This window comes from Artibeus jamaicensis, unplaced genomic scaffold (genome assembly GCF_021234435.1).
Source record: "Artibeus jamaicensis isolate MK-2021 breed Jamaican fruit bat unplaced genomic scaffold, CSHL_Jam_final contig_685, whole genome shotgun sequence".
Classification (NCBI taxonomy): Eukaryota; Metazoa; Chordata; class Mammalia; order Chiroptera; family Phyllostomidae; genus Artibeus; species Artibeus jamaicensis.
The window spans coordinates 17219792-17423227 of NW_026521924.1; the positions used below are offsets into that span (position 1 = coordinate 17219792).

General features: G+C 39.9%; 3 protein-coding genes across 7 annotated transcripts; 2 read left to right on the forward strand and 1 right to left on the reverse strand.

Annotated features, from left to right (window-relative positions):
- Window positions 1-4709: 4709 nt before the first annotated feature.
- Window positions 4710-8194, forward strand: ASIP (agouti signaling protein). The gene is given in 4 exon segments (XM_037143284.2): window positions 4710-4942; window positions 6170-6231; window positions 7995-8046; window positions 8049-8194. Coding segments are annotated over 4 exon segments (420 nt in total). The 5' UTR covers window positions 4710-4782.
- A 7354-nt stretch (window positions 8195-15548) lies between these two features.
- On the reverse strand, window positions 15549-30872 carry AHCY (adenosylhomocysteinase). 3 transcript variants are annotated; one of them, XM_037164526.2, is made up of 10 exons: window positions 30735-30872; window positions 26577-26767; window positions 25148-25223; window positions 23642-23791; window positions 22439-22551; window positions 21777-21984; window positions 21598-21685; window positions 21373-21490; window positions 20389-20583; window positions 15549-16461 (listed from the first exon to the last, which is right to left on the reverse strand). In XM_037164526.2, exons 1-10 carry the CDS (start codon window positions 30760-30762, stop codon window positions 16330-16332), a joined length of 1299 nt encoding a protein of 432 aa, XP_037020421.1. In that variant the 5' UTR covers window positions 30763-30872; the 3' UTR covers window positions 15549-16329. The 3 variants fall into 3 exon arrangements, with proteins under 3 accessions (XP_037020421.1, XP_037020422.1, XP_037020420.2); XM_037164527.2 differs by lacking the exon at window positions 30735-30872 and adding an exon at window positions 30379-30433; XM_037164525.2 differs by lacking the exon at window positions 30735-30872 and adding an exon at window positions 27147-27244.
- A 50894-nt stretch (window positions 30873-81766) lies between these two features.
- On the forward strand, window positions 81767-200774 carry ITCH (itchy E3 ubiquitin protein ligase). 3 transcript variants are annotated; one of them, XM_053671029.1, is made up of 26 exons: window positions 81767-81933; window positions 85699-85769; window positions 102547-102608; window positions 115007-115097; window positions 126889-127030; window positions 130448-130572; window positions 132575-132712; window positions 142285-142330; window positions 149160-149317; window positions 150531-150720; window positions 154196-154291; window positions 155431-155605; window positions 160367-160436; window positions 167479-167563; window positions 171725-171853; window positions 177462-177534; window positions 178376-178447; window positions 181638-181726; window positions 182436-182595; window positions 182862-182995; window positions 183511-183651; window positions 191104-191224; window positions 191657-191761; window positions 194126-194222; window positions 197884-197956; window positions 198520-200774. In XM_053671029.1, the coding sequence occupies exons 4-26, from the start codon at window positions 115028-115030 to the stop codon at window positions 198617-198619; spliced, it is 2589 nt and encodes an 862-aa protein (XP_053527004.1). In that variant the 5' UTR covers window positions 81767-81933; window positions 85699-85769; window positions 102547-102608; window positions 115007-115027; the 3' UTR covers window positions 198620-200774. The 3 variants fall into 3 exon arrangements, with proteins under 3 accessions (XP_053527004.1, XP_037020576.2, XP_037020577.2); XM_037164681.2 differs by lacking the exon at window positions 102547-102608 and having other exon boundaries at window positions 85699-85833; XM_037164682.2 differs by lacking the exon at window positions 102547-102608 and having other exon boundaries at window positions 81768-81933.
- Window positions 200775-203436: the final 2662 nt, after the last annotated feature.

The window sequence follows — 203436 nt, forward strand, 5'->3', positions numbered from 1 at the left end:
ATTTCTTTGCTTCTTCCTCTCTTCCTCTTGTCAGAGGTAGGAAATGGAAAACTAATCCAGTAACACTAATTGCTACCAACTTAATCATGACTGAGAGCATTTTGCATTTTACCCTCATACCCCACAAGACATGCTATGGAACCTGGCTGCTTAAGGAAGATATCGTGAGGTAAAAAGTGGTCTAAATTCTATTTTGTAAGTTATCCCATTCTGCCTTCCCATAGAACTCAGGCTAGCAGAGAGAGGTTGTCTGAAGAAAAACATTAACTGGAGACATTGTTGATTTTGGACCACGGTGGCCTGGGTCAGCTGGTAGAGGGATTAGGAGCAACATAGGCTGAGACTGGCTTTCCATAGAAACCTTAAGACAATCCAGGCAGGGGTGCAAGAGGACACTACTCTTATCTGGCAGAAGATAAAAGCCCAGAGATGAGCCAGAGAAGGGTGGACCTGGAGAAGACAGGACTTAAAACGGCTCCTACAGGGAAGGGTAGGATTTGGAAAAGGAGATGACAAATGGCCATGGCTTCTACACAAGATGAAAAGAAACTCACATTCACAAACTAGAAGCTACAAGTCCAGAAATTTACAACTCTGCCCTCATCTCGCTCCCTATTCCCCACCCGTGGCTGTAGAGAGGCATGCTGGGGGTCAAGCATCAGCCAATGTCTGACAACAGCTGACTCTGACTGATGCTGATGGGGCTGTTTTCCTTCCTTCACTGGGAAAGCTGGAGTCCACTTAGGAATGTGTTACTTAGGAATGTGTTAACACTAAGTCACAAACCCTGATCTTGTGGGTAAGATGAGCCATGCCTTATTCTGGTTAAAGAGAGCCATCCCATTCACAGGGAAATGGAACCACCGTCTTAGCTTGACAGTAAATAATTGCCCCACTCTTCTAAAGACCTAGGAGCATTGAACTCCTAATCAAATTTTAAAGGTCCATAATCTACCAGATAACAACAACCAAACCTAGGGTACAGTTTACCTCCTTTCCCCCCCTTTTTTAATATTATAAAAATATTTTTAATATAGAAAATTTCATGTAATCTCTACCCAGAATCATTCTTAATTATCACGTTTGCTTCAAGTCTTTATTTTATTTTATATTTTTTAAGTCTGACTTTTTAAAAAGATTTTATTTGTTCATTTTTAGAGAGAGGTGAAGGGAGGGACAAAGAGAGGGAGAGAAACATCAGTTCGTGAAAGATGCATCATTCAGTTGCCTCTCGCATACCCCCCAGTTGGGGACCTGGCCTGCAACACAGGCATGTGCCCTGACTGGGATTTGAACCAGCTACTTTTCGGTTGGCAGGCCTATGCTCAATCCACTGAGCAACACCAGCCAGGGCCAAGTCTCTATTTTAAAAAGTTACAAATAAAGTTGTTCTTTTTACCCCACAACTCCAATTCCCACAATTCTTCCATTTCTTTGTCTTTTCCTTTCTAGTTTTTCTTTCTTTCTCTCCTCTCTCCTTTTCTGCCTTTTTTAATTTTCTTCATATAAATTCTAAAATGTAGTGAGCTTATATATTTTTTTAAAAAAGAAGACTAATTTACATTGATATTTACTTATTTAAGGCTCTTGATTACTTTTGGGGTGCATATCTGGTCCTCAGTTGAAACAGGCTGCTATCCCCAAGATAAAAGTTGTGATTATTAAGTTACATGGTACTTTTTCTTATATGATTTTTAAATTGTCTCTGAAGGCATGTGAAGGTAGTTTAATTGTGAAGACAGTTTAAGCAACTTGCAGTATATGGATGAATTTATGGCTTCTCAAGGTGACAACTTTGAGGAAAAACACTCAACTAGCTCTCTCAATTCTGGTTGTGTCAGCTAAAATCATTTTTTAATTGTGAAATTCTATGATTTAGGCCACACATTATTATCCTTACCAGACTTGGCTACAAATCACTCTCTACTTTCAGAAATTAGATTTATTCCCATCAAAAGGAATACTCAAAAAGATGCCTTACAGCCTCTCTAAAGAGGCTGCTGCTCATTTGGAATTATAGCAGGTCAGAGTTAGAAGAGAACTTAAACATCTAATTCAAATCCTTTCTCATGTAAGTGAAGAAAAAGATGCACATAGAAAGCATCTTGCCAGGAGTTACACAATGAATTACTTGCAGGGCTGGGTCTAGAACCTGGTTCGTTCATTGGACCCTGCTCCACTGAGATGTCTGATGCCTGGGGCCCTGGTTAGAAAGCTGCAAATGATGCCTATGAGCAGTCCCATTATTACACAACCTACTGCTGACCCTTACTAAGTGTAATTTAATGTTTCCAACTTCTTCATAGCCACCATGCCACGTCATCAGCATCAACTTTCTCAACCTTGAAACCAGAGCTGGCTTCATGGGTGTGCAGCTTGTGCCATTGTGCAGGCTCCACATTTCGAAGGCCTCACATTTAGTTTAATGCTCTCCTGTAGCCTTCTTGAAATTCTTAATATTTCAACAAGTGGTCTCATATTTTTCTTTTGCATGGAGCCTCCCTGCAAATTAGGTAGTCTGCATGTAACTTACATCCCAGGCAACAGGAACAAGAAGAAAATTGGTCTCCCTGTTTTATTGGGAGAGAGGTAATGAAATGCCTATAATTATTACTGGTGAGAGGATAGGGAATTTGGTACCTATAACCCCTGACTCAGGCCACCCACTACTTCCCATTACCCCAGGCTGCTGCCCTGAGTTGGATGTGTAGGACCTAAAGATCTTTCCAGTATGAGGTTTGGCTTCTTAAGAAAAGGTCTAGCTAACATAACTGATTAAAATAGGATTGATGGAAATCTCAGTTGTTGGCCTTGGCAATGCTCATCTGGCTACCACTGGCCTGATGGCTATAAAAGGAAGCCACCCTCTAGGGCAGGAAATTCAAGGAGACTGCCAACAGGGAAGGTGACAGAGGATGGAGAAGAAAGGCACCCCTGTCTGCTACACATAACCATGTGAGAGAGGGAGGACCCAGCAAGAGCAGCACAGAGGTGAGTGTGGGAGTACTCCAGGAGCTGCAGGCAAAGTCGGAAGGAGGCTAAGGAAATCAGAGAGGTCCTGGCTTGAGAATAACTCACCATATTATCCAAGGCACTGTACTGTTTAACCACCCTCTTTCTCCTGCCTACCAAAGGCATTTATTTCTGTTGTACTTCAGCTCTAGCACTATTCTCCTCCCTTTTTTGTTAGTTGTCTTCCTTGCAGGACCAAAAGTCATTTAAAGACAGGGACTCTGTCATTCATCTGTACTGAGCACACAGTAAATTGATTCCATTGAGAGAAACATTAACTGAGGCCTTATTTTGTGCTTCGCATGATGCTAGGCACTGGCACCAGGAGGTGGAGGGGTAAGGATGGGCATGGAGATGAATAAGGCACAGGCTCTTCCCTTTAGTCTAAAAGAGACAAGCAAATGAACAAATCATCACAGTATAGTGTGTTTAGGGAGGAAGAATAATTAAGTTCCCTGCAGTGGGGGATCATGGAAGGCTTCCCATGGCATTCAAAAAATATTTGTTGCTTGATTGCCTATTCCAGGACAAAACTAAATAGATAAAATGTATAACCACCCTCATGCTACCCCAGAAATTACTGTCACAGATAAGCCTGAGTGAACATTAAGGAATGGGCCAGTAGCCCACTGCAACCTCCTAAGCTCAGACCAACTACACTTATGGATGCGTATCACCAGCTGCCCAAGTGGGTGAAAGACGTGTCGAACAGTGGGATCCTTTTGTAGCCCTTGAACATCTGGTGGGGGAAATCTAGGCAACTATGAATAAGAGGTATTTCTCCTCTGGCCCTGACCTCAGTATTTGATACAACTGGTTTGGCAGAGAAACTGAACCGCAACGAAAATTGTGTTACCTCTCCCAGGATTTGGTGTATCAGAAACACAATGGCTGAAGAACCAATAGAATAACAGGCTTTGAGAGTGTTCCAGGGCAGTTAAGGGGCCCCAGGTAAAAAGAAGATACACTTGGAGAAAGTCCTATGTTTTAGTGACAAAGCAATAGGTGCTGAGAGCAAACTTTACCTTGAATTTGAGGTACAAAGAAGAAGGAAGTTACCGCACATTCCCTTCCCTCACTGTCACTAATCAAATATATCTCTCTATTTAGCTTCTTTAAATACTTTGATGATATGTCAAGTGGCATCCAATATTTTATTTGTATCATACTTCATTGTTTTTTATTACAAAGTAAATACACGCTTGTAAAAAAATTCAGATACAGAAGTACATGAAGAAATGCATGTCTCTACCTCAGTCACGTCCTCAATTTCACTCCTGAGAAGTAATCATTATTAAAATTTTAATGTGTGTCCTTCCAGGATTTTTTTTGCATATGTAAGCATATACACATTTGAGGGAGATTTGATATTTTTCACAAATGGGACCACATTGTTTATAGTCTTCAGTTTACTTCAATGTTATATTTCTTAAATATATATTTTTAATTTTATAGATTTTGTCTAATCTTCATTGTATTTTTTCCGATTACCATTTAGTCCTCTTACATTCTTCTCCCTGCATTAAATATATTCTAAATCAGCACTAGTATGGAATGGTGTGCCCCTTCCATATAAACCCGCTTCCCCACCCCTAGAACTGAATTTGCCTGAACAGTCTCTCCTCTCCTGTGCCTGTGATTCTGAGTGAGCCCCACTCAGGTTGCAGGAACATGATATATGAAGAGAGGGTCTCCATTTTAGCTCCTAGAAGCTGAGTGGTTCTAAGCTTATAGATCCTTTCCTGCCTCACTCAGGCCTAGCCTCCTGAGATGGATGTCACCCACCTGCTCCTGGCCATTCTGCTGGTCTGCCTATGTTTCCTCACTGCTTGTAGCCACCTGGCACCTGAGGAAAAGCCCAGAGATGACAGAAGCCTGAAGAGCAACTCCTCCGTGAACCTGCGGGATTCCCCCTCAGTCTCTATCATGGGTAAGTCACCTGGACTGGGGCCCAGCTTCTGGGTTCTAGCCCATGAGAAGGGGCTTCAAGATGTCAGATATTATCCCCAGTCTGATACCAGCATCCATTGCCATAGGTCAGGTCTCCTTCTTGTTTGTTCCATGAAATAATCCTGGAGTATTAAAGCATCTCTTGACTCATTTGTTTTGCAAAAGCCCTGCATGCCACCCATCTAAAATTCAGCTTAGCACATTAGAGGGTCTGAGAAAGCCTGAAGTTAAGACACTTGATGAACTTGGTGTAACTTAGCATTTCTGCAACTTACTGAATCATAGTACTCCTATCAATGGTAACAAACTTTAGGAAATCCTGTAGAATATAACCAAGTGGGATGAACCAGTCCTGTCATCCAGGGTTGAGAATTACTGCTCAGGGAATATATCAGGGCCATTAGAGCTGGCACTGGAGAGCTTCTGTTTTGACTTCCTCTGGCACTAACAATAACCATACTGCTTGTGTGCTAGGCACTGTGAGGTGAGTACTATTTTTACTCCTATTTGACAGTTGAGGAAGTTGAAGTTAAGTAACTAAGATGAGGTCACACAGGTGATTAACTCTAGAACCTAAAATCAAAACTAATACCTCCTACTGCCTTGCCGCACACTAGGAAAAGAGGATATTCTAGATATATCAGTGAAGGAAAGGAAGGGAAAGGGTTCGGGCACATCAACACTGATTGATCCCCTTTGATGTGCTAGACTTTCCATTTCACAAATATCTGTATTTATGCTCAAGACAACCCTACAGGGTAGGTATTATAGTAGCCTATCTGCAGATGGGAAAACAGAGTCTTAAGAAGGTTAAGTAGATTGGCTAAGGCTATGCAGGTATTTTATGTCAGAGTATGGATTTAAATCAGCTCTGCCTGGCTCCAAAGGTCTGAGAAATGGAAAATTAGATTACGTGAAACACAGGACCATCCATGTATAAGACACTGAGTTCATATTCCAGGGCCTTCTGGAATTTCCCCTTTGCCTTCCCTCAGAGGACACTTTGCTCCCAGTCCCAGGCTCCAGGTCAGCAGCCAGGATAACAAGAACCTGATGGCATAAGTACCAATATGTGATTTGTCCAGCCAACATCCCAGCTTCTCCCCCACCCTGGGACTTCCTAGAGCCCCCTCATCTCCTCCTACTTCACTGCAGCTCGGGGGCCCCCAGAAACAACTGTCTTTGCTCTTTCTGTCTCTCCTTGAAGCACTAAACGAGAAATCCAAAAAGACCACTATAAGAGAGGCGGAAAAGAAGAGATCTTCCGAGGCGGGCCTAGGAGTTCTCACTGTGGAGGTGGGACTGGACTTAAAAGGGGAGAACTCCCACGCTTTGACTAAGAAGTAAATGATTTTCTAGGCCTACGTGTACAAAACAAGCTGACAGCTACCTAAAGACTTCCTGGCCCTGGCCGGTATGGCTCAGTTGGTTGGAACATAGTCCTGTAACTGAAAGATTGTGTGTTCAATTCCCAGTCAGGCACATACCTAGGTTGTGGGTTCAATCCCTGATCCAGGTGCATGTGGGAGGCAACCAATCAGGGCTTCTCTCTCTCATCAGTGTTTCTTTTTCTCCCTTTCCCCTCACTCTCTGAAAGCAATGAAAAAATGTCCTCCGGTAAGGATAAAAAAATTAAGTAAATAAATAAAGGTTTCCTGGCCTTGAGTCTTGAACCAGACCCTCACAGAAGCCCAAGGAACTTAAGTTTGCTGAGTGAAATAGTTTACATGCTGGAAAGCATCTTCCTATACTAGCTAACCCTACAACTGTTGCCGTGTTTGTGATTCATCTATTTATTAAGTATACTTTTTAAAATTAAAACTTAAAAAATATGTACCTGTGATAGAAAACCAGTGTCACTTGTCATAAGTAGAAGGTAACCATAAGTTAAATGAAAACAAAACATTGTTAGTGGATTCTAGCCGAATAGTGTTTCCTGACAAAGGCTCTAGATCTGAGGCTTGCTCTCTGTGTTAAAAGGAAGATTGGGGAGGCATTAAGGACATATTGGCACCAAACTGAGCCTTTCAATTTAGATGCAATTGAAAAAAAAATCAATCCTTTCTCACTGGGATTCAGCATTCTATAATATTCATGCTTCATTTAAAATCTTATGACTATGGTACACATGCCCATACTTTGGGAAATATTGGAGTAAGGCATTGTTGAAATACACTCATTATTCCTGTCTTAGTGCGCCTCGGTTTTATCAGATCAGCTGTAACCACAGCAGGGAGTTCTAGTCTAGGAATTAGGAGATAGGACCTGGCACTGTCTGTCTGGTCTGGAGAATGTCTTTGCTCCTCTCTGGGCCTTCTGTAAAGTGTACAAGCAGATCAGATGACTGACAAATAAAAGTATATAACTGAAAAATACATTTATGTGCTAGATACTGGGAATATAGATGTGAATAAGGGAGATAATATCCCTGCCCTCATGGAGTTTACATTCTTGTGGGGAAAACAGAAAGACAGCAAGTAAACCAATACATAGGTTATTAAATTTAGAATACAATAAACACTGAAGGAATTAAAGCATGGTAATGAGACAGTGAAGGGAAGAGTAGTCAGGGAGGGCCTCTCCAAGGAAGCAGCAATTAAACATAAGACTGAAAGTTTCAGTAATCTTGAACAGCAACACCCAATAGAAATATAATGGAGCAGCAGGCAGAACGCAGGGGCCTGGCGGGCCCTGGACAGCAGAGGTGGAGTGGGTGGACTCCAGATTTATTGTAAAGGCAGAACAGAGAGAGACTGCACATACACAGGAAGGGAGAAATCAGAGATGGTACTTAAAAACTGTGGAGCTAAATGGTGCCCCCTAGGGAGCGAAGAAGGCCAGGCCGGGCCAGGTCAGTTTTGATGAGGATGGAGGAGGGACCTGATTTCGGGGGTAGGCAGGAATAGAGCAGGTAGCGGGCAGTGGGTGGGGATGTCTGGTCCAGGGCCTCCTGAGCCCGAAGAGTTCCCAGGCAGAGCTGAGGACTGGTGGGACAGGAGTGGGCGACTGGCAACCCAGGCATTTCCCTGCAGAAAAAGGCTTCAGTGAAGAAGGTGGCGCGGCCCCGGGACCCACTGACGATTCCAGTGTAGTCACCCGTGACAGCTGCAGGCAGCTGGCGCCCACCTACTCTAACCCATGCACCTCCTGCAAGTGTCGCTTCTTCTGCAGCTCCAGTTCCAGCCACAAGCTCAACCGCAACTGCTTAGAGCGTAGCCTCCCCGCCCCCTGAGGGGCGCAGCTTTCAGTTGGCAGCTCGCCAGCGACCCTGGGGACCCTGAGAGATTGGCTACGTCTAGGATGTGTGGCTTTTTAGGATTGGATGAAGGCGTGGCTACTAAGGTCCGGGCATAGCTTTTAGAAGGAGGGAGTTAAAGGAGAAATGGCATGGGCCAGACTAAAATCCAGATAATATTATATATGCAGGATGATTGAAAGTGTGTGGCTGTTTCTTTAAAGGAACCGAAAGCCCCTTTTCCCTTCGCTGAGCCCACATCAGAAGTCTGACTGCTTCTGCAAACACTGTCTCTGGGACCTGGGGAAAATCCGATTACTCCAACCCTAAATCTGTGCTGTGTTTAAGCATTTCTTCCCATCCGACAGCTGGAGACAATGCTGCCCCCTACCTTTATACTGGGGAACACTGGAGTTGCCTTCAAATGCAGGGAGTGCAGGCTTCTAGAAAGAAAGGAAGCATTAAGGAGCTACCATTCAGTCTTTCCACCTTTCTAAGGAGCTCCCCCTACCTTCTCAAGACAAACCAGAAAGGCTACAATTTCATACACAATCTCACTGGGCTGTCTGTCTGTCCTGGGGGGATCTGCAGACAAAAACGGGTGGCTGGTTGTGACTGGGCGATGCCATGGGGCCCTGCAGCCAGAAGGCTCTGCCTTAGGAGGCTCCCAAAGATGCCACTTGTGCCCACACCTCCCTCTCTCCCAGAGGTGCAGGGGCCTGGGAGGAGTTTATTCCACTCCCAAGCTAAACACTGACTATTGGTCACCAATCATTTTTAACCATGGCAGCCTGGAGTTGGGGCTCCCAAGTAAAAAGCAGGGGTTCAGGAATCCTCCCTCACTCATAGCACAGCTCTGCCAGCTAGTAACCTGGCAGTGGGCTTGAATCTGGTACTCTGAAAGTAAAAGAAAACCGCTAAAATGGAAGCCAGAGGCCAGAAGGAGGAGCTCTAACACAGTACTATCACTAGGCAAATAATTGTCAATTACAACAGAAGAATGAACAGGAAAAAATCAATTATAAGCACCAACAGGAAAGGATGTACATCACATCTCCTACAAGAAATCAACTACCCCAGCAACTCAGCCAATGAGAAACCATTATTTCCCTGAAATCTCACTTGTCTCCAGTGGACTTTGGTTCAAAACAACCTCTCCCAACTTCCTCTTTCTCCATAAAATAAAGTTCCTTTCCTTCATTTGTTGGGCTTGTCTCTGTGGTGTTTGTTACAGCATGCTTGTCCTGATTTGCAACTCTGCTCTTCCCAAATAAGTCTATTTTTCCAGGAAAATAACTGACTTCTACAAATTTATTTTGTTTTTAAATTTGTATTTATTGATTTCAGAGAGAGAGAAGAGAGAGAGAAACATCAATCTGTTGACCCAGTTACTTGTGCATTCATTTGTTGAACCTTGAAATGTGTGTGCTGACTGTAAATGGAACCTGCAACTTTGGCAGACCAGGACAATGAGCTAACAAATGGAGCTACCTTGCCAGGTAAAATGACTTTTATTCATTCATTCATTCATTCATTTATTTATTTTACTTTTTTAAAAGATTCTATTTATTTATTTTCTAGAGAGAAGGGAAGGGAGGGAGAAAGAGAGAAAGAGAAACATTAATGTGTGGTTGCCTCTTACACACCCCCTACTGGGGACCTGGCCTGCAACCCAGGCATGGGCCCTGACTGAGAATCGAAAACGGCAACCCTTTGGTTCTTGGGCCAGTGCTCAATCCACTGAGCTACACCAACCAGGGCAATTGACTTTTATTTTTAAGGTAAAAAGTGAGTAGGCAGCAACCTTGGTCCTGAATTATCAGGGTCTGTCACCTAAAATGTCCCAAGCTGTTGCCTGAAATTTCATTTTTAGAGATTCTCTGAGTTTGTGAGGAATTGAGTACATCATATCTTTGGAAGGACCCTAGAAAGGGGACCACCTGAAATATTGTTTTGGGGAGACAGGATGGAGGCGGGAGCAGGGTCTGTAAGGAAGGACCAGCTAAGATCAAGGATCGCATAGAAACTCCCAGTACCTTGAGGCACAAGGGCTGCAAATGACATCATCTGCCTGAACTGCCAGGAGGGGAAAAACTGAGATGCCACCTGTCAGTGCACCCCGGCAGAATCATTTTAAGCAAGAAATAGGAAGTTGCAAACTGGTAAAAAATGATTTTTTAAAAGGCGTGTACAAGAAAGATTCTGAAGGCTGAGATAGAAATATGTGGAGCAGTTGCCTCAACCCTGATAACTATCATGTATCTCTGTTCCTGGAGATGAGGATGGTGAAACTCAGGGGCCAGCACAGCTGAAGCTACCTCCCCTGTCCACTTGTCCACTCACAATCTTCCACCTTTCAAATTCCTTAAAACCCCTCCTTTCCAAGGACCACGAAGACCCAGGTTGTACCTGCAGTGACAAAACCTGTGTGCAATAGGAGGCAAACTTCAGAACCTCGACTGGATAGAGCGGGAGCCACCTGGAGAGAGTACAAGAAAAAAGGTAGGTGTTCTGGAGTAGACTAGCAACGCAATTCTGCACACTGGGCCGGTCTGTTTCACTGGGCTTCCTTTTACTTGTCTATAAAGTGGAAAGTTCCTACTATTTATTGATTGTTCATGCTGTTCTTTTTATAAATCTAAGATAATGATGCTTCTTGTGCCTTAACAAGAAATATGGTGGGGGCCGGGGGAGCTGCCAGTTGCTTGTTTTGTTTTCTATCATTTAGGCAGCATGCCCACAGGACAAGAACCTTTTGTACCCTGTACCACAGCTACTGCTGATAAATGTCATCATTAATGAAAATACTGGAAATATATTGCAGCCACTGCTCCTGTGTTTACCCGACATTACCCACCAACCAAGCACCATTTGGTCCCCGGGGTGAGGCCAGGATGCAAAGCCAAAGAAAGACCTAGTCCACTAATGATAAAACCATTTAGCTGCTGGGTCCAGACGACTAGGTGGAAGACCCAACTATTTATCCATTCAGCCAATGTGTACTGAGCACTTACTGTGTGCCAGGTGCTATGAATACTGTGAACAAGTCCAATATGGATCCTCTTCTTACAGAACTTATGCTCCAGTGGGCCATGACCATTGGCCCTTGTAGACACTAGAACAATTGTTAGGAATGGTTTCCTTTCCTGGAAAAAAAAAGCCAGCCATGGCCAGGTTAGACACTATAGGACCCTCGGCCAATTCCTTCTTCCCCTGTGAAGTTTTTTAAAAAATATATATTTTATTGATTATGCTATTACAGTTGTCCCATTTCCCCTCTTCATTCCCCTCCACCCTGAACGCCGTCTCCCATCCATTCCCCCTCCTTTAGTTCATGTCCATGTGTCTTAAGTTCTTTAGCTTCTACATTTCCCATACTATTCTTGCCCTCCCCCTGTCTATTTTTTACCTACCATCTGTGCTACTTATTTTCTGTACCTTTTCCTTATCTCTCTTCCTCCTATTACCTTGTTGCTAACCCTCCATGTGATCTCTGTTTCTGTGGTTCTGTTCCTGTTCTAGTCGTTTTCTTAGTTTGTTTTTGTTTTAGGTGTAGTTGTTTATAATTGTGAGTTTGCTATCATTTTACTATATAAATTTTTTATCTTACTTTTCTTAGATAAGTCTCTTTAACATTTCATAAAATAAGGGCTTGGTGATGATGAACTCCTTCAACTTGACCTTATCTGAGAAGCACTTTATCTGCCCTTCCATTCTAAATGAAAGCTTTGCTGGATAGAGCAATCTTGGATGTAGGTCCTTGCCTTTCATGACTTGTTGCTCTTCCTCTTCCCCTTCTGGTACCCCTGTAATTCAGATGTTGGAACGTTTAAAGATGTCTTGAAGGTTCCTAAGCCTCTCCTCATTTTTTTGAATTCTTGTTTTTTCCTTCTTTTCTGTTTGGTCGTTTCTTTCTTCCTTTTAGTCCTCCCCATTGATTTGAGTCCCAGTTTTCTTCCCATCACTATTGGTTCCCTGTGCATTTTCCTTCACTTCACTTAGCATAGCCTTCATTTTTTCATCTAATTTGAGACCAAAATCAACCAATTCTGTGAGCATCCTGATTACCAGCATTTTGAACTGTGCATCTGATAGGTTGGCTATCTCTTCATTGCTTAGTTGTATTTGCTTTAGAGCTTTGATCTGTTCTTCCATTTGGGTCATTTTTTGGGGGGGTGGTCTTGTCGTGCCTGTTACATATGAGGGGCGGAGCCTTAGGTGTTCACCAGGGTAGGGCAAACCAGTCGCTGGGTTGTGATGTTGTATGTGGGGGTGGGGTCAGAAAGGGAACAATGGCGCTTGCTCTGCTGTTGGATTTTTCCCTTCTGCTGCTTTCCCCAAGCAAACTGGGCCCTTCTGGTGCTGATTCCCATGTGGGTGGGCTTGTGTACGTTCTAGGACCCTGTGAGTCTCTCCAACCAACTGTCCTGTGAGTCTGGGAGTCTCTCCCTGATCCTCAACCCCCATAGGTGTTTTCAATCCGTGTTTTGAGGCTATATTTCCACATGCTGGGACCCTGGGTTGCATGGTCTGTCTCACTCCCCAGTTTTACCCGGTATATCTGCGCGCGAATGTGGGACCACTGCCCCAACAACTAGGCACTGCGTGCAGTGCCTTGTTTCACAATCACCACCTCGTTGGGTCTGCTGGTTGCCACCCCGGGACCAGGGTCTGCCAGCCACCACCTGCGTACCCAGGGTCTGCCTGCTGCTATTTTGTGCGCTTGGGGTGCCTTGTGCCCCCAGTGCCACTGCTTTTTGTGCCACAACCCCTTGCTGCTTGGCAGCCTGGCTCTGCCCCACCTACCAGTCTGGGTGAACATGTCTATTTTAACTCCTTGGTAGTCCGACTTCCATACAGTTCAATTTTCTATCAGTTCTGGTTGTTATTGTTTCTAAATTGTTGTCCTTATTTTGGTTGTGCGAGGAAGTACAATGTCTACCTCCGCCTCCATCTTGGCTGGAAGTCCCAAGTCAGTGTTTTCTCCCCATGAAGCTTTGATGGCAGAGCCCAGACATCAGGAGTCAGAGTTGGGTTGGGAGCTTAGGAGACATATCATCTTTCACTGTGGGTACCTGGTCAGTGTCACCCATGTGACAGATTAGCAGACCTGAGATCAGAGGTAATAAGGCTGAGACCACACTGGTAGGACACCTCCAAGGAGGAAAGGGGAAAGGGCCTGGATAATAAACCAGAATCCCTGGGGACTGGAAGTTGCGGGACAGGGTGGGAGGCTACATGGGATATCACAGATGGGAACATCTGAAAAGGTATTTTCTGCATCTGGGTGGAGGCAGACAAGAAAAGGAAGTGTGCTAACACACAGGCAGGGGCCCCTGGAGGGAACAGCATGGCTATGATGAGAAATAAGGCATTTAATCTCTCTGGCTCAGATAAACAATGCCTCCCCCCCCTTTCCACAGTGAAGTCATCTTCTCGAACACCACCATGGTGGAGTGGCTGAGGTAGGCACTGTAGGTAGCACTCTCTGGTGCTAGTCTTGCCTTTAGGGAACTCAGGTTACAGTTCCAGAGTTACTGCTCCAAGTGTTGGAGGGTTTGAAACCAGGCCCCCTTCCTCCTAAACTGGGGCCTGTGGGTATAAAAAGGACTTGGATTTGGGGCCGAGAGTTCTACCTAGCACAAAAGCCAATTCACTCTCATGGTGTCTCTCAGAGCCTGTTTCCTGATTTGTAAAACAGGAATTTAAATCCCTACAAGGTTATTATGAAGATAAATAAGCTCCTACTTAGCACAATGCCTGGCACATAATTAAGTGTGCAAGAAATAATAGTGGGCATGGTAGTGAACTTTGACCTCTTGATCACTGGTGTCATGATCAGTTAAGAAGTGTGTCCCATGTCATTTTTTACTAATAATCATTTAACCACCAAAGTTGGTAAATTATTTACAGCAGAGTCATATCATATATACATACAATTTACCATATAATCTAGGGCCAGCCAGTTTGGCCTCTCTGAACCTCTGTCCTCATTAGTAGCAAAGGAGTAATAATACCACCTCATACCCAAAGGCTGAGAATGCAAAAGTGAATAAGCCACAAGTGTGGAATGTTCAATCAAGAAGGCACATTTTGCTCTGACTGGTATGTTTCAGTAGGTTGGGCATCATCCCGCAGACCAAAAAGTTGTGGGTTTGATTCCCAGTCAGGGCACAGGCCTGGATTGACAACCAGGTCCCCAGTTGGGGGGCATGCAAGAGGCAACCAATGGATATTTTTCTCCCTCCCTTTCCCTCTCTGTAAAAATAATAAAATCTTTTTTAAAAAGGGAAAACTCAGGAGTCTGCAGCTCAAGGATTAAAACCAAAGGTCTTCTCTTGATGCTTCAGACCCTTCCTTCCCATCCCCCAGACCACCTTTCTAGTGCTCCATCTCATAACTCCCTAAACCACAGCCAAACAACTCTCCGACTCCCCACCCCCTCAGTCACCCCTGCTTAAGCTGTTCTGCTGCCTGGAATACCCTTGCTTTCAATTCCTTCTGTTAAAGTGTCTTTCAAGATCTATTTCAAGTTCCACCTCTTCCCTGCTGTCATTCTCTTACTGCTCCCAAGACTGAGCAGATAAAGACATACTAGTAGATGTCTAGGCAAAGCTGTTCGGGTGCCTGCCTGCTCCCTCCACCCTGAGATCCCAGCAGGCCGGCATCAGGTCTCAACCATCCCCATCAGGCCTTCCATCCAGCGGATGACCCTTAGAGTAGTTTCCAGTTGCCATTCCCACCTGGACTCTTGTTTTTGCTTTGATTTCGAAGACCAGAACAAGGGTTCAGTAAATGACCATTTAGGCATGTAGGAGGGAGCCCAACTTTCTACCCACTCTTCTGTGATTTCATTCATGCTAAGATCTCTTACAAACTGTGTGATTTTAGGAAAGACACTTAATCTCTCTAAGTCTCCATTCTCATCTATAAAATTAGGATGTTAGTAATAAACTTGTGAGAATAAAGAAAATTAAGTACAAAGTCCCCAGCACCCAGTAGGTGCTCAATAAATAAGAGTTCTGCAAAAGATCAATCCAAAGTGGGTGTGGGGAGAAAAAGAATGTATAAATTGGGACACAAAAACTAAGGTAGAGAAAATAAATGCAAATAGGAGTTATAATAAATATAAAGGATTAAATTCACCTGTTAAATGACAGTCTTAGATTGGGTTAAAAACAGCTGTTTACAAGAGACTAGCCTAAAGAGGTAAGAGTTTTCTTCCCTCTACCCATCCTTCCAGGCCCAAGGGTTTGCCTGCAGCCCTTATAACTCCACACCCCTTATCTTCATCAGCATACAAATACTGCCCCTTGCTCATGGCTGACATTGCTGGCAGTGGATTATCTATAATAAAGGCTCAAACTTCTTTTAGGCACCAACATTTTTATTTAGTTATCTTCCTGCTCAAACATTATAAGCATTATACAAATAAACATTACAAACCAAATTAATCTCTTTTTGATCCAGGGTTGTGATAGGAACCATTACAAAGTAGTGGCAGATCTATGCCTGCTTTTAAGATTCTTTGGCCCCTCGCAACCTCTGGCTGTCACTTCTCTTATCCCTTCTTGGCTATCCCATAACAGTATATTTTATAACCCCTGTAAAATAGGGACTGAAAGTACCAACCTCATTGTTCTGAGGTTTAAGAGAACGCCCAGCACTAAGCCAGATTTTCAGGAGCATTCAAACTCCAACAGTTCCTCCCTGCACACTGATACAACTCTTTCTCATCATGGGCTGCAGAGCCAGTGAACCTGTAAACCAAGAATGTGGGTACAACATCCAAAGGCCAGGTAAGAGGCAGTAAAGTGCACGGGCGTTGTGACCACCACTTCCAACTCCCAGCCTAAGGAAAGACTGAGTGAGCAGTTCCAAAACCCCTGAGCCCTTGGTTCCCATGTATATCACAGTGACCAGGGCTTGAAGAGGGACATCTCAATTCCCCCTGCCACACATGGAACAGTATGAGGGATGTAGCAGAGGCCAAGACTGAGTGACCAGCCCCAAGGAGTCAATGGGGGACATTAACAAACCATTCTCAAAGTTGGTGCCATTTGCTCTTGGGGAGGAGAGGTGGGACCTGGGCAAGGAGAGCAGCTAGAAGGCAGAAAGGGCAGGCCTGATCCTCAGTAGCGGTAGTGATCTGGCTTGAAGGGGCCATCACGGGGCATGCCCAGGTACTGGGCCTGCTTCTCAGTCAGCTTGGTCAGCTTCACGTTCAGCTTGCTCAGATGAGCTTCAGCCACTGCTTCGTCCAGCTGGGGAGAAACACAGGGAGACCTGGTATCAGGACCGTGCTCTGGACCCCTTACCTGCAACCAGCTGCCAATAGAGGTAAGAACTGTTCTGTTGAGGAATATGCCGTGTGTTACACATATTACCTCATCCTGTCCTCAGTCAGCCTCAGCAGATACGTTGGTTTTGACTGTCCTCTTCCTCAAGATGGAGTCATTCTACACCCTCCCCTCCAATTAACCCTGGGGGGACCATCAATTACATTTCCTTTCTCACCTTCCACCAACCCAAGAAGCTAGGACATTTTTCTTTTCTTAAAGAAGATTTATTTAGTTACTTTAGATTTTATTTATATTTTAGGGAGAAGGGACTGGAGGGAGAAAGAGGAGAGAAACATCAATTAGTTGCCTCTTGCACATCCCCATCTGGGGGCTTGGCCTGTAACCCAGGCATATGCCCTCATGGGGAATCGAACCCGCAGCCTTTCAGTTCTCAAGCCAGTGCTCATTCCACTGAGCCACACCAGCCAGGGAAGATTTTATTTATTAATTTTTAGAGAGAAAGGAATGGAAAGAGAAAGACAGGAAGAAAAACATTGATTAGTTGCCTCTTGCATGCCCCCAACTGGGGACCTGGCCTGCAACCCAGGCATGTGCCCTGACTGGGAATCGAAGCAGTTTCCTATTGGTTTGCAAGTCAAAACTCAATCCACTGAGCCACACCACCCAGGGCCAGAGCAGTTTTCATAGCAGGAGGAGACAGAGTCTAATTTCACTGGGATTCCTAAACTGAGAGGGTATGAGTCTCAGCTTGCTAATATTAAGTCTATTTGACAAGTGAAATGAATGTTTAAAGAAAAAGAGTAAGAGACAGAAACACAGAGCTCCAATAAACACTGAAGCCCTAGGCCCACTCTCTGAATCTTGGACTCCTCCTTTATATAGTGTGGGACAAAAGCAGGTTTACAGTCGTGAGTACACGAAACACACTTATTCTTGTATTATTAATTACTGAATTATTTTCCATACAAACAAATGTAAACCTACTTTTGCCCAACCCTGTATAGCCAAGAGAGTTTATCTTCAGATTAAATTAGTTGTGGTTGTTTTAAAATATGCTCTTAACTTCTTTGCCTAGAAATTTGTAATATTCCTTCCTTCAAGAGGTAGAGCCTAATTCTTCACCCCTTGAGTGACTCACTTCTAATGAACAGAATAAAGCAGAAGTAATGGTGTGTGACTTGGAGACTAGGTCCTAAAAAACACTGCAACTACCTTCTTTCCTTTCCTGGACCACTTATTCTGGGGAAAGGCCAGCTGCTATCTCATGAGGACACTTCACCAGTCCTACGGAGATACCCTTGTAGCAAGGAACTAAGATCTCCTGCCAACAGTGAAGTGGTTCTTCCAGCCCCAGTCTGGCCTTCAGACGAATGCAACCTCATGGAAAACCTCAAGTCAGAACCACCCCACCAAAGTGCTCTCAAACTCCTTACCCACACAGACTTAAATAGTAAATGTTTATTGTTTTAAGCCATAAATTTTGGGGTTAAATTGTTGTCTAGCAATAGATAACACACCAGTTTAAACAGGGTTTCTATCTACTGATTGCCACCAAAAGGATCCTGACTACTAAAAAAATTGCCATCCTACTTTTACAAATGTAGAAATCAAGGCTCAGAAAGGTAAAATGACTTGCCCAAGAGCACACTGCTAGTTACCCGCAGAGCTATGATTCCCAAACCCCCAAACTTGTCTTCAGCATCTTATGGCCTCCAAGGCAGCTTTGAAAAGATGGAATAGAAACCAACGAGCACAGAGGCTGAAGTTAGATAAAGCCAATTTCTAAGTCTGACCAGTCCTGAAATGCATAAAAGGGGTCTGAAAAGGGAAAGCATTTACACTTAGAAAAGGGTCAAATGTGTGTGTGTGGGGGGGGGGGGGGGGGATGTCTCATTTTCTAAGTTTCTGGCTTTGGGTGGGGTCTCTATCTCTGATGCCCCAGGTTCTATCCTATGATGATACAACAGCCTTGGACCACAGCCCAGCCCCCAAAACTTTTACATTTCCAAGTGGTTTCACATCCACTGTCTCATTAGACTCTCACAAATACTCCTGAGGAAGGCAGGATTTATTCTTCTTTTTAACAGATGAAGAAACTGGGGAGAGGCCAACAAAAATATGAGCAGAGACCAGGCCCATGTTCATGTTAGTCCTGGAGGCAGAATGAAGGTCTCCAATTCCTGGAGTATGCATCAAATCCTCCTTTATCTTGGCCTGGCCTAGCCCTGAACACACTTCTTCCTTCTCTCTGTACCCACACTCAAAAGGCAGGGTATCATAATGGTGAACAACTTGGACAGACAGTAGAGTGAGCTTCTACTCCTGGTCCAATACTTGACAGCTGTGGGAGCAAGTCAATCTCTGAACCTTAGCTTCCTCATTTGTAGGATGGACCTCTCATGGCCATTATGAAGATCAATCAATGATAGACTCCTTGGTGCAAGTTGATAGCTTAATAAATGATGACTATTCTGTCATTATTAACCAAGGTACCTAATCCCTGGCCCACATATCACAATGTGAGGCATGAACAAAGGGTGGGGTATCTTGTCCCGTACCCATGTCTTGCTTTCGATAAAGGAAGGAAGGATGGGGGCCATGTCCTGGGGTGGGAAATGAGATCTTTGCCTTATTACTTCTAATACTGACCTCATTTCAAAGGCTTGTCCAATTTCTCACCATGTCCACAGCCATCTTTCCTCCAGGTGGGATCAGTTGGAGGTCAAATGAGACTTTTTTAACCCACAGCAAGGCTGGGCACCCGCAGGCTGCACAGAACAGGACAGCCCTTGGGCCCTTATGGGTAAAATATCTGGTCCAGGGGAAGTGTCCAAGGAAAACTAGGGGGAAAGGAGTGGGCTGGCTCTGGGGACAGATGGCTCAGGCCTTGAGAGGACACTGGGCCTCTTCCTATTTCACTTTGCAGGACCAGTCTTTCAAGGGGTGAGAGGAGTAGTAATGGAGATTCCATCACAGCCTCTACCCTAGAGACTAAGAGCTACTCTTACAATTTAGCTGATAGAGAAAGGCCCAGAGAGGCTATGTGGCAAAGCCACATTCACCCATGACACTGGCAGAAAAAAAAAGTCAGGACTAAAACACAGCAATTCTGATCCTTGGGAATGTGCACCTTGTATGGGGTGTTAGAAAGAGGACTGGGTTTGATGTCAGAAGACCTTCTGTCATGGTTACCCTGACCACACACCCAGAGTATGTCAGGTGCCGTGCTCAGTGTGTTAGTGGTATCTTATTCCAAGGCCACAGTCCTACAGCTTGCAAACTGCATATGGCTTACAGACATATCCAAATTGACCCACCTGGATATTTTTTAAAACTGTAATAAGTTGCCTATATTTAAAAATTGAGTATTTCATACAAAGATCTTAGTATCTGGCTTCTCTTGAAATGTCAGGAGCCCTGGTCCAATGGGCCTGGGTTCCAGGTTATTGACGGTTAGTGAACCCCTTCCTGGAGCATGTGCTCTTCTATTTGTCCCCCACCAACCCCAGTTCACTCACTCACCTGCCCAATCCCTGTAGGCCTGTGGGTTTGTGACCCCCAATCTAAGGAAACCCTCGCAATCCTTAAAGGAGGGAGAGGTGAAAATAAGTGTCAAAGAAATTAACTTGCCCCAGTTAAACAGCCTCTAAGTGGTAAGGCTGAGATTCAAACAGGGGTGTGTCTCCCTACCAAGCCCAGGCTCCTCTCACCACCCAGTCCAGCCACTCTGGGAGTCATTCCCCTATCTTAGGCATGAGTTTCCTCCGCTATTAAATGAAAAGAATGATTTCTGCTCTGCAGAATACCCTGTGAGGATCTCTAAGAGGATAGAGAGGTGAGCTGTGGCAAATCCTCTGTGGTGAGCCGGGGTCGGAGGTCAGTACCCACCTTCTTGGGTAGGAAGTGGACCCCAACAGGGTACTTGTCTGGATGGGTCCACAGTTCAATCTGGGCCAGCACCTGGTTGGTGAAGGAGTTGCTCATCACGAAGCTGGGATGCCCCATCGCACAGCCCAGGTTGACCAGCCGGCCCTCGGCCAGCAGGATGATGCGGCGCCCATTCTTTAGCCGGTAGCGATCCACCTGCAGGTGGGTAGAGCAGCACTGAGGGCTGGTAGGGCAGTGCTCCCAGTGTCCACCCCTGTGTCATCCTACTCTCTTGTCCGGCAGGCTTCCCTCCCTGCTTCCAACAGCACCTGTGAAGGGCCTGGACTGCCCTAGAATAACCTCCAGCATAGGCCCTGGCACACTCAGTAACAGACAGTATTTATCAAGCTACAAATCTCACAGGTCTGCTGTGAGAATTTAAAGAGAATTGTAAGGTACTTGACACACAGCTTGGCATATATCAGGTACTCAGTAAGTATTAAGCTCATGTTGTTATTGCCATTATTATTATTATTGCCACGTGCCCTGGGCTAACAGCATACATATAACTATACCTATATGTATGCATATACAGACAACTAGTAACAGCACAATGACTTAAGTACCATTATTATCCCCACTTCGCAAATAAAAAAATAAAAATTTAAAGGGTTAAACTTGTCTGCAGTCACATACTAAGAAGTAGCTGCAATCTGAGCCTGAGGACAGAGCCCATGTTCTCAAACACCATGCTTAGTAAGTTGAATGCAGTGGCGCTAAACCTTGGCTGCACGTCATAATCATCTCAGGACCTTTAAAAAAAAAGGATGCCTTGGCCTCCCAGATTCTGATTTAAGTGACCCTGAAACCAAGCCCTCTTCCCCCCATCCTGCTGCCCAGGTTGCCAGAGCCTCCTCATCTGCCCTCCCTTGGTGGCCAGCCCATAAGCATGACCCCTTCACCCCTCCATCTGCCCTCCCTGCTGGAAGGGCTGGGGCTTCTCACCTGAGGCTTGATGTTCACTTTCTCCACAGCATTCTCATTCAGCCATTTGACATCAATTTCCACATCAAAATGTCCAATGTTACACACAATGGCGTCATCCTTCATCTGCTCAAAGTGTCTATGGGAAGCCCAAACCCATTGGAGACTGTCAGGGATAAAGGGACAAAGAGCAGCCCCAAGCCAACCCCTTCCCTCACTCCCCAGGAACCCCGACCTGGCACCTACCTGCCAAGGACGATGTCAATGCAGCCTGTGGTGGTGACAAAGATGTTGCCCTCCCGACAGGCCTCGTCCATAGTGGTCACTTCATAGCCTGTGCAGAGACAGTGGCCATGGGTCATCCAGGGTGGCCTTGCCCTTCCTCTAGTCCCAATGGCTAACAGCCATCCCTTACCCTATCATACCCTCCATGGCAGCCTGCAGTGCGTTGATGGGGTCAATCTCGGTGATGATGACTCGGGCCCCAAAACCCCTCAGAGCCTGAGCACAACCCTTGCCCACGTCGCCATATCCTGCTACCACTGCCACCTTGCCCGCAATCATCACGTCCGTGGCCCGCTTGATGCCATCCATGAGGGACTCCCGGCAGCCATAGAGGTTGTCAAATTTGCTCTGGAAAAAGAGGGAGCAAGGGGACGATGGGGACAGGCAAGGCCCTGGGGTCTCAGACCCTCTCCTAGCACCTAGGCCTGATGGGCCTTGTGCTGATCATCTATGACTTCTTCCCACCAGCCAATGTCCTCATATGCTTCTCACCCTAATCAGCCCCAAGACCTTGCTAGGCTTTCTCTGATGGTCCTGAAGTCTTCTTCAGGATCAATTACTAGGAGAGACTGCCCAGTAAGAGAATCTGCTTCACTTTAAAGTTCTTAATGCTTAGTTCTTACTGTATAGTTCTTCTCCTCTTTAATATACTAATTACCCTCAGTCTACAATCTCCTTCCTCTCCTTAAATGAACCTTCAAGTCCCTAGCCTGAAGCCTTCCGGGGGGGTCCTTCCTCTGGGGCCTACTCCTGAGCTCACTGAGAGCCAACGATCAGAACTGTCATTGCCCCACTGGCTCACCTTTGTGACGGAGTCATTGACGTTGATGGCAGGAACCTTCAGGATCCCATTAGCCATCATCTTGTATAGGTTGTGGACCCCCGTTGTGGTTTCCTCAGAGATACCTCGGATGCCTGAACACAAGGGGAAGGGGTGAGCCTCAGGCCAGGAAGGGGCTGCCCAAGGGGCTGGCCAGGGGAGAGGGACCTTCTGGAATGAAGCCCCAAGAGCCTATACCTTAACTCACCCAAATCCCTCATCTTTGCCTCCTAAAGCCACTCCTCTTTCTGGGTTCATATCTGTGACTGATACCACAGTCCACACAATCATCCATCGCCAGGACACTCCCAAACTTCCCCACCACTGAACTCTCCACCCCACCGCCACTGCCCTAGTCCCTGCTACCGTCACCACTCGCCTGACCTCCCAGCCACAACCCATCCTCCACACAGCAGGCGTTTTGAACATGTACATTTTCAGAGAAATATTTTCTAAACCCTCCAATTATTTCTCTTTGCTCTCAAGATCAGGCCAAATTCTTTATTTATTTAGCCTCACTCGAGGACAATTTTTCATTGTTTTCAGAGAGGGAGGAACAGGGGGAGAGAGAAACATCAATTGGTTGTCTTCTCATATGTACCCTGACCAGGGATTGAACCTGCAACCTGGGTATGTGCCCTGACTGGAATCGAACCTGCGACCATTTGGTCTACAGGATGATGCTCCCACCAACTGAGTCACACCAGCCAAGGCTCAAGCCAAATGCTTTTAACCTATTAAGTACTCATACATCTGGCCTTCACTAAAGTTCCAGCCACATCCTATAATGCTCCCTTTCACTGAAGGAAAATACTATGCTGGCTTCCTGTTTCCTGAGTCAGTCCTTTCTTGCCTTAGGGCCTTTGCACTCACTGCCTCCTTCACCCCACTTTCCTCCCTGCACTGGTTTTAACAAAGCTGACTCATTCCCAGCCCTGACTTATGCTTCCTCTTGAACCACCATCTCAGCCAGGCCCCCTGCCCCCACCCTGCCATCCGGGTCCCACACCATCAGAAGTCAGGAGGCCAGGCCCCAGCATGCCTGCAGGGACCTGCCATTCTCCTGTCTTTCACAGAATCTGCTGCTTGAGGTGCTGGGAATCCTGCCAGGCCTGCTGCATTCTCATGGGCAAGCGGGCTCCATCTACACTGCCAACACCCAGCCTACCCATCCACCCTACTCACCTGACAAGAGCTGTGGGTACTTGGTGTGGATGAGGTTGGTGAGGTCACCGCCATCGTCCAGAATCATGTTGAGAGGCCCATCCTTGAAGTACAAAGTCTGCTCAATGCACCACAGGTATTCTTCATCTGTTTCACCCTTCCAGGCATATACTAGGGGGTGAGTGGCACATCAGGGTCTGCCTTCCTCACTGGTACCTGCTTCAGGGAAACTACCTGGGCCAATACTACCTCCTCCCTAATTCCCATGCCCAGCCACCTCCAGCCCCTCCAAGGACTCAGCAGTAGTAAGAACACAACTGGGAACCAGAGAGATCTAAATTCAAATCCTGCCTCTGCACTTGCCACCTGCATGACTTTGGGCAAATCACCCCTTCACCTCTCTGAGCCTCAGTTTTCTCATCTGTGAATGGGGAAAACAGTATGAATTAAGTGGGATGGAGGCCAGATATAGGTAACTGGAAATAATTATTTACTTTCCTATCCCCTTCTGTCTGGGCCCCAAGGACTGGAGCATCAACCCACTGACCAGGTTCCAACTCAAAATGCTGGGACCGGGTGCTGCAGAGGCAGGGTGGCAAACTCAGGGGGACCCACAAGGCAAGATCTACAGACTGTTCTGCACCGAAATGACCTGAGGGCTCCACAGTCTCTGTGGTAAGTGGTCTCAGGCAAAGTCTGGACAAAAAATTACTACTAACAGCTACTATGTATGGATCACTTTCTCTGTGCCAGACATTACTGCCAGTTCAGGCTCCTCCCATCACATGGTATGACTAGGACATGTATTTAGGGCTCGCATGAACCTCTTGTGAGCAAAGGCCACCAGCCAAGCAGGGAGGGCTATCCCTCTGCCTAACGGGGACAGATGATAGTCTTCAAAACAAAGCATTTCCCAGAAAAGGGCCATGGAGCCCAACCAAAGGCTGAGAAATGGGAGACATACCTATCCAGCTCTAGTAAGTCTCTGGACGGATCCTCCGGACCCTTTCCTTTCCACCCGAGGCTAGTTAGGACTAATGAATGTCCTACTTAATCACCATCTAACCACTCCCCTCCACAGGCCCAGGAAAACACATGCCAATTTCTCCAGCAGCTTATGAAAGTTATTCCTCCTAGTTTTGGTCATTCCCCAGCCCCTACACCATCAGACCCCAGGCAATGAACCTCAGGGGCTCTTTTTCTGACCAGTAGTCCTCTCCAATTCTTTTGGAAACAGACCCACTTCCTTTTTTATAGGAACTTCCCCTCCTCCACACCAAGTGGTTCCCAACCATGAAATTCTGCCCTTGTTGATCACATGACTTAAGCTGGGACAATAGGCACCTCCCATAGAATTAGATGACAGCACTACAAAACAGCTCTTTCCTATGGGTCATTAGGTTAGGATTATGTGGCCATGACTCCTCCCCTGTGCCACTGTAGTGGCAGGAAGTCTTGACACTGTAGGAGTAAGTGAAGGAAACATGGAGAAGCAAAACCCCTACCCCAGCAGCAAGCAGGACCCACCTGGAATGCCAGCCTTGGCAATGGCAGCTGCTGCATGGTCCTGGGTGGAGAAGATGTTGCAGCTGGACCACTGCACCTAGAAGAGCCAGCAAGACAGACTGTGGTCACAGAAGCACTAGGGTCACTAGACAAGGATAAGGAAAAGCTCTGATGCTAGAGGTGACAGGCTTGTGATGTAGGCCCAGTCAGCTCTGCAAACACAGAGTAGGGGCCCTGGTGAATGAATGGATGCCAAAGCACTGACAAGGCCCAACTTATGCTGTAAAACATTACTCTGGTGCTATGGAGAACAGGCTCACAAGGAAGCAAGGAGACAGGTGAAGAAGCTGTTGTAAGAGGCCAGACTAGAGATGTAACAGCAGTGGAGGTGATAATGGGTGTATTTTGATGGCTAAGCTGACCAGATTTGCTGCAGGATTAGTTGTGGGAGTGAGAAAGAAAGAAGAGTCAATGATGACCCCAGGTTCTTGAAATAAGAAAACCTGGAAGGCTTCATTTCCATTTGCTTATGTGGGAAAGACTGCAGAAAGGGGGTGGGAAGTGGCCTATGAAATCATGAATCTGTTTGGACATGCTGAGGTTGGTAAGTCTATTAGATCTCCTAGTGGATATAACACATTAGCTACTGAATATGAAAGTCTGGAGTTCTGGGGAGAAGTCTAGGCTGGTACATTTTTCTGGGAGTCATCACCATGTAGATAGAATTTAAAACCATAAAATCAGAACACCAAGAGTTTAAATGTTGAAAAGAAAGAGGTCCTAGGACTGAACTCTAATGTAGTCTGTTAGTTGGTTTTTGCTGATACGCCCTGCCCTCTTTAGGAAGGTATCTAGTTCGGAAACTCCTAAAGAGTTTAGAAGAGTTGTCAATCATGCACACATGACCCAGGCTGAACCAATTAGAACACCATACTTCTGGCGACCAGGACTGGGCCAGGGCAGGCACACAACCCTAGGAGGGCCAATGAGAACAAATTCTTTCATGACTCAATTGGACACTGGGCCTGAATTTTTCCCAACAGAGCTCTTCAATCAGGAGGATGTGAATTGACCCTGGCTAGTGTAGCTCAGTGGATTGAGCGCAGGCCTGCAAACTAAGGGATGGAGGTTCGATTCCCAGTCAGGAAACATGCCTGGGTTGCAGGCCAGGTCCCAGCAGGGGATGCACGAGAGGCAACCATACACTGATATTTCTCTCCCTCTCTCCTTCCCATCTAAAGATAAATGAGTAAAATTTTTTTTTAATTTTTAAAAAGAAGGATGTGAATTGAGGGCAGTTAGATGCTATCTTCCCAGTCAGAAAAAGAATTTGCACAGCAATAACCACAAAAAAATTGACAACACTGTGACAAGGCTGGACGCCCCAGCTGGGCCTGAGGGGGCACCACACTGGATTTCCCACTTTGCATAGAACAGCTGCATGCCTCACCTCAGCACCCAGGGCGATGAGGGTCTCAATGAGGACAGCTGTCTCAACAGTCATGTGCAGGCAGCCAGCGATGCGGGCGCCCTTCAGTGGCTTGGAAGCCGAGTACATCTCCCGCATGCGCATCAGGCCCGGCATCTCGTTCTCCGCGATGTCCAGGGCCTTGCGTCCCCAAGAGGCCAGGCTGATGTCAGCTGCAGAGGCAAGATGGACGGCAGTTCCATGAGCAGCTCACCCCATCAACCAGGCTGAGCAATCTAGTCACTGACTCACTCATTCAACAAGGATTTGTGGAGCTGAGGCAGTCAAAATAGAAAGACATGATCGATCCCTAGCTAACCTCAGCTCAGTCTTCTGGGAGAACACATTTGATCAAAGAATCACACAGGTACATGTAAATAACACAGGTAAGTACCCCCTTGAAAAAAGCTATCAGCATACACATACATACACACACACACTTCCCACTACCCCTTCTGCTGCCACCTACCAACCTCCTCATTCCCTAACAACTTTAGTTCTAGCTGTCCATCCATCTTCCACATTATCACTCTTGCTGACTTCAACACTTACAAGTGACATTACTTAATACCCTGGATTCAGCACAGTTCTTTGATCTCCTTAAAGGTATGAAAATGCTTCTGCCCCACTCCTGATTGTTTCCACATGGAGAGAACTCATCCGTGTAAGTGACACTCTTGGCTCCTCTCTGTCCCAAGGGAGGTGGAGTGACTTGTCTGACTAGTAAACTTGGGAGGAATAAATTGGGCATGATCAGTTCATCTCTCCCTTCTTTAGCAAATAAGCACCAGCCACCGTGCCTGCAGGAAGCATGTTCTTCCACAGAGACCTACCCAGGCCCACCTCACCTGAATGGATGTGTAACTGAATTTTGGGGTTCAATTAGCAGAATCATTAGACTTTGACACAAATCTACATCCTCTGGCTCCAATGTTATTAGTAATGAAGTTTTATTTTGGCTTGTATTTGCTACCCTAATGTCTCAAATTTGTCCAACTTCTCAGGCAGGAAAAGAGGATACTACTATGAGCTTTATAAAATTTACACTATGTCGCCTCCACCCTTCTGCGCAAGTGAAAAACAAACCTCCAATGGTTTCCCCTAACCCATGAATAAAATCCCAACTTCTCACTTGGCCTCAAGGCCCTACCCACAGGCCCTACCCACATGACTGCCGAGCTTGTCCACCCACCTCCCCACTTTCTTTTCCCCCCTCCTTGCTGTTTAGCCACAAGGATCTGCTTACTGGTGGCCTTCGGACAAGCTAAGCTCATTCCCACCTCAGGGCTTTAACTCAAGCAGTTTTCTTAGCCTGGATGGCTCTTCCCCAAGCACCTACTACAGACTTGGCACATAGTAGGTGCTCAGAAAAACCTGGAAATAGGAAAGAACTTGGTATATTCCTGCTGGAGGAACAGAGTGAACCAGGGTGACTCTAGTAGAGGGAGCAGGGTAAGTCGGGATTTTATTCCCAGTAACGTGAGAAGACTACAGAATTTTAAAGGGAAGTACTGTACAATATCATGACTAGTTTGTCTTTTCAAAAGACCCTTTTGTCTGCTGCATGTATCTATGGAGCAAGAGACCCAGGAAGACCTGTGAGGAGGTTGACCAGAAACTGGGGTGGTGGCTGTGGAGACAGAAGTGGACAGGACTCCTTGCTTATAAAATGGGGACAATAATACTACATGTGTACAAGTCTGTCCCAACCTCATCCTTGAGTCACCTTTGTATGTCCAGTGCCCAGCAGGGCCTGGCACAGAAGCAGTCATCAAATGTTTATTGACCATATCTGTTATTAGGACTGAATAAGAGAAAGTCCATGAAAGGGACTGGCACAATACAGGGGTGGCAAAAAAGAAACAAATCTAAACCGAGTACAACTTGCAACATTTACCAATGAGGAAAGGACCTGGAGAGGGGTTTGCTCCAGGTTCCACAGCCAGTCAGTGGCAGAAGTGAGACTGGTGGCCAGGAAGAGCTAGAGCCAGAGGCCTTCCCTAAGCTCCTGAGAGGGGCCCAGCAGTAGTGGACAATGGCTGCTGTCCTACCCTGCTAAGCTCCACCCCCCTCCATCACCATCTATCCCTCTAGCTAAAAATAACTCCACTCCCCTCATGGTAACTGCCAGCTCCAGTTTTTCCATGGATCCTTCAACCCTGAGGGCACAGGAGGTCTGGTACTCAAAGCTCTAGGGCTTTTGGTCCCGAAGGAGTTGAAGACTTGAAAAAGTTGCAGGAACACCTGTGCTGGACAAGCCAAGAGGAATAGCAAGATCCTCTCTGAGCCTCACTTTCTCCATCTGTAAAGTGGGAATAATTATCCCGAACCTTGCCGAGTCCTAAGGATTAAAGATGTCATATGGGCAAAGTCTGGCACAGTATCCCTCCTCAATGGGGGATTCCTCCCTCCAACCCTATCCAGCCAAGCTACCTCACTTCCGCATGCAGCCTTCTTTCCTCCCACCAACTTGATGTCCTCAACCCTGACCCATCATCATTCTCTTCATAGCCTCTATTCCAACTCTGCCACTAATGTGACCCCGACTTAACCTTTCTGGGCTTCAATTTCATCATCCACAAAATGGGGACAACAGTCTGCTCTGGCCACTACTTCATGAGCTACTACTGATAAGTTATTACAATTGACCCTTGAACAATGCAGGGGGGTTAGAGACAATGACCCTGCTCAGCCAAAAATCTGGGTATTACTTCTGACTCCCCCCAAACTTCAGTCATCCCTTGGTATCCATCAAGGATTGGTTCCAGGACCCATCCATGTAGATACCAAAATCCATGGATGCTCAAGTCCCTCATATAAAATGGCATAGAATAATGCATTCAGTTGGCCCTCTGCATGGGCAGATTCCACCAACTACTGATGGAACATACCATGAATGTGAAACCCAAAAACATAAAGGGCCAACTGTGTATTTATTGAAAACTGCATATATGTGGACCTGCGTTGTACAAGGATCAACTGTATTTCACAGAATCTCTGCAAATCACTTCCCATTAAAGCCTCAGCTTCTTAATCTGTATAGTATAATGGGATAAAATTCACCTCTTCAAGATTATTCTGTAAATACATGCAAATCACCAGATACACAAGTGCTCCATAAATGCTGATGCCTTACTTCAGGTTTAAGGTTGTCTTGAATTTACTTTAAAACTTACTAACCAGCCTGAACCGGTTTTTGCTGAAACTTCATTAGTGTTGTTCCAAGTGTGTTCACAAATATACACTGGTGAAAAAGCATACTCAGAGGCCTACAGGGCCTGGGTTCATATATTTCTCCACCTCGACCCAGCTGTAAGATTGTGAACAAGTTACCTTTATTGCCTATGTCTCGGTATACTTACCATAAAATGAAGAAGAGAATAAAATGAATTAATCTTGAATAAAGGTAGAAGGTGGAGCCTGGCCCCCAGTAAATGCCCAATTAACGTAAACTATCATAATGTACATCGGCTTCAATCCATAGGACAGCAGGAAGGATTTTTCTAACCACTTAAAAATTTTTCCAAATTTTCTCCCAGATTCTCTACAGGACTGTCCCTGTTTTCCAGGCGGGTGACCCCAGAGGTTGAGTAAGAAGCCTAAAGTCCCTCGCGAACGGACCAGTGGCGGCCTTGGGCTCGCTCTCCAAGCCTTTCCTCACCGGCCTTTTGGGGCTCCAGTGCCCTCGCCTTCCCTGTAGGAGGCTCAGAGAAGGACCAGATCTTGTCCAGGACCACCCAGGTGGCCAAGAGGCCAATCCAGACCCCGGAAGTTGCTTCCAGACCTCGTAGTGCAGGTTCTGACACATGCCAGCGGTCCCACTCTGCCGCCAGGTGAGCACTCCCAGACTGCCCCAAAGACTTCTACGCAAAATACGCCGGCGCTTAGCGGATCCGCAGTCCGCGCCGCTGCACAGGGCATCGCGAGAGATGCCGGGATTTGTAGTCCGTGGCAGCCTAAAGGGACCAGCAGAACGTAACCCAAAAACTCCAAACCCCAGGCAGCCTCTCGCAGCCGGGATCGCGCCCAGTCAAACGGTTCCAGGGGTCTGGAGCCCCCCGCCTTATCTCCGCGGCCTCTGCCCCAGAGGCCCCAAGGTGCACAGACCAGAAATGACCTGCTGCATATCCTGGAACTCACCGACTTTGTAGGGCAATTTGTCCGACATGCTGACTGCTACTCCGCAAAGAGTGATAGACACAGGCGAAGGGGGCCGGGCTTCAGACTGGGTATCGGAACAGGGCGGGCTGCGACGGTGAGAGGTCTGCGTCTGGTGCCCGCGCCTTTAAATATCTTCCACTGTTTGCATATTCATGATCCCGCTAGGATTGAGCCCTCCGGGGCGGGGCCCAACGCACAAGGGCGGGACTAAGTGCTGAACTTCGATCTGTGCAGTGAAGATAGCAGGTTTTTATCCCACGTGGGTCAGGAACGGAGCCTGAGAGCGAAGGAGGGGCCGTTCTTTCGTTGGGCAGTGAATTAGATGTCAAAACCGAGTGGAATTGAAATTAGAACCAGTTCACTTCCCTGAGCCTCAATTTCCTCATCTGTGAAATGTGCGGAATGATATCTACCACACAGATTATATGGTAATTAGCAATTTGTCAACTAGCTAGAATTACAGACCTTCCACTCTCTTCCGACCTAACCATTATCCCTAGTTTAGGTAAGTTTGTATGCGTTTTTATACTTTTACTACATGTGTTTAAGTCATTAAATGCTTCGTAGAATTTTTGTGCTTAAAACCTTTAAATAAATGGTATACTGTATAGGCTGAATCCAACAGATGTGCTTTGGCCTGCATCCTGACCCACCTATGTGCCCTTGGCTTCCCACTCTCCAACCCCTCCTCCCATCGTTCATAGGATTCCTTAACAGGCCTTAGCAACTTCCTCCTTCACTGGCGCCTTCAAGTGTTCATGTTCCCTTTTCCTCTTATTCTGCTCTATCTTCCTGGGCCGTCTCACCCACTCTTATGGCTGTTGTAACCACATATATCCAGGTGATTCAGGCGTTCATGCAATAAAACGTTGTCTCACCCCAGGTGCCACCTGTTTCCCTTCTCAATCACATGCTCCTCCCTAACCCTGGAGTTATCGCTACAGTGAATTTTGTCGTAATCATTTCACCATCACTAAACAATACCTTGTTTAGTTTGACTGTTTTTTGCCTTTTTGTAAATGAAATTATACTGTATCTATTCTTCTGCAACTTGTTTTCTCTTTCAACGTTACTTTTGAGAGTCATTTGGGTAGATGTTGAAAGCTGTGGACTCTTTCATTTTTGTATAATCCATTTATTTCTTCGTTCTATTATTGATGGACTTCGGGTTGTTTCAGTTTTTGCTACTACAGAGAATACTGCTCTAACATTTTGTATATATATATATAGTAGTCGAGTTGCTTGAACGGATATGCTCATCTCCAACTTAACTAGGTAATATGAAACTCTCGCTATGGTTGAATCATCCACATGCTCACCAACAGTGATAAAAATTCTTGTTTTATGCCCTTACCAACACTTCCAATTATCAAATTTGTATTTATTTTGGGTCAATCTGGAAGGTGTGAAATGATACCTTATTGTGGTTTTAATTTGCATTGCTTTGACTACTAATGAGGTTGAACATCTATTTATATGTTATAACCCACCTGGGATTCTTTTTTTTTTTAGTGTGTCTGTTACCCAGACATATAGTTCTTACTTTTTAATTTTTCAATTACAGTCTATGTTCAATAACATTATGCATTAGTTTCAGATGCACAGCATAGTGGTTATAAAGTCATGCACTCCATAGCATGGTCCACCTCATACTTTAAGCACCCACCTGGCCCCATACGTAGCCATTACAATATAACCATTAGTGACTATATTCCCTATGCTGTACTTTATATCCCCAGGACTCTTGTTACAGTCGATTTGTACTTCTCAGTCCCTTCACCTTTTTTTTTTTAATTTTTTAAAAATTTATTTAGTTATTTTTCAAGTACAGTTTTTTTTGTCAATTTCTCCCATCCCAGCCCCCCCCCCCCCCAGTCTCCCCACCTCCCTCCCATTCCCCCCGCCCACAGTCCTCATCCCTGTGTCTTTCATATTTGCTCTTCAAAATCCCTCCCCGTTTTTCCCCTTAAATTCCCTTCCCTCTCCCCTCTGGTCGCTGCCCACTTGTTCTCTATTTTAGTGTCTTTGTTTTTATTCTATTTGCTTATTTATTTTGTTATTTAGCTTCCTGTTAAAGGTGAGATCATATGGTATTTGTCCTTCAATGCCTGGCCTATTTCACTCAGCATAATGCTTTCCAGTTCCATCCATGTTGTTGCAAAGGGTAGTAGCTCCTTCTTTCTCTCTGCTGCATAGAATTCCATTGTGTATATGTACCATAATTTTTTGATCCATTCATTTACTGACGGGCACCTAGGTTGCTTCCAACTCTTGGCTATTATAAATTGTGCTGCTATGAACATTGTGGTGCATAGGTTCTTTGAAATTGATGTTTTAGGATTCTTGGGATATAATCCTAGCAGTGGAATTGCTGGGTCAAAAGGCAGGTCGATTTTTATTTTTCTGAGAAAATTCCATACTGTTTTCCATAATGATTGTACCAGTCTGCAATCCCACCAACAGTGAACTAAGGACCCCTTTTCCCCACAACCTCTCCAACATTTGTTGTTTGTTGCTTTGTTTATGATAGCCATCCTGACTGGTGTAAAGTGGTATCTCATTGTGGTTTTAATTTGCATCTCTCTGATAGCTAACGATATTGAGCATCTCTTCATGTGTCTCTGGATATTCTGTATGTCCTCTTTGGAGAAGTGTCTGTTCAAGTCCTTTTCCCATTTTTTAATTGGGTTCGATGTCTTCCTAGAGTGGAGTCGTGTAAGTTCTTTGTATATTTTGGAGATTAAACCTTTGTCTGAGGTATCATTGGCAAATATGTTTTCCCATACAGTTGGTTGTCTTTTTAATTTAATACTGTTTTCTTTGGCCATGCAGAAGCTTTTTATTTTGATGAGATCCCATTTGTTTATTTTTTCCTGTATAATCCTTGCTCTAGGGGACATATCGGTAAAAATGTTGCTGTGTGGAATATCTGAGATTTTCTTGTCGATGTTCTCCCCACCTGGGATTCTTTCTCTGTAAAAGTTCCATTCATGTCTACTCATTTAAAGATAGATGGTTTGCTTTTTCTTTTTCAGATAATAGGAATTCTTTACCTATTCTGTATACTAGTCCCTTGCTAATTATATATATTGCAAATATCTTCTCCAGGTCTGTGGTTTGTCTTCTCACATTCTTAATGTGTTTTTTTTAACCTTCACCTGAGATTTCTTTCATTGCTATTATTTGAGAGAGAGAGAGAGAGAATATGGAAGTATGAGAGAAACATCGATTGGTTACCTCTTGTAGGCTCCCTAACTGGGGATTGAACCAGCGACCTAGATACGTGTCCTGACCAGGAATCAAACCTGCAACCTGTTGGTGTATGGGACGACACACCAACCAAGTCACACCATTAAGAGCCATGTTGTTTTTGATAAATAGAAATTCTTACTTTTTAAAAAATTAGTTTTATATTTTAAATATTTTATTTATTTATTTTTAGATAGAAGGGGAGGGAGGGAGAAGAAGAGGGAGAGAAATTTCACCGTGAGAGAAAAACATCATTCAGTTGCCTCTTGTACTCACCCGGACCAGGAACTATACCTACAACCCAGGCAGGTGCACTGACCAATAATCAAACCAGCAACTTTTCACTTTGCAGGATGATACCCAACCAACTGAGCCACACTGGTCAGAGTGAAATCCTTAGGTTTAATATAGTCAGATTTATCAGTCTTTTCCCTTAGAGTTAATGGAAGTTTTGTCTGGTTTTAGAAAATCTGTATATTCCAAGGTCATAAAGAATTTCTCTTATATTGTCATCCCAAAGTTTTATAATTAAAATATACATGTGGTATAAGGTAGGAATTCTATTTTTTTCCCATATGGAGAAGCACCACTTATTGAATAGCACATCTTTCCCCTGGGGACCTATAGTGCCATCACTGTGATAGATTATTTGTTATAGCTTTATAACAGATCTTGATATCTGGTAGGGGAAGCCCCCTCACCTTGTCTTCTTCAAGAATGTCTTGGCTAGCTTAGATGTTTGCACATCTATATAATTTTGGAGTCACTTTGTAAAGTTCTAAGGTGGAAAAAAGCTTTTTAGAATTTTTACTGAAATTCTGTTAATCTATAAATAATTTTGGGAAGAATTAACATCTTGATGCCATTGAGTATTCCAACCATTAATATGGTATATATGGATAGACAGATTATATATATACATATATATATATACACACACACAAGTTCTCTCCAGAAGGCATCCAGCCATGTAATATGAAAAAGAGACATTTATTGAAGAAGGTACAAGATACAAGAAGCATTGTACATAGGATGATGACACCTCAGTCACCTTCAAAGTAGGCACCTTGGGACCTCACACAGTTCTCCCATCCTGCCCATCAGCTGCCCCATTGTATTTTCCTGAATCTCACCATTAGTCTAAAATCTCTTCCCTTTCAAAGGTGATTTCAGTTTGGGGGAAAGACAGAAGTCAGAGGGTGCCCAATCTGGGCTGCAGAGGGTCTGAATCACCTGGGTGATTTGACATTTCACCAATAAACTCTGCATGAGATGTGATGCATGAGTAGTAGGCATGGTATCGTGATGAAGCTGCCAATCACCAGTTGCCCATAGATGCAGCCTTCTGAATCATCCAAATAGTTTCCACAGAGGAATGTTCAAGCTTAACATGAAATTTGATGCAGATTCGTTGCTCTACCTACTCAGTCATTTTTAATGGGACGGCCACACATAGTATACGTGCTCACTTAATGGCATCTACCACCCCCACTGACTAGTGCAGTGAGGTTGTCATTGTTCAGGCAGGTACATTCCAGTTCACTCTCCTTGACTGCCAGGTTACATCAATGTCACACAAACCCTTCTTGTTATATTAACAACGGCTGGACTTTTTCTGGACAGACCTCATATACAAATGTACATATAGATTTATAGTTATATATTTATCCATTTATTTAGATATTCTTTAATATCTTTCAATAAAGTTCCATATAGATCCTGAATATATTTTGTTATATTTATTCCTAGGTGGTTTTTGTTATTTAAACTTTATCATTTAATTTTTTTATTTTTAGATGTTTGTAGCAAATATATAGAAAATAATTGCTTTTAGTAGATTGGTCTATTTTGCAGCTTAATGAATTCTTATTTGCTTATAAATTCTTTGTAATAACTGTATATACAATCATATTATCTGTAAGAAATAACAATTTTCTTATTTTTCAGATTCTGACACTGTTCTGTTTTGCTTTGTTTTTTTTCTTGCCTTACTGCACTGGCTAGACTTCCAGTACAATGGTGAATGTAAAAGGTGGACGTGGGTACCCTTATCTTGCCCTACTACTTCTTATGTTCTTCATCTCATTGACTGGCTGGCGCCTCCCTCCATCAGTACTTGCCCATTTTATCATCAATAGAGCTCTCAAATTCATCCCCTTCTGTCTACTCCATGGCAAATAGCCTGGTTCCATTTTTCATCATCACCCATCTGGATCAGTGCACCAGTCTCCTCACTGTCTTCCAGGCATCCAGCCTAGCAGGACCCTTGTTCAAAAACTCGGGAACTAGGGGGCTGGGGACTGGTGGTGTGCCATTAAAGGTGCTAAAATACAAAGCTTTTGCTTTGCTTCCAAAGTCTCTCTCTTGCTTTGTCATGGGTTTTTAAAAAATTTGTAATGCCCCTCTAAGTAAAAAAATTTTTAAGTTAAATTTTACCATTTATCTTTATATTATACAATGCCAGCTTTAAAAGTAAATATAAGAACATTTATTAATGTGCAAAATCATCCAAATTACACAATTTGTATTTCATAGCTTGTTACATGCACATGTGTTTTGTTCTCCAGAAAGAGGAAATGCTCAAAACCAATTTCATTTCACTTTTTGGTATGTGCACGTTTTGTCAATACTCTGTCTTCAGCTTACTGATGAGCAGGGAAGGTGTTTGGCTAGTACAAAGTAAGTAACGTGGGAAAGACAGGATGGAGTCCTGTGGTTGGAAAGTACTTTGGGAACTGTCGGCACTCCTGCTCATGCAGATTTAACAAGCCTACCTTGTATGTAATCGGGGTGCCAGAAGGAAAAGAGAAATTGAAAACTTATTTGAACAAATAATGAAGGAGAACTTCCCCAATCTGGCAAAGGAAATAGACTTCCAGGAAGTAAAAGGAAATAGACTTCCAGGAAGTCCAGGAAGCTCAGAGAGTCCCAAAGAAGTTGAACCCAAGGAGGAACACACCAAGGCACATCATAATTACATTAGCCAAGATTAAAATGAAGGAGAGAATCCTAGAAGCAGCAAGAGATGAGGGGACAGTCACCTACAAAGGACTTCCCATAAGACTGTCAGCTGATTTCTCAAGGGAGATCTTGCAGGCAAGAAGGGGCTGGAAAGAAGTGTTCCAAGTCATGAAAGGCAACGACCTACATCCAAGAATGCTCTATCCAGCAAAGCTTTCATTTAGAATGAAAGGGCAGATAAAGTGCTTCCCAGAGAAGCTCAAGTTCAAGGAGTTCATTAGCACTAAGCCCTTATTTTATGAAATGTTAAAGGGGCTTATCTAAGATGAAGAAGATGATCAAAAATATGAACAGTAAAATGACAACTATCAACAACTGAACCTAAAAAAAACCCCAACAGACTAAGCAAACAACTAGAACAGGAAGAAGAATCACAGAAATGGAGATCACACGGAGGGTTATCAGCAGCAACTGATCTGTTTCTCTCTCTCTCCCCCCACCTTCTTCTCTCCCTAAACTCAATAAACATATCCTCTGGTGAGGATTTTTTAAAAAATGACAACAGCTGGCCTGGCTAGCTAACTCATGTTGGTTACGGCATTGACTGAATAAATCAAGGTTGCGGGTTTGACTCCCCAGTCAGGGTACATACAAGAATCAACCAGGGTTGCCCTGGCTGGTGTGGCTCAGTGGACTGAGTGCTGGCCTGCAAACCCAGAGATCACTGATTCCGTTCCCAATCAGGGCACATGTCTGGGTTGAGGGCCAGGTCCCCACATGGGGGCATGCAAGAGGCAACCAATCAATGTATCTCTCACACATTAGTGTTTTTCTCCCTCTCTTTCTCCCTTCCTTCCCTTCTCCCTAAAAAGTAAATGAACAAAATCTTTTTTAAAAGAATAAACTAATGAGTGAATAGATAAGTAAAACAATGAAGGAATGTTTCTCTCAAATATTTAAAACAAAATAAAATTGATTGAAAAAATGACAACAGCCAACATAACAATAGCGGTCCAGTGTGAATTAATCAAAATTATACCTTTTGTGGGGTCAGATCAGCAAAAAATACATGTTTTGGTGTGCTACAAAATTTCAGTAATTAGTTCATGTGTGCCATGAGATGGAAAAGGTTGAAACTCATTGCATTAATTTGACCCCTCTGATGCATTATGACTTCAGATAAATTATGACTTCAAGAAATAGAACTGCTTGCTTAAGGAATATCAATATTTGTCCAAGTCTTGATCCAATTTGCCATATTAATTGCCCTCTGGAAATTTGGTTCAATATTCTCTGAAAATGAGTATAATTATGTACTTCAAATATTTCCTAATTTATCGGGTGACAGAACTTTGCAATAGGCTCCACAGCAATAGGCATTACTATTTATTAATTTTTTTATTCTCACCCAAGGACATTTTTTTAATTCCTTTTAGAGAGAGAGGAAGGGAGAGAGAGAAACACTGATGCAAGAGAGAAGTACCGATTGGTTGACCCCCGTATGCACCCAGACCAGAGTTTCAATCCAAAGCCTAGGTATGTGCCCTGACCAGTAATCGAACTCACAACCTTTTGCTTACAAGAGTACACTCCAACCAAGTGAGCCAGCCCGCTCAGGGCTAAAATCTGTTATTCATTGAATGGAGAGACAGACAGACAGAAACAATGAGTTGTTGTTACATTTATTTACGCATTCATTTGTTGATTCTTTTTTTTATTTTAAAATCATCATTTATTTAATTATTTAGAGAGGGAGAAAGAGAAGGAGAGAAACACTGATGTGAGAGAGAAACATCAGTTGAATGCACCCATATCAGGGATTGAACCTGCAAGCCAGGTATGTGCCCTGATGGAATCAAACTGGTGACCTTTCGCTTCGCAGGACGATGCCCACCCAGCTGAGCCACACTGGTCAAGGCTGGATTCTTCTTTGTTTTAATCCTCACCTGAGGATATGTTTTTGGGGTTTTTTTAATTGATTTTAGAGAGAAAGAAAGGGGAAGAAAGAGAAACATCAATTAGTTGCTTCCCATACGTACCCCAACTGAGATCAAACCTGCAACCTAGGTATGTGTCCTGTTGGGAAATCAAACCCGCAGCCCTCTGGTGTATGGGACGATGCTCCAACCAATCGATCCACCTGGCCAAGGCCATTGGTTGATTCTCGTATGGGCCCCGACAGGGGAACAACCTTAGCATATGGGGACGATGCTCTAACCTGATAATTCTCAACCTTTTTCATCTCATGGCACACATAAAGTAATTACTAAAATTCTGCAGCACACCAAAAATATATTTTTTTGCCAGTTGGACAAAAAATAGGTATAATTTTGATTCACTTACATTGGACAGCTATTGTGTTGGCTGTGGGCATTTTTTAAAAAGATTTTACTTACTTATTTTTAGAAGGAGGAAGGGAGGGAGGGAGAAGAGGGAGAGAGACAATGGGTTACCTCTTGCATACCCTGAACGGGGGACCTGGCCTGTAACCCAGGCATGTGCCCTGACTGGGAGTCGAACTGGTGACCTTTTGGCTCACAGGCTGGCGCTCAATCCACTGAGCCACACCAGCCAGGGCTGGGGTTTTTTGTTTTTGTTTTTGTTTTTTTGACCATGTAAGGGAAAAGACATCAGCGCCCCTGACTAAAGAGCCAGGTATTGCATGTTTTAAAAATTCTTACGTCACACAGGTTGAAAATTGCTGCTGGGACCAACTGAGCTACCCAGCCAGGGCCTTTGTTACTGATTACCAAGTTTGATTCCCCTGTGATCAGAGAACACACTCTGTATGATTTCAGTTATTTTAAATTTGGGAAGATGTGTTTTATGTCCCAGGATATGGTTGATCATGATATATATAAGTGCTTTGAGCATTCGAAAGGGGTGTGCATGCTGCTGTTGTTCGGTGGAGTGTTCTGGATGTGTCCGTCCGTACTTGGCTGATGGTGGTGTTGGGTTCTGTAGCTTTGTCGATTTTCTGTCCAGTTGTTCTGTCAATTGTTGAGAGGTGTTGAGGTGTCCAGTCATAATTATGAATTTGTCTATTTCTCCTTTTAGTTCATCATGCTTTGTCTTCTTGGTGGGTTGACCCTATTATCATTATATAATGGAAAAGAAAAAAACAATGACAAAAATAAAAACATATCAGGAAAGGGAAGGAATCTCTTAGTAGTACTAGACGGGGTGGAGTCCTACTCCTGATGTGGTTGGCCGGTGGGGTCGGAGGGTACACTTTTCAAGTTTATCATTGGATGGATAAAAATGAAGATGCGTGATAACTGTTGGTGAGACTTTGGGGAAGCAGGTTCCCTCATACTTTGCTTTCGAGATTGTACTTTAGTCCAACTTTCATGGGCAATACTCTGGTATAGCTAATATTACAAACTCACATACCCTTTGACCAGCCGTTCTACTTCTAGGAATTTATCTCAGTGAGATGAAATGATGTGAGTGAAATGAGGAGAAGAATAAAAAATTGGAAACAGTCTAAATGTTGTTTGGTAGGAGACTGGTTACATAAAAACAAAACAAAACAAAACAAAAAAACAGTACATTCCACATAATGGAATGCTGAGGCAGCCACATTTTTAAAAAGGAGATATTGCCCTGGCTGGTTTTGGCTCAGTGCATTAAGCACCAGTCTGGAAACTGAAGGGTTTCCAGTTCGATTCCCAGTCAGCGCACATGCCTGGGTGGCATGTTCAGTCCCTGGTCGGGGCTCATACAAGAGGCAATCAATCAATCAATGTATCTCTCACACACTGATGTTTCTCTCCCTCTCTTTCTTTCTCCCTCCCACCTCTCTAAAATAAATAAATAAAATCTTTAAAAAATAAAAAGGAGACATTTATCTGTTGATAGGGAACAATCCATTGTCAAGATAAAATGTCAAGTGAAGAAAAAATAAAGCAATGTGAAGAACAGTATATCTGCCATGTTCCTAGTTGTATCAAAGGAAAAAAACACACAAATAGCTGTTTGCCTATATGTGCCAACAGGCTGGATACGCAAGCAGCTGCTAACAGCACGTCCTCAGGGTTACCCCCTGCCCAACTCTGCTGAAGGCCACAGTGGACAAACAATTGTCAGACTGGCCTTCTTCCAGCCCAGGCACCAGCAGCAGACTATACAGTGGCTGTGTGTGGGCCCCCAACCCCGAAACAATAGGCAGAGACAGGCCAAGCACGTGGCTGCACTGCCTGCCCTTTGAACCTGCCCTTTCAGTGTTTACTTTTGTAGACATTGAGATCCCCAGTGTGGAGGCAGGAGAGGGGCGGAGAGGGAAGGAGCCTGCCCATTGGCTGAGGGGCCATCTATACTGGCCTTGCTCCAGCATCCAGTGCTCACACTTTGGATTAATTGGGACGCTGTGAGATGGGGAATCTCCAGATGCTGAAGACACTCACTACTAAGGATGTGACAGAATAATGCAGTTCTGGGAAGAACCCCCACTGCTCCAGTCCTATCATGATATCCAACCTGTTCCCCAATTCCTTCCACACCTCTCCCTCCAACCTCCCTTGGATTTATAAAGTGTCCTTTGAGTCTGCCTTGATGTCACTGCCTGGGCAGTAGAGTACACAGGTAGGAAGTTTTCTTAAAGAGCTTGGAACAGGGCTCCCCCTCCCTCCAAGCCCCTCATCCCAGACTTCTGCTTTGTGGCTGGTGAGGGAGCTCATGGGAGTTCCAGGATCTGGCCACACGCTCCACCAACAATCTTCTCCCCTTGAAGGAGTCCTCTAGACTCATAGAATACAAGGGAATGCTCCCCACAAGCCAAGTGCTCTCTCTGAGCCTCAATCATTCTACCTGTAAGATGGGAGTATATGTGATTATATATCATTATGTCAAAATTATCTGATTGTGTGTATGACTGTCCCACTGCTTCTGGGAGGGTCATGAAGGTGTCTGGTTTTGTCTATTGCTGTATTCCCAATGTCCAGGTCAGGGCCTGGCACACAGAAGGCACCCAGTATTTGTAGAATGAATCAATGCTCCCAGGTGTTTGTCCAGAAGCCCATGTTGTGGTGTTTCTTGGCTTCAGCCTCCAGATCTGGCTGTCCTTGGGGTAGAGGTCAGGATGTCCTCCAGTCCAGGTCTCAAATGTCACCAGATGAGGCTGGAGTCTTCCCCAGAGGGGCTGGCCAATTCCCACTGGAGTCAGTATTTCATTCTTTTATTCTAACATTTGCGAAGAACCTAGTCCAGGGACACTAGGAATTCAACGGTCTGGGGTGCTCCACTCCTTTTCATTTCTCAGATGACCCTTTCCCTTGTGGAAAGATAGACGTTGCCTAAATAATCCCACAGAGGAATGCAAAATGACACAGAAGATGCTCTGGAACTGGTAGCAGGGGTTCCTGGCCCAAGCTTGCTCAGGGTCAGGGAAGACATCCTGAAATGAGATCTGAAGGAGGAGGAGTTTGGCAGGCAGAAAAGGGGAGGCAGCTCCTGCTCTGAAGCTGTAACAGTCCCTCCCCAGCCCACTGCCCCATTTGCTGGGTGTTTTGACAGCCCCCCTAACCTCCAAGGTCAGTCTCTGTCTGGCAGGAGCCAACCGTTACCCCATACTGCCAGGAGAGGGCACCATGCTCCTAGGTTTTTCCTGCCTCAGTTGTGATATATAAACCTCCCAGCTGCCCTGACAGACTGACAAAAGGCAACTTATTGCTCCCTCTCATACAAGAAACTAAGGCTCAGAGAAGTTTAATGGACTTAGATAGTCAGTAGTTTTTGACTTGATTTAAAGGTCTTTAGCCCATGGAAGCATCAGCTCTGGGTGTTGGTAATACCAGTATAAAGATACTAGTTGCAATTTACTAAGTACCATAGGAGGTACCATAGGAGGTACTTAGTACCATAGGAGGTACTAAGGTAGATGTTGCCATTATATCCATGTTACAGATGAAAGAAAAATGAGGTTTATTGTGGTCAATTGGCCCGAAGTTAGGAAGTGCCCATGGTGTCGGATTCTAGAACTTCTACTGGTAAGCACTGTGCTGCTCTGTTTTCCCATCATACTCTCCCCTGTACCCACCAGCACACATTCAGACAGGATCGGGCACGTTCAGGGTGGTATGGCTGCAGACTACACTGCCACCCGTTCATCTGAGGATGCTAAATGTAAAGACACAAGAAGGGACAGGACAAAGACCCTGCTCCCCAGCTCCATCTTAATGAGCATATGTGTGTTTACACATGAATGCAGTCATACAAACTCTCAGATGCCTATTCATTCACATATACAGTGTATACTTTCCCCACCACCACAAATGTACACATACACATATATTCACACTCACACATAGTCACATCTCATATACTCAGTCATGTACTTATTCAGACACACACACTGTTAGGTGTTACTCAAGACCTGTGCTTTAATTGCCAGGGTCCCGGGGCCCTGGGTTCAACCTGTGATCTGTGAGCTGACAGTGACACCCCTCCCTTCCTCTTCCCTTCCATTCATTCCACAAACATTGCCAGCTGCCTGCTAGGGGCAGGCTACCAGGGAGCACAGCTGACTCAGACCTGCCCCCTGCCCTCAAGGAACTTCCTAGCCAGTGGGGAGAAGGACTCACCAACAATTGCCACAGTCATGGATACCAGGGCAGGTCCAGGTGGAGCATCTAGAAAGGGGGGAGGAGCTCCTGGACGCACCATCCTGGGTGCTGTGGGTGGTTTCTCAGAGGAAAAGACTCCCACCTGAGCCAAGGTGAGAAAGCAGAAAGAGACCTACCTACCCAGGTGTGGGGACAATATTTGCAGTCATGGCAGAGTAAAAATGTTGGGGAGGGGGGTAGCCAATATGGGCTCTGGCCAGTTAGCTCAGTTGGTTAGTGTCGTTCCATATGCCAAGGTTGCAGGTTCGATACCCAATCAGAGCACATGCAAGAATTAACCAGTGAGCGCATAAATGTGTGGAACAACAAATTGATGTTTCATTCTCTTTCTTTCTGAAATCAATTTAAAAATAATCTATATCATGAACTGTTTCAAACCCTCTTTGTAGATTATACTATTTAACCCCCTCAACAATATTGTGGGTTAAAAAGATAATTAACTGCCTTTTTCAGGTAAGGAACCTGAGGGTGAGGAAGACCCAGCTGGGAAGCTGCAGAGTCAGGATCTGAACCAAGGTCTGCCGTGGCCCCAGGGCTCTGCTGCCTTGACTGTGTCACTTCTGCTGTGCACATATGTACACCCTCCTTCTTTCTCCCTCTGCTCCCAAAGGGGGTGCTGAGAGGTGCACCAAAGCAGTGTACCCTCCAAAACTCGTCTAAGTACCCTGGTGCCTCCTGCACCCGACCTGCTGTTCTGCCCAAGAACTTTCATGCAGTGTGTCCTTATGGGCCATGTGGTTCTGTTTTGTTTTTGGCAGATGTCTTTAACATGCCCCGAAATTCTTCGTGGAGGACTGAAAGCTCAGAAGACCGTGAACTCCTCCAGGCAACCCCCAAACCTTGGGCATCTCTGCAGCCCTGCATCCAGCTCCCAGCCTGGCCTGGGACAGCTTCCTGGGTAAGGTTTGCAGACTGGCATGGACGATACAAGGGTTTAAGCAGAGGTTAGAACATGGTAGTCCTTGGAATTTTAGCCCTAGAACTAATGTTTTCTTTTTATTTATTTAATTTTTTATTTAATTATTTTTAGAGAAAGGGGAAGGGAAAGAGAAAGAGAGGGAGAGAAACATCAACGCATGGCTGCCTCTCGCACGCCCCCTATGGGGGACCTGGACTGCAACTCAGGCATGTGCCCTGACTGGGAATTGAACCAGAGACCCTTTGGTTCACAACCTGCGCCCAATCCGCTGAGCTACACCAGCTGGGGCCAGAACTAATGTTTTCTGGTGTTTTAAATTAGTATTCAATTTTTAAAAATTGGGGGAGGTCACAAGGAAATTCATATCTCTAGCTTCTTGAAAAAATTATCAGGTCTGGCAACTGAGCCTATATTGTCCTATGGCAAAGGGTGGGTGAGCTGGATGTTAGCTAGCCTCTTTAGATAGTGCGTAAGTTCTCCAGGCCAACATATATCCCCACCTGACAGCCTGATCTCTGGCTTAAAGTTTTCTCAGTGGAACAGAATCCTCTCAATGACCATTGGTTGTCTTTCTCATTTGCATAGCACCACTGAGTTGTTTGTTCCTACATTGCAGGGCTTCCTGAATTCATCCGTTGGTTATAATTTACCTATCTCCTAGTTGCTAAACTGGATCCTAAATGCAAGCATTAATAATTAACTCCTCTCCCTGATTGCTGTGGCTCAGTTGGTTGGGTGTCATCCTGCAAAACTAAATGTCTCTGGCTTGATTCCCGATCAGGGCCTGTGCCTGGGTTGCAGGCCAAGTCCCTCATTGGGATACATGCAAGATACAATTGATCAATATTTCTCTCCCTCTCTTTCTCCCCACCTTCCTCTCCAAATAAATGAAATTTTTAAAATAATAATAATAATCATAATAACCCCTTACACTCAAGCTTTTGGACTAGGATCCTTACACGTTCTACAGAAGATGAAACTGAGGGATGAGTACTTTCTGGAAGCTTCACAGAATCAGCAGTGGACGAGAGCCTGTGGTTGAGGAGCTCAAACCCAAATACGCAGATTGATGTTCCAGTGGGCATGTGGTGTGAGAATGAAATGGTGAGGGTTGTGCTCCAAGATTCTGGATCTTTCAGGATGGAAGAGGAGGGTCCAGAAGGAGGACAAAGAGCTTGGCATGGCGGTCTGAGGCCAATTGTGGGTAATTCTCTGCCCTGTCATTCAGTTATCCATTACTGTGTAACAAACCACCCATCCTAGTGGCATAAAACAACAATAATCATTTATTATTTTTTTTTTGGTCTGGGGGCTGATTGAGCTCAGCTGGGCAGTTCTTGCTTGTGTTCTCTTGCGTGGTTGCAGTCAGACAGTGGCTGGGCTGGTACTGTCTTGAAGAAGCTTCCTCACTTGTACGGCTGCCAGCTGATGCTGGCTGCCGGCTGGGACCCCAGTGGGGCTGTCCGCAGGAAACCCGATCCTGGCTTCTCCGTGTAGCCTGGGCTTCCTCACAGCACGGGAGCTGGGTTCCAAGGCTGAACGTCCCAAGAGAGAGCCAAGCAGAAGTATCATTGTTTTTAAATGTGTTGTTTGTTTATTATTTTAAAAATCCTCTCCCAAGGATATCTTCACTGATTTTTTTAGTAAGAGAGAAGAGATGGGTGTAGGGGGGAGAGACATCAATGTGAGAGAGAAACAGCAATCATTTGCCTCCTGTACGTGCCCTGACTGGGCATAGAACATGCAACCCAGGTATGTGTCCTGACTGAGGACCTAACCCACAGCCTTTTGGTGCACAGGACCATGCTCCAACCAGCTAAGCCACTCAGCCAGGGCAAGTTGCATCACTTTTTAAAAATACATATATTCTTTAAATTTTTTTCTAGCTTTATTGAGTTATAGTTGACATATAACATGGGGTAAGTTTAAGATGTGCAATGTTACGATATGCTACACGTATATATTGTAAATGATTAATACAGTAAGGTTAGTTAATACATCACTGACTCATGTAATTAATGGTAATTTTCTGTGGAGGTGGTGATGGAGGTAGTGAGAACATTTACGATCTACTCTCTTAGCAACTTTCAAGTGCATACTACAATATCATTAACTATAGTTGCCCTGCTGAACATGAGGTCCTCAGAACTTACTCAGGTTAGGAGGTTTGTGCCCTTGACCAACACCTCCCCATTTTCCCCACATCTCAGCCCCTGGCCACCACCGTCCTATTTAATGTTTCTATGAGTTTGGCTTTTTTAGATTCCATATGCAAGTGAGATCATACAGTACTTGTCTGACTTTTTTCACTTAGCATAATGCCCTGAAGGTCCATCCATGTTATTTAAAATGGCAAGATTTCCCTTTTTTAGGGCTAAATAATATTCCAGTGTGTGTGTGTGTGTGTGTGTGTGTGTGTGTACCACATTTTCTTTACCTGTTCATCTATTGATGGACATTTAGATTGTTTCCTTGTTTTGGCTATTGTATGCATCACCTTTTATTTTCATTCATGTATTTTAAAGAATTTATTTATTTTTAGAGAGAGGGGAAGGGATGGAGAAAGAGAGGGAGAGAAACATCAGTGTGTGATAAAAACATTGATCAGCTGCCTCTCACACATGCCCCATCTGGGGACCAGCCCATAACCCAGGCATGTGCCCTGCCAAGGAATTGAACCAGTGACCTTTTACTTTGCAGGATGACACCCAACCAACTGAGGCACTCTGGCCAAGGCTGTGTCACCTTTTATGATCTAGCCGTAGAATTCTTATGGCATTACTTCCACCGTACTGGTAGTTGAAGCAGCCACAAAGAAACCAATGAAGTTCACAAGAAGGGACCATAGACTTGACCTGGTTGGAAAGTTGTAAGGTTCTAAAAGAGCGTGAGGTGTAGGAGATATGGTTGTTGTTATTTTCTTCATTTAAAAAATTTTTTAAATGACCAATGACAGTTTGCATTCAATATAATTTTATATTAGTTTCAGGTGTATAACATAGTGGTTAGATAATCATACACCTTACAAAGTGTTCCCCCCATTATTTCCAGTACCCACCTATCACCAGTGGGGACCCAAAAAGCCCAGAATTATCTTCTGGAGGGCAGGCCCCTTTATGTACAGGTTTCCCCCACTAGGTGAATGTTCTAGGAATCCATCTGTATCAGTGTACCAGCTGGCATTGTTGTAAGAGGCTGGGTTTGGCTTTGGTGAATTTTTTTTGGAAGGCTCTTTCAACGCATTTGCTCATTCCATGATGGGTGATTTGTGAGTGCACCCGCCCACATCATGCTGAGTGTTCAGCAGTTTTCGACTAAAAATGGCATAACCTCTGTGCCCCACCCTCCCTGTTCACCCAATCTCACCCCAAGTGAGTTTTTTTGGTTCGTTTTTCTAGATAAAGAAAGTCCTCAATAGAAATGGTTTGCCAGTGTGGAAGAGGTGAAACAAAAAATGGCAAAAGCACTAAAAGGCATCAAAATCGATCATTTCAAGAACTGTTTGAGCAATGGAAAAAACATCTTGTTAGGTGTATTGTATCAAATGGACAGTAGCTTGAAGGTGACTGAAGTTTAAACATGTAAGAATAAAGACCCAATCTTTTGTAAATAAATTCTGGGAGGGTTTGAGTCCCCCCTCATACATAGTTATTACAACATTATTGACTAAATTCCCTCTACTGTACTTTACATCCCCATCACTGTGATCATTTTTTAAAAATATGCTCTGCCACACCAAACAGGGTGAGTTCTGGAGTCAGATGTATGGGGGGTTAGAATCCAGCTCTACCATTTATGGCTCTAAGCCTCATTTTCCTCATCTCTAAAGTGGGGCCAATAATAGCACTTACTTCATGTGATTACGGTGAGGAGTAAACAAGTTAGGGACCCAAAGTGCAAGGCACCTGGCATGTGGCTGGGGCTCAGTGGGTATCACCGTTGTTGGGACAGGTCATCGCGTTAAGCTCTATTCAATGTGGTCTATCACACCAGGCCGTTAGCCTGTTTGTGTGTGTGTGAGGAAGCCCGGAGGTATGTTCAAAGCTGTGCATGCAAGTGGGTCCATGTGCACCTGGCCACAGCAGCTGACATGAATATGTGTGTCTGTTGGTGCAGGTGGGTGTGTGGGTGGGCACTTGGGTGGAGGCCTGCCTGCGCACATGAGGGCACGTCAGGACTTTGATGTCTGTGAATATGTGGGACAGGAGTGGGAATGGCTGAGGCCAACTGTGAGTGTGTGTCCACAGGGGTGCGTGATTAGCACTGGGTGTGGGCAGACTGAGCTATGAGAGTGTACGAGAGCGTGGGGTGCAACCAAGCATGTGTGTTAGATTGTGTGTATTTGTGTGCATGGGGGTGCATGTTTTCTAGAAGTTGCCTGTCCGCACTTGGAGCTTGGAAAAAATGAGAAAACGTAGAAACAAAGAACCCTTTCAGAGCTTCCCAGGGATGTTCGAATCAAATGAACCCCTGGTGACTACAACCAGCTGGAAAGACGAGGCGAGCTGGGTGGAGGGGTGTGGGGAAAGGCTTTTCTGAGGTTAGTAATCACGCTTGGGCTGGGAGCCAGGGTTCCTATTAGGGCCAACTGCTTCCCACACAGAGTCGCCTCTTCAGCTTGGGTGACAGCTTAACATCGCAGCCTTCCTCCTCCTCATTCCCATTGCAATTAGTAGATAATTTGTTCACTTATTCAAATATCTACTGAGTACCTACTATGGGGCCTGGAAGTATGCTAGAGGCCAGGGGTACAGCGGTGAACAAAACTCCCATCCTAGCCCCAGCTGGTGTAGCTCAGTGGACTGAGCACGGGCCTGCAAACCAAAGGGTCACTGGTTGAATTCCTAGTCAGGGCACATGCCTGGGTTGCAGGCCGTGTCTCAGGTTGGGGGCATGTGAGGGGCAACCACACGTTGATGTTTCTTTCCCTCTCCTTCTCCTTCCCTTCCCATCTTTCTAAAAAATAAACGAAATCTTAAAAATATATATGCCATGAAAAAATAACATCGGGTGGTTGTGAGTACCATAAATAAAAGGGATAGGGGTGACTAACTTGGGAGGCGGGAGGTGCTCTAGAGGTGAGATCAGGGCGGCCTCTTTGTGGGGCAGACAACTTAAGAGTGTCTGAGGGGAAGACATTTAGGCAGAAGGAACAGCAAGCATGAGGACCTTAAGGTGAGGATGTGCCTGGCACCTTCCAGGAATGACAAGGAGGCGGTGGAATGAACTAGGGGCCAAGAGGAAGAGACTGGGTCATAAAGCCACCAGGACGTAGAGAACCATGAGCTTTTGCAGGGAGGATCCCTCTCCTTCCTTCCCTTTCCCCTTTCCACTTCCCGTGTGTGTCAGTTTCCTGGAGGTGGTACAGCAAGTTACCATGGACTGGTGGTGTAGAAATGCTGAAATTTATTCTCTCATGGCTATGAAGACCGGAAGTCCAAGGTCACCGTGTCAGCAGGGTCACACTCCCTCCAACGTAGGCTTCAGGGGAGAATCCATTTTTGCCTTTTCCAGCCTCTGGTGGCTCAAAGATTTTACTGGTTTCAGCTGCATCACTCTGGTCTCTGACTTCTTCTTCACATGGCCTTCTCCTCTTCTTCCTCTGTCTCTTTCCACTTGTTTTTCCTGGGGTATTATATTTAGGATTGAGGGCCCACCTGGATAAACTCATTTTGTAATCCTTAACTGCATCCACAAAGACCCTTTTTCCCAACAAGGTCACAATCACAGGTTCTGAAATTAGGACATGTTTGGGCGGGGGGGGGGGGGTGGTCACCATTCAACACACTCACTTCATTTTTTCAGGATCTAAGACAGAGCCAAGTGTGGCCTGTCTGGGTTTCAGTTTCCACCTTGTAAAAGAAGACAACAGCCTGGGTTCCAAGAATTGTGAGGAGGGAGAGATGTAGCCCTGGCTGGTGTGGTTCAGTGGATTGAGCGCAGGCCTGCGAATCAAAGGGTTGCTGATTTGATTCCCAGTCAGAGCACATGCCTGGGTTGTGGGCCAGGTCCCCATGAAGGGGTACATGAGAGGCAACCATACATTGATGTTTCTCTCCCTGTCTTAAAAAAGAGAGAGAGAGAAAGCAAATTTTAAAAAAGAGAGAAATGTAATCATGAATGTAAAATGCTTTCACTAGTGCCCCACATATAAAAAGTGCTCAATTTTGAATTGTTATTATTTGAGTAATGTCCCCATGAAATTAGGTCACTTGATTAAGTTTCTCGAGCTTCTTTTGAGTACAGAGTCTCTATTAGGCACCATGAGAGTCAAAAAGAAGGAGCAGGCCCAGCACAGGAGCCTCTGCCTGTGGCTGCTCTGGTCAGCAAAGGGTACCTGCCACCCTCACCCTTTGTGATGGTTAATTTCATGTGTCAACATGACTGGGCCGTAGGATGCCCAGATTAAACATTATTCCTGGGTGTGTCTGTAAGTGTATTCTGGGTGAGATTAGCATTTGGATCAGTGGACTCAGTAAAGTAGGTTGCCCTCCGCGATGTCGGTGGGCATCATCTGATCCACTGACAGCCTGAATATAACAAAAAGCATGATATGGGAGGACTCCTTCCCTTCCTGACTGCTTGCTTGAGCCAGATGTTGGTCTTCTGCCCTTGAACTAAATTACACCGTCAGCTTTTCTGGGTCTTCAGCTTGCAGATGGCAGATCATGGGACTTCTTAGTCGCTGTGATCATGTGAGCCAATTCCTCAAAATCAATCTCTCTTCTCTGTCTTTCTCAACATGGATGACTCTCAGATATTGAGTGGTGAGAGAAGCCAAACAAAAAAAGAGCACATGCTGTATAATTCTACTTGTATGAAGTTCAAGAACAGGCAGAACTAACTTAAGTTTATAGAAATTAGAGTAGTAGTTACTTTGCCTGGGAAACTGAGGACTCTCAACAGGGACAGAAATAAACTGGATAGAGGTAACACGGGTTTAACAAATGTGAAAATGGATGAAGCTGGACACTTAGGACAATCGCATTTTATTTACTTAACTGTACGTTTGTTATATCTTAGCCAAAACATTAAACAAGTCTGTTAGTGCCGAGTGTTGGCAAGGATAAGGAACTCCAGGACTTCTGCTTTGCTGGTAGGGAGGAGTAAATGGGTATGAACACTTTGGGGAGCCACTTGGTAATAACTTGCAGGGATTGTGTATCCCCAAGTCTATACATGAGAGAAACTCACAAGAGGACGTGTACAATGCTGTTCATTGCATCACTGTTAATGCAGAATATTAAAAGGGAGACAAAGGTCTATCAACAGGATAATAAAATGTGGTGCACTCATGTAATGTAATGCTACTTTCCAGGTGGGTTAGAGAGAAGACGTAAGAGGAACATAGGTAGCAGACTGAGGAGGGCCTCAGAGATCGAGTCCACGCTCTATTTTAGACATAAAGAAACTGAGCCCCAGGGAGGTTGACTGATTTGCCTAAGGCCACACAGCAAATTAAGGAACAAGTCACATTAGGCCTAAATATTCTCCCAATCCAGCACTCACTCCTAGGGACAGAAAAGGAAATTTGTTTGTTTCTAAAATATTACAAATGAGCCCTGGCTGATGTGACTCAGTGGATTGAGCATTAGCCTGGAATGGAATCAAAGGGTTGCCAGTTCCATTCCCAGTCAGAGCACGTGCCTGGGTTGCAGGCCAGGTCCCCAGTAGGGGGCGCACAAGAGGCAACCACATATTAATGTTTCTCTCCCTCTCTTTCTCTTACCCTTCCCCTGTCTAAAAATAAATAAACAAACATTTTTTAAAAGACACAAAATATTACAAATGAATTTATTTATAATATAGAACATATAATCACACATATAACTTGGTCTTATTAGTCCATCTATAAAATATTAAGCTTTTATTTACCAAGGACCAAATAAAATGCTTATTTGGGTATTATTCAAATTGACAACAAAAATAAGGGGAAATCAAGCTTATCTTTACCTCCTTGAACCTAATAGGAAGGAAATTAGTTGTAATCCCAGCTGTGTCTGGGCTGCTGGTGACATCAGGAAGCTTCCGTGGGAGCCACAGGCACAGACATGTGCAATCGTGTTTGGGGTGTCCTGTGTCCAGCTCAGCACCGTGCTGCCCCATTACAGATCTCATGACACCTTTACCACCTCTCTGAGACCAGGCCAGGATTGCTCAGGGACCCTCAGCAGTTGCTGCCACCAGAGGGGGTTGGGGCAGAGTGATGACACTGGTGCCAGGCTCTGCCACTAAGACTCATCACCTGGGATCTAAACTCTGTTCCCACCCTGGCCCCACCCCTGTCCTGCCTGGAGCACTCCCACCCTTAACCATACTGTCACCTGAGCTGCTCCAGGCTTCCCTAACCCTGCCCTAACCAATGTCCCTCCAGCATTGGTCCCCGTCTTAGACATTTCCTCTGTGGCCTCTGAACTGCCTTTTCCACACGAAGTGTACTTCTTGATCCTCCTAGAATGTCTCTTTCCTTCAGGGCCTCTGCACAAGAGTAAATGGGGGGCCCGACTCCAGGTTGACTTCACTAGGAGGAAGGATGCTTTGTAAATTTGTCCTGGGAGGTATCCTAATCTTCACAAAGGTTTCTTATGGGGGCTTGTCACCTGAGCCCTTGGAAGCTGAGGCCCCTAATTCCCTCACAATCACATGCATCTCAGAGCCGCCTTCATTCTCCAGTGCTCTTACACGTTGTTGCTTGCAGTGGATGTTGAACATTCCTTTTAGATATCCATCAACTGAACTAGTTTGCTGTGTTTGGGAAAATCCCCTGCCTCTGAGATGGAGCCTTCTTTCCACACTAGAAACTAGAAATGCCACCCTTGCTGCTAATGTACAGTCATGTGACCTAGGCCCCATCAACAGACACTCATTGGTCCACAAAGACTCTATGTGGGGACAGCTATATCTGGGCTGCTGGTGACATCAGTGTTCTTTCTCTTCATAGGACCAGTTGTGGCCTATGCTTTGGGGCACGAACCATGGCTAGGGAATCTCCAAGCCTGGGTCTGTACACATCCAGGGGATTCTGAGTTATCCATGATCTTTCCATAAGTAATTTTTCTGCTAAGTTAGCCAGAATTATTTTTTGTTGTTGCTTATAACCCAAACTATCCTGGTTGATACACTCTTCCTCTTCACATCCAAACCCCAACTCTTCTGGGGTTTGTGCTACTTCATTACATTCCTCTCTACCTGCTTTGCTGTATACCAATCTCCACTTCATTCACTGAAGACTTCGGCCCCTCCCCCAAACTCTTCCTCCCCCTTGCAAGTCCTGCCTTCTCACACACTGGCCTCCGTTTTCTTCATCCTCCTGATTGTTAGTGGCCTTCATCTGCACTTCATCTCAGCCACCGACTCCAAAGGCCATATCCTAGGCCTTTATCATACTGATCGTACTGGGTAGAATTTTGATTGCAGATAACATAAAACCCAAATAAAATGGCTTTAACAATAAAGGGAATCTGTTACTTCACATCACAAGAATCCGGAGACAGAGCAGCTCCAGGGTACATTAATTTATAGCAGCTCTGTGACTTCTTCAAACACCCAGGCTCTCCTTTCTCTCCCTTCTGCTGTCCTCAGGTACAAACCGGTTCCCCACATGCTCACGAGATGGCTACTCCAGGCTCAAATATCACATCCTATGACAATGCTAAGAGGCAGAAGAAAGGGACCTTCTCTTCCTTATGTCATTTTATAAGATGAAAGTAAAATTTTCCTGGGTGTGTTCTCCTCCTCCTACTCCTACCCCTTGGCAATAAACTTCCCCGGCAACCAGAACTGCATCATCTACTTGTGTCTATACTAAATGCTGGTGTATCAGCAAGAATTAGACTTAGGTACATAGAACAGAGAGAAAAATATGGCTTAAAAAAAGAACTAAGTTTTGCCCTGGTCAGGTAGCTCAGTTGGTTAGAGCATTGTCCAGGTGCACCAAAGTGGTGGGTATGATCCCCAGTCAGGGCACATACAAAAAGCAACCAATGAATGCGTAAATAAGTGGAACAACTAATTAATGTTTCCCTCTTTCCCCCTTCTCTATCTCTCTCTCTCCCCGTTCCTTTCACTCTCTCAAATCAATAAATTAAAAAAATGTTTTTCAAACCCTTAAAAAATAACTAAGTTTACCATGTGCAAAGATTGCAGGTAGACTGGAAGTAGGCTGTCCAGGGCTGTTAATGGCAGCCTATGGTATCATTAGAAACACAGAAGCTTATCGTTCCACTCTACCATCCTTAATGGTTTCCATTACTGAAGTCATCTCATAGTTCAAAAGGGCTGCTTGAATTTCAGGCATTGTATTATCTTTCTAAACAGAAGAAAGGAAGAAGAAGGAAGGTATGACATCATCCCACCCCTAGCCCCCAGATATCACAGAAGTCACCACATCTCACTGGCCAGACTTAATCGTATGACCACAGCCATTTGAAAAGGATTGCCACATCTTTCTCTTAACCCAAATTTCCTTTCTTAGGGATGCCAGGAAGCTAGAAGAAACTCATGATTTGGAGTTGGAAAGATTTGAGATTGCATCCCTTGACCAAGTCAGTTGAACTATCCGAACCTCTGTTTCCTCAGTTGTAAAGCGGATATTGTTAAAGTATTGCCAAAGAATACTCTTTGTTTCAAGTAATAGAAAACTTGACCAATAGTAGATTAGGAGACTTCTTTGTCTTACAGGAAGTCACAACACAGGAAGCTGTTTGCGTTGTTTCACTGGCTTGGCGATGTCATGGCCAGTCTCTCTGTGATTCTCTTGGACTTTTCGTCATGTCGTAGCCTCATGAAATAAGTTGTTCCATGGATGATGTCATGTCCATGTTCTAGGAATAAAGCATGAGCAAACTGAGTTCTTAATTCTCATTTCAGGATATATTCATTGATTTTTAGAGGGAGGGGAAGGGAGAAGACAGACACATTGGCATGAGAAACATTGATCAGTTGCCTCCTGTATATCCCCTGACTGGCATCAAACCTGCAACATGGGTATGTGCCCTGACTGGGAATTGAACCCAGTCAGTATACCACCTTTTCATGCATGGGACCACGCTCCAGCTAAATGAGCCACACCAGCATAGGCCAGAGTCTCTTCTTCTTTCAGAAAAGCCAACGTGTTCCCAGAAGTCTCACCTAGTGGATGTTCTCTTCTGTCTCATTGTCCAAAACGATATTGCAGGGTTCCCCTTAGCTGGAAGGTAGCTAGAAAGAAATGTGTTGATCAAGTCAGCCACTAACCAGTGTCTGCATACACATCTACCTCTCAGGGGTTGCCGCGGTCCGGCCGCAGCGGGTCAAGGGGTCCCACAGGTGAGGGTAGGCGTCGGCGCTGGGTAACAGACGACAACACACCTCAAAGGACAGTGAAGCTCTGTTCCGTTTATTGCAAGTACAAGCAGGTTTTTATATTTTCATTTTAGGTAGTGATTAACATTTGCAGTATAACATGATCATTTAAGCAGAAAAAATTAATACAAATGTAATCAGTAAAAGTACGAAAGTTCCCATAGACTTAGTTATAATAAACAAAGATTATTTTAACCAGGAGAGCTATTAATCAGGCAATTAGAAATATCTTATTGTATGTTAAAGTTTCTCAGAATTTGTCATAGGGCAAAAGGATACGCTAGATTGAGTAGAGAAAATAGGAAATTCATTATAAGGCCCTTGTGATGTCTAACTTAGCTATCTATCTTTTTTTGCCTAAAATGTTTTTCTGTGTACTATAAATTCTGACTCTTTAGTAACTGTTTAGTTTGTAATAACTAGCTAGCTTTTGTTATTTCTTTGCCTGTCTAGTCGATATATATTCTTATTCAAGGTAAAGGAGGGGCTATTCCTATGTTGCAGGGGGCTTTCAAGGGTACTTCTTTTAAGTTTCTCTAGGAGTTCTTTTATAGACATGTTTTGTACTTTGATTCCCTCTAAGAAAGCAGTGAGATCATCTCCTGATTTCCTAGAGTTTTCTAACTTATCTTGGGTGTTTTTCCAATGATCTGTTATTGATTAAGCTTGAATTCTCAGATCGTTCTGGTTGTTTCTTTGTACCTATATTCCCTGACGTTTCTAGTATGATATCATTATTCTGCTCATTGAGCCAGGAAAGGTCTAAGCGCACTATCTGAATCACTGCAAGGGTATTCATAATGATTAAAGCAGAAAAGGTCATGATCCCCAAAGCAAGCACAATCACAATAGGTATTGCAGGGCCTTCCATGCCACGTCCACCAAGTTGGAAACTGCTTCCTTGAAGTCTTACACCCATTCTCAGGACCTTGTCACAGAGAGAGGGATCCAACAGTGGACGCGGCAGTGGACATGGCAAGGGGTGACATGAGTATTAACATAGCATAGTGCCACCAGAATAGCTAAAACTGACTATCAAGTGTTGATGAAGATGCGGGGCATTTAGGACTGCCATTCAATACATTACTGGTAAGAGCATAAATTGGCACAACCGCTTTGGAAAACTATTTGGCAATGTATGCTAAAGCTAAATATATACCTCCCTTATGACTCAGAAATGCTTCTAGGTTTATGTACCCAAGATGAGTGACACGTAAGCGTAGGTCTACCAAAAGATGTGTACATGAGTGTTCATAGCAGTCTTCTCTGAAAACAACCCAAATGCCTTTCGCCAGCAGGACAGAGAAACTGTGAACTATTCATACATTGAAACACTGCATAACAAGGAGAGAAGGACAAAGTAGAGGAAGGGAGGGAGAAACTACTAAGTCCTCAAAAACATGATTTGTCCAGAGTCATGTTGCAGAAGCAGGACTCAACCTCAGATATGGTAGCTTCAAATCCTGTGCTTCTTAGAGGTAATCGGTGGGAGTATAAACTAGAAAGGCTTTTTTCAGAGAGATGTGGCAGTATCACAATTAATAATGTAATGGCCTTTGACTGAGCGAGTTCATCATCATAACCCACCTGGGAAACATACCTGTGTGGACAGAAGGAAGCATGTGCAAGGTCTGCATTGTTTGTAATGGGGAAAATCGGAAACAACTCAAATATCTACCAGCAGGGTAATGAGTTAAATAAACTATTTCATCTAGGAAGACAGAAGAGCAATGGTTAAAAGTGTGGACTCTCAGCTCTGGCTGGTGTGGCTCGATTGGTTGGATCATCATTCTGTGGACAGAAGGTCACTGGTTCGATTCCTGGTCACAGCACAAAAGGAAAAAAAGGATGGACTCGCTGTTCAAATCCTGTTTTATTCACTTGGTTAATATACTTAGCCTCACCAGGCTTCATTTTCTTCATCTTTTGCTTCACAGGCCCACACTCAATCCATTGTGCTACACCTGCCAGGGCTCATTTTCTTCATCTTTAAAGTGGAAAGAATGCTAGTGGTCACAGGCAGGAGGTTAAAATTAGATACACATGTAAAGCATGGGAGTTGGAGTCTGGTACCCAATAGGCTCTTGGGTGTATTTTCCCAGTATACACACTGTGGAATACTGGGCAGCAGTTTCAAAGAACTAGTAAGTCTATACGTACTATATAGAAAATAAGTCTCCAACTCATGAAGTGCACAAAGCTAGTTGCAGAACAACACGACTCCCTTGGAAAGCAAAATGATAGATTTCTACATGTTTATGTCCCATATACATAAAAACAAGATGTAGGATGATATACATGACATTGATGACAGTGTTACCTCTGGAGCAAAGAAGGCATTTTGCTTTCCAACCCCTGGGCTCTGCCACTTACTAGCTGTATGATCTTGATCAAGTTGTAGTGCCTCATCTTCAAAGTGGAGGTACCCTGGTAGCTCCCTGAAAAATGGCTGTAAGCATTAAATGAATTAACATGCACAAAACACTTAGAATAGTGCCTGCCTGTTATGCAATGTAAGATCATTGTTAGCTATTACTCATGGAATTAAGTTTATTTTTTTCTCCTGTGCCCTTTCCCTGGTCTAAATAACCTCTCTGTCTTCAGCCTCCCACTCACAATTCCTCCAGGGTCTTATGCAGGGAAAAACTTTAAAAAGTCTGAAGGACTGTATTGGAGACGACCCCATCTTAACAGGATTAAGACAGCACTGCAAGGAAAGAACAAGCCTGTGTGTGTGAAAAGGAGTGGCCAGGGGAGGGGAGAGGATGGGACGCAGTAGGGCCCAGGCTCCAAGAACAGCACCTAGACACCATATTTCACCAAATTTAATCTGCCATTGTAATATGCACAATTATTTTATTTTATGAAACACTACATAATTTTTTAAATGCTGCAATTAGTTTATGACTTGTCATCAGTTGTTACATGCATCCCAATTTCAAAGATATTAAAAGGCAAACAGCCCCGACCCGCGTGGCTCGGTTAATTGGGCGTGGTTCTGCAAAGCAAAAGGTCGTTGGTTCAATTCTCAGTCAGGGCACATACCTGGGTTTCAGGTTCAGTCCCTGATCAGGACACATTTAAGAGGCAATCGCTTGAGATTTCTCTCCCTCTTTTTCTCTCTCCCTCGACCTCTATCTAAAAAATAAGTAAATAAAATATTAAAAATAAGTAAGTACACGGCAAATATGGGATCCTGGGGCTCTGAAAGATTATAATGTCCTTGCCCCAATTTTTTATTATCCTATTAAACTATAAAATAAGTATAAGAGAATTTTCCCCATGGTGATTACTTTGAAGTTTTTTTTGGGGGGTGGGGGAGAATAGTAAATGTCAAATTCTTTTCTGAAACCATAGCTCATCTCCTTTGTTCCCCTGCAGGGGCTGAGTCAGCCTGCTGGGTGACCCAGTCCTGCCCTGGGGGAGGAGGGAAGTCACACAACAGCTCTTTGAGCTTCTCTCCTGCAGCAGCAGCTGGAAAGGGGCCCAGCTTTATGAGGGAACAATGGTGCCAGCCAGCTGCGGGTGAAGCAGAGCTGGGCAGCCTGGCCTGACCTGGCCTTGGTCCAAAAAAGCGACCCTTGCACCTGAGGGTTCCGCTTCACTTGGGCAAAAGCCTAAGAGATCCAGGGGCACTGGAGAGGAAATCCCTTCAGCCTTCCTGATAACTAACTGTACATAGAATCCCAGAACCTCTCAGTCAGAGGACTTCAGGGCCCATGGAATTCATCAAAATGCTCCATTGCACAGACAGGAAAACAAAGGCCTCAAAGGGGCTGCAGCTTGCCCGAGGTTACACAAAAAGTCAGTTGTAAAGATGGAGACAGAATACAGGTTCCTCTTGACTCAACAACCAAGTTTACCATCAAGTGATGATTTGTGCAACCTTCTCTAAACATGCCCAGGGCACATTGGTTTGACAAAGTGTCTGTCTGACATATCAGATAAAGTGTCTGATGTGCATGATCCCTGGAATGAGATGCATGTGACCTTAAGTATGAATACCTCCAGGAAATGGGAGGCCTGTGGATACCTGCCTGCCTCTACTCCTTCAGACCAGTATTTGCTGTGACATAGTAACTGCCCGGGTTTAAAGTCCACCTCTAATGCCTTTCATGTTTCTGACCTTGCATAAATTACTTTGTCAGTGATTCTCACCCCCTGGTATTCATACCCTTGTGTAGCCAGTCCCCTCCCACAATGATCAGGGCCAACCTTTGGAACCACTGGGACATAGCAGAAATGACAATATGACCTCTGAAACTAGGTTGGAAAAGACATGTCAGCTTCCAGTGTGCTCTCTTGGATCACTTGCTCAGGGGGAAGTCAAGACACATGGTGATGTAAGAAATGCTCAAACCTGTAAGAATTGTTAGGAGTTTATCTGAGCCAAACTGATGACCATTGCCAGGAAGCAAAATCTCAACGAATTGAGAAAATGCTCAAGAGAATGGCAGTCTTGCACTCTATCATATAGAATAGAGTCAAAAGAGAAGATGTAAGGGCTTACATGAAATGCATTGGTGAGGCATTAGGAAGGTGGAAGAATGCAAAAGGTGGGCAGAATCTCTGAGACTGGATAAAAAGAAAACAAAATAGACACTTCTTTTACATTTGTGGGTATAGGAGTTAACAGTTAATAACACAATCATAGAAACAACGAGGGGTTGCATGATTTGTGCTCTGGTGCAGTGATTGTGCCCTGAAGGGTCTGGAAAAAGGAAATTACCCTGATATTTCAAAGGTATATTACTGTAGATGCAAAAACAAAACCAAAAGCCAACAACAACAACAATATAAGCTCAGTTAAAGTACAGACTGACCTTTGTCAGGAAAGATACCAGCCTAGGACATGACTACCTGCCATGACCTACTTTTAGTTAGGAAGTTTTCATTTCAAAGCATCCTATATGGTTACTTTGGGTCTCTGAGTTTGCAAGGCCCACCATGCAGGCCTCCCCTGAGCTTGTCAGGTTTAGGTTGTGGCCCCTTTTCCTTCTGCACACTCAAGCAGCCCAATGGAGAAACCCACATGGCGAGTGACTGAAATCTTGACCTCCTTGTCCACTGCCAGATCATTTGGCAGCCATGTGCATGGGCCACCTTGGGATTAGATCCTGCAGCCCTAGTCAAGCTTTAAGAGGACTGTAACCCTGGGTGACATTTTGGCCAGGACCTCCTGAGGTGCCCCAGGCCAGAATCACCCAGGTAATTTACTCTTAAATTCCTGACCCACAGAAAATATGGGAGAGAATAAATGTTTATTGCAGTTGTAAGCTAGGTAATTTATCATACAGCAACAGATAATAAGTATAGTCACTCTTTGCCTCCCTTTCCTCATCTTTAAAATGGAGATGATGATAGTACCTGCTTCATAGAATCAGAGCGAGGATTCAACAGGATGATGTCGGGAAAGGGACTGGCTCACAGCAAACACTTGTTGATGGGAGCCAATTTTGCTGTATTATTTTACGATCCTCTTTAATTGAGAGCAGAGGTTAAGTACTGTGTGAGTAAGGGCCAGGAGGGAGGATGAAGTAACAATGCCCAGTATCATCTTCATTTTCCCTGCGATTCAGCTTTGACTGTACGCTTGCATACTTTCTCCCAAGGCAGAAGTCTGCGGAGGACAGACTGTTCAGTGAGGAGACCGCTGCCAGACAGAACAGAAAAGGTTTCCCATAGATGCTCTCAGAGACTGTCTGATGGACCCCTCCCCTGTATCTCGTGAGCTGCTGCTTCCTGGAACAGGCCACTGCCCTGCAAAGTAAGGGATTTCCCCCTATCTGGGGCGGGTCACATACCAGTACCCCTGTCCACCCCACCCGGTTCTATACAATTCTCTTTAAAGACTTTATTTATTTACTTTTAGAGATAGGGGAAAGGAGGGAGAAAGAGAAACAGAGGTGTGAGAGAGAAACCTCAATGGGTTGCTTCTTGGACCTGCCCCGTGCAGAACCTGGCACGTGCAGGCATGTGCCCTGACCAGGAATCGAACTGATGACCATTTTGTGGAATGACGCCCAACCAACTGAACACACCAGTCAGGACTATATAATTCTTTAGTGCCTGTCACACTGTGCAGAGGATATCCATGTTGTCTCGCCACTGCTCAGGGCCCTACCAAGGCAATTTGCTTTGACTCAGCGCTTTGCTGGGATGCTCCCTTACTCCTGGCAGCTAACCTGCTAGGGATTGCTTTTTTCAACTTCCTCTGAGTTTAAATTTTAACTGTGCTACTGATTTGCCCTTTGTCAAGTCAGCCAACCTCTTGAGCACCATGTTCTCATCTGCCAAACAGAGGTAGGAAATTTTGCCTCAGGATTGTTGGGGGAAGCAAATGAAGCAAGACAGTATGAAAACTTTGTCAAGTAGAAATAATGAACTATAGTTGATCTTTGAACAACACTGGTTTGAACTGCACAAGTCCACTTATACATGGATTTTCTCTTTTCTTTTTTTACTCTTAACTTTATTTTTAAAAAATGTTTTATTTATTTATTTTTAGAGAGAGGGAAAGGGAAGGAGAAAGAGAGGGAGAGAAACATCAGTGTGTGGTTGCCTCTCATGTGTCCCCTACTGGGGACCTGGCCTGCAACCCAGGCATGTGCCCTAGACTGGGAATCGAACCAGCAACCCTTTGCTTCACAGGCCTCTGCTCAATCCACTGAGCTACACCAGCCAGGGCTGATTTTCTTCAATAAATATACAGTTGGCCCTTAACCTGGAGTTTCACATCCATGGATTCAACCAACTGCGAACAGAAAACAGTATTTTCGATCCATAGTTGAGAATTCGTGAATGTGGAGGGCTGCCCACATGCATTGTTCTCTGCCATTTCATATAAGAGACTTGAGCATCTGCAGATTTGGGTATCTGCAGGGGTCCTGCAAACAATCCCCCTCATAGATGAGGGGCTGTAGTCAGAGTTTGAGGGAGTCTAAAGTTACATGTGGATTTTCAACTGCATGGGGGCCAGTGCCCCAAACCCCTTGTGTTGTTCAAGAGTCAACTGTGTAAATGCGCCCAGGCTGCAGCCCAGCTCCCTGCTCTGCCCTATTCTCCCCTTAGCTAGAGCTACTTAACTCTCACATGCAGGTTCTGCCCTGCTCTGGGCTTGAGACCAACTTTGTTTTTTAATCAGGGCAACTTAAAAGAGATTTCATCTCTTTAATCATGGGCTCAGCTATGAGTTGAAAATATGCCATAGTACCTTCACCAAAGAAGTAAAATCACAGCATAGGATACTGAGCCTCAAATTTGGATGTGCATTGGTTAATGATGCCTGCACCCCATCTCTAGAGATTTGAATTTAATTCTCTAGGATGTGACTTGGACATCGGGAATTTTAAAAGCTCCTCCGCCTTACACCCTGAATAAAACAACTCTTCTCAAGTCACTGGACTCCAGGTAATGAAGGACAGTGATCGCTGAGACTGGAAACAAATGAGGTAAGACCTATGATTTCCCAAAATTACTGTCTCAGGAGTTTTCAAGCTATGGTGCAAGGAGGTGAACCCGGGTGGAGCCCGACAGACTTTCTGAGTTGGGGAAACAGAGCTGAGAGCCTGGAGAAACCAAAGGTGCTAGAGTTGGCAGAGTACCAGAGAGGAGAGAGCGCTGTGTACAGAGAGAACTCTGGAGATTTTACTCAAATACTCAGCTGAGTGCTCACTAGCACGTGTACGTGAAGAAACTATTCAAAGTCTGGGAAAGAACCATCCAAAAAGATTAGAGGTGACAGTGTTTCTGCTCACTGTGTGCCTGTTCCCACTAGGCTGATCGAAAAGCCTTGTGGTTCAGAGGGCATTCAGCAGAGAACACAGAACTCAGTGGTAGAGAAAAATTAGCCCTAGACCAGGGGTGTCCAGCCCACAGCCCACGGTCCACATGTGCCTCAGGATGGCTATGAATACGGCCCAATGCAAAATCCTAAGTTTATTTGAAGTATTACTTAGTTTAATTACTAAGTTTTATACTATTTCATCACTTAGATATGTACATTTTCTGTACTAATAATCACAAACTTGGGACCTGCTTGACGATCTTAGATTATTGAAGGGGCCACTGTATAATTAGGGTTATTATGTGAGGACCTTTTCGCTTATCTGTGGTGGCGGATATCACGGAAATTACGCATGGACCTTTTTTTGGCTTATCAGTTTTCGTTAGTGTTTGTGTATTTAATGTGTGGCCCAAGACAACTCTTCTTTTTCCAGCGTGGCCCAGAGATGCCGAAGTTTGGACACTCCTGCCCTAGTCTAAGCACTGTTTTGGTCCTGCCTAATTCTAAAAGCCAGACCCAAAAATAGCAAACAATTTTCAAATAACTTCATTCCAGAGCAAAGTTTGAGAATACTTATGAAAATTACAGAAATATCCATCAGTCAACAGGTAACATTCATAATATCTGGCATCCAGTAAAAAATTTTACCAGTCATGCAAAGCAGGAAATAATAAGGAGAAAAACGAATTGAAATTGACCCAGAATTGACATACCTGTTAGAATGAGCAAAGACATTAAAACAATTATTTTTTATTTTTTCTTTTTTAAAATATATTTTGATTATGCCATTACAGTTGTCCCATTCCCTCCTTCATTTCCCTCCACCCTGCACACCCCCTCCCACCGACATTCCCCACTTTAGTTCATGTCCATGTGTCATAAGTTCTTTATTTTATTTTTTTCCAATGGGATTCACACTTACAACTTTTTAAATATTATTTTTTAAAAGACTTTGTCCATTCACTTTTTAGAGAAAGGGGAAGAGAAGGAGAAAGAAAGGGAGAGAGACCTCAATGTGTGGTTGCCTCTCATGCACCCCATACTGGGGACTTCGCAGGCAAACCAGGCATGTGCCCTGACCGGGAACCAAACCGGCGACCCTCTGGTTCACAGCCCACGCTCAATCCACTGAGCCACACCAGCCAGGCCCATGTGTCATAAGTTCTTTAGGTTCTACATTTCCCACACTACTCTGCCTTCCCCCTGTCTATTTTCTCCCCACTGTCTATGCTACTTATTCTCTGTACCTTCTCCCCCCATCTCCTGCTCCCACTCCCCTGTTGCTAACCCTCCATGTGATCTCCATTTCTGTGGCTCCACTCCTGTTTTAGGTGTCTGCTTAGTTTGCTTTTGTTTTAGGTTGTTAATAACTGTGAGTTTGCTGTCCTTTCACTGTTCATATTTTTTATCTTCTTTTTCTTAGATAAGTCCCTTTAACATTTCCTATAATAAGGGCTTGGTATGATGAACTCCTTGAATTTGACCTTATCTGAGAAGCACTTTATCTGTCCTTCCATCTAAATGAAAGCTTTGCTGGATAGAGCAATCTTGGATGTAGGTCTTTGGCTTTCATGACTTGGAATACTTCTTTCCAGTCCCTTCTTGCCTGCAAGGTCTCTTTTCATAAATCAGCTGACAGTCTGATGGGAACTCCTTTGTAGGTGACTGTCCCCTTATCTCTTGCTGCTTCTAAAATTCTCTCCTTCATTTTAATCTTGGCTAATGTAATTATGATGTGCCTTAGTGTGTTCCTTTTTGGGTCTGCCTTCTTTGGGACTCTCTGTGCTTCCTAGACTTCCTGGAAGTCTATTTCCTTTGCCAGATTGGGGAAGTTCTCCTTTATTATTTGTTCAAATGAATTTTCCACTTGTTGCTCTTCCTCTTCTCCTTCTGGTACCTTATAATTTGGGTGTTGGAACATTTAAAGATGTCCTGAAGGTTCTTAAGCCTCTCATTTTTTTTGAATTCTTGTTTCTTCCTTCTTTTCTGTTTGGTCATTTTTTCCTTCTTTCTGGTCCATTCGATTGATTTGAGTCCCAGTTTCCTTTCCATCACTATTGGTTCCTTGTGCATTTTCATTCATTTCACTTAGCATAGCTTTCATTTTTTTCATTTAATTTGTGAGTAAAATCAACCAGTTCTGTAAGCATCCTGATCACCAGTGCTTTGAACCGTGCATCTGATAGGTTGGCTATCTCTTGGTCGCTTGAGAGTGTTGGCTCTGGGACTTTGATCTGTTCTTCTGTTTGGGCCATTTTTTGGGGGGTGGGGGGTTGTCATGCCTGTCACATATGAGGGGTGGAGCCTTAGGAGTTCACCAGGGCAGGGTAAACCAGTCACTGGGTTGTGATGCTGTATGTGGGGGTGGGGTCAGAGAGGGAACAATGGCACTTGTTCTACTCTCTCTCAGATTTCAGTACCCTCTGCTGCTTCCCACAAACAAATTGGGCCCTTTTAGTGCTGGTTCCTGGGTGAGTGGGCTTGTGTACATTCTAGGACACTGTGAGTCTCATATTTGGAAAATTTTCAGCTATTGTTATTTCAAATAATGTTTCTATCCCATCCTCATTTTTTTCAGAGCCTCTAATTACACATGTACTAGACTACTTGAAGTTATCTCACAGCTCACTGATGCTCTGTTCATTATTTTAAAATTCTCTTTTCTCTGTGTTTTCTCCTAGATGTTTTCTATTGCTGTATCTTCACATTTACCAGTCTTTTCTTCTGTAATTTCCAGTATATTTTTAAATCTCACTCATCTGTAGCTCTGACTGGTGTTGCTCAGTGGATTGAGTGTCGTCCTGCGAACCGAAAGGTCGCTGGTTCAACTCCTGTCAGGGCACATGCCTGGATTGCAGGCCAGATCCCCAGAGTGGGCATGCAAGAGGCAACTGATCAGTGTTTCTCTCCCTCTCTTTCTCCCTCCCTTTCTCTCTAAGATAAAAATATAAATTAATTAATTTAAAAAAATAACACCCACTTCTATTACCTTTATCATGCACCTACCCTGTGCCAGTTGTGGCATGTGTCTTCTCTCATTTGGTCCTCATGGCATTTCATTATTTTCCCATTTCACAGATGAGAACAAAAGGCCTCATCTATAAATTAAGTCATTTGCCCAAGACCACACAGTCAGGAAGTTACTAAGCTAATGTCAATTCTGAGTATTTCTGGCCGTCATAGTCTTTGCCCTTTGCAAATTAAGAAAATTAAGTAAGATAACGGGCATGATAGCATCTGTACCAGGTTAAACATTCTTATTAAAATGACTTTTAAAAGAATTGCGTCCCCGGCCAGTATGGTTCAGTTGGATGAGCATCATCCTACAAAGCCAAAGGTTGCTGGTTCGATTCCAGGTCAGGGCACACACCCAGGCTGCAGGCCTAGTCCCCGGTTGGGGTGCTTGTGAGAGGCAGCTGATGGATGTTTCTCTTTCATATTGATGTTTCTCTCCCTTTCTTTCTCCCTATCTTTTCTCCCTATCTTTCTCCCTCTGTTTAAAATAAATAAAATCTTAAAAGAAAAAAATTTTCATGTTTCCTGGACCCCATTCTGGCAAAGCAGGCTGGCACTGCCTGTCAGGTCTCCTCCAGGAATTCCTCAGAATTCTGGGGGACATTACCTGCATTCCTATCAGCTGCCACCTGACCTTCCCATTGCTAACCCTAACTGAATAGGCATTTATAGTGTGCCTGGTGTCTGGTGCAGCCCTTTACATACATGATTTCCTATAGGTGTCCACATACCCCTAAAATATATGAGCATATGCCTGTTTCACAAATGGGGCACAGAGAAGTAAGGATGGTAGCTATTGGTAGCATCCCAAGCTCAGGGTGGGCAAAGCAAGCTGTCCTTGCCCTACAGTTGGGACCCGGCCTCTCTCCTAGCTTGCCTGAATCTTTGGGGTGATTTTGGGAGTTGCTCCTAACTGCACACAGCCTACAAGCCTAGAGCTCTGACTTTCAGGGAGATTCTTTGAGCCACTCAACATCCTTTAATAAGTTTCTTTCTTACTCAAGCTAAAGAGAGTTGGTTTCTCTTATTTGCAACTAAGAATCCTGAATGATATAACCTGTAACAACTCTACCAGGCATGTATATGTTTTGTATTATTTTAAAATTATTTTTGAGTTGTTTCTCAAAGTAAATGATATAGGTGCTTGGGAATCCACCATCACAAAATAAACGCAAAACCTCACAATAACCTGCATTTAACTACATGCCCTCCTCCCCTCCTAACTCTTTCCCTGACTTAGATAACTTTCCTCCTCCATCTTATGTTTATCATGCCTCTCTTTTTAACTATTAAAATTTTATATTGAACTATAACATATATACAGTAAATGATATAAATATCATGTAACATTGAATTTATATGTGTGCATATGTAAGATATTTTTGTGTAACCAGATCAGATCGACATATAGAACATTTCCCATGCCCCAGAAGGCTCCCTGATGACCTCTCCCAGCTAATTCCTGCCACTCCAGAGTAATTAGTCTTCTTATCTTTGTCACCTTGTTTGTTTTACTTGTTCATAAACATTTTTAAAAAGTACGATTTTTTATGGTGTGTGTTTTTTTGTTTGTTTGGCTTTTTTCACTCATCATTATGTTTGTGAAATCCATCTATGTTCTCGTGTGTAGTAGTTTGTCCTTTTTATTGTTCTATATATTCTATTGTGTGAATATACTGTAATTTATTTTATTCATTCTCTCTTTGATAACATTTGGGTTGTTCCCTTACTGTCTTTTGTATATTGCTTTGTTTTATATGTATATATTTTGAAAGTGTCATTTCTATGTTTACATCTGAGGCCACTGAGGCTCAGGGAAGTTAGCAGAAGGTCACACAGCAAATGATCAGAACCAGGATTGACTCCACATCCTGAGTTTTGCATCTCAACTGCAAAGGACTCTCTTGGACTGAGGGATTGCCCAGGATGCCCATAAGACCTGATCTTGGACATCTGTGATGGTCATCCACGATCTTGGACTGGATGCAGTGTAGGAGTTCTGTGGGTTTTTTAAAAAAAAATTATTTACTGATTTTTAGAGAGAGAAAGAAAGGGGGAGAGAGAGGAAGAGAAAGAGATAGAAGCATTGACTTGTTCCACCTATTCATGCATTCATTGGTTGATTCCTATATGTGCCCTGACCAGGGATCAAACCCATAACCCTGGCGTAGCAGGACAATGCTCCAACAAACTGAGCTCTCCAGCCAGGGCTTTGGGAGCTCTGTGTTTGTCATGAGCCTGTTTTCACACTTCCAGGCAGCAGTCACAAATACCTGGCAGATCCTTTTACGTCCATTGTCCTGGTCAATGGGCACAGGGCTCATGGGCCCAGTCTCTGTCCCACCCTGAGTGAGGCAGAGCAGGTGTGGAGTCACCAGGTAGGCAGACCTAGGCCAGACGCACTGTCGGACGGCTTTGGGTGGGCTCCCAGCCACAATCCTACCTCAGGGGTGTGTGTTTCTCTGCATACCCTCTATGATGTGACTTACATTTTTCTCTAAGTCAATGACTTTTTAAATTATTTCAGTTATTTTTTTTAAAGTCTGTTTTTTAAGTAGCTAATACAGACATCTGATACATTATTCAAAAAGTATGAAAAACTATTGCCTTGATAGGTTTGGATCAGTTGGTTGGACATTGTTCCCAAAGCCAAAGACTGTTGGTTCAATTCCTGGTCAGAGCACATGCATGGGTTGTGGGTTCGGTCCCTAGTAGGGAGTATAAAAATGGCATCTCCTTGTGATTTTAATTTGCATTTTATTAATGACTAATGATATTAGGCATCTTTTCATGTGCATATTGGCAATATCTTGGTGAAATGTTTATTGAAATCTTTTGTCTTAATATTGAATTTAAAGAGTTCTTTATGTATTTTGGTTTGAAATTCTTTTTTTAAATTTATTTTTAGGGAGAGGGCAAGGGAGGGAGAAAGAGAGGGAGCAAAATATCGAAGTGTAATCGGTTACCTCTTACACACCTCCAACTGTGGACCTAGCCCAAAACCCAGGTGTGTGCCCTGACTAGGAATCAAACCGGCAACTTTTTGGTTTCCAGTCAAGTGCTCAATCCACTGAATCACACCAACCAGGGGAGAAGTTCTTGATCATACATGAGTTTTGCACATATTTTCTCCCTGTCACTCATGTTTCTATTTTAAAATTTACTTCTATTTTTATGTTTGACTTTAGAGAGAAGGGAAGGGAGGGAGAAGGAGAAGGAGAGGAACTTGATGTGAGAGAGAAATATTGATTGGCTGCCTTCTGCTTGTGTCCTGACTGGGGACCAAACGTGCAACTCAGGCATGTGCCCAAACCAGACACCTTTTGATTTGTGGGATGATGCCCAACCTCCTGAGACACACCAGCAGGAACTCTGACATTTGTTTCATTTTTTAAAAAGACTTTATTTGTTTATTTTTAGACAGAGGGGAAGAGAGGGAGAAGAGAGAAACATAGATGTGCGGTTGCCTCTCTCGTGCCCCCCAGTGGGGACCTGGCCCACAACCCAAGCATGTACCCTGACTGGGAATCCAACCAACAACCCTTTGGTTTGCAGGCCAGTGCTCAATCCACTGAGTCATGTGTTTCATTTTCTTTCTTTCTTTTTTATTTTATTTTATTTACTTTAGAGGGGAAGGGAAGGAAAGAGGGAGATAAATATCAATGTATGGTTGCCTCTTGTGTGTCCTCTGCTGGGAACTGGCCTGCAACCCAGGCACGTGCCCTGACTGGGAATCGAACCACAATCCTTTGGTTTGCAGGCCCACGCTCAATCCACTGAGCTATGCTAACCAGGGATGTGTTTCATTTTCTTAATGGAGCCTTAAAAAAATGTTATTGAAGTACAGTTCATGTAACATAATACTAACCATTTAAAACTGAATAATTTATTAATGGTATCTTTTGAAGCACAACATTTTTGAATTTTGGTGATCTAACTTCTCAATTTTTTCTTGGATGTCAATTTATAGATAATACTTTTGGTGATTGGTGATTGGTGACAAGGGCCGTGAAAGAATTCACAAAGAGAAGAAAGCACAGAGAGTAAAGGTTTTATTTTTACTTTCCCGAGGGAGGAAAGGAGCCAGATGTGGAGAAATGCACCAGCACCAGCACCGGCACTGAGGTGTTAGGGCTTTGAGTTTTTATCCGGTGATGGGGTGACTGTGGAGCAGGATGTTTCAATGTTATCTTTGGGTGCAGGGTCCCTGGTCGTTGAGGTCTGATATGTCTGTTCTGTAAGTTTCCGGAGCCTCTGGGCCTTTAGGGGTCTTCCAGTAACTCCAGTCCTGAAGATGAAGAACAATTGGGGTTAGTTATGCTTTATGGGGTGCAGCTAGCTCTGGAAAAGAGGGCCTGAGAAAGTGGCTTTTGTTCTATTACTTTTGCTATCATATTTAAGAAACCTTTGCCTAACCCAAGGTCTTAAAGATTCCCCCCAATATCTTCTTCTAAAAATTTTAGTTTAACTCCTTTCTTTAGGTTTCTGATCCATTTTGAGTTATTTTTTATATATGGTGTGAAACAGAGATATAAGTCCAACTTTATACATGTGGATATTTTGACATATGTATTTATATATCTTTAAATGTTTTTATATTTATTTGAGAGAGGGGGGGAACATCAATTTGTTGTTCCAGTTATTTATGCATTCATTGGTAGATTCTTGTATGTGTTCTAACCAGGGATTGAACCCACAACCTTAGTATATTGGGACCGTGCTCTAACCAACTAAGCTACCTGCCCAGGATGGTTTTTAATTTTGATACCACACACTGGCATCACAATAGTGAGCAGTGAGCCTGGTTATTTCTCATGCCCTTGGTAACACAACTGAGATATCAAACTGTTTGTTCATGGTCAATATAATAGTGAAAACGTGGCATCTCAAGAGTTTTAATTTGTTAAGGTCCTGCCTTAGCCATATCTTAAAATGCTTAAGCATCTGTGAAATGATCAGCTTAATGTATAATATTAGCTACAGACTGTTTCAGTATACAAACTAAAAAACACGACTACTTAGATAAGAAAAGTTACCATACAATTTACCAAAATAATCCCTGATAAAATGACATACTGCCTGGGATTTGCTCCCAAATAAGGTATCAGTGGGGGTAATGGATAAAAGCTGTTTGTTCCTGAGTTGATACTTGAAGCTGGAGATTCATTATACTATTTTCTTTTTTAAAATATCTTTGAAATTTTTCATAATGAAAAAAATTTTTAATGGCCACTGATTGCAGGATCTAAAAGCATCTTGTGTACATCCATTAATGCACAAGTCCTTAGGAGATACTGGCTTAAAGTTTAAGAAAAAGGTCTTTCAATTCAGACTGACCAAGTTTGAGTCTTGCTTCCACAAGTCACTAGCTGATCTCAGGCAAGTCATCACACTTCTCTGGGACACAGTTGCCTAATCTGGAAAATGAAGGGCTAACTTTAATCGAACACTTACAATGGTTCTGTGCTGTATTAATGTTTTCTCATTTGATCCTCCCTACAACACTCAAGAGGCAAGGTATTATTATTAGTCTTGTTTTGCAGATGAGGAAAGAGCTTGAATGCAGATGACTGGACCATCTGACCTTGAGTGATCTGCCTCTCCTTCAAGTTTAGAAGATCCTCAAGGATTAGAAACAAGGTGACACATCCCTTTGTATTTCAAATTATACTTGCAACCTCAGGAGATATTTACCTGAATCAAAGATGGGTTCTAAGATTCTTAGGAGCATTTCCAGTCTGACACACCTTCCCACCCTGCACATTGCATAAGGTGACCTGGATGCTTTGCGCTTGATTGTATCTTTGCCTGAGGAATTTGCAGGTATGACTTTAACTTATTTTTAAAAAATATTTTATTTACTTATTTTTAGAGGAAGAAGGAAGGGAGAAAGAGAGGGAGAGAAACATCAAAGTATGGTTGCCTCTCGCATGCCTCATACTGGTGACCTGGCCTGCAGCCCATCCATGTGCCCTGACTGGGAACCAAACCAGCAACCCTTTGGTTTGTAGGCCCGTACTCAATCCATTAAGCCACACCAGCCAGGGCTTTTTTTTAAAAAAGTGATATAGATTTTGGTTAAATAGACATTTCTAGTGAGAACTATAGGCAAGAAAGGATTTTGATCTGCAATCTGCAGAGATGGACCCATGGGTCTTTCCTAGAGGAAGGGCACTTCAGGTTTGAAAGCCAGAAAAGAGGAACTGAGGGTCATGAGCAGGACTAGAAGTTCTGCGGTGCTGTCTGTTTTCTAAGGGAGTTCCTCATTCTGCAATTGCCCATCTGACTGTCATTTCTCCCAAATACTGCAGGAGGAGGGGCTGAGAGCACCTTATGGCTATTTATGTGAATTTTAGAATTTATTAAGAAAGCTGTCAATCTGAATAAGAGGTAAAATTTATTTTAAACAACAACATTTACAGGAAATCAGCCAAAAATGCAGAGTGCATGTTATGCTTCCCTGTGTAAGAAAGTAGCTAGGAAAAAAAGGAAAAGAAAGTAGCTAGAAAGGCAACCCGGTAGACCTTGTGCTAACCAGGGAAGGCTCTGCACAGCCTCTGAATTCCTGAATTCTAAACTCCATTGTACAAAAGGCCACTTGGAATGTGTATCAAAACCCTGTAGGCAAAACCAGTTTTTCAAACCTGAAGGCCTCTAAAAAGGTGAGTTTCGATAGCTTCACAATATGGAATCTGTGCAGACCTTGGTCCCTGTGGGAGGATGGCAGTGTTCTGGTCTGCAGCCTAGGCATGTGCCCTGACTGGGAATTGAACCGGCAATCCTTTGGTTCACAGGCTGGGGCTCAAGCCACTGAGCCATACCAGCCAGGGCAGTACCTTTGTTTTCTTATATATAACTTGTTTCAGGTATTATATTTAGGTCTTTCATCCATATTTAGCCAATTTTTGTGTATGGTGATAATTAGCAGCCTAGTTTCATTCTTTTGCATGTGGCTTTTCAATTTTATCAGAGAGGCTTTCTTTTCCTTACTGTGTTTTTGGCTCCATTGTCAAAAATTTAACTCATCCTATACATATGGGTTTATCTCTGGGATCTCAATTCTGTGTGTCTTTCTGCCCATACCATGGTATTTTGATTATTGTCACTTTGTAGTATAATTTGAAGTCAGGGAGTACGTATATCACTGGCTTTGTTCCTTTTTTCTCAAGATTGCTTTGACTATTTGAAGTCTTTTGTGGTTCCATGCAAATCTGATGACTTTCTGTTGTGTTTCTTAAAAAAAATGCCACTGGGATTTTGATGGGGATTGCATTTAATCTGTGTATTGCTTTGGGTGTTATGGCCATTTTAACTATGTTGATTCTTCCAATCAATGAACATGAAATATCTTTTCATTTCTTTTTGTCTTCAATTACTTTTAATTATGTCTTGTAGTTTTCAGTGTATAGGTCCTTCACATCCTTGATTAAGTTTATTTTTAGTTATTTTATCATATTTTTTGCAATTGCAAATGGAATTTTTTTCTTTTTTCTGAAGTGTCATTGTTAGTATATAGGAACACGATGGAGTTTTGTACACTGATTTTTAAATTTTTAATTCTTATTTATTTATTTGTTTATTTAATTTATTGATTTTCGAGAGAGAGAAAGAGAGGAAGGGGGAGAAAAAGAAAAAAAGCAATTTGTTGTTCTACTTATTCATTTATGCATTCATTGGTTGATTCTTGTATGTGCCTGACTGGGGATCGAACTGACAATCTTGGCATACTGGCGCAACACTCTAAATGACTGAGCAAACTGGCCAGGCCTGTATATTAATAATAAAACTATTATTATTATTAATTTATATTAATACATTAATTTTATATTCTCCAATTTTGCTGTATTTGTTTATTGTTTCTAATAATTTTTTGGCAGAGTCTTCAGGGCTTTTTATATAAAGAATCATGTTGCCCTGATTTGTGTGACTCAGTTGGTTGGACATAATCCTACAAAGCAAAAAGTTGCTGGTTTGATTCCTGGTCAGGGCACATGCCTGGGTTGTGGGCTCGGTCCCCAGTTGTGGCATGTGTGAGTGGCAACCAACAGATGTTTCTCTCACACACTGATGTTTCCCTTACTTTCTCCCTCCCTTTCCTCTCTCTGAAAATAAATAAATAAAATCTTTAAAAAAAAGAGAGAATCATGTCATTTGTAGAAAGTGACAATTTTACTTCTGCATTTCTAATTTGGATGCCTTTTGTTTCTTTCTCTTGCCTGATTGCTCTGGCTAGGACTTTTACTACTATGTTGAATAATAGTGATGAGTGGTCTTGTTCCTTATCTTGGAGGCAGAGCTTTCAGTTTTTCACCACTGAGTATGATAGTAGCTGAGGGTTTGTCATATATGGCCTTTACTATGTTGAGGTACTTCCTTCTATACCCATTTTATTGAGTTTTTCAATCATGAATGGATTTGGTATCTTGTCCAATGTTTTTTCTGCATTTATTGATATGATCATATCAATACCATTTATTTTGTTAACATGGTGTATCACATTGATTGATTTGCAGATGTTGAAGTATCCTTGTGCCCATGGAAAGAACCCCACTTGATTGTGATATATTATCTTTTTAATGGGTTGTTGTTGTAGCATCCACCAATGCGAGCAACAAATGGTCAGAAACTTTCAGGAGTTAAAGATGGAACTTTACTGGCCAAAGTTTTAGTAGGGGCGAACTCTCAGGGTGTCCGGAGACACGGTGCCAAAATGGCTGCAAGTGAGAGTTGCGCCTGGCGCTTACAGCCTAGGGTTTTTATTGGGGTGAGCAAGCAAGCAAATACAGAAGCAGACGTAGTGTTAGCAATTGGCTATCTTGAGAGAACACACATGTGGCTATGCTCTCTGCTTGCAACAATGGATACTTTTCTGCAAAGACAAGGTTATGCGAAGACAAGGTCATGCACAGGCGGTTTATCTTGTTCAGCACTCTTTGTACTTTCTTTACTTTTCTATCTTCCTTGCTGAGACAGTCTGGTGCCTGCCTCGGGTTCCTCTTGGCTACTTTTATCTAATTCCAGGCCTAACATTGTAAAGATTTATTTATTTATTTTAGAGAGAAGAAGAAGGAGGGAGAAAGAGAGGGAATGAAAAAACATGGACGTGAGGTACCGGAAGTGCAGTCCTTGTGCCAGCAGCAGCAGATCCTCTTCCTACATCTGCTGTGGCTCAATCCGAGATGCTGAACCTCAATAAGGAGGTGAGCACAGAGATCTGGGAACCTGTGGGGCTGACGTTTAAGACCCTCGGCAGCGGTCTTCTGCGTCAGTAGGTCTGGCAGGGTGAGGGGAGGGAGTGTGGCTGACGGAACTTGTTGGTGGTCCCAGGCTGGCCCAGAACGCGGAGCCTGGCAGCGGGAACACTCCACGGTTTCTAGGTGACTGAAGCAAGAAACTTGTCCCTGATGTCAGACTTAGGACTTTGGGTAGTTTATTTCATGTGTATATTCTGTGTCCTCCTCTGTTAAATGAAACTCGTGCTGTCCTCAATTCTCCTCTTGGTCTTTTAAATCCAGTCTTACTAAACATTTGCCCTCATCACCTCCACTATAACATGCTGATGTCACCAGGCTACTATTTCTGCCACCATTCTATTCCCGCTTTCTGCTTCTATTCAAGGGAGTCATAAGTCATCTGAAGGCTGGAGTTAAGCTGGAAAAGCAAGGATCAAATGAGGATCTCACAGCTACAGTGAAGGAAGTTCTTTATCCTCGTTATTCAGTGAATATATGTGTCTACTATAAGCAACTCACTGTTTATATTACATAGTCATGTAAGACATACTTTCTATTTTCAAGCAACCTGTACTTAGGTAAGTAAAACAAGCAGCACTCACCTATGATGCAAAATAATTTCCAGAAAACTAGTAATGCAGAAAAGTTTCCAAAGAAGGCAAAATGAAGTTAATGCAGTATTTGTTCTTGGTGTTTAAAGGTATTGTGCAGGAATTTCAGTCAGTGATTCATTGGAGGGAAAGAAGGCACTCCAGGCAGGTGGGCCAGTCTGAGCATGGAAGGGAAGTAGGAAACCGCTCGGTTGGTATAGGATTAGATAGCTCTCCATTGATGAGGACTTGTGGAATGGAGAAGGAAATGAAAATGAAATATATTACTTCCTGCTGGGATACAAGCTGGGATTCCTGCTTGGCAGTGGAATACAGGATTTATTGGAAAGGGCAATTCCAAAGGTGTTTAGCAGATATTCATAAACATCTGTCAAGCTTGTGCTAGTCCCAGGAAAGTTTTTTGGCTTTTTTGCATTAAGTTACCTATGGGTTGTAAAAGACCTTAACTGGAGTGATGTCCCTGAGAGTTCACTGGAAATACTAGTGAGTTCCTGTTCAATTTTGTAATTACTCTGAAAGTAGTAATGACATCTACCACTCCTAATTTAATCACTTTCTTTTACCACTTAGCTCATTTCCAAGCTTGTTCAAAATAGTTAAAATTTGACCTTCAGGAAGTCTTCACTAATTCACCTCAGTTTGGGCTTAAGTGTCTGTCTATTCTTTATGCAGCCAGAGTGCTTTCTACTCTGAAAGTACTTGTTTACCTGTTTCTCTCTTTTTGTGTGTATGTCTTTCAACTAAAACATTTGTGCACGTTTGCTGGATGACTAAGTGAACTTATCAAATTAGGAAGTTTACATGTCCCATGCTAAAATAAATCTTCCCATGTTCTAGCATGAAGGTAGGAAAAAAATGATGGAAGGAATTATAATTTTAAATTAATGAGAGAAAAACTGCAAAGGGAAAAACACATACAGACATGTGTACACAAAATTTGAAAAACATTCCAAAAGGAAAAAAAGAAAGACAAAATCAATTAGGAAAAGAACTAAGGCAAATATGACAGATAAATGCCTAATGTCATTACTGTAAAATAGCTCATGAAAATCTAAGAGAAACCATCTTATAGAAAATTAATAAAAAGAAATTAACTGACAACTTCTACAAGGGAGAAATGTATCTGAATAAGAGTGCAAATTCACTGTTATCTTTCAGATCTTTTTTATTATGTTTCATCACCACCCCTGACCTAGTCCAAGTTGTATTTCCCTCCAGCACTGCTGCACTCGTCTCCCAGCTACTTAAACACGTTCTTCTCACCCTCCAGTCTCATCTCCACACTGCAGTGGGAGTGCTGTCTTCAAAGCGCACATCTAATCCTGTGGCTGACTGCCTTGCTTAAAATCTATCTGGTGCTTTTCCATTGCTTTTTGGTAAAGACCTATCTAAATAAGGCCAATCTCCCCCTCTTCTGTTATACCACTCCCCAGCCCTACACCCCGCCTGTGTCTGTACTACAACTACTCTGGCCTTCTTCCATTATCATAGCACAGCACTGCACAGATCCTTCGCACGTGCTCTTCCTTTGAACTGTTTCATTAGTACATTTCATATTTATACATGTCACTTTCTCAGGGAAAGCATTCTTGACTTTCATTTACCTCTTTCGTAAGCTCTTGTAGGACCATTTACTTCTTTTTAGTGCTTGTAATAGTTGCTTAGTGTATGTATGAAAATGTGTGAGAGATTTTTAATCTTCTCTACCTGAAAGTTTTTGTTCTGTGTCATTGAACCTGCCTGTTGAATGAGTAATTTGAGGAATCATTTTAACAATAAATTAGCTCTCCTTAACTGAGACCCAAGAATGTATTTTAAGGATCTTAAAACTGCCTGGAATTGTTAATTAGACACACAACATGTATGTTTCTTTGTGGGGAAAAGAGTCCTTAGGTGTTGATCAGCATCCCAAACATCTGTAAACTTCTGGTATTATCATTGGGATTATCTGGAATAACTCATATCTGTGACTTATTTGATTGGATTACTTATAAATTTTTGTTATACAAAGCTCCCCCATAGAACTCCATTAATTTTTTAAAGATTTTATTTATTTATCTTTAGAGGGGAAGGGAAGGAGAGAGGGAGAGAAATATCGATGTATGGTTGCTTCTCATGCGTCCCCTGCTGGGAACTGGCCTGCAACCCAGGCATGTACCCCGACTGGGAATCGAACCGTAGTTGTTTGGTTTGCAGGCCCATGCTCAATCCACTGAGCTACACCAGCCAGGGCTAATTTTTTAATTTAGCAAACAATAAACACCTATTTCTTGCCAAGCAAAAAAAAAAGAAAAAACATAGACATGAGCGGGAAACATCAATAGGTTGCCTCTCTCACACAATGCCCTGGATGGGGACAGAACCACAACCTAGGCATGTGCCCTGACTGGAAAGGAACTGATGACCTTTTGCTTTGCTGGATGACGCCCAACCAAGCCACCCCAGCCAGAGTGATTTGGTACATATATATTGATGAGTTGTGTCTTCTTGATGTATTGTCCCCTTCATCATTATAAAATGTCCATTTCTGTCTCGTTATCTTTTTTATCTTGAAATCTCTTTGTCAGATGTAAGTACAGCTATACTCACTTTGAGAATACATTCTTAATGGGACAAACACTGGTCAGAGGTGAAGAGGATATTCGTAAAAACTTCTTTATATGAAAACACAGGTATTTATATAGTAAATAGATACACACTATATTTGTGATATTAAAATTTCATGTGGGGAGGTCCCTGGCTAAGTAGGTCAGTTGGTTAGAGTGTCATCCTGATGTGCCAAGGTTGTGGGTTTGATTCAAGGTTGAGGGCACATACAAGAATCAACCAATGAAGCCCTGGCTGGTGTGGCTCAGTGATTTGAGCACCGGCCAGTGAACCAAAGGGTCACCAGTTTGATTCTCAGTCAGGGCACATGCCTGGGTTGCAGGCCAGGTGCCCAGTAGGGGGTATGTGAGAAGCAACCACACACTGATGTTTCTATCTCTCTCTTTCTCCCTCCTTCCCCTCTCTCTAAAAATAAATAAATAAAATCTTTTAAAAAAGAATCAACCGACGAATGCATAAAGTGGAATAACATATCAATGTTTCTATCTCTCTCAAAAATGTAAAAAATAAAAGTTTTTAAATGTTATGGGGGGAATGGTTAGGGAAAACGTGTCTAAAGATGCCCCTTAGAGAGATGATTTAAAAAAAAGTTGAATACCCATTAGAATGGCTGTCATCAACAAATCCAGAAACAAGTGTTGAGGATGTGGAGAAAAGGGAACCCTCGTGCACTGTTGGTGGGAATGCGGATTGGTGCAGCCACTGTGGAAAACAGTATGGGGGGTCCTCAATAAATTTTAAAAAATTGAACTGTCCTATTACCCATCGATTCCACTTCTGGGTACATATTGGAAATAACCCAAAACACTAACTTGAAAGAGTATGTGGGTCTCTATGTTTATTGCAGTGTCATTTACAATAGTTAACATATGGAAACTACTCAGGTGCCCATCAGTAGATGAGTGGATAAAAAAGTTTTGGTGCCTATATATAATGGATACTACTTGGTCATAAAAAAAGAATGAAATCTTAACACTTGTGACAGCATGGATTGACCTAGAGGGCATTATGCTTAGTGAAATAAGTCAGTCAGAGAAAGACAAATACCATATGGTTTCACTTATATATGGAATCTAAAGAACAAAATAAGTGAACAAACCAAACTGAAACAGACTATAGACATAGAGAACAGACTGTGGTGTCCAAAGGTGAGGGAGGTTAGAGGCATGAGTAAGAAAGTGAACAGATTGAGAAGTACAAATTGGTGGTTACAAACTAGTCACAGGATGTAAAGTAGAGCAAAGGGAATATAGTCCATAATATTGTAATAATTAAGTATGGTGTCAGGTGGGTAATGGGTGGGGGGGACCCGATACCTCTTTGCAAAGTATATGACTGTCTAACCACTATACTGTACACCTGAAACTAATAGAAAATAACATTGAATATAAACTAATAAAGTAACATTGAGTGTAAACTGTAATTGGAAAAAAAATTTGTGAAGCAGTGCCCTATGGCAGTGATTCTCCAGATGTGGTTCTTGATTAAAAAATGTACATTTTCAGACCCACCCCAGGGGGACCTACTAAATTGGAAATTATGGGGGTGGAGCCTAGCAATCTACTGTTTAACAAATCCTCCAGGTGATTCTGGTGGGCACTAAAGTCTGAGAATCACTGCCCTAGAGAATCTTCATGGCATACAGATCTAGGAATCTATATCTTTAACAAACTCTCCTAAAAATTCACAAATTTTTTTCCAATTACAGTTTACACTCAATGTTACTTTATTAGTTTATATTCAATGTTATTTTCTATTAGTTTCAGGTGTACAGTATAGTGGTTAGACAGTCATATACTTTGCAAAGAGGTATTGGGTCCCCCCCACCCATTACCCACCTGACACCATACTTAATTATTACAATATTATGGACTATATTCCCTTTGCTCTACTTTACATATTTCAGGAAATATTAACATGGAGGATTTAAAAGTACTTTGAAAAGTGTAAGTGACTTTCCAGGTGGCAAAAGATTATTTTCATTAGGAGGAAGCATGCTATACAATAATAACAAAGGTGACTAATTATTAAGCACTTACTTGTGTTTCTCAGCGTAATTGCACGGTACATTCCTTTTCACAAAGAACCCATGAAGGAAGTTAAGAGGATGGACTCTGAAGCCAGACGACCTGATTTATGCATCTGTAAAGTGAGGATGAGGGTACTTCCCTCGTAGATTTGTTTTGAGAATTTAAGAAGCTTATTGATCAGCTCTTAGAACATCTGCCGGGTTGTGTAAGCTATTTTCATCATCCCTAAGTGCACCCTTGTAAAAGGTAGATTTGAACCCAATCAGTGTTAACCCCGGAGTGTACTATAATCCAGTGTTTTTCAAAGCGTGATCCTCCACCAGTAGCACACCACAGAGCTTGTTAGAAATGCAAGTTAATACAATGGAACCTGTCCCAGATCTGTTTAACTACAACCTCTGGGGGTGGGGTCCAGAGGTCTAATATTTAACAAGTCCTTCGGGTGATTTTGATTCACACTGTAGTTTGGGAACAGTAGTTTGGCTACAGTTTGACTTAAGAGAGTGTGTTGTTGGTGGGGGTGGAGGTTAAAAGAAAAGCTTAGAGGCGCTGGGAGCAATTCAAGAGCTCCTCTCACCTGGGAAGGCAAGCACACCGATCCAGCAGCGTCCACCAGTCCCCTGCCAATTCTGGAGGGCGGGCTAGTGCGCAAGGCCTTCTGGGGATTGTAGTGCGAATCGGTCCAAATCCGGAGGCGCCTGCGCATTGGCCGCCAACTCGCTCTAGTCGCTGTAGTTGGGGCTCGGGACCGGCTGCCATCTTAGTCGAGGGACTGAAGAGTCGCCGCCGCCCCGAGTCCCGGTAAACACCCACTGGCGGACTGGGGGCAGTTCTGGGGACAGGGGGGAAAAAGTGTCGGAAGCGAATGAGGAGTGGAGGAATGCGGCGTGCAAGCCGGAACCCAGAGCTGCGGCTGCTCCCTATTCCCTCAGAGCCGGTGCCCGTTGGGGGCGAGGAGACCTCGGGCTAGTGGCTGCGGCTGGGGTGGGGGGTGGGGGGTGGGACGGCCGGACGCGTCGAAGGGCCACCGTCGGGCCGAGACTCTGGAGCTTCTCGGCCCGCGAGCGCCAAGTTATGAGAGGGATGGGCAGTGGCGAGAACCGTCAGGGTCCAGCCCCGCAGTCCTGCCCGGGGCCACTCTCTCGCGGCCCGGCCTTAACGCGGGGCCCGGTGGCAGCGGTCCTCGCGGGCGACGTGGCCCTTTAAGGGGCGGTGGCTGGGCCCACCTGCCACCCGGCTGGTCTTCCCGAGACTTCTTGGAGCCCACAGTCGTGAGGGGGGCCTAGCACAGCGGCTGCTTCCCCTTGTCTCTTGTGTTTCCTCCCTCCATTGTCCTCCAGCGTGGTGGTCCCGGGCCGGGCGAACTCCTTGGTGCCCACTTTTACCGCGGTCCCGCTGGCGCCTCCCGGCGCCAAGTTTTGCAGACGTGGAACTGTCACTGTCCACCCTCCTCAAAGCGCCCTTTTCTTTAGTAGAGAAAAGAAAAGAGTATCCGTGAACGTATGTATTCTAAGGGCCCTAACAGGATGAGGACATGAGTTGGTGAGGAACTCAAGTTTTCAGACTGAGTTCCGAGTCGCGATTTACAGAGATAAAACACACGGTCCGTCCCCCGAGGTTGGGCCTGAAGTTAGAGATGTAACCAGGTGAACTTGCAAACTCCCCGAAATTCATGATTCTCCAGTAACAACAACTCAGCCTTTTTTCTTGGTTATAGTCTATCTTAATGTTGTTACATTTTATTGGGGGGAGTGAGGGGTAGGGAGGGAAGAATGGAATTTTTCTTTGAAAATTACTGAGGTACTGGAGTCAGCCACCTATCACTACACTAATTTGGGGTCTCTGACATTTTTCCTAGTGCAAATCGATCTTATGGAAATATATAAAGTGTGCGTTTCTACCCTCAAAATCGGCCAAGGGTTTTTACTCAGCAAAAATAAAGTTCTTGTGGCAGATCTGGTGAGAAAGCCTGCATTGTGTATTCATGGGTTTACTCACTTAATTTTTAATATTTAGATATGAAAGTGGAAATTCAACTGCTTTTTTGAACAATGAATGTAAATTTTGGGGATGTGAGTCCAAAAGGAATTCCTTCATCTTCAGCATGACCTGGGTCAACGAAGGTGTGATATGAAAACAAAAGAAAAACCAAGTGTAGAATACTTCGTTAGTGTATTCTAGTGTAAATCATTTCTACATTCCTTAAACACACACACACCCCCACCCACCCACACCCCTTTACACCATTGGAAGAGATAGACAAACAAGTAGTACCCAAATTTGACCGTTAGAATAATTAGGGGAACTTTTTAAAAGTAGAAATTCCAGGTTTCATCTCCTGAGGTTGATTTAGTACCCCTGGGTTGGACCTGCAGAATTTCCTTTTAAAACATGCCTCAGGCAATTGTGATGATTTGGGGAACCACTGAGGCAAATAATACTGTGTATATAACAAGGACAGCTCAAGAAGCTTTGAGACAGAAGAGGAAGTGACCAGTTCTGTCTGAGGTTGCCAGAGAAGGAGGCAGGACCTGCCCGTGTACTTAATATGAGTCTTATTGATAGGCGATGAGTAAGTGTGATAGGGATGGGGAAGGGGAAGAACAGGGCAGGCAGAGGAAGCACCTTAATGCTTTGTCAATGCAGAGGATTATGGAAGAAAAAAGTTTCAGGGAACAGAGTTGAGTGGAGAAGGAGAATATTATGAGATGTGAGGCCAGAAAAGTCCAAGGAGGCGATTATATGAAGAGTTTTAAGTATAATGCTAAAAATCTTGAGTTCTATGTTGTTAGCAGTAAATATCAATTTTAAGTAAGGAAGTAATATGAATACATGTGTGTTTTAGAAAGATGGATCTGATAAGTGAAAGGATGGAAGAGCAGCTATTGCAGAGGTCTAGGTGAGAGTGAAGAGTCTTGACCTTGGAGAGAGGCTATAGGGATGATCAGAGGGTTGGGTATAGTTCTTTACTGGTGCAATATTGTTAACATAATTTTGGATGATGATTTTTTTTTTTAGGGCCAGTCTCGGTAAAGGGCTCCTTTTCTGTAAAAAACAAACAAACAAACAAACAAAAACTGTTAGCAAATGTAAATAATATTGTCAGGCTATATATGTTAATGGTATTGGAGTATATTGTTTGTTAGCATCTTTCAAAAATTAGAACCAGATTGGGTTTGATTTAGAGGAGAACTTGGATTTTAGACTGAAATTTGTAACTGTTAACATTATTGATTAAGCCTGTTGGAAGTGTTTTTCTTCCACCCTGAGAAACTTGGTATTAGAAATTTAGAGATTTCAGAGATTATCTAGTCCACAGTTGCAAATATATTTTGGTTTATGGGCCAACTCTGCTTTGAAGTAGCTTCCAGAAGTAATGTGTTGAGAAACAATTTCTGTCATATAGGTTCTCTGGGAAAGCGAGTTATGATTGATTGGTGATACCTCCTGTGGACATAGTTCTCTAGTAGCAGGTATATGTACCAGGTTAGTCTTAGACTAGTCAATTCTTTTAGTTTTCTAGAGTTGTTTGTCTTTTTAAATAAAGTCCTAAGCAGGTTAAATTATTTACCTAAAACTAGTGAAGAATCAGTGCTAGAAGTAGAACCAAGTTTTGTAACTTTTTGTGGGTTATTATCCAGTGTATCTAGATGGATGTGTGCTACTAAAGAGCTTTTAGTATTAGACCAAAAGGAAAAAAAAGGTTTTTCTAATCTTTGCCTCTTGACTGTTTAGGCAAGAATTTAACAATGAACTTTGGCTGAGAAGTAAGTTTTGTCGTATTAATTCTGGCTTAAGAAATTTGTGGTAGTACTGATAAGAATTAACTTTTTTTTTATTACTTTCTTATTTTTCGTCTCTCAGTTTTGGGTTTTGGGCATTGGTTTCTTTTATCCAAGTTAAGGCAAAAGTGTATACAGGTTTTTTTTTTTTCCCCCTGTATTTATAGTACCTAGTCAAATTCTGGGCTCATAATAAGCGCTCAGTAAAGGCGCGTTGATTTTTGTGGCTATAAACGATACTGGCTTTGAGTCAATATAAATTAACGGGGGGGGGGTGTTGGGGAGTTGAATTGCAGTATTCTCTGGTTGGGAGGTTGGCACTCAGCTAAAAATGTTGGGTTGGAAACTAGCCTTACAACTACAAGTACATAGTTAACCAGAAGCTTTTTCTGCTTCTATCCTTCTTCAGTCTAGCAGTGTACTGACTGTCCTTGGAAAACTGCTGCCAGCCCGGCTCTTTTGCTGCTTTTCAGAACTGACTATAGTCAGATCCTTGGAGTGTTTTTTTGATCCTCCTATCTTCCAGGAGCTTACAGATTGCAGAGACTGTCCTTAGGGTGACTAGAGGTAGAATATGTGTTTATATGGCTACTCTCATTTTTTGCCATGTAGCCATCTTACCCAGAATAACCCACTATGTATGAGTCTCCTGCCTGCTCCATGAACAATTATCTATCCAGTGAACCTTTAAAAAAAATACTGTGCTGTCAGATTCCCAAGGTCATTACTAATTTGATGCATTTAACCATAGCAATGTGTTAATGGACCCTTTTTCCCCTTTCAGGTAACATGCATTTAACAGTGGCCTTCTGGAGACAGTACCTTAACCCAAAGAAGTGACTTGTGACTTGAACGGTGAGAACTTCAGTTATGATGGCATGCCTGTGAGAGAGATTGTGGCACAGGAATGGTGCAGAGGGTGAGCCTTGGTCATGTAACTGCTGTGGGAGGCATGGTGAGAGAGCACTGTTAATGCTGGCTATATCAGTTGGTTGAAAAAATAGTTTCTGCCTGGATCTGAAACCCAGAATCTCCTCTATAAGAATTAGCATGTGATTGCTAATTCTTAGCAATTGCTAACACTGTGTTCTTTTTTAAAAAATATTTTATTTATTTATTTATTTGTTTATGGGGGGGAGGAGAAAGAGAAGGAGAGAAAGACGAATGTGTAGTTGCCTCTCGCACTCTCCCTACTGGGGACCTGGCCTGCAACCCGGGGAATTGAACTGGTGAGCCTTTTGTTCACATTCTTGCACCCAGTCCACTGAGCTACACAAGCTGGGGTCACATGGTGCTCTTAATAGGCTCTCTGACTTTTTTGTTTTTGTAGCTTCCTTAGATATACACACACTTTTCCCATTTGTGCTGTTTTATAAACATCTTTGTAAACTTATCTAGGTATTTGCATGTATATGGTAAAAAAGTGCAGGAATTAAAAAGAAGGCAACATGGTGTAGTGGAAAAAAATGGAGGACATGGAAAGAATAGGTGTGGGTTCTCATTTGATTTTTGCCACTGACAAACTGACTTTTCACAAATTATTTAATCTTGCTGGGACTCAGTTTATATTTCTAAAATAGATGTGTTGCTTTTTACCTGCCTCCCTGACATTGTTGTAGGGATCAAATAAAGTAATACATATTGAATCTGTAGAAAACAGGAGTTTTTATAATTTAGGACATTATCTAGTTATACAAAGGGGAGAAGTTGGCAATAATAGTCAAAAAGAAAATATGAGGACAGGACACATTCACTTTAAAAGATCAGGAGAGAGGAAAGGAAGACTACTGGATTAAAAAAGTAGAACATATAAAAAGACAGCAGTAAGAGAATAGGGTATGAGTGAAGTAGAGCAGATGAATTGGTAGGTGAGGAAGCTGAATATGAAGAGAGTGGTTCCTTTCTCTTGCCTAACCTTTACCTTTCTACTGTTTGTTGTCATTACCACTCCCTTCACATAAATGTTCTTTTCTCCACTGTAAACATCAATATTATTCAGTCATCTTTAGGAACCTTTGTTTATTTTACTTTTTGTTAACTAATTGCCAAGGCTGTGATTTGCTTATTATGGTGTCCTAGTACTATAATCAAAAGTGTGTTTAATCTGTTCCTTTTTCATAATCTTGGAGAGAAAACAAGGAGATGGGATGCTTTGTGAGAGATACTAGGAAAAAGAATGAGTAAGAGGAAAGTAGAAATGGTAAAAGGAAGAATTCTTAGAATCTGACAGTGAAAGGAAAGACATGAACATGAAAAGTGTATATGTAGAGAAAAAAAAGGAAGGGAAAGGAGGTGATGTTATCTGCGGTAAAGGAACATGGCAGCTTTCATTTATTTAATGGTGATGTAGTATCTCACAAAAACTTATGTTCTGGGAAAGATCATTCTCCATTCCAAATTTCTTTAAAATATTTCTAAAAGTAGCCACTTCATTCTGAGCTCACAAAGTACTTCTCTGTGGAAAGAAAACTGGGCAAACATTCAGAAGACCTGGGTTCCAGCCTTGGATTGCTTGTTACTTAAATTCTATGATCTTGAGCAATTCACTTAAATCTCTGTGGGTCTCTGTTTCCTCACTTGTTTATTGAAAGTATTAAACATGATCTCTAAGGTTCCTTCTAGCTCATTCTTTGACTATACTTAGTACTTCCTGTACTGGTTCACTAATTTTTCAGTGCTTTGTTGATAACACAGTATAGGACTGGTTTCAGAAATAGCTCATAGTAGCACTTCATAATATCCAGTGCTTTATAATTGAGAAGCATTTTAAGCTCTATTTTGAACATGAGTAGAAAGACTTGTAGGGAACCCAGGTAAAGAAATGTTAAGTTTGTAATATTCAGCAAGCATTCATTGAGCTCCTGTTGTGCTAAGTCCCAAAGGTTGCTTAATATAAAACCCTTGCCTCAAGGATTTTCTGTTTTTGTCAGAAAAACACATTTACCAGTAATTATTGTAAAAAGCAAGATGATACAATAAGGATTGCATTGAATTGAAATTTAAGATACTAACTTTGGGTTTCTTATTTCTAACATAATTGAATGTATGGTAAGTACTGCTTTATGCTAGGCATTGCAGGGACTCATGATGAAAAAGCAGTCCCTGCCCTAAAGAAGCTTGCATTTTATGTCATGTCTACAAACTGTTTACCCTGATAGATAGAGAATTTTTGTACATGGAGCTTATCTCACTCCAGAAATGTCTTATAACATACATGCTTTCTGAGAGAATACAGTTTATTGGATTCCTTAACCCTTTCTGTCAATTACAGTGAATTTTTTTTTTTTAGGACAAGGGAAAAAAATCCATAAATGCCATCTGCAGTTAAATCTGCAGATGGTTTACTACTTAGTCATTTGTGCAAAGAAAGAGTAGACTCTAAAATTTTGTCTTTTGATTCTTTGTTTCAGAGAATCAGTTTAGTTGGTCACAATAGGAAAGTATTCTAGACTTAAGGAATCATATAGGGATTAACAGTGTGTGCTAGAGTTATACTGTGTAATTTTGAATTTTGGCTCTACCATGTATTGGCAGTATGACTTTGACCAAGTTGTATATTTTTTAGGGTCCTTTTTTTGAAACAAAGGTTTTATTTATTTATTTTTAGAGAGAGGGGAAGGGAGGGAGAAGAGGAGCAAAACATCAGCGTGTGGTTGCCTCTTGTGCACTCCCTGCTGGGGATCCGGCCTGCAACCCAGGCATGTGCCCTGACTGGGAATCGAACTGGTAAACCCTTTGGTTTGTAGGCTGGCACTCAATCCACTGAGCCACATCAGCCAAGGCAGGGTCCTTTTTTTAAAAAAAGTATATTTTATTGATTATGCTATTATAGTCCCAGTTTTCTCCCTTTGCCCCTCTCTACCTGGTACCTCCCCTTCTCTGCAGCAATCCCCCCAGTTAGTTCATGTCCATGGGTTGTGTTTGTTAGTTCTTTGGTATCTCCATTTCTTATACTATTCTTAACATCACCCTGTCTATTTTGTTACAACCAATTATGCTTTTTAATCCCTGCACCATTTCCCCCAATCTCCCCCTTCCCCATCCCAGCTGATAACCTTCCAAATCATCTCCATACCTATGATTCTGTTCTTGTTCTGGTTGTTTGCTTAGGTTTGTTTGTTGTTTTTTTTTCAATTATATTTAATTGATTATGCAATACAGTTGTCCTGATTTTTCTCCCTTTGCCCCCCTTCACCCAGTGCCCCCTACTCCCTCAGGCAATACTCCCACCATTGTTCATGTCCATGGGTCATGTATATACATTCTTCGGCTGCTCCTTTTCCATACTGTACTTTACATCCCCATGGCTATTCCGTAACTACCTATTTGTACTTCTTGTTTTTTTAAAAAATATATTTTATTGATTATGCCATTACCGTTGTCCCATTCCCCTCCCTTCATTCCCCTCCCTTTATTCCCCTCCACATCCCCTCCCCCACCATCCCTCCCCTTTAGTTTATGTTCATGTGTCACAAGTTCTTGAGGTTCTATATTTCCCATACTATTCTCGCCCTCCCTCCTGTCTATTTTCTATACACTGTCTGTGCTACTTATTCTCTGTACCTTCTCCCCCCTTCTCCTCCCACTCCCCTGTTACTACCTATTTGTACTTCTTAATCCCCCCACCTTTTTACCAATTCTCCCCTCCCCTGCTTCCATCTGTAACCATCTGGTAGTTAACTTCTTATTGCTTGCTGCTTTTAAGAGTTTCTCTTTATTTTTAACCTTAGGCCTTTTAATTATGAAGTGTTTTGGAGTGGCCCTCTTTGCATGAATCATAATTGGGACTTTCTGTGTTTCCTGGACTTGCATGTCTATTTTCCTTCACCAAATTAGAGGAGTTTTCTTTCACTATTTTTTTCAGATAGATTTCCAATTTCTCACTCTTTCTCTTCTCCATCTGACACCCCTATGATACAAATATTGGATCTCTTGAAGTTGTCCCAGAGGCTGTTTATGCTATCCTCATTTTGGGGGGGATTCTTTTTCTTCTTGTTCTAATTGGTTATTTTTGCCTGCCTTATGTTCTAAATCATGATTTTATTCTGGGCTTCATCCACTATTGTTTTCCTATAAATTGTTCTTTATTTCAGTTAGTCCAATTAGCCAAATCCAGCCCTCCACATTGTTTAATCCAGCCCGGCACCTTATTTCTACCCGGCAGCAGCACTGAGCTTTCACTTAACTGTTAAGGAGTAGTTACATTTATACAGTCCTAAAATTACATTTGGCCCTTTGAAGGCAACTGTTAGGCTGATATGGCCCCCTGGTGAAAATGAATTTGACACCCCTGAATTAGTTTATTTTTGTTTCTGACTGGGTCTTTTTTTATGCTGCTGAGGTCCTCACTAATTTCCTTGAGCCTCCTTATAACCAGTATTTTGAACTTTGCATTTCGTATATGGCTTATCTCCATTTTATTTAGCTTTTTCTGGAGTTTTGATCTTTCATTTGGGCCATGTTTCTTTGTCTCCTTTGTTTTGGCAGCCTCCCTGTGTTTGTTTCTCTGTATTAGGTAGAGCTGCTTTGACTTGGTGTCTTGGTAGTGTGGCCTAATGTAGTAGGTGTCCTGTAGGGTCCAGTGGCATAGCCTTCCCTATCACCCAAGCTGGGTATTCGGGGTACACCCTTTGTGTGGGCTGAGTGCAACCTCCTCTTGCAGTTGAGCCTTCGTTGCTGTTAGCAAATCAATGGGAGGGATTTATCCAGGCCAGTCAGCTGCAATGACTGGCTATGACCACTGATCACCAACCTCTGCCCTCTGTGGAGGATCAGCTGTTCAGGAGCAGGGTGGTTTTACTCTGAACGTGGTTTGTAGCTATCCACTGGGTACACTGGCCCTGGGGATTCCCACGTGGTACAGGCCAAAGTCAGCCTCCACCTGTTTTTCCCATTGGGGCAGTCTGCCTGAGCTGTAAAGCAATCTGAGATGGTTGCTACTTGTGCTGTGCTTGGAGATTCCCAGGTGAAACCAAGCTGTAAATCTCATATGGCTGCCACTAGGGCTCACAGAAGCCAGTAGGATTTTGGAGCCAACTCTAGCCATTCTTAGGGAAAAGGAGCTTGATTGGGCCTGCAAATTGGGTGGGGCAGAGCCTCTGGGGATCTACAAGGTGGGTCAAACAGTGTTAGCCAGGTTGATGGAATCTCAGATATGTCACCAGCTTGCCAGCTCTGTGAGGGGTAGGGTTTAGCAAAGGGACAATGGCCTCTGCTCACCCTCATGCCAGATACTTCAGTTTCTCCCTGTTTGCCACTGGTGCCTTTTCAAGCTGCCTCTCTGGTGCTGGAGCTCAGAGAAAATGAGTCCGAGTAGGTGAGTCTGTGTGTGGGTTCTTTAAGAGGAACTGCATGGGGCTCCAGTGATTTCTTTCACTGACTTAATCCCCACTAATTTTTGCAGCCAGAAGTTTTGGGGACGTATGTTCCTGGCGCTGGAATTCTGAGCTGGGGGACATAGTGTGGGTCTGGGACTTCTCACTCCTGATATACCCTTCCAGAATTTTTGTCCACTGCATGTGGATGTGGTTCCGGCCTGTTTGGCATCTGCACCCCTCCTACCATTCTGGATGGATGTGGTTTCTTTAATTCTGTTGTTGTCAGACTTCCACTCAACTTGATTTCTGATGTTCCTGAGTGATGGTAGTTTTAGTTGTAATTTTGATGTGGTTGTGTGAAGAAGCAAGCCATGTCTGCCTGTACTGCCATCTTCAAAAAGATTTCATTTCTCTATTTTTTCTTTTTGATTCTGTTGTTAATAGTTGTGAATTTGTTGCCTTTTTAATGTTCATGGTTTTGATCTCTTTGTCTTAAATGAGTCCCTTTAACATTTCATGTAGTAATGGGTTGGTGATGACAAACTCCTTTAGCTTTACCTCTTTGTTAGGAAGCACTTTATCTGCCCTTCCATTCTAAATGATAGCTTTGCTGGATAAAGTAATCTAGGTTGTAGGTCCTTGCTTTTCTTGACTGTGAATACTTGCTTCTTGGCAATCTCTTCTTGCCTGCAGTTTCTTTTGAGAAATCAGCCAACAGTCTTATGGGAACTCCTTTGTAGGCAACTGTCTCCTTTTTCACTTGCTGCTTTTAAGATTCTCTCTTTATCTTTAACTTGTGGCATTTTAATTATGGCGTGTGTTGGTGTGGTCCTCTTTGGGTCCAACTTGTTTGGGACTCTGTGATTCCTGAACTTGTAGTATGATTATTTCCTTCCCCAAATTAGGGAAGTTTTCTTTAATTATTTTTTTCAAATAAGTTTTCCATTTCTTGCTCTTCCTCTTATCCTCCTGGCACCCCTATGATTCGGATGTTGATACATTTAAAGTTGTCCCAGATGTTCCTAAGCCTGTCCTCATTTTTTTGAATCTTGTTTCTGTTCTGGTTGAATGTTTATTTCTTCCTTATGTTCCTAATCATTTATTTGAATTCCAGTTTCCTTCCCTTAATTGTTAGTTACCTGTGGATTTTTAAAAATTTCACTTAGTGTAACCTTCATTTCTTCCTTAATGTTTTTGCTGTACTCATTGAATTCTCTGAGCACTCTGATCACCAGTGCTTTAAATTCTGCATCTGATGCGTTGACTGTCTTTGTTTTGTTTAGTCCTTTTCCAGTTTTTTTCCCCCTGTTCTTTCACTTGGGCCGTATTTCTTTGTCTCCTTAAATTGGCAGCCTCCCTGTGTTTGTTTCTGTATATTAGGTAGATCTGCTTTGACTCCCTGACTTAGTGCACCTGTTAAGTTGTATGGGGCGGAGTCTCAGGTATTTGCCAGGGTGGGGTGACTTTGTGGCTTTGTGTGTGGGAAGGGTCCAGACAGGGGACAGTGCTGCTGCCTGGTTTCTGGAGGTTTTTCTGGCACTTGCCCCATTTCCAATCACTTCACCCACTTCTTGTGTGCAATTGGCACCCCTCCAGCTACTGCCCTGGTGATGAAACCCTTAGTGGGAGGGTGTACATTCTAAGTCCATATGGGACCTTTAAGTGGCAAAAATCTGGCAGTTTATTCTGCTGCCCCAATCCCACCCTGGTTTTTACAGGCAGGGTAATGGGGATTTATCTTCCTGGTGCTGGAACCCTGGGCTGTGTGGTCTGGCCTGGGGCTGGGATTGCTCGCTCCCAAGGTATCCTTTGCTCCCAAGGTATCCCTCCTGGTTTTTATCCACTACACATGAATGTGAGACTGTCCTTTCTGCTACTGCCACCTCTGTTTGCCACACTGCATCTCTGCCCATGTCTGTGACTCCGCCCCTCCCACCTGTCTGGATGAATGTGGTTTCTTTAAATCCTTGGTTATTAGACTTCCATACAACTAGATTTTCTGACAGTTCTGGGTGTTACTTGTTTTGAGATCTGGTTATCAATCTTTCTATGGTTGTGTGAGGAGGCGAAGTGTGTCTACCTACACCTCCATCTTGGCCAGAAGTCTGAGATAAAGTATTTTTTGTACAATGGTTAGCTCAAAATAAGCATGAAATGTAAATTACTCTTACTGTTATTTATGTCATTATCATCATTACCACCAACCTTGTCATTCTTGAAATTACTGTCAGTTTATTCAGTAAGCTTATCCACGATGAGCATTATAAATTCAAAAGCCAATAAAGGCTAGATGAACATTTTAAATAGTAAAGATAGACTGTCTTGTGACTGAAGTAAATGAGGGAATTTGTCTTTCCAATTAGACAACTGTTAGGCAGCTTTGATTCACTTTTCTTTTTCCCTTGTTAAAATTTATTGATGTTGGAGAGAGATGAACAGAGAAACGGAGATACATCAATTTGTTGTTCCACTTATTTATGCGTTAATTTGTCAGTTCTTGTATGTACCCTGACTGGAGATTGAACACGCAGCCTCAGTGTGTCAGGTCCATGCTCTAACTAACTTAATTACTCAACCAGGGCTCTGGATCATTCTGTTTTTGTTTTTGTTTTTAATTGAGGTAAAATTCACCATTTTAACCATTTAAAAATATATACTTCAGTGTTGGTTCACTGTTGATCTAGTGGAGAGTATAGACTGTATGTGGTCTAAACATCTTAACTTTTTTCTGAGGAGAAGCTGGAAATTCAGTTTTTGTAAGAACTCTTTATTTTTAAATGTTGGCAACTTATAAATTCATAATATAAACACTGTGGGCCAAACAAATCACCACTGTGGGCTGAATTTATCTTGTGGGTTACCACTTTGCAACCTCTGATCTTGGGGCTTGATTTTTTGCAGCATAACCCATATTCCCTGCCCTCTGGGAAGAAAGTCCTTACCCACTTAAAGGTTTAAGACAGTTCAAGTAATACCTCAAAGCAGTCTAGGGCTGTATGAGGGGTATGTAGAATAATTATTGAGAGAAAAAGTGAAGTCGTTTAAGACTGGGATTCAGAATGGGCAAGGGTGAAGAGACTAGATTAGTTGGAGTTTAGATCTGAAGGGGTCTAAAGGGGTCTGACGAGGTTTTGTGTGGGTCTGGAGGAGAAAGTTGGGAAGAATTACGAGACCTTATTTTGGGATAATCTTAAGTCCTGATGGCTGACAAATTTAAGTGGGATTTTATGAAGATTTATTTGATATTATTGAGGTCTACAATATTTACTAGGGTTGGTGGGGTCTGGAGGCAAGGAGACCAGACTAAGAAGGTGGTAGTGGGAATACAAAGGAAGGGACAAAAGCTTGTATTTGGGTCACCCTGTGTCACTGGAACCCTATAGTAGATAAAGTGGGCTAGTTTTGAAAGATTTTTTTCCTATTCATTTTGTAAAAACTTGGATATGTGAGGATAACACTGTGTGGACAGGCTGTCCCTCTTTTTTCATGTTGTGGATCTTGCTTCATCACACTCTCAGCGCCAGCAGTCCTTAAAGATGGATCACATATATAGTCTTACGATTTTCTAGTTCGTACAAGTGGAGTAGAAAGACAAGTAAGTTTTTAGCGCTATACAAATAGTTGAAGGTTAATTAGCAGTATAACTAAATATAAATGCTGCCAGTCTCTGTCAGATAGTTTTATAAACAGTAGAGATGAATTAGGTAAAAAGTGGATCTTTATCTATGCACTTAGGGTTTTTTTGTTTTATGAAACTAGGATTTGGAAAGTATTATAGTTTTGAGAAATGGTGTAATATGATGGTTTTAATGCATGGGATTTGTATTGCCAGCTCCAGCATTGTATCATAAACATAGATACTCTGACCTTTATTTTTTTCCCTCTGAAAAAATGGGTAATTTCTACTTCCCATGGTTGTTATGAGATTGCACATTAAAAAATGTTGACTATATGATAGCTATTATTAGTAACCTTGTTTTTAAAAAAAGAAAAAGGAACTATCAGAGTTGTTCAACTGCTTATCACATTTCTAGTTTTGGATTTTTGATGATTTCAGTTAACCCCTGGTAAGCTTCATTAAACTCATTTATATGTGGAATTTTTGCATCTTCTAAGGTTTGGAAACACTGAAAAATATAGTTTGGTCATTGAAAAATATAGATTTTTGCAGCAAATGCTTGATACAATGATTAATTTATGATTCAGAATGTTTTAAAAAAACTGATAAATATTGTAGAAAGGTGGCATGTGTTTATTCTGTATAACATGAGAAAGTGATTTTTAGGATTTTATTTTCACCAGGCTCTTTGTTCTGTTTCTACATTATCATGACAATTTTCTTGACGTACACATGACAGTTATTCCTTATTTTTGGCTAAAATGGAAAATTTAGTGTTGTAAGGTTTTTTTGTTTGTTTTTTTGGTTTTTTTTAGTAAGTAAACTGAAAAAATAGTGTTAAATATAGCCTGAGTATAAAGAATGTTGGAACACTGACTGGTGTGGCTCAGTGGATTGAGTGCTGGCCTGAGAACCTCAAAGTCACAGGTTTGATTCCCCATCAGGGCACATGCCTGGGTTGTAGGCCAGGTCTCAGGTTGTAGGCCCGGTTGGGGGCATGTGGGAAACAACTGATTGGTGTTTCTCCCAGCACATGAATGTTTCCCTCCTTCTCTTTCTTCTTTCCTTCTCCTTTCTCTATAAATAAATAAATAAAATGTAAGAAAAATAAAATAAAAGAATATTTGAGATATAGTAACATTTCCCTCATTGATGAATAAGAGTACTAAACTGAGCCTCTGAAAAGTACACAAAGTTGTCGCCATTGTAGAGATGTAACAATAGCATCAAATTGAGCTAAATTTCATTTAAAGGGAAGGGATTTGTTTTTGCTTTTGCTTGCCTAACTTAGTTTTTGGAGTTCATTTGTCTTGAACATTAAAAGAGATTTTTAGGTGGTTCATTTAATTCTAAATCTGCTTTGGAAGTGGGAAGGAAAGGAACATAGGGACTGGGAGAGGGATTAGCTGCATTTGCTTCTGTGAAATGTCAGTAGTTAAAGGGAAATCCCAGACTGTTTTGTTCTTGATTTTTTGGAGGAAATATATTTACTATAGGTCTTAATTAAAAACTATATTTTATGTATATTGAAATGTGCAGAATGTAACTACTATTCCTTTTCATTGTCCAGAATGTTGCTGACATTTAACTGTAGTCATCTCCTCCTCCTTTGTCTATGCCCTTAAGGGTTTATACTTTTTTATTCCTTTACTTCATTTTGCCAGGCTTTCATGAGGGAATGAAGATGGAGTACATAAACCATATAAATTGATGTTTTCATTTCTAAGGGACAAAGAAAATGATGAACTTATCTGTCTTGATTATTATTTTGTTTGTTATTGTGGTAAAATATACGTACATAAAATTTACTATTTTAACCATTTTTAAGTGTTTGGTTCAGTAGAATTAAGTATGTTCACATTGTTTTTTACCACTGTACATTTCCAGAACTTTTTTATCGTCCCAAACTGAAACTGTTACCATTAAATAGTAACTCACATCCTCCTACCCCAGTTGCTGGTAACTACCGTGCTACTTTTTTCTTTACATAGAATGCAACTATTCGAGATACCTAATTTAAGTGGACTCATTCAATGATTTTTTTTCGTGTCTGGCTTATTTCACTTAATGTAATGTCTTCAAGAACATTTTTGTAGCAAGTATCAGAATTTCATTTCTTTTTAGGCCCGAATATTATTCCATTTTATGTATATGCCACATTTTGTTTGCCCATTCATCTGTTGATGGACATTTGGATTATTTTCACTTATGGCCATTTTTTGAATAATGATGCTATGAATGTGGGTGTACAAATATCTTTTTGTGTCCTTTTTAATTCATTTAGGTGTGTTCCTAAAAGGGAAATTGCTAGATCATATAGTAATACAGGTTTAATTTTTTGAGCAACCACCATACATAGTTTTCCACAGCAGCTGTACCATTTTATGTTTCTACCAGTAGTGCACAAGTTTCCGTTTTCCACACCCATGTCAACATTGTTGTTTTCTGTTTCTTTGTTAATAAGTCCTCCTAATGGGTGACATGATATCTCACTGTGGTTTTGTTTTATGTTTTTCTGTTGAGCACTTTTTATGTTATTTTTACCATTTGTGTCTTCAGAGAAATGTCTACTTAAGTCCTTTGCCCATTTTTAATTTTTATGTAAATTTAAAAAATTTATTGATTTTTTTTTTTTAAGCGAAAGAAATGGAGGGAGAGTCACAGAGAGAGAGAGAGAGAGAGACACCAGTTTGCTGTTCCACTTATTCATGCACTCAGTGGTTGCTTCTTGAATGTGCCCTGACCAGAATTGAACTGCAACCTTGGTGTATTGGGAGATGCTCTAACAATTTAGCTATCTGGCTTGGGCCTTTTACCCATTTTTTAAATTGTTTTGTTTGTTTTTTTGACATCTTATTAATTTTCCAGGCTGCTGTCCATATCTTTTCTGTGTCTGGTTCTACTGTTGGTCCTTCTCCTTCCCTATTGTTGACAAAGCCCCTGGAACCATTCTCAATATATAGTCCTTTGGTAAATGTTTGATGACGAGAGGTTACAAGTAAAGGTTGGTTGGGGCAAGACCTTCATTACATTTTTTTAAGTTTTGAATTCTCTGTACTTCTCTTTTAACCATTTACTTGGTGGGGTAAACATTTATAAAGGATTAAGCCTTTGTGCAAGGAAGTGTCTCTGTTTCATTTAAATTTTACTTTAGAGAAGGAAAATATACAATCTTATTAAAAGAAATTTGATTCTTGCTATTGTTACTGGTTCCCTAAGAAACACAAGTCAGCCTGAGGCATTCAAACAAGGGTTTTACTTTTCATAAATCTGAGGGGAAAAAATCTATTTCAGTCATGTCAGTGATTCACTTTTTAATGTGATTTCATTATGTGATGATGAGAAGTTTTGAGACTGTGGTATTTGTTAGGGTTTTGTCTTTGTCGAGAGAGAATGATCCTAGACTCAATGTATTTTAATAATTTTGAAAAGGACTAAACTGAATAAGTTCAAATATAGCAATAAGTGTTTTTTGTTTGTTTCTCTTTTATCTTTTTTGGCTCTTTTATGGAACCATGGTTTTAAATCATGAAATTAAACTGAGCAAGGCTAGAGATCTCAGTTTTTTTGGTATAGCTTATGTTCTGACCTTGAGTGGTCCATTTTGATTGGGTTGTTTTTCTTATTTTTGAGTTGTAAGGGTTTTTTTGGGGGGGAGGTGTGAATTCTGGATGTAAATCCTTTATCAGATACGTGACTTACCAAATATATTTTCCCAGCCTTTTGCTTTTTTTAAAAATTATATTTTATTGTTTATGCTATTATAGTTGTTCCAGTTTTTCCCCCTTTTAATAGTGTCTTTTGAAGGGTAAAAGTTTCTAATTTTGACAAGGCTTAATTTCTCAATTTTTTTTTTTTCTTTTGTGGATGGTACTTTTAGTGTTACATGTAACGTCTTTGCCTAGCCCTGGCTGATGTGGCTCAGTGAATTGAGTGCTGGCCTGTGAACCAAAAGATCGCTGGTTCAATTCCTGGTCAAGGCACATGCCTGGGTTGCAGGCCAGGTCCCCCATTAGGGGTACACAAGAGTCAACCTTCTCTCGCACATCAATGTTTCTCTCTCTCTCTCTCTTTCTCTCCCTTGCCCTATCTCTAATAAATAAATAAATAAAATCTTAAAAAGAAAATAATTTTTTGTCTAATTAGGCAATCCATTTAACTTTCCTTGATTTCAATTTGTTTCCCTGTGAGAACAAAAAGGATGTGTGTGGTATTTTGCCCTCTTTGGAATAATAGTTTTATTCAGTTCCTTTTTAGATTCAGTCAGAGTAGAGGAGGTAGTCTTGGCATAAAATAAATAGTAAGGGGAAAGTATGTAGACCCAGTTTTTCTTTTCAAATGTAAAGTTGGCTGGCTTTCATAATCCTATTGGTTTCTTAATGGGTAAGTGGTAATTTATCCCATGTTTTCTCCCCCCAGTATTTAGGGCTCTTAGTATAAATGACTCTCTCTTTGGTTTTCTTTCTGTTTTCTTTTTTTTTTTAAGAGGGAGAAAGCAAGGGAGAGAAACATCAATGTGTGGCTGCCTCTTACGTGCCCCTCACTGAAGACCTGGCCTGCAACCCAGGCATGTGCCCTGATGGGGGAATCAAACCTGCAACCCTTTGGTTCTCAGGCCTGTGCTTAATCCACTGAGCCATACCAGCCAGGGCTTTTTTCCTGGTTTTAAATACTATCTGAATAACAATTTTTTAAACTCCTTTCAGTAAAAATGCGTACATTTGTTTCTAAAGTATGCATAGGTTATTCAGTAACTTACTAGTATTAACACCAAATTTACTTGCTAGTTCTTAAGTGTTTGGAAATTATATGAGAAGGCTTGCTGGAAGATTGGGGATAGAGGGCATCAGGGTCTTATATTTTGAGAACTCATGGATATTTAGAGATGGTCAGAAACAAGAATGTTTTAGGAGTCAGTAAATTAAACTTTACATGTAGTAAGGTGGTATATTACTACATAGCATTGTTTACAAAAGAGCAATATTTGTAGTAGCACAACAGTAGTTATATTTATTGTGTCATGTCATATCCTTTAAACTCTATCAGTAAGTAATGAAAGCTGGGAAACAACTTGTAACAGTAGTTAATATTAAAATGTTTGTTGGAAAGCCATTTGGGAGAACAGGGAAAAAATTGACTTCTGGAATACTGGGCACAGAGTTCAAACCAGCAAATGAATGCTTAAAGTTCAGTTCTGGTGCCAATTATCTTAAACTTTGTTTTCATACTGTTGAACTTTGAAAGTTGTACCTTTCTGTTTTTCTCTTTGAATAAGATAATCATCTCTATGCATATTCTTTACAATCCATGCTGATACACTTGGTTGGAAAATGGGAAAGGAGCTTTCAGTGAATGACACGTGATGTTCAGAGCCAAGGTGTCACTGTTGTGGGGGAGAGAGGATGGTCTGTATCCTGCCTCCCTGTTAAGGTAACTTTTTCCAATAAATAGGAAACCAACTTTTCATGTGTGGGTTTGAGTTCATTACCCTCTCTTTTGTTGAGAAATTAAGCTATGGAAATGAGTATTTACTTTCTACCCCAACCCAAAGAATTCTTAGTCTCGATGATGATACCTTCAATAACCCCATATACCAAAGTCAGCTCCTTTGCTATCACTAGTGGAGAACAGGATCTAAAAACATTGTTCCTTGTAGTCAGTCTCTGTTACTGTGGCCTTAGGGAACAGAATCTAGTTTTCAACCCCACTGAGTATTGGTGGCTACTAGTTGTGTACACAGGAACCATCATTAACTTTGTGGTTTCACTTCCAACTAGATTGAAGCTGGAATCCATTCTTCACAGCACTGACTGGTGCATGATGACAGATTTTTCAAAACAGGTCCTTTGATATATAACTCTTACTTGAGTCGTAGTTTGGGTACATGATTGACTGGTGACTACTCAGTATTTACAGTTATCATTTATGCTTCTGTATTTTAATAAGGCTGTTTGAGGGTTTGACTTCATTAGGTTTTAGCTCTTTGAATACCACTGTGTATTTGAGCTCTGAACTTTGTACTGTTTCAATAACCAGTTTTTCTCCTCATCAGTTCTTTATGTTACCTGAAATGTCTTTTTGGTGGCTTTTAAGGAAATATAGGCCTTATTAAATTATTGAAAGGTCTTCTAGGTCAAAATAGATGTGGCCTATAAAAATAACTGATTGTTAGAGATGTTATTTCTGAAAATAACAAGTAAATTTCATAATATTCTATTTAATAATTTATAAATAGGACACATATTTTTAAAATAAGGCCAGAAATGTGTTTGCCTCTTTGTTGCTTATGGGTCAGGATGTTACTGAAATAATCTTTTGAAATATGTCTCTCTTTTCATATTTTCCTTTCCACTGCCTGTCAGGAGGATGTTAAGATTAGTTTTTACCTCTGGCAATATTTTACACATTTTTTCTACATTTTCTGTCTGTCATGTTTTTATAGTGTGCTAGTAAACATTACTCAAATTATATAAAACTGTTAAGAATTGACTCTATTTTGTTCCTTTGTAACTTACAGGCTAATGAGGTGATAGATTATTTTAACATTATATCTGATCTTAGATTCAAACTGATACCTTCATTGGTTTAAGTCACAATGGTTTATTAGGTGGAAATACCTAGTAAATCATACCATTGTACTTGATTGTGAAAACTTTTTTAAAAATCAGTTATTTCCATAGGAAATTCATGCAGAGACATTTACCTCTATCTCTGTTATGAATTTTAAAGCTGTAGATGGAGGCAGAGTTGAAATGGCTTTAAAAATTGAGTATTGGCCACACATCCTGGCCAGCTGAGTGATCCTGCTAAATCTCAGGCCGAGACCTCACCAAAATGTTTCAAATGCAACACGCCATGGAAATCATGCTGTTTACGTTTTACACATTTGCTGGGGATAAAGGCTACGTTACAGAGTACTGATGGAAAAGGAGTTCCCTGGATTTTTAGAAGATCAAAAAGATCCTCTGGCTGCAGACAAAATAATGAAGGACGTGGACCAGTGCTGAGAGGGCAGAGTGGGCTTCTAGAGCTTCTTTTCACTAATTACTGGGCTCCCCATTGCATGCAGTGACTATTTTGTATTAGGGAAAGAAGTAGCTAGCACTGAGCACCTATTTCTGCCCTGATAAAGAGTTCTCCAAATTGGTTGCATAAGGAATTTCTGCCCCACAGCTTCCCCCTGTATAAAGTTTCCATGAGCAGATTGGGACCCTTAGAGAAAAATGTACAAATAAAATCCCACCCCCATTTGACAAGAGAAAGAAGAGTCAACTAAAATTAGATATGTTTTGATTTTTATATTACTTTCATCCTCTTGCCCTCAATAAACAAATTTATTTTTTATAAATAAAATTTGAGTGTTAGGAGGAGGGTAGAAAAGGCGAAAGTAGGATAGATTGTAAGATGAAAGGGACATTAGGAAAGAAAGGTTAATCTAACAGTGAACTGTGGAGGTAGAAAGGAGGAGCTAGAAATGGGTCTCCTCAAGATAAGGAAATGAAGTCAGTTTTCTTTTTGTTGTAGAAACTAGATTAACAGCATATTTTTGGTCGTTCACATTGGGAATGCATTTAAAAAAATACATTTTATGGATTTTAGACAGAGAGAGAGGAAGCAGGGGAAGGGAGGGAAAGAGATTTGTCGTGCTACCCATTTATGCACTCATTGGTTGATTCTTGGTTGTGCCCTGACTTAGGACCCAGCTTACAACCTTGGCATATTGGGACAATGCTCTAAGCAACTGAACTACCTGCCCAGGTCAGAGAATACTTTTTTTTGTCAAGTTTATTGAGATATAATTTACACATAATAAAATTAATTCTTTTCAAGTATATATGTATTTGAATTTTGCTAAACACTTTACTTGTGCTCCTTTGCAGTCATTCATCTTTTCCCAGTCCTACCCCCTAAGAAGCACTGATGTGTTTTCTTCCCAATAACTCGGTCTTTTCCAGAGTGTCATAAATAGGATCATCGGGTATATTAGTTTCCTAGGACTACTGTAACAGATTACTACAACCAAGGTACCTTCTTTTTTTTTTTTTTTTTTTAAGATTTTATTTATTTATTTTTAGAGAGGGGAAGAGAAAGAGAGAACTATTGATCGGTTGCCTCTTGTACATGCCCTGACTAGGGACTGAACTCAAAATCCAGGCATGTGCCCTGACTGGAATCAAACCAGCGACCTTTTCCTTTGCAGAGTGACACCCCATCAACTGAGCCACACTAGTCAAGGCTAGGTAGTTTTAAAAAGTATAACATGTTTATTGTCTCACAGTTTAGGTGTCCAAATGGCCAAAATAAGGTGTCTGCAGCGTTGGAAACCCTGAGAGGGAGAATCTGTTGACTATACTAGTTTCTGATAGTTGCCTATAATCATGGGCATTCCTTAGCTTCTGTACATATCTTTCTAGTCTCTGCCTCCATTTTCAAGTGGTATTCTGCCTGTATGTCATCACATCATTTTTACATGTCTTTGTGTACATGTTTCTGTGTTCAAATTTTCTTCTTATAAGGATACCAGTCATTGAATTAGGCCCCACCCTACTGTAGTTGGACCTTATCCTAAATCGACTGCATCTGCAAAGCCTTGTAAGGCCAAATAAGGTCACATTCAGAGGTTCCAGGTAGACATGAATTTGGGGGTAGACACTGTTCAACCCATATTAATATATGGGTATGTAGCCTTTAAAATATTTTAATGATTTTTTAAAAAGATTTTATTTATTTATCTTTAGAGGGGAAGGGAAGGAGAGAGGGAGAGAAATATCAATGTATGGTTGCCTTTTGTGCGTCCCCTGCTGGAAACTGGCCTGCAGGGAACCGGCCTGCAACCCAGGTATGTGCCCTGACTGGGAATCGAACCGCAGTTGTCTGGTTCGCAGGCCCGTGCTCAATCCACTGAGCTACACCAGGCAGGGCTTTAAAAATATTTTAAATGTTGAGACTTCCGCCAAGATGGAGGCATAGGTGGAGACGCCGTGCTTTCTCACACAACCAAGTTTAGAGACAACAAAATATTAGCAACAGAAAACGCAGCCAGAACACAGAAAATTGAACTTTTCGAAAGTCTGATAACAACGAATTCTTCAGCCTGACCAGTAAGAGGGGCAAAGCCAGCAACTGGCACAGCGGGATTGCACAGGAAAACTCAGTCAGACAGACTCAGGTGCGTGGATCCCAGGCATGGGGTTGCAAAGGGCCAACCCAGTGAGCGACCGGCGGATCCGGCGAGGGTGAAGTGTGGCGGCTTGACTGTGCTGGCGCATTCCTGCGCAGATAGGCCGGTGAGGGAGTGGGCAGTGAGACGGGACTGGGCAGGTCCCAGCAATGGGAGGCAGCAGAGAGGGCCGCCATTTCCTGGCTCTGACCCCGCCCCCACATACAGCATCACAACCCAGCCACCTGGACCTAGAGGCCGGGCCCCACCCCTAAGGCTCCGCTCCTCATACCTAATAGGCTCGAACAGACCAAAAATGGCTCAAGAAGATCTCAAAGCCCCAGAGCCCATAAATCTAAGCGACAAACAAATAGCAAAACTCTCAGATGCACAGTTCAAAACAGTGGTGATTAGGATGCTCAAAGAACTGGTTGATTTTAATCACAAATTAGAGGAACATATGAAGGCTAAACTAATTGAAATGAATGGAATTGCACAGGAAACCAATAGTAATGGAAAGGAAACTGGGACTCAAATCAAAGGAGTAGACCAGAAGGAGGAAAAAAATGACCAGAAAAGATTGAAGAAACAAGAATTCAAAAAAATAATGAGAGTCTTAGGAACCTCCAGGACATCTTTAAACGCTCCAGCATCCGAATTATAGGGGTACCAGAAGGGAGAAAGGAACAGCCACCAGTGGAAAACTTATTTGAACAAATAATAAAGGAGAATTTCCCCAATCTGGCAAAGGAAATAGACTTCTAGGAAATCCAGGAAGCTCAGAGAGTCCCAAAGAAGTTGGACCCAAGAAAAAACACACCAAGGCACATCATCATTACATTAGCCAAGATTAAAATGAAGGAGAGAATCCTAGAAGCAGCAAGAGCTAAGGGGACAGTCACCTACAAAGGAGTTCCCATCAGACTGTCAGCAGATTTCTCAAAAGAGACCTTACAGGCAAGAAGGGGCTGGAAAGAAGTATTCCAAGTCATGAAATCCAAAGACCTACAACCAAGATTGCTCTATCCAGCAAAGCTTTCATGTAGAATGGAAGGGCAGAGAAAGTGCTTCTTAGATAAGGTCAAATTCAAGGAGTTCATCATCACCAAGCCCTTATTATATGAAATGTTAAAGGGACTTACCTAAGAAAAAGAAGATAAAAAATATGAACAGTGAAAGGACAGCAAACTCACAGTTATTAACAACCACCTCTAAAACAAAAGCAAGCTAAAAGGACAGCTAGATCAGGAGCAGAACCATAGAAATTAAGATCTCATGGAGGGTTAGCAACAGGGGAGTTGGAGGAGAAGGGAGGAGAAGGTACAGAAAATAAGTAGGATAGACAGTAGGTAGAAAATAGATAGGGGGAGGGCAAGAATAGTATGGGAAATATAGAATCCAAAGAACTTGAGACACATGGTCATAAACTAAAGGGGGGAATGGTAGGGGTGGGGGGTGCAGGGTGGAGGGGAATGAAGGGGGAAAATAGAACAACTGTAATGGCATAATAAAATAAAAATTAAAAGATATTTTAAATGTTAACTTAAAAATTATTGTATAATAAAGCTGGCTTTTTTTGACATACAGTTGCATGAATTTTAATACATGTATAGATTCTTAAAACCAACATTACAACCAGAACGCAGAACAGTTCCATTACACCAAAAACTTTCCTTGTACTGCTTTTTTGTAGACATACCCACCCTCTACTCTTAACCTTTGGTAGCTACAGATTTGTTCTCTCTTTTGGAAACTGTCACATAAGCAGAAAACATGTACCTTTTTGAGATTGGATTTCACTCAGACACAGTGTGTTACCTTTGAGATTCATTCAAATTTTTGCGTGTATCGGTATTTTTTCTTTTTATTGCTGAGTAATATTCTAGTATATGATTGTATCACAGTTTATCGTTTACCAGTTGAGCTACTGTAAACATTTTTGTATACATTTTATGTAGATATAGTGCTTTTTGTTTGTTTTTCATTACTCATGGGAGGATACATTTATTGATTTGAGGGAGAAAGAAACATTGGTTGGTTCCCTGGAGACTGGGGACAGAATCTGAAACCTAGGTATGTGTCCTGACCAGGAATTGAACCTGCGAACTTTCTGTGCACAGGACGATGCTCTGTCCAACAGAGCCACATGGGCCACAGCTGGACATAGAGTGTGTGTGTGTGTGTGTGTGTGTGTTTTGAACAGAATATGAAAATTTTATTTATATTTTTAAAAATATATTTTATTGATTATGCTATTACAGTTGTCCCATTTCTCCCCATATATTCCCCTCCACCCTTCACAACCCCTCCCACTCACATTCCCCCTCTTTAGTTCCTGTCTATGGGTCATACATATAAGTTCTTTTGTGGTTTGAATTTGCATTTCTCTGATGATTAGTGACATTGAGCATCTTTTCATATGTCTGTTGGTCATCTGTATGTCCTTTGGAGAAGTAGCTATTTAGGTCCTTTGCCTATTTTTTAATTAGGTTGTTAGTTTTTTTGGTGTTGAGTTTTGTAGGTGCTTAAGAAATTTTGGATATTAACCCCTTATCAGTTATACTGGCATATGTGTTTGTTTTCCTACTCTGTAGATTGTTTTTTTTTAGCTTTACATTTTTTATTGTTCATAGTTTTTTTAAATTTAAATTTATTTTTTATTGATTATGCCATTACAGTTGTTCTATTCCCCCCTTCATTCCCCTCCACCCTACACCCCCCGTCCCCACCATTACCCCCCCTTTAGTTTATGACCATGTGTCTCAAGTTCTTTAGATTCTATATTTCCCATACTATTCTTACCCTCCCTCCTATCTATTTTCTTTTTTTTTTTTTTAAGATTTTATTTATATTTAGAGGGGAAGGGAAGGAGAGAGGGAGAGAAATATCAATGTATGATTGCATCTCATGTGTCCCTTGCTGGGAACTGGCCTGAACCCAGGCATGTGCCCTGACTGGGAATCGAACAGCGATCTTTTGGTTTGCAGGCCCACGCTCAGTCCACTGAGCTACACCAGCCAGGGCCCTATCTATTTTCTATCTACCGTCAGTGCTACTTATTTTCTGTACCTTCTCCCCCCTTCTCATCCTCCCACTCCCCTGTTGCTAACCCTCCTTGAGATCTTCATTTCTATGTTTCCACTCCTGATCTAGCTGTCCTTTTAGTTTGCTTTCGTTTTAGGTGTGGTTGTTAATAACTGTGAGTTTGCTGTCCTTTTACTGTTCCTATTTTTATCTTCTTTTTCTTAGATAAGTCCCTTTAACATTTCATATAATAAGGGCTTGGTGATGATGAACTGCTTGAATTTGACCTTATCTAAGAAGCACTTTCTCTGCCCTTCCATTCTAAATGAAAGTTTTGCTGGATAGAGTAATCTTGGTTGTAGGTCTTTGGATTTCATGACTTGGAATACTTCTTTCCAGCCCCTTCTTGCCTGTAAGGTCTCTTTTGAGAAATCTGCTGACAGTCTGATGGGAACTCCTTTGTAGGTGACTGTCCCCTTAGCTCTTGCTGCTTCTAGGATTCTCTCCTTCATTTTAATCTTGGCTAATGTAATGATGATGTGCCTTGGTGTGTTTCTTCTTGGGTCCAACTTCTTTGGGACTCTCTGAGCTTCCTGGACTTCCTGGAAGTCTATTTCCTTTGCCAGATTGGGGAAGTTCGCCTTTATTATTTGTTCAAATAAGTTTTCCACTGGTGGCTGTTCCTTTCTCCCTTCTGGTACCCCTATAATTTGGATGTTGGAATGATTAAAGATGTCCTGGAAGTTCCTAAGCCTCTCCATTTTTTTTTTTTTTTAATTCTTGTTTCTTCATTTCTTTCTGTTTGGTTGTTTCTTTCTTCCTTCTGGTCCACTCCCTTGATTTGAGTCCCGGTTTCCTTCCTATTACTATTGGTTCCCTGTGCATTTTCCTTCATTTCACTTAGTATAACCTTCATTTGTTCATCTAATTTGTGACTAAAATCAACCAGTTCTTTGAGCATCCTGATCACCAGTGTTTTGAACTGTGCATCTGATAGGTTGGCTATCTCTTTGTCACTTAGAAGTATTGATTCTGGGGCTTTGAGCTGTTTTTCTGCTTGAGCCATAATGTTTTGGTCTGTTTGCGCCTATTACATATGAGGAACAAAGGCTTAGGTGTTCACCAGGGCGGGTCAACCCAGTCACTGGGTTGTGACTGGGGGCAGGGTCAGAGAGGGAGCAATGGCATTTGTTCTTCTCTCTCAGATTTCGTTCCCCTCTGCCACTTACCCCAAGCAAATTGGGCCCTTCTGGTGCTGGTTCCTGGGTGGGTGGGCTTGTTTATGTTCTAGGACCCTGTGGATCTCTCCAGTGAACTCTCCTGTGAGGCTGGGGGCCTCTCCCGGCACCTCAACCCCCACAAGTTTTTTCATTTGGTGCTTTTAGGCTTTATTTCCCGTAGCTGGGGCCCTGGGTTGTGCGGTCTGTTTCACTGCTTGTTTTTTTTTTTTTTTGCTTGCTTTATCTACCCGTGAATGTGTGTCCATGGTCAGCCAGCCACCTTGTGAGCCTTACTGGGTTTGCTCCTTTTGTCCCTGTGCCCAGTTTGCTAACTACCACCTTTTTCTGCCGGACCCCTCTCCATCAGCCGCCAACTCCACCCCTCTTACTGGTCTGGATGAATGGTTCGTTGTTGTCAAACTTTGGTACAGTTCAATTTTCTGTCTGTTTTGGTTGTGTTTTTGTTTCTAAATCTTTGTTGTCCTCAAATTTGGTTGTGTGAGGAGGTACAGTGTTTCCACCTACGCCTCTATCTTGGCCAGAAGATTTTTTTTCTTGTTTTTTGAAATAGGCCTCTAATATTATGAATTTCCCTGTTAGGATTGCTTTCTAAATGTCCCACAAATTTTGGATTGTTGTATCCTCATTTTTGTTTTAAGGTGACTTGATTTCTTTCATGATCTCGTTATTTGACCAATTCATAGTTTAATAACATGTTCCTTAGCTTCCATGTCTTTGTATGTTTTTCAGTGTTCTTGTGATTGATTTCTAGTTTCATAGCATTGTGGTCACAGAAGATGCTTGATGTGATTTCAGTCTTCTTAAATTTATTGAGACCTATTTTGTATCCCAACATGTGGTATATCCTAGAAAACGTTCCCTGTGCATTTGAAAAGTATGTATATTCTGCTGCTTTGGGGTGAAATGCTTTAAAGATATCAATTAAGTCCATCTGACCTAGTGTGTCCTTTAAGGCCACTATATCCTTATTGATTTTCTGCCTGGAAGCCCTATCCATTGAAATCAGTGGGGTGTTACAATCCTGACTATGACTGTTTTTCTGTAAACCTCTCCCTTTATGTCTATCAAGATTTGTTTCATATGTTTAGGTGTTCCTATCCTGGATGTGTAAATGTTTACTAGGGTTATATCCTCTCGTTGGATTGTTCCCTGTATCATTATGTAGTGCTCTTATTTGTCTCTTACTATAGCCTTGTTTTTAAAGTTTGTTTTGTTGGATATAAGTACTGCTAGTCCAGCTTTTTTTTTTCCTTTCCATTTGCATGAAATGTCTTTTTCCATCCCTTTACTTTTAGTCTGTGTGTATCTTTCGATCTGAGATGGGTCTCATGGAGGCAGCATGTGTATGGGTCTTGTGTTCTTACTCATTCAGCTATCCTGTGTCTTTTGGTTGGAGCATTTAAGCCATTTACATTTAAGGTGATTATTGATAGATACATATTTAGTGCCATTTATTGTTAGACTAGTTTCCTTTTTTTCCCCCCTCACCCACCTGCCCTCCCACCCCCTTCTTCTTTCTCCCTTTAATGTTGCAATACTAGTTTGGTGTTAACAAACTCATTTAGATTTTTCTTGTCTGGGAAGCTCCTTATTTTTCCTTTAAATTTTAAATGATAGCCTTGCTGGGTAAAGTAGTCTTATTTGAAGGTTTTTGCTTTTCATCACTTTGAATATTTTGGACCACTTCTTTCTGTCCTGAAATGTGTCTGTTGAGATATCAGGTGACAGTCTTAATTGGTTCTCCCTTGTATATAACTAACTACCTGTTTTTCTCTTGAAGCTTTTAAGATTCTCTCCTTGTCTTTAAGCCTTGTCATTTTAATTATGGTGTGACCCATCGTAGGCCTCTTTGGGTCCAACTTGTTTGGGACTCTCTGAGCTTCATGGACTTGAGTGTCCTTTTCCTATACCAGATTAGGGAAGGTTTTGGTCATTATTTCTTCAAATAGGTTCTTGATCCCTTGCTTGCTCTCTTCTCCTTCTGGTACTCCCATGATGTGAATGTCATTATGCTTCATGTTGTCCAAAATGTTTTTTAAGCTCTCCTCATTTTTTAAAATTCTTTTTTTCTTTTTGCTGTTCTGCCTGTTTTTTAATTTTCTTCCTTGTCTTTCAAATCACTGATTCAGTCTTCTGCTACATCTAATCTGTTGTTTATTCCGTCCAGTGTATTATTTATTTCATTTTCTAAAAAAGGTTTTTATTATATTTAGAGAAAGGGAGCGAGAAAAAGAGGTAGAGAAACATCAATGTGTGGTTGCCTCTTGCATGTCTCCAGTTGGGGACCTGGCCCTCAACCCAGACGTATGCCCTGACTGGGAATCGAACTGGTAACCCTTTGGTTAGCAGGCTGGTACTCAACCTACTGAGCCACACCAGCCAGGGCCATTACTTATTTCATATATTGTATTTTTTTTCTGACCTTTTTAATGGTTTCTATGTTTTTTTTTTATGCTGTTGAGTATCCTTATAATCATTATTCTGAACTCTCAATGTGGTAAATTACTTGCCTCCATTTCGTCTAGTTCTTCTGGGGAATTCTCTTGTTCTTTCATTTGGGGTCTGTTTCTTTGTATTTTCCACCTTAGTTGTTATAGGTGATTAGTGATACAGCATCAAGCTGTAATCAGCAGCCTGGCTTAAGCTCTACAAGGTGGGACAGAGTCATTCCTCCAGGCTGGGCTCTTGTTTCCCCTCAGGGTGATGCCACTTGGAGAGGAGTGCTTTGCCTGACAAAGATGGCTTCTGCTGTAGAGGGAATGACTCAGCACAGGAATCCTGGCAGCTGTCCCTTCAATTTTTTTCCCTGGAAACACCAACCCCAGACTCCCCTCAAGCATCTGTAGTACATTCTGCCCTTTCTCTGCCATAGCCCAAGATAAGTGGCTACAAACCAAATTTTGTGCACTGGCCCTTTTAGAGGCTCTTTTGAGTCTCCGGCTGTCTCCTGGCAAGACAGAAACCCTGCTGTTTTTCACAACCGAATGGTATCTGGGTTCCTTTTTGCCTCTGCTACTATAGGCTGGGGAGTCCAGCTAGAGGTTTAGACTCCACAGTTCTTAGGTGGAACCCCCCAGCTGTTGAAATATTCCTCCAGAACTTCAGCTGCTGCCCGTGGGAGCCCAGCCAGCCCTCTTGCACCACCTGCACACTCCCTACCAGTCTCGTTGTGCTAAAGTGGTTTCTTCTGTCTGTTCTTGATTATAATCGTCTCTCTAGCTAGTGTTCAGTTGGTTATTTCCCTACAATCTAGTTGTAATTCTAGATTGTTCCAGGAAGGTTAATGTAGCTCCCACTTCTCTACCATCTTGGATCTCTTGATGTTATAATTCTGTGGCAAATAGCCTTTGAGTATTGAGGAGAAGTTAATAACTGTATAGAATGTGGTAACATCATCTTTGAGGGTCCCTTCTATAATAAGCACTTTGAATCAGAAGAATATCCTATGCATTGCATTGTTAAAACTTACCTGTTACCATCTCATTTTCTTTATATTCTGGGTGACTACTAATGACTTTAGTTATGGTGTATGCCTTTCCTATTTAAAATAAAAGGTCTCTTTCAGTAAATTGTAGCTTATAAAACCTCTGAAATGGTACAGTTTAAACAAACAAAGAAGCTGAAGGGAAGAATATATATACCAGACCAAGGAATGAGCTTAGTCACTGTAATAAGGCCACAATTTTATCTTTGAGTGTTTTCATGTGTAAGTCAAGGAATAAAACACTGGATTTTCTAGAGTTCATTTCAGTAGGAACTTGTGGGGGCAACTTTCCTTGAAAGTACCCCCAGCCACCACGGATGAGAGTAAACATGACTGAGATATGATGTGATCTGCTTGGAGAGGAGAGGTGGCCATTTTCCCAGAGGAAAAAGGCCATGAGCAGTGGCCAGTTTCTCAGGGGAAAAGGGCTTTCAGCCCCCTCCTCCAGGGGCTTTTATTGGGTTGTAATACGGAGGAATACAGGGTGGCAAGGATCAAACAGTAGATAACATTTCAGAGAAATCTGAGGGCTTAGTTTGAGTCAGAGTCTGTCAGGAACAGAGTTTTAGGGTTTCCTGCTCGAACCCTAACATATGAATGAAAGCTCTCTTAGCAGAGCAGATTTCACAGGTTTATCAGGAAGTCTTTGTGATGCCAGATTTTTCTCCAGGGCAAGCTCTAGCAAGGCAAGGAGCTGCACCCCTCCCCATCAGGTATTCAGGCTCAAAGGGATTAGAGCCAGGAAGGAAGCACTTCTCCCAGAGAACATGGGGACTCAGACTTTGTCAGAGTCGGGGGGGGGGGGGGCGGTGAGAGTCCATTGCTCCCTTTTTGTTGCAGTTCCCCGAGTCCTTCCATGGTGGCCTCCCAACTGATCGAGTCTGGCTTAGGTTGCCCCCCACTGTGAGGGGTCTTACCCGTCATTGACTTCTGACCAAGCTTTGGGGCAGGGAGAGGAAACTGAGGCAGCATTTGCTACCAGAGACAAGCTTTGTCTCCTGCGGCTTGCATTCCAAAGGTGGTCACTGGCCCTTAACCACAGGGAGTCGAGATACAATTCCTAGAACCAGGCAGAGCAGTCTACAACAGGAACTGTTATTCGATTTCATTTTGAGAGATTTGTGAAGACATCAGAACTGTTTTATATTTAAAATGTTATTAAAGTCTGATTTTGTATAAAGCTTAAGGTAAGATTTACAATTTAATGATACATTGTTTGTCTTTTTGTATTTGTATACTTATAGTATCTAGAAAGTAGTGTTAATTAAATTTTGTTTGACTTTAATCTTTACCTTGGCCTACTTAAACTATTTCTAATATTTTCATCCAGTCCCCAAAAGCCCAAACACAGATTTTTATATCAAAACATTTTAGTTTAATTCAAACACAGTTCATGATGTTTTTTTCAATTACATAATCATTTAATCTTGACAACAACCCTGTGATTTAGAGATGCATTTTTCTGATAGGAAACTGGGACCTCAAGAGGTTGTATATAACTAAAACAGTATCATAAAGTAAGTATTGAGCTAGGAAATCAAGCCCAAATATTACTACTGTCAGTAGCATTTTTGTTATACCAAGTATGCTGTTTTTACGTGGGGATTAACTTTTGCCTGATTGGGGACTGAAGAAGGTGTGTTGCAGGTTTTCATGTATAATTTATGATAATAGCCATTTCTTGGTTCACTTTATTGAACAGATATTTAAGTATTTGCTGTATGTCAGGTACTGTTTTGGGTTTCTGGGTTTCATCAGTGAACAACACAAAATCCCTGCTCACATGGACTTTATAGTCTAGACAAGAGCATGAAAACCCATAAACTATAAAGTAAATTACTTAGTATGTTAGGAGGTGATATATTCTGTGGGAGGGGAAAATGACCTGGATAGGCAAAACAGATTGTAAAATTGCCAGAAGATCAAATAGAAGTCCCTAAGGTTAGAGCATGCTGGAATCATAAGGAAGTAAGGTGCCTGAGATAGAAGGAAATAGAAATAAGATCAGGAAGTTGGGAGCAGGGGAAGCACATGATATTAGGCCGGTTAGGTCATTGTGTGGAATTAGGCTTTTACTCTCAATAAAAAGGGAAGCCTTTTATGGGTTTTCAGTATTTTAAAAAGAGTCATCCTGGTTGTGTTGAGAATAAATACTGAGGCTAGACAAGGGTAGAATGTTAGGTTATTGCAGTAATCTAGGAGATTTACATAATCTAGGCATAATTTAGGAAAAAGATGGCTGTCAGAGGCAGCTATGAACACATTATCTCTCATTAGAGGTAATGAGAAATGGTTGGATTCTGGATATATTTTGCAAACAGAAACAACAAAATTTTCTCACAGGTCAGAGGGGAAATATAAAAAGAAAGGAGTCAAGGAAGATTTAAGAGTTTTATCCCAAGCATCTGAAAGGTTGGACTTGCCATCAACCGAGATAGTTTATACAGAAGATGAGGAGTTCAGTTTTGGATATGTTAAGTTTGGTATATCTTTAAATACCCAAGTAAAGTTGCTTAGAGTTGAAGATTGAAGTCTGGGATAGAAATGCAAAGTTGGGACTCTTTGTTATATTGATGATATTTAAAGCCACACCACTGGATGATTTTTTAAAGATGAAATTCTTTTTTTTTAAATTTATTTTATTTTTTAAAAATATTTTATTCATTTATCTTTAGAGGGGAAGGCAAGGAGAGAGGGAGAGAAATATCAATGTATGGTTGCCTCTCGTGTGTCCCCCACTGGGAACTGGCCTGCAACCCAGGCATGTGCCCTGACTGGGAATCGAACCACGATCCCTTAGTTCGCAGGCCCACACTCAATCCACTGAGCTATACCAGCCAGGGCTGGATAATATTTTTAAGGAAATGAGTATCAAGAAATAAGAGAAAACCAATAACTGATTCGTAGGTTACTCCAACATTAAAAGAATGGAGAGAAGAGAAAGAATTGTCAGAAGAGAGTAAGAAGGAACAATCAGTGAGGTACAACATAAACTTAGAGAAGGTGCCTTGGAAACTCAAAGGAAGAAGGTAAACCTTGGGAAGAGGAATAATCAACTATGTCCAATTTTGCTGATAGGTTAGGCAGGATGAATACTAGAATTGAAAATTATATTTAGCAATGTTGAAGGCCACTGGCAATTATGTGGTCTTCAGTGGGATGTGGAAATGGCCTGGTAAGCACTATTTATATATATTTTTAAAAGGGAATTTTTGATGTTTATAAGTATTTTCTTTGCCATGTTCAGGTTTGCCGTCCTGTTGGTGGTATGTCTGACAGTGGATCACAACCTGGTTCAATGGGTAGCCTGACCATGAAATCACAACTTCAGATCACTGGTAAGTCTTAAAAAGGCATACTACTTGATTTTTTCCCCCCAACATAAAAAAAGAAAATCTTTAGTGACTGCTTCATATCAAGTGCTAAATTAATATTTGCCTTATGAATGAACAAATAAAATGTGTACATGGGTAAAAATCACATTTTTATTTCAGGGTATTCTTGGGTAGCGCGTATTAGTATTTAATTTCTTTTTATTGCCAAATAATATTTCGTGTGTAGACATACCACATTTTATTTATACATTTATCAGTTGATAGGTGTTTGGGTTGTTTCCACTTTTGGGTTATTATAAATAATGCTATGAACATTACATACAAGTTTTTGTGAAAATGTATGTTCTTAGTTCTCTTGAATATATACCTAGGAGTGGAATTACTGAATCATATAATACCCATTATTTAGCATTGTGAGGAATTCCAAATTTTCAAAGCATCCCACATCATTCAACATTCTTTCCAGCTTTGTATGAAGGTTTCAGTTTCTCCACATCTTTGCCTATATTTGTTGTTTGCTTTTTGATTATAGACATCTTTGTGGGTATAAAAGTGGTATCTTGTGTGGGTGTGATTTGCATTTTTCTGATGGATAATGATGTTGAGTATCTTTTCCGTAAGCTATTGGTCATTTTTATATCTTTTTTGGAGAAATATTTGTTTAAATGCTTTGGTTGCTATTTTTACTTAACTAATATATCTGTCTTTGTTTCTTCCTCTAACTTACTAACGAAGTATAGTACTTTCAGATTAATGTTCTTAACATGCCACCTGATGTTACATGCCTGCTCGCTCAGAAAACCTCAGAGCCTTTTCCTTGACTATGGTATAGAATTTCTTTAGCTTGTGCTAAGTTACTGGTCTGGCTCCATATGATCTCTTTTGTAGTTCTTTATACATATGAATTATTTGTACTAGTCAAGGTGAATCACTGGATTTTCATCAGACATGCATGTGTCTCTATCACACAGCAAAATCCCAGTCTCTCCCTTTTAAAGTTAATAGCATTTATTGTTTATAGAACAGTTATCATTTTCTGTATGTTATTTTAGTTTCTACTATACCCACCTACGTATTATGAATGATTAAACTAAAAAATTAAGTGATCGAAGTATATAAAGTATCACTTTCTTAAGGTAACAGGATCTTATGGTTTATTTTTGGGAATTCCTTCACTAACTAGAGTCTCTTTCCTAAGAATATCTGATTCCCTAAGAAAGGTAAATATATTTTTGTGCTAAAGTCAGTTTCTAATTGTTTCCTCTCTTCCCATCCTCAAGTTAGCCTGAGTAGCTGATTTAATTGGGCCAGGATTCTTGTGGCTTTTCTTTTTGAGAGGAAAGTTTAATGTTGAGATCTTTGATTGGAACAGTCTTCTAAAAAATTCTTTGATTTTCAGATTAGACAAGTATTGGGTGGGCCTGAAAGTTTATTTAGTTCCATAAAATAAAAGACTTTATTCATTTTCACCAGTGACTTTATTGATTTGAATATTTTGAGTATGTCTATCTCCTTCTATTGGCTTCTAGTTGGCAGAGGCCAGGGGTGCTGCTAAATGTCTTCCAATACATAGGATAACCCCACAGCAAAGAATTATTTGGCCAAAATGTCAGTAGTACCAAGAAACTTCGCAAACCACTTTTGAATACTCAGTCAGTCACAGCACCTTCTCCATACAGTGCACAAATCATTTTTTTTGCATTTCAGTTGTGTTTTTACCTTTCTTGAAATGATCAAGTATAATATGCTGGAAATGCTGAATATTTTCTTCTATCTTCAATATGAAAATGGCTACACAAAAATTCACTAATTTTGATGTTTCTTTAAAAATGCACACCGATAAGACAGCTGTCACAATACAACCTAACAAAATTGTTTTGAAAGAAGTTAAAGACTAGTAAACACTACTGGGGCCATTTTATGGAAAAAAACGAAACAAACTTTTTGGCCAACCCAATAGTGTACATGCATTTTTTTTTTAAATCTATTTATTTATTTATATAAATCTCCACCCAAGGACATGTTGATTGCTTTTAGAGAAACAGGAAGGGAGAGAGAGAAACATTGTCAGTTGCTTCCCCTAAACACCCCAACTGGGGACTGAATCCTCAACCTAGGTATGTGCCCTGACCAGGGATTAAACCTGCAACGTTTGTTGCAGGGTTGGTGCTCCAACCAACTGAGCCACCAGGCCAGGGCTGCATGCTTTTTATTTTAAACACTCAGTAAAATAATGAAGTGAGAAATTTATTGTATCGTCTCAGTCCTCAAAAACAAATATTGTTATATTCATTTAAATTTAGATTTATATTCCTTTATTTTTTAAAAAAATATTTTATTTATTTACTTCTTAGAGGGGAAAGGAGGGAGAAAGAGAGGAAAAGAAACATCAGTATGTGGTTTCCTCTTGAGTGCCCCTCAGTGGGGAGCTGGCCCGCAACCCAGCCATGTGCCCTGACTGGGAATTGAACTGGAGACACTTTGGTTTGCAGGCTGGCATGCAACCCACTGAGCCACACCAACCAGGGCTCTTTCTTTTTTAAAATTATATTTTATTGATTATGCTGTTGCAGTTGTCCCAATTTTCCCCTCTTTGTCACCCTCCACCCAGCAACCTCCACTCCTTCAGGGAATCCACACACCATTGTTCTTGTCCATGAGTCATGTGTATAGGTTGTTTGGCAGATTATTTGGCAGTATACATCTCCTATCCTGTACTTCCATGGCCATTCTGTAACTTCCTATTTGTACTTCTTAATCTTCTCACCTCTTCACCCATTCCCCCTAACCCACTTCCATCTGGCAACCATCAAAACACTCTCTGTATCCATGATTCTGTCTCTGTTCTTCTTGTTTGCTTAGTTTGTTTTTTGATGGAAATATATTTGTCGATATTTTATTGTCCATAGTTTTGATCTTTTTTTAAAATAAGTCCCTTTAACATTTCATAAAATAATGGGTTGATAATGATGAACTCCTTTGCTTTTTCTTGTCTGAGAAGATCTTTATTTGCCCTTTGATTCTAAATGATACCTTTGCTGGGTAGAGCAATCTTGGCTATAAGTTCTTCATTTCATAACTTTGAATATTTCTTGCCAATCCCTTCTAGTCTGCAAGTTTCTTTTAGAAAATAAACTGACAAACTTATTGGAATACTTCTGTAGGTAACTGCTTTTCTCTTGTTGCTTTTAATATTCTCTTTATCTTTACCTTTAGCATTTTAATTATGATGTGTCTTGGAGCAGGCCTCTTTGTGTCCATCTTGTTTGGGGCTCTCTCTGGTACTTGGGACTTGCTTGTCTATTTCCTTCACCAAATTAGGGAAGTTTTCTCTTTCATTATTTTTTCAACTAGATTTCCAATTTCTTGCTCTTCCTTTTCTACATCTGGCACCCCTGTGATGCTAATGTAACATTTGAAGTTGTCCCAGATGCTGCTTACACTCTTCATTTTTCTCAGATTCTTTTTTCTTCTAGTTGTTCTGTGTGATTATTTTTTGCTTCCTTATGTCCCAACTCATTGATCTGTTTCTTGGCCTCATCCACTCTACTGTTTCCTTATAAACTGAACTTTATTTCAGTTAGTGTATCCTTCGTTTCTGACTCGATGTTTTTATACTGTGAGGTCCTTACTAAGTTCCTTGAGTATCCCTGTAACCAGTGTTTTCATCTTTGCATCCGATAGATTGCTTCTCTCCATTTTGTTTAGTTCTTTTTTCCGGAGTTTTGTTCTGTTCTTTCATTTGAGCCATGTTTCTTCGTCTCCTTGTTTTGGTAACCTCCTGGTGTTTGTTCATTTGTATGTATTAGAGCTGTTGTGATTCCCTGTCTTGGTAGTGTGACTTGTAGGGGGGCCAATTGCATAGCCTCCCCTATCACTGAAGTTGGATACTCGAGGTGTGCTCTTCATGTGGGTTGAGTATACCTTCCTCCTGTAGTTGAGCCTTGATTGGTGTTGGCAGGTCAGTGGGAGGGATTTATTCAGGCCAGTTAGCTGCAAGGATTGATTGTAACCACTGTCCACCAACCTCTGCCCTCTGTGGAAGATCAGCTGTGCTGGGGGTAGGGTGGTTGTACTCTGACATAGTCTATAGCTGTCCACTGGGTGTTTAGCCTCTGGGTTTTCCCCAGGTGGTACAGACCAAGGTCAGCTCCACCAGTGTTTTGCCTGGGGCCACCCTGCCTGAGCTAAAAAACAGCCTGATATGGCTGCTACTTTTGCCGAACTTGGAGATTCCCAGTTGAAGATTTGTCAAGAATCTAGTTTGTCTGCTGCTAGTGCCTGCCTGGGGCTACTTAGCAAGAGGTATGGAGGCTGGGGACTCAGGTGAGTCTGGCTGTTGCTTGAAAGGATTTAGGAAACTGTGAAGCATGAGCCAAGACCAGCCATTCATATGGAAAAGCAGCTTGAGTGGGCCCATAAATTGAGTGGGGTGGAGTCTCTGGGGATCTCAAGCCCAGGGCAAACTGTTAGATTGATGGAATCTTTAGATGGATGGCACCGGCCTGCTGGCTCTGTGGCCCTGCAGTGGGAGGGTTCAGAAAATGGATAATGTACTCTGCCTGCCTTTCTGTCTGGGAGAAAACTGTTCCCCAGCTCTTGCCTTCATGCCAGACAGGTCAGGCCTCCCCCATATACCACTGTTGCCTTTCAAGCAGCTACTCTTGTGCTGGATCTCAGAAGGAGGAGTGAGTCTGAGTTAAGCCCGTGTGTGGGTTCTATGAGAGGAACTGCTTGGGACCCTAGAAGTTTCTTCCACCTGCTCAGTCCGTCCCCCCCCTGTTTTTTGCAGCCAGAAGTTATGGGGACTACCTTCTGTAGGGACAACCTTCCTGGTCCTAGAGCCCTTGGCTGGGACTCCTTGATTCCAAAATATCTCTCCCAAATTTTTATTCACCATTATGGGACCAGCATGTTCTGCATTTCTGCCCCTCCTACCAGTCTATATGGGTTTGGTTTAATTCAGCAGTTGTCAGAGTTCCACTTATGTTAATAGATTTACTATTAACATTATTACCATACTAAGAAAAATATTTAATAAATGCCAGAAGACATAACAGGAAGTGTAATCCTTAGCCATTTAAAAGTTTTTAATCTTGGTCTAAAAATTCTGGAAATGCAAGAGTTCGGGGTAAAAACAATTTAACAAAAACAAAAATCTTTCAGTGGATTGAGCGCGGGCTGGGAACCAAAGGGTCGCCAGTTCGATTCCCAGTCAGGGCACATGCCTGGGTTGGAGGCCAGGTCCCTGGTAGGGGGCACATGTGAGGCAACCACACATTGATGTTTCTCTCCTTCTCTTTCTCTTTCCCTTCCCTTCTCTCTAAAAATAAATAAACAAAATCTTGGAAAAAATCTTGAATAATGGGTAAAAGTTATTTATTTAGCAAACATCATTAGTATGAGACAAATGGAGAGCACAAGATAATCAACAATAAAGTGCCAAGTTGAATAGAAACAAGTGCCCTTCATAATTCATTGTTTACTTTTCTGATTTTAATGCTGGAACCTGCAGATCTAAGGGTTTTTTTGCAGAAATCCCTTTAATGACATTGCATTTTTTTATCCTGTGTTAATGGATCAGTTACAGTATTTTGTGGTGGTGGTGGTGGTGTTGTAAGCTGCTTTGACATCTTTCTAGAATTGAGGAAAGCATAAGTACGTGTGTAAAAAATAATTGTCATGGTGGATGGTAATGGCCAGAGATAATGTTTGGTCATGAAAGAGAGATCATTATTTGGCTAGAGTAGCTGACAAAAGAGGTGGTGCTTGAAGCGTTGCTGCTGTTTAAATGTAAAGAGGTAGAACAGGATCCTTTCAGGAGAGAATAGGAGAAAAAGGAATGAAGAAATGCACGGGCTTTCTCTTTATGCCCCCCAAAGGTACTGCTGCATACAGGAGGCATCATGAGAATTAATGGAGGTGGATCATCATCTTTAAGTATGTCAGGGCTACCAAAAAAAAACCATTGCTGAGGGAGGTTGGAAGTAATTAGAGTTTTTAACAAAGAACAGTCATTCGGATTTGTGTTTTTATAAAATTGATTTGAAAGACTAATAGAATTTAGAATCAGAAGTTAAAATTCTACTCTGTGGTTCTGATCAAATTTAATTCCTTAACTCTATGATATATATACACATACATATATTATTATTATTTGTTTATAATATATAGTTGCTAATTTGTCTTACCAGATTAAGGAAGGGCAAGTGGGACATTTATTTCAAAGAAATGACATCTATTATAAATTGTAGCAAAATAGAGGTTTGAAAAATAATTCATAGTGGTGTTGATCAGTAGATTGTTTGAATGAGCTTCATCAACTTGGGTGAGCTCTAATATCCCTGAATTTTTTATGGGAGTGTCCAAACGAAAGGCAGCCTTACCTTCTCTTTTCAGTATTTACATTAAAAAAATGCAGTACCAGTGCATTAGATAACACCTTCTATAACTTGAATCTAATGTATGGACATAAGTTGACTAACTATTTAGCTGTTCAGATTTTAAGTTGAGTATGAAAGATTATCTTTTTTGCTGCTCTTTCACATAGATTCCAGGCAATTCATTGAGGTATCCCCTTTGGGAAGTTCCACTGGCTTTTAAATGATCTTTTAACATTGAATATACTTGTATTGTTCTTGTGTTGGGCAATAGCTTACCTGTATAATTTGGCAGATAGATGCAAAAATTGTATTTTATTTACCTCTTTATTATCCTTTGCATCCCTGTCCATCATTAGATTCTGCTATTTTTTACTTTTGCACTTCCTGGATCATCTACTCTCTTTCTCTAATACTGGTGTGTGGATACCTTACCTTGGATGTAAGTCTATTTTCTTACATCCTTTTCTGTCTTTAGCCATTTACTGTTTAATTATGTGCTATACATAACCTCAGCTATACTGAATTTATCTGTTTTTTATTTGATGTTTGCTGTATGTTGTAATTATACTATAGTGACAAAATAAGTACTTTCGTATTTTCTAGAAATTTCTTAGTCTCAATCTTTAGTCAAAAGTCATTTTTTAAAAATACTCACCTGAGGACATTTTTTCTGTTGCTTTTTAGAGAGAGAAGAAGGGGGAGAGAGAAACGTTGATGCAAGAGAGAAACGTCAATTGCCTCCTATGAGTGCAGGGGCTAGGGATTGAACCTGTAGCCTTTTGTTATTGGACAATACTCCAACCAACTGAGCCGTACCAGCCAGGGCTCAAAACTCATTTTATGAGGAAAAGAAACCATCTTATTTTAGTTATTAATAATTGGAATTAAATATTACTGTATTTGCCTAAATTTATTGGAATACCATATATTTAGCTCTGATGTTTGGTCCTTCATAATGAAAATTTAAAGTCAAGAGTATATATCCAATTCTACCCAGCCAAGATGTAATTCTGCCACAGGCCTGTCATGACTTTTGACCACAGAGGTAGCTACCCTTTCCTAATTGGTTTTATCTCTTATCAGCTCATCATATGGCTAATTTATCTGGTCTCAGCACCTTTAAATTGTTTTCCCTTATTCACTATAACCTCCTGGTTCTAAAAATAGGTTAGCTAAGTTAAGGAGTCACTTTTGTTTTCTTCATATTTAAATTATCAGAGTTTTTCTTTTGTATTGGAGAAAGAAGATGAGGAATTGAAATTAGGTCAAAGCATTGAGTGATCAGAACAATACTAATATGTACCACAAAACCATATATGCAGTAGATATTATATGTGTGTGAGAGAGAGACAGACAGACAGACTATAAAGCAGGGACACTTGTTTTCTACTATGACTAATCATTTGGTTCAACACATGTTTCTGAAGTTTATTTAAATCACTAAGTGTTATAGCATTGCTTTATGAAGACAGACTACATCCTTAACATGACGGTTATTACAGGGTGAATTAAACAAGTGTAAACTAATAAACTTTCTGAAAAACTATGGATGAAAAGCTCTAGGAGATATACATAAATATGAAAATGCTGTGGAAGCCTAGAAACAAAACAATTAACTTTGTAGGTTTATAGAAGCATTTCAGACAAAGAGAAGGAAGCATTTGCATGTTAAGAAGTTGGATTTTTTTTTTTTTTTTTTGCCCTGGCTGATGAGGCTTGGTTGGAGTGTCGTCCCATGGGCCGAATGGTCTCAGGTTCAATTCCCAGTCAGGACACATACTCAAGTTGTGAGTTTGATCTTCTGTTGGGGCACATTTTAGAAGGCAACCAAGGGCAACTAGTTGATATCTCTCTCTTCCCTCCCTCCATGTCTTTCTCTCTCTCCCTCCCTCCATGTCTCTCTCCCTCCCTCCTTTCTCTCCCTCTCTCTCTCTTTCCCCCTCTCTCTCTCTCTTTCTCCCTCTCTCTCTCAGCAATGAAAAAAATATCCTTGGCTGAGGATAAAAAAAGAAGTAGGATTTTATTGGGTGGAAAAGGGGAAAAGATAGTAGTACACAGAGGCATGAAAGTGCATGGCACTTGTGAAGGAAAGAACAGCTAACGGTGGTTAGAATGCCAGGGTGCTGGGTGGGATTTGGTATAGGAGGAGGCTGGAACAGTACATAGTAAAAAATGTAAAATGTTCCAGAAGAGTTTAAACTTTGTTTTGCAGACATTAGAGAATCATTGGAAAGTATTAACATCATCACATCTGTTTGAGGAAGATAATTCTAAGAGCTGTGAAGGATTGGATTAGAGAAGTGAGAGTAAAATCAGACAATTCTGAGAGGTCTCTTGAAGTGGCCTAAATAACAGATAATACTAACTTTTTTCTAGTTACTTTTCTTCCAGTCTATAATTTACAGTTAATTTTATTGTTAATTTACTGAGAATTTAAATTTCAGTAAGGTAGTATCCTGTCCAGGGTTTGCAGTAACCTTTGGGCAAACTTTTAAATTTTGTTGAGCTTGTTTTTATATGTGTAAAAATTAAGATAGTAATACCTACCTCACAGAACAGTCATTAGTATTAAAATGACAATATGTAAGCATCAGATACACAGTAGATACTAATAATTGGTGTTAGTTTCCCTTACCTCTTTTATTTCCCAATTTAAAGTTTCCTGAAACAGCTTTGTGGGGTTGGGTGTCATTATGTGTTAAAATAGCTCTCAAAAGTTTGAACCCTAAAAAGCCACTGAAGACAGAGTACTTCCTTCTTGTCAGGATTGCAGTTGCTCTTTGTTCCAAGTTGATCTGTTTCAGAGGACTACAAAAGCCCCAGAAATATAATGGGTTTATGCATAATTGTTTTGGCTTGTTTCCCCTTTTCTCAGACTAGAAATGAATTAAAAATAGGGATGTAATATATTTCTGTGACAATTCTGTGATTAAATTTGGCTATGTATTAAGTACTAGAGCTTTATAGTATACATTAATCAGAGATAGGTCTGGTCCCCACTTGAATATATTCTGTTCTGAAAAAGACTTCTTAGTGTTTCCACTTAGATGCCTTACAAGCATCTTAAATTTTGTATGTTTATTATAAGACTCTTGATTGCCTGCCCATGCCACCCTCCTCAAACTTGTTCTTTTCCTCTTTATTAAATGACACTATCTTTCATCCAGTTGTTATGCCAGAAACCTGGATGTTACCCTTTTTGCTTTTCCCAGCTTCCTCATGCAATCTAATCCTATTGGTTCTCCTTAGAAAATAGTTATTCTTCTCCATATCCATGTCCAAACCACCATCAGTTTCTTGATTAGATGACTCTATTAACCTCTTAACCTCTACTTTTGTCTCCCTTTCAGCTTAATTTTCCCACAGCATTAGAGTAATGTTTCAGTGTTAACTTGATCATTTGTTCCCTCAGTGCCTGTAACAGTACCTGATATGTTTTGGGCACCCAGTAAATCTGTTGAATAGCACTCTTTTACTTAAATGTCCTCAGTGGCTCCTTATTGCCTACTTTTCTAGCATTATCTCTTGCAGCTCTTCTTTTTCTTTGACAGATATTTTTGGTAATGCATATTGATTTCAAATCAGATTGAATTTTATTATACCAGGCATTTCAAAAAATGACGAAGCTCTTAGCCCTGGCAGGTGTAACTAGTGGATTGAGCGGGGGCTGTGAACCAGAGGATCGCCGGCTGGATTCCCAGTCAGGGCACATGCCTGGATTGCAGGCCAGGTCCCCATTGTGGCCCATATGAGAGGCAACCACACACTGATGTTTCTCTCCCTCTATTTCTCCCTCCCTTCCCCCTGTATAAAAATAAAGAAAGAAAAGAAAATAATTTTTAAAATGACGAAGCTCTAATTTATAGAATGTGCATACATTGTTAGCATAGTAAGTCTGTAGTAGCTGGCTTAAATGCTATGAAAATGACACAGACCACAAAAGGTCAGAAATATTTGATCTAGGTGAAGTCAATAGATTCAGGGCTACCACCTGGAACTGTGCCTGCTAGGATATCGGACTATCTATGATTTGGAGTGTATATTGATTGAGCTTCTTGGATAGCTGCTATACACACTCCTCTAGCAACTCTAAGGGTCCCTTAACCTTATGGGCAATGGCATTCTCTAAATCTTTCTGCTGGAGTAGATATTCAGATGGTAGAGTATTTCCTTGGCTGTGATCACCTCATTGATTGGGAAGCAATGAGTTGTCACATGTGGGAACATGGGGTGCTCTGCTATATTAAAATCTACTTGTTACACCTTCCACAGGGCTTGGGGAAGGCTATTTTAAAAACTTTTTTTACCATACTGGTGTCCAAGTCCATGAGTCCTGATTGCTGTGGGGAGGAGGACATAGGGGACTAAATGGTAATGGGGGAAAATATAATAAAGATTAAATTTAAAAAGTAAATAAAAATAATTTTTTTGATTGATTTTATAGAGAGGGGAAGGGGAGAGGGAAACATCAATTTGTTATTCCACTATTTATACACTCATTGGTTGATTCTTATATGTGCCCTGATGGGATCGAACCTAAAACCTTGGTGTGTATCAAGACAACACTCTTAACCAGTTGAGCTATCCTGCCTGACTATTTTATGGCAAAAGTGACTAACTCAAGGGTAAAGGCTAAGGAGTCATTATCTCTCAATGCACAATGTAGGAAGGTTGTGCTAAAATAATATAAGATATGTGGATGCTAAAAGTAATCTTAGTTTGTAACTCTTCCTCCAGTGCCTTTCTCGCATGCTTAGAATAAAATCCAAATTCCTTATTTTGGCTAAACATAATCTCACATCATTTATCATCCCTCCCTCATTGCTGTACTTTTCCTCAGACAGGCCAAGCTTTGTCTGTTTCCAACTCCAATCTTCACTTGACTAGAGCTACTTGTCATTTATATGTTTGCTTAAAAGTATTTCCTCAGAGGCCTTCCTTACTGTCAAGTCATTCTGCCACATTAGCCTGTTTTTCATCACAAGAACTTTTCTCTAACTAGGATAGTATCTCCTTGAGAGCCAGTGCCTTTTCTGTACTGTAAATGGTTCTGTCCACAGTTTAGAGCACTATCTGATACATGGTAGGTGTTTAAATACTTGTTGACCAAATTTGTCAATGTACTCTTTAATTGACCTGAGTTCTAGGACAAGTAATACTGATTGTGGGCAATTATATTGGTGATGCTGTTGGGAATTTGGGAGGATGAGGTGGGGAAGTCCAATATTTATTATTTATTAACTAGGATGGGGGGAAAGACAAGGTTCATGAGTGAATAAAATTAGTAAATATTTTAAAGTAAAACTGCTTCTCTGAGTAAAAGTAATGTTTTATATAACCTTTATGAAATTAAAGTGATTTGAAAATGAACTAACATCTCAAATATTGAACTATTTTTCTTTTTCTTTTAGTCATTTCAGCAAAACTTAAAGAAAATAAAAAGAATTGGTTTGGACCAAGTCCTTATGTGGAAGTCACAGTAGATGGACAGTCAAAGAAGACAGAAAAATGTAACAATACAAGCAGTCCCAAATGGAAGCAACCCCTTACAGTGTAGGTTTGAAAATATTTTCTACAGTATATTTTGTTTAGTAGGTGAGCAAAAATCTAGCTTGAAAAAAGTTTCTCACTTTTTTCTTTGCTTTTTCCCCCTCTCTCATCTTTCCCCCCTGCCCTAGAACTCCTTTTTCTAGCCCCTTTTTGTTTCTCTTCAGATATTTCTGTTTTTCTAGTCTCTCTTGTTCTTTACTTTCTCCAGTTTAGTTAATGATGGTATCATTATTTTCCCTGAACAACAGCTGGGCGAGCCCATGGTCATGAACCATTCTTAGTACCTCTTTCCTTAACTTAGGAAATAGAGGGCCATGAGTAACTCAGTTTAATTTTTAAAAATAGTATATTTTTTGTTTTTGTTTCAATTTTTAATTACAGTACCCACACACAACTTACATAGGGATTTTCTTCCTTTAAAAATAAATTACACTTAAAAAAATAAATAAATAAATTACACTGTTTAGTTTATTCTACAACTCTGTTTTTATACCTAGCATATATTACATGGTTATCTGAGTACATACAGGTTTAATTTCTCTTATATAGCTACATAATATTCCTTAATATGGATAGACTATCACTTATTTTACTAGTTCTTATTGATCAACTGGTTTCTAATGTTGTGCTTTTAGACACTGTTAAAACATATATCCATGTACATATGTCTGTATGTTAGTGTTCTCTCTAGTATGAATTCATTGAAGTAGGATATAGCTCAGTTTCAACACTCATTAACAAAGCCCCAAAAGTTGGTATTGAGCACTCACTATAGGAAATTACAGGTTGCTTTTAATTATTTTTATTAAAATGAAAGAAAAAGTATGGTTTATTGATAAAACAATTTAAAAATAATAGCACGTATTTGGTTTGGGGACCAAATATATACAGAAATGTAGTTCAAATGTTACTAGTTGTCACATCAAATATACACAAATTGCTTTCATTACCTAACATTTGGAGTTCTTGTATTTTTTTTCCCCTCAGAGAAATAAACCACTGACTAAAAAACGTTTTATTTCTAAATGGTCAAATGAGACATTTGAAACTATAAGCTCTTTTTTTTTCACATGATACATGTTTATGTGATTAGTATTTATTCCTAATAAATGACAAAAGAAATTGGGTATACCTGTATTATTCTTTAACATGGATTTTTGAAGGTCTGAGGCAACTTAATATACTTCATGGTGATTTTTATCTATATACACACACACACACACATACATACATATATATATATATATTTTTTTTTAAGATTTTATTTATTTTATAGAGAGGGAAAGGGAGAGAAGCATCAGTGTGTGGTTGCCTCTCATTTGGGCCCCATTGGGGACCTGGCCTGCAACCCAGGCATGTGCCCTGACTGGGAATCGAACTGGTAACCCTTTGGTTCGTAGTCCATGCTCAATCCACTGAGCTACACCAGCCAGGGCACTTTATGATGATTTTGAGTAAGTGAATAAAATTCAAGAATTCTCTGAAGATCATCTTGAGGCCTATTTGCAGAAGTATTCTAACGTTCCTTATCTGTATTCATTTCAACACTAATTTTCTTAGGCTTTGTTATTAACTAATGGCTCATTAGAGATTGAATCTAAATTAAACAATTATGAATAAAAAATTTAAAAATCAAATGAAAGTTATAAAATCTCACGGCCTCCATAATGACTAGAGATGTTCAGCAGAATAATAGACTGAATGCTAATCAACTTTCTGTCAGCTGCTATCTGTGCTCACTAGATCCACACTTTGAGACTCTTAAACTGATAATGACACGAACTTCTTCTTATGGTTAAAAAGTTGAGAAAAAAGAAACTCTCCTTGAAGCCCCGTATTGGTAGTGCTGTTACTGAGCCCAGGTGTTTGGGAGAAGATGTAGTTCACATTCTTCTCCTGAATTTTTAATTTGCAGCAGATTGGCCTGTGATTTTAACACAGCTTCTATTGCTATGTAGCGGACTTTCCAGACTTCTGTCTAGAATCGAATTGAAATGATTTAGATAAGATCATCTGTGACAGTATACTTTCTGTCTCTAATTAAAGTAAAATTAAATTTATCAGCTCTTTATATCTCCATTATGATTTCCCAGATGACTAATAGAGAAATGTTTTCCTGCTATATACTATATGTTCTTTTGAAAGTAACATTTAAGAATTTTGAAGAGAATGAATACATTCTACTTCCCCCACCACCACCAAAAAAAGGCAGTGTTAAAGTAAAATTTTTTGTTTGTTTAAAATACTTGTTATTATTAAAATGATGGTAGAAATATGATGATGGAGTTACAGGCATAGGCAGACTTATAAGGAGGAAAGTATTTATTTGTCCTCCCAAATCTGATCACATTTTAGAATGAAGTATAGAGAAATTGAAAGATTTCAAGAATTTGTCTTTGTAGCACTGAACCATAGGACTATAGTAGCTTATATGCTGTTCATGTTTTTCTAATTGATGACTCTAGTCATGTTTCTAGTTTACAATTTATTGCTAATATAAATTTTCTAAAGTTTGCTTTGGAAATTACCATTACAGATAGCATTCTTTATTGGCATTTAGCATGGTATTAGTTAATCGATATTTGACATTTGTCCTAGACACTTTGCCTCTAGTAGTGTGAAACTTGAGGTTTTACAATATAATCCTCAAATCATCATTATATAGCTGACTAACATTTTAATATAAATTTTAATGGTAGGCCTTTTATTTATTTTTTTATTTTTCCTTTTTTAAAAATATTTATCTTTAGAAGGGACGGGAAGGAGAGAGGGAGAGAAATATCAGTGTATGGTTGCCTCTTATGTGTCCCCTGCTGGGAACTGGCCTGCAACCCAGGCATGTGCCCTGCCTGACAGAATCGAACTGTGATCCTCTGGTTCTCAGGTCCATGCTCAATCCACTGAGCTACACCAGCCAGGGTTGTAGGACTTTTTTTAGATTAGTCTACCAGTAACTGTGATATTGGGCATTCGGCTTAACCGGTTTGAGTATCAGTTTCTATATCTTAAGATGGGGGTGCCAAGTTCCATCTCATGAGGTTGTTTTGAAAATTAAATGAAGTAACCTCAAGCTCAGCATACTACCTTACATAAAATAAGGATTTAATTTATAAATTCACTTTTTATACTAGTATATAGTTTTCCAACGGTTCATGGCATGATAAGCAGTTTCACTTTTGTTGATGATGCATGGGTGAAGTTGCCCCTATAGTTATAGTTCAGTCACAAGGAAAAATGATCATGCCAGCATGTAACACTCAGATGTTTTTCATAAGATTGTAGAATATAGGCAACATTGGTTGAACAGTAAACTATGAGAGGAGCAGTAAGATTATAGACATTAAAACTTAATTGTAGTTTATGTAGCATCCCATTGTGATATTTAATGAAAAAAATGTTTTCACCTTTCTTCATTTTTAGTATCGTCACCCCTGTGAGTAAATTACATTTTCGTGTATGGAGTCACCAGACACTGAAATCTGATGTTTTGCTGGGAACTGCTGCATTAGATATCTATGAAACATTAAAGTCAAACAATATGAAACGTATGTATGTAAAAGTAATAGAAATTGTGCTCAGTTTTTCCCCCCTGTAAGAAATTCATATGCCAAACATACAGAATGATTATGTTCACTATTTGTTTTTAAGTTTACTTGATTATCTATTAACAGGAAGAAGAATCTTGAACTATTTAAAGCATTCTGAATAACTTTGGTTTGACTATTTATTTTAGATCCAATATTTTAAAGAAATATTCACCTAGTAAATAGATATTTATTTAAGTACTACATAACTCAATTATGGAAAACTATAAGATAAGAGCAAAGATGAAGGAAAAAAATTCCACTTAAGTGGGGACAAATATAATTAATATTTTGGCAGATTTCCTTTTCCAAATGCTCATTTGAAAAATTTCCTCCTTTTAGATTTTTTAAATTTATGCAAAGTGAGGGAAAGTAGGTCTACAGTTGTTCATAATTCAGAAAATAATAAAATGTTAAATAATAGTACAAGAATAAACTCTGTTTCATGTACTTAAAACTGGAAACCTACTTTTGTCCCACATTGTATATGTATATGTAAATATATAAAAACTTGAAACATACTTGTTTTGATTAATATATTACCATACCCCAAATAATATATTTGGGGGGCTATAAGATGCATACCTGCCCCCCACTTTGGGAGGAATAATGGTTAATGATGTTGTTGAGTTCTGATTACATTGACATTGGTGAAATATTACGTTATTTATGTTATTAAATGTTTTACCACATTTTTCGCTTCAAAATTTTTTTTCCTGTTTTTCTCCTCTAAAATCTAGGTGCTTTTATGGTCCGAAAAATACAGTATGATTAATATGTCATGATTTGTAAAACATACTTTCAACCCCTTGACTATCTAAAACATACTTGTAAGAATTTTATTTCTCATTTAGAATTTAAGAGATATAATCCATTGTGGGGGGGTTGTTTTTGTTTTTAAGATTATATTTATTTACTTTTAGAGAGAAGGAAAGGGAGGGGGAGAAAAAAAGGGAAAGAAATAGCAATGTGCAAGAAATACATTGACTGCTTGCCTCCACTCCCAGCTGGGGACCTGGCCTGCAACCCAGGCATGTGCCCTGACTGAAAATTGAACTTGCAACCTTTGCGCTCAATCCACTGAGCCACACCAGCCAGAGCTAATCTATTGTTAAGTGATACATTTCAGTCAGTATTATTCAGGCACATTGCTGAATAATCTTGATTGTTCTGCTGGCTCGTTTTATACAAGGATGGAATGTGGACAAGGGGCAACCCCCCAAAAAACCCAGAATTATCTTCTGGAGGGCAGGCTCCTTGTAGTACAGACTTTTCCCCGTCAGTGAGTGTTCTACAAACCCATCTGTATCAGTGTATTAGCTGGCATTGTGTGAGAGGCTGCTTTTGACTAGTGATTTTGTTTTTTCTTGAAGACTCTTTCATGATGGGTGATTGACCCATGTTGTCCTCGGTGACTTTTTTTTTTTTTTTAATCTGCCTGGATGAAAAATATCCTCAATGGGAAACATTTTGCCCATGTGGAGGAGGTGAAACAAAAAGAAACAGCAGAAGCACTAAAAGGCAACAAAATTGCCAAATGCAAAAACTTTTGAGCAGTGGAAAAAAACATCTCGATAGGTATATGGCATCAAATGGAGAGTAGTTTGAGGATGACTGAAGTTTAAACATGTAAGAATAAAAACACAATTTTTATAAATAAAGTTTGGGGTTTTTGGGTCCCCCCTTGCATAATAAATGAAATGATTGAGCTATTAGCATTTTACTTTATGAATACTAAACATCAGCAAATTCTGTTCTATTTCTAAAATGTTTTGTTGGCATAAACCCTGAAACCTTGGGTGAAGAATATTAAGACAAATGTATTTTTTGAACAGTTGTAATGACTTACAGGAAAATAAAAGTGACCATTATGTAGATATTTTTCTGACATAAGTTTTTCAACAGTTAAGATGATTTAAAGAAAAGAAAATGACCATTTGTCCTGTAATTTATTCTCTTCCAGTTGAAGAAGTAGTTGTGACTTTACAGCTTATAGGTGACAGAGAGCCAACAGAAACAATAGGAGACTTGTCAGTGTGTCTTGATGGGCTGCAATTAGAGTCTGAAGTTGTCACCAATGGTGAAACTACATGTTCAGAAAGTAAGTAATTTCCTTTTTTTAAAAAAAAAATAAATAAAGATTTTATTTATCTTTTTTAGAGGGGAAAGGAAGGAGAGAAGGAGAGAAATATCATTGTATGGTTGCCTCTCGTGAGTCCCCTGCTGGGTACTGACCTGCAACCCAGGCATGTGCCCTGACTGGGAATCGAACCGCAATCCTTTGGTTTGCAGGCCCGTGCTCAATCCACCAAGCTACACCAGCCAGGGCAGTAATTACCTTTTTTTAAAAAGAAAAGATTTTATTTATTTTTAGAGAGGGGAAGGGAAGAGAAAGAGAGGCAGGAAAATATCAATCAGTTGCCCCTTGCATGCCTCTTGAGGACCTGGCCTGTAATCCAGGCATGTACCCTGACTTGGAATTGAACCGGTGACCTTTTGGTTCAGAGGTGGGCACTCAGTCCACTGAGCCACAAGAGCCAGGATGTAAGTAATTCTTTTTTGTATAGGATCTTTAATGATTCTTTTTACATTAGCCACTCTAGTATGCTATATGTAGTTTCTACTATTCTTTTCACATTGAAGAAATTTCCTTTTTAAAAAGAGAAATTGGTAATTTTAAACATTTTCCTTTTAGTGCTTTGTTTCTATGAATAAAACATTTTTCTATAAGTTGAAAGGCTACCCAAATAAAAGTTGAACTACAGTTGGCCCTGTGGGTAATGAGTTGATTTATTAAGTATTTATTCTCTAGGCCAACAATAGCAATTAATGTGGCATATGGCAGACATAGTTTTTTATCTGTAGCAGTGTGTGGTTGAGTTTAAATTTAACTGAAAAATTCTCCTTTGTACCAGACAGCCAGTACAAGCTTAAATTTATTTGCCACTTCTATTTCTGTAGGTTAAATTTACAGAGGTGTCTTTGTGTTATAATAATGACAAAACCAATTCATTATATGTATGCTGATATATCTTACAATTTATGATTTACTAGTATTTGTTAAAGGGAATGAACATGAACTACAAATTGAATGAAGTTTGATGACACCCAAGTTCTGCCTGCTGAGCTAGCATGCTTAATAAAACTACTTTCTAGTGGATTCTCTTTAAATATTTCTATCACTTTTCTAGTGCTAGCTGTATTTCCCCTTGAAACAGATTTTATAGGCTGCAACACAGAGAACAGATTAATGGTTTTCCTTGATTAGTCTAACAAAGATCTTTTTGTTTACTTAGAAACTGCATTATGAAACATTTTGTGGTTTTGGGGTACTCTTATTCTTCTCTTTCTACTTGGGAGAACTTCGTACTTTAACTCATGACCTTTTTTAATAGTAGGACCTTCCAGATGGTCCTGGTGTATCTTCCAGATTGATTCTTTTCAGTAAATGAAAGTGAAGAGAAGTTTGTGAAATGGTCATACTGGTTCACAACTGATATGTTCATTTTAATTGGCAGCAATTTATGGGAACTCTGTAATAGTAACATTTTTCTATAAAGTGGAGTTCTAGAATATATAGGTTAAATTACATTGTTAAACTGCTGTAAACCTCAGTTTTTATAGCTTCCTAAGTTTTATCTCTTACAAATTTGAAACTATTATTAATTCAGAATATTAAAAGTTAGCAAAAATAAGGTATGTCAGTGTTCGTAATTCACAGTAGAATCTAAGCTACTTATTTATATTTAAGACTTTATTGTTTATTTTCTACAGAAGTGGACATTTCTGTCATCAGTTTTCTGCTCAAGGAGGAAAATAATTAGCAGAATTTAACATGATTCCTTGAAGTAAAATGGTTTTAACGGGGAAGTCACAGTGGATTTTAGGGTTAGAGTTGCCAGATACAATAGCTGGGGTTTTTGTTTGTTTGTTTTTTTTTAATACTTAGCATGAGCCAAGCACAATGTTGGATGTGTTTACACATATACTCACAACCTTGTAAGGCATTAGATTTCCTTTCCTTTCTAGTACATACTTAAACTCTAGCAACTTTAAATTACATCATGAGTTGGTTGTGAGCAAACAAACAAAACTGAGTTTAGCCTACAAGCAGTTTGGTGGGAATTGCACTTGTATTTTCCTTTAATTGGTTCCATTTCTGTAACTTGAACTGCAAGCCAGAAATGAAAAGTAGAGTTTAGCACTGAAATGGAATTTCTGCTACCTGAGCATTGTTTGGTGGGATTAGAACTGGGGGGGCAGGGTGTGCGGGTAGAGGCGTAACTTTTATATTTTCATATTTTTATAATGTTACAAGTTTTTAGATTTTTCTCCCTGAACATATTCAGTCAGAAGTCTTTGTGGAAGAACACATAGATAGGATGGTTCTTATAATAAAATCTGTTCTTATAGGTTTTGATTTTTTGATTAATTAGGTAATCTTTATAAAAAGAATCATTGTCTGAATTTTGGTATGAAAAATAACCAAATAATATAGCTAGCAATTATATTTGGATATACTGTGAACATTGGATTTTCCCAATGAGACATTATGTCTTTTGGTATTTATGAGTTTTTGGTTCATTCTTTTTGGTGGATAAATTTTCAAAAGATGACAGTTATATAACTAAACCTTTTTCAAGTGAAACAAAATTTATTTAGCATTTTCGTTTTTCTTCCTACTTTTCTTCAAACTTTATTTAAAAACCAGAGAACTTTATGTTCTCACCTTTCCTATCCCAACCCTCAGGGAATAAGTTTAATGTCCAGCTGAGAGTCTCAGTTGTAATGTTTTGATGCTCTTTCTTATTTCTCTAATTTAGAAAGTAACTACATAATTTGCTCAGGTGTTTTCCTTATACTTAAGTGCAGAGTTAATCTCCTTTTGTAAGTCTCTGGGAAGAAGCTTTTATTTAATTTGCTAGTTGGTAGACTTATTGCTGTATCCCTCAGATATATCAGTAAATTAACTCAGCAAATTGAGTGTGGACAGTTCCTATCTACAACTTCTCAATTCATTGTTTTTAGTTCTTGGGTGGGTGGGTGGTAGTGGAGTGTTAGTTTAATACCTGTTTTTCCAAATAGGACGTCCAGCAAGAAACATTGAAAATTACTGTTGTCAAAGACATTACTTTTCCTAAAGAGAAACTTTCCTGTTAAATTCACTATTATAAAATAGGAGCATATTCTTGTGAAGATTTTTATTCTATACCATATATACTCTGGAAATGTATCTAAAATTAATTTAGGGCTATGACTTGGCATATGTAACCCCTGGTTCTTACTATATATGTCCCATTTCATTTTGACTTTATCTCATTCTTTCTTGTATTGGACTTTCTTGCATTAATTTTTGACCCAATAGCCATTTTCGGTGTGAATATATCTATAATGTTTTTTACCAGTATAATAAAATCTAGGAAACCAGCCTAAATTTTTTGAGTTACCAAATATTATTTGAAATTACCAGATTTCAACTGGGTCTGGGTACTAACAAATTGTTTTTATTGATTTAAGAGACAGATAGACATCAATTTGTCATCCCACTTATTTATGCATTCATTGGTTGATTCTTGTCTGTGCCGTGACCAGAGATCAAACTTGAAACCTTGGTGTATCAAGAAGACACTCGAACCAACTGAGCTGCTGGGCCAGGGCCCCAACTAATTGTTTCATAGAAACTTTGTTATAATGGTATTTTAAAAAATTGACTTATATTTAAACATTTTTATGTATGCCCATAATACTAACTTTACCTTCCCCCAAAAGCCAATAAACTGTCCTTTCCACACTTACATTTCTACCTTACTTTATCAGTGCTACTTTAAAAATGAAGTATTAAAGCTATAATTAGATCATTGTTAGTTTTAACAATACTGTGTTCATTCATTTTTGCAATTTAGAAAGGGCTTTGATTTATATTCATATTTAAAATACAGATCTTTTCATATTTAATATGTGTAAGATATAAACCAGCATAATAAAATGACTATCTTGAACTACCACATACTTTAAGAATTAGAATATTAACAATGTTATTATATCCATCTGCAATTTTTTCCCTGTATCATTCCTATATTTCCCCTAAGATGATCACTATTCTGAATTTTGAGTTTATCATTTCCTTGCTTTAAAGTTTTTTTATTTTATTTTATTTTTTAATTTATTTTTTTATTGATTATGCCATTACAGTTGTTCTATTCCCCCCCTTCATTCCCCTCCACCCTACCCCCAGGTCCCCACCATTACCCCCCCTTTAGTTTATGACCATGTGTCTCAAGTTCTTTAGATTCCATATTTCCCATACCATTCTTGCCCCCCCATCTATTTTCTATCTACCATCTATCCTACTTATTTTCTGTACCTTCTCCCCCCTTCTCCTCCTCCCACTCCCCTGTTGCTAACCCTCCTTGAGATCTTCATTTCTATGTTTCCACTCCTGATCTAGCTGTCCTTTTAGTTTGCTTTTGTTTTAGGTGTGGTTGTTAATAACTGTGAATTTGCTGTCCTTTCACTGTTCATGTTTTTTTAACTTCTTTTTCTTAGGTAAGTCCCTTTAACATTTCATATAATAAGGGCTTGGTGATGATGAACTCCTTGAATTTGATCTTATGTGAGAAGCACTTTATCTGTCCTTCCATTCCAAATGAAAGTTTTGCTGGATAGAGCAATCTTGGTTGTAGGTCTTCGGATTTCATGACTTGGAATACCTCTTTCCAGCCCCTTCTTGCCTGTAAGGTCTCTTTTGAGAAATCCACTGACAGTCTGATGGGAACTCCTTTGTAGGTGACTGTCCCCTTAGCTCTTGCTGCTTCTAGGATTCTCTCCTTCATTTTAATCTTGGGTAATGTAATGATGATGTGCCTTGGTGTGTTCCTTCTTGGGTCCAACTTCTTTGGGCCTCTCTGAGCTTCCTGGATTTCCTGGAAGTCTATTTCCTTTGCCAGATTGGGGAAATTCTCCTTTATTATTTGTTCAAATAAGTTTTCCACTGGTGGCTGTTCCTTTCCCCCTTCTGGTACCCCTATAATTCAGATGTTGGAGCGTTTAAAGATGTCCTGGAGGTTCCTAAGACTCCTCATTTCTTTGAATTCTTGCTTCTTGACTCTTTTCTGTTTGGCCCTTATTTGCTTTCTTCTGGTCCACTCCATTGATTTGAGTCCCAGTTTTCTTTTCATCGCTATTGGTTTCCTGTGCAATTCCATTCATTTCAATTAGTTTCGCCTTCATGTTTGTCTAATTTGTGGCTATAATCAACCAGTTCTATGAGGATCCTGATCACCAGTGTTTTAAACTGTGCGTCTGAGAGTTTTGCTATTTCTTCATTGCTTAGATTTATAGGCTCTGGGGCTTTGAGATCTTCTTGAGCCATTTTTGGTCTGTTTACGCTCATTAAGTATGAGGAGCGGAGCCTCATACTTAACCCAGGTTGCTGGGTTGTGATGCTGTATGTGGGGGCGTGGTCAGAGCCGGGAAATGGTGGCCCCCTCTGCTGTTGCGCCCCTGGGTGAGGATCAGAGCCTTAGGTGGTTCACCAGGGCAGGGCCACTCAGGTTGCTGGGTTATGACACTGTATGTGGAGGCGGGGTCAGATCGGGGAAATGGCGGCGCTGACTCCCTCCTCTGCTGCTGGCCGCTCCCGTTCAATCGCCCACTCCCTCACTTGTCTATCCATGCAGGAATGCCCGACCACAGTCAACCCGCAGCCCTGCTCCCTCGCTGGTTCCCCGTGGTCCCCCGTGGTTGCTCGCTGAATTTCCCACCAGGTCCAACCCTGTGCCTGGATTCTGGGTGCCTGCATCCATCTGACCGAGTTTTCCTGTGCAACCCTGCTCCGCCAGCTGCTGGTTTTGCCCCTCTTACCAGTCAGGCTGAAGAATTTGTTGTTATCAAACTTCCAAAAAGTTCAATTTTCTCTGTTCTGGCTGTGTTTTCTGTTGCTAATATTTAGTTGTCTCTAAACTTGGTTGTGTGAGAAAGCAAGGTGTATCCACCTATGCCTCCATCTTGGCGGAAGTCTCTGCCTAAAGTATTTTAATCACATATGTCACCCTCAACAGTATATTTCTTGGGCTCTATGAAAATATTGATGTTGCTTTTTATGACATCCATATTACAGTATATATAACTAGTTTATTTTCATTGCTGTATACTAATCTGCTGGGCAAATATGCAAGTTACCCATTTTTTATGTCAAAGGACATTTGTATTGTTTGTAGTTTTATTGCCTTGTGAACATATAGTGATATATTGGACATTTTTACATTTACATTATATATTTATATGTCCTCTGATACACAGGTTGAGGGTATACTATGTAGGATATATATTTGGGAGTGAAATTGTTGGGATATGACGATATGTGCATTTTCAGTTTTACAGCATTGTTTCTTCAAATATGCTTTTTTTGTTGTGATTCTTTTAATTAAGGTGAAATTTTTATAGCATAGAATTAGCCATATAAATGCCATGTAAATGCCACTGTGTAAAGTTCAGTGGCATTTAGCATATTAACAGTAATGTGTATTTACCACCTCTCTAATTTCAAAAGTGTTTCATCACCCCGGGAAAAAAAACTACCCCCCATTTCCTCCTCTCCCCCATCACCTGGTAGTCATTAATCTGCTTTTTTCTGTGTGGATTTGCCTGTTCTGGATATATCATAAATGAGGAGTCATACAGTATCTGACCTCGTGTATATGAATTCTTTTACTTAGCATATTGTTTTTATTCAAATCGACGTATATATCAGTATACTTTCTTTTTGTAGCTGAATCATATTCCTGAGCGTGTGTGTATGCCACAATTTATTTATTTATTCATCCATCCACTGATGGACATTGTCTTTTATTTCCACTTTTTGGTTACTAAGGACTTATAAATGATTCTGCCATAATCATTTGTGTACAACTTTCTTTGTGCATGTTTTCATTTCTCTTGGGTATATGCCTCAGAATGAATTTGCTGGTGCTTGTTTTTGACAGTTTCTTGTTTCTTAATTTCTTTTGCTATGTAGTTTTTTTTACATTCTCTTTGAAAATTACAGTATTAGAAATCTTTTAGAAATCTTTGGAGATATAAATGTTATATGTCTCTTTTTTATTGAGGTTTGTTTTCTTATGTGTTTGTTGTTCTTGGATTGCAACTTTTTATTTGATCTTAAGGGCCTAAATAGGGGATTCTTTGCGCTAGAGAACATTTATTTTGTGTCTACTAGTGCCAGGGTTTGCCACCTACCTGGGAAGACTTTAGCTCCTTTCCAGGACCCCTAGCCTAGTGTGACTGTCTGTGGGTCAGCTCCCTCACTTTGCTGCTAACCCAAGCTGTCCTGATCCATCTCGGAGCTGATAGTAGCCCTTAGACTCAGGTCATCCCTTTCTTTCCCATTTGCTTATTAGGTCTTGGTCCTGCTCTGATATTGATTTCCTTGTTTTTCTTTTGAGATTGTTCAGTACCCAGGAAATAGCAACAATGTGTTATTTTATCTACAAGCTAGTTATTTTGTAGCCAGAGGGCCCTTCTGAGTAGCTCACTGAATAGAAGAGATCTTGGTGAATCTTCCAAAGTGACCTGTGGATAAAAAATGTTTACATTTAGAAATCTGATCAGTTTTTCATGAGGAAATTGTGATTGGGAATACTTTAAAGAACAATACATTTGTTAAAAATGCAAACCTTAAGTACAGGCATTGTTCTCTTGGACATTCCTTGTGTGTCAGATATTTTATATGTGTATGTGTGTTTTTAAACTCTTCTCTGGATGAAAGCACAGGACTAGATCTAAACAACTTATGCCATAAGTCATAGTGATGGCTTCACTCTATATTGAAGCAAAATAAAAGGTTGAACAAAAAATGGCCCTTGTTCAAACTGCCGATGAGTTGTAAATCGTAAGAAATAATATAATAGCTAATATTTATGGAGTGTTTATATGTGCTTGCCAGTGTTCTACGTGTTTATGTTTAATTCTTAACAACTGTTCTATGAAGTAGGTGTCATTATTGCCCATTATATGCATGAGTGAAAGGCACAGGAAAACCAAGTGTACTTTTCTAAAGTCATGAAGTTAGTGCATGGGGAAGCTAGGATACAGACACAGTCTGTCTGGCTGCAGAGTCCATGTGATTAAATACTGTGCTTTACTGTAGTAAATGAGCAAGTTTAGTAGTAGTTACTGTTAGGTTTAAATTGATTATTCCAAATGGTTTTCTTAATTTTTGAGAAAAGTAGGGTACTAATTGACCTATTCTGGTAACTCATGCTAGATATTTTGGCTTCCCAACTTTATTTATATTTTATTTATCATCTATCTTAGGGGAATATATTTCATATAAAAATAATTCTTATAAAACTGAATTGTACCCTTTTTTTCATTGTCATGTTTTTAAAACTATTTTAACAGCTTTATTGAGATGTATTTTATATTTCACAAAATTCACCCATTTCAAGTATACAATTCAATGATTTTTAGTAATTTAGCTGAGTAATCCAACCATTAACTGCAAATCATATTTAGAACAGTTTCATCTCCTCAGTAAGATCCTTCTTGACTATTTACAGGAAATCCTGTTCTCACCTCAAACCCCAGGCAACCACTAATGTATTTTGTCTTTAAAATTTTGTCTTTTCTAGAAATGTTATATAAATAGAATCATACAACATGGTTTTTTGTGTCAGGTTTCTTTCACTTAGCATAATGTTTTTTGGGTTTATCCATGACAGCATGTTTCAGTACTTTATTTCTTTTTATTACTAAATAGTTTTCCATTGCATAGATATACTATATTTTATCTATTCATCTCTACCATCTTTTTTTAATGTAATACTTCTCGTCTAGGTGAGATACTTGCCCACCTTGCTATATAGTATAGTGGTGACTCAGTATCTCTTTAAGGATTTAATCTATTGATTATGCTTTAGAGTAATATAGTGATGATTTCTCTGTTTGAAATTATGGCTGTTTTCATAGGGACTGTTCTTATGGACTAAATGGACCTAGACTGTTAAATTTGAGTTCTTATTTATGCATTTTATAGTTTTGCCCTCTCTGTTTTTGTGGCAGTGTCCCTATCCCTAGCAGCCTCTTCCTAATGTTTTATAATATTCATTATACTTCCTAATGTTGTATAATATACAGAATTCTGGGAGTATTTCCTATGGATAAAATTTGAAGAGAGTGTGAACATTGTGGCATTCCTTTTGATTGCTTTAAGATCTGTTTGTGCCTTTCCCATTCTTGAAGCTGTTATCCAGGCTCTAGTATAAGAGAGATGTTACTGGTTTTTCTGTTTTCAGAATCTATTTTATTAATCATTCTGCTGGTGATCACTGTTTTGTAAGGCATTTGGACTACAAAAGTGGCTAAAATAATTAGATTTACATTAGAGTCAGGCAAACATGTTTCAAGAAGGCAGAAGTAGCCCAGGAGTGATATACCTTGACTAATTAATATCTCTTACATATAATCATATGCACAAAATGTTGGTAAAACTTCTTATTTAAATCATATGAACATTTATTACATTTTTTTTTCAAATGTCATGTTGGAATTTAAGTTCTAGTACCTTCTTTCTAGAAAGATTCAATAAAAGGCCTTGTTTACATAGCACGTTGAAAAAAAAACGCAAAAACCACTTTTGAAACTCATTTTCCATCTAAATTTTATTGCTGTTAGGTGCTTCACAAAATGATGATGGCTCTAGACCCAAGGATGAAACAAGGTAAGAGTTTACTTATTGCTTATCAAGAAAGCAGAAAAGAGACAGGGAAAATTAATAAATATTTATTTTAGTCAAAACTTCAAGTTAATATTGATAGAAGAATGAATAAGTTTCAAAAAATTCAGGGCCCAAGGTAAGAAAGGAAAAATTTATAGAAGTTTCAGGACTCTTAGGTGAAGGAAGATGAACCACAGAAGCAGTAGTCAGAAGAGGTGAAGAATCAGAAAAGCAGTGTCGCAGAACATAAGGGAAAATATCTAGAAAGATGAGTTTATTATAGTGTCAGATACTTAAAGAGAGAATAGGTGGAGCAAGTAGAACAAATGCGGGTTGTTGAAGCTGTGTGGATAGGGGCATGGGAATTTGTGTGGTTGTTTGTTTACTTTTGTAATGTACAAAATTTTTATAATAAAAAGTTTAAAAAATACAGCTCATTAAGATCTTTAGGAAAATCACAGTTTATAGAGCTATTGTGTTTTACCTAATGGATTTCTGCCTTCAGTGTCAGTTCTGTGACAAAGAATCATCTCCTATACTAGTCTCACAAGAAGTGTAGAATATTAAGGAGTGATAACTTCTTGGCTGGAGAAAAATGTCTATTTTCTTGTTGGAAATAAAAAGCAATAGAAAGGTTGTGTGTGTGTGTGTGTGTGTGTGTGTGTGTGTGTGTGTTGAGAGGGAGGGAGGAGGAAGGGAGGAAGAGAAACATTGATTGGTTGCCTTGCCCTTTCTGGGGACTGAACCCACAACCTAAACATGAACACCAACTAGGAATTGAACCTGTGACCTTTCATTTTACAGGATAGTGCTCCAACCAACTGAGCCACACCAGCCAGGGCAGAATAGTTTTTAAAATTACATAAATGTTTCTGTGGACTAACTGGAAGACAGCTATGCCTCCTGTGCCTCTTTTTAGTTTTTTGTTTAATAGAAGATTTGTTTAATTCCTGAAGTTTTTCCCGTAAAAATGTTGTACTATTTCAGTTTACTTTGGCCTACTAATTCTTCTTTTACATAATAAACCTGTATTTTTGTATTAATAAGTGGTAATGTGATAGAATTTTGCATACCCATTGAAAGGTTCTATTATGCCACGCCGTTGTTTCTTTTTTTACAAATCTCTTTCTTAACAATACTTCTAGAAACCACTCTAGACATCTACATAATATTTCTTGCAAAGGCATTCCTATGGGTCTTAATTCATGCCGTTTATTTAATCAGTGCTTCAGAGGTGTCCAACCTTTTGGTGTCTTTGGGCCACACTGGAAGAAGAGTTGTCTTGGGCCACACATTAAATACACAAGCACTAAAAAAAAACAAAACCTCATAATGTTTTAAGTAAGTTTATGATTTTGTTTTGGGCCTCATTCATAGCCATACTGAGTTGAATACCCCTGCTACATCTTCCCAAGTGAATAGTTATAAGTAGTCTGAATAACAGTGTCTTCTAGGTTTCTGAGACTGCCAGACTAGTCTTTGAGCATGTGTTTTTATTTATTTACTTACTTACTAACTTACTTACTTATTTAATCCTCACTTGAGGACATATTCATTGATCTTAGAGAGAGAGGAAGGGAGAGGGAGAGAGAAACATTGATCTATTGCATCTTTTATGCACCCTGACCAGAGATCAAACCTGCACCCTGGGTATGTGCCCTGACCAGGGATTGAATCCAAAACCTTTTGGTGTGTAGGATGATGCTCCAACTAACTGAGCCACCCAGCCAGGGCTGAATATGTCTTTTATGTTAAGCATGAATTCCTTTCTATTAGCTTTTGTTTTAGAGAGCATGTCTCTGAGATAATAGGTTTGAAAAGCATTTTGTAAACTGTCAAATGCTATTTAAGTGTTACTACACAATAACTATGACCATGGCTGGCTTTTCCTCTATGCTTTTATTTGCACATTTCCTCACTATATGACTAAAAAGCAGTACAGTATATATTCAATGAACAATGGCTTCCATTCCTCCCTGTTCCAGCTATCATATAAGAAGTTTATTACAGTGTTATGTTGTTTTACCTTTTTGTCCTAGTTCAAGCACTATGTGTACAGGGGTGGGGGGCAAAAAAAACCCCTGGAATTTATTTATTAAAAATTTTGTATTTATTCTTACATGTTTAAACTTCAGTCACCTTCAAAGTACTCTCCATTTGATGCAATACACCTGTTGAGATGTTTTTTCCCCTGCTCCAAATAGTTTTTAAATTCATCACTTTTGATGCCTTTTAGTGCTTCTGCCATTTTTTGTTTCACTTCTTCCAAATCTGCAAAAACATTTCCCATTGAGGACTTTATTCATCCAGGGAAACAAACAAAAAAAAGTTGCTTGGGGCAAGATCAAATGAATAGGGAGAGTGGGGCATGGGGGCCATGCTGCTTTTGGTCAAAAACTGCTCAACACTTAGTGAGGTATGGGCTGGTGTGCTTGTAAATCACCCATCTTGAAATGGGCAAACACATTGAGTCTTCAAAAAAAATTCACTGAAGCCAAACTCAGCTTCTCAGAACAATGCCAGCTGGTACACTGATGCAGATAGGTTCCTAGAACACACACCTAGCTGAGGAAGCCTGTACTACAAGGGGCCCATCCTCCAGAAGATAATCTGGGGTTTTTTGGTTTGTTTTTTGGGTCCCCACTTGTATTATTAATGTAGTCTTGTTGGTCTGATTTCCCCCATACGTGTTTGGATATATTATATTTCTTAGTCTTCTGTCATTTTTATGAAGTATCAAGATGATTGGTCTCTGATGTTCAAGATTTTGTTAGATGTGCCTTCTTGACTTATTTTTTGGTTTGTGTATTTCTTATTACCTTATTGTATTAGTATCTTGGTTCTTTATCCTGACCATAAACATTTTATGTATAGGTCAGATATATTATGTATGGTGAGATAAGCAGAGGTTTATAAGATTGTGGAGCAAAGAAACGAAGCTACAGTAGCACATAATTAGTAGCTAATTGCTTTTATCTTTTTTTAATCCTTGCCTAAAGATACATTTATTGATCTCAGAGAGAGAGACAGGTAGAGGGGGGAAGAGAGAGAGGGAGAGATAAAAGAAACATCTACAGGTTGCCAGGCTGGGGACTGAACCCATAAGCCAGGTGTGTGCCCTGACCAGGAATCAGAGCTGTGATCTTTGGATTTAAGAGGTGATGCTCCAAGTAATCGAGCCACACCTGCCTGGCAATAGCTAATTGCTTTAAAAGACCATAGTGTGATGAGTTCACACTGGCAGTTCTGTTTATTTAGTATGTTGGTTTTCAAGATCCGGTTCAGGCTTTAGTTTCATACCTACTTGTTAACGGAACTAAAACAAACCAATAGTGCTATTTTAGTATAGGCATGTTCCTTAAACTTTAGCATACATTAGAGTCATCTAAAGGACTTGTTCAACCACAGATTGCTAAATCTCATCTTCAGTTCCTGATTTGTTACACTTCTAGGGTAGAGCTCAAGATTTGCATTTTTCACAAGTTTCCTGGTGATGGTGATGCTGATGCTGCTGGGCCAGGATAAAGATGTTTCTTAGATTATGACAAACTATTATGGGAAATCTAGTCAATTATGTAACAAAGTCTGTTTCTCAAAAGTTCAGGCTTGAAGAATGTGCCAGAAATGTCGCTCTATCTTAATCCCTTTTATTTCCAAACTAGTTTTCATCTTTTTTCCTTTTTGAACTGTTTTTATTGTTAGAAAATAATACATGATTGCTTTAAAAATTTTAAATTGTATACAATGTGTAAAAGCAGCCCTGGCTGGTGTAGCTCAGTGGATTGAGCACGGGCCTGTGAACCACAGGATCGCGGTTCGGTTCCCAGTCAGGGCACATGCCTGGGTTGCAGGCAGGTTCCTTGCAGGCCAGTTCCCTGCAGGGGATGCACTAGAGGCAACCATACATTGATGTTTCTCTCCCTCTCTCCTTCCCCTCTAAAGATAAATAAATAAAAAAATTTTTAAAATGTGTAAAAGCTTCATGGAAGAAATAGCGTTTGACCTGAGACCATAAAGCATAGCTGTAATTCAGGTGTGCATCTCTTGGGGGAATTGGAGAGGGGAAGAAGTTCTAGGTGGAAAGAAGAAAAACAACCACAAAGGTGGGGAAGAACTCAGGGTGTTTTATTGGAAATCTTTAGTCAGTGTTTAGCTGAAAGAATAATTGAAAGTTGGAAATGGCAGGTGGTAAATTTGAGGGCAGGATCAATCAATAATATAATTAAGGATCAAATTATCATAAATAATCTGAGGAACAGTGTCTCCTAGGTTTCTGAGACCTAGAAGACATAGACATTTCTGTGAGGTAGGTAGGTGTCATTTTTATAGGTGATAAGATAATTGAGGCTCCAAAATGAAAAGAACTTGCCTGAGTTTGTGGTTTAAGTGGCACAGTTGAACCTGGGACTGTCTTTAGAGCCTAAGCTCATAATTATCATGTTTTACTTCTGCCTAAAATGGAATGCTTTTTTTTTTTTTTTCATGTAAGTGGGTGCTCAGCTGTCAATAAATGTTAGTTATTTTTAGTATTATAGAAGTTGGAGCTAGATGGTGATTTTGGTTTTCAAGTATAAGCTTATAGAATCTTTTTCTATGGAGAGGATTGTCTCTAAAAATATTTGAATAGGGCATCGGTGTGATCAAAACTCCACACAAAAATTATTTTATTTGATAGCAGTATGTAGTTTGGATTATGAGGTAGTTAGTGGATGTGGGAAGACCTATGTGGGAAGCTGTTACTCTAGTCCAGTGAGGGTTAAAACCAGAGCAGTAATGGTAGAAGAATAGAGAGTGTGGAAGTGAAGTCAGTGGTACTTGGTGTCAAGAGGCACAGGAGAGAAGAAAAGTCAGATTGCCTAGGAGGATAGCAGTGTCACCTACAGAACCAATGTCTCCTGCATTTAGTTGATAATTTGTTACCAGAGGATGGGAACAAGACAGAGATTAGAGACTCTGATTTGGGAATCATTTTAGAGATAATCTTTGAAATCATGGAATTTGAGACTGTAGGGTAAAATCCATGGAGAAGGAAGAATAGTACCTTAGGGACACATATTTAATAAATGAAAGGAAGAGGACAAACTGAATAAGGAATGGTTAGAGTTTAGAGTATAAGATTAGAAAAGCATTGTCACAGAAGTTGAGAAGAATGCTTTTAAAAGATGGTTTGTTTAACACTGCCAAATACTGCAGCAGTAGAGAGTAAAAGTGTTAGACTCATCAAGCCAGGGGTAGCTTGGCCTTCCTTCAGGCAGTTAACTCTAATGAGGTCAGGTGCTGACAGCCAGTTACTAAGCTCTCCCCTTTATTCAAAATGAGCATTTGAGGAATTCCCAAAGCAGTTTGTTATATCCTACTATTTACACACATCTGGAGATCCTGTTAAAATACTAGCTCTGATATAGTAGGTTGAGAGTGGAGTCCAAGATTGTGTATTTCTAACAGGCTTATGTATGTTGCCCTTGGCTTCTGATTCAAAGACCATACTTTAAGAAGAAAGGCCCTAGCCCTGGTTGGTTGGCTTGGTTGGAGCATCGTCCCATACACTAAAAGGTTGTGACTTTGATCCCTGGTCAGGTTACATACCTAGGGTGTGGAGTCTATCCTCAGCCAGAGAACGAATGGGAGGCAACTGATCAATGTTTCTTTCTCACATGGATGTCTGTCTGTCTGTCTGTCTCCTCCCTCCTTCCCCCCACCCCCATCTCTAAAATCAGTAAACATAACCTCAGATGAGGAGTTTTTAAAAATTAAAAAAAAGAAAGGTTCTGAACTTCTTCTGGGAAAACTTAGTTTGAAATCTTTTAATATTTTGATATGTTTAGGTTTGTTCTAGATCACGGCCCAGGGTTATGGATTAATACTGTGTAATGGTTTACTACTTACCAGATAATAGTTATTAGAGCCTTAGCTGAGACATCTGCAAACTGTCTAACTCACTGTCTGCTTTTTTGGCTTGGTTTGGTTTGGTTTTGCCTGGGGAGAGAAACACTGATTTGTTGCTTCACCTATCCATGCATTCATTGATTGACTTTTGCATGCCCCGTGACTGGGGATTGAGTTTACCACCTTGGTGCATTGGACTACACTCTAACCAACTAAGCTACCTGGCCAGGGCACTTACATTCTATTTTCTAAACCATGAGTAAATTCCCCTTGGGAAAAGGAATCAACTGTTGTTAGCTGGCAGTAGTAATAAAGTTCAAAATTATATTCCTATTACTGTTCTCTTGTCTTTTTCTTTCCCTCCAGTTGATGTGATTGCTTTGAAGAAATGATAGCTCCTTTAAAAAAGGTCTTTGGGCACCTCTTCTGTAGGTCATTACCTTTGAACATTTTCCATACCATTTACTCGGATTGGGGGAGCACATACCCTGGGAAATAAGTGCACTTCTTTCTCCTGCCATGGAACAGTCAGCCCTGCCCCAACCTAAAAGCCAATAGAAATCAAGAAAATTATGAAGTTATCTGTCCTTGTGATAAAATAGTGTGCCCTTTCCTAAGGCATTTGGGATTTTGAAAATTTGATTACATTTATGCTTATACAGGGTCTCAGTATATTTATTTGAAATTTGAACCAGTCTACCTAGTGGTTTTAAAGGGCCTCAAGTGGTTCTGTGCCCTGACTCCTCTCATTCTATTTCTGGATTGTCTCTGAAGGTTATATATAAGACCCCTACCCAAGGGCTATTTATATATTTAAGGCTAGCTAGAAATTAGAAAGCTTTTCTCAAACTCCTAAAACTTATTAGTTTTGGTCTTTCTGCCGATTTTTGCTAAATTCAAAGATCATTTACCACTTCTCCCTTTTCTTTACCCTCTTCTTATCCAGAGTGAACACAAATGGATCAGATGACCCTGAGGATGCAGGGTCTGGTGAAAATAGGAAGGTCAATGGGAATAATTCTCCATCACTCTCAAATGGTGGTTTTAAACCTTCTAGGCCTCCAAGACCTTCACGACCACCTCCACCTACTCCACGCAGACCAGGTATGTATTCCAGTCATACCTTAAGGATATAGCTCTTATACTATGATTGTAAGTAATATTCTGTTGGGAACTGATCCCCAGGTAAGTGTCAAGAGGACCTTTTAGGTTGGTTTTTCAAGCTGTATTATTACATTAAAATTTTGGCCAAGGATGCTCTTTCTGTAGGTACTTAAGACATGCCTTTTCCCTAAGTTTTTCTCCAGGGGTGAAGTTATTGGGGCACATGGTCAATTCAGAGTGTAAATCACATGTGCGTTATATAAGTATAGGCAGTACAGATAAGATTGCAGCTTTCTGTCAGGGTTTATAACTGTGGACATAAGTATGCCCATTAAGTCAAGGATCTGGTTGCTTATTCTCATTATATCTTTTAGAAAGATAATTAATAAGTGGCAAGTAATGCTAAATGATATTCAGATTTTGAAGCAAAAACTATTATACCGAATGAACAAACTTCATAGAGTAAAATGTAAACATCTATAGGTAGAATATCCTTTTTTTTCTGACTAGACAGAACAAATTTTTTAATCTTTTATAATTTTCCTCTGCTAATATGTGGACAGGGTATGTAAAATAATTAAACCAAATATCATTAGAAAAGTAAACTGGTTTTTCACAAATTACTTTAGTAAATGACTTTGTGTTTCATTATACATCTTCCCCCTTTTTCTCTAGATATTTGTGTTAATAATATATTCCCAGTCTTTAAAATCAAAAACTACTTTGTCAAAATATTGGTGACTTCTATCAGGAATTTTTTGTCAACAAGTATTTCTCAAAGATATAATATGTACTCAATAACTATTTATAAGAATGTTATTGTTTTAGCAGTCATATCTTCTGTATTTTGATATCAAAATTGGTTTCTGATCTGCAGGGTCTCATAGGAAAGATAATTTTAAGGATCTGGAAAATTACTAAATGAACTTATATTATGGAATACCAGTACTTACCTATTCTAAAAGTTTTTAATATTTCCTGTGGCATCAGGAAATCAGAATCTGTGCTTTATAATTATTAACAGGACATGGGGTAGACAGAACATAAAATAGTGTGAACAAGCCTGCTTAGTTGGGACCATTGGCTGTTTCATTTTCTCCTGCATATCCACATATTAGACTTTATATTTTTCATTTGCCTTTTTACTTCTTAAAGTTGAAATTTTATCTTGATTTCTGAAAATAAAAGATTGTTTTCCTCAAATCTTTTGTAGCTTCTGTCAATGGTTCACCTTCTGCCACTTCTGAAAGTGATGGATCTAGTACAGGCTCTCTGCCTGCAACAAATACAAATTCAAATACATCTGAGGGAGCAACGTCTGGGTTAATAATTCCTCTTACTATATCTGGAGGCTCTGGCCCTAGGCCGTTAAATCCTGTACCCCAAGCTCCCCTACCACCTGGGTGAGTAACTGTGTTTGGTTAATGTTTGTTTTCTTCAGGCTTCTGCATATACTTATTAATAAGGAAAATATTACTAAACTCTGTTCTTTAAAAAACTGTCCTCAAGCAGTTGTAACTGATTTTGGCGGGGATCTGGAGTCAAACTGAACCAAAAATGAAACAAAAACAAAAACTTCTCCATATTTGAAATTTTCTCTCTCATTTCCAGGGCAAAGTGAAATAGTGGAAGAATTCTTTTTTTGTTGTTGTTGTTGTTAATGTATGAAAGACACTGAACCATAGAAGTTAATCAAGATCAAGTAGTAAAATAGCTAATTCATATTGCTTTTTTTAGGGGAGAAAAATTATGTTTTAAAATAAAGTTTCCATTTTAAAGTTATTATAGCAAAGTAGTAATAATTTAGGAAATTAAGAAAATTTAGTTCTCACAATCTCATTTTTTTGTTATTGTTAAATTCTTAACTTACTTTTAGGGAGAGAAAAAACAAAATATCAGTTTTATGTTCTATTTATTTATGCATTCATTGGTTGATTCTTGCATATGCCCTGACCAGGGAGTGAACCCGAAACCTTGACATATCAGGATGATGCTCTGACCATCTGAGCTACTCAGCCAGGGCTCATAATCCCATTTTAATCACTACTGGTTATTTTTTAAATTAATAATACTCTAATAGATTATATATATATATACATTAATTCATTCAAATTAATTTAGTGCTTAGAATGCTAATCAAAATTAACTGACTAGCAGATATATTAATAAACTCTCATGGAGATAATTTTAATTGCTAAAAAGATTATATAATACCTGTGTGGGTAATTAGGCTCTTTTCCTTTTGGAATGCCTCCATGGAAAGCCAAATTAGAAAGTTGTTTGTGTAAGGGATTACCAAAGAGAAACTGGGTGCTCTTAGAAGTGATCGGTACTTCTAAGCTACAGTGGTTTAGTATTCTTCACTTTGGAGATAAACTGCCAAGACTAAAATACTTAGAATGACTTTGTCCATTGTACTGTGCAGAGACATATCTGATAAAGACTTACTCTTTGATTTTAGTGTTTCTAGAACCCAAACAATTCTTTATCCTTCAGTTAGCAATTCTTTACTTTTTCTTTAGATTTCATAACATTAATTATAGCTTTCTTTTCCACTCAAGCCCTGCAAATACCCTGATCAGATTGAGACAGAATTTGTCTCCTGAATGCTTCAATCTCAAACCTCTTTAGAAATACAAGACATCTCCTAGCAGGGGTGTCCAGCCATAGCCCAACACAAAATTGTAAATTTACTTAAAACTTTTTTTTTAATTTATTTTTTTATTCATTATTCCATTACAGTTGTTCTATTCCCCCCTTCAATCCCCTCCACCCTGCACCCTCCACCCCTACCATTCCCCCCTTTAGTTTATAACCATGTGTCTCAAGTTCTTTAGATTCCATATTTCCCATACTATTCTTGCCCTCCCCCTATCTATTTTCTACCTACCATCTATCCTACTTATTTTCTGTACCTTCTCCCCCCCTTCTCCTCCTCCCACTCCCCTGTTGCTAACCCTCCATGAGATCTTCATTTCTATGGTTCTGCTCCTGATCTAGCTGTCCTTTTAGTTTGCTTTTGTTTTAGGTGTGGTTGTTAATAACTGTGAGTTTGCTGTCCTTTCACTGTTCATGTTTTTTTAACTTCTTTTTCTTAGGCAAGTCCCTTTAACATTTCATATAATAAGGGCTTGGTGATGATGAACTCCTTGAATTTGATCTTATCTGAGAAGCACTTTATCTGTCCTTCCATTCTAAATGAAAGTTTTGCTGGATAGAGCAATCTTGGTTGTAGGTCTTTGGATTTCATGACTTGGAATACCTCTTTCCAGCCCCTTCTTGCCTGTAAGGTCTCTTTTGAGAAATCCACTGACAGTCTGATGGGAACTCTTTTGTAGGTGACTGTCCCCTTATCTCTTGCTGCTTCTAGGGTTTTCTCCTTCATTTTAATCTTGGCTAATGTAATTATGATGTGCCTTGGTGTGTTCCTTCTTGGGTCCAACTTCTTTGGGCCTCTCTGAGCTTCCTGGATTTCCTGGAAGTCTATTTCCTTTGCCAGATTGGGGAAATTCTCCTTTATTATTTGTTCAAATAAGTTTTCCACTGGTGGCTGTTCTTCTTTCCCTTCTGGTACCCCTATAATTCGGATGTTGTAATGTTTAAAGATGTCCTGGAGGTTTCAAAGCTTCTCATTTTTTTGAATTCTTGTTTCTTCATCCTTTTCGGTTTGGTCATTTTTTTCCTCATTCTGGTCCACTCCATTGATTTGAGTCCCAGTTTCTTTTCCATTACTATTGGTTTCCTGTGCATTGCCATTAATTTCTATTAGTTTAGCCTTTATATGTTCCTCTAATTTGTGACTAAAATCAACCAGTTCTGTGAGCATCCTGATCACCAGTGTTTTAAACTGTGCGTCTGAGAGTTTTGCTATTTCTTCATTGCTTAGATTATAGGCTCTGGGGCTTTGAGATCTTCTTGAGCCATTTTTGGTCTGTTTACACCCATTAAGTATGAGGAGTGGAGCCTTGGACTCCCAGGTTGCTGGGTTGTGACGCTGTATGTGGGGGCGTGGTCAGAGCAGGGAAATGTCGGCACCCTCTGCTGTTTTGCGCTGCTGGGCCGGGCCACTCAGGTCGCTGGGTTATGACGCTGTATGTGGAGGTGGGGTCAGAGCGGGAAAATGGCGGCACCCTCCGCTGCCGCTTGCTGCGGGGACCCAGAGGGTCCCGGTCAAATCTCCCACTCCCTTGCTTGTCTATCCGTGCAGGAATGCGCGACCAGAGTCAACCCGCAGCCCTGCTCCCTCGCTGTTTCCCCAGGGTCGCTGGGTCTCTCACTAGGTCCAACCCTGCGCCTGGATTCTGAGCGCCTGAGTCCGTCTCACCAAGTTTTCCTGTGCTACCCCGCTCCGCCAGCTGCTGGTTTCGCCACTTACCGGTCAGGCTGAAGAATTTGTTGTTAACAGACTTCCGAAAAATTCAATTTTCTGTGTTCTGGCTGTGTATTCTGTTGCTAATATTTAGTTATCTCTAAACTTGGTTGTGTGAGAAAGCACAACGTCTCCACCTATGCCTCCATCTTGGCGGAAGTCTAAAACTTCTTTTTTTGCTCAATCATTTTTCATCAGTGTTTGTGTATTTAATGTGTGGCCCAAGACAACTCTTTTTCTTCCAGTGTGACCTAGAGACACCAAAAATTTGGATACCCCTATTAGAACTTACGTTTTTGCAGAAGTATACTCATCCACTGTGTGTTACCCTCAGGATAACATTTCTTGATTTTGTCTCTAAATTCTTTTTGTATCTTCTTTATATACTGACATGCTTATTTGCTTCAGTTCTATAACATGATCATATAAGAGAAAAGGTCAAAGACAGGATTAAAGAGCTAGGCTACTAATACAGTTACCATACCAACCTTCTAAATTTTGTGTTTAAGTTGGGAGCAGAGAGTGGACCAGCATGGGCGAGTTTACTATGTGGATCATATTGAAAAAAGAACAACGTGGGATAGACCAGAACCTCTACCTCCTAAGTAAGTATCTGAATTAAAGAAGAGAAAAAGTATTTATTCAGAGCTATAGATTGTGTCTTTATAAAATCTTCACTACTTTCTTACTTTTACTCTTCCTGTCAGTCTTTCCTCTATCCACATTGTTTTATGGTAGCTGCAAAGTAGAAAGAAGAGAATCAGAATTGATTGAGCATAATGAATGATTTAAAATTTTACGCTTTTCTGACTAAAGATTCTATAGGTCTTGCTATTTCCAAATTTTCCTTTATGAATTTTAACCACCTCAAATCACAGGGTTTTAGGAATAGTTTCTCCAAGAGTAATTATATGACTGAATAAGAATTGTAACCCTTATGTATGTGAAGATAAAGTCCCTGTTGTATTGAAAAAACTTTGTTATGTAATAATGAAGTCATTGCAAAATAGTTGGAATAAAGACTACATTATATTAATATAAGATGTTAAGCACTGAAAATGTTACATTATATAATTGGAAGGAAAGTATTCGAGGGAGGTCAGTAGCAAACATGGAAGTATTCAATTGTGCTAGTAATCTTAAATACACACCTAAAAGGCACTGTTTTACTTGTTAAATTATCAGATAATATTCATTATGAAATTGTGGATGAACTTCACCTCCAACATTGCTGGTGGTAGTTACAGTTCTTGCAGAAAGTATATATAACTATGATAATGCACATACTCTTAGTAATTTTCTCCAGGAAATTTAAATAATGCAGAGGAAGAAAAAAAAATTTTGATATATTATTTGTTATTTTACTATTTATGATCATCAGAATATTGGAAAGAACCCTAATCAATCAACCATATAGAAATGACAAAGTTACTCTATCAATGTTTACTTAATATGCTCCCATTTGAAATGATAAATTAGATCATTATATTTTTATGGAAAGTGCTTTTTGGGAAGAAACTGAGAACTTTTTCCTTAATGACTATTTGAGACTTACTAGACATTGTGCTTAAGTTCACTTATAGACTATTTAAGAATATATAAAATAAAAGGTTTCAGGTAAATTAAAAGCAGTTTCCAAGGTACAATGTTACCAAACGTGCACCAGGGCCAAGATGAAGTTCTGTTTAATTCTTACCTATTTCACAAGTGTTTGTTGAATTAGGTTGTTTTTGTTCTGATTTAGCTGGGAACGCAGGGTTGACAACATGGGACGTATTTATTATGTTGACCATTTCACAAGAACAACCACGTGGCAGAGGCCAACATTGGAATCCGTCCGGAACTATGAACAGTGGCAGCTCCACCGTAGTCAACGCCAAGGAGCAATACAGCAATTTAATCAGAGATTCATTTATGGGGTGAGCAACCTGGTTGTTGCATTATAAACTTAATAAGAGTATTTAGTTTTTAACCTTTTCCTGCGTATAAAATGTGAAGTACTAATTAGAAGGAAGGTATTAGTGGGATGGCAACCCATTTGTTGCTGTTGATAGATAGTATTTTTAGACCTTATCTCAAGTATCCTCTGTATGTGTTTCTTTCCTCTTTGAAATTTCCTGAAGTTCAACTTGCTAATTCTTTTGTTCATGTCAAAAGTAAAAAAAGGTAATAAGATAATTTAAAATCCATGGGCAAAAGAATAGTAAAAGCAAACACAAGCAGTTTGAAAAGAATTAGAACAGTTCTAAATTTAGTGCTGCCAAACTTAGCAGAACATGTGAAGGCTTGAGACTAAGAACACCTGACTCTTGAGTGGTTGTATGGAATTAATGATAGAATCAAATCATTTTGTAATGTATAAAGATGAAGTATACCTCATCAATTATTTGGTGCTCTGGGAGACTACAGAAATTTAACTTCTTAGAAGATTATGCTAAGCATACTATTCTGGCATCAAAAGCAAATTATCCTTGGTATAAAAACATTTTCTTTTTAGAAACAGTTTAAATTTTATATATTTTACCCCTGGCTGGTGTGGCTCAGTGTTGAGCGCCGGCCTGCAAACCAAAGGGTCACTGGTTTGATTCCCAGTCGGGGCACATACTTGGATTGCTGGATAGGTCCCCAGTATGAGGCATGCAAGAGGCAGCCACACACTGATGATGTTTTTCTCCCTCTTTCTTCCTTCCCCTCTGTCTAAATAAATAAATAGATAAATCTCTAAATTTTACATATTTTTCTTTAGAGTAATACTGCAACAATAGTAATATGCACCAAAAGGTATTAATGGTTTGTTATACAATCTTTGGTGCTAGGAATTTTACAGTGTTTCTAGTAATAAAGTATCACAGATCTTTTCTTTGGGAAAGGGAAAAATAGTCCTTGGAGAAATTTGATTCTTTGTGCCAAATGAGGGATTTGTTTTGAGTAGTATATGGAACTGAAACAGAAGAAACTCAGCTCTCCAAGAGTTCAAGAGAAACTTACCCTTTCCATTGCTCTCTCTTCCCCTCCACCACCATCCCTACAATTCCTGTTAGACTCCATCAGAGTAAATTCCTGTGTTCACTAGACTTTACCTTATTTTCTTTTCCCCGTGTTCCTGTGTATTTCTTACCTCATCCCTGTAATAGATGTCACTTACTGACACATTCACCTTTATCAGCCTTCCCTGGTTATGACTGAGATAACTTTTTTCATATAAGTTTTTCCTGTCACCTTTTGTAGATAGCTGTCTATCACTGTTTTCCCCTTCCCTGTGGTTTTAGAGGTGAGATTAATTTTTGTCTCATGTCTACCTTACCTTTTTTCCCTACGCTGTTTCTACATTTTTTCTTTCTAAATTATAATCACCTTTGGTTTGCCTGGACAGATTTCTTTTAGTTGAATGCCTAACTTGCCTGCCTTCTTTAAAGCTAGTTTCCACATGGGTGTCCAGTGGAAAGAGCATGGGCTTTGGAGTCAGGCAGATCTGGGTTTGAATCCTGGTTCCACAGTTACTTTCTCTATGATTTTGAGTAAGTTACTTAAAAGTTACTCATCAAGCCCTGACTGGTGGAGTTCAGTGGATTGAGCACGGGCCTGCGGACCAAAGGATCATGGTTTGATTCTCAGTCAGAACACATGCCTGGGTTGCAGGCCAGTTCCCAGCAGGGGATGCACTAGAGGCAACCGAACATTGATATTTCTCTCCCTCTCTCCTTCCCTTTCCCTTTAAAGATAAATAAATAAAATCTTTTTAAACAGTTACTCATCAAGACTCATTACTTTATAAATTATATTTAATTACCTCAGAGTGTTTTCTTGAGGATTCTGTAAAATAAAGTTTCTCATATGTCTAGCACATACTACATGCACAGAAGTATTAGTTTTCATCTTTTCTCACCTTCATCCCTACAGTTTTAAATGTGCCATTTATCTCACTTTTACAGTGCATAATCTTTTAAAACATTCTGTTGTTGGAAGATGAGTATGTTTTTGGAGCACCTACAGCATACTGCTTCATTGTAACCTGACCAGTTTGATAGTCAGAACTTTTCTTGAAAAGTTCAAAGTCTTTGGAACTTTTCTTGAATTGCAGCTTTTACCTTATTGTCCATGGATTTTTCCCCCTATCCAAAATAATCTGACCAATTTTCTGAAATTATTGCCTTTTGCTCTTGCTATAGAATGGTTTTAAATCATAAGGAACTTACTTTAGTTACCCTTAACTTAGCCAGAGATATTAACTGAATTGAATGAATTGAACATTCTTAATGCCAGCTACTTAAAATGTTATGGGGTGTTGGGGTGTTGCAGAGAAAGTCTATTTATTGGGCATACGAAATGGCCTTTGTTCTGACTCTGGCTACAGGGCAAATAGGCTATTATATACCAGCACTTTTAACCTCAGAATGTATATGGTTTTTGCTGTAACACTGTGTGACAGCTCTTCCTAGCCCATGGCTCCCCAGCTTATCTGTCCAGGGAGACCCAGAGGGAAAAGCTTGGGTTAGAAAATTATCAAAATAGTTTGTCACATGCCAAACTTTTCAGACCTGTTCTGTGATCAGGGATCAAATTTTATATTGTGTTCCTTCCTGGCCTCCCACTCTTACTCCTTCCCATAATTGTCTGTCAGGAGGAGCAAAGCCAGTTTTTGATAGGCCTATCTCCCAAGAACAGTTAAATCAGAAATGAGGGTGTCTCTCATATGCTATAAAACTTTTAATCAGTTAACTCTGTTTCTACAATAAGTCAGTGAGAGTGAGGGGAACTAATATAGATTGAGACTTAAGGGACTCCATCAGATGTAAAGTGAGGACTTTGAATTCTGATGTGAACAAGTAAGCAGTTAGAGGCATTTAATTAAGAATTGGATATTAGATGATAAACCAACATCGATTTTTGTTAGTTATGGTAATGGTATTGTGTTTATGTAAGAGTATGTTCATATCTTTTCTTTTTTTTATTTATTTTTTTATTGATTATGGAAGGACAGATAAAGTGCTTCTCAGATAAGATCAAATTCAAGGAGTTCATCATCACCAAGCCCTTATTATATGAAATATTAAAGGGACTTACCTAAGAAAAAGAAGTTAAAAAAACATGAACAGTGAAAGGACAGCAAACTCACAGTTATTAAGAACCACACCTAAAACAAAAGCAAACTAAAAGGACAGCTAGATCAGGAGTGGAAACATAGAAATGAAGATCTCAAGGAGGGTTAGCAACAGGGGAGTGGGGGGAGGAGAAGGGGGGGAGAAGGTACAGAAAATAAGTAGGATAGATGGTAGATAGAAAATAGATGGGGGGGCAAGAATGGTATGGGAAATATGGAATCTAAAGAACTTGAGACACATGGTCATAAACTAAAGGGAGGGTAATGAAGGGGGGAATAGAACAAAGCTCAGAGAGTCCCAAAGAAGTTGGACCCAAGAAGAAACACACCAAGGCACATCATAATTACATTAGCCAAGATTAAAATGAAGGAGAGAATCCTAGAAGCAGCAAGAGATAAGGGGACAGTCACCTACAAAGGAGTTCCCATCAAACTGTCAGCAGATTTCTCAAAAGAGACCTTATAGGCAAGAAGGGGCTGGAAAGAGGTATTCCAAGTCATGAAATCCAAAGACCTACAACCAGGATTGCTGACTTCATTTAGAATGTTCATATCTTTTAGAAAAGCATACTAAAATACATTGGGGTGAAATGATAATAGATTCTCTTCAGCAAAGAATAGGAAAATAAAGATAAGGAAATGTGTTGAGTCTTGGTGCTGGGTATAAAGGCTGCATTGTCCTATTTTACTTGTGTGGTTTTTTTGTTCCATAATAATTTTTTCAAAACAGAGTCTATTATTTATTTGCCTTATCATTAAAGGAGAAAGGGCTTAACCAAATCTTAAAAAGATATCACAAATTATCCCTGCTTTATTATACATTTAAACCAAACAGATTAACTTTACACAGTCAGTGTTATATTTGCATCTCTTTTTCCAGTGGTTGACTCTTGCTTTTATCTAGCCAAACCTTTCTCTCCACCAGTGTGATAATTGCAAACAGAAATTTAAGGAATCTTCTATATAGTTCTAAGCTTGTCAGCTCCTTTCATCTGGAATTCTTTCCTTTTACTCACCTGACAGCCAGTTCTTTCTGCTACCCCAATTCTCTTCCCACAGTTCTTTGTATATACTTGTTCTGTATGTGATCCTCTCTTTTCGAGTTAGAAATACAAGATTTTTATCACTTCTCCAGTGACAGTTAACTTATAAATAACTTTTGGAGGGTTATACACAGGGATGGGCAAAATAGGTTTACTGTTTTTCATATGGAAAATAATATAATAATAAATAATAATATGAGAATAAACTCTGTGATTTGTGTACTCACAACTTTAAGCCTACTTTTACCCACCCCTCTATTTCTGTCACTTAATGATTCGTATAATAAAGATAAAAACAGTCATTTGGGGATGAGGATTATATATTTGTAATATTTGAATTTCAGACATTAAATACCGTTTGCAATTATGTTTTTTTCCCACCAGAGTGCTTTGACATTTATCCATGATGGTGTAACACTTCTCTAAGGTGTGAACTCTATGAGAGTGTTATGTTGCATATGGCCAGGGAAGGCATATCAGAATTTAGTTGTCTGTTTAAGTTCAGTATTTCACCTTTTTGTTGTTGTTCTCTTTAGACTCAAGATTTGTTTGCTACATCACAAAATAAAGAATTTGATCCCCTTGGGCCCCTGCCACCTGGATGGGGTAAGTTGTGTGAATTTTTTCATTGAATTTGGTCATTTTTATTTTATTTTATTAATATTTATTTTTATCCTCACCTGAGGACTTTTTTAAAAAATTGCCTTTAGAAAGAGAGGAAGGGGGAGGGAGGGAGAGAGAGAGAAAGAGAAACATCGATTAGTTGCCCTCTCATGTGTCCCCAAACCAGGGATTGAACCCATATCCTGAGTATGTGCCCTGACTAGGAATCGAACCCACAACCTTTTGGTTTAGAAGATGAGGCTCCAGCTAACTGAACCATACCAGCCAGGGTGAATTTGGTCATTTTAAAATCAGGTATTTATGGATAATGTCTTGCTCTTGCTAGAATGAATCTCTGGGAATAGTTTTGGGTATGTTGGTTTAATTCAGAGTGCTAAATAGGCATTAAAGTTCTAAGTTGACCTTTTATTATAATGAACTTTTTATTGGGGTTCAGAATTATTTTATTCTTCTAAAGTTTAAAAATATTTTGCTCAACAATAAAAAGAAATGGATTATTGATACATACAACAATCTGATGGACCTGAAGGACATTATGCTTAGTGAAAAAAGTCAGTCTCAAAAGCTTATATATATTGTGCCCTGGCCAGGTGGCTCAGTTGGTTGGAGCATTGTCCCATATACCAAAAGGTTACGACGGGCTCAATCCCTGGTCAGGGTGCATATGGGAGGCAACGAGTTGATGTTTCTCTTTCTCACATTGATGTTTCTCTCTCTCTCTCAGATCACTAAATGTATCATCAAGTGAGGATTTAAAAAAGATTATGTACTGCCTATGGTTTAATTTATATAATATTCTCAAAATGATAAAGCTATAGAGATAGAAAACAGATTAATAGGTACCAGGAGACAGCCAGTAGATTAGTATATACATACAGAAGATAAGTGGTTCTTATGTGGTGGTGCAAGGGTTCTATACCTTGACCATGGTGGTGATTACACAAATTTGTACATGAGATAAAAGTGTATGAAACTATACACTGACATAAATGAACCCATTTTTTAACGTTGGTGAAAATTGATGCCTTAGCCAGGTGGCTAACTTGGTTGGAGTGTCATCTGGTGCATCAGAAGTGTTTGATCCTAGCCCTGGCTGGCGTAGCTCAGTGGATTGAGCGCGGGCCTGCGAACCATGCGAGCGCGGTTTGATTCCCAGTCAGGGCACATGCCTGGGTTGCAGGCCAGTTCCCAGTAGGGGACACATGAGAGGCAACCATACATTGATGTTTCTCTCCTTCTCTTTCTCCTTCCCTTCCTCTCTCTCTGAAAATAAATAAAATATTAAAAAAAAAAAAAAAAAAAAAAAAGACGTGTTTGATCCTAGTCAGGTCACATACCTAGGTTACGTGTTCAATCCCAGTTCAGGGTGCATATGGGAGGCAAGTACGTGCGCTCTCCCCCCTGCTTTTTCTTTCCTCCCCCTCTTCCTCCCTCTCATTTTCTCATTTTGTGTCGTATATCATGGAGCACATGAACATGTTCTGTTATCAAGTATATTTGATACCTTAATTATTAAAACTTTAATGTATACACGAGATTCTGTTTTATATATTATAGTACTGTAGCAAGTTTTCAGAAGATACTGCCTGGCATTATAGAAACAATTTTTCTTGGGAGCCAAAGAGAATGTAGAAAGTGGAAAACAGGAAAGTAAGGCCTGTTATGGAAACAGCTGCACACATTTCATAACATTGGAGTCAGTTCAGAAAATGGTATTTCCAGATAGCTATGTTGGGAAGCACTGGTCCCTGAGGTAGATTGCTTTAGCATTACTTTACTGAGGCATGGAGGGAAAAAATTGATATGTCGAGATCCTATGAATCTGGGCAATAAATGATACTGGCTGTATAAGTCTACCTTTGAGAAATTCCATTGCTCTTAAGAGGTTATATACTCCTGTGAGTCAAAAAATATAATAGGTTATACTTATAACTTACTGTTACTAGTTTGAAGCAAAAGGAGGCTGTATGAAAGTTATAAATTTTTGTCTTCAGCAAAGCCTGGCAGTTTGGTAGAGTGTTTTGGCTCTGTTGGAGCCTCAGATTGGACAGTGTATGGTTAACATCAAGTTCCTTTAGAAGAGGGGATGTTGTCCTTATGTGATATATTGAACCAGACCTGTCAGATTGTATTCCCTGACACGGATGCATTTCTCAGCTTTTTCTTGGGTTTGTTTGTGTCACGTTACAGAGGAGAAATTGATGCATTGAAAGGATTTATGTGAAGGTTATATATTTATTCTTTTAATTTTATTACAGAGAAACCATGATCCGATTGGCTTTTGTCAGAAACATAGACCATTTTACTCCCCCAGAGCAGCTGTAAGAAAAATTGCCTCTTACTCATAGAAGCATGAATTACAGGCATTGTTGCTTTTATTCAGAAAGCTTTTCCTGCAAGCTGGTCCTTGCCTTCTGTATTTACCATTATTCTCATCATCAAGATCTTTCTCATTTTCATGTTAACCAACATCTCCTTAAAATACCTCCTCTAAAGACCCCGGTCCCAGCTTATCCAGGTTGTAAAAGTGTTTACCTTGCTTATTTTATATATAGTCTGCTTATTTTTAGGAGTCACACTCCTCAAGTCGAAGTGTGCCCTCCTTCCTAAATGAGTTCATGATCATTTTATTACTCAGACTAAGCACTGCTTATGATTCTCTGATTTGTGGAACCAGCTACAACACAGGTATTGTGACAGATGAGACCCACCTGACATACCCTCAGGATTGTCCCAGGAAATAAAATCACAGTTTATATTCTGTGTTTATGTTATGGAATTGACAACTTTATTTTTGTGATACCAAATATATTTAAATCCAATTTCCTCACCCTTTCAGAATTTTATATGCTAGAACTAGACATTACTGCCTTGAAGTGGAGAATTTGTTAACACACACAAACTATAGAGGCTGGATAACAGAATATTTTTTATTCAAATTTATAGTCTAATATGTCTTTGTATGTATATAGCTGGTTTTACCCCTCAGGTATAAAGATGTTTTCTCATTTTCAGAGTTGCTATGAAAGAATACATGGACCAACAAGAAGCTTCTGCTTTTTACTGTTTTATTCATTGAGTCAGGAAGCGCTCTGATTTGCATTCAGGGTTTAATATTTAGTCATTTATTGTTTATCGTGTGATTTTTCCACAAAGTCAAAAGTCAGTTGCACAGCTGTAGTTTTTCCTCTCATTGAGTAGATAAGCCTTCAGTTTGCAAGTGCACCTACCTTTGAAATTTTGTTTTTTATAGCTTCTTTCAAGAAATGCTGATATTAGCAGTATATACTTAGAACGTAACAGACAATAAGTTTTTTCTTAACTTTATCTTGCTTCATGTTAGCTTTTGAAGAGAAAATCTCTGGCCCTGAAATCTGAACTTAGATGGCAGATAAAAGATGAATATATGCTTAGCTATGCAGTTAGGGTATTAGTTTTAGATGATAGAAATTCTTTGGAATCAAGAAATTTATAGATCCTCAAGTATATTTGAAAAATTTAAATTATAGTGACTGCCAAGAACATGAACTTACTTCGTTATCATGTAGCCAGCTGTAGTACTGTGGGGTGCTTCTTTTTGTGTTAGAATGGATCTTAAGTTAGTTATATGTTTTCACACTCAAGATGCTATGGTCAGTGAAGCCAGTGTTAAAATATTCAGTGTGTCACAGGATGCAGTGTCCCATTTTCCTGTATATCATGTACACCTGGAGTTCTGCTTCCATTTCAGTCTCAGCTAATAGAGAAATTAGCCAGTGTGTCGGGAGTGGGTTCATAATACTCATGATACAAATATATTCCTTAACCTCTCCATATCATCACTGCTACTTGAAATCATGGAATCAGTGCTGGAGAAATAGTTAAGCATTAACAAATACTAATTTGGTGAGACTCATCCTTCAATATCTTGCTTAAAGATCAGAGAATCTAAATAAATGTTATTTGAAACACATAAAACTTTTCAAACCACAGGAAATAAAAATTGGCCTTATCAGCATGGAATTAAGTGTAAAGTTTTATTTGAAAATTGTTAATTTTTACTAAATATTTGTTAAAAATTTGGAATTCATTCTATACTCTGTAATACTTTAGTTAGTTTAAAACATCTTATCAAAATTTTTAAAATTCACATGTAGGAATAGACATATCTTTTGAAGAATTAATGGCAATGGAGCAGAGAAGTCAATAGATCAGAACAACAGGATATTAAAATTTCGAAACTATGCCTTGGGTGGGTTTCTCAGTTGGTTGTGCGTTCAGTCCCCAATCAGGGTATATATGTAGGTTGTGATCCCCAATCAAGGGAACATATGGGAGGCAACCAATAGATGTTTCTTTCTCATGTTGATGTCTCTTTTTCTTTTTTTTAATTTTTATTTTATTGATTATGCCATTACAGTTGTTCTATTCCCCCCCTTCATTCCCCTCCACCCTGCACCCTCCACCCCTACCATTCCCCCCTTTAGTTTATAACCATGTGTCTCAAGTTCTTTAGATTCCATATTTCCCATACTATTCTTGCCCTCCCCCTATCTATTTTCTACCTACCATCTATCCTACTTATTTTCTGTACCTTCTCCCCCCCTTCTCCTCCTCCCACTCCCCTGTTGCTAACCCTCCATGAGATCTTCATTTCTATGGTTCTGCTCCTGATCTAGCTGTCCTTTTAGTTTGCTTTTGTTTTAGGTGTGGTTGTTAATAACTGTGAGTTTGCTGTCCTTTCACTGTTCATGTTTTTTTAACTTCTTTTTCTTAGGCAAGTCCCTTTAACATTTCATATAATAAGGACTTGGTGATGATGAACTCCTTGAATTTGATCTTATCTGAGAAGCACTTTATCTGTCCTTCCATTCTAAATGAAAGTTTTGCTGGATAGAGCAATCTTGGTTGTAGGTCTTTGGATTTCATGACTTGGAATACCTCTTTCCAGCCCCTTCTTGCCTGTAAGGTCTCTTTTGAGAAATCCACTGACAGTCTGATGGGAACTCTTTTGTAGGTGACTGTCCCCTTATCTCTTGCTGCTTCTAGGGTTTTCTCCTTCATTTTAATCTTGGTTAATGTAATTATGATGTGCCTTGGTGTGTTCCTTCTTGGGTCCAACTTCTTTGGGCCTCTCTGAGCTTCCTGGATTTCCTGGAAGTCTATTTCCTTTGCCAGATTGGGGAAATTCTCCTTTATTATTTGTTCAAATAAGTTTTCCACTGGTGGCTGTTCTTCTTTCCCTTCTGGTACCCCTATAATTTGGATGTTGTAATGTTTAAAGATGTCCTGGAGGTTTCAAAGCTTCTCATTTTTTTGAATTCTTGTTTCTTCATCCTTTTCGGTTTGGTCATTTTTTTCCTCATTCTGGTCCACTCCATTGATTTGAGTCCCAGTTTCTTTTCCATTACTATTGGTTTCCTGTGCATTGCCATTTCTATTAGTTTAGCCTTTATATGTTCCTCTAATTTGTGACTAAAATCAACCAGTTCTGTGAGCATCCTGATCACCAGTGTTTTGAACTGTGCATCTGAAAGTTTTGCTATTTCTTCACTTAGATTTATCGGCTCTGGGGCTCTGAGTTGTTCTTGAGCCATTTTTGGTCTGTTCTTCCCCATTAAGTATGAGGAGTGGAGCCTTAGTTGTTCACCAGGGCAGGGCTACTCAGGTAGCTGGGTTGTTACGCCGTGTGTGGGGGCAGGGTCAGAGCCGGGAAATGGCGGCCCCCTTTGCTGCCTCCCATCTCTGGGGACTGCTCGGTCCTGTCTCACTGCCCACTCCCTCGCAGGTCTATCTGCGCAGGAATGCGCGACCACAGTCAGCCTGCCACCCTGTGCCCTGGCTGGGTCCGCCGGTGGCTCACTGGGTCACTCACTGGGTCCGCCCATTGCAACCCCACACCTGGGATCCGAGAGCCTGAGTCTGTCTGACCGAATTTTCCTGTGCAACCCCGCTCTGCCACCTGCTGGCTTTGCCCCCTTACTGGTCAGGCTGAAGAATTTGTTGTTATCAGACTTCCGAAAAGTTCAATTTTCTGTGTTCTGGCTGTGTTTTCTGTTGCTAATATTTTGTTGTCTCTAAACTTGGTCGTGTGAGAAAGCACGGCGTCTCCACCTGTACCTCCATCTTGGCAGAGTCCCCTGTCTCTTTTTCTTTCTCTCTCTCTTCCCCCTCTCCCTTCCCCCCTCCTTCCCCTATTGAAATCAATAAATATGTCCTCAGGTGAATATTTAAAAATTTTTTCAAAACTATTTGCTTATTAAAGGAGGAAATTACATTCACATGTCTTCTGGATCTTGATGAGAAAGCACAGGCAAGCAGGGAAATTTTTTTTAGAAAGTGAACAAGAAAACAAGGAGAATCCTAAAGTAAAGGAGTGGGGAGGATAAGCAGCAGCTTCAGATGCCCATCCCTTGTGCAGAAAGTTACTATAGGTATTTAGGATTTGGGAGCTGGACATATTAAGGCACAGGACATATTTTGAAACAGTGTCTTCCCCCCAGTTGAATAATGCCAAGCATATAACAAAAGATTAAGATATATCATCCCCATTAAATTTTAAGAAGGAAAATGGTTTGGTATGAAAAAAATTCCTGAATGAAGGCCAGAGTTTCCATCCTGTCACTGCCACTTAATTATGAGATTTTGGGCAGATCACTTAACCTGTGTGAGTTCCTTTATTGTCAAAATAAACTAAAACCACCTACTCCAAGTTAAAGCAGTTAAAACCACCTACTCCAAAGTTAAAGCAGTTAATTAGTAGTTCTGCTGTTGGTTGGATTGAGCAGAAAGGTTTTATGGCCAGGATATTGTGAATTAAATCTATTTAGTTTCTAGGATGTAATCATATTTTTATATCTTAGCAAGTATGTGAATTTAATAGTGAAAGAAAAAATTAAAGCTTTGAGAATTGTGATTTAAAAACTACAAAACCAATAATACAATAAGAAGTGGACAGATTCAGCTTGTCTTATTATTTTAGTTTGAGAAAGAAGACTATGCTAACTCTAATGCTTTTCTTCCTTTTTTCTTTTTTCAATATAAGAGAAGAGAACGGACACCAATGGTAGAGTATATTTTGTCAACCACAACACTCGTATTACCCAATGGGAAGACCCCAGAAGTCAAGGGTAAGAGCTTTCAGTTACTAGTTTATAGATAACTTCTTAAAAATTGTATCCTATTTCTGATTCATTTATTAAAAAGATCAGTTACATGTTCTTTCTCTAAAGGCCTTAAACATTAGCCACCCACATACATACCTTATAAAAAGGAAAAAATTATATTATACTATTTTATATAATGAATGTGGGTTTCCTAAGGGAAAAAAATCTCAATGATATATGCCAATATACTTACATATTTAAAAATACCTAGTTATTAGTAATAAGACAAGATAAGTAATTTCTAAAGCAGGGTTTTGCAACCTGGGATCCACTGGATAAACTTCAGGGAGTATATGACTTAGGGAGGAAAAAAAATCAAACATTCATTTTTATTAAACTTTACCTGAAATTGAGTGTTTTCTTCCATTGTGATTGTAGGCTACAACCATAGTAAAATTAGCAATGCCTAGGACTTCACCATCAGTAGAAATCACAGGTCTTTTATATCTTTCTGTAGTTGTTCCAGATATATCAAATACTGCTTACACACATCATTATAGGAACTTGGTAGTTACTATATTAATAGACACATTGTTAGTATAAGTTTGTCTTTTTAATGTTTTGATAACTATGTATATATCATTGCTTTTCTTTGTAACATTATGTAATGGTTTGTGTATCAGTTTCCTGGGTCTGCCTTAAAGTACCTGTGGCTTAAACAACAGAAATTTGTCTCATAGTTGAGGCTACAAGATCAGGGTGTTGGGAGACCTGTGCTTCTTCTGAAGGCAGTAGGAAAGAACCTGTTTCAGGCCTCTCTCCTGCCTTCTGGTGTTTTTTTTGGCTTGTGGCAGTTTAATTCCAATCTTGAAATGGCACTCTTTCTCTGTGTGTGTGTGTGTGTGTGTGTGTGTGTGTGTGTTCAAACTTTCCCTTTTTATAAGGACACCAGTCATAATATTAGTGGCCTACCATTTTCATCTTAACTAGTTACATCTGCAACTACCCTGTTTCCTAATACAATCACATTCTGAGGTGCTGAGGATTAGGAATTCAACATACGGATTTGCAGGGCCCATAACAGTTTGGCCCATAATGATCTATAATCCTATGCATTTATCAGGCTGCTGGAAGGATTCCATTCTGTGAGGAATTCGGCAAGGTATATAGTCAGAGAGCACAGTCACTATGTGGTTGCCCTAACTTCAGGCATTAACCGTAAGCTGGGAGGTCCTCAGGACTACTCTCATTTCAGACCAACTGGCTACAAATTTTACAAATTTCAGTCGTTCCCATAACCACTTTCACTAGAGAGACTAGAATTCAACCGAAGCCTCTTGACCTCAGCCACATTTATTATAGGGAAAGGCTGCAAATTAGAACCAACAAAAGGAAGAGATGCAAAGGCCAGCATCTGAGATGGTCCCAAACATCCAGAATTGATGTGGAGCAGTATATGTGGAGTATTACTAACCATGGAGTCTCACTTGAGTCTGGTATCTAGAGTTTTTATTAAGGCTTCATCTTGTACTGCATGTATAGCTAACATTTAGTCTCCAGCCATTGCCTAGAGTTTGGTCTAAAACCTTTGGTTTTCAGTTGTTGGAACCAAGACGGAATATCCCAAAGTCTCCATCATAAAACACATTCCAGAGGCCTAGAGAATACTTCCTGGTAGCTGAGAGCAAAGACCAGACCTTTCTTTAGGTATGATTAATTCTTCACTTAACACATTCAGGGCTCAGAGTTTTAAGAACTGCTATTCTAAAGGCATGCTTTAAATTTGAAATCCATTTCTGGGTACTAATGGGTGGCTTGGTTGGAGCTTTGTCCTGTGCACCAAAAGGTTGCACATTTGATCCCCAGTCAGGGCACATACCTAGGTTGCTTGTTTGAACCCCAGTTAGGGCGTGTACGGGAGACAACCAATTGATGTTTCTCTCCCTTTCTTTTTTCTCTCTTTCTCCTCCCCCCCCCCCCGTTCTAAAATCAGTAAACATCCTCTGGCGAGGAGTAGGGGAAAAAATTCTATCTCTTAAGGATAGAGTAGACCATGTCACCTTACTGTAATTTGCTGAATTTTTTTGTTTCCCCTTGGACCTTTAAAGTTTTAGAGCTAAAGTCAGAATCATATTTTAACATATAATAAAAATAACCCAGGTCTATTTGATTCTTTTTGCTTTTAAAGGCAACAACTTGTTACTAAGTCTGTCTTGCAAATACAGTTACAACAAATGAGAAGTGTTATCTTGTAAAAAGTTTGGTAGTCTGTTTTATCTGACATCTGTATTAGTTCTGTGAATATAACTAAATGTTCGTAGCCTCTTGACATAATAAAATAACCGTTCTGTGCAACAGTTCTCAGACCTTGGTTCTTCTAAAGTGCACTTGAAGAAAGTGACGTTCATGTCACAACTGTAGCTCTCTGAAACAGTGAGCTTAAGTGCCTTCAACTCCTCCCTTTCTCATGTGAACTTGAACATTTCTATTGCTCTGTCTCTCACCAAACCCATCAGAGGTATTCAGTAGTTCCCTACTCATTCTAATATTCTAGTGTAATATTTTGAAATGTAAAAATAAACTTCTCAGGTTCAGTGAACATGCAGTTTTGACTATGTATGCTAATGCCTAAGTTATTTTAATATATAACAAATGAAAATCAAGTTAAGTCACTGTTGCCTTAGAATGTAGTTCCTGTTTTTAAATTCATATATAATAATATTTTCAGGAAGGGAAGTTGTTGCCAGACAACACAAGCTGAAATACTTGATAAATGCTGTGATAGCAGTATGAAGGAAGTGCTTTGAGAAACCTGAAAAGAAGGGTCAATATATAGTAAGAGGAATAATAACAGTTGAGGGGTTACACATACTTCTTTTAAATAGGTGGGTACGAGATAGTTAAAAACCAACAATTAACACAATGATGATAATAATTACAATAAGGGGATTTGTGTTCTTCTGCCCTGGTGCTGTGGTTGTTCTTTAAGGGGTGGTGGTGGGGGCCAGAAATTACTTTGTTATTCCAAAGCCTTCTTAATAGTGTACTTTATTCTGTATGCAAAAAGACAACAGATAGGCTCAGTTAAGATGAAGGGTGACCTTTGATAGGGAAAAATACTGTCCTCCACTGTAAACCACTTTTAGTTAGAAAGTTTTAATTTCAGACCATCCTATGTGTTATGTTCTGTCTCTGAGTTTATGAGGCCTCCATGCAGGCCTCCCCTGAGCTTCTCAGGTGTAGTATGTGGCCGCTTTTTTGTCCATACCCCTTTTGGTCATAAAACTACATGGTAAGCTTTTTACTTGTGTCATCTAATTGATTACTCATATAGTCTTACTACATAGACATTATCTCTATTTTATGGACAAAGAAACCAAAGTTTAGAGAGATGAAGCAAGGTCTTAAAGGTAGGTATTAAGGAAGTAGATAGGAATACTTGGTAAAGAACATTTGAGTTGTCATAAGAGGAATAATAGAGATTCTGGACGAGAGGAAAGGCTTCACTTGGAGATGTGGCAGATGATATTATGCTTAGGGAAATGGTGATGTTACTGTTAAACACTATGAAATCATGGAGTTCAGGGGAGGGATTTGAGGGCAGAGTATAGATTCAGAGTGAGTGAGGTGTAGTAATTTAGACTTAGATTATATCATTGGTTGTAGTGAACAGTGCTCTCACCTTAAGGAAAGAAGTAATTTAATCAGACCTCTATTTTAGTACTCTGTCAGCAATATGAAATAAATAAGCACAGGACCAGAGTAAGACTAGAGGCAGGAAAAACCAGTTAGGTGGCTATTGTGAAAGTTTGAGATAAATAAAGCCAGAGTAAGGATGGTGCTGGGGATTGACAATAGTAATGAAAATGAAAGTTTCTGAGGCAGAATGGGCAGGATTTGGTTGCCATGCGATGTTTAGGTGGGCTATTAGGTAGATGGGGGATACAAGTCATGTAGGTGGGAGAAGACTGAGTGGTGGTTAATGGACCTGTTGACAGGTTAATTAACATGCTTATAGGATAAAAAGGACATAGGTAAAGAGGTCTTGTAAACAACCAAATATACTGGACTAAATAGTTTTCTAGAAGATTTCCACTACATTTATGTTTGCTTTTTGTTTCTGTATTTGGCAGACAAGCAACTCTAACTTTTTTGTTTGTTTATATTTTTTCCTATGTTCTTTAGTCAATTAAATGAAAAGCCCTTACCCGAAGGTTGGGAAATGAGATTCACAGTGGATGGAATTCCATATTTTGTGGACCACAATAGAAGAACAACCACCTATATAGATCCCCGCACTGGCAAATCTGCCCTGTAAGTTTTTTAAACATTGCAGATTAAAACAAAAACCAATTCGAAGATTTTGATGTAAAAATATCTGAGTTACTGAGAAGTGCAGCTCTTTTTGTGTTGGCTTGCTCATAGATTTCTGTTTGCTAAATATTTTGTATTGCCATTACCCTCTTGAATATTTTCTTCTATAGACTTTTCATATTTGTTACCATCTGTGAACCCAGCACTCAATGAGACTTTTTAGAAATTATCACTACAGTACTGCTCACCAATTAATCCCTGATTTCTGGTGCTTTTTTTCTTTCATTTCTACTACCTTTGAACTTAAAAGCTTCCTTAACTTTGCTTTTGTTTTTCATTTTTGAAAAGCAACTTATGTTTTGTTTAGGGTTTTTTCAATTACGGTAGCCTTGACTGGAGTGGTTTAGTGGGTTAGATGTTGTCCCACAAACTGAAAAGTCACTCTTTTTTTTTTTTTTAATGGAAAACTCAGTTTCTTTTTCTTTAAGATTTTATTTATTTATCTTGAGAGGGGAAGGGAAGGAGAGAGGGAGAGAAATGTCAATGTACGGTTGCCTCTGGTGGGTCCTGTGCTAGGAACTGGCCTGTAACCCAGGCATGTGCCCTGACTGGGAATCGAACCATGATCCCTTGGTTCGCGTAGGCCCGTGCTCAATCCACTGAGCTACACCAGCCAGGGTGAAAGGTCACTCTTTTGATTCCTGCTCAAAACACATGCCTGGATTGTGGGCCAGGTCCTCAGTTGGAGGCATGTGGGAGGCAACTGATCAGTGTTTCTCTCAGCATATTGATGTTTCTCTCCCTTTTTTTCTCCCTCCCTTCCCCTCATTCTAAAAATAAATACATAAAATGTTTTAAAAAATTTTTTAAATAAAGTTATGGTGAAACATACATAACAAAATTCACTATTTTAGGTGTACAGTTTAATGGCAACAAGTACATTCACATTATTTTGCAACCATGTCATCCCATACTGACATGTACCCATTATGTAACAATTACCCAATCCTCCTCCCTAGTCCCTGATAATCACTGTTCTACTTTCTGTCTTTATGAGGTTGACTACTCAGTGTAAGTAGAATCATACAATATTTCTTCTTTGGTGCTTATTTCACTTAACATAATGTTTCCAAAATTTATCTGTGTTGTAGCTTGTATGAGAATTTCATTTTTTAAGGCTTAATATTGTTCCAGCGTATGTATATGCCATATTTTTTTATACATTTATTCATGGATGTTTGGGTTGTTTCCACCTTTTCGCTGTTGTGAATAACACTCCAGTGAACATGAAAGTACAAATAAGCATTCAAATCCTTGCTCTAAATTCTTTTCTGTATATACTCAGAAGTGGAATTGCTGGATTAAATGGTAGTTTTGTAGGTTTTTTGAGTTGCTGCCATACTGTTTTCCACAGCAGGTGCTCCATTTTATATTCCCACGAGCAATACAGATGGGTTCTGCGGTTGTTTTTTTGTTTTTGTTTTTTGTTTTTTGCCTCAGGATTTATTTTGTTTCTTTTTCTTTATTTAAATATATTTTATTGATTATGCCATTACAGTTTTCTCATTTCCCCTGCTTCATTCCCCTCTACCCTGCACACCCCTTCCCCCACCATTCCCCCCCCCTTTAGTTCATGTCCTTGTGTCACAGGTTCTTTAGATTCTGTATTACCTTCTCCCCCCTTCTCTTCCTCCCACTCCCCTGTTGCTAACCCTCCATGTGACCTCCATTTCTGTGGTTCTGCTCGTGATCTAGCTCTCCTCTTAGTTTGCTTTTGTTTTAGGCATGGTTCTTAATAACTGTGAGTTTGCTGTCCTTTCACTGTTCATCTTTTTTATCTTCTTTTTCTTAGGTAAGTCCCTTTAACATTTCATATAATAAGGGCTTGGTGATGATGAACTCCTTGAATTTGACCTTATCTGAGAAGTTCTTTATCTGCCCTTCCATTCTAAATGAAAGCTTTGCTGGATAGAGTAATCTTGGTTATAAGGTCTTTGGATTTCATGACTTGGAATACTTCTTTCCAGCCCCTTCTTGCCTGTAAGGTCTCTTTTGAGAAGTCAGCTGACAGTCTGATGGGGACTCCTTTGTAGGTGACTGTCCCCTTATCTCTTGCTGCTTCTAGGATTCTCTCCTTCATTTTAATCTTGGCTAATGTAATTATGATGTGCCTTGGTGTGTTCCTTCTTGGATCTATCTTCTTTGGGACTTTTTGAGCTTCCTAGATTTCCTGGAAGTCTATTTCCTTTGCCATATTGGGGAAATTCTCCATTATTATTTGTTCAAATAAGTGTTCCACTTGTTGCTCTTCCTCTTTTCCTTCTGGTACCCCTATAATGCGGATGTTGGAACGTTTAAAGATGTCCCGGAGGTTCCTAAGCCTCTCCTCATTTTTTGAATTCTTGTTTCTTCATTCTTTGCTGTTTGGTAGTTTTTTTCTTCCTTCTGGTCCACTCCCTTGATTTGAGTTCCAGTTTCCTTCCCATCACTATTGGTTCCCTGTGCATTTCCCTTCATTTCAATTAGTTTAGCCTTCATATGTTCCTCTAATTTGTGACTAAAATCAACCAGTTCTGTGAGCATCCTGATCACCAGTGTTTTGAACTGTGCATCTGATAGGTTGGCTATCTCTTTGTCACTTAGAAGTATTGGTTCTGGGGCTTTGAGCTGTTCTTCTTGAGCCATAATGTTTTAGTCTGTTTGCACCTGTTAGGTATAAGGGGCAGAGCCTTAGGTGTTCACCAGGGCGGGGTGACCCAGTCCCTGGGTAGTGACGCTGTATGTGGGGGCGGGGCCAGAGAGGGGCAATGGCGTTTTTTTTCCAGCTCTCTCTCAGACTTTGGTTCTCTCTGCTGCTTCCTGCAAGCAAACTAGCCCCCCCTGGTGCCGGCTCCTGGGTATGTGGGCCTGTGAACCCTCCAGGACCCTGTGGGTCTCTCCAACAAATTCGCTGTGAGCCTGGGAGCTTCTCCCAGCATCTCAACCCCCAAAATTTTTCCAGTTGGTGCTTTTAGGCTTTAATTCCTGGTACTGGGGCCCTGGGTCGTAGGGTCTGTCTCACTGCCTATTCCTTTGCCTGGTTTATCTGAGTGTGAATGTGTGACCTTGGTCAGCCAGCTGCCTCGCACCCTCACTGGGTCTGCCTATTGCTACCCCACACATGGGATCTGCCAAGCGCCACCTATGCACCTGGGTCGGTCTGGCCACTTTTTCATGTGCGACCCCACTCCACCAGCCACTGACACTGCCCCTCTTGCTAGTCTGGATGAATGGTTCTTTGTTGTTGGACTTACATACAGTTTAATTTTCTGTGTTTTGGTTGCATTTTTGTTATTAAAACTTTGTATCTTTAAACTTGGTTGTACAAGGAGGCACAGTGTTTCCACCTATGCCTTTATCTTGGCTGAAAGTCCTCCATGGGGTTTTGTTTTTTTTCATTCCTCACCAACAGTTGTTGTTTTTTGCTTGTTTCTTTTTTATAATGCCATCCTATAGGTATGAAGGAGTACCTTATTGTGGTTTTTACTTTTATTTCTTTAATGAGTCATGATGTTGAACATCTTTTCATGCGCTTAGTATCCATTTGTATATCTGAAGAAATGTTGGAGTCTTTTGCCCAATTTTGAATTCAGTTGCTTGGATTTTTTGTTCAGTTTTAGAGTTTTTTATATATTCTGGATACTAATACCTTACTAAATATGTCATGTGCAAATATCTTCTTCAATTCTGTATGTTGCCTAAGAGTTCTTTAGCACATTTAGGTCTTGGATTCATTTTTAATTAATTTTTGCAATGGTGTTAGGTAAGGATCCATCTTCATTCTTTTGCATGTGAATATCCAGTTATCCAAGCCCCATTTGTTGGAAAGACTGTTCCTCTCCCCATGGAATGGTCTTGGCACCCTTGTCAAAGCTCATTGGACCATATACACAAAAGTTTATTTCTGGGCATTCTGTTTTATTAGTCTAGATATCTGTCTTCATTCCAGCACTGGTGCCACACTGGTTTGGTTATGTTAGCTTTATATTCAATATTAAATTTTAAAATTAGGAAATGTGAGTCCTCCAACTTTGTTTTTATTTTTTGAGATTGTTTTAGCTCTACAGGGTACTTTGAGATTCCATATGAGTTTTAGGGAGGGTTTTTCTCTTTTCTGCAAAGAAAGTCATTGGGATTTTGATAGGGATTGCACTGAATTTGTAGTTTGCTTTGGTTAGTATTGACATCTTAGTCTTCTGGTCTGTGAACATAAGCTACGTTTACATTTATTTGCCTTTAATTTCTTTCTAAGGTGTTTTGTAGTTTTCAATGTGCAGGTCTTTTTCCTTCTTGGTTAAGTTCATTCCTAAATGTTTTGCTGTTTTTGGTACTATTTGTAAATGGAATTATTTTTTTAATTTTCTTTTTAGATTGTTTATAAAAATGCAGCTAATTTTTGTGTACTGTTTTATATCCAACTTAGCTGAATTACTTATTCTAATGGATTTTCTTTTTTTGTTTTTTGGTCTAGAAGTTTCAGGGTTTTCTGTATATAAGATCATATCTTCAAACAAATAATTTTTTCTTATTTTTCAGTTTGGATGCCTTTTTATTTTTTTATTGACCAAGTGCTCTGGCTAGAACTTCCGATACTATGTTGAACACAAGTGGTGAAAACAGGCATTTTTGCACTGTTCCCGATCTTAGAGGGAAAGTTTTCATCCTTTCATTATTGAGTGTGATATGAGCTGTAGGATTTTGACACATGGCCTTTATTATATTGAGTCAGTGTCTTTCTAGACCTAGTTTGTTGTGTGTGTGTTTTTAATCATGAAAGAATATTACATTTTATCAGATACTTTTATTTGCATAAATACTGCTTAGGTAAATATCAAGAGTCTGATTTAAGGCAAAGGAGAGAATGGATTTGGGAAATAGACAACATTCTCAGACAGAAGCTACTTTACCTAGTCCTGTTAGATTTGAGAAAATCTCACAACAGTGGCTTTAATTTTTTTTTTCTTTTATTGACTGTGGAGACAGGTTAAGGGAGGGAGGAAGAGGGAGAGAAACATTGATTTGAGAGAGAAACATCAATTGGTTGCCTATTTCATGAGCCCCAACTAAGGACCAAACCCACAACCCAGACCTGAACAGGACTTGAACCCAAAACCTTTTGGTTTGAGAGAAGACACCCAACCAACAGAACCACACTGGCCAGGGACCCACAGCAGTAGCCTTAAAAAGATGGAAATTTGCCCTGGCTGGTATGGCTTAGTGGATTGAGTACCGGTCTGTGAACCAAAGAGTCGCCAGATCAGATCCCCAGTAGCAAGTGCGCTAGAGGTGTGAGAGGCAACTACATACTGATGTTTCCCTCTCTTTCTCCCTTACCCTCTGTCTAAAAATAAATAAATAAAGTCTTTAAAAATAAAAGAGTAAAAATTTATTTCTGTCTTTTACTTAAAAATAGCCTTGGGAAATAAAAACTTTAAAAGGTGGTGGTAAGAATATGCTGTGCCAGGGTGTTTTTGTATTTGACTGCTAAGTACTGAGGGGGTATGGTATTTTGCTTTTCCTCAGTATTTTATTTTGCAAACATTTATGTCATATTGCCATTCTTCCTCAGAGACAATGGGCCCCAGATAGCCTACGTACGGGACTTCAAGGCAAAGGTTCAATATTTCCGGTTCTGGTGTCAGGTTAGTATTGAGACTGCATTTCTGTACTCCCTTTGTTTTGTTTATGTTGCTTATATTACATAGTCAGTGATTGTGAGAATAATTCAGAGAAAAACAGGTAAAATGAAAAGCATCAAAATCTCCTATTTCAAGGCGAAGAAATAGATTTTATCAGTTAGATAATTTGTTGTTTCTGTTGTCCAGAACAGTGAATTTGAAACCATTTGAATAAGAAAACATTGTTATTCTCTTTCCAGTGTCCATTATGTTCAGATTGCAGAAATCCTTAAATGAGCCAAAACATTTTTTCTGATGTATAAATTACTACCATCCCCTTTGATATTAGCATTTGATACATATATGCATATACCACTTTAACAGATGCATATGTAGATATATATATATATATATATGGTTATATTCAGTATTTTTCTCTGATATGATCAGCTATTTCTTATGTATAAAATATTTATTGAATTAATTTCATTATGGGTTTTAAATAAAATTAATATACTACTCAAAAGTATAGTATGTTACTATGATGAATATTTCTAAACTTCAGACTTATAATCAACTAGACAAGCAAGAAGAATCTGAATTAGGATTTTGAAAATAAAATTAAATAAAGATTTGACTCAGTAAAGCTCTGTGCATATAAGATCTTCTGTTCCTCCATATTTTATATACCAGATGATCTGTAGTTATCATGAAGGCTCACAAAAACATTATTGCATATAAATTCATATTCAACTCTATTTGTTCCTGTAGACAGAAATAAAAGTAAATAAAACTTTATCCTTTTGGTTTTTTGATAGGCCATTTTAAATGGTAAGAATTGACTTAAGTCACTTTTATATTTCAGCAATTGGCCATGCCACAGCACATAAAGATTACAGTGACAAGAAAAACGTTGTTTGAGGATTCCTTTCAGCAGGTACTATTTTTCCACTCAGTAGTTTGCCCCCTGGCCGCCAACCCCAAATCATCTTTTGGTGTTGGCAGTTTAAACAGTTGGGAATTTTTGAGTTGGAGTCCTTGAATTGTTCAGTCTAATCTCATTGCCGGCTACTTTACTGCCTAAATTTAGGAACATGCAGGTAGTTCGCTGTATGTGTTTTGTGTATGTGTATGTTTTGTGTTTTTGAAATGTCAGAGTAACTTAAAGTAATTAATGAGTTTCAAGTTTCCAATTCTAAGCTTAGTATTTGATTTGAAACAGATATTTAAGTAAGAAAATAGGCTTTTGGTAGAAGTCTGGAAGTATCCATATGAATATTATTGAATAGGTAGAAAAGGATTGGGGGAAAACTTTACAAGTTTATAGTTCTGTAATGCCTGCATTTTTACAATAAGTGTGATACTCTTATAACTTTAAAAATTATATAGGAAGGAAAGTGATCATTGGTGACAATGATCTAAAGAACATCTAAACATTGGTGACAATATCTAAAAAAACACATTTCAAGAAGTCTTTTTTTTTTTTTTTTTTCAATTTTTCTCAAAACCTGAGTTAATTTATTACTTAACCTTTATTTCTCAACTTTGTTGAGCAACCAAATGCAACTAAATGTTAAGTGACTTTGTTATAGGGAAGATTAAATGACAAGTGGAAAAAATGTCTTAATATGAAGACATCCAGTTAATCTTTGTTTTATGGCCAGATGTGGATGTGATTCTTTATTACCAAGCCCCTTTGATAATTGTAATAGCTACAGCTTCAAGGAGTGTCACACCGAATGCAAAAGTAAAAAAAGAAAACATTGAGATAGTTGAAAGTAGCTAGCTACTTCCTTTTGGAAACAGTTATGTTCATTTCTTTCTTTTTTTTAAACAGTATACATTCCTAATTATCATTTTTTTAAAGATTTTATTTATCTTGAGAGGGGAAGGGAAGGACAGAGGGAGAGAAATATCAATGTGTGGTTGCCTCTCATGTGTTCCCTGCCGGTAAGTGGCCTGCAACCCAGGCATGTGCCCTGACTGGGACTCACACCGAGATACTCTGGTTCACAGTTCATTTCTTAATGGAACCTCAGTTATTAACATTGAAAGGGAGAAATGCAGTTGGCATCCTGCTAAGTAGGAGCCGATAGCTTTTTAGCAGCAGTACTCAACTAAGGCTATTTAGAGAATTATGAGTCATTCCTTTGATATGATATATGTCTCCAAGGCCATTTCCTACTGCATATGTTACCTTTTTTTAATTTTCATAACCACTATATAGTCACTGAGTATGCAGTTTCTGGTGGGCAGCCAGTTTCTTGGAACATCAGTTGCCTGTAGAAGTGCTGAAAAGATGCAAAACGTGTTTAAATGTCTCTTCATCTTTTGGCTTATGAAACCAGAAGCTTTTGCAAAGTGACAGACCAGATGGTACTAAAACAGTTGTTTAAAATTGTCATCTTAGATTTGACACATATCAATTAAATATGAAATTACAAATTGAGAAATATTTAATTGCTTCGAAAGAATGACAAATCTGATAGCAAAATTAGCATTGGATTTTTTTTCATAACTGTTGGATAAAGTTGTTTTGGAATAGTAAGTGTTTTTATTAGCATGACACAGCTGCTTATCAGGGAAATTGTAGGACAAAATTTTTTTTCCTTCATATTTGGCATTTCTTAAAAGGTATTTAAAGGTATTTTTTCCAAGGAAGAGTGACTCCCCAGATATCAGGCACAGGGAAAAGGAACAACCAGAATTTCCAGGAGAGCAGTCTCAGATTTGGGGGAACAGTCTCAAGAGAGATCAGGGATAGCCCTCGGGTTTGGGGAGCAGCCATGGGGACAAAGAATAGTCAGAGGGAGTAAGACAATAAAAGATAACATTTGTTGATTTAAGAGAGAGAGAAACACCAATCAATTACCTCCCACACACAGGATTGAACTGCAATCTAGGTATGAGCCCAGACTGGGCATCACACCCACAACCTTTTAGTGTAGGGCAGGGGTATCAAACTCATTTTCACTGGGGGTCATATCAGCATCTTGGTTGCCTTCAAAAGGCCAAATGTAATTTTAGGACTGTATAATGTAACTACTCTTCAACTAGGGGCAAGGAGCTAGGTGCTTCCTCCCTGGGTAGAAACAAGAAACAAGGTGGAGGGCTGGATTTGGGCTTGGGGCCTTGTGCTTGCCGCCTGTGGTGTAGTAGGTGATGACACTCCAACCAATGGAGCCACTGGCCAGAGCAACAAAAAAGATATTTTAACCTGTTTGTTTTTTCATTGTTATGTATCTAGCCTGTAGTATTTATAGACTATTTGTCATAAACATGAAATAAGCATTAAATTTTTTTGTTATATCTTGGATTTTTTTGTTTGAGTGGAATATGAATTTGAGTAGAATATAAATATGAGTAGGAAAAAGAAGCCCTGGCATAAGCAAGTAAGTTACTGAGCCTCTCTAGATATTTAAATGTGAGAGTTCATTCATATCATTTCCTTAAATAGAGGCATTGTATCAACTTCTCTCTCTTTAGGCCCTGTCATTTTTCTAAGGGTAATTAATATCTGTAATGTTTTAGTGGCACAATTTTTGGCAGATAAGTAGTTTTACAAAGAAAGAACCCAAATGACCTGTTTATTGTAGCTTAGTAATGGTACTCACTTCAAAGATGAAAATGATTTTATTAACCACCATAGTGGGACACAGAATTTGAGTAATATTTCTAGGTACCTACAAGTTTCTACTGAGAAACTTGAGTTTCCAAAGTTAACTATATTCTCTCTGCAGCCACTGGTTCTTCATTTCTATGTTAGCCAGTTAGCTATCATGTATACCTTTTGACTGTTAAACAATCCAGACTCAACCAAAACAGAACAAAAAAAGCACCTAACCCTTGGCCAGGCCCATAGTTACTCTGTTCTAAGCAAGTGAGAGAAGCAACTTTATGTCAATGTTAGACTCATTTACAAGAAAATTAATATGTATAAAGTATATAAGTACATAGATATGTATCATATAAAAATACTGTGAAATGTTAATGTATTTTCTGTATGTGTGGTATTGATTAGACCATGGGGAATTTACTTAAAATGAAGGAGATTTCAAATCTAGAAGTGATAGAATGGTGTTTCACTAACTGCTTTTACCAGTTTTTTTTACTTTATTATTTTACAGATAATGAGCTTCAGTCCCCAAGATCTGCGAAGACGTTTGTGGGTGATTTTTCCAGGAGAAGAAGGTTTAGATTATGGAGGTGTAGCAAGGTAGTGATAGTATGACTGTTCAGAACTTATAGTTTCTTTCCTTCAAAGGTATCATTATACTTTGCTTGCAAGTATTATTTTCTCAAATCTTACATTTTAGGAAAATGAACTGTAGGAAATTATTGTACATTTATTCTGCAGCTATAGCATTTCAACATTAATTCAGAAGGTAACTAAGGTATTGCCAGTTGGTTTCACCTACATCGCTCTGTGAAATTGGGTTGTTTTTTATATCTGTCTAGGATTTAGAGAGCAGTGGTACTTGATGTGGATCACTGTAGGGCTTAGTAATACATGGAATAAGATTAGACTTATTTCAGCTGCTCTAATCACATGGGTCAATCAGTGAAGTTTCAACTTGACTATGTATAGTAGTTTATTGGTTCTAAAACTAACATTTTTATATTAACATTTCTGAAATTGAGATGTGTATCACAATTATAATTGGAAAAAAGTTTTAGTGGTTCATCTAATAATGGTGTCTTTAAAGTTGATGGTATCAGATTCTTTGAAATATAATAATCAGTGTATAAATATCATCTCTGTAAAATATATGTCAGGTTGAACAGAAGCAATAAAATCAACATGATAAATTAGGTAACTATTGCCAGCTGAGGAGTGTAAATTTTTAATTTTGTACCACTGCTCTCTGATTTGTTGTCATGGTCACTTGCATGATTTTTTACTTAAAATTTTCTTTTCATTTCAGAGAATGGTTCTTTCTTTTGTCACATGAGGTGTTGAACCCAATGTATTGCCTGTTTGAATATGCAGGGAAGGACAACTACTGCTTGCAGATAAACCCCGCCTCTTATATCAATCCAGATCATCTGAAATATTTTCGTTTTATTGGCAGGTTTATTGCCATGGTAAGTACAGTTGGAGAACTGTGTTTACTTTGCTAATTCAGCAATACTAAAGCATTGTTTTTTTAACTTTGTCATTTGAAATTTTCTCATCACTAAGACATTTCTAAGATTGGATTTGTTATCTTTGCCCTTTCTCTAGAAAAAGGGTGAATATAATGGAATCCTATATCAGGGGAGCCTTTTTTTAATGAAGAACTCATCTAACATTATAAAATACAGTAATATTATAAAATTATCTTAAATGGTACTTGTTTTTTCTTTCATAGGCTCTGTTCCATGGGAAATTCATAGACACAGGTTTTTCTTTGCCATTCTACAAGCGCATCTTGAACAAACCAGTAGGACTCAAGGATTTAGAATCTATTGATCCAGAATTTTACAATTCTCTCATCTGGGTTAAGTAAGTGTGTTTCCATTTATTTTATCAAAATACAGTCTGTATGCTTTCAATATGGTGTTAATATCTAAACTGTAAGCATGGTCTACGTTAAACCTGTTTCATTATTCAACATGATAAATTTTTTTTTCCTAAATATTTTATTTTTATTTATCTTCAGAGAGGGGGGAAGGGAAGGAGAGAGGGAGAGAAACATCAATGTGTGGTTGCCTCTCATGTGTCCCCCACTGGGAACTGGCCTGCAACCCAGGCATGTGCCCTGACTGGGAATCGAACCGCAATCCTTTGCTTCACAGGCCCGCGCTCAATCCACTGAGCTACACCAGCCAGGGCACAACATGATAAATTTTATAGAAATATAACCAAGATCTCAGGCAAAATATGATGACTTTAGAACGTAATTTTTTTGGTTTTCTTGTTATTTTGGTTTATAGTTATTTAAGAACATAGTCCTTTAGTTTAAAACTTTTTAAATAATTGGATTAGTATAACAAATAGTGCTAATTTCATTTGTGCAGAGAAAACAATATTGAAGAATGTGGTTTGGAAATGTATTTCTCCGTCGATAAAGAAATTTTAGGTGAAATCAAGAGTCATGATTTGAAACCCAATGGTGGCAATATTCTTGTAACCGAAGAAAATAAAGAGGAATATATCAGGTGAGAGAGAATGCTCCTTTTGACATAGTTGGTAACCTTTCTGTTGGACTACAGCATGTTGATAATTGCCTTGTAATACTAGTGGACAGTATGTTTAAAAATAATTTTTGCCTAGAAACTAATAATGAGAACTGAACATGTATTATTAAGGACACAAATGATCACTTTTTCTGCCTTGTAAGTGTTTGAGAAAGGAACAAGGAACGTGCTATGAGAAGTCTAAAGAAGAAGACATCATTTCATCTAGTTGTAATCATGGAGCAAGTAGTTGATGGTACTTAAGTTGAGCCTTTCAGTTGTGTAAACATGAGAGCAAAAGTTTGGAGCAGAGAGATGGAGGCTGGAAAGCACAAATCACAGGCAGTAATAGGGAAGAGTATCCCTGGTGTGTGAGGTGCTGTCAGGCAGCTCAGGTTTGATATCCCATTCTGCCCTGCATTTCAGAATCCAAAGAAAATGAAGACTCTTGAGAACAAAGGTGTGAAACTCATTTTCACCAGGGGCCACATCAGCCTCATGGTTGCCTTCAGAGGACCAAATGTAATTTCAACTCAACAGTTAAAGAGTGGTTATATTTATACAGTCCTGAGATTATTTCCGCCCTTTGTAGGCCCTTTGTGTAGCGGTTGTTCCTGGGTTTTATATTCCTTTCCTGGTATATTTCCAGCTTAATCAAAGTCTTGAAGATGTATGAAGTGATAGGAGAGAATTTTGGTTACAGAAAACTTTCACTTTTCTCCAAAAGCAAGAATTTTAATGGTAGAAAATAGTTCTAGATCACTTTAAACAACCAATTCTGTTACCTGCTATGCCATGTAACATATTGTTGAAAACAATCTCAAATTTATATGCAGATATTTTCATAGGGGATATTGTAAGATCAAGTAAAAATTTTAAGTAAAATGATGATTTATAGTACAATCCTCTCTTATTCTTTGCATCGGTTCATACTTTCAGTCTCAAGAGTTTTTGGTTCATTCACATTCTCAACACCAGTTCAGGGTTAGATTTCATATATGTGCTTCTTCTAGTATTCCAGTTTCTGAGAATTTTGCCTGCTTTTTTACTGTTTAAATATTAATATATTCATTCCAGCTTTCTTATGATTAGTATTTGTATGGTATATCTTCCTCCATCTTTTACTTTCAATCCTGTGTTTTTGTATTTAAAATACTCATATGTTTCTCATCAGCAGCATGTTCTTGGGTCTCACTGTTTTTATCCAGTCTGATAATCTTCACTTTTTAAAAAAACTATTTATTTTTAGAGGGGAAGGGAGGGAGACAGAGTTTCTTCCCCTTATGTATTAGGGAAAGAAACATCAGTGTTTGGTTGCTTCTCACAGTGCCCCCTGGGAACCTGGACTGCAACCCAGGCAGGTGCCCTGACCAGGAATTGAACTGGCGACCCTTTGGTTCCCAGCCTGTGCTCAATCCACTGAGCTACACCAGCCAGGGCTCATTTTTTAATTGCACTTTTTAGTACAGTTACATTTAGTTTTGTTATACATGATAGACTTAAATCTGCCACCTTGTGATTTATTTTTCCCAGTTTCCTTTGTTCCTCCTTTTCTGCTTCTTTTGAATTAATGGTATAATTTTTACTTTTCTGTTTTAATCTCTCCTGTTGTTTTACTATATCTGTCATTTTATAGTGAACGCTCTAGTGATTATAAAAATATGAATTCTTATCACTTAGAATTAATATTTTATTAACATTATGTATAATAATATAACATAATTAATAGCACACCATTATTTATACAGTGTAAGAGGCTCATGGTGGTATAATTTCATTTCTCTCACTCCAGCCATTTGTGCTTATTGTCATATTTTATTTCTTATGTTATCAACCCATAATACCTTATTATTAGCTTTGCTTTATGCAATCAGTAGATTTTTAAAGAAATTAAGAAAAACTAGTTTTTTATGTTTACTTACATTACCATTTCCGATTCTCTTTATCTCTTCCCACAGATCTATTTTCCATATAGGATGATTTCCCTTCAACTTCTAAAATTTTCTTTACCATTTATCTTCATGTGTACCAGTTGACAGTAAATTCTCTCAGGTTTTGTCTGAAACCATATTTATGTTATGTTTAATTTTAAAGGATATTCTCACTTTTTTTAGCACTTTCAATATTATTTCCTTTTTTGAGCACTTTGAATAATGTCATTTTATTGTTGGCATCTATTTTTGATATGAGTTATTGTTTTACTGAATGATGTGGGTTTTTTCCCCCTGTGGCTTTAAAAGATTTTCTCTTTAAATTAAGAAAGATTTTCTCTTTAATTTTGGTTTTAGCGCTCTGACCCTGATGTAATTGTGATTTCTTGTATGTATATTTATCCTGCGTGGCTTTTCTGACCTTGAATCTTCAAAGGATGCCATTTCAGTGGTCGTGGAATATTTGGGGCTTTATCTCAGCAGATGTTCCCTTTTCCTTGATTCCCGCTCTACATAGTTCAGAGATGTCAGTTTGGTATCATCCTTATCATACTTATCCTTTGATATCATCCCGTGGTTCTCAGATGCTGCATATATTTTTTTATCTTCTCTGTTCTTCAGTTTGGATCATTTTGCATTCACTTCTCTTAGTTAAGCTCACCCAATGAAATTTTCGTTTCAGATGTTTTATAATTTCCATCTGAGAAACTCTTCTTTTAAGAGTTTCTCTGCTAAGAATCTTCACTTCTATTTTATCCATCTTTAATAGCTTTTTCATTTTTTAATCTTCACGGAAGGATATGTGTATTTATTTTAGAAAGAGAAGAAGGGGGAGAGACAGACATTGATCAGTTGCTTTCCATAAGTATGTGCCCTGACTGAGGATTGAACCTGTACTGTAACCTCTTGGTGTACAGGACAGTGTTCTAAGCAACTGAACCACTTGGCTGGGGCTCTTTATATTTTTTATATGTATTTTGTTATCTTCTTAAAAAAGACCCTTTAACATTTCATTTAATACTGGTTTAGTGGTGATGAACTTGTTTAGGTTTGTTTTTTGGTTGGGGAAAGTCTTTATCTGTCTTTTGAGTCTAAATGATAGCTTTGCTGGATAGAGTAATCTTGGTTTATAGGTGCTTGGTTTCCATCACTCTGAATTTTTCTTGCCATTCCTTTCTCACCTGCAAAGTTTCTGTTGAGAAATCAGCTGACAGTTTTATGGGAGTGCCCGTGTAAGCAACCAACTGCTTTTCTATTGCTGCTTTTACGATTCTCTCTTTGTCTGTAACCTTTTGCATTTTAATTATGTGTCTTAGTGTGGACCTCTTTGGGTTCCTGTTATTTGAGACTTTTTGTGCTTCCTGGAATTGTATGTCCATGTCCTTCACCAGGTATGGGAAGTTTTCTTTCATTATTTTTTCAAATAGGTTTTCAGTTCCTTGCTCTTTCTCTCCTCCTTCTGGCACCCCCCATGATGTGAATGCTAATATGCTTGAAAGTTGTACCTGAGGCTCTTTACACTATCCTCGTGTTTTTTATTCCTTCTTTTTCTCTGCTCTGATTGGATGTTTTATGCTTCCTTATATTCCAAATTGCTGTTTTGATTTTCGGCTTCATCTGTTCAACTCTTTATTCCCTGTAATGTATTCTTCTGACCAGAGTTATTCTCTATGGTTTCCATGTCCTTTTTTATGCTCTTGAAGTTCTAAATTTGTCTCCTTCCTTACAACCAGTGTTTTGAACTCTGCATCTAGTAGATTGCTTGTCATCATTTTGTTTAGTTCCCTTTCTGGAGTTTTGTTCTGTTCTTTAATTTTGGACATGTTTCTTTGTTTCCTCATTTTGGCAGCTTCCATGTGTTTGTTTCTATGTATTAGGTAAAACTGCCATGTCTCCCAGGCTTAGTAGAGAAGCCTAATATGTAGGTGTCCTGTGGGGTCCAGTGACACAGCCTTCTCATACACCAGAGCCACACACTCCAGGTGTGCACCACATCCCCTTTCTTGCCCTATGTGGGCTGTGTACACTCTTCCGTTATGGTTGAGACTTGCTTATTGTTGGCACACCATTGGAAGGGATTTACCCCCAGGCCAGTGGGCTGCAAGGACTGGTTGTAACAAATTAGCTGTGCAGAGGCCCACTTCATGAATAAGGACTTACTTCAGGAAAGTTGTGGTGCCCCTCGAGTGTGTCACTTGTGGGGTGGTTGGGTAGTGCTTCAATGTGGTCTGAGCTATACACTGGGTGCACTGGCTCTGGGGCCTCCTGCGAGGTATAGGCCAAGGTCATCTACCACCTATTTTCTGTCTGGGGCTACCTGGCATGAGCTACAAAGTGATCTGAAGATGGCTGCTACTTGTACTGAGCCTGGAGGTGCCCAGGAGAGGCCAAACTATGACCCAAGGCTGGGTGTTGCTAGTTCCAGGCCTGGAGCCATTTAACAAGAGGTACAAGGTACTACTCTGAGGCCAGATACTGCTTGTTTGATAGATTTTAGGAAAGTCTGAAGCTTGAGCCAAGAAAAGCCATTTGTATGGAAAAGCCACTAGAACTGGCTGAGTGGGCTCACAGTTTGGGTGGGGTGGGGTCTCAGGGAATGACCAGGTCAGGGCACAGTGATACCCTAGTTGATAGAGACTAAGATATAGTGCCCACCCCCTAGCATTTCTGTCTGGCAGAAAGCTGCCCCTCTAGCTCTTACCCTGATGCCAGATAATTCAGTTCCTTCCGTTTGTTTCTGGTGCCTTTCAAGCTGCTGCTCTAGTGCTGGAACTCAGAGGAAGTAAGTCTGAATAAGTCCATGTACAACTGACTGGAACAGCAGAAGCCCTCCATCTCACTGAGCCACCCCAATCCCCCTGGGTTTTATAGCCAGAATATGGAGACTTCTCTTCCTGGCACTGGAACCCTGGTCTGGGAGGCCTGATGTGGAGCTGGGACTCTCTGTTGCTCATAGGAGATCTCTGCAGTTGATATATCCATCTGGGTTTTTATCTGCCACACACGGGTGTGGAATAAGCCCATTTCACTTCTGTGCCCCTCCTGTAAGTCTCAGTATGGCTTCTTGTTTGGTTCTAAACAATGGTTGTATAGTTTGGTTGTAATTCTGATGTGGTTGTGAGAGGATGTGAGTCCATGCCACCATCTTGACTAGAGGTCTGTAGTCATTTTTTATTGTGGAAGATACTTGGTAGATACTCTAGGTTATTTTTTCTTCTTCTGTAAGAACTTCGAGTTTTGTTTTGACAGGCAGTGAAATTTAAAGGCAGATCACATTGATCCTGTGGAAGCCAGTTAGAGCTGGTCTATTTCCATTTTGCTTTTAATCCTAAAACATAACCTTTATTCCCAGAATATGGTCCTTGTTCCTTATAGTGGAAAGCCCAAAGTGTTTACCATGTAATTTTGTGAAATGTGAACACTTAAATTCTGTCTCTTTAGCATTATATTAGGTAGCTGCTGAAATTTCTGCTTAGATCTTTGGCTGGCTTACTGCTTTGCGTGGGGTTCCTTGGAGTCTTGCCATTTTCTACATGTATATTTAGGAGTCAACTAAGATTTTTGTTTTAAGATTTTTATTTATTTATTTTTAGAGAGAAGGGAAGGGAGGGAGAAAGAGGGTGAGAAACATGGATATGTGAGAGATACAGTAGCTTCTTGCACACCCCCTACTGGGGGCCTGGCCCACAACCCAGGCATATACCCTAACTGGGAATCAGGCCTACAACCTCGTGGTTTGCAGGCCAGTGCTCAATCCACTGAGCCACACTAGCTGGGGCTCAGCTAAGGATTTGCAGTATGTTTCTTCTGTGCAGATTTGGGAACTCCCTGTCGTTGTCTTCTTTCTTCCTGGGATATTCCCATAGTGTCTTTGGCAGCTTCAAGTTCCCAATGGCATGTTACCTCTGTAACATATAAGACTATTGCTTCTGTGCTCTGTGTAAACTGGGAAGTGCCCTTAGGGGAAAAGCCTATTAAATGTGGACCTGCTCCAGTGTTCCAACCTCCTTTAAGAATCTTATCCCCACCAATTAATTGTTGCCTGCCTTTGACTTTTCTCTGATGACTTCAAACATCTTTTTATAATTTTACTAGTTTTTAAGAATTTACTTATTTATTTTTTATACAGACGGAAAGAGAGAGAGAAAGAGAGGGAAAGAAACATCAACCTGTGGTTGCCTCTTGTACACCCACCCCCCCCCCCCCACCCCCGCCCCCCCCCCGGGGACCTGGCCTATAACCCAGCCTTGTGCCCTGACCGGGAATCGAACTGGCAACCCTTTGGTTCACATGCCAGCATTCAGTCCACTGAGCTACACTAGCCAGGGCTGTTTTTGTACAGTTTATAATTGTAATTACCAAGAGCATTAGTCTAATACAACCTATGCTGCCATTTAAAAAAATTTTCGAGTTCTCAGTAAACTTTTCCAAGTTCTCAGTAAACTTGAGAACTTTAGTTGCCTCAAGTTGTCATTAAGTAATCACATTTGTTTGTTCATTAAATTTTTTAAAAATACTTTGTAATAAAATAGAAAAAAGTTTATATTTGTTGTGATTTTAACTTTGTTCTATGTCTTAGGTGTGTAACTATGTATATGAAGATTAGAAGGAAGTAGAAGTTGTAATCTACAATATTTAGTAGAAGACAATTTCCTTTAAAATATTTTCATTGAAAAAAAATGCAAGATGAAACCTATAATTTAAAAGAAGCTTTAAGAGACTTGCAATGCATGAACTTTCTTTTCTTTTTTAAAAGATTTTATTTATTTATTTTTAGAGAAAAGGAGGGAGAAAGAGAGAGAAACATTAATGTGTGGTTACCTCTCATGCAATCCCAACTGGTGATCTGGCCTGCAACCCAGGCATGTGCCTGACTGGGAATTTAACTGGCAACCCTGTAGTTTGCAGGCCAGCACCCAATCCACACTGAGCCACACCAGCCAGGGCACAGTGTATAAACTTACTTTCAATTCTGATTTAAGCAATTTTTTTAAATCAGTCTTGGTGGAATTTAAGAACTATTTGATATAAAGTAATTATTTGCTTTTTTGTGTGATAATAGAATTGTGATTGTTTTTAAAAAGAGACCTCATCTTATAGAGATACATACTAAAATAATGTTTAAAATGAAGTTATGTCTCAAGTATGGGTAAGGGACATAATGAAGTAACATTGGTATTGTATGGAAGCTGGGATATCTATGTAGGAGGTTTATTATATTCTTTTTTTTATTGATTTGAGAGAGAGAAACAAGTATTGATTTATTGTTCCATTTATTTATGCATTGGTTGATTCTTTTATATGCCCTGAATAGGAATGAAACCTTCAACCCTAGTGTATCAGGACAACACTCTTAACCAACTGAACTACCCAGCTGTGCCCTATATTCTTTTGTATATGAAGTTTTTACTAATAGTAAAGTTTTAAATTTTTATTTTTGTACTCAGAATTTAAACATAAAGTTTAAACTTCCTGATAGTTTTTTTTAATATTTATTTACTAGAATGGTAGCTGAATGGAGGTTGTCTCGAGGTGTTGAAGAACAGACACAAGCTTTCTTTGAGGGTTTTAATGAAATTCTCCCCCAGCAGTATTTGCAGTACTTTGATGCAAAGGAGTTAGAGGTAATGAGTTTTTCTTCTTTCCTCTTTAGCATGCTAATAAATAATGCCTTCAGTTATCTGCTTTAGGCTCACTTCCCTGTCTTTCCAGTGGCAATATTATTTTTTATGCAGGCAGGATGTTTTGAAGTATCCCCTGTGGTTTAAAATGTCCATAACTTACCTAAATATATCAAAGTATTACAGTCAGAACATCTCTACAATGAATGACTCATTTACCTTAATCTGTGTATATATAACACTGTACCTTGGAAACTCAGCCTTCAGAAGTATTGTAGATACAATTCTTGATACGCAGTTTATAAGCCAAAGCCTCCTTATTAATTTGTTTTTGAAAGTTGTTTAATATTAGTCCTTTCTTACCTATGTCTAGTATTATTATATAGATTATACAATTACCTATAGAAATCATTTGTTTTTTTTTAATCCCTAAAGGTCCTTTTATGTGGAATGCAAGAGATTGATTTGAATGACTGGCAAAGACATGCTATCTACCGTCATTATACTAGGACAAGCAAACAGATCATGTGGTTTTGGCAGGTTTGTCTCAGTTTACTTCTTTTCACAAACACACCATAAGTTTTTAGAAATTTTTTACCATATATGAAAATAAATCACAGAACAAAATGTAGCAGTATGTTCAGACTCTTTATTCCATCCTATGCATTATAATAAATGAATGTAGATTATAGCAGCATGTTTTTAAGATTAGTAAGCAGCACACACCTTGCACCTTTCCTCAGGGTATAAGATAACTCCAGATGTTAAGATTCTCCTGCATTTAATCTACATGCTTTGAAATTTTATAGACTGGAAGGATGGTTTTCATTATTCATACCTCATTAAGAATCACATAATGGTAAGCAAGCAGACTTAAGGAAGAGACTTGGTTTGAAATCAATGGTGTCTTCTTCAAAAAGTCTGTTGTACCACATGAAAAGATTTTCAATATCACTAATCATTAGGGAAATGCAAATCAAAATCACAGTGAGATACTATTTCATACCTATTAAAATGGCTATTACCAAAAATAATCATCACATCATCATCATCCTTAGTGAGAATGTGGAGAAATTGGAACTCTCCTGCATTTACTGGGAATATAAAATGGTGTATCACTGTGGAAAACAGTTTGGTGGTTCCTCAAAAAGTTAGACACACAATTAACATGATCCAGCAATTCTAATCCTAGGGTATACTCAAAAGAATTGAAAGCAGGGACTCGGCCTATGTTCATAAAAGCATTAATTACATAGTCAAAAGATGAAAGCAATCTAAGTATCCATCAACAGATGAGTGGATAAACAAAATGTGGTACATATGATACGTACAATGGAATATTATCCAACCTTAAAAGAAAGGAAATTCTAGCATAAGCTACAACATGAATAAACCTTGAGGATATTATACTAAGTGAAATAAGTCAGCCTTGGCTGGTGTAGCTCAGTGGATTGAGCACGGGCCTGCGAACCAAAAGATCCCCATCAGGGCACATGCCTGGGTTTCAGGCCAGTTTCCAGCAGGGGATGCACCAGAAGCAACCATACATTGGTATTTCTCTTCTTCTCTCCCTCCCTTCCAAAGATAAATAAATTAATTTTTTTTTAAAAAGAAAGAAGCCAGCCACTAAAGGACAGTTATTGTATGATTCCATTTATATGAGGTATCTAGAACAGCAAATTCATAGACATAGAAAATAGAATAGAGGCTACCAGGGTATGGGGAGAAGGGACAGTGGCAGGATAAGTTTAATGCATTCAGAGTTTTTGTTTGGTGTGATAATTATATAGTAGAATTAATGTACTTAATGCCATTGAATTGTATACTTAAAATGTTAAGTATGGACAATCGCGGTTCGATTCCCAGTCAGGGCACATTCCTGGGTTGCTGGCCGGTTCCCTGCAGGCCAGTTCCCTGCAGGGGATGCACAAAAGGCAACCATACATTGATGTTTCTCTCCCTCTCTCCTTCTTTTCCCCTCTAAAGATAAATAAATAAAATCTTAAAAGAAAATGTTAAGTATGTTACATATATTGTATCATAATAAACATTTTTTAAATTTATATTGCCGCTGTTCTTTTAAATTCATAAGAAAGATGAACTGAAGTCCTGTAACAAATCAGATTAGCAATTTAAAAATACTTGACAGTAGTACAATAGGATAAAAGTTATTCTTTACCAAAAAAATTTGGCTGAGCCAAAATACTTATGCTATAGGCTAAAAACATTCTCCAGAAACATAATGTTTTGTTTTTGTTTTTTTTAATAAGATTTTACTTATTTTTAGAGAGAGGAGGAGAGAAACATCAGTGTGTGGCTGCCTCTCAAGTGCCCCCTACTGGGAACCTGGCCCATGACCCACACATGTGCCCTGAATGGAAGTCAAACTGGCAACCCCTTGGTGTCCACTGAGCTACACCAGCCAGGTTCAGAATTATTATACAGGAGTTAACAGACACATAATTTTGGCAACACTTAACTTATTAGGGTATATCTGGATCAGAATTCTTTGAATTTGATTTCATTTGTTCATAAAACCAAAAGTCTTTATTGCCTCAAGCTGTGTTTTATGTAATGACATGAGTCTTCTATAGGGTAAGCATATCTGGGGTAGGGGAAGAAGGAGCTACCCTAGAAGAACTGACCTTGAGACTGTGAGTAGGGAGCTCTTGAGCCCAGGACACCCTCTTTTTCTATCTCCCTATAAGGATGTGGTCTTAAGATTTACATAGGGGAAGGTTGGTGGGACTGTGACAAGCAGAGACACCCCTCCATCCACAGTGGTGAGTACAGTCATTAGTGCATCTGACACTGGGAGTTTAAGATTTTAAATAATTGTTTTTCTTGTTTAGTATGCTGAATGTAACATATGACCTATGTATCTCTTTAAATATGCTTTAACAGTTTGTTAAAGAAATCGATAATGAGAAGAGAATGAGACTTCTACAATTTGTTACTGGAACCTGCCGATTACCGGTTGGAGGATTTGCTGACCTCATGGGTATGTGTATAGAATTACTTTTCCTCCACAGAAAATTGTTTATCACACTGCTGTTACATCAATGTAATGGCATCTGGCGATTCTAATCCTAGGGTATACTCAAAAGAATTGAAAGCAGGACTCAGCCTGTGTTCATATTAATGTGTTATACATACTTATCAGAAATAACAATGATAAATATAGCCATTTTCTTAAATAGTCATAGTTAACCTAGGTTTGTATAAATTTTTAAACACTTTGTACTCTTTACCTCTAGAAATTTTTAAACCCTTAGACTACACCCCACATTTTAATTCAGTAGGGTAGTAATCTTCTGTTTGTAAATCTATTTGTTCATTCAGTCATTTGGCAAACATTTTTGTGTCTCCTCTGAGGCGCTGCTGGTTGTATTATACTATGTGTTAATGAACTATATTTTAAGTGCCTTTTTTAAGGTACTATATTTTAATATTTTTACCACTCTTCCCCTCTTGTACCTGGAGCTCCTTAAGATATAGATCTATATCTTCACCTTTTTATTTCTGACACCTAGCATAATGCTTATCACATAGTAGCCAGATTAAAGTGCATTGTTTTGAAATGAGTGATTATGAGAATATTTTGCAACTAATAAATTCAAGTCTTCCTTTAACACCAATATTATATCAGCTACCATAAGAGGATAGAGAAGTTGTGATCCCTAAGCCTGCTTCAGCTAAAACAAAGAGACAGAATAAAAAGAACTAGGTAATTTTGGACAAAGTGTATGATCAATTTCAGTATCTTTAAAAGCCAGACCAAAAGAATGTGAACATTACTCTGAGGGTATCGTAAGCTATGGAAACTTTGTGAAAAGAGGAACACTTGCTGAAGCTGCATTTTAGAAAGGTTTGATGGCAAGGCATAGTATGCATCAAAAGATAGGCAGAGCCTGGAAGATAGGAAGAAATGATTGGAGCAATGATGAGAACCTGATCTTAGGAGATGAAAGTAGAGATGGAAAAGAGTGAATAAATGCTACAGAAATTCCAAAGGTAGAAACAGTACTTGATTAAAAGATGAGATAAGAAGGAAGAATGTTGAAGGTAGTTATGAAATCTGGAAAAATTGAGTCAAGTTGTGACATGTAACGAACATGGTTTGGAAGTATCGGGGGAGGATAATGAGTTGCTTAAAATCTGCTGAGTTTAAGGTGACTGCCAGACAACCAAGTAGAAAGTAGTCAGGAAGCAGGGAGTAAGTTTATAGCTGTTACCAAAGTATGACTTTCGAGGAGAAGTAGAGCCTTATATTTAAAACTGTGAGAATGGGCTTATGCAAAAAGAGAATAGAGGGTTGATGCTTAAAACATCTGTATTTAGGGATGAGACTAATAGCTTAGAGGGAGACTTAAAGGGGAGGCCTCAGAGTAAAAAGGAGAAATATATATTCTAATTCCTTGGAAGGAATATGAAGGGAAGTTTTTAATCCAGTGCTAGAGAGAGGGTGGTTTCTAAATAAGTTATTAGAGAGGGGCACCTTTGAGAATGCTCTCTAGTTTGAAAAAGAGAAAACATGTTGGGGGTTAGGAATAGTGACCAAAATGAGGGGGGGAAATGGTATAAGATTCTCATTATAAACTGGAAATATGATTATTAGAGATGATAACTAGGTCTGCTCTTGGGAGTACTTGTGGTTGGGTGGAGCTGTCTAAAACAACACAGAAGGGCACCTGTGCAACAAGGCAGAGAAACCAAGACCGTGGTTCGTAGAATTTTATAAGCCATCTGATTTAACCTTCCACCCAGTGTAGGAGGATAAAGTTGTAAGAGTGATATATATATAATAATTTAATTTGGTGGTGCTTGAACATACCAGATCTGACATTCCATTTTTATAACAATATTTGTAATTTCCTCTTTAATGTTCTGGAATGAAATTGGTAGATGCAAAATAACATATCTTTTATTTCCCCCAAAATACATGTACATAACAGTAACTTTTTAAGAAATAATTTATAATAAAATAATATTTATTTCAATATATGTATATTTGGGAACAGCTATGTTAGAAAACACAAATAGTCAGATACTTGTTTATGCTTAAGAAAAGGTTTGGATTTAAGGGAAGATCAAAAGCCCCTCTGTGTAAGAAGCACTGGAATGTAGAAGAAAAAATAGAAAAAGTAAGAAAAATAGACTTAAATAAATATCATAAGAAAAAGTGGGAAATAACCTGAATGAAGTAGGGATACTATACCTGCCAGAATAAATTATAAATAATCAAAGTAGGGAAAAATAAGGTAGATCTTAAACTGTAGTGTCTAACCCTCACTAGGTAGCTCAGTTTGGTTGGAATGTCATCCTGTGCACCAAAAGATTACAGGTTTGATTCCCAGCCAGGGCACAGACCTAGGATGCAGGTTTAACCCCCAGTTGGGATGATTTTCTCTCTCTCTGTCTCCCCCTCTTCCCTCCTCCCTTTAAAACCAATAAATACATATCCTTGGATGAGGATTTTTTTTAAGTGTATTGTTTATCATGAAATTACACTACAGTCCAAGGCTTTGATATGTAAAAAGACCTCAGAGACCATATCATTTGGCAGTTTAAATAAGTTGAAAACAGGAACGTAAGTGCAAGAGTCTACATAGAAGTGTCGTAGTTTAAGCAGAGTGTCAGAGTACGATTGAAAATAACAGGTAACCTAAAAATAATTGCAGTGTATAATGTTTACAACTTGATGTCTTACCATTCCATATTAATTAGCACTGTTAAATGAAACTTTTCCATCCATATGATTAGAAATGTTGTAATAATATTGAGAGAATGTGCAGTGTGAATAAATTATTTGATAATTTCTAACTTAATTATTTATCCTTTTAAATAATAACCATTTCCTATATCACTGGGCTTTTCACTTAACTACCTGTGAAAATACTTCAATGTTATTAGATACAAAAGTATTACAGATTTATATTCCTACAAGGTTTATTCTTGTGGGACATGAGAAAATTCTGAGTACAGCTGTCCTGACACATTGCAGAACATTTAGTGTGCCTAGTACCTTTTAATGAGTGAGTAGTACTACCAATCAGTGACCACCAATAAATGGTTCCTAAGAAGCAGTAGTGACCTTTTGGAAGACCAGTGTTTAAAAAAGATCAGCATTCACAGCTGTCTCCAACAGAATATAAATGAGAAGCAAGAATTAGGTGTGTGTAAAGGTATGCCCTACAAGACCTATGTGCCATAAGCATTGTTAATACTGAATTCACTAGGTGGTTTGTTTATATTTTATAAAGTTTTAACTGTTTATGTTTAAATCATGTTTTATCATATAAGACAGTGGTTTGTACTTTCCCTCTGGTATTTAAAGCCAGAAGTAAGCTTTTTATGTGTTCTCTTATGTGATTATAACATTGTTATTGTAGCTAAAGAATGCTAAATAAAACTGCATTTTCTCTTCTTGTGTGCATACATTAGCAAAATGGTTGTCAAACCTTCACACTCATCAGAATCACCTGAAAGCTTATTAAAACATATTTCGGATAGCCCCAGAGTTTCTGATTCAATTCAGTATGTTTAGGATAGGGCCTGTAGTTTTGTGATTCTAACAAGTTCCCTGGTAATGCTGATCTGATGCTGCTGGATCACAATTTGGGATGCACTACATTATCAAACTTGATTTTACTATGTTTCAGGGAGCAATGGACCACAAAAATTCTGCATTGAAAAAGTTGGGAAAGAAAATTGGTTACCCAGAAGTCATACCTGGTAAGTAAAATCAAAAAGAGTAGAGAAAATTGCCATTTCCAGTTGTTCTTTAGATATTAAAGCCTATTAGAAATTAAAAATGAAATATTTCTCTTATTGTATTGAATTATTTTTAACACCTTTATTAGGGCATAATTTATAATACATACTATAAAACTTACCCATTTTAATTCAATGAGATTTAATAGATTTAGAGTAGTAACCATTACTACAATCCAATTTTAACATATTTCCATTGCCCCAAAACAATTTGCCCATCTGCAGTCAAGTGATAACTTTAAAAACCAGTGTTGTGCCCTGGCCATGTAGCTCAGTTAGTTAGAGCATCATCCCAATGTGCCATAGTTGTGGGATTGATCCCTGGTCAGGGCACATACAAGAGTCAACCAATGAATGTATAGATAAGTAGAAAAACAAGTTGATGTTTGTCTCTCGTTCTTACTTCCTTTCTCTCTAAAATCAACTATAAAAAATAAAAATAAACAGTGTTGTTGTATAATATACTGCCTATATAGGATTTTTTGTACATTTCCTTTCCTCAAACTAATAATTCTTACTTTTAGTTTTAACCGCCTGGACCTGCCACCCTATAAGAGCTATGAGCAACTGAAAGAAAAGCTGTTATTTGCAATTGAAGAAACAGAAGGATTTGGACAAGAGTAACTTCTGGAAACTTGTACCCCCAAAGGACAAGAACTTGTTTGCAATTGTTTGTCCTTTTCCTTCTCTACCTTTGCACATCTTGTAAAATTGGACTGTGACTGTTTAGAGAGTTATCTGAGTGTAAGTAAATTATCATTGAGATTTATCTCCCAGTGATTCTGGATTTTTACTCAAATGTTTCCAGAAATCAGATCTGCAAATGACTAGTCAAAACCTTACTTACCATGAGATTTAACACAACAATGAAATCTGCCTTGTTTTATTCCACTAGATTGTTTCCTTAATTATGTATATGTGTATCAGAAGTCTCACTCTTACATCCTAGAACAGTAACAGAAACATTGTTAACCTCATGTGTGTGTGCTCTAACACTGCCGTCCTACAGCAGACTTGATGCAAGTGACAGGATCACCTCATCCAGAAATTGTCAGCTCAAAGGGAAGGCGGTTAGGGTCTACCCAGCCCTACATTCATTTGGTTTTTTATGCCACCTACTCCAGAAAATATATGTGGTATTGTCTCTTAAAGCCCTAGGTTTTGTTTTGTTTTGTTTTTGTTTTTCCCAGAGTAGAGACTCCACCTTTTCATTGCTGGGGGGGAAAAATGCTATTGCTTTGTCTTACAGAGCGAATGTCTGCCCCCTACCCATTTATTGTATAAGTCTGAACTTTGGTAGCATACGGCTATGGAAATTAAGCCTTCTATAAAGACTTCCTATAGAGGTGAATTCTCATATTGAAATGTAGTTACCTGCAATATTTACTAGAGATTTATGAGATTAAATTAAGAGATAATGTAAGAAAGTAGACTTTTTTTGGTTCTACATAAATGCTTGATGATTCATTTAGGGACCTAGAAATATTGTGTGAAAATGTATAAATATCACCCAAAAGGCTTTCTGCCCTATATATTTTTAAAATACAGAATAGTTATATTTTAAGTAGCCCCGGCCCTAGTTCTATAGGGCTTGGCTATTTAATATTTTTATGCAAGAAACACTTAGTTCTGGAAAAGGTAAATGCTTGTATATATTTTTGCAGCCTGGGATCTCCCTTACTGCATTTCTTTCTTTAATTTAAGTGGCCACATGTATATGTCTTCCTGCTGCGTTAGAAAAATGGGGGCTGGATATCCCAAGAATCAGAGGTTTTATAAAAAGACTGCAGATAGACAGCAGACAGAAATATCTTCCAAATGCTATCTTAAATTTTGGTCCAAACTGAACATTTGGAAATAGATTTATTGTAAGTGTTTAGAGTGATTTCTTAAATATGAACTAAATTGCTTTTAGAGTCTTTTTTCTTTGTCAGCATTGTAAATGCTAATAAATGGTTAATTTTTTTAACTGCATGTTATGTTGAAATAAAAACAAAGTAAAATGAGCAATTGTCTTATTCTTTTGCTCTTTTGGGAGGTTGGGGAAAGCAGCATTTCACAGCTTGGGTCAGTAGGGAAGGACCTCAATTGTTTCATCAAATAGAGTGGTTTAAAACTGATCCAGCTGCTCATAATAATGAATTCCTACTCTGTCTTTTATGATCTTATATTGTACAGAAGAATCTAATTTTATAAGACTTACAATAACTCTATTTAAGATTGAGGTACTAAATTTTCACCGAAAGATTGACATACCAATGTCAATTCATCAGAAATTTAAGTGAAACATGACTCACCTGCCCACAGAGGTCTCATGCTAAATGAGCTGTTTCAGTCAATCCTACTTTTTATTTATCTGGTTAATAATCTGAAATGTTACCAGGGATGATTCATAGAATTAAGACTTCTCTATATTTATATCCCTCCTTGGTTTGGATGTAACTCTCATTCTTCTAAACTCCTTAAGATTAAATATTTCTATTTAATAGTTGGTATCTCCAGCCCCCTCACTTTTTTTGTTTCTTTTAGAGTTATTTACAAGATTATTTGTATATATGCTATGCTTTCATTAACTAAAAACGGAATAGCATCACTGGATTGTATATTACTGTATTGGCATTCCTTTTTTTCCCCTTGAACTGTAATTTCAAATACTCAGGTAACTCTTCAGATATCACAGGGAGTCAAGTGCTCTTATAAAGGTCCCTTGGGGGCTGCCTCACTTGCATTTCCTTAAAAGATGTAAGACTGTTTATAATTAAAATTTTTTGATCTTTCATTTGCACATTTTTCTGTTAGTCTTGTAAGGTTTTCCCCACCTGTAGAAAAGACCAGATCTTACAGATTTCTGACTGCTTTTGTAACTGACTGGATTACAGCCTAACTGTACTGTAGAAGAGGTAGGACTAAAAAAAATACCAGAAAGATCCACCAAGGTGAGAATTGGCATCTATTGTGAAGAGAACTAAGATGAAGATACCTGCTTTTCTGAGACAGCCACAGGTGCTCTAAGTCAGGACCTTAGCCATGGATGCTGAACCACCAGCTAGCTACCATGACTGACTGCTCTCAGTAGGCCTTTCTGCTCACTAGCTTCAGGAGACCTTTTTCTTAATGGGGAAACAAGGTGATCAAGCTCATTTAAAAGAGAACCACTGAGCCCTGGCTGGTGTTGCTCAGTGGATTGAGCACAGGCCTATGAACCAGAGAATCGAGGTTCGATTCCCAGTCAGGGCACATGCCTGGGTTGCAGGCCAGTTCCCAGCAGGGGACCCACAAGAGGCAACCATATATTGATATTCTCTCCTTCACTTTCCCTCTAAAGATAAATAAATAAAATCTTAAAAAATAATAAAGTAAAAGAGAATCAGTGGAGAGAGGCTAAAAGGAAAGTGGGATTTCTTTTTTTATAATTTTTTATTTAAAGGTTTTAGTTATTTTTAGCACAAGGGGAAGGGAAGGAGAGAAACATCAATGTGTGGTTGCCTCTCACGTGGCCCCACTAGGCCACCAAGGGATGTGCCCTGACTGGGACCGAGCTGGTGACCCTTTGGTTTGCAGCTGGTGCTCAATCTGAGTTATTGCCAGGGATGTGCTAAGTGGGATTTCTTAATACATATGCTGATATAACAGTGATTGGAGGACAGAAACTGCAGGTTCTTCACCAGTGCTGAGTACACCCTCTCCAATACACCCTCTCCTCTTTAATCTGTCCCATATAAGCAGAAAACTCTAGCTTTAGTGTAGCTAAGAAAAGAGGGGAAGGTGTATTCCCCACAGCATGAGAAAATCTTCCATGGAGAAATAAGTAATTGTTCTTAGTGACCATTTGACTCTCCAGCCCCAAACTGGGACCTGGGACTCAGCTGTTGCTGACTGACAGCTGTTACCTGAACTTATACAATCTTACATTGCATAACTTGAGGACAGAAAGCTGTCATAGTCCATTTCAGTTGTCAATTCCTATGTGTCTACAGGACTTCTTTGTGTCAGAACATTTGTGGGGAGGATCCAGGGAATGTGACAAGGAGGAGGGTCCTCAGTGGAGACCTCAGAAAGACATTGTTGGTCTCTATTTGTCTTTGCTATCCTAGCAACCAGCACCACGACTATATTCACTTAGCCTCAGGGCAACTGTCAACATTTATTACTATGTCCCAAACATAGATATGCTTCATGCAGTCTTTTAATCTTCTTGGCCATTCTCAGAGAGGGATAATTACCTCTATTTTACAGGTTAAAAAAAATGATCAAAGTGATTAACTTGAAGTGTACAGAGCTATTAAGTGGTGAGAAGGCAAACTGGAATCAGGACTGACTCCAAAGGCTGCATGCTTACACATTTTGCTATACTGCTATCCATAAACTGCAGCCCTTGTAGTCTTCTGTAATTGATTCAGCCGCTCCATTTAATTGGTTTCCAAATCCTGTCAAGCCCACCTCCAAAACTTCTTTTGAATCACTTCTCTCAGAGATGTTCTCATTGTCACAGCCCATATCTTCATCCCTGGATGAATGTAGCAACTTCTTGTCATTGCTTTCATTCTCTCCCCTGCAATCCAACTGTGCAACCTCAAAATGACCTATGGAAGACCTTAGTCTCATGCTTTTTCCCTGCTTAAAATCTTACAATGATTCCTCCATTAACAGAATAAACTCCAGAACTCGGAAACCTGCCATTCATTCAAAGCCAACAATTATCTCCAACTCCTCCTTCCCCATCATTCTGGCACCAGTCACATACTACTGGCCAGACTCTGTTTTGCATCTGTGAATGTGATCTTGTGAAATCATTTCATCCCTCTCAGCCTGGTTCTCCATATGCAAGAGGGTGATGATCCCTTGTGTGCTTATTTTCCAAGATGTTTTGAGATCCAGTCTCTGCAGCCCTTACAGAAACAACTGTTGCTAAGATAGTGTAGAGAGATCCTGCACACCCTTCACCCACCTTTCCCCAATGTTAATATCCTGTATAACTTGTTACAGTTACCAAAACTAATAACTTGAGGTAAAGTAACACTAAGCTACAGCCTTAATCAGATTTCACCAATTTTTCTACCTACCAATCACATTTTTTTTTCAGTCTCCTCCAATCTGTGACAGTTCCACATTCTTTCATGACCTTGACATTTTTTAAAGAGTTCTGGTTAGATACTTTATAAAATGTGCCTCAAATTTGGTTTAATATTTTCTCGAGTTAAGGCCATGGATTTTTGTGGAAAATACCAGAGGTGATGTGCCTGCTCCCTGATACAGTTGGTGCCCGGAAAGGGGCACCAACTCCTTCCCCAGTTAGAGAGGCTACAGTAGAATGAAAATCATGTGTTGAATTCAGCAAGCTCCAATGCCTCGAGACATTTGTGAAGGAATTCTGAGGCTACTTGCGATAGCACGTATTAAGTGTTCAGGCCGGTAATGAGGCAAAAGAGTCACTAAACGGC

Coding starts and splice junctions, on each gene's coding strand:
- AHCY (XM_037164526.2), bottom strand. CDS start 30,762: ATGTCGGACAAATTGCCCTACAAAGTCG. Junction 26,768..30,734: donor CAAATTGCCCTACAAAGTCG/GTGAGTTCCAGG, acceptor TTGCCTCTGCAG/CTGACATCAGCCTGGCCTCT. Junction 20,584..21,372: donor AAGTGAACATCAAGCCTCAG/GTGAGAAGCCCC, acceptor ACCCACCTGCAG/GTGGATCGCTACCGGCTAAA.
- ITCH (XM_037164681.2), top strand. Junction 142,331..149,159: donor AGACCCAAGGATGAAACAAG/GTAAGAGTTTAC, acceptor CTTCTTATCCAG/AGTGAACACAAATGGATCAG. Junction 178,448..181,637: donor TTGAGGATTCCTTTCAGCAG/GTACTATTTTTC, acceptor ATTATTTTACAG/ATAATGAGCTTCAGTCCCCA.